The 253,950-nt window shown below is 42.9% G+C and overlaps 8 protein-coding genes, 1 long non-coding RNA gene and 1 pseudogene across 15 annotated transcripts; 2 read left to right on the top strand and 8 right to left on the bottom strand.

The window, feature by feature from the left end:
• Positions 1–2,878: 2,878 nt before the first annotated feature.
• LOC135517934 (glutamine synthetase-like) lies at positions 2,879–24,632 on the bottom strand. Of its 2 annotated transcripts, none has more exons than XM_064942665.1 (7): positions 24,466–24,632; positions 18,316–18,499; positions 5,862–6,023; positions 5,542–5,688; positions 5,233–5,360; positions 4,927–5,126; positions 2,879–4,822 (listed from the first exon to the last, which is right to left on the bottom strand). In XM_064942665.1, exons 1-7 carry the CDS (start codon positions 24,475–24,477, stop codon positions 4,519–4,521), a joined length of 1,137 nt encoding a protein of 378 aa, XP_064798737.1. In that variant the 5' UTR covers positions 24,478–24,632; the 3' UTR covers positions 2,879–4,518. The 2 variants fall into 2 exon arrangements, with proteins under 2 accessions (XP_064798737.1, XP_064798738.1); XM_064942666.1 differs by lacking the exon at positions 24,466–24,632 and adding an exon at positions 23,318–23,401 and having other exon boundaries at positions 2,880–4,822.
• Positions 24,633–42,149: 17,517 nt separating this feature from the next.
• LOC135517933 (14 kDa phosphohistidine phosphatase-like) lies at positions 42,150–43,558 on the bottom strand. The gene is made up of 3 exons (XM_064942664.1): positions 43,241–43,558; positions 42,765–42,892; positions 42,150–42,548 (listed from the first exon to the last, which is right to left on the bottom strand). Exons 1-3 carry the CDS (start codon positions 43,404–43,406, stop codon positions 42,456–42,458), a joined length of 387 nt encoding a protein of 128 aa, XP_064798736.1. The 5' UTR covers positions 43,407–43,558; the 3' UTR covers positions 42,150–42,455.
• A 2-nt stretch (positions 43,559–43,560) lies between these two features.
• LOC135517932 (ectonucleoside triphosphate diphosphohydrolase 2-like) lies at positions 43,561–63,581 on the bottom strand. Its single transcript, XM_064942662.1, has 9 exons — positions 63,377–63,581; positions 57,692–57,809; positions 56,660–56,810; positions 51,217–51,376; positions 48,362–48,589; positions 47,696–47,968; positions 45,419–45,538; positions 45,128–45,262; positions 43,561–44,270 (listed from the first exon to the last, which is right to left on the bottom strand). Exons 1-9 carry the CDS (start codon positions 63,491–63,493, stop codon positions 44,055–44,057), a joined length of 1,518 nt encoding a protein of 505 aa, XP_064798734.1. The 5' UTR covers positions 63,494–63,581; the 3' UTR covers positions 43,561–44,054.
• An 11,651-nt stretch (positions 63,582–75,232) lies between these two features.
• On the bottom strand, positions 75,233–110,875 carry LOC135517930 (glutamate receptor ionotropic, NMDA 1-like). 6 transcript variants are annotated; one of them, XM_064942656.1, is made up of 22 exons: positions 110,178–110,875; positions 107,019–107,153; positions 106,524–106,700; positions 102,776–102,873; positions 102,352–102,473; positions 99,470–99,644; positions 99,103–99,247; positions 98,778–98,864; positions 97,188–97,326; positions 96,588–96,715; positions 95,786–95,950; positions 95,526–95,644; positions 95,020–95,132; positions 89,268–89,416; positions 88,845–89,002; positions 88,177–88,338; positions 87,798–87,907; positions 86,764–86,909; positions 86,405–86,461; positions 82,506–82,532; positions 81,556–81,669; positions 75,233–78,089 (listed from the first exon to the last, which is right to left on the bottom strand). In XM_064942656.1, exons 1-22 carry the CDS (start codon positions 110,424–110,426, stop codon positions 78,021–78,023), a joined length of 2,844 nt encoding a protein of 947 aa, XP_064798728.1. In that variant the 5' UTR covers positions 110,427–110,875; the 3' UTR covers positions 75,233–78,020. The 6 variants fall into 6 exon arrangements, with proteins under 6 accessions (XP_064798728.1, XP_064798730.1, XP_064798729.1 ...); XM_064942658.1 differs by lacking the exon at positions 81,556–81,669; XM_064942657.1 differs by lacking the exon at positions 86,405–86,461.
• Positions 110,876–117,402: 6,527 nt separating this feature from the next.
• Positions 117,403–132,575, bottom strand: LOC135518636 (cholesterol 7-desaturase nvd). Its single transcript, XM_064943788.1, has 7 exons — positions 132,088–132,575; positions 121,985–122,173; positions 121,560–121,738; positions 121,249–121,374; positions 120,867–120,986; positions 120,187–120,363; positions 117,403–119,808 (listed from the first exon to the last, which is right to left on the bottom strand). Exons 1-7 carry the CDS (start codon positions 132,515–132,517, stop codon positions 119,647–119,649), a joined length of 1,383 nt encoding a protein of 460 aa, XP_064799860.1. The 5' UTR covers positions 132,518–132,575; the 3' UTR covers positions 117,403–119,646.
• Positions 132,576–133,887: 1,312 nt separating this feature from the next.
• Positions 133,888–143,240, bottom strand: LOC135517929 (bile salt-activated lipase-like). Its single transcript, XM_064942655.1, has 11 exons — positions 141,823–143,240; positions 140,254–140,404; positions 139,959–140,078; positions 139,588–139,785; positions 139,167–139,297; positions 138,500–138,607; positions 138,290–138,404; positions 137,887–138,073; positions 137,423–137,623; positions 137,096–137,305; positions 133,888–134,231 (listed from the first exon to the last, which is right to left on the bottom strand). Exons 1-11 carry the CDS (start codon positions 141,982–141,984, stop codon positions 134,066–134,068), a joined length of 1,749 nt encoding a protein of 582 aa, XP_064798727.1. The 5' UTR covers positions 141,985–143,240; the 3' UTR covers positions 133,888–134,065.
• A 9,907-nt stretch (positions 143,241–153,147) lies between these two features.
• On the bottom strand, positions 153,148–162,574 carry LOC135517016 (general transcription factor 3C polypeptide 5-like; annotated as a pseudogene).
• Positions 162,575–170,796: 8,222 nt separating this feature from the next.
• On the bottom strand, positions 170,797–177,244 carry LOC135517928 (zinc finger protein Gfi-1b-like). Its single transcript, XM_064942654.1, has 7 exons — positions 176,977–177,244; positions 176,244–176,350; positions 175,448–175,639; positions 175,032–175,261; positions 174,641–174,778; positions 173,597–173,762; positions 170,797–171,621 (listed from the first exon to the last, which is right to left on the bottom strand). The coding sequence occupies exons 2-7, from the start codon at positions 176,341–176,343 to the stop codon at positions 171,443–171,445; spliced, it is 1,005 nt and encodes a 334-aa protein (XP_064798726.1). The 5' UTR covers positions 176,344–176,350; positions 176,977–177,244; the 3' UTR covers positions 170,797–171,442.
• A 7,375-nt stretch (positions 177,245–184,619) lies between these two features.
• LOC135518635 (uncharacterized) lies at positions 184,620–186,399 on the top strand. Its single transcript, XR_010452190.1, has 4 exons — positions 184,620–184,717; positions 184,822–184,937; positions 185,058–185,101; positions 186,327–186,399. It is a non-coding gene; the product is annotated as an uncharacterized LOC135518635 (long non-coding RNA).
• A 15,466-nt stretch (positions 186,400–201,865) lies between these two features.
• On the top strand, positions 201,866–249,128 carry LOC135517927 (hamartin-like). The gene is made up of 22 exons (XM_064942653.1): positions 201,866–202,308; positions 224,952–225,198; positions 225,356–225,459; positions 225,630–225,782; positions 225,969–226,113; positions 227,469–227,623; positions 227,774–227,847; positions 227,997–228,175; positions 228,483–228,601; positions 229,680–229,848; positions 230,856–230,968; positions 234,399–234,492; positions 234,643–234,750; positions 234,933–235,560; positions 236,214–236,257; positions 239,851–240,017; positions 240,365–240,547; positions 240,670–240,780; positions 240,983–241,105; positions 243,027–243,214; positions 243,436–243,609; positions 243,905–249,128. Exons 2-22 carry the CDS (start codon positions 225,090–225,092, stop codon positions 244,587–244,589), a joined length of 3,825 nt encoding a protein of 1,274 aa, XP_064798725.1. The 5' UTR covers positions 201,866–202,308; positions 224,952–225,089; the 3' UTR covers positions 244,590–249,128.
• Positions 249,129–253,950: the final 4,822 nt, after the last annotated feature.

Here is a 253,950-nt window from a genome sequence, read left to right as displayed (position 1 = left end):
GTAACACTGTATCTACAGTAGTAGCCAGTTTTAGCTAACAAACATTGGCCTTCTTCGCATTATTCTATATTGCTACAACTCTTTCTCAGACATCCAGTCATTGATTGAGTTGAGCTCCCAGACCACATCCACTCAGTAGTAGCCTAAGCCCTAAGGATACATCAAACACTGGATGGTGGGATACCCCTCTCTCCATCCATTCATCCATCCATCCCCACCCCCATATCACTAGAAACGAGACACAGCAGGGAAATCCCCATCTCCAGAATGTAGCTACATGCTGCTGACATCATCAGTTTGTCCTACTCAGCCCAGATTCAATTATGCTTCTGAACAGAGGAATGTGATGTTTATAGCTCGCAGCTCTTAGAGAAAATAGTAAAAGTGTCCTGGAGAGATTGAGCTCCCAAGCTGAAATGGGACTTGTACTTTGTTCCCAAATGAAGAGCTGGTTGTGCCATATTAATCTAAGGTACGTCATCTACCATTTACTGCTTTAATAGTGCATGTACTGTAATAGGTGATATATTAAAGTGCAAGTTGGTGAAACATACATTTATTGCATTCACACACACACATGCATGCACACGTTCATGCACACACACGAACAAGCGTGCTTGTGCGTGCATGTGTATGTGTAAAAGAGAGAGAGGCGATAGAGATAGAGCGAGAGAGAGAGAGACGATGACTGAGCTGTATCCCAGTCATTAATTGCAGAAAAAGCAGAGTACATCCCATGTAATGAGACATATGCTTCCACGACAACAGACAGACACGGTTGTTGCCAAGTTACTACCGGTATCCATGGAAATGGCTCTGGTCTTGTCTGAATAACTGTTCAATTTTGAAGCAGTGTGTTGTACTGTATACTGTTTATCCTCCAGGTTGCTGATTCAGACGCCTGTAGAAGTAAGTAGCTGAAATAATCCTCTTCTTTGACAGTCAATCCCCATCTATTACTCAATTTATGAGTAATCTACAAAATGTGTGCCATTTTCAACTACATAGGATAAATCAATCCATGTAAACGTGATGCCAGCAGCAGTCCATAGTCACATGATACGGCAACTGAAGGTGTACTGTAGATGGATTTACTTGTAACACCAGCATATAGAGGCATTCAGCTATCAGGACTTGAAATCAGTAGCCCACATCACATTACACTGAACGTCCTCATCCAGACACTTACTAGGTCCAAATCAGGTACACCCATTTATAATGTAACCACTGGTCCAAATGTTGGTAACACATTTGCTGAATGGGAGGAGGGCATCCAACACAACCAGGACGTTGTCAGGGAGACCCAAAGGAGAAGTGCAGCAATTAATCGGTATGTACACAGACAAAGGCTTAGCTACATGTAGACGTATTAAAACTTAAACACTGAAAAATGTTCTATTTGGATTGTGCCTAAATGTTCAACTAACTATCAACAAATTGCTTACCTACTATCCAGAACCCTAACCTTAAACCCAACCTCAGCTCTATACCTAAACGTAATCCCAGCATCTATAGCATATCAGCCATCACAACCTATCTGATGACCTGTTTGATTTCTGAGATCTGATTATTGACACCTGTTTAGAAGTATAGCAGTAGCTCACACAAGATTAATTAATCGCATTTGGCTTGATGCTGGCCTTAATTGTGCTATATAGTTTGGACCAGAAAAATCAAGCAAAGTGTTTTTATTGCTTACTAATATGGTTCACTACAGATCACGTCAATCAGAAATGTTGAGTGGACTACGGACAAGTGAAGGCAGTGATCCGGACGAAGCTGAATAATGAGGGCAGGGTGTAAAGATAAGATAATTACTTTATTATCCCCATGGGGTAATTTGGGTTGCGGCTCTGTGCATACATAACACATAATCGGAAATACCGTAGACAAAGGACATATACAGACAATAAATACAGGTAGAAAAAAATGTCATTCATGAGCGAACAATGGTTCATCTGTACACTATGTGTCACGTCCTGACCATAGAAAGTCTTTATTTTCTATGGTAGAGTAGGTCAGGGCGTGACTAGGGGTTTAGTCTAGTTTATATTTTCAATGTGGCGTTCTAGTTTGTTTTTTTCTATGTTGGTGTTTTGGTATGATTCCCAATTAGAGGCAGCTGGCTATTGTTGTCTCTAATTGGGGATCATACCTAAGTAGTATTGTTTCCACCTGTGTTATGGGATATTGTTTTGAGTTATTGCACGTAGCATCTCTGTAATCACGGTTCGTTGTTAGTTTATTGTTTATTTGTTTTTGTCTTTGCTAAGTTTCACTTTCTTCATTAAAATTATGTGGAACTCAATATACACTGCGCCTTGGTCCGATATTCATTCCAACGATCGTGACACTATGCACAACAGAACACTCTATCAACCCCAATGTTAGCTGTAGGTCTCCATCAACCACAATGTTAGCTGTATGTCTCTATCAACCACAATGTTAGCTGTAGGTCTCTATCAACCACAATGGTAGCTGTAGGTCTCTATCAACCCCAATGTTAGCTGTAGGTCTCTATCAACCACAATGTTAGCCGTAGGTCTCTATCAACCACAATGTTAGCTATAGGTCTCTATCAACCACAATGTTAGCCGTAGGTCTCTATCAACCACAATGTTAGCTATAGGTCTCTATCAACCACAATGTTAGCTGTAGGCCTCTATCAACCACAATGTTAGCTGTAGGTCTCTATCAACCACAATGAAAAGACAGGAAAGACAGGAACAACCGCTGGTGAGCTTGAACAAACAAGACAAACTGGCAACAGACAGAAAACACAGGTATAATACACAGGGGATAATGGGGAAGATGGGCGACACCTGGAGGGGGGTGGAGACAAGCACAAGGACAAGTGAAACAGATCAGGGTGTGACATAACTGTTTATTGCAGTTTCACTGCAATACTACAGCAATATAATAACTGCACTTTTTACTGCAGTAACAAAACTGCAGTAGAATGTTTTTCATAAAATATCAGTTTAATGGAAGTCAGTTTAGTTTTCGTTTTTTACATCATGGTCTCATAATAACGCAGTTTTTGTTTTTACATCATCGTCTCATAAGGCAGTTTCTTTATACATCCTGGTTTTATAATGACGCAGTTTTTCTTTTAACGTCATGGTCTGCATGATGACGGTTGTTAAATTGGTCCCAGATTCAGCTATGTTATTCAGCACAGACATAGTGTTTACACTAATATATAAATAGCAGGGTTAGCGTTATGTCTATGGTAAGGGTTGAAACAGGGTGTAGACATGAAGCTAGGGTTAGGTTGTGCCAGGGTGTGTGGACATGAAGCTAGGGTTAGGTTGTGCCAGGGTGTGTGGACATGAAGCTAGGGTTAGGTTGTGCCAGGGTGTGTGGACATGAAGCTAGGGTTAGGTTGTGCCAGGGTGTGTGGACATGAAGCTAGGGTTAGGTTGTGCCAGGGTGTGTGGACATGAAGCTAGGGTTAGGTTGTGCCAGGGTGTGTGGACATGAAGCTAGGGTTAGGTTGTGCCAGGGTGTGTGGACATGAAGCTAGGTTTAGGTTGTGCCAGGGTGTGTGGACATGAAGCTAGGGTTAGGTTGTGCCAGGGTGTGTGGACATGAAGCTAGGGTTAGGTTGTGCCAGGGTGTGTGGACATGAAGCTAGGGTTAGGTTGTGCCAGGGTGTGTGGACATGAAGCTAGGGTTAGGTTGTGCCAGGGTGTGAGCATGAAGCCACGGTTAAGGTTAGGATGCTAAGGTTGAGCCAGGGTGTCAACATAGGACAGAAGGAAAGTGTGGAGAGACATGGCAGATGACAGTGAGCAGGCCTCCTCTTGCTGAATTGTTGGTAATGAATTAGCTAACTTAATTCAATGCATTTACAGTCTTATTTGACTAGTTGTCATGTGTTGTCAATATATTCAAATAATTTACAGTCAAAGGTTAGCTCGTGGGAAATACTCATTTCATTGTCATTCATGTCCAGTATGAAGGGTCACAATTAAAACTTGCATCATGATTCCATCTAGTAGTGATTTTAAAGAACAGGTGGTTTGTATTCAATTCAGCTTCATTTTATTCAATCTCAACTTCAAACAATAACATTAAACAAACTGAATAATATGCCAATTGGAACAGCTGCAATTACCAAAGACTGAAAAATATAATTAACCTTCATAAACATTCAACCTGCATTCAAGTAATGAATCTTTAAAGCATCCAATGTGTAGTATTCAATATAAAGCAATGTGCCAAGTAAAGCCCACCCAGCCTAACAACGCTGGGGCAATTATGCTCCGCTCTATGGGACTCCTGATCACGGCCGGTTGTGATCCAGCCTGGGATCGAACCCGGATCTGTAGTGATGCCTCTAGCACTGTGATGCAGAGCCTTAGTCCGCTGCAACACCCAGGAGGCCCCCAACCAGTAGTCTTAAGAATATTTTTATTTGGTTACAATATAGTTCTATCGCACAATCATGGCAAATCTAAGGGACAGTTTCCACCAAACACAGGATTATATGTGTCTATGAGTCTGGTCACTCTCTCATGTACTCTCCTCTTCCATCCCGAGCAGGCAGGTTCTTGCGATGGCACCCGTCACGGCATACGGGTCACAGTTGGCGGAGGGCCGGCGGTCTTCAAAGTATCCCTTCCCCTCCTGAGCCACCTGGCGTGGGATCCGGATGCTGGCCCCGCGGTTGGCCACACCAAAACAGAAGTCATGGATGCTTGAGGTTTCATGTAAGCCTGTGAGGCGTCTGATGTTGTCCTGGCCTCCGTGAGGGTCGTACACAGATATGTGCTGGGAATGGCGCTTGCTCAGCTTCTCAATGGCCTGCTCAATATGTCTGTTAGAAGAGGGGACAGCTTAGGTGTTGGACTAAATTTTGTAGTTACACAGCCTCACAGAACCTTACTTACAGTGCAATAATGTTTTTGCAGTCATACTCACTGCAGCCCCCCTTCTTCCCTCATCTCCTTTGTGCTAACGTTGGTATGGCAGCCCGCCCCGTTCCAGTTCCCCTTCATTGGTTTGGGGTCCAGAGTGGCTACAACTCCAAAGTCCTCACACACACGGTGCAGCAGGAAACGTGCCATCCATAGGTGGTCTCCCATCTCTATCCCCTCACACAGACCCACCTGGAATTCAAACTGAGAGAGGGAGATAAAAGGAGAGTTAGGAAATATTATATAGCAATCTGTAGAACCTTCCTGAAAGACTTGTCATACAGCATTGTAGCAAAAGGTACATGTTTACCTGAGATGGCATGACCTCAGCATTGGTGCCACAGATTTTGACTCCAGAATAGAGACATGCCTTGTAGTGACACTCCATAATGTCCCTTCCATAGGCGTTGTCTGCACCAACCCCACAGTAGTATGGACCTGAGAGAGAGAAATAGAAAAAGAGTTAGATGAGATAAAAATCAAAGGCCTATTTGATAACATTAGGACTTATATAGTAGGACTTCTAGAAATATATTTCATATATATAGTGCTTTTCCAATTGCTTAAGGCCATTTACATTACGAAAGGACACATGGTAAAATATAGTAGGGTCAGTCACCTTGGGGTCCTGGGAATCCATTTTGGGGCCAGCCATAGGGGCGACCATCCATCCCCAGGAGAGTATACTCCTGCTCCATTCCAAACCAGGGGATGTAGTGCTTCACTTCCTCCATCACTTTCTTACAACCTGACCGCAGGTTACTCTCTGTACAGGAGGGAAAAGGTGTATATTGCAGGGTTCGTTTGACTGATAGGAATATGAGACAGTCAAAGCAGTCAATTAGATAGACAGCAGCTTCGATCATAGACCAAAACCAGTTGGTCTCCGTGTCTGTCAACTGAAGTAAGAAAAGTATCTCTTGCTATGTTTACAATTACCTGCAGGCAAGCGGTTGTACTTCAGGACCTCACACAAAACCAGTTTGTTGGATTCCAGTGTAAAAGGGTCCCTAAACATCGCCACTGGGATCAGGTACATGTCACTGTTGGATCCCTCGGCCTGGTAGGTGCTGGAGCCATCAAAGTTCCACTCTGGAATATCTGTCAATAGCAATACCAACATTAACATCATGGAATATAATGCAATGTCCTAGATATACAGTGCCTTGTAAAAGTATTCATCCCCCTTGGTGTTTTTCCTATTTTGTTGCATTACAACCTGTTATTTAAATAGATTTTTATTTGGATTTCATGTAGTGGACATCGTCCAAATTGGTGGAGTGAAATGAAAAAGAAAAATATTTTGAAAAACATTTTGGGGGGAGAAAAAAACAACGGAAAAGGGGTGGGTGCATATGTATTCACCCCCTTTGCTTTGAAGCCCCTAAATAAGATCTGGTGCAACCAATTACCTTCAGAAGTCACATAATTAGTTAAATAAAGTCCACCTGTGTGCAATCTAAGTGTCACATGATCTGTCACATGATCTCAGTATATATACACCTGTTCTGAAAGGCCCCAAAATCTGCAACACCACTAAGAAAGAGGCACCACCAATCAAACAGCATCATGAAGACCAAGGAGCTCTCCAAACAGGTCAGGGACAAAGTTGTGGAGAAGTACAGATCAGGGTTGGGTTATAAAAAAAATATCAGAAACTGAACATCCCACAGAGCATCATCCCACAGGAATGATGGATGGGGCTAAATATAGGGATTAAATCCATTATTAAAAAAATGGAAAAAACATGGCACCACAACAAACCTGCCAAAGGTGGGCCGCCCACCAAAACTTACAGACATGGCAAGGAGGGCATTAATCAGAGAAGCAACAAAGAGACCACAGATAACCCTGGAGGAGCTGCAAAGCTCCACAGCGGAGATTGGAGTATCTGTCCATAGGACCACTTTAAGCCGTACACTCCACAGAGCTGGGCTTTATGGAAAATTGTCCAGAAAAAAAGCCATTGCTAAAAGAAAAAAAAATAAGCAAACACGTTTGGTGTTCGCCAAAAGGCATGTGGGAGACTGGGCGGCAGGGTAGCCTAGTGGTTAGAGCATTGGACTAGTAACCAGAAGGTTGCAAGTTCAAACCCCTGAGCTGACAATTCTGTTGTTCTCCCCCTGAACAGGCAGTTAACCTACTGTTCCTAGGCCGTCATTGAAAATAAGAATTTGTTCTTAACTGATTTGCCCAGTTAAATAAAGGTAAAATATTTAAAAACATATGGAAGAAGGTACTCTGGTCAGATGAGACTAAAATTGAGCTTTTCGGACATCAAGGAAAATGCTGTCTGGTGAAAACCCAACACTTTTCATCACCTTGAACACCATTCCCACAGTGAAGCATGGTGGTGGCAGCATCATGCTGTGGGGATGTTTTTCATAGGCAGAGACTGGGAAATTGAAGGAATGATGGATGGGGCTAAATATAGGGAATTTTGCCTTGAAGAATGGGGAAAAGTCCCAGTGGCTAGATATGCCAAGCTTATAGAGACATACCCCAAGATACTTGCAACTGTAATTGCTGCAAAAGGTGGCTCTACAAAGTATTGACTTTTTGGGGTGGGGGGGGGGGGGTGAATAGTTATGCACACTCAAGTTCTGTTTTTTTGTCTTATTTCTTGCTTGTTTCACAAAAATTATTTTTTTGCATGTTCAAAGTGGTAGGCATGTTGTGTAAATCAAATGATTCAAACCCCCCAAACATCTATTTTAATTACAGGTTGTAAGGCAACAAAATAGGAAAAATGCCGATGGGGTGAATACTTTTGCATGCCACTGTACATATATGGTCACTGTGAGGACGACGTTGTCGATGTTTGTAAGAAGGAATCAGGAGGATAGAGTTATGGTCAGATTTGCCAAATGGAGGGCGATGGTGTGTTTCTGTGCACAGGTGACATGCTGGTAAAAATGGGGTAAGACGGATTTCAGTTTCCCTGCATTCAAAAGGCACATCTGAGCGATCTTTGTTGAAGGTGCATGGTAACAATTGAATAGCATTGAATAACAGAAACCCTCACTGCTCTTGCTAGTATCACTGTTCTTTATTAAGCTTTACTCATAGGCCTGAAGGCCCTCGTCAGAGCTTTTGTGAGTGTTCAGTGCATCGAATGTGTTACCAAATATAACAATGTGCATTTCAGAAATATTCTAATAAAGTATTGACATAAAACATATTAAACATGTCTGTAAAACCAAAATGAGGCCATCAACCTATCAAGTACCTATCAAGTAAACGTCTGAGTAGGCTGAAGTGGTTTTAACTACAAGGCATTAGTTCATGTTCACATTTATGACATAACATTCATGGAAATTTCATCATTAAGACATTTTGGGAATAATGTCTAGAGGGTGTATTGCTCAGAGTATTATTTCTATCCCCTCTGTCTGATATCTTGACTTTCTCTATACCATAAAATCTAAATGTAGAAATGTCATGTTTTTGGTTATTAAAATGTACTGCAACAGGATAATAATCCCTGTCGTTTCTCCTAATTTAATTTATGTTCACTAATTCTCTGTGAGAACGACAGGTTGATCCGATTTAACACAACCGACATGGGCATTTAATCATGTAGATAACATGGGTGGAGGAGCACGTAATAATGTCATTTATTTGGAACCGTTTTCCTGCATGTGGGTGGCAAAAATATTCACACGTCATCATATTGTTGCACTGTGCTGCCTCTGCATTTATAGCTACCATCCAGAAGAGGGCGTAAATGAGCCTGGCTCATTTTCTTTTGTGGCTGGCAGTTGGCATAGACCAATTTGTCACGTAAATGTCGACCTCTCCTAGATACAATAAGTGATGAGTTCTTAAATTCAGCTGACAAAACTGGGTCCGAGAATTAATCATGCCAGTGTTTCTTGACAGCGTCGCCCACTTTGCGGGAGCTCAAAGTATATGTGGTGGTGAACATTACTGAGTGTTCTTTAGCTCTGGAGCAATGGTCACCAACCATTTCTGAGTCAAGATCACTTTGAGTCAAAATGTATGCCAAGATCTACCGCGCTGATTTTTTTATTAACATGATTTTAAAAATGTAAGCCTATGCAACATTAACCAATTAAAAACAGTACTGTAGCAATGATGTTTGTGCAGTAAACTATAGGCCCAATACATTATCACGCATACTGGCTTTGCTTGAATTTACCTGCCAATGCATTGTTGCTCGGGACATTTGAGGTAGGCTATATGATTACACCGGTAATTGATCCATTGGTGTATTACTTGTGAGGCACAGCTGAGTGAGCATACACTTAAATAATTAGCTTTTTATTTTACTGGGCTGATGGTGTCTGCATCTGATCGTCAGTCTCAAATGCAGGCACTGATAAAAAAAAAGGGACACTCGAGTCTCACCGGATTATTTCTGCCTCGTGCAAAAATTCATGTTGTTACTCCTATGAACAGAGAAAGTAAAATATTCCTTGATATTAAAAAATACCCAAGCCGGTAATAATAACAACAACGCAAGCCTATAGATACATTTTCCTACTCATTCATTACTGCTGCACTGCTTGTTGTAGTGCTGAGGGTAAATAGAAATAACATGCATTATATGGTTTATAAAAGTGTTGAATACAAAGTGTTGATAGTGCTGAGTAAGAATTTAAACATTAACTCACTCAAAAACAGCAGCTCTTTGCTGTATTCGTTGACAGTATCCCTCTAGTCATTGTTTTAAACGTTTTGAAATCTCACAGTATACATCTTGCCGTATCTTTCTTTTATGCCTGCTACATTACTGCAGACTCGGTCATTTGAGTAATCTGACTGGCCAGCGGTGTGGTAGTGCATTTGATTTCCTCTCCAGGCCCACCGGAAGCAAGAGTTTGTACCTTCAGACACATGAAATGGCAACAGTTTGCCTACCCGGCGCGCAGGGCAGCTGAATTGGCTGCACCTACCCCCAACAGCCCGAGACCAATAAAAAAAAGGAACACAAGGCTTTATCGTTTTTTTTACAGACATTTTTGGCGATGGACTAGTTGTGAGCTAGAGCTGCCATCCCCTCGTGTGGGGAATGCTGGTGTGCAGACTCGACATCTAATGTGAGATCAATGCAGTCTTCTGTTAATCCCGTTATTGGTGAGATCTTGTTTGTAAAGTCTGTAGCTGCTGGCAATGTTTGCACTATTCCTGCGACCACTGGGCTGCTTGGATAATTGCCTTGTTGTGTTTTATGTAATTCAAGCTAAATGTACAGGCATGTATGGCACATATGCAGCAACGGTAGTCATATTCAGGCTGTGAGATAAGGTTGTTTAATGTGGCATGCTCCAGATTTGAGTTAATATTCCTTTGGAGCACCAGTGTGGGATCAGTTCTATAGAAACGTTAATTACTGAATTGAATCTTTTCTCTGTATTTTTCATAGTCTAAAACGATCAAAGCCCCCCCCCCCCCCAATCAAAGTTTATTTGTCACGTGCCCAAATACAACAGGTGTAGACTTTGCAGTGAAATGCTTATTTACAGGCTCTAACCAATAGTGCAAAAAAGGTATTAAGTGAACAATAGGTAAGTAAAGAAATAAAACAGTAAAAAGACAGGCTATAAAAAGTAGCTAGGCTCCATACAGACACCGGTTAGTCAGGCTGATTGGGGTAGTATGTACATGTAGGTATGGTAAATGTGAGTATGCATATATGATGAACAGAGAGTAGCAGTAGCGTAAAAGAGGGGTTGGTGGGTGGCTGGACACAATGCAGATAGCCCGGTTAGCCAATGTGCGGGAGCACTGGTTGGTCGGCCCAATTGAGGTAGTATGTACATGAATAATAATAATAATAATAATATAATAATATATCCCATTTAGCAGACGCTTTTGTCCAAAGCGACTTACAAGTCGGCTGGGGCCACTACTTTTACATATGGGTGGCCCCAGTATAGTTAAAGTGACTGCGTATATGATAAACAGAGAGTAGCAGCAGCAAAGATGAGTCTTTCATTAGTTCATTGAGTGCCTGTTCTTCTGTCCTAGTGAGGTTCTTCTGAATATGATTTGTTTTTCTCGTATATACGGATATGGCTTCTTGTTCGACTAACCTACAATAGGTATTAATCGAGGAGTTGTTAACCATAGGACATAATTTACCTTTGGGCTTAAAATGAGTAATGGTTCTTTGTTGTCAGTTTCTCTGCATTAAAATCACTGGCAGTGCTGCCACTGGATGTGCATTTCTAGTTTGCTTATGGCCCGATACAGCTTGTTGAGTGTGCTCTTAGTGCCAGCATTGGTTTGTAGTGGTTAATAGACAGCTATGAAAAATATAGATAAACTCTTGGTAAATAGTATTGTCTGCAGCTTATCATGAGGTATTCTGACTCAGGCAAGCAAAACCTCAAGACGTCTTTAACATTAGAGATTGCGCATTAGCTGTTGTTAACAAAGAGACACACAACCCCCCTTTATTAACCTTACCCGCAGCTGCCGTTCGGTCTTGACGATGCTTAGAAAAACCAGCTAGATGTATATTATCCAATTTCTTGTCAGCCATGATTTTGAGAAACATAGGATATTACAGTTCTTCAGGTCCCGTTGATAGACCAGACCACAGTGAAGCACAACACACTTGGTCCATCTCACAGAAATTTACATTGTGGCATGCGAAAGTATTCACCCCCTTGGCATTTTTCCTATTTTGTTGCCTTACAACCTGGAATTAAAATGGATTTTGGGGGGTTTGTTTCATTTGATTTACACAACATGCCTACCACTTTGAAGATGCAAAATATTTTTTATTGTGAAACAAGCAAGAAATAAGACAAAAAACTGAACTTGAGCATGCATAACTATTCACCCCCCCAAAGTCAATACTTTGTAGAGGCACCTTTTCAGCAATTATAGCTGCAAGCCTCTTGGGGTATGTCTCTATAAGCTTGGCACAACTAGCCACTGGGATTTTTGCCCATTCTTAAAGGCAAAATTGCTCCAGCTCCTTCAAGTTGGATGGGTTCCACTGGTGTCCAGCAATCTTTAAGTCATACCACAGATTCTCAATTGGATTGAGTTCTGGGTGTTGACTAGGCCATTCCAAGACATTTAAATGTTTCCCCTTAAACCACTCGAGTGTTACTTTAGCAGTATGCTTAGGGTAATTGTCCTGCTAGAAGGTGAACAGTCTCCCAGTCTCAAATCTCTGTAAGACTGAAACAGGTTTCCATCAAGAATTTCCCTGTATTTAGCGCCATCCATCATTCCTTCAATTCTGACCAGTTTCCCAGTCCCCGCTGATGAAAAATGTCACCACAGCATGATGTGGTCACCACCATGCTTCACTGTGGGGATTATGTTTTCGGGGTGATGAGAGATGTTGGTTTTTCTACAGACATAGTGTTTACCTTGATGGCCCGAAAAGCTAAATTTTAGTCTCATCTGACCAGAGTACCTGTTCGATATGTTTGGGGAGTCTCCCACATGCCTTTTGGAGAACACCAAACGTGTTTATTTTTTTCTTTAAGCAATGGCTTTTTTTCTGGCCACTCTTCTGTAAAGCCCAGCTTTGTGGAGTGTACGGCTTAAAGTGGTCCTATGGACAGATACTCCAATCTCCGCTGTGGAGCTTTGCAGCTCCTCCAGGGTTATCTTTGGTCTCTTTGTTGCTTCTCTGATTAATGCCCTCCTTGCCTGGTCCATGAGTTTTGGTGGGTGGCCCTCTAATTGCAGGTTTGTTGTGGTGCCAGGTTCTTTCCCTTTTTTAATAATGGATTTAATGGTGCTCCGTGGGATGTTCAAAGTTCAATATTTTTTCATAACTGTTAGTTGAGAATTATCTGTTAATTGAATGATTAGAATATTCCGCCCTGAAACATATAATTGTATGGAATTGATTAGAATGTATAAAATCATAATCAATGAATGTGTAGTTCTTGCCAGAATTAGGGTAAAACAATATGTCTTTATGGTATTTTAAACACAGACTGTCTGATTTTGGTGCCGACCTGACTAGAGGTTTGGGAGAGTACAGGGAGTACATCTCAAGGACAAGATCACTGATCTCTGTCGGCTGGGTAGAGAGACAGACAGTGTGTGCGTAGCAGGACATTGTGTGCGTCTGTTTGTGTGTGTGTGTGCGTCTTTGTGTGTATGTGTGCATGAGAAGTCAGTATAAAATGAATTGTTTTGTATTCTTGACTTTAGAATGTTCCCGTGAATAAACCTTTTTGACTATTTTAGCTGGGCCTCCGTCTGTTTCATTCGACCAGGATCTTACACATTCTGGTTTGCAGACTGAGAGTAATATAATTAAATTGGGTTATGTACCTGGAGAACATAATTCTCTTATCAATTGGTCCTTCGAGCCGGCTCTCAATACCTGCCTCTGTCGTCCCAAGGAACTGCTGAAAACCAAGCACGGGCGGATCCAGGATCCGTAAGACAAAGACCTGACCTCTGAATTGAGGGTTTATTTCAGGCCAGTGGTGAACTGGTACACGACAGAGTTGGTGACGAAATCCAACCTACATTGCTTTTCCCAGTCTTCAAGACAAGGTCAGTAATCTTTATTCACGAATTTGGGGGAATGATTTAAGATATCACCAAGCGTCACTTTTGTGTACGTCGATAGTTAACTAATTGTGCAGGTCCGCAATGACCTGAGGTACATGTGCACTACCATGAAATAAAACTAGCTTAATAGATTGGGTCACCTTTGTGAGGTTTGTTAAAGCCGGATTTGAATAGGCGTTGTGAGATAGGACGGGGATTTTGTACAAATAGGATAACTTAAATGGTTAATTAATGTAGTATTATCCATAGATCAAATTCAAAAGACATACCTAAATAAAGTCCTCATGAAAACTGGTTGATATACAGCGAGGATATTAACTGGGTTTTGTCTTTGTGAAATGGACGGTAATTCTATGCGAACAGGATAACCCAACCAATTAAAAAAACAATACTGAAATATATTCTAGAAATTGCAGGGAAGCCTAATATAGCGGAGTAAGATACGAGATATTAACTTTAAAAGTACTTCTCCACAACTTTGTCCCTGACCTGTTTGGAGAGCTCCTTGGTCTTCATGGTGCCGCTTGCTTGGTGGTGCCCCTTGCTTGGTGGTGTTGCAGACTCTGGGGCCTTTCAGAACAGGTGTATATATACTGATATCATGTGACAGAACATGTGACACTTATTTTGCACACAGGTGGACTTTATTTAACTAATTATGTGACTTCTGAAGGTAATTGGTTGCGCCAGATCTTATTTAGGGGCTTCATAGCAAAAGGGGTGAATACATATGCACGCACCACTTTTCCGTTTTCCTTTTTTTGTCATTTTTTGAAACAAGTTCTTTTTGTCATTTCACTTCACCAATTTGGACAATTTTCTGTATGTCAATTACATGAAATCTAAATCAAAATCAGTTTAAATAACAGGTTGTAATGCAACAAAATAGGAAAAACGCCAAGGGAGATTAATACTTTTGCAAGGCACCGTACATATCCCAACCAGAAGCCATCGATATCTGCACTGAGCTAAAGGCTAGAGCTGGACATTAATCTTGAAGCTTTGAGGCAAGCAACTCTGAACCATGCATGAGAGCACCAGCAGTTCCGGACGACTGTGTAATCTCACTCGCCGTAACTGATGTGAGTAATGCCCCAGTTTACATTGTGACGTATTTCGTTACGCCATAAGTCATCTTCACAGAGTCTTGTCCCACTACTGAATGGACAGTGTAGTGTTTGTATTGCAAGATGGAGAAGAACCTGCCTCGTCAGAGAACACATTTTTTTTCTGAGATTGCAAAATATGACCTTTTCATTCAAGACAGGATAAATATATTGTCTCAGGTGATAATAAAACATGTTTTGTTAAGCAACTTTTTCCTCAACTTGTTTCTCTAACTTTATAGCATGTCAAGCTAGCTTGCAGCTGAAAGCTATGCGAGGTTGAAGATACCATTGTAGTTAGCGACCTCTACCTAATAATTATCATAAAAAACAAATGTCATTACCATCACAATAAACTTAAACGGTAGGCAACATTCATATAATATAGTTGACTTAACAGACAGGAGGAATGGGTAATTGCTAACTATTCCATAAAGCTATCACTGAAAACCGAATATTTTCATCTACTTCTGTTTGGTAACTTCGTGTTCTTTGATGGACTCTGGCTGAACGGAAGATGACGCAAAGTTTGAAGACATTCAAAGTATGCAGCCTTCAACCACAAGGAGGGGAGTTGCTTTTTCACTCCATTGTGGTCGTCCCCATTGAAATGCATGATATCTGGCGCAACATGCTTATTTGTAATGTGAATGAGGTTTGAGATCTTTAAACAGGTTAACATTCACAAGGACGTGCCAGACGGATTACCAGGACGCATACTCAGCGCATGCGCTGACCAGCTGGCAAGTGTCTTCACTGACATTTTCAACCTCTCCCTGACCCAGTCTGCAACACCTAGATGTTTCAAGAAGACCACCATAGTCCCTATGGCCAAGAACTATGAGGTAACCTGTCTAAATGACTATTGCCCTGTATCACTCACATCTGTAGCCATGAAATGCTTTGAAAGGCTGGCCATGGCTCACATCAACAGCATCATCCCAGAAACTCTGGACCAACTCCAATTTGCATACCATCTCAACAGAGCCACGGATGCAGAAATCTCTATTGCACTCCACACTGCCCTCTCCCACCAGGACAAGAGGAACACCTATGTGAGAATGATGTTCAACGACTATAGCTCAGCGTTCAACACCATTGCGACCTCCAAGCTCATCACTAGACTCAGGACCCTGGGACTGTACACCTTCCTCTACAACTGGATTTTGGACTTCCTGATGGGCCACACCAAGTGGTGAGGGGCCACAACACAGGCACCACGCTGACACTCAACACAGGGGCCCCTCAGGGGTGCGTGCTTAGCCCCCTCCTGTACTCCCTGTTCCCCCATGACTGCCTGGCAGCGCATGACTACAACACCATCATTAAGTTTTCTGATGACACAACAGTGGTTGGCGTAATCACCAACGATGAGGAGACAGCCTATAGAGAGGAGGTCAGTGACCTGGCATTGTGGTGCCAGGACAACAACCTCTCCTTCAACGTGATGAAGACAAAGGAACTGATCGTGGACTACAAGCAACGAAGGGCCGAGTATGCCCCCATCCACATAGACAGGGCTGTAGTGGAGGGGGTCATGAGCTTCAAGTTGCTCGGTGTCCACATCACTAAGGAATTATGATTGTCTACACACACCAACACAGTTGTGAAGAACGCACAACAAAGCCTCTTCCCCCTCAAGATGCTGAAAAGATTTGGCATGGGCCCTCAGATACTCAAAAGGTTCTACAGCTGTATCATTGAGTGCAACTTGAATGGCTGCATCACCGCTTGGTATAGCAATTGCTTGGCATGCGACCTCAAGGTGCTACAGAGGGTAGTGTGTGTAAGGCCCAATACATCACAGGGGCCAAGCTCCCTGCCATCCAGGACCTATACTATATATACAAAAGTATGTGGACACGCCTTCAAATGAGTGGATTTGGCTATTTCAGCCACACCCTTTCCTGACAGGTGTATACAATTGAGCACACAGCCATGCAATCTACAAAGACAAACATTGGCAGTAGAATGGCCTTACTGAAGAGCTCATTGATTTTCAATGGTGTACCTTTATAGGATGCCACCTTTCCAGTCATATTGTGAAATTTCTGCCCTGCTAGAGTTTCCCGGTCAACTGTAAGTGCTCTTATTGTGAAGTGGAAACGTCTAGGAGCAACAACGGCTCAACCGTGGAGTGGTAGGTCACACAAACTCACAGAACGGGACCGCTGAGTGCTGAAGCACATAACACGTAAAAATTGCCTGTCCTCGTTTGCAACACTCACTACCGAGTTCCAAACTGCCTCTGGAAGCAACATCATCAGAAGAACTGTTCGTTGGGATCTTCATGAAATGGGTTTCCATGTCCGAGCAGCCACACAGAAGCCTAAGATCACCATGCGCAATTGGACTCTGGAGCAGTGGAAACCCATTCTCTGGAGTGATGAATCACGCTTCACCATCTGGCAGTCCAACGGACGAATCTGGGTTTGGCGGCTGCAGGAGAACGCTACCTGCCTGAATGCATTCTGCCAACTGTAAAGTTTGGTGGAGGACGAATAATGGTCTGGGGCTGTTTATCATGGTTCGGGCTAGTTCCAGTGAAGGGAAATCTTAACGCTACAGCATACAATGATATTCCAGATGATTTTGTGCTTCCAAATTTGTGGAAACATTTTGGGAAAGGTCATTTCCTGTTTCAGCATAACAATGCCCCCGTGCACAGAGGTCCATACAGAAATAGTTTGCTGAGATTGGTGTGGAAGAACTTGACTGGCCTGCACAGAGCCTTGACCCAAACACCTTTGGGGTGAATTGGAACGCCGACTAGGAGGTTGGCCTACTTGCCCAACATCAGGGCCTAACCTAACTAATGCTCTCATGGCTGAATGGAAGCAAGTCCCTGCATGTTCCAACATCTAGTGGAAAACCTTCCCAGAAGAGTGGAGACTGTTATAAAAGTAAAAGGGGAACCAACTCCATGTTAATGCCAATGATTTTGGAATGAGATGTGCCACGAGCAGGTGTCCATTTACTTTTGGCCATGTACTGTATATACCAGGCTGTTTCAGAGGAAGGCCTTAAAAATGGTCAATGGCTTCCCGGACTATCTGCATTAACGCTTTTTGCAATCTTTTGACTAGTCCCATACTGTACGCTGTTGCTACTGTTTATCTTCTATCCTGTTGCCTATTAACTTTATTCTTACCTATATATACATTGCCAGCAGCATACCACCCCACATCCCACTACTGGCATTCTTCTAAAGCTAAGCAGGGTTGGTCCCTGGATGGGAGTCCGGATGCTACTGGAAGTGGTGCTGGAGTGCCAGTAGGAGGCCCCCTTTCCTCTGGTCTAAAAAAATATCTAAAATCCCCAGGGCAGTGATTGGGGACATTGCCCTGTGTAGGGTGCTGTCTTTCAGATCGGATGTTAAACAGGTGTCCAGACTCTCTGTGGTCACTAAAGATCCCATGGCACTTATTGTAAGAGTAGGGGTGTTAAACCTGGTGTCCTGGCTAATTTCCAATCTGGCCTTCATACCATCACAGTCATCCAATCATCCCCAGCTTACAATTGGCTCATTCCTCCTCTCCCCTGTAACTATTCCCCAGGTTGTTGCTGTAAATGAGAATGTCTTCTCAGTCAATTTACCTGGTAAAATAAGGGATAAATGAATAAAAATATCTAACTCAATTACCTTGTACCCCTGCACATTGACTTGGTACTTACCCTATTTATATAGCCAAGTTATCTATACTCATTGTGTATTTATTCCTCTTGTTATTATTTTGACAAATACATTTGATTCAATGTGTTACCCTCTATTCCCTGTGGCTCTCTGTCCAGGGTACGAGTCTTGTTCCTCAGCCCCTCCCCGGAGCCATCGATCCAGATGTAGGTGACCTGACACAGGTCCCCCTGTGGAAGGGACATGTAGTGCTGATGGATGGCCTTGTTTAGACGAGAGCTGACTGACACAGATGCCATGGCTAAGTGTAGAGTCTGAGGGGGTCAAAAAAACAGAGAAACAGACACTCAGAACACATGCTGTATAGTGACACATAGTTCAACAGGTAATTCCTCCTAGTTTTTCATCAGCTGGTGTCATCAGGAAGTGTTGAACAAGATCATGATTTGTTTTGCTGTTCATGTACCATTCCATTCACTTGTCCTCATGAACACATTTCTATTTTACAAAATGTATTTTCATTCCAATCCGTTAGTTTGACAAATGCTTTGATCCACCCAATCAGTAGCAAAATCAAACAAGGAAAGCCTAAATGCAATCTGAAGTAATCTGAATGCCATGATGGATAGACATACCAGTACTGTACAAAAGGTAAAGGCATAAAACATTTAACTGTTTTATTAGAACAATAATGTTTTGTCAATGGGTCTTCATCAAAAGTCACTTTAACAAATCATTTGGGAGCACACAACCGTATTTGTGGGTTTATTTTTCTTGCATTGAACTACTTGCTCCACCTGACACCTGGTAAGTTTCACTGGATGTGCACACATTCAGACCTGGCCAGAAGATAGTTGTATTTTGTTTATTTGAAAATAGCAACTTTTTAAATGCTAGAGGTAGTCGAATATAGTTTATATAGAATTGAAACTAAAAGGCAACTATTTTATTTGATATTCAAATACAGGTCTCAGGAAAACAAATATTTTGAATACCTGTCAGAAAACTAAATAATATTTGAAGGTATGTGAATATATGCACATTATTTGAAAATAAACAAATATTTATTTGATGCCTGCCAACTATTTGATGAAGAACCAAAAACTACAACAGTTTGTTGAATTAGTCTAAATATACGATCAAAAGCACATGGTTTGGAGGACTCGTAGATATGACTCTTAATATAGCCTATAGCTGTCACGTGTGCTCCCTCTCCGGCCTCTAAGTCACCAGGCTGCTCGTTATGGCACACACCTGTCACCATCGTTACGCGCATCAGCGCATTATGACACTCTCCTGGACTCCATCGCCCCCTTGATTACCTGCCCTATATCAACTCAGCAAAAAAAGAAACATCCCTTTTTCAGGACTCTGTCTTTCAAATATAATCCGTAAAAATCCAATTAACTTCACAGATCTTCATTGTAAAGTGTTTAAACGCTGTTTCTCATGCTTGTTCAATGAACCATAAACAATTCATGAACATGCACCTGTGGAACTGTAGGTAATTAAGGTCAGAGTTATGAAAACTTAGAACACTAAAGAGGCCGTTTTACTGACTCTAAAAAACACCAAAAGAAAGATACCCAGGGTCCCTGCACATCTGCATAAATGTGCCTTAGGCATGCTGCAAGGAGGCATGAGGACTGCAGATGTGGTCAGGGCAATACATTGCAATGTCGGTACTGTGAGACACCTAAGACAGTGCTACAGGGAGACAGGACGGACAGCTGATTGTCCTCGCAGTGGCAGACCACGTGTAACAACACCTGCACAGGATCGGTACATCTGAACATCACACCTGCAGGACAGGTATAGAATGGCAATAACAACTGCCTGAGTTACTCAAGGAACACACAAAGCCTCCATCAGTGCTTAGACTGTCCACAATAGGCTGAGAGAGGCTGGACTGAGGGCTTGTAGGCCTGTTGTAAGGCAGGTCTTCACCAGACATCACCGGCAACAACGTCACCTATGACATGACCCTCCAGCATGACAATGCCACCAGCCATACTGCTCGTTCTGTGCGTAATTTCCTGCAAGACAGGAATGTCAGTGTTCTGCCATGGCCAGCGAAGAGCCCGGATCTCAATCCCATTGAGCACGTCTGGGACCTGTCAGATCGGAGGATGAGGGCTAGGCCCATTCCCCCCTTAAATGTCCAGGAACTTGCAGGTGCCTTGGTGGAAGTGTAGTGTAACGTCTTACAGCAAGAACTGGAAAATCTGGTGCAGTCCATGAGGCGGAGATGCACTGCAGTACTTAATGCAGCTGGTGGCCTCACCAGATACTGATTGTTACTTTTTGATTTTGACCCTCCCTTTGTTCAGTGATACATTATTCCATTTCTGTTAGTCACATGTCTGTGGAACTTGTTCAGTTTGTCTCAGTTGTTGAATCTTGTTATGTTCATACAAATATTTTACGAATGTTGAGTTTGCTGAAGAAAAAAAAACGCAGTTGACAATGAGAGGACGTTTCTTATTTGCTGAGTTTGTCACTCCCTTTGGTTCCTTCCCCAGACGTCATTGTTTCTGTTTCTTGTCTGTGCGTTGTTCGTGTTTCTTGTTTTGTATTGTTTTTATTTATTATTAAATGATTCACTCCCTGAACTTGCTACCCGACTCCCAACGCATACATTACAGAGTGATGCCTCACCAAAGGGAAGCTTCAGAGAGCGTTTTTTTGTTTTTGATTTGGAGGTGATGTCGGGTTCGGGTGTCAGAACCGGAGCTACCTGGGAAGTCTCAGCCGGTTTGTCGGATTCCCATGCCTCGGCGGGTTCGAGGGGTTCCCCTGCCTCTGCGGGATCGACAGGCTCCCATGCCTCAGCAGTGTGAACAGGTTCCCGTGCCTCGACGTAGGCAACCAGGGAGATCTCATCAGGCTCTCACACCTCAGCCGGTTCATCAGGTTTCTGCGCCTTAGCAGAGACGACTGGTCCGCACCTGATCCTTGGGATCGTCCTTGTTGTTGGTGTCCTGCGGCTGGAGGCGAACGCGCCGGGGAGGGGGTACTGTCACGTATGCTCTCCGGCCTCTAGGTCGCCATGCTCCCGCGCCTCAGCTGGATCGACAGGTGCCTGCGCCTTAGCAGAGGTGACCGGTCTGCTCCTGATCCATGGTCCTCATCTTGGTCCTCATCCTGCGGCTGGTGCCGCGCTTCTGGGAGGGGGTACTATCACGTGTGCTCCCTCTCCGGGCTCTAGGTCACCAGGCTGCTCGTTATAACACACCTGTTACCATCGTTACGTGCATCAGCGCATTATGACACTCACCTGGACTCCATCACCGCCTTAATTACCTGCCCTATATGTGCCACTCCCTTAGGTTCCTTCCCCAGGTGTCATTGTTTCTGTTTCTTGAACATCAAGTTCTTATGGAGTTATTACACAAGTGGAATAAGGAACAGTCACTATTCCTCTTGTGTACAGTAGTTAAACTCTCAGCTCATTCCTATGTATTTAAAATTACTAAAGTATTATGTGACATGCTACTACAATGTTGCTCCAAAAGTAGTTACAGTTTTATTACACAGGCACAAGAACAGTTTCATGTTAAGTGTTACTGAGAATGCTAACAGTAACAAAATATGGCTATTAAGTGTTGAAAGGAAATGTAATATCCCAAAATTTCCTTCAAGTTTTGCCACGGTAGGTGGAAAATCATGTTTCTATGCTGAGTAAACTATCCCGTTAAGATGGTATTGTGTGTTTGAAACAGATGGACAAAGTTTTTTATAAGCAACCGTTCTGCCTTATTGTTATTGGGCCATGTTGGTCATTTATGAACATTTGAACATCTTGGCCATGTTCTGTTATAATCTCCACCCGGCACAGCCAGAAGAGGACTGGCCACCCCACATAGCCTGGTTCCTCTCTAGGTTTCTTCCTAGGTTTTGGCCTTTCTAGGGAGTTTTTCCTAGCCACCGTGCTTCTATACCTGCATTGCTTGCTGTTTGGGGTTTTAGGCTGGGTTTCTCTACAGCACCCTGAGATATCAGCTGATGTACAAAGGGCTATATAAATACATTTGATTTGATTTGATAAGCATCCATCTTGCTGTTTGAAACAGATGGACAAAGTTTTTTATAAGCATCCATCTTGCGGTTTGCAATGTTTGTTTACTTCTACTTCACTACATTCATAAAGAAAATAATGTACATTTCACTCCATACATTTTCTCTGACACCTAAAATTATTTTTTGAAGGCTTAGCAGGACAGGAAAATGGTCCAATTGACACACTTATCAAGAGTAAATCCCTGGTCATCCCTACTGCCTCTGATCTGGCAGTCTCACTAAAAACAAATGCTTCATTCACCTAATTTCAGTTTGTGGCAAAACAAGCAGCCATTGTATATTGAATCATTGTACCATTTTAACCGCTGTGAAATATATTTTCAATAACCAAAAATATTGTACATTCAGCTGTTTGAAGCTGTACAAAACCGAAAGTAAAAGATGCAAAAACAAAACTCCAGAACTTGGGGATTGTGAAGAGACCTTTGCTGGCATGTCTTGTGGGGTAATGAATGGGTGTCCAAGCTGTGTGCTAGTAGTTTATGCAGACACCTCGGTGCATTAAGCATGTCTTACAAAAGCAAGTAATGATGAAGTCAATCTCTCCTCCACTTTGAGCCATGAGCGACTTACATGCATATCATTAATGTTAGCCAATTGTAATTTTCAGAGGTCCCTCTATGTGGCACCTGACCACACGACTCAACAGTAGTCCAGGTACGATGAAACTAGAGCCTGTAGGACCTGCCTTGTTGATAGTGTTGTTAAAAAGGCAGAACAGTGCTTTATTATGGACAGACTTCTCCCCATTTTAGCTACTGTTGTATCAACATGTTTTGACCATGACAGTTTACAATCCATGGTTACTCACAAGCAGTTTAGTCACCTCAACGTGCTCAATTTCAACATGATTTATTACAGGATTTAGTTGAGGTTTTAGGTTTAGTGAATGATTTGTCCCAAATACAATTGCTTTTAGTTTTTGAAATATTTAGGACTAATTTATTCCTTGCCATCCATTGTGAAACTAACTGCAGTATGTTGTAGGAGTTTCACTTTCTATGACATCATCTCTACTTCCAAAGTTATTATAGAGAAACATCTTTACTTACTGTTTTATGGGTGAAGTAAGGAGAATTGATTATACTGAGGCAGTGCTCTGGTCTCTCTTCCTCTCTTTTCCTCTCAGCCTTAGATCATCCAAGTCGACTGAGACAGTTAAACCGGTTTAGGGTTTTTCACAGGTTATGTAAATGAGCTTGTTGTGACGTAGTCTCATCACTGACATCTGACCTATCAATCAACCAGTTTACCTTCTTTGAAGCTCAGTGTCTTTCCTAGAAATAATTCCATGTTGTTAAACTTGTCTCTAAAAAGGTTTCTTTAATCTACATCAGGCTTTGACTAGTTTATTTAACCATGATTCAATTTTGTAAGCCTTGTATAATGTAAATATAGTGTCTTGTGATCAGTGGTGGAAAAAGTACTAAATTGTCATACTTGAGTAAAAGTAAAGATACCATAAAATGACTCTAGTGAAAGTCACTTTGTAAAATACTAGTTGAGTAAAAGTCTAAAAGTATTTGGTTTTAAATATACGTAAGTATCAAAAGTAAATGGAATTGCTAAAATGTACTTAAGTATCGAAAGTAAAAGTAAAAATATAAATAATTTAAAATGTCTTATATTAAGCAAAACAGCACAATTTTCTTGTTTTTTTTAAATTGACGGTTAGCCAGGGGCACACTCCAACACTCAGACATCATTTACAAACAAAGAATTTATGTTTAGTGAGTCATCCAGATCAGAGGCAGTAAGGATGAGCAGGGATGTTATCTTGATAAGTGTGTGAATTGGACAATTTTCCTGTCAAAATGTAACGAGTACTTTTGGGTGTCAGGGAAAATGTACGGAGTAAAAAGTACATTCTTTTCTTTAGGAATGTAGTGAAGTAAAAGTTGCCATCACAGCTTGTGATGTAAATATACTGTTCAGTGTCACAATATGTGCAAAAAAGGGCTTAAAACATGCATAAGCACTGACCCACTCAAATTCCACAATGTGTTTCTATGTGCAAACACTATCATACATTTCTTAAATTCAGTTTCAATTCTTGAGATTATACATTATTAATCACTAAATGAACATGAAAACCCCTTATAAAACATACAACCAGATTTAGACAAACATTGACATTGGACCAGTACAACTGAGGCAGCCAAAATCTTCCCTCCCACGAGAAATAAACATGAGCACCCACCTGTGCCATCATAGGAAGGCCATCTGCTGAGAGAGGACTATGGCTGTTTGTTGATCCAGACCTTGTATGCAGCTCAGTGCACAGGAGCACACAATTACACAACACGGGCCAGTAGGGAGAAGGTTGGCTCCTTGTTAAACGTACCTACTTTCCACTAGGCTGGCTTTTCTAATACGGACGCAGTTTTCTAATGACACTGACTACTGTTCTGACATTGGGGGTTGGCCAAAGGACAGAAGGGGTGGGTATTTCGGAGTCTGTTTCCATGCTGATGAGGCACAATGCCCAAAGCACATGTATGCTAACAGAGTCAACAACTACTGAAGGGAGAGATCAGGTGTCTCTTGTGTATAATCAGATAATATTCCAGGCATAATGAGATTGGGAGAGACACTATGTAAGCATAAACTGCAGGAATCATCTTTTGATAGGTAAGTATGAAGCCAATGAATTCAAACATCTTATTTTATAAGAAAAAGATGCCGAATAAATGCAATGTGTTTCACACAAAGGAATGCTGTTTTGCAAAGCCATTTCACTGATTCCGCCCCAGTCATTACCATGAGCCCACAAACCTGGTGTGGTTCATTGTGGTTGTTTTTTCAGTTATATTTGATTAAAGCCACACCCACAGTAGACACACATGGTGGTCTTTACTGTACATTAGTGTGAACATGGCCATGACAAACATTTCTTCATTTTCTCTGAGACATAGGAGATTGGTGGCACCTAATTGGGGAGAATCAGATCAAATCAAAGTTTATTTGTCACGTGCGCCGAATACAACCGGTGTCGGTAGACCTTAGAGTGAAATGCTTACTTACAGACTCTAACCAATGGTGCGGAAAAAAAGGTGTGTGTGTGTGTGTGTAGGTAAGTAAAGAAATAAAATAACAGTAAAAAGACATTTGAAAAAAGAGTAGCAAGGCTATATACAGACACCTGTTAGTCAGGCTTATTGAGGTAGTATGTACATGTAGGTATCGTTGAAGTGACTATGCATATATGATGAATAGAGAGTAGCAGAAGCGTAAAAAGAGGGGTTGGCGGGTGGTGGGACACAATGCAGGTAGCCCGGTTAGCCAATGTGCGGGAGCACTGGTTGGTCGGGCCATTTAGGGACTATGTACATGAATGTATCGTTAAAGTGTATGTATGCATATAAGATAAACAGAGAGTAGCAGCTGCGTAAAATAGAGGTTGGGGCGGGGCGGGGGGGGGGGGGGCACACAATGCAGATAGTCTGGGTAACCATTTGGTTACCTGTTCAGGAGTCTTATAACTTGGGGGTAAAAAAACTGGCTTGGGGGTAAAAACTGGCTCATGGTAATGACTGGAGTGGAGTAGGTGGAATGGTATCAAATACATTCCATTTGCTCTGTTCCGGCCATTATTATAGGCCGTTTTCCCCTCAGCTGCCACCTGTGCTCAGAGCAAAATAATGAAGTGTATAAACAAAAAGGACACTTAAAATTCCTGGATGCATCTGAAAGACTCTATAGCATTATTTTTGAGGTGTGGTCTGAAAAACAGATACTAAAGGGGAAAAACATCTGATTTGGAATACAAACACCAAATAACATGACCAAATATGACTAACAAAATCTAGATGAACAGATACATAAATACACAAACAGTGGAAAATAAAGTAATATTCAGCCTTTCCACACTTTCACAGACATTTCCTCATGTTGTACTGTTGTTGCAGCCTGGTCTCATTGACTAAACGTAACATAGTATATGTGACAAAATGGCGCCGACAGAGAGGGCTGCGTCGCTTCTTGTCCTTAGGAAACTTTGTAGTATTTTTATTTATTTATTTAATGTTTTTTTTCTTACATTGTTAGCCCAGAAAATCGTAAGTGTTATTACATACAGCCGGGAAGAACTATTAGATATCAGAGCGGCGTCAACTTACCAGCACTACGACCAGGAATACAACTTTCACAAGTGGATCCTTTGTCCGAACGACTGTACCCAGGACATTTGAGCTGATTCCAGAGGCTGACCCAAAACCACGCCGCTAGAGAAGAGGTAGACGGAGCGGTCTTCAGGTCAGACTTCGGAGGCGCTCACTGCACCCACAGCGTCAGAGTATATTAATCGCCAATGTCCAGTCTCTAGATAACAAGGTAGAAGAAATTAGGGCAAGGGTTGCTTTCCAGAGAGACATCAAGGATTGTAACATATGTTGGGGATGAATCAGAATTAGTTTGGTAACATTGATAAATAATATGTTTTATTTACATAATAATGCTTATGTGAGATATTTGTCATTAGGATGTTTTCTTTTGGATAATACTGTTGGCAGTTGCATTTTCCTCCCTCTCTTCTCCCAGGGCTTAGTCACTAGGGGCCCAGAGAGGGGAGAGGTCAGGCTTGTCTTCATATGTCAATACATCTGTTAAACCATGTGATGCTATGAAGAATATCAGAAGGGGAGGAGGACAGAATGGAGGCTTTGTCTTTCTTGTCTGTAACTATTGTATGTCCCCTCTGAGGTTGCCCTTATCTTGATTTAGTATATGACCTAAGAGGCTCACTGTCTTCTCTGATCTTGTCCAGGAGGGGGTGTATTTGAGATGGGAGTATCTAGAATTGACAATTGATATATGCCATTGGATGAGGTAATGGTTTGGTAATATTAAGTACCAAGAACGAGAAGTAGAACCTTGTCTAAGAGAGCAAACTGAACGATAATTTATAGCTAATGCTGTCTGGCTATGGGATACTCCTCTCAAGTAAAGTCTTCCTTTGTAATGTTCCTAAGATCTGTGTTTCATCATGTGAGTTGAGATGGGTGTGTCTTGGATATAAATTATACTAAGACCTGTTTTGTAAGCACTCTCAGAGAATTAATTTATAGACACTGAATTGATCTGAGAGTCAAACAGGGCTATGGTGAAGCTCATATAATTAAAAGATGGACTTCATAAAATAACTCTGACTTGTGTGTGGTTTGCTCTCCCAATGTTTAGTAATACAGGAAATTACCACAACACATACAATCCCAAACAAGCAAATTGTCAGTATAGAGACAAAGTGGAGTCGCAATTCAACGGCTCAGACACGAGACGTATGTGGCAGGGTCTACAGACAATCACGGACTACAAAAAGAAAACCAGCCATGTCACAGACACTGACGTGTTGCTTCCAGACAAATTAAACACCTTCTTAGCCCGCTTTGAGGATAATACAGTGCCACCAAGGACTGTGGGTTCTCCTTCTCCGTGGCCGACGTGAGTAAGACATTTAAACGTGTTAACCCTCTTAAGGCTGCCGGACCAGACGGCATCCCTAGCCGTGTTCTCAGAGCATGCGCATACCAGCTGGCTGGTTTGCTTACAAACATATTCAATCACTCCCTATCCCAGTCTGCAGTCCCCACATGCTTCAAGATGGTCACCATTGTTCCTGTACCCAAGAAGGCCGCCTCAATATGTCCACAGACGATGCCAGCGCCATAACACTGCACACTGCCCTATCCCATCTGGACAAGAAGAATACCTGCAGTATGTAAGAATGCTGTTCATTGACTATAGCTCAGCATTCAACACCATTGTACCCTCCAACCTCATCATTAAGCTAGAGGCCCTGGGTCTCAACCCCACCCTCTAAGACCAGGTTGCAGCCAGTCAGCCAGCCCAGCCCATCCAGTTCTCCACTGCTGTACTGACAGATCAAATCCCCATGGGCAATGTGCTATTCAATCACAGCAAAGAGATTCTTCAGCAGATCAAGCTTTTCAAACATGTCAAAGTTCCAAGTTCAAGAAGAGGTATTTTAGACTAACAATCCACTTAGGGGTTGGAGAATTGTCTGAAGTTCTGCTCAACAGATGCAGTCTTCAGCTTAGGCCTTTCTGTCAATCCGTCCACTCTTCCCAGCAGCCCTCCTCCAATCTCGTCCTCTCTGTTCTGTAAGGCTGGCTGCTGATCTGCCAGCTGCTAGGGCAAACTCGGTATCTGAAAGGTAGAGAGGAGGTATTAACATCTGAATGAATATATAATATTTGCCATGCTGTAATTTAATAACTGCATAATAGCCTGTAATGTTAAATAGTCGTTTTTCAAATACTAAATAGGTTAATTATATAGCTTTAGCCAACCATTGATTCATTTGGCCTAGGATAAAAACACCCACACTTTTGTTATTCATCCCATAATACGCGACACATAAGGGTTATCTTTTTCTCCATATTGGCATGGCTCGTTTGCGGGGCTTGGTGGCTTGACTCCGGTACTGCATCCAACCCAACAGTTTATGAGCTATCATTATACAGCAGGAAGATGAGTACACTGGGATCCATCAGAACAAACGGTAATGGGTTGCTGTGCAGTGGTGATGCCCAGGTTGACTAATAACCCGCAGTCCCCGTGGTTATATCCGCTGGGTGGATAGGTTTAGGGTCATTAAATATTGTGTTGCTGAAGGGCAGGTGGGTGGCGGACAGATTGAATAAAGATCAACAGTACCTTTAAAAATCCAGAAAGGTACAGTACCAGGCAAACATTTGGACACACCAACTCATTCAAGGGGTTTTCCTTATGTTTACTATTTTCTACATTCTAGAATAATAGTGAAGACATCCAAACTATGAAATAACACATAACACAATAATCATGTACTAACCAAAAGCGTTAAACAAATCAAAATAGATTTTAGATCTTAGATTCTTCAAAGTAGCCACCCTTTGCCTTGATGACATCTTTGCACACTCTTGGCATTCTCTCAACCAGCTTCACCTGGAATGCTTTTCTCTCAACCAGCTTCACCTGGAATACAGTTGAAGTCGAAAGTTTACATACACTTAGGTTGGAGTCATTAAAACTCGTTTTTCAACAACTACACACATTTATTGTTAACAAACTATAGTTTTGGCAAGTCGGTTAGGACATCTACTTTGTGCATGACACAAGTAATTTTTCCAACAATTGTTTACAGACAGATTATTTCACTTATAATTCACTGTATCACAATTCCAGTGGGTCAGAAGTTTACATACACTAATTTGACTGTGCCTTTAAACAGCTTGGGAAATTTAAAAAAATGTATGTCATGCTTTAGAAGCTTCTGATAGGCTAATTGACATCATTTGAGTCAATTGGAGGTGTACTTGTGGATGTATTTCAAGGCCTACCTTCAAACTCAGTGCCTCTTTGCTTGACATCAAGGGATAAATCAAAATAAATCAGCCAAGACCTCAGAATTGTTTTTGTAGACCTCCACAAGTCTGGTTCATCCTTGAGAGCAATTTCCAAATGCCTGAAGGTACAGCGTTCATCTGTGCAAACAATAGTACGCATGTATAAACACCATGGGACGACGCAGCCGTCCCACTGTTCGGGAAGGAGACGCGTTCTGTCTCCTAGAGATGAACGTACTTTGGTGCAAAAAAGTGCAAATCAATCACAGAACAACAGCAAAGGACCTTGTGAAGATGCTGGAGGAAACAGGTATAAAATTATCTATATCTACAGTAAAACGAGTCCTATATTGACATAACCTGAAAGGCCGCTCAGCAAGGAAGAAGCCACTGCTCCAAAATCGCCATTAAAAAGCCAGACTACGGTTTGCAACTGCACATGGGGACAAAGATCGTACTTTTTGGAGAAATGTCCTCTCGTCTGATGAAACAAAAATGAACTGTTTGGCCATAATGACCATTGTTATGTTTGGAGGAAAATGGGGAAGGCTTGCAAGCCGAAGAACACCATCCCAACCGTGAAGCATGGGGGTGGCAGCATCATGTTGTGGGGGTGCTTTGCTGCAGGAGGGACTGGTGCACTTCACGAAACAGATGGCATGATGAGGCAGGAAAAATGTGTGGATACATTGAAGCAACATCTCAAGACATCATTCAGGAATTTAAAGCTTGGTCGCAAATGGGACTTCCAAATGGACAATGACCCCAAGCATACTTCCAAAGTTGTGGCAAAATGGCTTAAGGACAACAAAGTAAAGGTATTGGAGTGGCCATCACAAAGCCCTGTCCTCAATCCAATAGAAAATTTGTGGGCAGAGCTGAAAAAGCATGTGCGAGCAAGGAGACCTATAAACCTGACTCAGTTACGAGGAATTGGCCAAAATTCACCCAACTTTTTGTGGGAAGCTTGTGGAAGGCTACCCAAAATGTTTGACCCAAGTTAAACAATTTAAAGGCAATGCTACCAAATACTAATTGAGTGTATGTAAACTTCTGACACACTGGGAATGTGATGAAAGAAATAAAAGCTGAAATAAATCATTCTCTCTACTATTATTCTGACATTTCACATTCTTAAAATAAAGTGATGATCCTAACATTTTACTAGGATTTGTGAAAAAGGAATTGTGAAAAACTGAGATTAAATGTATTTGGCTAAGGTGTATGTAAACCCCTGACTTCAACTGTGTATCCCACATATGCTGAGCACTTGTTGGCTGCTTTTACTTCACCCTGCGGTCCAAACCATCTCAATTGGGTTGAGGTCGGGTCATTGTGGAGGCCAGGCTATCTGATGCAGCACTCCATCACTCTCCTTCTTGGTAAATAGCCCTTACAAAGCCTGGAGGTGTGTTGAGTCATTGTTCTGTTGAAAAACAAATGATATTCCCACTAAGCACAAACTAGATGGGATGGCATATTGCTGCAGAATTCTGTGGTAGCCATGCTGGTTAAGTGTGCCCTCCTGCAGCCAGGGCAACAGAGTCTGCAGGTAGACCTGCAGCAGTATGGCAGCGTTGCTAAGGCGGCCAAGAGAACAGACGACCATATGTGGCTTTCATGTCTCGGGGGCATGCTGGCTTCAGTCGTGGGTTCCGCCCTATAATCTCCCGGTCTGGGAGGACCATGTCAGCTATCATAGTGTCCATGGTCGGGTACTCCCGGAGGCCGAGTGACTCTGCGCCCGCAACATAACTCCATGGTCCAGTCTCTGCTGGGTCGGAAGCGCCCCCTGGCAGAGACCCAGCTCTCCTGCAAGGCCTCACGGAACTCAGCAGAGATGGGGACAGATGGAGAGTCATCACTGTCCACCAGTTTGATTCCCAGTGCAGTGGCTACCCGAGTGAGTAGGCTCCTCATAGCCTCTCGAGCCGCTGGGGGCGATGAAGCCCCGCTGCCGGCTTCTGATGGCCTGTCAGCCTGGTAGCCCCGCTGACCGTGATGAACAGTGCCAGCATCATCCCCCAGGAACAGCCTATCACTGGTCAACAGGGAACAGCTGTCAGTGCCATCGAAGCTATCAACCTCCTAATGCAGGGCATGCACCCTGTTCAAGGTGGTCCCAGCGGTTTCGACTGCTGCCCCCGTCCAGGACTGGCAGCAGATGGGCTCTGCCTGTAGTGGCGCCAACCATGCTTCCTGGGAGGGGTATTGGGCCCAGTAGAGGGGCTAACAGCTCACTGGTGCACCACTCGTGAGGGAGGGAGCTCGTCCCCAGCCTAAGCCCAAGTCTGGCTGACACAATTGTGCATGGCCTCCAATCGCACCAGGTCCAGGCGTTCTGAGAACACCAGACAAAACAGGCTCAAACCCAGACAGTGCATTTACGAAGTATGCGGATCCCCAGGGGGGAAGCCACCATCACACAAAGGGAAGCCATTAGCTCAGCCAAGCAAACAAGGCCATGAAGCAAGGGTTCGACACCCTTGGAGAGCTTATGTCATGATCCGCTTGGAGGAATAGGAACCCGGGATACGGGATTGCTCGTCTCATGAAGTTAAGGTATTGGAAGAGGGCGGATGGCACGAGCCTGGAATGGAGGTTGTCCGAGCAGCGGGATCCAGGATCGGTGTAAGCGCGTGGAATATTCTGTTTATTTTCAAGAGCAATTAGTTTTTATGGAATTGCATCCGAGTTTCATTCGAGGCCAGCTCCCTCCTAATTTGCGCCTTACAACCACCCACCTATATGGATGTGTGCGCTGTCATTAGGTAGCCTAACTGCCCGTGCAATAGTCTGATCTAACTATAGACTATGGCTAGGCTACAGCCGAATTTATGCCACTACACCTATCAATACAGTGTGTAACCCAACCATTTTTGTAGGAGTTGGTAGTCTGATCAAAAACAGGATGTGTGATTGATGCCACCGAAGAGAAGAGGACAGGGGAGGATGTTGCCGTGGAGACGTGGGGTTGCTAGGGGCGATATCATCATTCCCTTGTTCATCTTTTTTCCCAAGTGAATTTCTCGTTTGACCAGGGCAACACCACCTGTACTCTTGACCAGGTAGCCAAGATAAATAACAGGATGCAATTTTCTTAAATGATGACATATTAAACTTATAATTAGCCTACAAATTGGTCTGCCAGTTTTATATGAATATGCACCATCGATGTCACTTGTCACAATGTGTCATAAGCAAATTAATTTATATTTATTGTAAAACTAAACTGAAGCAATGTGGTGCATGACATTTACTGTTTTAATGAATAATAGTCATCATCTCAAAACATACAATTTGGTACAATGTCAATAACATTTTGCTTGATAATACATGCTCTTCATTTTCCTCTTATAGTCATCTTCTATTTGCCCCAGAACATTTGTACTCTATTTGGAAGGCAATTTTAACAAGGCACCTATCACATTCTAATATAGGGCATGCAATCCCTCTCCGTCTTCCGTCTCTCTTGCTTGAAGTTTGACCAGCCGCACTCTATGACAAACAGCTATACAGCATGGCTCTCATATCAATAACCTATACATTTATTTCAGCACTGTAGCTAACCGATAGGATTCGACGTCAGACACGTTCTCCATTTCTTCTACACCCTAACTCTATTAGGATGATTACCACAACAGAGCAGTGTCTTGTCTCTGAAGACAGAAGGGGCAATTTCCTGCTTTGGCAGTTAGAAATGCATACAGTGAGCCATCTCACCTCTTGCTCCTTTGACCTCCAACTATCCGGACTGTCCACCTGGAGAAGTCCCAGACTTCAGGACTCAGTCAGTCGAATCTGCAGCTGCTCCATTGATTGCAATGGTACATGGATGAGTGTATGTGTGTGTGGGGTTTGTGAACGTGTTCAGTGGATGTTATAGACACTTCACTCACAGTTAGGAAGTCAATGCTATCCTGATATTGAGGTGTGTGTGTGTCAGGTGCAAGACAACACAAGCAGTTCTTCTGCTGTGTTATCGCCTAAATTTCACAAAGCCACAACTAGGCTGCAGACTCTCCCCTTCAACACCATCTCCTCCCTCACTAATTCGGTGGAGTCCTGCAGACACACAAAGGCAGATATTCATAGGTTATTCACAGAGCAGCATAGCTTAGAATAAATAAGTGAATAGAAGTTCATTAATTCAGAGTGTACTTACAGGGACGTAGTCTTCGTTAGTGAAAACCTACGCTATTGGTTGTACCGGGACTGGAAGCACGGTCGCTCTGCTGAAAATTGACAAAAGGAGAATGATAAGAAAACTACAAATATTAGAATCACCTTCCTGAACTGTCTCTTGAACTGTTCTTGAAAGCGATGAAAACCTCCCAGAAACAACCAAGAAATAGTGGAACCATAATACTCACTGTGAGGCGTAGGTCATATGTGTTGTTACCGAAACCTCGGTCCACAGCCCAGCCAGTCATTGCCTTTGTTTTGTCCTGGATGTGCAGGTAGTAGTACAGCAAGGCTCCCAGAGACGCCAGCAGCAGCACTACCATGATGATCGAAGCTGCAATATCCCTTGTGTTGTCTCACAGTACGGACATCTGCAGTCCTCATGTCTCCTTGCAGCATGCCTAAGGCACGTTAACGAAGATGAGCAGGGACCCGTGGCATCTTTCTTTTGGTGTTTTTCAGAGTCAGTAGAAAGGCCTCTTTGGTGTCCTAAGTTTTCATAACTGTGACATTAATTACCTACCGTCTGTAAGCTGTTAGTGTCTTAACGACCGTTCCACAGGTGCATGTTCATTAATTGTTTATGGTTCATTGAACAAGCATGGGAAACTGTGTTTAAACCCTTTACAATGAAGATCTGTGAAGTTATTTGGATTTTTACAAATTATATTTGAAAGACAGGGTCCTGAGAAAGGGATGTTTATTTTTTTGCTGAGTTTAGTAGACATATCTAGGAAAACCAATGTTCCAAAGGCTGGGCCTAACATAGTGTATAAGATGTCATACAATACGTTTTGTAGGGATTCCTATGTTGATGATGTCAAAACTATTTGCTGGTCTGTGGTGTGTACCAGTGTCAGGCCCTGGCCTTAGTTATCTTTGTTTTCTTTATTATTTTGGTTAGGCCAGGGTGTGACATGTGTGATTTATTGTGTTTTGTCTTGTCTAGGGGTTTATTAGATTAATGGGGTTGTGTTCAGTTTAGTTGTCGAGGTAAGTCTATGGTTGCCGAGAGTGGTTCTCAATCAGAGGCAGGTGTTTATCGTTGTCTCTGATTGGGAACCATATTTAGGCAGCCATATTCTTTGGGTATTTTGTGGGTGATTGTTTCCTGTGTCAGTGCCAGTCGGGACTGTTTCGGGTTTTCACGTTTCTTGTTTTGTAGTTGTGTTCATGTTGAGATTTTCTTATTAAAAGAACCATGGACACTTACCACGCCGCATATTGGTCCTCCGATCCTTCTCGCCTCTCCTCTTCAGATGAAGAGGAGGAAAACCTTGACAACCAGACGCTGCGCTTGACACATTTATGAAATTCCTGTTACTAGTAAGCATTCACCATTAACAAAATGACCGTAAAAACTGTTAAATCCCCGGAGATTGACGGGCAATTACATGGTGGAGATGGACGAGGCAAAAGAAATGGTAAATAAGTCTGGCTGCACAACCGAATGATAAACGTACTGCAAATTGAGAAATCATGTGACTAAATTGAATAAAAAGAAGAAATTCTACTATGAAACAAATATGAATTATATAAAGAATGATAGTTAAAAAGCTTTGGAGCACCATTTTGGGCAAAAAGGCAAACTCAGCTCCATTCATTGAATTAGATGGCTCATTCAATCACAAAACGGACTGATATTTGCAATAACTTTAAGGATTTTTTCATTGGCAAGATTAGCAAACATAGGCATGGCTTGACAGCAACAAACGCCGATACTACATATTCACGTATAACTGATCGGAAGGATAAACACTCCAAACAGCCTACCCGACCACTCAGATGTGTACGCATGGTCCTAAGGCAGACTGTTGCCTTGTTTTATATCACATTCCAATGATAAAACTGGGGGGGTGGACAAAAATGCAATTTCAGAAAGTGAAAAATATGACGTCATTGATTATAGAATGAATCTCCTCCTCTCGACCAAGACAAAGCAGGTTCAAAAGTGAATTCCAACTCACCAGGGCACACACATGACACACAATATAACTGGATTAACTCCTGAAGTTTCACCATAATTTATTACCACTTTAGCAGACAGTTCCAGATAGGGAAAACCTGGAGAGGCTCTCGCTGTCTTATTTGATTGCCACAGAGTTATAGTTGAGTCGGTTCAAATATAGGTTAATGATCCTTTTTGCTTACTTAAAACCCACAACCCATTCCTCCCCAACCGAGTTGGAATGGTGTTTATTATGTTTAATTACTCCTTGTTCATGCTACATAATCCCTTCCATATGAACTAACTTTATTAATCAGGTATAATAAAACAGGGTCGAGTTTAATTAGTTATACAGTGCCTTGCGAATGTATTCGGCCCCCTTGAACTTTGCGACCTTTTGCCACATTTCAGGCTTCAAACATAAACATATAAAACTGTATTTTTTTGTGAAGAATCAACAACAAGTGGGACACAATCATGAAGTGGAACGACATTTATTGGATATTTCAAACTTTTTTAACAAATCAAAAACTGAAAAATTGGGCATGCAAAACTATTCAGCCCCTTTACTTTCAGTGCAGCAAAAGTTCAGTGAGGATCTCTGAATGATCCAATGTTGACCTAAATGACTAATGATGATAAATACAATCCACCTGTGTGTAATCAAGTCTCCGTATAAATGCACCTGCACTGTGATAGTCTCAGAGGTCCGTTAAAAGCGCAGAGAGCATCATGAAAAACAAGGAACACACCAGGCAGGTCCGAGATACTGTTGTGAAGAAGTTTAATGCCGGATTTGGATACAAAAAGATTTCCCAAGCTTTAAACATCCCAAGGAGCACTGTGCAAGCGATAATATTGAAATGGAAGGAGTATCAGACCACTGCAAATCTACCAAGACCTGGCCATCCCTCTAAACTTTCAGCTCATACAAGGAGAAGACTGATCAGAGATGCAGCCAAGAGGCCCATGATCACTCTGGATGAACTGCAGAGATCTACAGCTGAGGTGGGAGACTCTGTCCATAGGACAACAATCAGTCGTATATTGCACAAATCTTGCCTTTATGGAAGAGTGGCAAGAAGAAAGCCATTTCTTAAAGATATCCATAAAAAGTGTTGTTTAAAGTTTGCCACAAGCCACCTGGGAGACACACCAAACATGTGGAAGAAGGTGCTCTGGTCAGATGAAACCAAAATTGAACTTTTTGGCAACAATGCAAAACGTTATGTTTGGCGTAAAAGCAACACAGCTCATCACCCTGAACACACCATACCCACTGTCGAACATGGTGGTGGCAGCATCATGGTTTGGGCCTGCTTTTCTTCAGCAGGGACAGGGAAGATGGTTAAAATTGATGGGAAGATGGATGGAGCCAAATACAGGACCATTTTGGAAGAAAACCTGATGGAGTCTGCAAAACACCTGAGACTGGGACGGAGATTTGTCTTCCAACAAGACAATGATCCAAAACATAAAGCAAAATCTACAATTGAATGGTTCAAAAGTAAACATATCCAGGTGTTAGAATGGCCAAGTCAAAGTCCAGACTTGAATCCAATCGAGAATCTGTGGAAAGAACTGAAAACTGCTGTTCACAAATGCTCTCCATCCAACCTCACTGAGCTCGAGCTGTTTTGCAAGGAGGAATGGGAAAGAAATTCAGTCTCTCGATGTGCAAAACTGATAGAGACATACCCCAAGCGACTTACAGCTGTAATTGCAGCAAAAGGTGGCGCTACAAAGTATTAACTTAAGGGGGCTGAATAATTTTGCACGCCCAATTTTTCAGTTTTTGATTTGTTAAAAAAGTTTGAAATATCCAATAAATGTTGTTCCACTTCATGATTGTGTCCCACTTGTTGTTGATTCTTCAAACAAATACAGTTTTATATCTTTATGTTTGAAGCCTGAAATGTGGCAAAAGGTCGCAAACTTCAAGGGGGCCGAATACTTTCGCAAGGCACTGTAGTTCTATTTAAATGTAGATATTGTTTAGTCATTATTCATAAAATTCCCATCAATAATATAATGTATAAATGTAAACCAAGGTAATTCTTTGTCATGCCCCATCTTAGGAGGATGAGAGTCTCAGCAGGATCAAGCAGGCAGGGAATTTTTGCAGGTACAACACTTTATTCCCCTCTCTGTGCAGGACTGGACAAGCCACATTCTATTTTAAGGGAGTCTGACAAACATCCAAAGTTGATTTTCAAACTGTATCAAGGGTTGATAGAGGCTTTTCCCAATGACACAAAACATGTAAAACAAAAAATGTGAGGAAGACCTTGTAGAAGCTATTGATAATGATGAATGGATACAGATATGTTTGAATGCCCAGTCATGTTCATATAATCTCAGACATACGGTGAATTCAGAAAGTATTCAGATCCCTTGACTTTTCCACATTTTGTTACATTACAGCCTTCTTCTAAAATGGATTAAACAAAATTTTTCCTCATCAATCTATAAACAATACCCAATAATAACAATTTATTAAAAATAAAAAACAAATGTACATAAGTATTCAGACCCTATGCTATGAGACTATAAATTGAGCTCAGGTGGATCCTGTTTCCATTGATCATACTTAAGATGTTTCTACAACTTGATTAGAGTCCACCTGTGGTAAATTCTATTGTTTGGACATGATTTGGGAAGGTACATACATATTGATATAAGATCCCACAGTAGACAGTGCATGTCAGAGCAAAAACCAAGCCATGAGGTTGAAGGAATTGCGCTGAGACAGGATTTCCTCAAGGAACAGATCTGGGGAAGGGTACCAAACAATTCCTGCAGCATTGAAGGTCCCCAAGAACACAGTGGCCTCCATCATTCTTAAATGGAAGAAGTTTGGAACCACCAAGACTTCCTAGAGCTGTCCGCCCGGCCAAACTGAGCAATCGGGGGAGAATGGCCTTGGTCAGGAGGTGACCAAGAGTCTATAGCCACGTCTCCACGGCAACCCTCAGCGCATTGGGAGTGGATCTGGAAAGAGGTGGGGATGCGACCTAGGAAGAGGTGGCCTCCAGCCACGCACGCTGATGCTCTCTGGATGCCAACACTACCACCTGTTGAGTGCCCTCCCTATGCACAGAGGCCTACAGTGGGGCAGGCTGCAGCCCTGTGAAGCCTAATGATAAATCTAACCTTTGTTATTTGGTTATCTAAAACGTTATATTGTACTGGGGGAGGGGCACAGTGTAGCACATTTGCTAACCCTTGACAGTAAAACTGCTGTTTGTACAAGGTAGTCGGACAAGGGCAGTAAGATCAGAAAACCAAGCATTTTTTATTGATTCAATGTACTGTATGATTTGATACCTGGGTCCCAGAGGACGTATTTGAGATGCATTCGGCAGGATGGAGAGGACTGTTTCATCATGGGAGACACCATTACAGCATTGCTGGGAGAGTCTGCCTTTACGTTAGTCACTACCATGAACCAACCTGACATGTTCCTAAGCATGAGCTTATCTAGTCAACATCGTAAATGTAAACGCCTGGAGTTTGCTAAACGGCATTGGTACTTGGATTGGACCCGGTGCTTTGGTCAGATGACATGAACATGGAGTTCTGATTGCCGCTTTGATAACTTATGACTGGCCAACAACAACAAGCTAAATGCGCCACTCTCATGAAAAGCAAGAGCACCAGCATAAATGATAAAAATGCCTCTCTCTCGCTCTACTGCGGCAGTTGTGTTTGTATCTGTACGGGTCCTTCTGGACAAGTCAGTTAAAATGACACATACCAGAGACCCGTGCAAATTATATCAGACCCATGAAATTATTTAGGGCGTTTTCACATATGAAATTCGATACCCTGGTTTAAGTTTCCTGTAGAGTTTGTGAGAATTCTACAGAATACATTTTGTTTTCACAAGATCTGAAAATAACATTTTCAGGGTGTGATTAGCAAGACGCACAGTCTACTTGATATTAGCAAGCTCGCTTGTTTACAACGGGCAAAAAAGTTCTACGTGACTCGGGCTGCCGCATCACAATACCTGGTACTCTGGTCTTGGACCCATTACCCACTCACGCAGGTCCAAGATTCGTTTCAGCCAGGGTCAATTTGCATTTCTCACATGCTTTATAGTGCGGATCAGGGTACCAAATGCTCCAGGATCCAGATCATAAGGGTATATGTGAAAACGCCCTTAGGATTTTGGATCCGGACCCACTCAGGTCCCGGATCAGGTCTCGGGTATTTGGGTACAGGTGGATCCCAGAAGACTTCTAGTGTCAATAATTTTAATGCCTATCTTTTTGAGAAAAAAATATAGGATTTTTAAACATTTATTTCTCTGAGCAATTGTATTAGTATAAAATTTAAGCATTTTCCTACTTTTTTTTAGCATACAATATACCTCAGTATTTTAATTATTTATTTTACACTGTCATTTTTGCTCATCTTTATGTGTATATTTTAGGTCCTTGATTGAGTGTAGACTTGCCATATTTTGTATATTTTTTTATATACACATACTAGAGGTTGACCGATTAATCATGGCCGATTTCAAGTTTTCATATCAATCAGTAATCAGCCTTTTGGACACCAATTACATTGCAATCCATGAAGAGACTGAGTGGCAGGCTGATCACCTGTTACGCGAGTGCAGCATCAAAAGGACACTGTGGCTGCAAGGAGCCAAGGTAAGTTACTAGCTAGCATTAAACTTATCTTGTAAAAAAATCAATCTTCACATAATCACTAGTTAACTACACATGGTTGATGATATTACTAGGTTAGCTAGCTTGTTCTGTGTTGTATATAATCAATGCGGTGCCTTTTAATTTATCATCGAATCACAGCCTACTTCAACTTGATTTAAGAAATGCGCATTCGTGAAAAAAGCAAAATCGTTGCAATAATGTACCTAACCATAGACATCAATGCCTTTCTTAAAATCAATACACAAGTATATGTTAGCAAGCAATATTAACTAGGAAAATTGTGTCACTTCTCTTGCGTTCAGTGCAAGCAGTCAGGGTATATGCAGTTTGGGCCGCCTGGCTCGTTGCGAACTGTTGAAAGGCCATTTATTCCTAACAAAGACCGTCATTAATTTGCCAGAATTTTACAAAATGATGGCATAACATTGAAGGTTGTGCAATGTAAACATATTTAGACAGGGTTGCCACCCGTTGGATAAAATACGGAATGGTTCCGTATTTCACTGAAAGAATAAATTTTGTTTTCGAAATGAGAGTTTACGGATTTTACCATATTAATGACTAAAGGCGCGTATTTCTGTGTGTTTATTATATTATAATTAAGTATATGATTTGATATTTGATAGAGCAGTCTGACTGAGCGGTGGTAGGCAGCAGCAAGTAAGCATTCATTCAAACAGCAGCTCTTCGCAATGCTGGGATGCACTGCGCTGTTTATGACTTCAAGCCTATCAACTCCTGAGATTAGGCTGGCAATACTAAAGTGCCTATAAGAACATCCAATAGTCAAAGTTATATGAAATACAAATGGTAGAGAGAGAAATAATCCTATATTTCCTATAATAACTACAACCTAAATCTTCTTAACTGGGAATATTGAAGAGTCATGTTAAAAGGAACCACCAGCTTTCATATGTTCTGAGCAAGGAACTTAAACGTTAGCTTTTTTACATGGAACATATTGCACTTTTACTTTCTTCTCCAACACTGTTTTTGCATTATTTAAACCGAATTGAACATGTTTCATTATTTATTATTTGAGACTAAATGGATTTTATGTGTTATATTAAAATTAAAATAAAAGTGTTCATTGTTCATTCATTATTGTCGTAATTATCATTCATTACAAATATATATATACACACAAATTGGCCGATTAATCAGCATTGGCCTTTTTTGGTCCTCCAATAAATCGGTATTGGCGTTAAAATCATAACGGTATTGGTGTTAAAATCATAACGGTATTGGTGTTAAAATCATAATTGGTCGACCTCTTATGTGGTAGTGTGACAACTCTTACATGCCTAACATTGTTTGGCACAGCTGCATGGTAGCTGTATGGCGACATCGGAGGTTAATGCATTTCAGATCACCTGACCTTATTTGATACCCACATTACCTACCTAGCGGTTGATCAGCAGTTTAAAGTTAACTGGCTGACAAAACAACATGAACTTTATATAGACAGACGCACAGTGCGATAAAGTAGACAAAAGTAATGATAGAGGAGTTTTTCTGTTCTGAAACCAGAAGAAATTATTTTGAAAGATGGAGTGCGTTACTTGCCCTGTGTTTTGAAATCGACATTGCTCAACATGATAATAGTTTTATGATTCCATGACCGGAGATGGAATTTCATACTTTATCCTTTTCAGGTACTGGTATTGGATGATGTAAATGTCCTTAGCTACATGACTTCATGTTAATAAAGCATACATTACCATTTATTAAATCAACGCAAGCATTTATTCATTTTATGTTTAAACATAAAACGACTTCTGTTAAGTAATGTGTTTTCCATCTATTGTTTCACTGAAACAAAATAGAAAATCAAGCACTGTTGTTCTGGCTATATTAGTCAGCAACTAGGTACTGTGTCAGTCTTAGTCCCAGTTTCAGCTTTGTACTGACAGGTTTGTCTTCAGATCTCACATAATGTGATGCCACTGAGGTTCTGCTGTGTACTATTGGCCCACACTTATTGACACAGAAAGGAGTTAGGCCTGAACCAAGACGGGTCCAGTGTAGGTCAATATCCCTCATCAGCCCAGGTGATCTCGTATTTCGGGTAGCGCACCTTCAGTTTCTCTGTGGAAACAGCGTGATTTGCTTTTCCGAAGCCCTGCAAAGAACAAGAAGGGAATTGAGATGATAACTTGGCTGCTAGTAAATAACAAAACTTAAGAGATGCAATATCAGTCTTACAATATTAGAAAATGTATCAAAACGTTGGTATATAATATGTGGATGAATTGTTATGGTCACAAATGTACTAGAAGACCCAATCAATGGGTGTACATGAGTTCCACTGAAATAACATTATTTTGCATTATCTTACCATAGAGTAGCCATAGACGTGGATCTTCTTTGACTGGCAGTCATGCTTAATCCTTCCTCCTCCAATACATTCACAATCTAGGTGCCCTCCTTTCTCAAGCTCCTCTGCTACCTTGTCATAGATATCAGCTGCAGTGACAAAAACACAAGATCGGTACTGTACTCAAAGTTTAAGAACAAGGCTCTTGAAAATACTCTCAAAATACAACATATTTCAAAAGCACTGTGACGTGCATAGAAAACTCGTCACATGGTGTAATTATTTTTGCTGTACAGTGGAGGCCAAACCAATACTGACCGACTGCTCTGGCATTTTTCAGTGACAAAGGCCCCACCTACTGGCTCGTAAGTATCAGTACAGTATGAGTAGCTACTAGGCTATATAGAATTGGACAGTAAACATGGACATGAATCATACAGCAGTTAGCTAGCTAGCCAACTCTGAAAGACAAAAACATGACAATATTGGACTCTTACCATGATATTCGGCCCAGGCATATCCACGTACAATATCTACGCTCGAGTCGTCGCCGTCTTCTTTACTGTGTACTCGAATGAGAACGTATTTGAACACACCAGTCGGGTCGATTTCTGCCTCTGGAATGTTCGCAATGAGAGCAGCAGCCTTCGTTTGAGTACACATTTTTGCACGAAAATACTTTCACGTAATGGAACGTAGAGTTCTATCTCGCACAGCTGATAATTCTTCAATTTGAAATAGTAGATAATTCTTTCTGCGATGATCAATGTGGACAGTTATGGTAAATGGTCTGTAACACACTTCCGGAAATAAAAAGGGGGATGGTATGATGGTACTTATAGTTTTAGTCAGTTGTAGTCAATATGACGTATGAAACACATGAATACTAACACATCTTCTGAAAAGGCCACTCCATGTACAAAACATAGTTGATTTTTTTGTTATCAGAATACAAAATACAGAATGAATATAAAGCACAAACAAATTATACTTAAATGTTGGGTAACATGTTGTGAGAGTGATGTTGAACATTAATTATAGCCTACAATGTATACTTGTACATAAAAATAACTGTTTGTTAAAGTATACATAAAAAAAGGATATATTAAATGTGTTGTTAGCCGGGGAGAACTCACTTGTTATATCTCAGTGTAAAGATGATCAACACTTTATACAACATATCTTCTTCATGATACAGTTATCTACGCACTCTTGGGTCCAGGATTTTACCACCAGCACCCTTACAAAGAGTTTGCCATCTTTCCTCCAAACAAAGTGAAAGCAGGTGTCAATGGAAGTCCCTTATGATGATTAGCTGACAGTGTCACTGCTTCCTTTCTTCTTCCTGCGGCAGGCTTGGAGGGAAACATACATCAGGGCGGTGGCGGGGAGAAGGACTAAGAGGAAGAGCAGGGCAGCCCAGGCTCCAGGTTTCAGGGCCTTCCTCAGGCCCACACTCTCCCCCGGCAGCAGACTGCTCAGACTGAGCATGTAGCCCAGGGCCCAGCCCACAGAGGCATCCCCTGCCTGGTGACACCACAAACACACATCTCAGTCAGCTTGGGTACACTCAGAGCATTCTGATACGCACCTGGTGCACTAGTTAAGGACATTCAGAGGTTAAAGCTTCAATGGAGAGGCTGCAGCCTCAAAAACGATGCAACATTGTGAGATTTCTGGGAACTCTTGAAAAACAGACCAAGTGGACCAGGTCGAGGGTCTGGTGTTTGAGAAGACAATGAGAGAAGTGAAAATGTCTTGACATTTTCTCAAAATCTAAAGGCACTACCTAGATTCAAGCCAATGTCTTTTTTTATTTGACCTTTTTTTAAACTAGGCAAGTCAGTTAAGAACAAATTCTTATTTACAGTGACAGCCTAGGAACAGTCGGTTAACTGCCTTCTTCCGGGGTAGAACGACAGATATTTACCTTGTCAGCTCAGGGATTCGATCTAGCAACCTTTCGGTTACTGTCCCAAAGCTCTAACAACAAGGCTACCTGCTGTCCCTAAGTGGCTACCTGCCGCCCCGTCTTAAGTGGTTGAATATTTTATTACTCCAACCTTGTGAAAGTGACAAACTGACACATTTTAATTTTTGTCAAAAACAACTTTATATTGAAGGAGTGCCTTTGATTTGACGGCCTGCACATGCGCAGTTTGGTGGGAGACAACCAGTAGACCTGTTCCTATGCATGAGCTTAGCTAGCTAACATCGCCTACAAGTGTGATCGGGCATTTCTATTGGAGAAGCAGTTTCTGCCTATCTTCATACGGTAATGTCTTTACTGATATGACATTGTGTAATGTAAAGGATTATGCTGATATCTGGAGTAAAAGAAGGAGATAGAGAAGAAAAAAAACATTCCCAACATGCAAGCTCACCTTTTTCTGGAAGGAAATGTGGGGAAATGAGATCTCATCAAAGCCATAGCCTCTCGTGAAGAGCACCTTGGTGAACACAGAGGCAGCACAGAAGTCTTGCAGACGAGGCTCCTGATCTGGGGCCAGCACCAACATCTGAAACAGGATATAAAAATGGGGATGACATAGACATGAAATACATGACACGCATACAAAACCATCATCCATTGAGACACACGCAAACAGAGACACTTTCTCTTACATGCATGGATGCTCACAGACAGATAGACAGACAGACAGAAGGCTGCTAACCTCATTGATGCTCATGTTACAGATAGAATGGGCTGCCTCTTCCAGTTGGGCAGGGGTGGTGACAGGGATTCCTGTAGTAGTCTGTAGGAACTGGTGAATGTAGAAGAAGGCAGAGAACGCCTGATGGACAAATGGACAGAGAGAGAGAGAAAAAAGGATGAGTTATGATTAGGGTCGGAGCTGGAGTTAGGATTATGGCTGGAGCTAGGGTTGAGGTTAAGGTTGGAGCTGGAGCTAGGGTTGGGGTTAAAGTTGGTGTTGGAGATAGGGTTGGGGTTAAGATTGGAGCTGGAGCTAGGGTTAAAGTTGGTGCTTGAGCTAGGGTTGGGGTTAAGGTTGGAGCTGGAGCTAGGGTTAGGGTTAAAGTTGGTGCTGGAGCTAGGGTTGGGGTTAAGGTTGGAGCTGGAGCTAGGGTTGGGTTTAAGATTGGAGCTGTAGATAGGGTTAAAGTTGGTTCTGGAGCTAGGGTTGGGGTTAAGGTTGGAGCTGGAGCTAGGGTTGGGGTTAAGGTTGGAGCTGGAGCTAGGGTTAGGGTTAAAGTTGGTGCTGGAGCTAGGGTTGGGGTTAAGGTTGGAGCTGGAGCTAGGGTTGGGGTTAAAGTTGGTGCTGGAGATAGGGTTGGGGTTAAGATTGGAGCTAGGGTTAGGGTTAAAGTTGGTGCTGGAGCTAGGGTTGGGGTTAAGGTTGGAGCTGGAGCTAGTGTTAGGGTTAAAGCTAGCGTTGGAGTTAAGGTTGGAGCTGGAGCTAGGGTTGGGGTTAAGGTTGGAGCTGGAGATAGGGTTGGGGTTAAGGTTGGAGCTGAAGATAGGGTGGGGTTAAGGTTGGAGCTGGAGCTAGGGTTGGGGTTAAGGTTGGAGCTGGAGATAGGGTTGGGGTTAAGGTTGGAGCTGGAGCTAGGGTTGGGTTTAAGATTGGAGCTGTAGATAGGGTTAAAGTTGGTTCTGGAGCTAGGGTTGGGGTTAAGGTTGGAGCTGGAGCTAGGGTTGGGGTTAAGGTTGGAGCTGGAGCTAGGGTTAGGGTTAAAGTTGGTGCTGGAGCTAGGGTTGGGGTTAAGGTTGGAGCTGGAGCTAGGGTTGGGGTTAAAGTTGGTGCTGGAGATAGGGTTGGGGTTAAGATTGGAGCTAGGGTTAGGGTTAAAGTTGGTGCTGGAGCTAGGGTTGGGGTTAAGGTTGGAGCTGGAGCTAGTGTTAGGGTTAAAGCTAGCGTTGGAGTTAAGGTTGGAGCTGGAGCTAGGGTTGGGGTTAAGGTTGGAGCTGGAGATAGGGTTGGGGTTAAGGTTGGAGCTGAAGATAGGGTGGGGTTAAGGTTGGAGCTGGAGCTAGGGTTGGGGTTAAGGTTGGAGCTGGAGATAGGGTTGGGGTTAAGGTTGGTGCTGGAGCTAGGTTTGGGGTTAAGGTTGGAGCTGGAGATAAGGTTGGGGTTAAGGTTGAAGCTGGAGATAGGGTTGGGGTTAAGGTTGGTGCTAGAGCTAGGTTTGGGGTTAAGGTTGGAGCTGGAGCTAGGGTTAAGGTTGGAGCTGGAGCTAGGGTTGGGGTTAAGGTTGGAGCTGGAGCTAGGGTTGGGGTTAAGGTTGGAGCTGGAGCTAGGGTTAAGGTTGGAGCTGGAGCTAGGGTTGGGGTTAAGGTTGGAGCTGGAGCTAGGGTTGGGGTTAAGGTTGGAGCTGGAGATAGGGTTGGGGTTAAGGTTGGTGCTAGAGCTAGATTTGGGGTTAAGGTTGGAGCTGGAGCTAGGGTTGGGGTTAAGTTTGGAGCTGGAGCTAGGGTTGGGGTTAAGGTTGGAGCTGGAGATAGGGTTGGGGTTAAGGTTGGTGCTGGAGCTAGGTTTGGGGTTAAGGTTGGAGCTGGAGCTAGGCTTAAGGTTGGAGCTGGAGCTAGGGTTGGGGTTAAGGTTGGAGCTGGAGCTAGGGTTGGGGTTAAGGTTGGAGCTGGAGATAGGGTTGGGGTTAAGGTTGGTGCTAGAGCTAGATTTGGGGTTAAGGTTGGAGCTGGAGCTAGGGTTAAGGTTGGAGCTGGAGCTAGGGTTGGGGTTAAGGTTGGAGCTGGAGATAGGGTTGGGTTAAGGTTGGAGCTTGAGCTAGGGTTGGGGCCGGAGCTAGTATTAGAGCTAGGGTTAGGTTTGTAGTTGAGGCTAGGATTAGGGTTAAACAGGAATGTGGGCATGAAGCTATGGTTGGGGTAAAGGTTAGGTTTGTGGTTGAAGGAAGGATTAAGGTTGAACCCAGATGTGGACATGAAGCTAGGGTTAGGGTTGATTTAACCACTGTAAACTGTCTCTCACCATGAAGCTGCCACTGACATTGGGCTGGAACACCTTATCAAATGAGCACTGGGAGAAGGGGCAGCTGTGGAAGGAAAATATCTCAGTAATGTTGCCCAGGCAGTGATCATAATCGCCAGTGCCTTTCACAGACAGGGCTGCCTGGGGATTGTAACTGTAGCTGGGTGTCTGGGCCACCGTGCAGGGAGAGTCAAACAATGTCCCCAGCTTCATGGTGACGATGTAGCCTGCAGGGAAGCACGGATGGGCCACTGTCCCTGTGTGACCCTGAGTCTGAGAGAGAGAGAGGGATTGAGTGAGTGTGAGAAATTGTTACAGTAACTTGACACATCAAGTAGAGAGAAAGCTACAGGCATGGAGTACTATGGTACTGAGTGCCAACATCTATTGTTGCAATTGTGCTGGGATGACTTTCAAATACACACAGTGAATTAAATATGTGGTAGAAAACAATTCTATAAAACCAGTCATGGGTGGGTGGGTTTCCAATGATTAATAACAATGTTTCTTTATTTCAATGGTCCTGGTTTACACTATGATAGTATCTTGTAACATGAACCAAGAGCATTTCCTGAAAATGTGACATGACTGGGAAAGACTTTGGGCCCTTGCTGTACTGTATAAGGTTGTTGTTATGTTGTTGTAGCCAAACAGAATGTTTCCTACCGTCACCAGGTGAGCCAGTAGGCGTTTGAGGACCTGGTCTCGTCCGTAGCACAGGAAGCTGTGTGTGTACAGGGAGTAGTCATGGCCATACAGACGTAGCTTCACCCTGTCACTCTCATCTTCCACCTCATCCTTGGTCACAAAGGTGATCTGGGTCGACGCCCCACCAAAGTCCAACGCCCCCACCGTCTGTCTGCCCGGGCTCAGCCAACGGCCCACAAAGCCATACTACAGTGGGCACACAGGGACAAACAAAGTAACAGGAGAGGTGTGTGGGTATTTTGTCTACACAGCAGATGCAGTCATCTATGTTTTTTTTTTTTACCTTTATTTAACCAGGTAGGCCAGTTGAGAACAAGTTCTCATTTGCAACTGCGACCTGGCCAAGATAAAGCATAGCAGTGTGAACAGATACAGTGCCTTCGGAAAGTATTCAGACACCTTGACTTTTTCCACATTTTGTTAGATTACAGCCTTATTATAAAATGTATTAAATAATCCCCCCCTCACCAATATACACACACTACCCCATAATGACAAAGCAAAAACTTAGAATATTTGCTAATTTATAAATAATTAAAAAAATAAAATATCACATTTACTGTACATAAGTATTCAGACTCTTTACTCAGTACTTTGTTGAAGCACCTTTGGCAGCGATTACAGCCTTGAGACTTCTTGGGTATGACACTACAAGCTTGGCACGCCTGTATTTGGGGAGTTTCTCCCATTGTTCTCTGTAGATCATCTCAAGCTCTGTCAGGTTGGCTGCACAGCTATTTTTAGGTCTCTCCAGAGATGTTAGATCTGGTTCAAGTACAGGCTCTGGCTGGGCCACTCAAGGACATTCAGAGACTTGTCCCGAAGCCACTCCTGTGTTGTCTTGGCTTCGTGCTTAGGGTATGTGGAAATATCAGAAATGTATCCTGTTGGAAGATTAACCTTCGCCCTAGTCAGAGGTCCTGAGCACTCTGGAGCAGGATTTCATCAAGGGTCTCTCTGTACTTTGCTCCGTTCATCTTTGCCTCGATCCTGACTAGTCTCTCAGTCCCTGCCGTTGAAAAACATCCCCACAGCATGATGCTGCCACCACCATGCTTCACCGTAGGGATGGTACCAGGTTTTCTCCAGACATGACGCTTGGCATTCAGGCCAAAGAGTTCGATCTTTGTTTCATCAGACCAGAGAATTTTGTTTCTCATTGTCTGAGAGTCTTTAGGTGCCTTTTGGCAAACTCCAAGTTGGCTGTCATATGCCTTTTACTGAGGAGTAGCTTCTGCCTGACCACACTTCCATAAACGCCTGACTAGTGGAGTGCTCTATTACGATTTCTTCAACAAATCTTTTCTTTATCTTAAACAAAATATATTAACATTTCTTTAACACTTTTTATGGTTACTACCTGATTTCATATATGTTATTTGATAGTTTTGATCTTCACTATTAGTCTACAATGTACAAAAAAAAAAAACTTGAATGTGTAGGTGTGCCCAATCTTTTGACTGGTACTGTACATTTTCAAAGAATGCCTACAAAAGCTTGGAATGAAACTAACACAGGATACTTACATTTTTAAGTGCTTATGGTTGCGTGCACAGAAATGAATAAGACAGGGATCGATTACAACCACCATAGATAGCAATGCTAATGCAGAATCTTTATATTCAAACAGCCATATACACTAGGGGTTCCCAAACTGTTTTGGCCTGCAACCTCATTTTAAACAAAAAAAATGTTTGACCCCTCCATGTAAAAAAAAGGGTGATGTAATCAACGGCCAATGTTTACTTTTTTAAATTGGGGCTATGACACTCTATTACAAATCAGTCTGACAGTACTTCAATATAAAGGAATTATCGTTAGAAGTGACTGAAATGCATCAGAAATGTATTTGGAAATTCAGAAGATCATTAGTCAATAATTTAATATTCTGTGTAGAAAAGAACATAGTCACGAATCAGGTTTCCATCCAACCTTTCTAAGCCAGTAAAGAACATGTTGGATAAAAAAATGTAATGACAGGCTTGATGGAGAAAAAACAATTTGTTGGTAAACTTTCTATATGTGGACAAAACAAAATATGCTAGACAAGGTGGGACTTTTTGTGTCGGTAAAATTAATTGTGCAAGAAATGTCGGTGGAAACTCTTTTATGGGCAAATATTGATGTAACAACCATCATATCGAAGTAAATTTGGAGTCAGTCGCTGACATGTTGCGACAACTCGTCAGGAAAGCATGCAGTTTACTAGCCTACAGATTAAATAAATTATGAACTTTACAGGGTGGTGAAAGTGCAAGGTGATGAGCTTGATGCTCCTTTCCAAACAATATTGAGGGTCTTATTCTGGTGACATGCTCATCAATGCTAGGCTGCCGTTATCACTACGTCATCACCCACAACCTTTTATAACCAACAAGTCAATTAAATGGAAAACATCTCTGGTGGGAAAATGCACATATTGTTTTCATGCAGATTTTTGAATATTCACATGAAAATCTGTCGCCAATTGGATGGAAACCTAGCTAATGATTGTTATTTTTCCCCCAGTCTATTTTAGTGCCTGGTCTTGTCCACTCAGTTCTAATGAGTCCTGCGTTGCTTGTGGGTATTCCTGAGATTTATCTTTCAGTGTAGGGGTGCAATTTATCTTGTTGCTTAAACCATTCAAAAGATACATATTTGTAGGAAGAAAACAGAAACCGCAGTTTATTACAACCGCATCTAGCGGCTACCAGAGGTTACTAATGTAACCCCGGTTATATGAACCGAGAGCAATGTTTATTTTTTTATTTAAGTGTTTATTGTGACCCCATTTTCTAATCAGGTGAAAGGTGAAAGCTGGGCCATGGTACCTTGATGAAGTTCTCCAAGAGATAGTTGACAGTGACCCAGCCGTATGCTCCCTCCACCTGGCCACTTAAGATGGCTGCCCCCTGGTAGTTAAATGGATAGGACTGGATTTTATGACCCACTTCCTGTAAAACCTGGGCTGACTGGACAGGGCTGGAGATACTGTTGACAAAGTGAAATGTACTACTTCAGATATTGTAGATTCAGGATCAACATGGGGAATGGAATGAAAAACAGCATGACAACAATACCCTATCTACCAGACAAATGCTACATTTCTCAAGCTTGTTGTGGACTTATTTCCTATTAGATATCTCAGAACCCACAACGACTCACATTTTACCCTGATAACACAAAGATGCAGAAATGCCCATATTTGCATGGGTTAGAAACTCTTAGTGCCATTTGTGTGTGTTTCTTTGACCTAAATTCTGTTAACATTGCATGTGTCTGAAACAGGTGTGAACAAGAGCATGAAACATGTCTATGTGTACGTCTGCATGGGTATGGGGGTCTTAGTATAACTTAGTGTGAACATGTGTCTTTAAAACAGACTGTAGGAATAAGACTGTGTGTCTGAAACAGGTATGATTATGTTTCTAGGAGCTTGGCAGCTTAAAGGTGGGGGCCTGTTTTTGCCAGTCCACCCTGGAGCGGGAAATCCTTACCAGTGGTGGAAAAAGTACTCAATTGTGATACACAAGTACAAGTGTAGATACCTTAATAGAAAGTTATTCAAGTAAAAGTTAGTAACCCAGTAAAATACTACTTGAATAAAAGTATTTGGTTCTAAATATACTTAAGTATCAAAAGTAAATGTAATTTCTAAAATATACATTAGTATCAAAGTATAAATCATTCCAAATTCCTTATATTAAGCAAAGCAGAAGGTATAAGGGCACAAGGCAAGACCCAAATGCAGACACAGGAGGCAGATGGTTGAGCTCCGATATTTATTATGACAAAAGGGGTAGGCAAAAGACAGGTCAGGTATAGGCAAGAGTTCATAAACCAGGTCAGAGTCCAAACGGTACAAGACGATAGGCAGGCTCGAGGTCAGGCAGGCAGGCTCTGAGTCAGGACAGGCAAGGGTCAAAACCGGGAGGGTGAGAAAATACTGGGAAAGCAGGAGCTGAGAAACAAAAACGCTGGTTGCCTTGACAAACAAGATGAACTGGCACAGAGAGACAGGAAACACAGGGATAATTACACCGGAGAAAATAAGTGTCACCTGGAGGGGGTGGAGACAAGCAAAACAGATCAGGTGGTGACAGTACCCCCACCCTCTAGGGGCGCCACCCGGTGTCCTACCTGGGCGCATACCTGGTTGACCGGGGTGTCGCCGATGGAAGTCGGCGATGAGGGCTGGATCCAGGATGTCTCTAGCGGGAACCCAGCACCTCTTCTCCGGGGCGCAACCTTCCCAGTCAACCAGGTACTGGAACCCCCCCCCCCCTCTCCAGTGGTCGAACACCCAGGAGGTGTTTTATCATGTATGCCGGATGGCCATCGATGACATGGGGAGGAGGGGTGGGCCTGGAGACAGAAGACAAAGGGCTGTGACACACGGGCTTAATCCTAGACACATGGAAAGTAGGGTGAATACGGAGGGTATGGGGTAACAAGAGATGTACAGTAGTGGAACTAAGGACTCTAGAGATGGGAAAAGGACCAATGAAATGGAGGGACAGTTTGCGGGACTCCACCTGAAGGGACAGGTCCTGTGTGGAAAGCCATAACCTCTGCACAATGCGGTAGCGGGAAGCTGGAGTCCGGCGATCTGCTTCTTGACGATACCTGGAGTTGGTCTTGAGAAGTGTTACCTGAGCTCTTCTCCAGGTACGTCGACAGCGGCGGACGAACATCTGGGTTGAGAGTACGCGGACCTCCTGCTCAGGGAAGAGTAGAGGATGATTCCCCTTTTGAGTGCTCCATGGGGTGAGTCCAGTGCCTGAACAGGGAACGGTGTACTCTACCCAGACACGTTACCGGCTCCAGGTAGTGAGGTTGGTTGAGACCAGGCATCATAGGGTGGTTTCCAGATCCTGGTTAGCTCGCTCCGACTGGCCATTGGATTGGGGATGGAATCCAGAGTATAGGCTGGTTGACGACCCAATAAGAGTGCAGAACGCCTTCCAGATCTGAAACGAGAACCCCGGTCAGAGACGATGTCCACCAGGAGTCCATGGATCCGGAAGACGTGGCTCACCATGAACTGGGCCGTCTGCTTGGCAGAGGGTAGTTTGGTGAGAGGGATGAAATGGGTGGCCTTGGAGAACCGATCCACTAGCGTCAGAATGATGGTGTTGCCATCAGACGGATGGAGCCCAGTGACAAAGTACAGAGATATGAGACCAGTGATGATGAGGAACCGGTAGTGGCTGTAGGAGGCCAGAAGGAGCTTGCCATGGGGTCTTGTTCTGAGCGGTGACGAAGGCAGAAACGTCGGGAACCATTGTGGGCCACCAGAAACATAGTCAGAGGAAGGCTAGGACTGAACCTGGATGACAGGTCAGCCTGGAGGAATGAGCCCATTCCAGGATCGGACTGAGTTTGGGACAAACAATCGGTCAGCAAGGTCCCCTTCAGGTTCAGGCTGGGAACGTTGTAACTTGCGAACCAGTGTTTCAATACCCCAACCCACTGAAGCTGGAAGGCATGGTTTTGGACCCTGCGTGGTAGGAAATGGTGAAGTTGAATATTGTAAATAACAAAGCCCACCACCTGCCTGGAGTTAAGGCACTTGGCTGTATGGAGATATTCCACATTTTTATGATCGGTCAAAACCAAAAATGGCTGTTCTGCTCCTTCCAGCCTGTTCCACCACACTTCCAGCGCCATCTTGACTGCCAGAAGTTCTCGGTTGCCTACGTCATAGTTCCTTTCTGCCAGATTGAGACGATTGGACAGGAAGGCACAGGGATGGAGGTTTTGGTCCTGGGCAGATCGCTGGGACAGGATGGCCCCCACTCCAACATCAGAAGCATCAACCTACCACAAATTGACGAGACTGGTCCGGATGGATGAGGATGGGTGCTGTGGTGAACTGATGCTTCAGGTCCACAATGGCTCTGTCAACAGCTGGAGACCATGTGAACGGTACTTTGGGAGAGGTGAGTGCAGAGAGGGAGGCCGTCAGAGTGCTGTAGCCCTGAATGAAATGGCGGTAGAAGTTAGCGAACCCTAGGAAACGTTGTAACTGCACCCTGGACGTAGGTTGAGGCCAATCTACCACTGCTTTCACCTCTTCAGGATCCATTTGGACAATTCCATCAGTGATGACATATCCTAGAAAGGAGATTGTAGAGCATTGGAACTCACACTTCTTGCCTTTCACAAACAACTGGTTCTCCAGGAGGCTCTGAAGGACTTGTCTGAAATGGAGAACGTGTTCTTGGGCAGACCGGAAAAAAAAACAGGATGTCGTCAAGGTAGACGAACACAACGATTTAGCATGTCCCGGAGCACATTGTTTACCAGGGATTGGAAGAGAGCGGGGGGCGTTGGTGAGTCCAGACGGCATGACATGGTACTCATAATGTCCGCTGGCTGTGTTAAATGCTGTTTTCCACTCATCTCCTTTGCATATTCGAACCAGGTGGTTGGCATTCCAAAGGTCCAGCTTGGGAAAAAAATTGTGGCCCCCTGGAGAGGTTCGAAAGCTGAGGAGAGATAGGGGCAACGAATCTTGATCGTTATATCATTAAGATGTCGTGTCAATGCACGGACACGGGGTATTGTCCTTCTCCATGAAGAAAAACCCTGCGCCGACAGGAGATGCAGACGGACAGATGCCTCCAGTAGCCAGAGATTCCTCAATGTACTCTTCCATGGCCTTGGTCTCTGGGCCGGATAGAGAATATAGCAAACCATGAGGTGGTGTGGTGCCGTGGAGAAGATCAATGGCACAATCATAAGGACGGTGCGGGGGAAGAGAAGTAGGCCGTGCCTTACTGAGTACATCCAGGAGGTCATGGTACTTAGTGGGAACGGCAGAGACATCTGAGGCTTTGCTTACGCCCTGTGGATGACGCCTCAGGGTACGGCTGTGCCATTTTAAAGCAGTGGGAATGACAAAACGGGCTCCAAAACACAGGATGGAGCTCATGGTCCAGTCAATAACAGGGTTGTGTTTTTGGAGCCACGAAAATCCCAGATCAGGAACATGGGGTGAATCGATGAGGTGGAACTGTATGGTCTCACTGTGGTTTCCTGAAACCCGTATCTGAACAGGCACTGTGCTATGTGTGACTCTTCCGATTGAGTGGCCGTCAAGTTCCCTTGCATCCATGGGGACAGAGCGGTTGAGTGGGAATACCTAATTCAGAAACCATGGTAGCATCCATAACTTTCATCAGCCCCAGAGTCAATGAGCACCTAGAGAGACTTAGACTGGTCTCCCCACAGCAGAATCACAAAAAAGGTGTACAGGTGATGTGAATTAGGGAACTCCCAGCCTGGTGAGCCAGAGTACTTGTACCCACTAAAGAAAATGGTTTCTTGACAGGGCAGGTGGCTATATAATGTCCCACACCTCCACAGTACAGACAGTTAGAACTCAGCCTACGTGAGCATTCCCCAACCGATAATCTAGCTCTTCCCAGTTGCATGGGCTCTGGAATATCCAACTCACCCATCGCCGATGATTCTTGTTGGGTGTTTTCGGCCATCCTCAGAAATACACACGTCTAGGATTTTTGGATTCCTTAGGGCGTGCACCAACATCAACAAATGAACGAGTGTTCCCGAGGCCTGACCACATCTCACACCGCCGTTCTCGTAGGAGTAAAAAGTATGGAGTAAAAAATGTATGGAGTAAAAAGTACATTATTTTCTTTAGGAACGTAGTGAAGTAAAAGTAAAAGTTGTCAAAAAAATTAATAGTAAAGTATAGACACCTGCAAAAAATATTTAAGTACTTTACACCACTGATCCTTACCCACTGATTATTTGCATACAAAGATACTCATACGCACACCCACCCACACACAGCCTGTCACACCCTGATCTATTTCACCTGTTCCTGCTATTGCCTCCACCCCCTCCAGGTGTCGCTTATTTTCCCCAGTGTATTTATCCCTGTGTTTCCTGTCTCTCTGTGCCAGTTCGTCTTGTATGTTTCCAAGTCAACCAGCAGTTTTCCCATTCTCCTGCTTTTTGCATTCTCCTTTTTCTAGTCCTCCAGGTTTTGACCCTTGCCTGTTTCTGGACTTTGTACTCGCCTGCCTGACCATTTTTCCTGCCTGTCACTTTGTACCTCCTGGACTCTGATCTTGTTTTGACCTTTTTACCTGTTCACGACCATTCTCTTGCCTACCCCTTTGGATTAATAAACATTGTAAGACTCCAACCATCTGCCTCCTGTGTCTGCATTTGGGTCTCGCCTGGTGCCTTGATACAGCCACATGCTTGTGCACTCACACACATTAACACACTATAACTCACTTGAGGAGCCTCATGCCAGCGGTGGCTCCAAGGTAGACAGGTGTGAGGTGGTGCCTGGCTCTGGGGATATCCTGCATGGCTTGGTCCAGGCAAACTTGGAGGCTTCTCCCTGCTGCTCCCTGCTGTCCCACATAGCTAGAGATTCCTCCACCTGCATGGCGGGAACATGATACATTACTGTATGTAATATAGTCCGGCCACACATTATCACAATTTTACTAATTCCATCCACTTATTTGGTTGTCTAGTCATCTGAGTTTATGGAAATAACTCCTCTCCCTAGACAGAGCTGTAGAAGTATATCTTTAACTATATTCCATTTAACATTGATCAAAACGACTAGTAATGTCTCCCCACGATGGTGGGGAGACATGCATGCACACATGCAGTAGCTACTGTACATAAAAAGAGAGCACTTGGAGATTGAGTCTTACTACCTGGAAAGTGTTGTTTACATGAACTTCAGGAAAGCTGGTGTATTTGCAAATACTTCACATGAATGAAAGCAGCCAACAACTGTGATCTATATGAACACGCAAGTCATGTATGCAGGACAGGACTTGAAAAGCACACAGCACACTGAGTCACTGCACAACTACTGACAAATCCACCGTTGCTAGGCATCCATGTTTTTCTGCTTCTTTATGTCTAGCCTTGTGTAACGAGTTACCCGACTGGCGACACAGCACACAAAGGGAACTGTTCTTTGCCAACTGGAGTGCCAAAAAACCTCCACACCATTTAACTAAAACAGTGTTTCTTTCCTATTCAGAGTACCCAACAAAAGTAGAATTGAGATTTTAGGGTGTAAGGCTTTGGGTAAGCACACTATTATACTATAATGTTGTATCTGCCTGCAATTTACATTAAAAAAAAATGTAAATCTGTACTTTCTGGTGATTACTTCAAATAATTGGTTACTAACAAATGGTAATATTGCTTGTTTTAATAAGTTTAAAGTAATTGATATGTAAACACTAGCTAAATAGCAGACAAACACCTGGAACAATCCTTCTATTGGGACACTCTTACCCTTTGGATGGCATTCACTGTGCTGAGTGACCACACCTGTGCCGTTCTGCTTGTCTGCTGGCCACTTGTAGATGTACATAGCTGTGTGGGAGGAACCTGCGTCCAAGACTATCCCATACTGCGGAGAGGGTTGGAGAGAACAGAGGAGAGGGAGGTTAAAGACAGAGGGGAAAAATATTGACAAAAATGGCTGATTCAGAATGATGTCAAAGGAAAGACAACCTAATTGGCTCTACTCTACTCCAAACAATAAAAGGCTACAAATGATCAGGTGTTTGAAATCCATCTACGCAAAGACATTTAATAGGGATAGAGGCATCTGGAAGACATTTAACTTGATTGACTATAAAACTCTTCTTTCAAATGGTGGCCTCTGTCTTTTATGACATGTGTATATATTTTGGCAGCAAGAATGTTGGTTGCATGTTTACTTCAAGATAAGATAGATGGAAAGTTGTGGAGCAAGTGAGAGAGGATGAGAACAATCCATGTTTGCAGATCATGAACTGTTTGTAGTGTGTAAACTCCAATCCTGATTGTCCTATGAATCATCAACTCTAAACATCCACTTTTGGACATAATTCAATTTGAATTGCTCTCTTTTTCTGACAAGGCTGTTGAAACTTGTTTAATTCGCTGACTGTGTTTGGCAAGTTATTGTTTCCTTTCTCATTTGAACATTTACACACAATTCACCATGTTTAGAGTTGACGATACATAGCACAATCAGGAGTGGAGCTTAGACACTCCAAACAGCTCCTTCATGATCTGCAAACATGGGTTGTTCTCAGACCAGACAAACATGGGTTGCTTTCAGACCAGAAGCCTCCTGTTTTTGTGACAGCGTGCACACACACACACACACACACACACACACAACCCATATGTCTAGAATAATTTAACTTAATCTACATTCTTTCCACTTCAATCGACCTTTCCCGTCTCTGTATGTTTTTCCTCATGCTAAATGTGTGTTTACATGGTAATATACAGTCATTACCATAATTATTGGCACCCTTGATAAAGCAGAATAAAAAATACTGTATAAAATAAAAAATACAAATGCTGAGCTACAGTGAGGTCCAAAAGTAGTGACAGATTTTGTTTTGGCTCTGTACTCCGGCACTTTAATGTGAGGGTATTTTCATCCATATCGGGTGAACGGTTTAGAAATCACAGCACTTGTTGTACATAGTCCCCCCATAGTCCCCCCAGTATTTGAACATATTCACTTATATGTGTATTAAAGTAGTCAAAACTTTAGTATTTGGTCCCATATTCCTAGCACCCAATGATTACATCAAGCTTGTGACTCCACAAACTTCTTGAATGATTTTGCAGTTTATTTTGGTTGTGTTTCAGATTATTTTGTACCAAATAGAAATGAATGATAAATAATGTAGTGCGTCATTTTAGAGTCACTTTTATTGTAAATAAGAATATAATATTTCTAAACACTATTTTTACAACATCCATCAAATGTAAATGCCTGGAGTTTGCTAAACGTCATTGACACTTGGATTAGAACTGTTGCTATGGTCAGATTACATGAAAATAGAGCTCTTTGGTAACACACACCAGTCGTAGGCTTTGCATCAAAAGAAAGATGCATATGCAGAAAAGAACCCCATACCTACTTTAAAATATGGTGGTGGATCTTCGATGTTATAGATAGGTTAGCTGACAACGTGATGTTGCGATTCTGGATGGCCAGATAGCTAGCAACAATGACAAGAAGATGTCGTGGGGAATCGTTGGTGGCTCGTTTCAGCTAATTTTATCTTGTTCTTGATACCATCTTTTGTTTTGAGGTGTTTTAACTGATGTCATGTCTATGCTAATATGGATCAAATTCCCTGCCTAGCTAACCAACAACTGTAACAATGTATTTGAGAGACAATGAGTGCTCATTGTGCAAATGTATTTATGTTTTCAATAAACATTGGAGACTAAATTTAGTTTACATGTTGTCAACAATGTAAGCCAACCTGGTCTGTTAGTTGCGCACGTGTCGGTTTTGTTGCTATGTGGCTATTCGGTTCTGTTAAGTGTCAGGAACTTTACCCAGTACCAGGACATTTTAGTCAAAAACCTGGTTGCTTTTGCCATGCGGCTGAAACTTGGCTGCAAATGGATCCCCAAGACAATAACCTCAAGCAGACATCAGCATCCCCAAAGAAATGGTTAATTGACCACAAAATTATTTAGTCAGCCACCAATTGTGCAAGTTCTCCTACTTAAAAAGATGAGAGAGGCCTGTAATTTTCATCATAGGTACACTTCAACTATGACAGACAAAATGAGAAAAAAAAAATCCAGAAAATCACATTGTAGGATTTTTAATGAATTTATTTGCAAATTATGGTGGAAAATAAGTATTTGGTCAATAACAAAAGTTTATCTCAATACTTTGTTATATACCCTTTGTTGGCAATGACAGAGGTCAAACATTTTCTGTAAGTCTTCACAAGTTAAGTCTTCACAAAGTATTGAGATAAACTTTTAACTGTTATCAAGAAATTGTTTGATATCGAGTTATAAACGACTGCATTGGACCTTTAAATGGTAATAAAATAAAATAAAATAAAAATAGCTTCATAGCAAAGAGCAATTTCTCAAGCAAGAATTTAGCTAGGGCTGTCTTGGAGTGGTATGAGTGGGAAGGGGAAAATAGAACATTTGCTATTTTGTCAGAGAAGTTTGGAACTCTTTTTTATTGGTCTTTTAACTAATTTACAGAAGTCACCATGGAATGGCCAAAACTCCATCCCACCAAAACAGGCTGAAATTTCAAGCAGTGTTTTCAAACAGCTCTTACACTAAATGTGCATTATCATAATATTCACAATTTCACAATATTATTCCAACCTCATAGTGTCGAAATATATAGAAAACACAGGAAATCCCAGTTTTGACTGCACTGGGCCTTTTGCTGTGTTCAAAACAACAGGGAACTCTGAAAAATTATGACAAAGTGATCTTCAGGTCAGAACTCTAGAAAGAGGCCAGTTTTTTTTCCTGAGTTCCCAGTTGTTTCGAAAGCACAGGAGTCTGAGATTTCCGAGCTCCCAGATGTTTTGAACGCTGAATTTAATACAGAATTCCAAGCACACCCAATCATTGGGTATGACTCTGCTGGGGATTGAATTCCCAACTTCCCAATATCAGGGTGGACACTCTAACCACAAGGCCACTGAGTTTGTCTACACAGCTGACATTAATAACTCAAATGCGGCGCCAATTTATCTGGCATTAAGTATAACTATCTGTATCTATTAAATGGCGAACCAGCTGATTGGCATGGCCTGTATGTTTCACCCGAGGAATACATCTTCCTGTTTTGACCTCCCAATAACCCCCGCAAAAACTCTTCTGCTGAAAACGAGCTCATCCACTGACATGATTGATGGGGCAGTGGGATGGAAACAGGATAAGACCTTCAAACCTTTTCTAAACAGACTGACGGTTAACAATTTCACCAGCTAACAGGGAGGTGTGGTTGACGGCTTTGGTATGGGAAAATAATAAGAGATAGGCGATAGGGGCTACACAAAGACGACCTGTAGTAATCTCCAGCTGTGATGATATAGGGGACTTCAGATTTGCTTATTCGGTACATGAAAACTTGAGTGAAAAAGTACATTTTGTGTGCACTACGACATCACGCACTGATTTTTATCTGCAACAAGTCAGTATGGTGGAAACACACCACTGGTGGGAAAATGTGCACATTTCCTTTATGCAGATTTTAGAATATTTGCATGAAAATCTTTCACCAATTTAATGGAAACCTAGCTAATGGGAGGTTAGGGGGAGAGTCTACCAAAAACAGAACAACATGGAAATGCTCCAAAGAGAAACATAATGGATATACACCACTGACAAAATATGCACTAGTAGTCATTCCCACGGTTCTAGGTTGTTAACGGACAGAACATCTGCAGGCCAGTCCTCCACAAAGAGCTGCTTTCCGTTCCCCCCCCTTTTTTTTGTTGAAACACAATGTATGGTATTCATACAACTTGAAGGGTATTAATAAGATTTATATGAAAATCAGTAGAGGTTTGATTCATATGCTTTACTTAACCAGACTGTCAGTAACACATGTAAGCAGTACTAGTTATCATCTTTTATGGTTCAAGCTGCATTAAACTACTCTTTTCCTTGAGATTTTTTTAATTCACCCAAACATACAGGGGGTTGAGCCATTTGCAATGTCTATTCAAGCGAATGGAGGCTTGACCCAGGCATGCATGAGGGTATGTGACATCACACCAGACCACGCCAGACTACACCACAACCAAGGGGGGAGTTCCAAGGACCCTGTCTGCAATGTAATACAGGTGTCAGGAGAAGCCCCACGCCAACAATGCCTCATGGACTTGATGCTCTCGAACACAGTCATTGTCAGCAGGTTGCTTTGGACACCACATTGTAGTGTCACATGTAGAACAATGAGCCAGACATTTTACAGGATGTACAAATGTAAAGTCTTCAGTTGGCATTTTCACTCACTACCAAATATGGTGATGAGAGGATGCCAAGTGGCCCGCAGTGGGAGAAGATGGATTTTGGCAGACATCCTGCTAATTTTCTCATGATGAAACATTTGATCTCCATACAGTTTTCTGTTTTCAAAACTAGACTTCAGCCGTTGCCAAAGTTTCCCAAAAATTGCGTTGTTTAGAAAGAGTGCAAGGGAAAAGTGAGTTCTAGCACAAGCGCACTTCACAGAGTAGGCATTCCCTAACGTAAATCTGCAAATAAATGCTCGAACACGCCAATAGGATCTCATTAGCTCGTGCTTGGTTCTGCCCAAATCCTTGCTTGTTCTGCCCACTATGATTAATTTGCTCCCATTGGAAACGACAGACTCTGGTCTATCTTGCATTAATTATACAAATAGTTTGTAGTGTCACTAAGTTGTCAGCAACTCACACCCATGTTGGAACAGTTCTCCGGGTGAATGGTGCTTTCAAGACAGCTGGGAACAAAAGAAAACGATGGCAAATTACGGCGTCAGTGGTCTTCAAGTCGGAAAGTTGGAGCTCTAGAAAGATACAGGAGTTTCCAATTTGGAATTCCGAGTTGGATGACCTTTCAAATGTATTTTTCCAAGTCGGAGCTCGTTTTTGTGGTTTTGAGATCCCAGTTGTCATGAATGCACTGAAAACAAAAGTCGGAGATTTCCGAGTTCCCAGTTATGAATGCGGCAGAAAATAAGGCTATATTGACAATGGGACAGACACATTCATGGCCAAATAGTTTTTTATTATTTTTCAGTGACTGTCCTCTCATAACTGGTGTATTATTTGTTAGGAGCTAAGAAAGGTTGGCCATCAACCTTATTCAAGTGTATGGAAAGAGCATTTTAAGCCTATGAACCTAAGATGGTACTGTAGGCTAACTGAATTGTTTCTTGTATTATTTTACGTATCAGGTGTATAGACTTACTCAAATGTTGACTGCTTGTCAACATAATTTTCTTATCAACAGTGTTATAGTAGATTTCTAAATTACCATGTGCCATAGACTATGCTATTTATATTATGAATGCGTAGCAGTGGCGCGCGAGGACCGGACACTGCACTTCACTCTCCATTGCAAGGTTGGAAATGTGTTCATCTTACATTTCACGACACCGCATAAAAGCTGTGAACACAGAAATAACCCAACGAATCTTACCATACATTCCGGAGGTTCGGCCAAGTCATCGGTGGGAATAGTTAGAAGCAAAATGGCTAGTATTCCAAACAGTACAAGCGCAACCGGGGCGAAAATATAACGGCGTTGATTGGCCATGTGTTGAAACTGTAGTTCTACTTGCAGATGGAATCTCCAATGCGATGCCTGGCTTGGCAGTGGAGGCAACGGAGAAGAGATAACAGCTTGAGTGAGGTAACTTCACAATGGGTTTGGCTTCATAAAATTCACATCATTGCTGCATCAATACATTAATTATATGTAGCCATATCATTTATAAATGTCTCAAGAGCTTAGTTCTGTCGTACCCCATCAGAACCCAAAATATAATCTTGTTTTACTCCAATGTCTGTTAACAAAGTAAATTACTGAACAACATTTTTAAGCCCACATTTTTTTCATAATTATTTTAAAAAAGATCTGTCAGAAGTATTTTGCTGATGGCGCACACTGACTGGGCCAGGTGAAGCGTAGCCTATCTACTGAATGCCTGACTGGATCAGGTAAAGCGTAGCCTATCTACTAAATGTCTGACTGGATCAGGTAAAGCGTAGCCTATCTACTGAATGCCTGACTGGATCAGGTAAAGCTAACCTATCTACTGAATGCCTGACTGGATCAGGTAAAGCGTAGCCTATCTACTGAATGCCTGACTGGATCAGGTAAAGCGTAGCCTATCTACTGAATGCCTGACTGGATCAGGTAAAGCGTAGCCTATCTACTGAATGCCTGACTGGATCAGGTAAAGCGTAGCCTATCTACTGAATGCCTGACTGGATCAGGTAAAGCGTAGCCTATCTACTGAATGCCTGACTGGATCAGGTAAAGGTTCTTTCCAAGGTGAATGGAGCAAAGAGATGCCTAGTCGGAATGTATTTATTTTATTTAACTAGGCAAGTTAGTTAAGAACAAATTCTTATTTAGAATGATGGCCTACCCCGGCCCAAACCCTAACCCGGACAATGCTGGGCGAATTGTGCGCTGCCTTAGACGCCCAAGGCTAGATACTCTAGTGTGTGCATTATCGTCAGTGGAGGAGGAGAGCGAGTGTAGAGTGAGAAACTCAGCGTTTGATTGGATTTTAGCTGCCGGTGATGGGCAGTAGGAATGTTTTTAAATTAATTTGATCAATCTATGTGATGAATAAATAAAACTAACATGTTTTGTTGTTTTTCTGTAATACTAGCCTGTTCTTGCCATATTATGGACTTGGTCTTTTACCAAGTAGGGCTATCTTCTGTATACCACCCCTACCTTGTCACAACACAACTGATTGGCTCAAAAGCATTAAGGAAAGAAATTCCACAAATTCATTTTTAACAAGACACACTTGTTAATTGAAATGCATTCCAAGTGACTACCTCATGAAGCTGGTTGAGAGAATGCCAAGATTTGATTTGTTTAACACTTTATTTTGGTTACTACATGATTCCATATGTGTTATTTCTTAGTTTGATGTCTTTACTATTATTCTACAATGTAGATAATAGTAAAAATGAAGAAAAACCCTGGAATGAGTAGGTGTGTCCAAGTCATTGTGACGTCTTTAAGTAACTATCAGATTTACATCAATTATGAACATCAATGATCAGCTGATATCCCACCCTCTTTTACCGATGTCAATCATGTCTTTAGGAAGCATTGTAGTTAGCTTGCTTACATTATGCTGAGTGTGTAGTTGCAGAAATGAATAGGCCTATGCTCAAGAATGTATTTTTTTTCACTACTTACAGAGTATCTTATGACTTTTGAGATATGAATTTTTAAAGTTGTTTCACCCTTTTTTCATTTCATTTCATTTTTTCATATTTGCATTTCAATGCTGTAAAAACATGACTTGCAGATTGTGCCCTTATTTGACTATACTAGCCTGTACAGAGCAACAACGCGAACATGAAACTATACCATCTATTTGGGTAAGGTCCCCATGGCGGATTGAGTTATTGTATATTATGGTTGACATTATAAACTAAGCCTACATGGCAACTTTATTCCACAACAAGTGCAATAATGACAATGTTTTCCTACTACACCGGCTCCGAAGCTCATCAGATGTGTCAGGGCTTACAAACTATTACGGACTACAAAGGGAAGCCCAACTGCGGGCTTCCCAGTTATACAAGCCCACCAGACGAGCTAAATTACTTCTGTGCGCGCTTAGAGGCAAGCAACATTGAAACATGCATGAGAGCACCAGCTGTTCCAGAAGACTGTGTGATCACGCTCGCCATAGCCGATGAGAGTAAGACCTTTAAACAGGTCAACATTCACAAGGCCGCAGGGCCAGACAGATTACCAGGACGTGTACTCCGAGCATGCGCTGACCAACTGCCAATTGTCTTCACTGACATTTTTAACCTCTCCCTGGCCGTGTCTGTAATACCTACATGTTTCAAGCAGATCTCCCTGTGCCCAAGAACACCAAGGTAACCTGCCTAAATGACTACCGACAAGTAGCACTCACGTTCTGTAGCCACGAAGTGCTATGAAAGGCTGGTCATGGCTCACATCAACACCTTGATCCCACAAACCCAAGACCCACTCCAATTTGCATACCGCCCCAAAAGATCCACAGATGAAGCAATCTCTATTGCACTCAACTCAGCCCTTTCCCACCTGGACAAAATGAACTGTTGTTCATTGACTACAGCTCAGTGTTAAACACCATAGTGCCCTCAAAGCTCATCACTAAGCTAAGGACCCTGGGGCTAAACACCTCCCTCTGCAACTAGATTCTGGACTTCCTGACGGGCCATCCCCCAGGTGGCAAGGGTAAGCAACAACACATCTGCCACACTGATCCTCAACATGGGGTCCCATCAGGGGTGCATGCTTTGTCCCCACCTGTACTCCCTGTTCACCCATGTGAACAGGGAGTACAGGTGACTGTGGCCAAGCACAACACCCACACAACAGTCGTAGGCCTGATCACCGACAACAATGAGACAGCTTATAGGTAGGAGGTCAAAGACCTGGCAGTGTGGTGCCAGGACAACAACCTTTCCCTCAGCATGATCAAGACAAAGGAGATGATTGTGGACTACAGAAAAAGGATGACAGAGCACGGCCCCATTCTCATCGACGGGGCTGTAGTGGAGCAATTTGAGAGTTTCAAGTTCCTTGGTGTCCACATCACCAACAAACTATCATGGTCCAAACACACCAAGACAGCCGTGAAGAGGGCACAACAATGCCTTTCCCCCCCAGGAGACTGAAAAGATTTGGCATGGGTCCTCATATCCTCAAAAAGTTCTACAGTTGCACCTTCGAGAGCATCCTGACTGTTTGCATTACCGCCTGGTATGGCAACTTCTCAGCCTCCAACCGCAAGGTGCTACAGAGGGTAGTGTGTACAGCCCAGTATATCTCTGGAGCGGCAGGGTAGCCTAGTGGTTAGAGTGTTGGACTAGTAACTTAATGGTTGCAAGTTCAAATCCCCCAGCTGACAAGGCACAGTTCTGTCGTTCTGCCCCATGAACAGGCAATTAACCCACTGTTCCTAGGCTGTCATTAAAAATAAGAATTGTTCTTAACTGACTTGTTTAGTTAAATAAAGGTTAAAAAATATATATATAAAAGCTGGTGGTTGTCACACCCTGATCTGTTTCACTTGTTATTGTCTCCACCCCCTCCAGGTGTCGCTTGTTTTCCCCAGTGTATTCATCCCTGTGTTTCCTGTCTCCCTGTGCCAGTTCGTCTTGTATGTCCAAGCCTACCAGCATTTTCTCCTTTTTCTAGTCTCCCGGTTTTGACCCTTGCCTGTTCTAGACTCTGTACCCGCCTGCCTGACCATTCTGCCTGCCCTGACCTCGAGCCTGCCTGCCACTCTGTACTTCCTGGACTCTGATCTGGTTATGACCTTTTGCCTGTCCACGACCATTCTCTTGCATATTCCCTTTGGATTTATTAAACATCTTAAACTCCAACCATCTGCCTCCTGTGTCTGCATTTGGGTCTCAACTAGTGTCATGATAGCGGTGTCAGAGGAAGGCCCTAAAAATTGTCAAAGACTCCAGCCACCTTAGTCATAGAATGTTGTGAAAATAAAAAAATGATTTGATTTGGCTGTGCAAGATGCATCTCTGACCTTTGTAATACATCAAGATGGTGGAGTAGTACAACATTGCACTAGTTGTCAGGCCCTGACCTTAGTTATCTTTGTTTTCTTTATTATTTGGTTAGGTCAGGGTGTGACAAGGGTTTGTGTTTGTGTAGTTTTTGTATTGTTCAGGGGGTTTTGTATGTTTATGGGGTTTTCTAGTCTAGGTGGTTCTCAATCAGAGGCAGCTGTTTATCGTTGTCTCTGATTGGTGACCATATTCCTTGGATAGTTTGTGGGTTGTTATTCTATGTTTAGTTGCCTGTTTGCACTAGTCATATAGCTTCCCGGTTCGTTTTGTTGTTTTGTATAGTTTTGTTCAGTGTTCGTTCTTTTCATTAAAATAGTGATGTACGTTTATCACACTGCGCCTTGGTCTCCTCATTACGACAAACGTGACAGAATCACCCACCAAAACAGGACCAAGCAGCGTGAAAAGGAGGAACAGCGCTTAATGGGGAAATGGACCTGGGAGGAGATATTAGATGGAGCAGGACCCTGGACACAGCCGGGGGAGTATCACCGTCCTAAGGAGGAGATAGAGGCAGCGAAAGCGGAACGGCGATACTACGAGGAAAAATACCGGAGAATATAGGAACTACGATATGAAGTACACGGCTAGCACGGAAGCCAGAGAGGCAGCCCCAATAAATGTTTTGGGGAGGGCACACGAGGAGACTGCATGAGTCAGGTAGGAGACCTGAGCCAACTCCTCGTGCATACCGTGGGGAGCGTGTTACTGGTCAGGCACTGTGTTATGTGGTGGAGCGCACGGTGTCTCCAGTTCCGTGTTATGTGGTGGAGCGCACGGTGTCTCCAGTTCCGGTGTACTCTATTGCAGCTCCTCGCATTGGCCGGGCTAGAATGGGCATCCAGCCAGGAAGGAGGGTGCCGGCTCAGCGTTCCTGTTCTCCAGTATACCTCCTTTGACCAGGATATCCTGTGCCGGCTTTGCGTACTGGGTCTCTGGTGAGTCTACACAGCCCAGTACGTCCTGTGCCAGGACAAAAAAAAAATCATAAAAAAATAAATATCCAGCCAGGACGGGTTGTGTCAGCTCTACACTCCAGACATCCAGTACGCCTCCACAGTCCAGTACGTCCTGTTCCTCCTCCCCGCACTTGCCCTGAGGTGTGTGTCACCAGCTCAGTACCACCAGTGCCGACACCACGCACCAGGCCTCCAGTGCACCTCCTGGGTCCAGTACGCCCTGTTCCTGCTCCTCGCACTCACCCTGAGGTGCATGTCCCCAGCCCGGTACCACCAGTGCCGGCACCACGCACCAGGCCTATAGTGCGCCTCAGCGGTCCAATACGCCCTGTTCCTGCTCCTCGCACTCGCCCTGAGGTGCGTGTCCCCAGCCTGATACCACCAGTGCCGTCACCACGCACCAGGCCTATAGTGCACCTCAGCAGTCCAGAGCGTCCGGCGACAGTACCCAGTCCAGAGCGTCCGGCGACAGTACCCAGTCCAGAGCATCCGGCGACAGTACCCAGTCCAGAGCTTCCGGTGACAGTACCCAGTCCAGAGCTTCCGGCGACAGTACCCAGTCCAGAGCTTCCGGCGACAGTACCCAGTCCAGAGCTTCCGGCGACAGTACCCAGTCCAGAGCATCCGGCGACAGTACCCAGTCCAGAGCATCCGGCGACAGTACCCAGTCCAGAGCATCCGGCGACAGTAGCCAGTCCAGAGCTTCCGGTGACAGTACCCAGTCCAGAGCATCCGGCGACAGTACCCAGTCCAGAGCTTCCGGCGGCAGTACCCAGTCCAGAGCTTCCGGTGACAGTTCACAGACCGGAACCTCCAACGACGGGCCACAGTCTGGAGCCTCCAGCGACGAGCCACAGTCTGGGGTCTTCAGCGACGGGCCACAGTCTGGGGTCTCCAGCGACGGGCCACAGTCTGGGGTCTCCAGCGACGGGCCACAGTCTGGGGTCTCCAGCGACGGGCCACATTCCGGAGCCTCCAGCGACGGGCCACAGTCTGGGGTCTCCAGCGACGGGCCACAGTCTGGGGTCTCCAGCGACGGGCCACAGTCTGGGGTCTTCAGCGACGGACCACAGTCTGGGGTCTCCAGCGACGGACCACAGTCTGGGGTCTCCAGCGACGGGCCACAGTCTGGGGTCTCCAGCGACGGGCCACAGTCTGGGGTCTCCAGCGACGGGCCACATTCCGGAGCCTCCAGCGACGGGCCACAGTCTGGGGTCTCCAGCGACGGGCCACAGTCTGGGGTCTTCAGCGACGGGCCACAGTCTGGGGTCTCCAGCGACGGGCCACAGTCTGGGGTCTCCAGCGACGGGCCACAGTCTGGGGTCTCCAGCGACGGTCCCCAGTCCGGGACCTCCAGCGACGGTCCCCAGTCCAGAACATCCGGCGATGATCCACGCAGCAAGGGTGTGAGTCAGGGTGTGACAAGGGTGGTTTGTGTAGTTTTTGTATTGTCTAGGTGTTTTTGTATGTTTATGGGGTGGCCTAGTCTAGGTGTTTTTATGTCTATGGTTGCCTAGATTTGTTCTCAATCAGAGGCAGCTGTTTATTGTTGTCTCTGATTGGGGACCATATTTAGGTAGTCATATTCCTTGGATAGTTTGTGGGTTGTTATTCTATGTTTAGTTGCCTGTTTGCACTAGTCATGTAGCTTCACGGTTCGTTTTATTGTTTTCTATAGTTTTGTTCAGTGTTCGTTCTTTTCATTAAAAGAGTTATGTACGCTTATCACTCTGCGCCTTGGTCTTCTCATTATGACAACCGTGACACCTGTGTTGGAAAAATTAGGGTTGGCATTATAAACTAAGCCTACATGGCAACTTTATTCCACAACAATTGCGGTAATGACCATGTTTTGATTTGCCCTCACCTTGTTGATGGACAATAAGACACCATACAAGACAGTATGATAGTCAAACAATCTTAATGACCTAAACAGGGATTGTCCTGTTTTGCCCATGATTTTAACACGATGTCATCTCTCATAATGTTCTTTACGAGCCGTCTGATGTGTTTACATCCCCTCCATCCCTTGGGCTCATGCCTCCATGGTAACATCAGTGATTAATCCCCTGAAGAATGGCACAAGTACCGGTACTTAACAAGTACTTTCTGCATCTACTCCATATCGCTGTCTACCTTTAATATAAGAAGTAGGCTAGTCTGTACAGGAATGGTACACAAGCCAGCGGGTGAATACCTTCAACATACAGTATTTTCCTTCAAGTGCGACTTCCCCTAAAAAGCAACATCTCATTTTGTAAATGGCCTATGTGGCATCAATATTAGTCAGAAAAATGTATTATAGTGTCAAAATTGACTACAAAGTGTAAATATGATAATTTTTGTCATCAAGTCAGTCTCATTAAAAATTGAGATTTGTGAGATAATAGGAAAAAATGGTATGTCACGCAGTGTAGGGTACCGTAACAGTTTTATGTGGGTTGGGTTTATTTTAATCCTGCCCACATGCATACAGCTGGCAGCACCCAAGGAATCATCAATTCAGAGTGCAGCTGCATGGACATGTCATGCCAAATGATGTCCCCCAGCCAAATGACCTGATCATAATGCCCAGGGTCAATTTGTCTAACTCTTCCCACCTGAGAACACACACGCACACAGATGCGCACATCAAACCTCACCCCAAAACCAAATCATGTTTGAATTCAGTCATGCTTTTCGGAGGCCGTCATTGTAAATAAGATTTTTTTCTTAACTGACTTGCCTTGTTAAATTAAGGTTAAATAAAAAAAATTCTTAACAGATTATTTAATGTCATGCTAAACACAACGGGCTGATCACGGAAGGGCAGTGTTGACCGTGACGGAGAAAGTTGAGTCCCTGGGGGCTTCGAATGTGGAGAATGAGGACGGGAGGTTGATAGGTGTCAAGAACAAAAATGGAAAACTGTAGTTCAGTAGCTCAGAAAACTTGAGGAAGAAAGTGGAAAAGTTGACGAAACAAAGGAAAACAATCCTGGGACAAGAGAGGAGAGAGAGGTACACAAATGGGAAATCATGCTACTGTAGTTCGGAAGGTGAAACTGACGAGGAAGATGGCGGCAGGGTCGAGGGAACAGGGAAAAACCCTGGGGAAGGAGAAGATGTTGGCTGTCAAGTAGAAAATGGAAAACCATACTTTCTTAGCTCAGAACGTGAAACTCATGAGAGTGACATGGAGTTTGAAGGAGTTGAAGAGATAGAGGATGATGTTTTAAAAAATTGAGGAGCAGATTCGAAGTTGCCATGTCTGAAGAGTGGTAAGATAGGAAAATATGATACAAATGGGAGAAAATGTATCTTTGCCTTTTGGCTGATCCATATGTGGTGTCAGGTTGGGTGGAGAAGAATTTGGGTCTGTTGAGTCGGTGTGTCACGTCTACTCCCTCTCCGGCGCTCGACGTCGCTGGTCTACTAACCACAGGTCCTTGCAATCCATCACTATGCACACCCAGCATCTACGTTACAAAATAGCGCCTCAATATTACAGAAGCAGCGTTGATCAAGGCTTCTCCCAGATGGTCAGCGAACAGGGAAACCTACTTCGCCCAACATCACAACCAGCTGGCTCAACTGGAAGAGGTCCTCAGCGTTCTGCAGCTTATCAACGTTACACAAGGGGCATCACCTCCCTCGGGCAGAGGATTATAAACCACCAGTCGACCTAGCGAGCCAATATCCCAGCTCATCCAGCAGTCTGTCCAGGTCAGCGAGGTCCATTTGTCCCTCCCGGACAAATACAAAGGGACTCCATAAAAATGCTGTGGCATCCTACTCCAGTGCTCCCTCATTTGCACTCATCAGATGGGAGCTAACACCACAGAGAGGTCCAAGGTTGCCACGGTTATATCCCTGCTGACTGGATGGGCGTTGTAGTGGGCTACGGCCGTCTGGGAGAGAGGAGGAGCTGCATTTGTATGAGGGGTTCATGGCTCTGTTCAGGGAGGTCTTCGCAGAAATTGAATGTAAATCACAGAAAATAGATGTTGTGGTGGCAGCTGCAGAGAAGTACTTGGGTGTATGAAAGTAAAGTAAAACATCTTACCTTACAAACTTCAGATTTCAGGTGATGAGGTTCACCTGCTAACAGGTGTGGATGGTGGAATCTGGTGGTATCACATGTATTTGCTCTAAAATTGTGCCATATGCCTAACTAGAAACACAATTCATGACCCGTCTCTTCTGGGGAAAAAAACAGGCACAAAACTTAAGCTACACCAATTTAGAAATATTCTACCTGAGCAGGCACGTCAGCATTCTTCTGTCCTAGGCCCCAACTCCGGCCACTGAAAATGAGTTTGCCTGATTTAGCTTGCCCACACTCCGTTTGGATTGGGTTCACACTAAATTAACAGAACATAACATACTGTATCATGTCTCTACGCTCATCCGATGTGCCAAGCAAACTAACCCAAGTGCACCCTTTGAGTGTCGGCCGAAAATATAGATTGCAAAGTGTGTAGTAGGCTACGCTGCATAAACAAAAGCATCTCTGATTGCATTTGGCAATAGGTACATTTTATTTTTAAGTGCATCTATACAAACAAGATAATTGAATTGAAAAACTTTTTATATCATCTTCGTAATTAAACTTCAAAATGTATACCGTGTTTGAGTGTGTGTTTGTGTGTGCGTGACATTGTATTGCACTTGTGGTACTAGAATGTCAATCTCCTCATCCTTATCAATAGCAAACCAAATTCTATATACATTGTACTCAAAGTATGCATTTCAGAAAAATAAACATAATCTGTATGGTCAATATCATTAAGCATTCAAGAACCAAAAAACAACACTGATAAAAACACTTAAGCAATGCATTGGCCAGAATGAGAAATTGACAAGAAGCAATTATTTAAATGATACAATTTCACATTCATAAACCAAATGCTGTTTTAGCTCTATATTTTTACAAGGCAAGTCAGTTAAGAACAAATTCTTATGTTCAATGACAGCCTAGGAACAGTGGGTTTGAACTTGCAACCTTGCAGTTACTAGTCCAATGCTCTATCCACTAGGCTACCCTGCCGCCCCATCAACAAATGTGTTAACTGTTCCTCCAGTGAAGTACTACAGTCTATGTGTTTCATCAAAAACTTTGTCACCAAATAAATTCATACAATTATTAATGACTTTTTGTATGCGACACTCCCCACTGGGCAAACCACATAATTTCAAAGTGAACATTTGGGTAATATTTGGTTGAGAGACACTGAAAAAGACATAAATGTGTTGAATTCCCAACGTGTTATTACGATGCTTTCAGCCATCTAAAAGCCCAACCAAATTCCAATGGAAAGACAATGTCAGATAATCTGTATTTATACAACAACATAATGTGTTATCACTGTGCTTCATGTAATAGCACAATAGAATGACCTGGATTGCAGTTGAGATGACATAAAAAATGGTGGAACTGATCAATGCTGTTTGAGATTCTGCACGTTATTAAAGCAATTGTGAAGCTCTCCACAGACCTGCAACCTTTGCATGCTATCATCTTGAACATGCCCACGTTCTATGATGACATAAGAAGACATTTATAGTACAGTAACCTCAAAATGTGGCCACTGGTGTGTTACTAATGTTAACATTGAATAAATAGTGTTATATTAGTTTGTAAGATAGCGTTAACTTTAGGCTATTTGCTGTATTGCTAAAGTGATATTGAATTTGGTCAACACAACCAAACCAAATATCAACATTTGAAAAATATGTATATTTTGTGCAAGTTGTCTGGCTTTAATTGCAGTTTGTCTCCATATAAAACAGAAATTGAATCTAAAGAACGGGACTAAATCAAATCAAACTTTATTTAAAGTTTGATTTGATTTAGTCTTATTCATTAACTTAGATTTTTGGTTGAGAAGGGGACACGAATCCAACAAAGCTTTTTTTATTTGTAGGCAAACTGGAATTCAAGCCAAACTATGTCAGTGGCACAGATGGAAATACCAAAGCAGAAGCTACATCTCCTTCAAATGTTGATATTTGGTTGTGTTGACAACTAAACATAATTCAATATCCAGTTTGTCTAGAGTTTTCCCTGTTAGTTAACACTATCAACGTTTCCCTTTACTGTGGCAATTGTGGTCGAATCAATGCAATATTAGTCACATTTAATGCAACATACCGAAACAAAACAAACTATGCAAGACTTAGCATGCAAAACGAACTATGCAAGAGTTTTTGTTGTAGGCAGACCTCATCGGAGTAGGATTCTATTGCACACGACTCAGCCCGTACACTACACAGATCCATGCGGCATAACCAATCAGAGCTGTAGTAGGCCTGTATACAAATAGACCATTGCCATATATGGATCTATGCCATTTACTTTGAACTGGACTGTGTTTACAGCATGAGTGGTCTTGAGTAGATGCACTTGTTTTGAGATCAAAGCGAGAGCTGCATGTAGCCACGTGTGCACATTTTGTTCATATCCTTTGGTAGTTAGTGAGTTATTAGCCCAGTTATAGATCATTTGTAGTCAGCAATAGGGGAGTGATTGCCTCCTGCAAGACCACAAAACATGCACATTCCTAGACATCTTTGAAAAGCGAGTCAGGTAAAGAGCTTTTTTTGTCTTAAAGGGGCAGTTTTGTATATTGAGACAGGCTTGAATAAGCTAAGTAGCCATTAAGCAGAAGGTAGCATAATTTGTCTGATTCTCTGTAATAACCGTATGAAAATAATAATAAATTTTCTTTTGTAAAGTGGTTTCTTACATAAAACAACACACACAAAAAAAATTGGTCACCTCCTTTTATGAAAGACAAGAGGATAAACAGGTTAATGTCAAGCCCTGCATGGAATGTAGGCCTACATTGAACACCAGACATTGGCTGCATGATAGAACAGCTATTTCCATGTTAAAATGTTATGGGATGCATTTTCTCCATTGTATTTCATGGTAGGCCTACATTATGATCAAATAGCCACAGTAGCCTACTTGGCCACTGTTAAAACTGTAACTTAAAGCAGTAAACGCACGCTGGAAGTTGCACAGAATTTTCACAACCTTCAAGCTTACGCTCAGTAATTTTTTGGGGGGGACATTACTTATATAACCTTAGGAATTACTTTGATAGCAACAGTGAATCTATTTATCTATTAAGAGATCTTCTCACATCATTCTCACGATAGCACATTGGTAGTAGTCAGTGGAAAATATCAAAGCTAAGCAGGGCTGGGCTTGGTTAAAACCCTGGACCAACGGGTAGCTGTGGATAGATCAACTCTCCAGTACCAGGTACAGCCCAGCCTGTTGTTTTTTTCTGACATGGATATAACATTGAAGATCGGATGTTGTTTCAAAGGTACAAATTCAACATATTTTATTCAAGGTTGACTATGTTGAAAATTGGTTACAATGATGACATAATTCTGTGGTTGAAATGTCACCCTCAAAACAACAGTTGATAACTTTTTCAAATCCAATGTATTTTCCACATCACAATACGTTGACAAATTAGTATGAAACAACGTTGATTTAACCATTTTGTGCTGTGGATCATACTATAACAATTAGACCATGATCTCTCTTGTGAGAGTTTTCTACTCTTATTCATATACATTTGTATGTACTTGCATACTGAATAGATAATTATATTTCAATTAGCCTTGTTGATGGAAACATCATGGGGAACATGGGGAAGCCCTCAGGTTAAAGTTCTGTGCATTGCCGTGCCAGAATGGTACTGTAGTCTTTGTTTCAACATGCCACACTTTGTCTTTGTTTCTCAACATCAGAGCCTGGGAAATGGCCCTTTTTGCATTTCACCAAGATAACTGTACCTAAGCTCACAGCACCAAGACTGGAAGTTAAGCTGAGTTATCAATTCACATGGGTTCCTTTCATGTAGAAGATCTCAAAGTGCAAATTGAAGATTGACGTGCACAGGGAGGAGGTTTTTCATGAAAGACCAAGTGCTGGTTGGGTGAAAAACCTGGCCCTTTGATGCAACCCCTTGACACTGGCGATGAGAAAGACTGAGGAAAGCGAGAGGGAGAGAGAGGGGGGGGGGGGGGGGGTCCAAACAAATGGTAGAAAACATTGACTTAGAGAATGTTTCTCTTCATCCTGGTCCTGGGGACCCAAAAGGATTCACATTTTTGTTTTTGCCCTAGGACTACACACATGATTCCTCCAATCAAAGGCTTATGATGAGTTGGTTATTTGAATCAGGTGTGTAGTGCTAGGGAAAAAGCACAAATGTGCACCCTTTTGAGAGTATTTCCTGTAGTTTTGATTAGATTTGTGACTAAAAATCCCTTTCAAATAAGAATAGAGCATTGCCACTTTCCCAATATCAAAGGTGTAAGGACCTCATTGGACCAAATACAGGTAAATGTGAACATTATGTTACAGGCAGAATGTTTTCAAGGGGCACCAAAGGATAATACTGGCTGGATATAATATATACAAGCATGCAGACAGTTTGGCAGACAGTTATAAAATGATTAAGGGGCAAAGAATACAATGTAAACAAAGTTCACCATTTTTGTATCTCAGAAAACTGTGAGTTATTAGAAAATGGTTTTAAGTGTGTTGTAAAGTGCCACGGAGTATTCCAACAAACAGTAGCAGCAATATTAATACCATGGACATTAGTTACATAAATATTCAGTTGCATCTATATATTTACAATACATGCATGCTTCCTTCTTTAGAATTGCTGCTTTAAAGGATTACATTGTCACAAAAGTTAATCTTTTCACTGTTAAAACATGTCCAATTTAACAAAGACATATCTAAAATGTTTAAACATGGAGTTAAAATAAGTATTTCTTAATAAAATGCTGTAGTTGTTATCCAGCAAAGTGTACCTATTATGCTGTTCACATTTTAGTAATTTAGCAGAGGCTCTTACCCAGAGCAACTGACAGGAGCAATTAGGCTTAAGTGCCTTGCTCAAGGACATTCGATGGATTTTTCACCTAGTCAGCATGAGGATTCAAACCAGCGACCTTTCGGTTACTGGCCTAACTAACCCTTAACAGTTAAACTACCTGCCAAATCCTGTTGTTAAATACTGTGAAATAATCATGTGTGTTATGGTCCCTCCTTGTAAGTTAAATGATATGTACAGAACTTAACTTGTTTGTATACTTAAGTAATCTAACTAAACAATATTTTTAAAACAGTAAAATGTATCATGTAGATATATTAAATAGTAGTAGTATCCAGCATCACTATGTCTGCAGTAAGTAAATTAGACAAAGATTGGACTGTTTTAAGCATAAATTGAGCATGAATAGAGAAAACAGATAAAAACACAGTATGTGTCAGTAAGCTCAGAACCCTAGAGCTGACTAATGCCAGACAGCTGTAACAGGTGCCACGATCAGAGAATATGATCAGGGGAGTCCTTTCTTAGGCGTAGGCTCCATTGCTCCACTGCAAAGCCAATGGGACTAAAAGCTTCATCAGCAGTGATGAATCCAACGATGCAGCGATCTGGGGGAAGGCTCTCTCCGTTCACCCACCCTCTCTCTTTCTCTCCGAGGAGAAAATCTCTCTCTCCTTCTGTCCCTCTCACACCACTGTGCTGACAGATGGGTCGGACAAGTTGAGCTGGCCCGTGATGTCGGTGGGTGGGTACTGCTGCAGAGATGGAGAGAACATGAGAAAAACAGAGCCATAGTCAGTCCCCTACAAAATCCCTAAACAAAACTGCTATAGAAAATAACACCTCTGCTCCATTTCAGTCAAGATAGTCAAAGCAGAGGTGTTTTATAACCCCCGAAAGGCAGTGTGGTTAGGAAAGGTGGAAACATTTTGGTTCCATTGTTGTGTCCTCAGATTAGTACAGTGCAGCCATGAGTCTACATGTGCTAGTTGCTTGCTCTGCCTGAGGAGGGTTATCATATGACTACAGTGGAGTGGAGGTAAGGCCCAGAGAAAAGAGCACATTTGAATCAGCCAAAGGTAATCTCAACCCTACATGACTGACTTGGTAATCATTTACCCCCTTGGATAAAATAAGACAGCTTGATTGACCCACAGTCATTTGCAAACAGACCGGGTTTTATTTTTAGCAGCTAAGCTGAGAGAAAAATATGAATTATGATTAAGCCCCAGTGTAATCTTGGCTGGTTCACATCGCTATCCAGTTGGACTCTTACTTCCAGTCCATATTTAACTGTACTCCTCCTGAGAAGCAGAGTGGTTGGTTTTAATGGGCATCTACAGTGCTGGGTAGCAACATACCCAGCTCCATGCAGGTGCTCAGTTACTATGGCAACTGTGACTTTGGGATTGTGTAACCTAATGTCATTGATTGTGTAATTCGTCATGAGCTTCATGGCAGGTAACATACTTGAAAATGGTAAGGATGGTTCCTTTAGCAATTGACAAAGTAGCAGTATCACTAACCACTGCAATTGCTGTGGATTGTTCCTTATCCATTGCAAATATGGCCATTAACTGATCTTGCAAAATATAGAGATAGTTTTCTGTGAAGTTTGTTGCCTTCCTAAAATCCCATACCATACCACTGTGCTGAATCATGCTCTCTACGAGACATGCTGTTTTCATCAACGTTGTTTCCAGCATGTCAAATCAAAATCCAACTTACTTTGCCATGGATTCTGATTTATAGTATAAAAGTTGGAGAAACCTAATTCACAACACTTTTTCAAACTGTGATAAGACAACATGTTAAACATGTTTTTGTACTTTAAGAGGTCTTCCTTTTCAGAACAGGGACACTTCAGTACAAGCCAATCATAATCCACCGTGTACCTCCATCCATCCTCACAAAAATCCCAAATGTAATTTCTGATGCCTGTCAATTTCGCAAATCAGCAAATTCAAACAATTATTTTAGGTGTTGGGGATTGTGTCTCTCGTTTGAATCTGTGTTGATGCTTTTCTTCAAGCATTCAAGCATATTGAGCTATATAAGTTGTTATGATGCAACTACCACGCTAAGTCAAGGGTCAACATCATCATAGGGTAATACAAATAAAAAATACTGATGATTTTTTACTAATAGTTAGCAAAGGACTTATCACTTAGATCTAAGAGTTGCATCATCACAAGACTTACAGGCCCCTGTTAAGATGTCCACATGTGGACCTACTTCGGGGGCCTGCTGTTAGTGGTATCTTTTAGAGCACCCCCTACTGGCCGAAGGTGGACCAGCAAAAGCGAGACACTTCAATACATCAATATTATGGCCACTACCACAATGACTTTTGAACTACTACAATTACTACTACTAAAATAATATATCTTACTGCTACTACTATTTCTACTGCAACTACTACTTCTACTACTACTACTACTACTACTACTACTACCGACAACAATAACATTAATTCACATGCTTGTAGAGGGAGGGAGAGAGGAGCAGTGTGGCATGTGGGTGAGGGACACTGACACTCAAAAGTCCATTAATAACCATTAATATAAAAGAAGAACACTTATATAAAATCAAAATAATAGTCAAAGACTGAGGATGGTACATCTTTGGTTATAATCTTATTATAACCTATGTGGTCTCTCTTTTTCACCATGGATGTGCGTAAGAGCATGTTAACTCCCAAACCACCATCCCAACCCTCCCACAAACAGCAACAATGGTCATTCCATCTTCTCCATTCCAATAGTTGAGACCAAGTCTATAGAAAAACTCCAAGAGAGAGTGAGTATTGATTTGGATCAAAGAAGTAACATCAATGTAAATGTCAGAGATACTAGATATAAGACCAAGGGGAAAAGAGAGAGAAATCATACAGAAACAGACCAAGAGAGACCTTTTCGACATGTTTGATTGGGCCAGTAAGTAGTCAAGGAAAAACAAAATGCTTTGATGTTTACTGTGAAACTCTAAGCTAAATCCGAATTGACCATAGCTGGTTAACCCAGATTTGGTCATCAGCCATCTATGTCTGGGTGAACAGCAGGACAGAGAATGTTGCAGGTCACTGGATTGTCAGGCCACTGTGGAGGAGCCTCCTCACCAGCAATGAGCAGGCCCTTCCAACTGGACTGTGGAGGAAATGAGAGAGCATCACACTCTTATTGTGCTGCAGCGAGGCCCCCATAGAAAGAGAGGTAGATAAAGCCTGAGTTTTTTTTACAGTGGGTCTAAGCTGCTTATACAATAAAAGCGTGAAGTTTCAAAGATTCTCAAGCCGAGAAAGGCGGCAAAGAGAGGAAGACACAATAGATCCACCTGCATTCACCACCTAGAAATAGACCCTAAAAAGCATGCAAAATGGACACCACAGGGACATTGAAATAAATAATTTTGTCAGACAATATGGTTACAAACATGACAAAGTAAACATGACAAATCAAAAGTAGACAGACTAGATCTAATAACATGACTCCACGAGGAAAACCCTGAAATAGATGGTCTGTTGGTAAAAATCGACATGTTAGTTTGTTTCCAGAACGTTTGACTGACTTTGGCAAATGGCAGGACGTTGGCGCATGCTTTGAAATCAAAACCAACAACGACTGAAACAAAACAAGAAGAAGTGCGGGATTTAAGTGTATAAAAAATGGATTGAACAGAAGGATCAGGCAATCAAAGGAACAAGAGACAAACACAATTACACACACACACACACACACTACAAAATCACCAAGAGACAAATTGGTCAAAACCACGTCCATATCATTGGCATGAAGGAAGAGCAGCCCAAACAAACAAGACAGACTGCTGCGTTGCCCCTCCTCCAGTACTACACCCACTAATCCCATGAAGCCAGCCCGGCCCTGCATTTGCTCTCCCCACAGCCAGCACACCAGCTCCAACCCCTGACCTGCTCTGCATCCTGCACTGCTACCTAGCATCCTGCATCCTGTCTGCCTACAGATGGCGTCTGGTTGGATGGCTGATCGATGGCAGACTGACAGACATGTGGCCATGGCTGCTGCTGAGCCATGTAGGATGGGTGAGAGGAATGGGGCTCTGGCAATTCAAAGATGGGAATGGTGATAGAAAAGACCTGAAAAAGAGGGAGAGATTGAGAGAGAAGAGGAGACAGAGGTAGAGAAAAAGAGAGAGAAGAGGGAAGAGTAAGGGAAGATGATGTTCCCTTCTTCATCTCCTTACCGTGTCTTTGGACGACCTACGTCTCTTGATGCTGGAGGCCAGGGAGGTACTGATGGACCTAAAAGAGGCTTTCTTTTTGGGGTCGGGGGGCTCTGCTCTACCACTTTTCCTATCCTAAAATAAATATATGTAGAACAGTTATTCATATTCTTGGGGTGGAGTGATACCTTGGTCTCAGTCTCACCCATCCACCCACTCACCCTCTCTCCACACCCTCCCTCCCCCTTCCCTTTCACTGTCTAAAGTGATATGAGGGTGAGTGTCCTGGCCCAAAGTAGTCTCTATTGGACATTGGAGGCAACAGGAGATTTGCTCCGCTTTCAAGGGTGGGACTGGGACTGTAGTCTGTCTAATCATGTAAGAATGCCTCTACACTGTCGGCTAAGCCATTAACACCACAGTGGGACTGGACACGATGGAACATCCTTAGCCAAGCACTGACACATCCAAATACCCCCATGTCTCTAGAAATGCATTGGAATGGTTTGAGGAGCATGTGTTGACGATACCTGTGCTATGCTGCTTTGACCATCCACTACATCCTACTCACACACTCACTCCAACTTGCACACACCCACACATCAAATAGTCACCTCCACCCCCTTCACCCAAGACACACACCCTTTCAAAGAGAAAATATACATTAGCCAGGTCTGAGGAACAACAAAATAGCCGGTATACCATGTCTATGATATGTCATAGTCAGCAGAATCAACTGTATTCATTGGATGTGCAAACCCCTGTCCAAGGTCTAGAAAAGCTTGTTATCCCCCCCCCCCCCACTTATTCCCAAACCCATTTTAACCATATCCTTACATGATATTCACACATCAGTTGTGTTACGTCCCTCCCTCATCCCATCAAAGTGCCCCACAGCTACTCTCAGTCCTCTATAGGTACATGGCAGAGAGAGTGTTTGTGTGCAAAAGCTCATATTAAGGTATTCTTACATCCTGAGTCTCTAGAGAGGAAGAGGGCTGCGTAGGGGGGAGAAAAGAAAAAATGAATAAACATCCGTCGTCTTGCTATTAGATCGTTATTACTTTAAGATCCATAAGCAAAGCCAAGGGAACCAAACGTGCAAGAAGAAAAGCTGTCAAAGGAAACAACCACATTGAAAGCCATGCAGTAAAAACAAAAGGTGCTCTACAAGGCAGGGGAGCCGCCAAAATGCATACCAACATAAGATAAACAACAGATAGGTAATATATCATTTAAGCCCCTTGAGTCATTATACCGGTGGTTGGGTATAATGGAAATTCCCCCCACACCCTAGGGAGTGAAAGAGTGGGGTAGTGGTTTATGGAATAGTATACTGTATGTACTATATACAGTACATTAGTAACTGGAGTTAGAGCGGGGATTGGGCCTGGAATGGAGAAGTATGAGACATTTTGGTGAGGTAGGTAGGTAGTATGTGAGGTTTTGGCCATGCCTTTGTGAGGTCTGGATGGGGATGGTTAGCTAGGTGAATGGGTAAGAGATGTAGAGAGTAGGATGCCTTAGTCATAGGGGTTAGGGAGGCCCTAGGCCTAGATGAATGGGTATGAGATGTAGAGTAAGGTGAATTAGTCGTAGGGTATGGGGAGGACCTTAGGGCAGGGCAGTGTGGATTTCAGCTGAGAGCATGCAGAAATGGGAGGATGGGAAGAGCTTGGCAGGGTTGGTAAGGGAAAGAGCTAGAAGAGGAGACAAATAACATAAAGCATGACATTCAACCCAGGCCAGCACTGGACCAACACAGAACATCCCCTGTCATCAGGTTACATGACTGGGCCTCTGTTTGAGCCATCCCCAGTCTCTTAATGCCACAGCATTAAGAGGTGCTGTTCTATTGGGTGGTGTGGAAGATTGATGGAGCTGACTGGCTGAGGAGTGATGGACAGGTCACCACTCCGCTCTGAGTGAGAAAAAAGTCAAATAAAATGTATTTCCTGTTGGAAGATGACATCTAGACGTTAGTCAATGGTCAAAGTCACCTCATGTTAAAACTCCATCAATGAGGTAATGATGAGGCATAGAGACATTTAGATATAAACAAGACACTGCTCATTGCCCAGGCAACTCAAAGGATTTAGTATTTTTAATTTTTTCTTCTTGTACTTTTCAGCGTAGACTATCCAGGTCTCACATGACATCAAGCGATACTGACCGCTGGTGAAGTGCTGCGTTTGCACAGTCCCGGTCATGCAAAGCATGCTGGTCCAACGGAGAAAGAGTCCCACTGGATGCATGTGCAGCGGCTGCCTGTCTCCAATAGGAAACAACAGCCACTGGAGTGCATTAGTTCTTGTTGACATTTCGTTGATCTCACTCCTAATATCTCCTCCACTTTTAGGCAGTGCACTTCTGAATAAGACCTGCTACAACAGAAAAAGCTAACGGCTACAGTAGATACTGCAGCTGCTTTTAAACTAGGGATGAGAACAGATTCAGTTTATGGTGTTTTATTCAGTAGATACAAGCAAACAAAGGTGGTGAGGGTTTGGGTGAATTCCAATTCAATTCAATCAATTCAGGAAGTGACTTGAAATTCCAAATGGAATTTAGCCCAACCAGGAATGGTTGGATAGTTGTTGGAGATGAGACTAAGGCGTAATCAATTCAGAGCAGAAACAGTGTGAAGGATATGACTCAAACAGGTTATTCAGAAGTGCACATACTCTGGAGGTACCGGTGTTTGGAAAGCGGGCATATACAAACACTTTGCATATGCACAGAAGAATAAAAACACACAAATATAAACATACAAACACACAAACCAACAAACACACAAGCAGTCAAAATGACACCTGGACACCTAGTTGGAGATACCTACAGAGAAAGGAAAGTACACATAAATTGTCACCCAACCCTGCTATTATGATAGTGTGTACTGAATAGTGTGAAATATGTCGTTGAAGCTCAGTAAGTCATCACATTGATGGCCTCCAGAGACATGAGGACAATATGAATAATGTTCATAACATACTGTATTAGCTTCAATGATTTGCTTGCCTCTACTACTCCAAGCATGACCTCACTACCACTACTCTAAGCATGACCTCACTACCACTACTCCAAGCATGACCTCACCTCTACTACTCTAAGCATGACCTCACTTCCACTACTCCAAGCATGACCTCACTACCACTACTCCAAGCATGACCTCACCTCTACTACTCCAAGCATGACCTCACTACCACTACTCCAAGCATGACCTCACCTCTACTACTCCAAGCATGACCTCACTTCTACTACTCCAAGCATGACCTCACTACCACTACTCCAAGCATGACCTCACCTCTACTACTCCAAGCATGACCTCCCTTCTACTACTCCAAGCATGACCTCATTTCCACTACTCCAAGCACGATCTCATTCTACTACTCCAAGCATGACCTCATTTGCACTACTCCAAGCATAAACCCCCATTTAAGGAATAAGAACAGAAATCTGTCATTTGTGAACCCCACATTAGCTCCAGGCCCTATTGAGAATGATTCTGTGTATGATTTACATGGATGGAGCCATCATTGTTCACTAGTGCAAAAATTATTCATAAACTGTGTCAATAAAACCTTGTCTAAAACACAGATGTTACGCAGACCAACAGTTTGTGTGTCCTTTTCCTTTCTCAGCGGGCGCCTGCATGCATTTGTCTGCTGTATGTGCCTATACATGTAGACAGACATGAAGACAACAGTTACATCCAGTAGTAAGGTAGATGACAGACAGTCTCGGAAGGACATTGATTTGCTGACACACACTGGAGACTGTGATCTTACCGTACCTTCTTCCAGCCCTGCTGTCAATACAACAGGTGTTCCACTGACCTTTTGTGAGTGCTTAACAAAGAGTCAGCATGGGGAGGCTGGCTGCCAGAGCCACATCACAGGCTCACAGTGTCCACTGCCGCCTCGTCTGCTCCCGTCAACCCCCTCCCCCGTACCCCCACGCCGAGCTCCTCCTGCTGCTGTAAAGCCAGCGCAGTGAGGGTGGGTCGGGGTGGGGTGGGGGTGGGGGGGGGGGTGCAGGATGATGCGAAGTAAGGGCGAAAGAGGAAGTTGGAAGGCCACCAACGCTTCACAGTGGAAGATATTGGAGTTAAGGGAAAATCATGTTCTTCAGCAAGGAGCCGGACTGAGGAGCGAGCGCATAACTCAACTGTAGCTGGAATGGTTTTGCCTGATTAACTTTAGACGGCCACTGTTTTGAAACGAGTTACTGACCCGCAGGCTTTTCCTGAGAGGACTCTCATGTTCTGTGTCCATAAACAGTGTAGGGGAGCGGGGATTCTGGGGGATGGAGTGATGTAAATACTGGAGAAGTATAAACATCAAGCGTAGAAGAGTCGGGGTCAGAAATGATAGTGTAACAGCACACTGTTACAGCTATCAAAAAGCATGAGATTTATGTGAGTATCTCATAGTTATGTGAGAATCTCTTTATTACCTTATTCCCCTGCATGTCCTCATCATCTGACCTTACAAAGCTTAAAAGTGTTATAGCAGCAGTGCATAAAGCCTCATTTATACCCTACACAGGCATGCAATGCAACAACGCAATTAGCTACGCAAAATGGCCGTTCTGCGGAGTTGCGTTGCTTTATACATTTTGGGCTGCACACTTTTCCATATTTTTGCAACGCAAGTACGCAGAAGGGCCATTTTGCGTAGCTAATTGCGTTCTTGCGTTGCATACGTGCTAAGGTAAGTGTAAGGCTTAACTGGCTCATGCCATGAACGTGGAATGCATATTTTTGTTTCAGATTTTCTTATGTTAAAGCTACTTTTGATTTTAGCTGAACTTTTATTCTAAAAGCGAAGGGTGACGTGGGGTGGAGATGGCTCTTGTCTATGTTACGTACTAACGATGGAGTCATCGATGCGCCCACAGCTTGGCTCCCAGAGGCCTCCTTACTGTCCTGCAGCACAGAGAGGAGACATGGGGACCGTTGGTCTGAGGGACTGGAAGACGGACCCACGGTGGCCCATGGTAATGCCTTAGGAACAGCTTCATCACTGAATGTGACACAGCAATCCATGAGTGACTATCACCAGTAGGCAACATGGTCAGACAGGATGCTAACAGTGACGGAAAAAAAGGATTGGTCGTACACCTGTATTGGAGGAACCTGCAGGAAGGGCTATGCTGGGCGTGTCTCAGCCCATCTCTGCCCTTCCCCCCCCGGGTGCCAGTGCTTACGGGGGGAAAGAGATGCCATACCTGCAGGTTCTTCCTCCAGACGTTGACGGCCGCAAAGGCCAGCTGCATCTGCTTCCTTCGGGCGTCTTTGTGTCGCTTGTAGGCGATCTCAATAAAGATGAGGAAGATCCCTGCTGCTATGCCTCCAGCCACCAGCATGAACACTCCTGTCAGACAGAGACAGACAGACACAGGGATGGGTGGTGAGTCGCCACTCTGACACTCAGCCGCAACCCACTGACCATGACTGTGTCTGTGTGAATCTAGTCTATTCGTCAGCGGGTGCCCGTCTTTTCCTCGACCTGCTTCCACTTCACGCTGTCCGCTGCAAACCTTGCAAGTTTATATTAGGATCACAGCTATAACAACAAAACTGAGTGTACAAAATATTAGGAACACCTTCCTAATATTTCGACTTGCACCCCCCCACAACTCTCTTGCCCTCGGAACAGCCTCAATTCGCCGGGACATTAACTCTACAAGGTGTCGAAAGCGTTCCACAGTGATGCTGGCCCATGTTGACTCCAATGCTTCCCACAGGTGTGTCAAGTTGGCTGGATATCCTTTGGGTGATGGACCATTCTTGATACACACGGGAAACTGTTGAGCATGAAAAACCCAGCAGAGTTGCAGTTCTTGACACAAACTGGTGTGCCTAGCACCTACTGTCATACCCTGTTCAAAGGCACTTAAATCTTTTGTCTTGCCAATTCACCCCCTGAATGGCACACATACACAATCCATGCCTCAATTGTCTCAATTGTCTTCATCTACACTGATTGAAGTGGATTTAACAAGTGACATAAATAAGTAATCATAGCATTTACCTGGATTCATCTGGTCAGTCTATGTCATGGAAAGAGCAGGTGTCCTTAATGTTTTGTACACTCAGTGTATACCAACAGTAAACCACAACAAACAACTTTAACACACTTCACGTAAAAAAAAAATACAGGAAAAAAAGGTATTGGACAAAAAAAGGCTACAGTACCTTACCACTGCAGTTTTTGTCCAATCACTTTTAGGTTTCTCAAAACCCAAAAGGGAAACCCTACCTGCCATGTTCTCAAAGGTGAGTGTGGCTGGGGCATTGCTCCGTGAGTCACACTCCTGGTATCTCACCCAGGTTTTATCTAGATCTTCCATGAATCCATTCTCATGGGAACTGCAGGGGTGGGGGGAGTGGGCAAAGAGGTAAGACAGTTAACAAAAAGCCAAGCCATACACTCCAGAAGAGAAATCCCAGAATGCTAGTAACACAGACGACACAAACACCAGACTGACTGATAGACTAACAGACAGACAAAGGGCAGGAATGGGGAGATACAGAGAGAGAAGAGAGCTGACACAGCGGTGTCGGATGGTTAAAAAAGGAAAATAAAAAGAGAAAAAAAAGAACAACATAAAAACAATGCTGCTTGGGCTGGGACAGACCTGAGAATGGCCAGGGACACATTCTGTTTCCAGGGGCTGTCCTTGCGCATGCCTATGCCAAAGCCCGAACGGAAAAACAGCTCTCCCGTGGTCACCAGGTCGCACTTCTGCGAGGCTTCAAACTCCAGCACCGCAGAGTCCCAGATGAAAGCATGCAGCTTGCTGTTGGGGGGAGGGAGGCAGGGGGGAGGAGGGGGTTACGGTGCAACAGTACAGTGATTGTCACAACACACATTTACGGCTCCCCTTTGGCCACACAAAACGTGTGAGTCAGCATTACCATCCATGTCTACCGCCGCTTGAAAAATGAAATCCAATGCCGGACGGACGACGGCGCGTCCCCCATTGGATTCCCCACCTCAAAGACGCTCGTCTTGGATAAAGCCTGAAAAAGGGTGCTCCTCAGCTCAACATTAGCTCAACTTTAGAACGCTATTGACACAGTGCATGCGGCCCTGCTCTGTGTCTGAGCCTGGTTCTGTCTTGGCTGGATGATGGGCCTGGACCAGAGGGAACGCTGCAGTAAGACCCTCTGTGTCTCGCTGATCCAGAGGTCCAGAACCCCCAGGTCTGACTGACTGGCCCTCTCTCTTTCTCTCTGACCTGACTGACTATCTGACCAGTTCCGGCCGACACGCCCAGGCCAGGCCGGCCCGGCCAGGACTCACTTGTCGCGCACGGCCTGGATAGCCTCAGCGGCACTCTCGTAGTTGTGCTTCTCCATGTGGCGGTACATGGTGCTAAGCTCCACCTGCCGCCGGAAGTAGATGTCCACAGAGCTCTGCTTCACAGTGGCGTAGATGAACTTGTCTGATGGGTTCCTCAGCTGTTGAAAGAAAGGGAGGGTTGGAAGGAACATTACATTCAACACTCACATACACTTTACCAATTCTGGAAGTCAGGAAAAATTCAACATTTGACACTGCACAACCACTTACTTTACAGTATTTTCACCCCCAATAACTTGCGCACCTCGCTAAACTTCCACACATTTTACAGTATGCTACCTAATATCCACAGGTTATGGAGGTAGAGATGTACTGAAAGAGTATCTATATGTATTTAAAGCAGGACTACTTCTTGATGCCCACCCTCGGGTCGTTGATGCCGGTGATGCGCTCCTCAGGCCGGTCCAGCACCAGGAAGGCAGCCAGGTTGGCAGTATACGATGCCACTATGATCATGGCAAAGCCGGCCCACACCATGCCCAAGATTCTCGCTGAGAAGCTGCGCGGCGCGCCTGGATAAGCAAAGCCCATAAAAAGTTAGAACACGTTCACTCTATGAGACAACATATTGAATGTACAGTACAGGTCAAAGGTTTGGACACACCTACTCATTCAAGGTTTTTTATTTTTTTATTACTATTTTCTACGCTGTAGAATAATAGTGAAGACATCAAAACTATGAAATAACACATACGGAACTATGTAGTAACCAAAAAAGTGTTAAACAATTCAAAATACAGTTTATATTTTTTAAATTTATTTTATTTAACCTTTATTTAACCAGGTAGGCCAGTTGAGAACAATATCTCATTTACAACTGTACACAGTGTGTGCAAATAAAGTAAGGAGGTAAGGCAATAAATAGGCCAATTGTGGTGAGGTAATTACAATTTAGGGATGAGGTAGGTAGTTGGTTGGATGGGATATTTACAGATGGGCTGTGTACAGCAGCAGCGATCAGTAAGCTACTCTGACAGCTGACGCTTAATGTTAGTGAAGGGGATATACAGTTGAAGTCAGAAGTTTACATACACCTTAGCCAAATACATTTAAACTCAGTTTTTCACAATTTCTGACATTTAATCATAGTACAAATTCCCTGTTTTAGGTCAGTTAGGATCACCACTTTCTCTTAAGAATGTGAAATGTCAAAATAATAGTAGAGAGCATGATTTATTTCAGCTTTTATTACTTTCATCACATTCCCTGTGGGTCAGAAGTTTATATACACTCAATTAGTATTTGGTAGCATTGCCTTTAAATTCTTTAACTTGGGTCAAATGTTTCGGGTAGCCTTCCACAAGCTTTCTATAATAAGTTGGGTGAATTTTGGCCCATTCCTCCTGACAGAGCTGGTGTAAGTGAGTCAGATTTGTAGGCCTCCATGCACGCACACGTGTTTTAAGTTCTGCTAACAAATTTTCTATAGGATTGAGGTAAGGGCTTTGTGATGGCCACTCCAATACCTTGACTTTGTTGTCCTTAACCTCTTGAAACTCTAGGGGCGCTATATCATTTTTGGATAAAAAGACGTGCCCGTTTTAAGCGCAATATTTTGTCACAAAAAGATGCTCGACTATGCATATACTTGATAGCTTTGGAAAGAAAACACTCTGAGATTTCCAGAACTGCAAAGATATTCTCTGTGCGTGCCCTAGAACGTGAGCTACAGGCAAAACCAAGATGAAACGGCATCCAGGAAATCAGCAGGATTTTTGAGGCTCCGTTTTCCATTGTCTCCTTATATGGCTGTGAATGCGAGATGAATGAGCCTGCCCTTTCTGTCGTTTCCCCAAGGTGTCTGCAGCATTGTGACGTATTTGTAGGCATATCATTGGAAGATTGACCATAAGAGACCACATTTACCAGGTGTCCGCCTGGTGTCCTGCGCCGAAATTGGTGTGCAAACCTCAGCTGCAAGTATTTTTCCATGGAATTTAGAGAAGAAAGCAGGCTTCCATGAACGATATATCAATGAAGAGATATGTGAAAAAACACCTTGAGGATTGATTCCAAACAACGTTTGCCATGTTTCGATCGATATTATGGAGTTAATTCGGAAAAAGTTTGACGTTGTTGGTGACTGAATTTTCGTTTCGGTAGCCAAATGTGATGTACAAAATGGAGCGATTTCTCCTACACAAAGATTCTTTCAAGAAAAACTGAACATTTGCTATGTAACTGAGAGTCTCCTCATGGAAAACATCCGAAGCTCTTCAAAGGTAAATTATTTTATTTATTTGGTTATCTGGTTTTTGTGAAAATGTTGCGTGCTAAATGCTACTCAAAATGCTAAGCTAGCTTAGCATACTCTTACACAAATTAGTGAATAGCTATGGTTCAAAAGCATATTTTGAAAATCTGAGATGACAGTGTTGTTAAGAAAAGGCTAAGCTTGAGAGCAGGCGCATTATTTTCATTTTATTTGCGATTTTCAGAAATCGTTAACGTTACATTATGCTAATGAGCTTGAGGCTATAACTGTATACAGGTTTTTTTCATAGCCAAACGTGAACAAAACGGAGCGATTTGTCCTACACAAATAATATTTTTTGAAAAACTGAACATTTGCTATCTAACTGAGTCTCCTCATTGAAAACATCTGAAGTTCTTCAAAGGTAAATGATTTTATTTGAATTATTTTCTTGTTTTTGTGAAAATGTTGCTGGCTGAATTCTAGGCTTATAGCTATGTTAGCAATCAATACTCTTACACAAATGCTTGTTTAGCTATGGTTGAAAAGCATATTTTGAAAATCTGAGATGACAGTGTTGTTAACAAAAGTCTAAGCTTGAGAGCAAATATATTTATTTCATTTCATTTGCGATTTTCATGAATAGTTAACGTTGCGTTATGCTAATGAGCTTGAGGCTATAAATAGAATCCCGGATCCGGGATTGCACGACGCAACAGGTTAAGCCATTTTGCCACAACTTTGGAAGTATGCTTGGGGTCATTGTCCATTTGGAAGACCTATTTGCGACCAAGATTTAACATCCTAACTGATGTCTTGAGATGTTGCTTCAATATATCCACATAATTTTCCTACCTAATGATATCATCTATTTTGTGAAATGCACCAGTCCCTCCTGCAGCAAAGCACCACCACAACATGATGCTGCCACCCCCGTGCTTCACGGTTGGTATGATGTTCTTCGGCTTGCAAGCCTCCCCCTTTTTCCTTCAAACATAACGATGGTCATTATAGCTAAACAGTTATTTTTCTTGTTTCATCAGACCAGACAACATTTCTCCAAAAAGTATGATATTTGTCCCCATGTGCAGTTGCAAACCGTAGTCTGGCTTTTTTATGGCGGTTTTGGAGCAGTGGCTTCTTCCTTGCTGAGCGGCCTTTCAGGGTATGTCGATATTGGACTCGTTTTACTGTTTATCTTTGTACCTGTTTTTCCCATAATCTTCATAAGGTCCTTTGCTGTTGTTCTGGGATTGATTTGCACTTCTCGCACCAAAGTACGTTCATCTCTAGGAGACAGACGTGTCTCCTTCCTGAGCGGTATGACGGCTGCGTGGTCCCATGGTGTTTATACTTTCGTACTATTGTTTGTACAGATGAACGTGGTACCTTCAGGCTTTTTGAAATTGCTCCCAAGGATAAAACAGACTCGTGGAGGTCTACAATTCTTTTTCTAAGGTCTTGGCTGATTTCTTTTGATTTTCCCATGATGTCAAGCAAAGAAGCACTGAGTTTGTAGGTAGGCCTTGAAATATATCCACAGGTACACCTCCAACTGACTCAAATGTTGTCAATCAGAAGTTTCTAAAGCTATGACATCATTTTCTGGAATTTCCCAAGCTGTTTAAAGGCACAGTCAACTTAGTGCATGGGAACTTCTAACCCACTGTGATTCTAACCCACTGTGATTGTGATACAGTGAATTAAGTGAAATAATCTGTCTGTAAACAATTGTTGGAAAAATGACTTGTGTCATGCACAAAGTAGATGTCCTACCCGACTTGCCAAAACTATAGTTTGTTGACAAGAAATTTGTGGAGTGGTTGAAAAACGAGTTTTAATGACTCCAACCTAAGTGTATGTAAACTTCTGACTTCAACTGTAAGTCTCCAACTTAAGTGATTTTGCAATTCATTCCAGTCATTGGCAGCAGAGAACTGGAAGGAAAGGCAGCCAAAAGAGGTGTTGGCGTCTGGGATGACCAGTGAAATATACCTGCTGGAGCGTGTGCTACGGATGGGTGTTGCTATGGTGACCAGTGAGCTGAGAAGGCGGAGCTATACCTAGCAAAGACTTATAGATGACCTGGAGCCAGTGGGATTGGCGACGAATATGTAGCGAGGACCAGCCAAAGAGAGCTAACAGGTCACATACAGGTTGCAGTGGTGGGTAATATATGGGGCTTTGGTGGCAAAACGGATGGCACTGTGATCGACTGCATCCAATTTGCTAAGTAGAGTGTTATTTTGAAATTTTGCAAGTGACATCGCAGAAATCAAGGATCAGTAGGATAGTAAGTTTTACGAGGGTAAGTTTGGCAGCATGAATGAAGGAGGCTTTGTTGTGAAATAGGAAGCCGATTCTAGATTTAACTTTGGATTGGAGATGCTTAATGTGGAAACTTCTAACCCACTGTGATTGTGATACAGTGAATTATAGCTTTGGTGTAAGCAGAGTTTACAGTCTAGCCAGACATCTAGGTATTTATAGTTGTCCACATATTCTAAGTCAGAACTGTCCAGAGTAGTGATGCTAGTCAGGCAGGCGGGTGCGGGCAGCGATCAGTTGAAGAGCATGCATTTCGTTTTACTAGCATTTAAGAACAGTTGGAGGCCACGGAAGAAGAAATGTATGGCGTTGAAGCTCTTTTGGAGGGTTGTTAACACAATGTCTAAAGAAGAGCCAGAATTATACAGAATGGTGTCGTCTGCGTAGAGGTTGATCAAAGAATCACCCGCAGCAAGAGCGACATCATTGGTATATACAGAGAAAAGAGTCGGCCTGAGAATTGAACCCTGTGGCACCCTCATAGAAACAACCAGAGGTCCGGACAACAGGACCTCTAATTGGACACACTAAACTCTGTCTAAGAACTAGTTAATGAACCAGGCGGGGTAGTCATTTGATAAACCAAGGCTGTTGAGTCCGCCGATAAGAATACAGTGATTGACAGAGTCGAAAGCCTTGGTCAGGTCGATGTAGACGGCTGCACAGTACAGACTTTTATCGATGGCAGTTATGATATCGTTTAAGACCTTGAGCGTGGCTGAGGTATACCTGTGACAAGCTCAGAAACCAGATTGCATAGCGGACCTGGCCTCCACAATCATTCAATCTCAACCCAACTGAGATGGTTTGGGATGAGTTGGACCGCAGAGTAAAGGAAAAGCAGCCAACAAGTGCTCAGCATATGTGGGAACTCCTTCAAGACTGTTGGAAAAGCATTCCAGGTGAAGCTGGTTGAGAGAATGCCAAGAGTGTGCAAAGCTGTCATCAAGCCAAAGGGTGGCTACTTTGAAGAATCTCAAATATAAAATGTATTTTGATTTGTTTAACACTTTTTTGGTTACTACATGATTCCATATGTGTTATTTCATAGCTTTGGTGTCTTCACTATTATTCTGCAAAGTAGTTAATAGTCTCTATAAAGAATAGGTAGATGTAGCCAAACTTTTGACTAGTACTGTATGGCGGAGCGTCTCTCAAATATTACATTATTTTTCGACGTGCAACACTAATATTTATACTGTTAATGCCCACTGGGCACAGACGTCAGTTCAACGTCTAGTTTTGATGTACATTTGGTTGAGTTGTCAACTAACGTAAATTCAATGTGCAATCAACAAAACATTTCACCATGTCATTGGATTTAGGTTAAAAGTTGGGTAACAAAAATATGAAATATCTTTATGTTAATGACTCTTTGCAAATCCAATTGAATTCCACATTGATTCAACGTCATCACATTGATTTTTGGGGTAGAAATGATGTGGGAACAACATTGACTCAACCAGTTTTTGCCCATTGTGTATCAGTATCACAAACTGATCTGTATAGTATTTGTAGAAATAGTACACTAAGGAGCTAGATAAGTAACTATTGTATGAGTAAATCTGGCCTTTACTGATAGTATTCTCCTACCTTCCCCAATACCGGAGTTAAGCAACACTCCCCAGGAGAACCACATGGCTGACGACAAGGTGAGGGCGTCTTCTTCTTCTTCTTCACTGTTTACTTTAAACCTCCCAAACGGGCTAGAGAGAGAGCAGGATATGAAGTGAGACATACACAAGCAGGCAGAGACGAAAACCCTGGCAACCCCAGACAAGGAGAGTCTGTGAGTGGCAAAGCAAGAGCAAGATAGAGCACAGAAAGAAAACAGAAAGAGAAGGCCAGATGAACAGAACAATGGAATGACTGGAGCCAGTCTTCACCTCTGTCCCCTCGACCCCAGTGAGAGAAGATCTGGAGAGGTCTGGAGCATAAGCAGAGGTAGAGTATGTCACACACACACAAACACAAATACACACAAATACACACACACACACACACACACACACACACACACACACACACACACACACACACACACACACACACACACACACACACACACACACACACACACACACAGGATCCCCTTGTACCTGAACCGGTCTAGTAGGTAAAGCATCACCGCCACCACATGCACCGAAAGACCCACCAGCAGCCACAGTGTGCTCTGAAACGGCTGCATGAACGAGTCCAGTGTACTGCGAGGGATTTCCTGTAACACACAGCACCGACAGTCACTAACCACTTGCAGTCTACTACCACCCCATCTGCAATGAGGACTATATCAGGTGTAGTCTGGATAAACTTTCAATTCACACTCTTCATACATTTTGGGGGGAATTTGGGAACATACCTTTTTAACGAGGATGGTTAGGCCTTGGTACTTAAAAGGTTTGGAGAATTCGATGTACTGGGCTCGTTCGTTGTTTATCGTCAGCGGGGCAACAATCATATCTGCCAGACCCCCCAGGAGCTCTCCCATCATGCCATTCCACTCTTTCTTGTTGCTGTTGTTCACCTGTGGTACGTGGGCGTAAAGGGTTAACAACTAACCCAACATGACAATGAAATTCAGAATGTAGTGTCCTTTATCAGAAACAGAAACAACAAATGAGCCCTCTCTTAAAACCCTTTGTGCTTTTAACCCAAATTAATATTAGCAGAAATGGTCTGAATGGTATTTTCTAGTTCAGAGACGTGGTAACTGAGCTTGGCTCTCCAGAGAAGCTCCATTCAGCTCATCTTGCTTGTTCGGTAGATCCTGACAGGTCAGCGTGGGTCTCACTCTCACCACCTACTTGTCCCTCTAACACGGAGCTAAAGTCCCCAATGTAGACAGACCCTAGGTTTCCATGGCTCTCTCGGACTGCTTTTAGTTAGTGATTTAGGAAAAGTTAGTGATTATGTCAAACAAAACCATTTTTGTGAGTTCAGTAACATACTATAAGATGATTCTGTGTCATTTTCTAAACGTTACAAATGCATGAACTTAATTCAAAAAGCACATCTCCGAGATAGGAGATATGATTTGCTTCATAACTTAACATAATAAAATCTAATATAAATGTATGTAAATAGACAATCGTTGGTCAATACATTTTGGGCCAGTGAGGTTTTCTATCTAGAGTGAACTCTGAGTATCTATAGGAACTGACCCGCTCCTGTGTTCCAAATTTCCCATCAGCCACCAGGTGCACCTCATAGGTAAAGTTCATGGTTCCGGCCAACTTGATAAGTAGATCGATACAGAATCCATAACAACATTGAGGTACAATTGGACGTCCTGTAACCAACCAGCAGAGGGTTGCAAGTTACAATCAATCTGGAGGAAATCCCTCTCTTTCTTTTTAAATATTTTTGAATAACACCAGACATGCCCAAACAGTACACACACACACACACTGTTCAACCAAAATCACACATACAATAATATAGCTTCACACATGTTCACTGCAAACAGACTTCACACACTAAACACAGGCTGGCACATGCCCACACTGTTTGCAAACATTAAGGCAAACATTCAAGCATATTCATGGTACATACTTACACCCGCGAGCGCGCGCGCGCACACACACACACACACATATATATATAAACACACACACCTATATGCCAACAATCACACAAAGGCACACTCAGCTACATGCATACATATATAGATACCTACTGTATATATATGTATGCATCTCCAGTTGATACTTAGCGGGCGTAGTAAAAGCACAGTGATATCTTAAACGTCCCTGCTGTGTTACCTGGGATGGTCTCATTTGGTCCAGTGCAGATCACCTTTTTAATATCTGCCACTCCATTTAAGGTTTTTTCCTCCTTGCAGGTTCCATCCTGCTCAGTGGGTTTCACATACACAAAGGGCTCCTGGTGTATGGTCACTATCTATAACAGACGGGAGAGAACGCTGTTTATCACACAGTGGGCTTTAGCTCACACTGACCCTGAGGGAGCTCTACATCACCAACCCTCTGGACAACAACCCCTCCTCAAGGAACACATAAAACACACACACACATACCCATGGTAGAAATGATGGCGAGAGAGAAAACGAGATAGAAGGATAGAGAAAGAATCCTGCGCAGACCCATTACATTGAAGATTCTGTAAGATATAAAGCGTTGCTTTACTTTATATATACGGTGCATTCGGAAAGTATTCAGACCCCTTGACTTTTTCCACATATTGTTACGTTACAGCCTTATTCTAAAATATATATATATATTTTTTAATCCTCATCAATCTACACACAATACCCTATAATGACAAAGCAAAAACAGGTTTTCAGGATTTTTTGCAAATGTATTAAAAACAAAAAACTGAAATAACTTATTTGCATAAGTATTCAGACCCTTTTTTTATGAGACTCAAAATTGAGCTCAGGTGAATCCTCTTCCCATTGATCATCCTTGAGATGTTTCTATAACTTGATTGCAGTCCATCTGGGGTAAATTCAATTGATTGGACATGATTTGGAAAGGCACACACCTGTCTATATAAGGTCCCACAGTTTACAGTGCATGTCTGAGCAACATACATGAGGTCGGAGGAATTGTCCGTAGAGCTCCGAGACAGGATTGCACAGATCTGGGGAAAGGTATGCCGCGTTGAAGATCCCCAAGAACACAGTGGCCTCCATCATTCTTAAATGGAAGAAGTTTGGAACCACCAAGACTCTTCCTAGAGCTGGCTGCCTGGCCAAACTGAGCAATCGGGGGAGAAGGGCGTTGGTCAGAGAGGTGACCAAGAACCCGATGGTCACTCTGACAGAGCTCAAGAGTTCCTCTGTGAAGATGGGAGAACCTTCCAGAAGGACAACCATCTCTGCAGAACTCCACCAATCAAGACCTCAGACTGGGGCAAAGGTTCACCTTCCAACAGGACAACAACTCTAAGCACACAGCCAAGACAACGCAGGAGTGACTTCGGGACAAGCCTCTGAATGTCCTTGAGTGGCCCAGCCAAAGCCCGGACTTGAACCTGATCTGGCATGGGAGAAATTCCCCAAATGCAGGTGTGACAAGCTTGTAGTGTCATACCCAAGAGGACTCAAAGCTGTAACCGCTGCCAAAGGTGCTTCAACAAAGTATTGAGTACAGGGTCTGAATACTTATGTAAATGTGATACTTTAGACATTTTCAAACATTTCTAAAAATCTGTTTTTGCCTTGTCATTTGTCATTGTGTATAGATTGATTAGGGGGGGGAAACAATTTAATAAATTTTTGAATAAGGCTGTAACGTAACAAAATGTGGAAAAGGTCAAGGGGTCTGAATAGTTTCTGAATGCAATGTATATAGTGAACATCATTGTTTGAGGAGGGTGAAATGCGGTACCTTTAGTCTTGTGGACATCTGAAAGCCCCGCGGTTTCTCTGTCTCTCCCCCCGGCCAGATGATCTTCCTCTGATTATTCATCACCACCTACAGGGTCATGACACCACGATTAGAGGAGTGTTGACATAATGTGTGGAGCTGATGAGGGCCAAACACAAGGGAGTCCAATACGAAAGAGTCAGCTGCTTTAGCTACAGCTTAGCATTTAGCTAATAAAACCACTGCTTTCTAATTACCATGCGTACTGCTTAATAGAGAGCTGTAATAGCAAAAGATAGGAAGATCACCGTAGAAATAGCGAGAATGACTTTTACAATAAAGTTACCTGTGTTCCATTGTAAATCCCGACTTGAATGAGTCGACTCTTCTGGTAGTTGAGAATGCTGTAGTGAGCATACTTCCTGTCGCCATCGTCATTGAACTCCACACGTCCAGTGAGGCCCTCTGGGTACTTTGATGACATCAGAACCCTGAGACAGAGAAATTAAAGTAAATGTGAGTGTGATAGTGTAGGGAAATAGACAGAGTGAGAAAGTGTGTGTGTGTGTGTGTGTGTGTGTGTGTGTGTGTGTGTGTGTGTGTGTGTGTGTTGTGTGTGTGTGTGTGTGTGTGTGTGTGTCTGTGTGTGTGTGTACGTGTGTGTACGTGTGTGTTTTCCTGAATTACAATATATCATGACTTTATAAATATACCTTTTGAAGAGGGGCCCGGTCTTCCAGATGTTGGTGTTTCCCACACAGCCTCTGGGCGGCTCCGTGATGTTCTCCTTCTCAAAGAGCTCCTGGATGGACTGAGCCACCACTGCCACTGCGTCGTTGATGTGGGCCGACTCGTTCTTGCCGTTGATGAGCTGGAGGCCGATGAGACCTGCTCACATCACGCCAACAGCAGCACAAAGCCAATCAGTGACCTGCTAGGCTACCAACCATCAGGATCCTTTTGCAATACACACAATAACAACTTATAGGAACCTCATGTTCAGCCATCCTGAGAAAAGGTCCAACAGCAAGTTTTGATCCAGCACCACGCTCTCTGTTGCTCTATTTGTAAAAGCAATTTTAATCATCCAGTACTGGAACAAACAAGCACTGGATGTCTTTGAACCATGACCTTCATCGTGATCAAAATAGATTTTTGCTGATTTTCTTTTTATTCCTTTCTGAGAAGAGGCAACATCATCAGAGAGGAATGGATTCATATTTTGAGGTTGTTAGTGAACTTTTCCCAGCATGAAAAAAAGAGTACCTTGAAGTTGGATCGATTCAATTCTATCACCCATTTTATAGGGGTTAGGTTGGAAAATACCACAAGCAGAAAGCTATAGTGTATGTGTGGGACCAAACAAACTTACATCAACTATATTAGAGAATTGATATACAAATCACATCAACAATCCAACTTCAGCTAAGTCTTTTCATTGCAATTGGTCCGGTAGTCTTACAGACTCTTGAAAGAAGCCACAGAGGTGAGTTTAAGACAGCAACAGGTGCTGAGACATGGACATGAATGACTAGGGTTGCAATGGGGGGGGGTATATTGGTATATTGGTATATTACTAGTTCACCAGAAAACTACCAGAATTGCAGTATCTTTCAAGGATTTTATGTAATCTATCAGAAGACATCTAGTGGCCCTTTTGGGCACTTCCGATTACCACAATCGTCTGTAACTATCTCTGGCTCTCTCTCTCTGGCCTTATCACATGTAAAATACACTATATGACCAAAAGTCTATGGATTTCTGCTCGTCAAACATTTAATTCCAAAATCATGGGCATTAATATGGAGCTGGTCCCCCCCTTTGCTACTATAACAGCATCCACTCTTATTGGGTTGCTTTCCACTAGATGTTGTAACATTGCTGCGGGGACTTGCTTCCATTCAGCCACAAGAGCATTAGTGAGGTCGGGCACTGATGTTGGGCGATAAGGCCTTGCTCGCAGTCGGCGTTCCAATTCATCCCAATGGTGTTCGATGGGGTTGAGGTCAGGGCTCTGTGCAGACCAGTCAAGTTCTTTCACACCGAGCTTGACAAACCATTTCTGTATGGACTTCGCTTTGTGCACAGGGGAATTGTCATGCTGAAACAGGAAAGGGCCTTCCTCAAACCATTATTCCTCCTCCACCAAACATTACAGTTAGCACTCTGCATTGGGGCAAGTAGCATTCTCCTGGCATTTGCCACAACCAGATTCGTCCATCGAACTGCCAGATGGTGAAGCATGATTCATCACTCCAGAGAATGCATTTCTACTGCTCCAGAGTCCAATGGCAGCGAGCTTTACATCCCTCCAGCTGGCACTTGGCATTGTGCATGGTGATCTTAGGCCTGTGTGTGGCATCTCGGCCATGGAAACCAATTTTTTGAAGCTCCCAACGAACAGGTCTTGTGCTGACATTGCTCCCAGATGCAGTTTGGAACTCGGTAGTGAGTGTTGCAGCCGAGGAAAAATTATGTTTATGCGCTACTTGCTTCAGGACTCGGTGGTCCAGTTCTGTGAGCTTGTGTGGCTTAACATTTCGAGGTTGAGCCATTGTTGTTCCTAGACATTTCCACTTCACATTAACAAAGTTTACAGTTGTTGGAAAGGTGGCATCCTATGATGAAGCTCTTCTTTAATTAAGGCCATTCTACTGCCAATGTTTCTCTATGGAGATTGCATGGGATGTGTGCTCGATTTTATACACCTGTCAGCAACAGGTGTGGCTGAAATAAACAAATCCACTCATTTGAAGGCGTAACCACATACTTTGTATATATACTGTTTCTGAAATAATTAAAATAGATGATTTTAAAATAAAAAATAGAATGACAAAGCTGTAAAGCATCTTAAATATAAACTATCAACTTAGTGAATACAATTGGTGTATAATATGAAGGTTTCAGCATGAAATATTCTTTATACACTTATTTTACTTTGTCAATATGTATATTTATTGTCAAGGTTTTGCGTCAAACTGGTGGCAGTCAATAGTTGGAAGAGTTGCACGGTAATTAATGCCATTGTTGATTAGATGCTTTTTTCGTTATTAAGTATATTTTCTCTTGAACCATATGGTCTATCTACTAGAATGTAATGGAGAAATTACCAAAGTTACGATAGATTGCCATAGATTTTCTGTTAATTACAAAAATTACTGAAGATTCCTGTAACTTTGGTAAATTACAGGTAGCTTTGCAACCCTAGACATTACTGGCGAATCTGCAGAGGTCTGAGCATTGTCTTACGTCAGATAGCGCTACTTACCGTCTCTGCACCGGTTGACGAGCGATATGTAGGAGTGACACCACCTAACGTAAGACAATGGGGGTAGGGGGTGTTGGAGTGCCTGGGGTTGACGCTTACGTTTGTGACCACAAAGTGACATATTACGTGAGACTTGTGCAGACTCCGGGACATAAGCAAGACCATTGTAGCTAACACTCAACAAATGATCACACATGATACATTGTTCGTAAACAATGAATCCTTCATCTATGGTTGTCTCCCTAATCATAGAGGTTAAATAAAGGTGACTCCAGAAGAAATCCAGTGTTATGAAGTGTTTTCCAGTTAGCAGCGTACGGTACGTACCATCTGGTGCCTCACTCAGGGCTTTACCCGACATCTCCCGCTCTCCCACCAGCCACACGTAACCCGAGCCCGTCATGTTGAGGAAACGGGCAGCCTTGTAAACTGCAGCAGCGTCCTCTTCACTGAAAACAGAGATGTTAAGTGACACAGGCGTGGTTACTTATCTTTCATCTAAACGCAAATCATTGCAGTAAATCACTACTGTGTGATATCATGCCAGCATTTAGCAGTAAAAGTATGTAAAAAAAGTGTCAAATATAAGTCACTGTAAATCCAGTTGTGTTCTAATTAGGAGCCGGGAAAATGACTTATGATCATTTTAGGTTAAGGATTGTGATCAGAATGAACTAGATTCAGTAGTAGAGGCAGGTCAGCTATGATGGGAGGGGACTGATGAGACAAATGGGAAGTGCTGTAGTCTCACCTGGCGGAGAGGATGATGACACGGGCCTCCAGCTCTTTGGCCTCCAGAAGCAGAGCAGTTAAGTTAGTCTCCTGGCTGAACTGGAGGACTTTCTCTGCCTGTGATCGGGGCACAAAATAAGTCAAGCCAGCTACTTACCCCCACCTCAGAAACCACGCTGTCTCTTTACCTGTTGTGTTAGGTTTTGTTGATTTTTGTTGAAAAAGAGAGAGAGGAAAAAAGGAAAGCGATCCATGGAAATCGGCTCAACTAAAAAAAAGCTTTGAGGGGAAAAAACGTTTGCATTTTTCGCATGCAAACTGAGGGTTATCAAGGCTCCAAAGAAGGACGTGCATGTTAGATAGGGGGGAGAAGAAGGTCAATGCAACCAGTAACTAAAAACAGGTGAAGGGGAGTGAGGGGAACCTTTCCCCCAACCAAAAACTGTTGAAAACTAGAGGTGCTACAAAACAGGAGGGAGTAGTAATCTGGGAAAGTGTTTTGTCCCACACTACCGGATCTCCACAAAGGAATAAACTTGCAATCTTTTTTGTTTTGTTTAGAACATGCATTCCTTTAGTTGAAGGAAAAAAAGTAATATGGTAGAAGCGGAGCGCTGTTCATTTGTTTATTTTTTTACGGAAAATTATAGTCTTTCCATAACAAAACCATTCTTCTGTGAAATCATAGGAATAATGTCTCAAAGTAAAAAGAAACACGTGCTTCCAAGATAGGGGCATTTCTGGGTCGGCTGGTGACTGCTTGGGCTGGTTTCTAGTTGCTACGTTTGAAAAGTTGGTGGGCGGCGTGCATTGACCATGCAAATATACCTTAGGTCCTCGCTTGTTGTCATAGGACAGTTGGTCGAGGTTTTCATAGTTCCTTTTTTTATTCTGATGAGTAATGTGCACAGAGAAAATATGCAGACACAGAAGAATATTATAAACAGTTGAAAATGGATCGCAGTAAAGCATTCCAACAAATCTCCAACTTTTCTGCTTCAAATTGGGATCCCTTGGGGCTTGCAAAAAACATCAATGACAGCCACTGACCACTAGCAATCCTATTTACTGCTATGTCATATGCCCTTATTCACCACCTTTCAAATACAAGCCAAGACCCTTAAACCATCGTCCAGCATTGGTCCAGAAACAGTCATACTCTCTGTACAACAATTAGATTGAGAGGTCTATGTTCCAGATCAAAGCAATCCCAACACGTAAAAAGTCTGATTCTGCAAACTAATGCCCCTAAGGTTCTCTCCATTTTGAATTGCACTCTGCTCCTGTATATTGTGAAAAGAGTCGCAAGGCAGTCTCTTTGCCTTAGGGAGCCATTTCGCAGTGAAACATAGCATCTTCTGCTTGATAGACCTGCCTACCCTGATGCCTGAACTCTCAGCTCAGACCGTTGGGAGGCTACGTGGCTACGCTCTGGGTCTACGTCCTCCGCTACCCAAATGCTACAGTGACTCTGACACATTGGTTCATTATACTGCCTGACAAGCAAATCTGAAGTAAATCCCGTTTCCTCCATTGTATTCACACTTCTTTGAAAGGAATAAAGAACAGTTTTGCCTCAAATGTAATCTGAGGTTGTTGTGGTCAGCGCTGCTCTGTAAAACACGGCTCCCCTTTCCAAATGTTGCATGATAATGTATTGTGTCATGGTCAGTGCACACTCATGAATCATGACATTGCAAAACAAGCATTAATCAAACTGGGACTACGGTCCTTAGAATATAAATCAACTCATCTTGTAGGTAGCCTAGCAGTTAAGAGTGTTGGGCCAGTAACCAAAAGGTTGCTGGTTTGAAGAGTCTCTCTACCAGCTGTGCTAGAGAACCCCATCAAATTATCCCTGTGGCTTGTCACAGCAGCACATAAACCTGCAAAGACCTTTTTTTTTACTTTTTATTTTTCCCTCCTTTTACTAGGCAAGTCAGTTAAGAACAAATTCTTATTTTCAATGACGGCCTAGGAACAGTGGGTTAACTGCCTGTTCAGGGGCAGAACGACAGATTTGTACCTTGTCAGCTCGGGGATTTGAACTTGCAATCTTCCAGTTATTAGTCCAACGCTCTAACCACTAGGCTACCCTGCGCCCCAACCTACAGTGTGAATAGTCTGCACGATACAGAACATAAAATGTGAATAACTGGAATATTTCTCATTAAGGAGGAAATGACACATCTCCCTAAATGTGACAAACATTCTGCCAACCTGGCTAGCTGAGTCATTTCTTACAACCACTGATAAAATCACAGTCCAAGCTTTTAACTGTAGGAACACAGATACTGCCTTACATCGTCATATCGTAGTATCTACCATATCAAGGTTTCTGTGACATTGATAGATTGCTTCAATCTGGGTAACTGTAAATCTATCCAATCTCTGTTTATGGCAGTATATAAGAGAGAGAGATAGTCTAGGGCGGACAAGATGGATTCCAGGAAGGAAGGAACAAGGAGCTATCAGTTAACCAACTATTCTTTCATCTACAGTAATGTAGGTCTTTACCATAGACAATACCAATCCACAGGTAAAGTCATACATACGATTCAATTAAGTCATAATCCTTAATAACAAGACGATTTATCGGCATAAACTATACTTAGTGACTCCTAATCAATCTTGATCATGTGTGAGTAACTGATTAACCACAACGTGTTTAAAATGTCCCATCTCCCTTTGGTGTGGATTATCATGAGCATGTGTCAAATGAACCATTTCATCAGCCTCTGATTAAATTACTCTTCAAATCAGGACTCATTTCACTCCGTCACACAATTACAGGAAGGAGTCCCTGAAGAGAACACGCATTAATTACAAAAAGCCTTAACTACATCTTGAGGTGAAACATACTGAATATATGTTCAACAATGTGTTAATTGTTCCTTCTCTTTTCCTTTAGGGAACATGATCGCCGGTCTGTTTTAGGCTTTAGGTGGATCAGCACATTTATTAATGAGCTTGCTACATTCCAAGTAACACAGCCTCAGAGCCAGAGGTGACTATGGGCTAAAATTATGCTCATGGTTACAACATTTATATGTGTCATTTCACTTACATGGTCTCACAGTCCATTATCTGACAAGGACAAGGTCCTTGCCGGCAGGCAAAACTAATGGATGCTGGTTTGAATCCCTGAGCCGACTAGGTGAAAAATATGTTGATGTGCCCTTGAGCAGTTAACCCGAGGTGCTCCTGTACGTTGCTCCTGTACGTTGCTCCTGTATGTTGCTCCTGTACATTGCTCCTGTAAGTGCCTGCTAAAGGATGTACATGTAGTAGAACTAAAGATATGTCTTCCAGACAGTGTCTCAGGACAATCTGATATACTGCATGTCAACCATCCAACACTTTACAAGCCTCCAAGTGAGCATAACCCTGGGTAGATTATCTCCTTTCCTGGATCTCTGGACCATCATTATGTTTGAGAGTCATTGATGTTTTGCACCGCCCCAGGTGAAAGTGTGCTATTTGGCTCCCGTTGTGGATTGGCACAGGAGAATTTGACTATGGTGAAAAGCAACATGAGATGAGTAAAAGATGTACTCAGATCAGACCACATTAGACGCTGTAGATGTCTCTAGCATTTTGATGTTAGCCAATGTTTACACAATGGTCAGTGAGAAATGTGTTCACACAAAATAAAGGAAAACAGTTAGTACATAGAAGGCCTTTGAGAGTTAAACAAAGACTACACACACACACACACACACACACAGTCACACGCACTAGGGGTCCTGCGAGCCCGAGCATCTCACCTTTGTTTCCCTCTCCTCCAGTAGGGTCTCCAGTCTCTTCTGCGCGGCCCGCCCCTCGTGGTCATCGCTGACAATCAGGATGATGTGGTTCCATCGAAACTCTCGCATCATGTCGAACCACACGTGAGCCTGGTGGGAGTACGGGGGGACAGTCCGCAGAAAGGACAAGTGGATACTCTGAGGAGAAAGAAAATTCAGAAGAATGAGTGAGAGGAAGTTACTTGCTAGTCATCCACGGTTTTGGTGACATTTCTAGCATATTCATAAGGCCTTACATTAGCTATTTTGGCAGCTAGCCAAGTAGTGGAGTAGAATTGGTCTCTCTTATCGGTTTCCATTCCTAGGGACCTCTCCATCATTTCCTCCTCTCTCTCTCTCTTCTCGCTCTCTCTCTTTCTCTGTCTATCCCATCTTTCTTCTTCCCCTCTCTATCTCTTACTCTCTCTCTTCTCACTCCCTACCTCCCTCCCTCTCTCTCTCTTTTTAATTTCTCACCTTGTCGGAGTAGATGGACATGCGCGTGGTGAGGCCCACCACAGGGATGCGGTAGAAGCCTGCGGTGTATGACACAGGCGTGGGGGTGAGGTGGTCATTGGACTGGGGAGGATGACTCACCAGGATGGCATACACCTGCAGACACAAGTATGGGAATGAAAGATAACCACACTTCCTGTACAGAGAGTTGAAAGGATTAAAAAAAGTGTATGGAATATTGATTCATCACTGCGACATGGAAATGTCATATCAGCTTTCTCCTCTTAAACCATCCTCATTTAGCAATATGACTGCTCAGTAGATAGATATTTATTTGGCTCAAAGCTGAATGGCACTCTACAAACAGCTTTTTACTGTGCAACTGTATATCAATTCTTAGATGAATAGGATTCTTGAAAATGGAACATTGATCCAACTGAGGCAGAAAAAAACCATGCAGGCATGTTGGTTTAGTGCGTGCAGCCCGTATGGTTGGGCCTCAAATGAGGTCTTCCATCCAGAGAGGGCTTCCAGGCATCTACCATCTGTCATAGACCCTCTCATTGAGTCACTCACATGGTTAGATCTCCATCTATGCAGTTACCAGACACTGTTTCCTGCATTTGACATGTAGAATACTGACACGTTTCTCATCCCTGCAGCCCTCTGTGATGATGAATGGAACTCAGATGTCGTGGAACGAAGGGAGATATGTTTGTAACGTAACCATTTCTGTCAATTACAATCATTACAATGAAGAGGACCAGGGACAACGTCTGCGTGTGTGTGTGTGTCTGTTTGCGTGTGTGTGTTTGCGTGTGTGTGTCTGTGTGTGTTTGCGTGTGCGTCTGTGTGTGAAAGAGTGTGTGAGAATTTGAAAGAGAGATGGGGGAGACGGTGTTCCACACCTCAGCTCTCTTCACTACATGATATTGCTGCTTTCCAAAGCAACGTAACGCTTAATGTGAATGGACCAGGATTTTAGTATTGTTTCAGTGTTGGAACAACTCTCAAAGGGATAACATCACAATACATAATTTATGAATGTTGTTTTCATTGTTAGGATTCAATTGCAAACGTTGTATTCTCATGTCCTGAGCAATAACTATAATGACCTAAAGAAGAATCGCACTTCAGGTGAAAAAGCTAGTTATTCTTTCCAGTCTAGAGGCAAAAACAATTGCATACCATACACTCATGTGTCTAACCAATACAACATCATTCTGCATTAATTATTGCTCTAGCAATGAACATGAACCAAACAGTTAAAATTATCAATTTCAAATGACCAAATCATAATTTGACATAATACAAACTAAACGCCCTTCTCCCCTAATAAGGTTGGTGGCATAACGTCAGACCAGCCAGACATGCACCACAACTGCTACCCCCCAAATGCTTTGATGCAGTGGGCCGTTACGCATGCGGCAATGCCAGCGGTGAAAATAAAAACAGTAAAAAAAATGTCATTGTTAAAGGGATACTTGCAAGATTCTGGCATTTAATCTCGTTGTCAGATGAACTCGTGGATACATTTAAAAGAAAAAATCGCTGTATTTTAACAAACCAATGCTAACACATTGAGCTAACGCTAGTTAGCATTGGCTCGTGAAAGTACTGCTAATTTCCTTCATACTGCACACAGAGAAATAAAACTGGTATCCCACGAGTCCATCTGACTCGGGGTAAATTGAACAAGGGCCGAAATGCCAGAACCTCGCGGTATACCTGATGAGTCACTGATTTCACTCTTGGTTAGTTAGTTCATTTCAATGGATTTGCAGCTGTGCACACTGAAGTGGAGTTGGCCTCTCATCCCCCACAAATCTGTGTTTTTGGCCCTTAGCTTTTTAGCTAAAAGCTAAATAGATTTTCCATTTCTAACTGCTATCATAAAATAAGAACTTTTGGATGTGATTTAGGCCTGGATTCAATCACATCAAGCCTTAATTGGCAATAGCAGACACCCCCATAGCTGTCAAAATGGTGAGCAGCTGCTCTTGCAATCATTGTCGTGAGGCCACACCCACCCCACTCATGTTGGAAGTTCAGAATGAGAAAGTGTAGGCAATATAGAAATAATTACGCTCAAATTTAAAAATAATTAAACTAAATTAGGAGAATTTATATCATCCTAATCAGTGTAATCCAGTGTTCGAACATGTAAACAAGACTGCATGGGATTTCTGTTAATGCGACTCCCTGCAGCCAATGGCAATGTCTGCTTTAGATGTAATGCCAGGAGCTGCTTGTGGATTTGACAATGCAGTTCCACCTCTTCACACCGCCAAAACAACTGCTATGCGGATGTCCTAAAAGCGTATCTGATTGAATAGGTTATATTAACCCTTGAATACATAGCTTTGTCTGACTAATAAAATACAGATATGGGGATAGAGATTTGGCCACGTCCAACAGACCATTTTCAGGCCATTTACTTTTCATGTTAGGCCACAAGTTCAGGTTTGGTAGTTACTCATTAAATAGTCTACTGTTTATGTAACAACGTCATATGCATATCTGACATATAATTTCATTTCAGCTTCCATTTTCTTTGAGAAGCTCGATGGTAATACCAGAGGTGACGGATCTCTGAAAAGGACGCAGTTTCATAGTATTGTTATCATAGCCTAAAGGGCTAGGCTCTAAGAGATATTGTGAGAGCAACGACATTGCTGTATTGATTATTAAAATTGTGTAACAAATTACACGTTTCGTTTAGGAAAATATATAAAATGCAGTCAGCTCAATCTGCTTGAAATATACAATAGAAGCAGGTGGCACTGGCACAGTGTTTCACAGGCAGGCATTGAGGTTATAATCTAGACAGATGGCATTGTCTGTTTATTGCAAATGAAGTGGTCACTGATCACAATATATCGACCTCATCTGCCCTATTATTCACGTCAGCCAGTTCACTTGAAACAGACACAGGATGATGCTGCATCACACTAAATAGGACGATTAATTTCCCTCCCAATAGTGTGCATAGGCCTCATACTAATTTGCACAGCTTAAATATGGTAGGCTTCATAATCATTTTAGCCTTATAAATGGTTCTGATTGATTTGATGGACATTTTGCATAGAATAGATGGCTAAATGACTCATCTAATGAGGCAATTAATCATGTAACACCCATGCAGGGACATGCAGGGACAACGGATTCCTTCTGAGATACCTGGTTAGAGATGAGGTCCTCGCAGACGGAGAGAGCCATCTGGATAGCGTTGGGTTTGTGCGTTACGGAGATGGCGGTCAACTTGAATTTATCTCTCCCGTAGATCTGATTCGCCTGGGTCACCGCATCCTTAAAGACTTGCTCGTACCTCTTCTGACTCAGGACTGCTCCGATGTTCACTATCTTCGGTTCACAGCCGCCCCGCGCACAGGAGCACGAGAGGAACACCGCCAGCAAAAACAGACGCATCGTGTGAACGATCAAACCACACAGAGGACCCCGGTTGCGTCTCTCCCTCGTGTTGGCGGGTCGGTTTGCCCGGCTTCTGGACTGCACGGTTCACCCGGTTAAAAAGACTAGAACCACCGTCCCCCTAGACAGTGTGGAAAATCTGGACAGCTGATTTATGGGAAATGCGGAGGAATGTTCATGGTCAGGACCTCAACCGCTGTTGGATTGTCTTCGTAATTGTCAGCAGCCTTTCTTCAAACATTTTGATTTTCTTTGTCAATTTCCACCATTTTCTTTTTTTCCAATGTCGATAGAAACGAGTCAGAGCATATTTTGCGGTGTATGCGTTTTCCTTTATGCGCTGTGCATCGCTCTCCCGGTCCTCCGTGGGCTCTGTGCGGGGCTTTGCTGTGAAATGATTATCAGACTGATGCGACGCTTGGGGCTGCGGCTGTCCTTGGTGCTGACAGCTGTGCCCGCGCAGTGGTGCGCGCTTCCGCCGTCTACCTTTTGATTTTGCGTTGACATTATGCTGCTAAAATGAAAAGTAAATAAAACAAATGAAGCTAAACACAGAACATAAATGTATCTTGTTTTCAACATCTCATCAATGATGTTATTCATTATAGGACACGCATCTTAGAATTTGATTAGGGGATCAATGACAATCAAGAAAACATTTGTGTGTCAGAACAAAAATAATTGAGGTGTCAATGAAAATTGACACCTCAATAATCCAGTGAACCAGATGATTCCAATGTGTGATTTTTTTTTCTCCAACCGCATTGCTCCAGCGCACCGAGTAGATGGACCCGAGCCTGCATGCTCATTGCGCTGAAATGGGTCGCCGGTCTCAGTTGAACTGGCTCGCACTGTAAATCAACATAATTCCACATACCCAGGTGGACCAGGACCACCCATTTTAGGTTACACCTCCCCCTTTACATCCAAACATCCAATCAATTATGTAACCATGTTATCCATATTTCAACCTCGCAAATCTTGCAAACCTCCAACGCTCCAACATAACCACAGTACTTTTATGACGCTTGTCTACTGCAAGTCCCTGACATGGGGATATATAGAGATAAAAATGCCTGAATAATTTATTGAGTTGTATCTAAAATTAGTGTCGAATAAACTATTTTATCTTGACTAATTCCAAAAGTGTGACATGAATGTGTCGTTTTATCTAATTTGTATTGACAGATGTCTATACTTGCTAGATGTTTTGTCGAGTCGGGTAATGTCATTTGAAATGTCTGAATGGAGAGAGGGAACCAAGTGTCCAAGTAACCATGTGAGGCACAAGAATATCCGTCTTGCTAAGCAAATTTTCAACCATCCTGGTAACCTAGGAAACAAGCCTCTCTCTCTCCACAGTGTTACATTTCAGAAAATTTATATTACCTAACACATTTACTGAACATAAAAGACCTTATGGTCAAGCATAGTAGCCTAGCCTAGGTTCATTTAGACAAAATGCCATTGCAATTGGAATGTAGGCCTGCCAATAGCCTATCATATTTCTGCCCACATTAAACCCCACATGTTTCCCAGACAAATCTTATAACATTTTTGACATGCGTTTTTCTGGATTTTTGTTGTTGTTATTCTGTCTCTCACTGTTCAAATAAACCTACCATTAAAATTATAGACTGATCATTTCTTTGTCAGTGGGAAAACGTACAAAATCAGCAGGGGATCAAATACTTTTTTCCCTCACTGCATAAGGTCAACTAGGGTTGTAAAAGAGATGGGCTGTTTATAAACCAGATGATTAGTGGTTAAATCTAATCTGTTTTATCTCCTTTAATCAATAGTCAATGAATTTTTCATTTAGCAGGAAATAATCTGTGAGCCCTGTTGTGTGTTTAGCAAATGTAAATGTCATGTGCACATATATTTTCAAATGAAAGAGAAATTTTGGAAATGAGGTCACAATTGATCAAACTGTCTACTGAATTTTAAATTACGAACGCAGAGATGGCCCTCTATGAGAGGCACACAAATAGGCTAGAGATGATATACAGTGCCTTCGGAAAGTATTCAAATTCCTTGACTTTTTCCACATTGTGTTAGGTCACAGCCTTATTCTATTAAATTGTTTTATCCCTCATCAATCTACATACAATACCCCATAATGACAAAGCAAAAACATTTTTTTTAGACATTTCTGCTCATTTATATATATATAAAAAACGTAAATATCACTAACATAAGTATTCAGACTCTTTACTCAGTACTTTGTTGAAGCACTTTTGGCAGCAATTACTGCCTCGAGTCTTCTTGGGTATGATGCTACAAGCATGACACATCTGTATTTGGGGAGTTTCTCTCATTCTTCTCTGCAGATCCTCTCAAGCTCTGTCAGGATGGATGGAGAGCTTTGCTGCACAGGATAATATTTGCCCCAGTCTGAGGTCCTGAGGGCTAGGGAGCAGATTTTCATCAAAGATCTCTCTATACCTTGCTCAGTTCATCTTTCCCTCGATCCTGACTAGTCTCCCGGTAACTGTCGCTGAAAGAAATTCCCACAGCATGGTGCTGCCACCACCATGCTTCATCATAGGGATGGTGCTAGGTTTCCTCCAGACATGACGCTTGGCATTCAGGCCAAAGAGTTCAATCTTGGTTTCATCAGACCAGAGAATCTTGTTTCTCATTGTCTGAGAGTCTTTAGGTGCCTTTTGGCAAACTCCAAGCGGGTTGTCATGTGCCTTTTACTGAGGAGTAGCTTCCATCTGGCCACTCTACCATAAATGCCTGATTGGTGGAGTGCTGCAGAGATGGTTGTCCTTCTAGAAGGTTCTCCCATCTCCACAGAGGAACCCTGGAGCTCTGTCAGAGTGACCATCGGGTTCTTGGTCACCTCCCTGATCAAGGTCCATCTCCCCTGATTACTCAGTTTGGCTGGGTGGAAGAGTATTGGTGATTCCAAACTTCTTCCATTTCAGAATGATGGCGGCCACTGTGTTCTTGGGGACCTTCAATGCTGCAGAAATGTTTTGGTACCCTTCCCCAGATCTGTGCCTCAAAGAAATCCTGTTTCGGAGCTCTACGGACAATTCCTTCGACCTCGTGTCTTTGTTTTTGCTCTGACATGCACTATCAACTGTGTGACCTTATATAGACAGGTGTGTGCCTTTCCAGATCATGTCCAATCAATTGACTTTACCACAGGTGGACTCCAATCAAGTTGAAGAAACATCTCAAGGATGATCAACGGAAACAGGTTTCACCTGAGCTCAACTTCGAGTCTCATAGCAAAGCGTCTGAATAACTATGTAAATAAGGTATTTTTTAAAACTATTTTCACTTTGCCGTTATGGGGTATTTTGTGTAGATTCATGAGGAACATTTTTCATTTAATACATTTTAGAATAAGGATGTAAAGTAACAAAATGTGGAAAAAGTCAGTGGGTCTGAATACTTTCCGAATGCACTGTATCATAATTAGGCATAGTAAACACATTGCCCTTTTATGAAGTGTGTGGTTTCCTCAGGAATGGAAACACAACTATTAGTACATATGGTTCTTCGTCTGTAGGATTAATTTATTCAATAGATTTCTTAAGTATGAAATTGTATTCAGATCAATGACAACATCTTAAAGGGGGAGGGACATTACCCCTGCCTCAGGCTTCTCGATTGGTTTAAATAACTATTTACTGTATACGTCATATAAAGTAACCTTTCATAACACGGGTGTCAAGAATAGAACAATTTAACAGCAGGACTGGTTTCAGATAGCTCAGAGCCATATAGATATACAGTATGACTATCCATGGCTGTGGCTCTGGGATAGCTGTTAGACTGTGGCGCTGTGGGTGTGTGTTAAACGCTGCCTAATGAGAGCCACTCAGAGTGAAGGCCAACAGCAACAAGGACTCTTGTTTGCTGGATTCCTGTAGTAGCCCTTAGTGTCCTCCCTCCCTCCCTCCCTCCCTCCCTCCCTCCCTCCCTCCCTCCCTCCCTCCCTCCCTCCCTCCCTCCCTCCCTCCCACCCACCTTCCCACCACTCACACATCAATACAGCAGGGCCAGCCTGCAATGCAGCCGTTATATAATGATGTGCACTGGCGGAGAACAGACGTATACAAGCAAACAGACTCAAGAGTCTCATTCCACTCCAATGAGACACACACACACTCTCTAGAGTTCTCACATGCACACACACGATCATCCACCCACACGGAGACAAGTACATACATACACTTACCACCTACACAGTGGAAGGACTCTTTTTCTCACACACACACACACACACACGCACGCACGCACGCACGCACGCACGCACGCACGCACGCACGCACGCACACACACACACACACACACACACACACACACACACACACACACACACACACACACACACACACACACACACACACACACACACACACACACACACACACACACACACACGTCCCTCCTACACACTAACACTTACACAGGCAGCAATCTATTTGTATGCCAGCCATAACCTTTAGTTACATGTTGCAATGTGAATCAGTAGTGGCAGAACACAGGTACTCCTTTCAGGTGGGGAACCAATAATGAACAGTACACCTTTAAAATAACATTCTGAAAAGTATTGCACCAGCGTCCCTTTGCATTGCTAAGTTAATCTACATGAGAGTGTGTTCATCAAGTTCTGTGACCGTTTAGCCACATTAGTTGATTGAGAGGTGGGAGTAAAGCATTCTTCTGCTGTCAATATGTTAGCATAAATAAGAGTACTATAATTCATAGAGGCGGGTTGCCTAAGCGTGCCTTCTGAAGATGCATGTCTGATGTGTTTCCTGCATAAATTACTGATGAGCAGTTCTCCCTTTTTTTCTGTGGCCCTGTCCCAGCGGCAGTATTCCTGTTCTGTTCGTCAGAAAACATTAATTTAGTAGATGTATATGTAACAGTATAACTTTAGACTGTCCCCACGCCCATACCCGGGTGCGAACCAGAGACCCTCTGCACACATCAAAAACAGTCACCCTCGAAGCATCGTTACCCATCGCTCCACAAAAGCCACGGCCCTTGCAGAGCAAGGGGAACTACTACTTCAAGGTCTCAGAGCAAGTGACGTCACCGATTGAAACGCTATTTAGCGCGCACCACCGCTAACTAAACTAGCCGTTTCACATCCGTTACATATACTTTAATGGAAAAGAGGTGGCTTACTTACTGATTGTTTGATTCGGAGTTGAACTAAACAAATAAATAATTCAAAAGGTGACATGTAGTGTAATTGACGCAATTTAAATGTCAGAACAATCAAGCATCTAAAACCGGGATTTCTTACCAACTCAGTCTTATTGAAAACATCCAGGTACATATCATGAAAATACAACAAGCTGGACTACAGTGGCTAGGAATAAACAGGAGGAACACACAGTAGAAGATATCCAAACTGCTAAAGTAGGACAGAGGGAAAACAGAAGGCACAGACACTGCAAGAGAGGCACTGAAATAGTTTAGGCTATTTTTAAGCCACTCTGACCTTGTTCATCCTTAGATGGATGCAGTTTCACCATGTTTCCAAGAAGTGTGTTCCACTGTTCATTTGTATCCTTTATGTAAAATCACTCAATCCCAGTCTAATATTATGCCAAGGTCCATGGAGGATTCCTCCTTTATTGAGAAATTTAAGAGAAACACATGGTTCATTGATGATTGTAAAACTAAAGGCCCATTGGTAAAACAGACAACACTGTTATAAATAATGAAATACAATGGATGTTAGAGGAGATTCATGTGTATAGATTAACCAACTATCTACTTCACTAGAGTGAATAACAACACTAGCACAATAACAGGAAGGAAGACAACCAGCAGACAGCTCATCTCCATCAGGAAGAGAAGCACCAGGAATATCAGGTAGCAGCATCGACAGTGTTGTTGCATCTGCCTCATCATCTGCATCAGACGAGGAGGGTACAGGCAGCATCCACACAGCAATATTGACTCCATGCGAGTCTGCAGCCTCTGTTCCATGGCGAAGCAGAGTCGTGGGGCTGGAATGGTCTCAGGCAGATTGTCTGTGATGATGAGTCCACTTTCAGAGCTACTGACCTGGTGGTACATCATATCCTCCTGCATCCTCTGGATCTCCCAGTGACGGAGAGGAGTTTTCTGTCGACATAAGGGGCACTGCACCCGGCTAGGATCTGCTGCACGCTTAAGGATGGTGGCCAGACAGCAATGGCACAATGTGTGGTCACAGTTCAACAATGCCATCCGATGGTCTCCCTGAGAGTCGTACAGTTCACTGCAGATGGGGCACTCATTGTCCCCTAGGTTGTCGCTATTTCTTGGACTCCCGACACTTGTCCCTTTGCTTTGAGGCTGCTCTGTGTTGTCAAAATGGAGCTCTTGTTGAACAGATGTATATTGGTCAGCCCCATCCGCTGGCCCTGTTTGGGTGACTGGTCTGCGAATTTGCTCGACCTCACCCAGGACATGCTGTTGTAGAAGCAGGGGCTTTTTCACTGAGCCATCCTCTCCCTGGTCCCTCTCCTTCTCTACCTCCTTGGTTTCCTCAACCATACTTAACACTGCAGGACACCTTGCTCCAACAACAGAACAAATCATTTCCTCATGTGTCACGTCGTTCCCTGCTTGCCCCGTTTCAAGGTCACCCGCTATTCCATCCATATTTTGTTAGATAAAACTAAACAGTATTCTGTGTCAAGTTTCAGATTAGGCTGAGCAGAATTCCAGTGGCATGTACAACCCAGATCTCTTAGCTAAGAAAGTTCAGTCACAACACTCTACCTGGACAAAGCTTGACCTAATGTGAAAGTAGGCAGTAGTGTTGACGTAATGCTAGCCTCTCTGTCAGCGAAACCAACCTCGATAAGCACTTTCACAGTGATAAGCCCAAGTTTCCAGAAGTGCTAGTGGCCAAGCAGTACACTGAGCATTCCACTCAGTTCAACACATATTGCTTTAGAAGAGTTTGTCTACAACTGCAATAATGCAAGAGCAAACACAATAGATTTGAATATGTTTATTCTGCTGATTTACATAAATGCTGCATTTCTAGACAATGCATTTACAAAAAAATAATCTTTCAAATCTGCTGTGTCATATGAAGAAAGGTGGGTTAAACACGTATTATTGTGCTATTCTACCTTTGCTAATCATTTTTCTAAACCAACGTCCCCACTTTGGGGTAACTGTGACTATTGGCCATAAAGGGCCAACTGGGATCAGTTAGAACAGTCACACTAATCCTGACCCCTGACCCAGAACATCAACACAGTCACAAAGCACATTCAGCGCTACCAGTACACTCATTTGCAGGTCATTATGCTCACACTTCCATCAGCGCAGACAGACATGTACAGTATTTGGTACAACCTAATGGCATCATTGTTGTCACAGAGTGCAGACAGAATCTAGCTCTTAGGAGCAATCTCAGAGTACAGCCAGCAACACAGCATCATATAATGCAAGTACGTACCAATGGTCTGTATAGACCTGCACAGTCACAAAGCACTAATATGGTAATAATGTCCTGTATCATTAGCACAGTAACACCCTGTTAACACTCTCACAGCTTTTCTCATTAGGGAGAATGTTTTAAGTCTGGCGCGAAGCAACTCAATCAAACAATATTGCCACATGATATTTGCTACATTTGAGTACATATATAGTGCACACCTGCGGTATGAAGCCATGAAACTCCTTGGACAACCCCGCCTTTCCTCATCACAAATGGGACTCACGGCTATGTAATAGAGAAAGAACAAGCTACAAACAACAACACTGAGTTTCTTATAGGACATCTCTGCTAAATGCTTTGTCAAAATGGCTTTGTCAATAAGCGATCCACATGTAAATATATTCTGCATACTGTCTTGAGTAATGACCTTTGACTATAATTGTTATCCTCATGTCTACACAGTGTGCGGTAGTACTTCATTTTACTGTTTCCACCTGGTTTAGATACTTTCTAATACTTATTTCAAACGATTCAAATTCAACATATTGGTAACTACCTGGTACCAACATTCCAGTACTGTCATCATATACTGCACTGGTGCATAGTACAAAGGAACTGCATAATCTATTCAGGGGTAACGTGAGGGAACCACTATCAGTTGGCAGGGTCAATCAGCAACTGAGCTTTAAGATATTCTCCAGGGGACACAAAAACTCCTGAAAGGGCCTGAAGCTGGGGCTGGGTGCCAGCTTTCATTAAACATTAATGCTTTAAGCACTCATTTTGGAACACAGTGATGTCCTCACAAGTCATGATTGCCCGATTTGGAGTCTCCTTGAGAACTTAGGCTGAAAAGAAATGACATGTTTTAAGTTATAGCAAGTTATGTTTTTTTACACTGACCTATTTTGTATGGTAGTCACAGGTCTATAATGCCAGGAGGTACAGAGATCAAACTGAAGCCTGCTGGAATCATATAACAATGTACAGACAGCACACCGGTTTCCAATACATTCCTGTTTATTCACACAGTATAGACTCTCACTATCAGCTACAATAAAGGCTCGGCAATTCTGGTAAATCTATTCATATTGGTTGGTTCTGGTGTTTCTTCACAGGAATATGGGCTGAATCCTGTACGATTGAGATGTGGATAAGCTGGATTGAAGACGCCAGGAGCGTCAGAATAAATCAAAAGAAAGATGAGTGAAAAGGGAGCAATCCTCAGGTCCCATCAATCCTATAGGATCCCAGAGTAGCTATAGCTAGGCACTTAAACGAGGCCAGAGCGAATCTCACCAAGTTCTCACAGGAGAGTGTTCATTTCGTACACTGAACTGGCCAAAGATAGTCTGGTCTCTTTTTACACCTGTACAACTCTGATGGGAGATGTGAGGGCATTCAGTTGCTTTGTTTGAAATATAACAAGGGGAGAAGATGAATCCTCCCACCGGCATTTTGTCTTGCTACGGAAGTCCAATTAAGTGAAAATGTGGAGCACGACTTCGGGGCTTTGGTAGAATAAGAGTCCCTTTGGGCGCTTGGTTGATGCTCAGTTATCAAAACAATAACAAATGCTGCTTTTACTACAGCTGGTTTGCATCACAAGACCCCACAATTCATTAACCATGAAAGAGCTGACTGGCTGCTACAAAAGACTAACAATTTTCTGGTGTTAAATTCCAAGGGTGTCCTCTTCTCTTTTATATTTGAATACCTTTTGGACATTGAAGGTGTTTTTGGACCAGTACCTCGTTTGGCTTTCCTGTGCTTCTTTCAGTGTGTGAGAGGTCAGAAGTCCAGCGTGTTGTGCTGGTAGCGCAGCCGAGGGCTGTTATCACTGTAAAACTGACTGAACCACCGCCTGTGTTTCTGGATGGCAGAGTCCTCCTTCACCAGCAGGGGCTTAGAGATGTACTTCTTATTGTTCCAGATCATCACGTCCCGCTCAAACTGGGACATAAACCAGTCAGAACAACAAGGGGTTAGTTATATCAAAACCTGAAATAAGTGGTGATCAATCTGACAAGAATGTTCACATAAAAAGCAAAAAACTGCCAACGAGTGACTTTTTATAAGTCAAATTTCAAAGTCTACCATGTATTCTACCATACTGTATATTCACCAGGTTATGATGCATTTAATATTATTAAGGATACTAATAATCTGTATGAATTGACATGCATGATATTCATGGTTTTGGAATATGATGTACCACATTGAGAACAGTTCGATCATTGGCTGTACAGTACAGTTCCTGTGTGTTACAACGTGTGTACGAGAGTCTGAGGGTAGGAGTAAGCTGGGCAACATGGTGGGGATACATGGTACCTGGATGCACTCTGCCCTCAGGATGAACTTGGGCACCAGTGGGGGGATGTTGCTCTGGTAGAAGATGGTGTGGGACACACACTGCAATAGAGGCTCCACGGGCGTCACACAGTGCATGATCACACCCCGACCCAGGAAACTGTGGTCGAACAGCAGGAACACCACCCCTGGACCAACCTGGAACACACATACATATATTACTGACACATACACATCATGTCCATGTACTAAACATAGAGTAGACACAATTCTGGACAGAGCTAAATGGACCATCCATAAAAAACGTAGTTGATTTATGGTGCTGGACACATCAGACTGAAACACTGTTATTGATACAATACTAAGGTGAATGTTAATTGCAGCCAGAGGTCTTGTTCAACGTCACCATAGTGACTGAGGCAGCTCGTTTGGATGCAGCCATGTATACACAAATCCAAAAGCACAGTGAAGCGAAAACAAGAGGTGACAAAGCTGTCTGAATGGTAAGCTTATTCCTTTGAGACGGTGATATATATCTCAGCTGACGGAGAGGCTAAAACCAAGAGCAGTCTTGGCACTGGGTGGTCTTGGCTGACACACTTGTTGACAATGATGACTTCAGCTGTGTTTTATGACTGAATTCAGCACCTCAGGGTCACAATTTTCTAAACACTATCTAGTCTGTCTGTGATTATCTGTACCTGTCGAGCCACTACATCCATGTCCAGCAGAGGCCAGTGGCGACCAAACACAGTCAGGGCATGTTTCACCAGCATCTGGGAGCAGTGCTTAGTGGGCTCAGACTCAGCTTCCCATTGCACCTGGAAATATATATATATATATACATATACATATTAATACACACACACACACACACACACACACACACACACACACACACACACACACACACACACACACACACACACACACACACACACACACACACACACACACACACACACACGCACCCACGCACGCACCCACGCACGCACGCACACACACAATCAAGTATTTGTAGTTCTAAAAGTATATATAAGTAGGGCCCAGAGTGGTAAGGTCACATGGTCAGGAAGTCCTTACCTTCCAGTCGTGCCTCACAAACTCCCAGGTCTTGCTGTTGGTGTAGCGCAAGTCAACCCCGCTCACAATGCCTGGTGTGTGCAAGTGGGCCAGGTGGGCAATATCTGCTGCATTCTCAGGGATCTCCTACAGGTGGCAGTCACAGAGAGGAAAAGGCACAGTAGACTTTCTCTTTATAAGACAAAGTCTTCAGGATTTACTAAAGAACACATTGACCTAAAGTTATCATATGGTAAATAAAAAATATACAAGTATAAAATGAAGACTTTTTCTTATCACACACACACATACATCTACAACAGACAACAGACCTCTATGTGTGCGTTGATGAAGTGCTCAGTGCGGCCCCGGTAGACCCATTCCCCTCGTGTGATCTCCCCCTGTTCTGGTACTGTCCAGCCAGGTTCCTCTCCGTCACAGTGGAACCACACCAGAACCTGACCATTGGTCTCCATACTGCGCCAGCAGCGTACCTTAGCAAACTCTGGCACTAACGATCCACAGGGGGAAAATAAACAAATTCATTGTATTGCGCAAAATGACAAATCAATCTGTTTTTAAAATGTAAGACATTACACTGTTTACAATCTCGGCACCCAGAATCAAATCAGCTACTAATGTTTAGGCTGTCACGATAGATTGCAGTTGACAGAAGTAAAAACCCCACATTATTTTAGCTGGATACATTATAAACATGGTTAAATTACATTACATTGAGTTGGTCTTGGCTTCTCACCTTTCTCTGCATAGGGGATCCTCACACACTTTCCGTCTTCCCCCCGGAACTGCCAGCCGTGGAACGGGCACTCTATGCTCTGCCCCACCACACGCCCCCCCACTGCCAGGTTGGCCCCCAGGTGTGGACAGTAGGCATCCACCACATAGGCTTTGCCCTCTGTGCCCCGGAACACTGCCACCTGCTCACCTGGGAGGAAAACAGATTTGGGAAAGGAGGTCAAAAGTAAGCTGTGAGGAGCTGGGTCTTAAAATTAGATGACTACTATAATAAAATACTTGAAATATCCACTTAAAGCCAATTAAGACACATAAATGTGAAGACACCTAATTTATTGAATGAGCATTTTACTTCTTTGAAGGACAACTAAAAAAATCTCTGAAAAGGCTGCATTTCTCTTTAAATTCACTGGGTGTCTGTTAGATGAATTTAGTAACTATGTGTTCATTAACCAATTCAATTAAAACACTGTCAGTTTCTAAGAATTTGTAAGGTTCTTATTAGCATAAAATGGACAGAGACCAGCCACCAAATTAGTCAATAGCGTTTATTCTCGAGAGCTCTGCCCATCATTTCATGTACATTGGTTTATATACCTCTCATTTCGTCATAAATGTCCCTCCTCCTCTCAGACAATGACAAAGCTGCTTTTCAATTCCATTCCAAAACATACATATTGTTTAACATATGCTACACAATCTACTGCAAGCCCAACGGTTTCTCCCCTCCCTGGTTGGGGACCAGACATCTTTCCTGTTGTTTGTTTCACTGTGGTCTCAAGTTGTTTGATAATACTTCCTCTATGTGCAAGCATTCTTTATCAAACAGGATAGAATTCTGTTCGTTATAATTCTACTTTAAATGTATACATCATTTAGTCATTATTCATAAAAATCCCATAAGTGTCCCTAGTAAAAAATGTATTCAGGACAACAACAACCGTATCCATAGGGTTAACCCACCTGGCTTGGCCTGAACTCTTCTGTAACCAACCTGTACCTCCTGGCAAGCACTAAAACTATTCTAGGATATTAAATAAATAGCTACCTAAATAAATATAAACAATTGTAAACATCTGCGTTTGGTACACTTTCTTTCAATTGTAAACCATGTTGAAGGCCCTATTTCATTTCCTGGAAAGAGCTTGGTCTGAGTTGGCAAGCTTAACAGTACAGTAAATGAAAAGAATGGACTGGGTGTGAGACAATGCCATTTATGTCATATTCTCACAATCATATTCTCAACAAAGTCTGTGTTAAATGCTCATCTGAGGTATGACCCCTGTCTCCTAAACTGTGTCACTGCATCAGAGAAGGGCGGGTGTGTTGTATGTGCGACCTACAGTATATATAGTTAAGTTGGACAGGACCGATCAGGAAGCTACAGGCACGTATACCACAAGCACGTACACCACACTAAGCCACGGCCCACTGCATAGTGAGCCGTCAGATTGAGACAGTGTGGGATTGGATACGGGGCCAGAGGCCAAGCAGCAAACTAGCTGGCTTAGCTCCTGACTGTGACCCCACGGAGCTAAGATTACCTTCAGATTAAAGCCGCCCAACTGTCACTAAGGATAGGATTCAGCGGCCCTGGCAACGCTAGGCAATGAGTAGGTCCTCCCGGTTAAACCCTCGGAAACCGGGATAACGCCCTGCCGCCCAAATGACAGCAGATAGGTAGAGCAGGCCGTGACTGCAACCACACTGTCTGCAGGCCGGGACAGAATTAGAGAGTGTGCAAATGTTGACTGAGATATACTGAGAAGAGTGTCCTAGTCTGACTGTGTACTGCATAAAATGGTGAAACTGACTGGACTGACAGATTTCAGGAACAGGTGTCTATTTACCACAACAACAAAAATAAATGAACAGACCGGAACTGACAAATGTTGATTTGGGTCAGCAGAATCTGGGACAGGCTCTTACTGGTGGCTGGAAAACTGGCACAGAGAAAGGGGGAGAGAAAAAGAGAGGAGGATCTCGATAAATCCATGTGGGGAAGTAGAGAAACTAGAGAGGCTCCAAAAGAGAAGATAGCATCAATCCAATAGGCCTTATGTGTTTGACTAATGATATGCTTACTGAGTCGAGTAAAGGCCATGTTTCACTTAAAAAACAACAACAACAATAATGAGTAGTGTATGAATCTGATGTGTCACTTATTTTTTTTTCCATCCAACATTGTAAATTGGAGATATAATCGATTTTATAAACTGGGTGGGTCGAGCCCTGAATGCTGATTGGCTGACAGCCGTGGTATATAAGACAGTATACCACAGGTATGACAAAATATTTATTTTTTACTGCTCTAATTACATTGGTAACCAGTTTATAATAGCAATAAGGAACCTTGGGGGTTTGTGGTATATGGCCAATAGGGCTGTATCCAGGCACTCTGCATTGTGTCGTGAGTAAGAACAGCCCTTAGCTGTGGTATATAGGCCATATACCACACCCCTTGTACCTTATTGCTTAAATATACTTCTGGGCTGCACACACACCATGACAATATGAAATAGAATGTTGTCCAGGCTTGACGTAGATTCAGGTGAATAGTTTTGGAACATTGAGCCATTGACTGCCTGGCTGCACCAGAAGGCAGTGTGTGAGTGATTTATTTTTGACCGGGCTACAGCCACAGAGTTTATTTGATATTGTTTTGAACCTAGTAGGAAACCTATAGACGGGAGTAGGCAAGAAGGAGTAGGCCGAGATTGGCTAAAGTAATGTCCAGTTGGTCAGAAAAGTATTTTAAATTACTGACTGAGTGTCTTTGATAACTGCAACATGTAAAGTGTTGGTCCCATGTTTCATGAGCTGAAATAAAACATCCCAGAAATGTTCCATACACAGAAAAACAGTATTTGTCTCAAATTCAAATCAAATCAAATTGTATTAGTCACATGTGCCGTATACAACACGTGTACAAATTTGTTTACATCCCTGTTAGTGAGCATTTCTCATTTGCCAAGATAATCCCTCCACCTGAGAGGTGTGGCATATCAAGAAGCTGATTAAACATCATGATCATTACACAGCTGCATCTTGTGCTGGGGACAGTAAAAGGCCAGTTTTGTCACACAACACAATGCCATAGATGTCTCAAGTTTTTATAGAGCTTGCTATTGGCATGCTGACTGCAGGAATGTTTACCAAAGCTGTTGCCAGAGAATTTAATGTGGAATAAGCCGCCTCCAACATCGTTTTGGAGAATTTGGCAGTATGTCCAACCCGCCTTACAACCGCAGACCACGTGAATGGCGTTGTGTGAGCAAGTGGTTTTCTGATGTCAATGTTGTGAACAGAGTGCCCCATGGTGGGTGTGGGGTTATGGTATAGGCAGGCATCTGCTATGGAAAACAAACACAATTGCATTTCATCAATGGCAATTCGAATGCACAGAAATACCATGATGAGATCCTGAGGCCCATTGTGAGGCCCATTTTTTTTAAAGGTATCTGACAGATGTGTATCTATATTCCCAGTCATGTGAAATCCATAGATTAGGACCTAATGCATTTATTTCAATTGACTGTTGCGTTTATATTTTTGTTCTGCAGTCAGCAACAGGATATAAGATAAACAGTCAGCAACAGGATATAAGATAAACAGAGTAGCAGCAGCTTGTATGTGAGTGGGTGTGCGTAGAGTCACTGTAAACCATCATTATCTAGCTACAGTAGCTAGATATGTCAGATGTAAAGTAAGCAGAATTGTGGCATGTCAGAAACAACGCATGTTGGCTAGCTAGTTAGCGAGATAATGCTTATAGATTAACACGGAGGTGAAGTCTACTTTCTGAATTAAGCAATAGAGTCGTTACTTCTAGAATTAATAGTGTTGTCATTTAGCTAGCTAGGCTAATCACCCTATTTGAAGCCGTTTGGCTGCAACATTTGCCCGGACTCAACAATCATAGGCTGCATCTGTCTATGATTGCAGCTAACTGCAGTCAAATAAGGAGCATCTTGTCGTTGATGTCACGATGGAGTAAGTCGAGGTAGCGTGAAATGATACGTGGTGCCGTAATATAAATAATATCTTAGCTATAAATTCACACGGATGCCATGTCATTTGTCGTAACCGTTATCACAAAATGGCATGCATATTTTTTGGGGAAGTGTGATACAGACATGGCAGCACTGTAACGTTACCCTGAATCACCAGGTGTCACCTAGTCATCAGCAGTTGTCAAGTTTCTCCTCCATCAGTCCAATATCTATTTTCCCTAACATTCCCATGTGCATACTCGTCATGGTTTGTGACCATAGAAATTGTAATGCTTTTAGGGACTGATTCCGATTTAGGAATTTGCGCCTTTCCGACGCACTTTTCAGTATCCGGTATTCAGATTGACTTTATTCAGTAGCGTTATGCGCTCTACAGGTGTGGCAACCCTGCGCGCTCTGAATAAGCTTCATTCAACCGCTGAAATCCCATTCACTTGCTGGCCAACATATTTTCTAGTGGAATTTTCATTCAAAAAGGTTCAATACATTTATCTTAAGACATCCCTTTAAAACGGGGTACCTTTTTAGTTAGAATTTTGTCGACCGACTTGAGAGACCATATATATGTAACAGTATAGCTTCCGTCGCCTCGCCTCGAACCAGCCACCCTCGAAGCATCGTTACCCATCGCTCCACAAAAGCCGCGGCCCTTGCAGAGCAAGGGGAACAACTACTTCAAGGTCTCAGAGCGAGTGACGTCACCGATTGAAACGCTATTAGCGCGCACCCCGCTAACTAACTAGCCATTTCACATCGGTTACATATGCATATTCGTCCGTTTCAGTTGGTAGTTTTAAAATACTCTGATCTTGGAGATTATTTAGGTTTAGGAAAGTATTTACAGTATAACTCATTAACTGGTTTGGAGAGCCTTTACGTATGAAAGAACGAAAATGGTGGATTGCTTCATTCTGACAATTGCCACATTCAGTTCTTAGACCCAGGTTAATGTTGGAAGATTAGTGTACATAAAATTATAACAGGGAGAATAGTGTACAATAGTAGGCTATACCCTCGCCTACTGACTGCACTAACTAACGATTTAATTAGCTTACTTGCATCCTTTTTTTTTACATGATCAACTTTTACTAATGATCCTCAGCAATAACCACATGGCCACGACTGTGTTTACAGAAGAAGTAAATGAAGATTAACACAACAATCAAATTAAATTGAATGCTAATGTAGACTATTGTAACGTTCGTCCTCTTCTTCTGACGAGGAGTAAGATATATCGGACCAATGGTGGTAAGTGTCCATATTGATAATGTATTATCACGAGAACACTAAACAAAATAACAAAGGAGAATGAACGGAACGAAACAGTCCTGTCTGGTGTAGACACAAAACAGAAAACAATCACCCACAACTCAAGGTTGAAAAACAGGCTACCAAAGTATGGTTCTCAATCAGGGACAACGATTGACAGCTGCCTCTGATTAAGAACCATACCAGGCCAAAAACAGAAATACCAAATCATAGAAAAACTAACATAGACAAACCACCCAACTCACGCCCTGACCATACTAAAACAAAGACATAACAAAATAACTAAGGTCAGAACGTGACAGCTATACCAACTGAAGGGAACTAACAGTAAATTGGCAGTTGAATATGTGTGGTTATTAAGCCAACTGACAGTCGATACAGATAGTGGCTAATATTTAACATGATAGAAAATAGGAGACCAAAAAAGTCCTGGTAGCCTATAATCATGACATTTGAGAGTGCCCAGTCCTACAAGTTAAAATGCACAACAATTTCAATTCTGTATAATGGCACAGCATTTCATAAACTCTACTAAAAGTTGTTATGTTGATATGCTTCAGTTTGCTGCCATACGATTGGTTACACATGTCTCCAGTGATTATAAGGTCAAATAGATCTAAAACAAGTGTCACATAAAATGTACAATTATTTTATCCAAACAGATTACTCATTTACCTCGCTCTTATCAATAGCTCTTAACAATTTGTAAATCACAGTGCATGGAGAATGGTGTTATTTCTATCAGATGCGTTTTACAGTTGGAACCAGTAGTTTTGCTAGACCTTATTCATGGTTTCCTCATGCGTAAAAGTGGTGAAATTATTAGGGAATTAAGTCAAGGTCAGAATACGGCATATCTGCAGACACACCTCCGCCACACCTTCATTTATAAACAAATAGCAGGCAAACAGCTATTCTTATGCTTAAATTCAAGGTCAGAATACCATAGAGAGAAGAGTGGATAAAAAGGAAATTGCATTCCATTTACGTGCGCTTAACTCGGGTCAGAATCAGGCCCTTACAGCATATTCCTCCAGTTACTCTCATGAGACTTAACTCGGGTCAGAATCAGGCCCTTACAGCATATTCCTCCAGTTACTCTCATGAGACTTAACTCGGGTCAGAATCAGGCCCTTACAGCATATTCCTCCAGTTACTCTCATGAGACTTAACTCGGGTCAGAATCAGGCCCTTACAGCATATTCCTCCAGTTACTCTCATGAGACTTAACTCGGGTCAGAATCAGGCCCTTACAGCATATTCCTCCAGTTACTCTCATGAGACTTAACTCGGGTCAGAATCAGGCCCTTACAGCATATTCCTCCAGTTACTCTCATGAGACTTAACTCGGGTCAGAATCAGGCCCTTACAGCATATTCCTCCAGTTACTCTCATGAGACTTAACTCGGGTCGGAATCAGGCCCTTACAGCATATTCCTCCAGTTACTCTCATGAGACTTAACTCGGGTCGGAATCAGGCCCTTACAGCATATTCCTCCAGTTACTCTCATGAGACTTAACTCGGGTAAGAATCAGGCCCTTACAGCATATTCCTCCAGTTACTCTCATGAGACTTAACTCGGGTCAGAATCTGGCCCTTACAGCATATTCCTCCAGTTACTCTCATGAGACTTAACTCGGGTCAGAATCTGGCCCTTACAGCATATTCCTCCAGTTACTCTCATGAGACTTAACTCGGGTCAGAATCAGGCCCTTACAGCATATTCCTCCAGTTACTCTCATGAGACTTAACTCGGGTCAGAATCAGGCCCTTACAGCATATTCCTCCAGTTACTCTCATGAGACTGTGTTTGGGGGGGGATGTAGAATAACGTGCCTGGGGAGAATTGGAGAATAATTAATTCCATAACAGGGGGAGATTGATCAACTCTTGCTGACAGATAATTAAAGATAAATCATTCCAAAATCAGCCATTTTTCCCAGTATGGCAGTAAACACTGTCAAAAGGGAATTTGGAGAGATGGAAGAATCTCCAATGTAAAAAAATAAATAAAATTAAAAAAATAATATTTGGATGGTCAAAACTTCAACAGTACTGGTCTCACATTAATCTTAATTTATTGTCCGTACTGTACATGTGAATGAATACAAATAGCACTGAAGTGGAGGGCCAAGAGTTTAATTTGAGGTTTGACACAACAAGACTTTTCCAACTCTTGTGTCTGCAGAAAGAAAACATTGCAGGATAACAAAAACATTTGATTTAGCGAATCAGTGGGTCTCACCCAAGAACTTGTTTTTATTGGACAGGTTGTGTGACTTTAATTCATGTCACCCACTCGACGAGCATTCTTAAATAGCCTAATCTCGGGCCTTGAATAGCAGTAGTCAGCCTCACAATGCATTGGTGTGTGAAGAGCATTAGTTTTGGAGGTCGGGGCAGCTAAGGTGTGTTGTCAGGCCTGACACACAGCAGAGGCTTGTGCAACAAAACCAACACTTGGGCCTTCTGCTTGATTTATTGAAAATGGTTGCATCACCCTTGTAGTAAGCACAGACCTCAGAGACACACAGCAGTTTCAGATGAAATAATGGAGTAACTAAAATAAATATTAGTGGCCATGGCATCCACCTCCAGGATGCTGAAGCAAACACACATTGATGGTGATCAGGTCCCAGTAAACAATAAGGAGGTTGTCTTTTCAGATTAAATGTTTCCTAGCAGCCAAGTCTTCAACTGTTCAATGGCCCTTGGTTAAAGGAAGGCAGGCAGGCAACACAAAACCAAAATGGTCCTTCCAACAATATAGGGTTTCTTCTGGCAAATTGGCTTGGCTACGTCTAACTGCACATGAAGAACAATGAACAGGTGAGGCATTGCATTGACAAGGCAAAGACAATGACCATTGAAATGTCAACAGTGAGCGCATATCAAACAATCTTCAATGATATGTATCTATGTTGGATTGTTGAGACCTGCCTTGGCAGGTTCTAAAGATGTCACATATTCAAAGTTGAAACCAATTCAAGATGATGGCAGAGAAATGGCAGACAAAATGGGCAGAGTGCAGTCAGCTAAAAGATGTTGTGTAATTATTTTAATAATTATTCAGTAGAACCTAATTCTTGAGTAATGATTAGAAATCCAATCACAATAGGCGTTGAACCCTGTTTGTCCAAATATGTCCAAAAATTTCTGCATTAATGTACCTACTTCTGTGACTAATTAGAGAGTATAATCTATTATATAATTGTCTGGAGACACCGATGACACATTAATTTCTCTCATATCACACAGGGTTACAAATGTGCTGACTGGATCATGCAATACAGATGTCACCGGAGTCAGAATAATACATGGAATTCCTTTCAGAAGTTATTTTAGTCCTTCGGGCCTAGATATTATTTGCCTAAGAGACTATTCTTTACAGCTTTGTCTGTGTAAAGGACAGTGAATCTCAATGCATAACTGTGTTTGGTCAAACAGGCACCTAATTACTGTTACAATGCTATTCATTATATTTTCTTTGGCTAAAATAGGTTACTGATTAGATCCCATGATAGAGCTATGAGTAGCAGGCAGCCAGAGAAAGAGGGCATCCCAAAGAAGAAAAAGAATATGAGGAAGAGAATGTCAATGGTGTATCATTATAGTGTTCTCTACATGGTAATAGATGATCAGTATAATGTCTTCCTCATGGGGATTAGTATTTTTTGTACAGTTTTGTGACTGCATCTTTTCTGAGGACATGCAAATATGTTCAGTAGGCTACATACAAAACCACATGTACTGATTAGTGCATGTCAAATGTGACTGATTTCATATACAAATTCATCTTCAGTGTTCCACACATTCACCAGCTGACTTTTTGGTGGCAGGCACTCAGCACGAGGCAACAAACTATGCATACTTGAGAGTACAAAAAAGTCCATAGTTTGTGTGGATCTTGGAACCCCAGGTTGTCCATGCTAAAGAGGGTGCTTCTATTGTTTCCCTATTCCAACCACCATCACTCAGTGAGTGGATATAGAGCTGAGACAAGGAAATGTACTGTAATACAAAATCAGGTGTTCAGTCAATAGAACTGAACTGCATGTGTTATTACACCTAAGGAAATGAGCCAAAGCTGAACTTTAGAGAATACGACCAAATGTAGTCCCTTTCTTATACACAGTAGAATTTCCATAATTTCAAATAGGCCTAATGGAAATACTTTAATTGAAAGAATGACTTTTAAACATCATCTGACTTACCTGATCATAACTAGGCACCTATACTGTTTATGTTGTAATATGAGACTTTGTATACAAATGGTGTAAGCTTAAATCATGCTTCAAAAGTTGCCTAATCATGTTGGTAGGACACTATTTGGTAGGCCTATGCACATCGTGGTGTATCTTTTTGATGTGACAATGTTCACACAGGAAATGTGAGTCAGAGGAGTATTGGATTGTTAATTGCAGGTAGGCTACATATTTTTTATTTAACATCAACTGAATAGGATGTTTTTTTTCTTCCATGAGTGGATATACATTACACAGCGAGAAAAAGTGAGAGAGAAGGGAGACCTAAACAAGGACAGGTGCATTGTCAACATCTCCACCTGGATTCGTTATTGGACTGTCCTGCCTGACGTGACAAGCACATGTATTACAATCTGGAGTGAGACAGGCTATTGTTATCCTATGATGCATAGCCTTTAATTCAACTGTGAGGTGCACTACTGAGACACTGTGTGTTGCAAAAAAAAAACATGTAGATATGCACAAATTATTTGCTGATCTCAGAGACGGACATATTGTCGTCTAATCGAATGTGTTGTTGGTTTGTCTGTATTGTAGTGGGTGGCGCTGTAAATACCTAAAACAGTGACGTTCTTGACATCCCCTCGCTCCAGCATGTGAGAATCCAATACTCGATACCAGCCGTTGGGATAAACGGGTGGCAGTTCGCCAGTTTTCCGTCTCCGACGCACTTCGTTTGCCGCTTGAGCGCGGGAGCGACCGTCTTCGGCAATGTATCCAACCTCGTCGGGAGTTCTGAGCAGTTCCAGGGGGGCAAACAGTAGTCTATATAGCCAGCCCATAGCAAGAAGGGAAACCCCGGCGAAGATGCAAGCCACGGCCCGGGCTGGGGCACCTACCAGTCCCGCTTTCCTCCACAGCTCCGGGTATCCACCTCCTAAAATTGAGTCCAACGGGTCTCGCACGTGCACGATGAGACCTGCTACCACGCTTATCCCTATAACTGCCATCATCTTGCCGAGTAGAGACATGCTTTGACCCTCCATCCTCTCGTGTTATTTAGCCTATAAGGAGATCTCCAGACAGAGCACACGGGTGTTTGTCCCTGGCTGCCACCCTCTGGCGGTCTGTCACAGCCGCGTCACCATGAAAACCTCTCCTCCGGTTCCGGCCACTGCAGCGCTGTCGCACTGGTTCCTGTGCCAGATCGGCAGTGTGGCTTCACAAAAAGACTGATTTAATAGTTTGTCGTACTGTAGTCTTGTCCGGCGTGGCATAAATGTTCTATAGGCTATTGTCGTGAGGCAGAGCGCCTTGGAAAAGAGATGTGACACTTGGGTAATAAGCCACGCCTCCGACAGATGAGAAGTCAAGCTTGGGATAAGAGTTACACAATAGTCTTTATACCCAGGCATAAGCCAATGGAACATTTTGTAGAATTGCAGAAAATATGCTTTAAACCTGCAACACTATCTAAGCCCCATGACAAATTGTGTAGAATTGCAAGAAATTAAAGCTGCAATATGTAACTTTTTGGGCAACCAACCAAATTTACAAAATATGAGTTACAGATCTGTCATTGTAATTGAAAGTCTATTATTAATTGGATTATTAAAAATATATTTCATGGTACAAGGATTCTCTATACTATACTGGCTTATTTTGTCACACTTTTTAGCATCTAGGAAATAAAGCAATTTCTGCATAGTGTACCTTTAAAACTTAAACTTTTCTCCCTGCTGTCATAAGGAGGTCACTAAAATGTTGTGCAACAAGGTGGTGGGGCCCCCAACCAAAGCTTGCTTAGGGCTCCCAAAAGGTTAGCGCCAGCTATGTTTACACCACTGCTACATGCCTTAATCTTCCCTTTCTAGTCATACCCACCAGCAAATATTACATGTACAGGTATTGTTGGGTGTTCATCACTGACAAAGAATTACTCTAAACTGTGACATGTGGGTGGTTGTGTGATTTGATGTTGTTGATTTTATATGGCAGTTGGCAACCACCTTTAAGGTGCATTACCTCCACCAACTGGACTGGAGTGTGGACCTTGTTCATCTTTCAATCACCCACATGGGTATATGCTGTCATCAAGGCAAAGAGTGGATACTTACCTTTTTGGCTACTACATTATTTCATATGTGTTATTTCATAGTTTCAATGTCTTCACCATTACTCTACAATCTAGAAAATAGTAAAAATAAAGAAAAACCCTGAAATGAGTAGGTGTGTCCAAACTTTTGACTGGTACTGTATGTGTAAGTACTGCAACTAATCAGAGAAAAACAACTCCACTGTAAACTCTGATGCAATTTGGGTGAATAGGTATAACCCAACATGCTACTATTTTGATAAATACAAACAAAAACACATTTCACTGGTGACTGAACAGTATTAAAAACAGATAACAGGGTAGACTTCTTAATTGCATTAATTTACTTATGAAGAAAACATGGTTACAATCAGAAATCCATCTGGTGGTACTAGTAGCCTTGCATTTATTTGTGACATAACAAGACCAATCTGTACAGCTGTGAATGTAGCATGATGTCAATTATGCATCAGGGAGCCTGTGCTCAGTGAGAACTACCTCAGATAGAGGGAAGGGTGTTAGACCACCAGTTCACAAAGCGCACCCTCATCTTCTCATGGACGGAGTTCCTGTTCATTTTGGCGTTGATCTCCAGGTACTTTTGCCCAGAGGTGGTGTATGCAGGCCAGGTCACAGGCACATTGGACTCCCCCTTGTTGGGGTCTCTGTGGTGGGAAAGGGGTTGAGGATGGTAAAACATAATGGTGAGAACATTCGATTTATCATCGTTTTCTGTGAGGATAATATCATTTTAGAATTTGAAATGGTATTTTCTTTTAAATAGCCACACACACACTCAAAAGTTTGGACACACCTACTCATTCAAGAGAATAATAGTGAAGACATCAAAACTATGAAATAACACATATGGAGTCATGCAGTAAACTAAAAAGAGTTAAACAAATTTGATATTCCTCAAAAGAAAATCAAGTGCTATGATGAAACTTGCTCTCACGAGGACCGCTACAGGAAAGGAAGACCCAGAGTTACCTCTGCTGCAGAGGATACATTCAATAGAGTTACCAGCCTCAGAAATTGCAGCCCAAATAAATGCTTCAGAGTAACAGACACACCTCAACATCAACTGTTCAGAGGAGACAGCGTGAATATGGCCTTAACGGTCAAATTGCTGCAAAGAAACCACTACTAAAGAACACCAATAATAAGAAGAAACTTGCCTGGGACAAGAAACATGACCAATGGACATTAGACCGGTCAAAATCTGTGATTTGGTCTGATCAGTCCAAATTTGAGAGTTTTGGTTCCAACCGCTGTGTGTTTGTGAGACGCAGAGTAGGTGAACAGATGATCTCTGCATGTGTGGTTCCCACCGTGAAGCATGGAGGAGGAGGTGTGACGTGTGGGGGTGCTTTGCTGGTGACACTGTCAGTGATTTATTTAGAATTCAAGGCACACTTAACCAGCATGGCTACCACAGCATTCTGCAGCGATCCCATCCCATCTGGTTTGCACTTATCGGCACTATCATGTGTAAGGGCTATTTGACCAAGGATAGGGATGGAGTGCTGCATCAGATGACCTGGCCTCCACCATCACCCAACCTCAACCCAACTGAGATTATTTGGGATGAGTTGGACCGCAGAGTAAAGGAAAAGCAGCCAACAAGTGCTCAGCATATGTGGGAACTCCTTCAAGACTGTTGGAAAAGCATTCCAGGTGAAGCTGGTTGAGAGAATACCAAAAGTGTGCAAAGCTGTCATCAAGGCAAAGGATGCTACTTTGAAGAATCTAAAATCTATGTTTATTTGTTTAACACTTTTTTGGTTACTACATGATTCCATATGTGTTAATACATACTTTTGATGTCCTCACTATTATTCTACAATGTATATGAGTAGGTGTGCCCACAGGTTGGCTGATACTGTATGTATATATATTCACTGCTCAAAAAAATAAAGGGAACACTAAAATAACACATCCTAGATCTGAATGAATGAAATATTCTTATTAAATACTTTTTTCTTTACATAGTTGAATGTGCTGACAACAAAATCACACACAAATTATCAATGGAAATCAAATTTATCAACCCATGGAGGTCTGGATTTGGAGTCATTCTCAAAATTAAAGTGGAAAACCACACTACAGGCTGATCCAACTTTGATGTAATGTCCTTAAAACAAGTCAAAATGAGGCTCAGTAGTGTGTGTGGCCTCCACGTGCCTGTATGACCTCTCTACAACGCCTGGGCATGCTCCTGATGAGGTGGCGGATGGTCTCCTGAGGGATCTCCTCCCAGACCTGGACTAAAGCATCCGCCAACTCCTGGACAGTCTGTGGTGCAACGTGGCGTTGGTGGATGGAGCGAGACATGATGTCCCAGATGTGCTCTATTGGATTCAGGTCTGGGGAACGGGCGGCCAGTCCATAGCATCAATGCCTTCCTCTTGCAGGAACTGCTGACACACTCCAGCCACATGAGGTCTAGCATTGTCTTGCATTAGGAGGAACCCAGGGCACCAGCATATGGTCTCACAAGGGGTCTGAGGATCTCACCTCGGTACCTAATGGCAGTCAGACTACCTCTGGCGAGCACATGGAGGGCTGTGCGGCCCCCCAAAGAACTGCCACCCCACACCATGACTGACCCACCACCAAACCGGTCATGCTGGAGTATGTTGCAGGCAGCAGAACGTTCTCCACGGCGTCTCCAGACTCTGTCACGTCTGTCACATGTGCTCAGTGTGAACCTGCTTTCATCTGTGAAGAGCACAGGGCGCCAGTGGCGAATTTGCCAATCTTGGTGTTCTCTGGCAAACGCCAAACGTCCTGCACGGTGTTGGGCTGTAAGCACAACCCCCACCTGTGGACGTCAGGCCCTCATACCACCCTCATGGAGTCTGTTTCTGACCGTTTGAGCAGACACATGCACATTTGTGGCCTGCTGGAGGTCATTTTGCAGGGCTCTGGCAGTGCTCCTCCTGCTCCTCCTTGCACAAAGGCAGAGGTAGCAGTCCTGCTGCTGGGTTGTTGCCCTCCTACGGCCTCCTCCACATCTCCTGATGTACTGGCCTGTCTCCTGGTAGCGCCTCCATGCTCTGGACACTACGCTGACAGACATAGCAAACCTTCTTGCCACAGCTCGCATTGATGTGTCATCCTGGATGAGCTGCACTACCTGAACCACTTGTGTGGCTTGTAGACTCCGTCTCATGCTACCACTAGAGTGAATGCACCGTCAGCATTCAAAAGTGACCAAAACATCAGCCAGGAAGCATAGGAACTGAGAAGTGGTCTGTGGTCACCACCTGCAGAACCACTCCTTTAATGGGGGTGTCTTGCTAATTGCCTATAATTTCCACCTGTTGTCTATTCCATTTGCACAACAGCATGTGACATTTATTGTCAATCAGTGTTGCTTCCTAAGTGGACAGTTTGATTTCACAGAAGTGTGATTGACTTGGAGTTACATTGTGTTGTTTAAGTGTTCCCTTTATTTTTTGAGCAGTGTATATATCCCCCACAGGGTGTGATTACTGTATATGATTGCTCTGCAGCTCTTTCTTACCCGGTCCTGGCGAAGTTGGTCCAGTAGGCAATAAAGTATTTGGAGACATTGCGGTACTTGGGCCAGTATGCCAGGGGCGTGGAGAAGGGCTTGCCGAACACAAACTGCAGGTCCTCAGCGTGATCAGCCTCCATCCAGCTGGGGAAAGGTAGAACTATCCCGGACATGCGGCTGGGCTCTGAGAACAGGTAGGAGTAGGTGCGTGCAGATCTGGGATAGGGCATGGAGAGGGGGAATGATTAGATATCCAATATGTGACGCTGGGATAGGAAGTAGCACATACTGGGGGAGAAGGGCTGTGCTAGAGTAACAAGGAGGTAGACTCACTGGGCATTGGAGGCGTGCAGATAGAGAGCAGCTTGGGTAGGAACCAGGAAGACGTAGTCAGTCTCGATCATAACAACAGTCTTCTTGATGGTCTCCTGACTGGGCTTATCGCCCCAGTCTGCCGTGTACTCTGCGAAAGCGCTATTGATAGAGGCCTCTCCCTTCTTAGTCAAAGAACCCAGGAGCAGTTTCACATCTGACCTTCAGTGAGGAAGCGAGAGATTAGTCTCAAGAGATCTAACAACCCCTTCTTAAGCCAACTGTGTTAGGTACCTGCCCAAACTGATAACCCTACTCTTTTTAATACATGTTTTATTCTACTCCTACTTGTTAGTTAGACTTGGTTGCTTCTATAAAATGCTTTGTGGGTACATCTGCTGTCCCATTTAAGCTACACAATGCACATGGCCAACACTGAACAGACTACCCTCCTCCCAGGTAACCAATTTCCCAAAGTCACTCACAGAGGGAGGTTAGCGAGTGGCTTGTTGACGGCGGGTAAATCTAATCCAGTGAATAGGTGGGCATCCATGCTGTTGACCCCTGCAAGGTAGTCAATGTCAGCAGCGTTGTGGAACAGTTTCCCTGGGTGATCAGGCAGGAAGTCCCCATCGATCACTGGGGAGAGGGCCAGGTTGCTCACTATGGGCGCTAGAGGAGGCAGGCAGAGAAAGACATAACTTTTAACGCTATGGGTAGGACATGGCCATCACCAAATTCCTGTGTAAAAATGGTGGGCTGAGGAGATATGTGAGTGTCAGGCTAATGCTCATCTATACAAACATCAATGCATGCAAACCACAACCTCCTTAGCATCTTTCTCAAAGTGTGCCACAGCCCCTTATTTTAACCTCAGTGAATACTCACTGGAGGGAGAACCAGCCAGGGACAGGGTACCAGCAAGGGTGAGCTCCTTAGCGTCAATGAGCTTCAGGCAGGCCATCATCTGATCATCAATGGGGCAGCCCACCTTCCCAGCAACCTAAAGAGAGAGGAGGATGAGACCACCCTCTAACAACCAACATGCATCTCTGTCAGTTTCATATCCCCCACCCAATGTTACTGAAGTACACATACCATCTCTGCAAAGGCACGAGGGTTGTTGTTGATGGCCCAGGGGCAGAGAGCAACGCCACTCTGGGAGATGGCCCTGCGGATCAGCCCTTTGTTATGGGGAGAAAGTGTCTGTGTGGTGTAAAGTACATTCAAACTCAAATTAGTACATTGCATTTTTGTATTTGCTAATCTGTTAATACTGTGGACGGCGGACCCATGCCGAAAGCCATATCCTTACCTACAGTATCTTTACTTACAATCATTATATGCTTACATATACTGTATCTAACAATTTAAAAAGGCTCAACTTAAAATGGTCTAAAGTACAAGTGTTTTCTATCACCCTGTTTATTAGATCACAGAGGTCTCAGGAACTCGGCTGACCATCACTGTACAGGACATCATGGTTCAGAATAAGGTATCAGAAGTCTCCCGGTTCTCATTGTTAAACGTGTCAAATGTAATAAGCTAATGTCATAGACACGAGTTACCAGAAACTACACACTGTGACAGTAAACTTATGTTTTATGACAGGAAGACACTGAATAATAATGATATTATAATGAAGAGTATATAACATTGAGACTGAAGAAACATCCTTGTACTGGCCTTTTCTGTACTTCGACATGACTACCTTTGCCCTGAAAGCTCTGTATTAAAACTGTTAGTTCTCTTTTTAGTCCCACACCTGGAAGCTGACGCTAGCAGCGCCGGCAGACTCTCCAAAGACGGTGATGTTGTTGGGGTCTCCTCCGAAGGCACGGATGTTCCTATTCACCCAGGCAATGGCAGCATGCTGGTCCCACAAACCATAGTTACCTGACATGGAAGACCGCTCTGTGAGCCAGCAGCAGTACTCTCCCTACTAACATACTGTACATCTGGCTCTCACAGAATGGCAAAAGTTTCTGACAGCCAGTTGATGATTAAAGGTTAGATGAACACCGTATTCTTAATCAGTATTATCATATAGTGGACTCAGTCACCTGAGAATCACTACATGAAGAAAAGGTCAATGTCATACATCAGCTGATGCGGCACAGATCATACCAAAGCCACCCACCCACCACCCACCTAGCCAGCCAGGCAAAGCCTTAGTTGATACCTACCAGGTCCGCTGGCATCTCCAGAGCTGAGGAAGCCCAGGGTGCCCACACGGTAACCCAGAGTCACCACAATGACTTTGCCCCTGTTTGCAATCTCCTCCCCGTCGTACAGATAGTTATCTAAGAAGTTAGCGCCCATAGAGCCTCCAACCAGGTAACCACCTCCAAAGATCCAAACCATTACTGGCAGCCCAGTGGAAACTAGGAAGGGAGGAGATACATTTCAATACATTTGTAGAATTACACCATAGTTATATTATTATTAGTATTATTAAACATCAGCAGACCATACTGTATCATGTATTGATATGTGGATAAAGACATCCTACTCTTGTGACAGGTACAGGTGAAAGACACAGGTGCATGTTACATACCACTGAGGCCCTGAGGGACCCAGATGTTCAGGAAAAGGCAGTCCTCTTGGCCACGGGTGTCAGACTGGAGCAAGTTCAGCTGCATGCACCTCGGCTTGAACTCTGTAGCCTTAAGAACACCTGGAAGGAGACACAAGGAGAATCAGTCAGTCAACTGAGATGAGTGTTAGGAAGGCTAAGGTCTGATATGGTCCTATACGGCTGTCCAATATTTATTTTACAATCTGCTTCTGTATTAATAAATTGTTTTCCTTGCCTTATGGATGGACACCAGAAGCATTATGTTTTTACCCACCATCCCATCCAGGGTGACGCTTGGGCTTCTCAAAAACGCCGGGCTTGTCAGCGTAGGGGATTCCTTTGAAGACATCCATGGTGCGGAGGAGTCCATCAGAATTGACTTTTTTCCCTTGCACCATGCCTCCCTCAGTGTACACCACTCCAAGCTACACATGCACACCCAAAAGGGCAGATGCATACATTACTGAATGAGTAATGAGTTGGCAAGTGTGAAACTGTTTTTATTATGCACAAATGTATTCAGTGTTGTTGTTTTATGCATGTAGTGGTGTCATTGTTTTGAGTTTTTTTTATTAGTGAACTGTTGCAAAAAAGGTGTTCAGCTGTTGAATTCACATTGCTTATCAACCTGTTGATGATAAAGATGTCAAAAACCTGCAGTGCGAGTAAAAATACAGGTGAAGTTCTTAACCCTTTGTGTTTCACTATTGGTTACTTTATCGGTATAAACAATTTCATATTTAGCCTATTTTAGTTGTGAAACTACAGTGATCTACAAAAGTATTGGGAAATGTACACATTTTTTGATATTATTTGAAATAATGCCCATGAGGTTAAAGTGCAGACTATCTTTAATAGCAGCTTTAATTTGAGTGTTTTAGGGGACCAAAGGTATTACGACAAATTCACTTATTTGTGTATTAAAGTATTGGAAAGTATTTGGTCCCATAATCAAAGCACACAATGACTAAATCAAGCTTGTGACTCTACAAATTTGTGGGATGCATTAGCTGTTTGTTTTGGTTGTGTTTCAGATTATTTTGTGACCCATAGAAAGGAATGGTTAATAATGTATTGTCATTTGAGTCACTTTTATTGTAAAATAAGAAGAGATACACCGCTCTGCTAACCTCCCCTGTTATTGTAAAATGAGAGGTTAGCATGTCTTGGGGGTATGGCATGTGAGTCTAACTTTCTCACTCATTATTTACGACTCATTCAGGATGATCTGTAATCATGGTAGCATCCATATCAATGTAGAAGTTTTTACAAACATATTCTATTCTTATTTTCGATAAAAGTTACAAAAAAATGACAGTACATTATTTACCATAAAATAATCTGAAACACAATCAAAACAGCAAATGCATCCAACAAATTCATAGTCACAAGCTAGATGTAGTCATTGCATCCTATGAATATGGGACCAAATAATGAACTTTTTATTACCTGAACACACAAATGAAGTTGTCCCAATACCTCTGGTCCCCTAAAATGGGGGGGCTGTAATTTCTGAACGGTTCACCCGATATGGATGAAAATACCCACAAATTAAAGCTGACAGACTGCACTTTAACCTAATAGTCATTGTAGCACTTCCAGAGTGCTGGAGTACAGAACAAAACAAAACATTTGTGACTGTTCCAAAACTTAAAACTCACTGTATATTTCTACTGTATCATTATTACCTCTACAAGGGGATCAAAACCAGATAGTTCTAAAAAAAAAACATTCTATCTACATTAAAACACCTACATTATTAACAAATATATTTGGAATTGGGTTTCAGAAAAGTATTCTTAAAAAATATTTAATTACACCAAATAAATTAGAATGGACTTACAGTGGCGGCCGAGGCGGACCCCAGGAACAGGGCAGAGGCAACCAAAACACCCAGTGTCTTCATCATGCTGATCCAGAGACACCTGTCAGCACACCTTTTATACAGGAGACCCCTCCCATTTGTTCCAGCCAGGGTTTCACAATGTCCATAACCCTGAGTCATAGTGACAGCCACGTATCTTCCCCTCTACCCAGACAGATGGTAACAGAAAAATAAAGTTGGGAGGGACGTTGTCATAGTAGCTCTGGTACAGTAGATTAAATGTTTATTTTTCAACTCATTCAAGATGACCATGTATACTAGTGTCTATAACCCTGAAATTCAAATCTGAACATCAAAGCCAGTTCCACTGCTTTAAATCCAATCTTCCCCTCTGCAATTATCAGGTCGTAAAGAAAACCAGCAGGCTCTGGACCTCGTAGGGTAAGATTTGAATACCCCTGATATATATATATATATATATATATATATATATAGATAGATAGTTGAAGTCAGAGGTTTACATACACTTAGGTTGAAGTCATTAAAACAAGTTTTTCAACCACTCAACAAATTTATTGTTAACAAACTATACAGTGGGGCAAAAATGTATTTAGTCAGCCACCAACTGTGCAAGTTCTCCCACTTAAAAAGATGATAGAGGCCTGTAATTTTCACCATAGGTACACTTCCACTATGACAGGCAAAATAATTTAAAAAATCCAGAAAATCACATTGTAGGATTTTTAATGAATTCATTTGCAAATTATGGTGGAAAATAAGTATTTGGTCACCTACAAACAAGCAAGATTTCTGGCTCTCACAGACCTGTAACTTCTTCTTTAAGAGGCTCCTCTGTCCTCCACTCGTTACCTGTATTAATGGCACCTGTTTGAACTTGTTATCAGTATAAAATACACCTGTCCACAACCTCAAACAGTCACACTCCAAAATGTACTATGCCCAAAACCAAAGAGCTGTCAAAGGACACCAGAAACAAAATTGTAGACCTGCACCAGGCCGGGAAGACTGAATCTGTAATAGGTAAGCAGCGTGGTTTGAAGAAATCAACTGTGGGAGCAATTATTAGGAAATGGAAGACATACAAGAACACTGATAATCTCCCTCGATCTGGGGCTCCACGCCAGATCTCACCTTGTGGGGTCAAAATGATCACAAGAACGGTGAGCAAAAATCCCAGAACCACACGAGGGGACCAAGTGAATGACCTGCAGAGAGCTGGGACCAAAGTAACAAAACCTACCATCAGTAACACGCTACGCCGCCAGGGACTTAAATCCTGCAGTGCCAGACGTGTCCCCCTGCTTAAGCCAGTACATGTCCAGGCCTGCCTGAAGTTTGCTAGAGAGCATTTGCATGATCCAGAAGAGGATTGGGAGAATGTCATATGGTCAGATCAAACCAAAATATAACTTTTTGGTAAAAACTCAACTCGTCGTGTTTGGAGGACAAAGAATGCTGAGTTGCATCCAAAGAACACCATACCTACTATGAAGCATGGGGGTGGAAACATCATGCTTTGGGGCTATTTTTCTGCAAAGGGACCAGGACGACTGATCCGTGTAAAGGAAAGAATGAATGGGGCCATGTATCGTGAGATTTTGAGTGAAAACCTCCTTCCATCAGCAAGGGCATTGAAGATGAAACGTGGCTGGGTCTTACAGCATGACAATGATCTAGACAGACAGACAGACAGACAGACAGACAGACAGACAGACAGACATATAAACTAAAGCAAAAAAGAAACGTCCCTTTCTCAAGACCCTGTCTTTCAAAGATAATTTGTAAAAATCCAAATAACTTTAGATCTTCATTGTAAAGTGTTTTAACACTGTTTCCCATGCTTGTTCAATGAACCATAAACAATGCATGAATATGCACCCGTGGAACGGTCGTTAAGACACTAAGGTCTCAGTTATGAAAACTTAGGACACTAGAAGCCTTTCTACGGACTCTGAAAAACACCAAAAGAAAGATACCCAGGGTCCCTGCTCATCTGCATGAATGTGCCTTAGGCATGCTACAAGGAGGCATGAGTACTGCAGATGTGGTCAGGGCAATAAATTGCAATGTCCGTACAGGCAGGTCCTCACCGGCAACAACGTCGCCTATGGGCACAAACCCACCGTCGCTGGACCAGACAGGACTGGCAAAAAGTGCTCTTCACTGACGAGTCAGGGTTTTGTCTCACCAGGGGTGATGGTCGGATTCGCGTTTATCGTCGAAGGAATGAGCATTACACCAAGGCCTGTACTCTGGAGCGGGATCCATTTGGAGGTGGAGGGTTCGTCATGGTCTGGGGCGGTGTGTCACAGCATCATCGGACTGAGCTTGTTGTCATTGCAGGCAATATCAACGCTGTGCGTTACAGAGAAGACATCCTCCTCCCTCATGTGGTACCCTTCCTGCAGGCTCATTCTGACATGACCCTCCAGCATGACAATGCCACCAGCCATACTGCTCGTTCTGTGTGTGATTTCCTGCAAGACAGGAATGTCAGTGTTCTGCCATGGCCAGCGGAAAGCCCGGATCTCAATCCCATTGAGCACGTCTGGGACCTGTTGGATCGGAGGGTGAGGGCAAGGGCCATTCCCCCCAGAAATGTCCAGGAACTTGCAGGTGCCTTGGTGGAAGAGTGGGGTAACATCTCACAGCAAGAACTGGCAAATCTGATGCAGTCCACGAGGAGATGCACTGCCGTACTTAATGCAGCTGGTTGCCACACCAGATACTGATTGTTACCTTTTGATTTTGACCCCCCCTTTATTCAGGGACACATTATTCCATTTCTGTTAGTCACATGTCTGTGGAACTTGTTCAGTTTATGTCTCAGTTGTTAAATCTTATGTTCATACAAATATTTATACATGTTAAATTTGCTGAAAATAGTTCATGTAATGGTTTTAAAATCATCATCATATATCTGGCAACACAGTTCTGAAAGACGTGCATCTTTGTAGTGACTTTGTGTGTTGATACACCACCCAAAGCCTAATTAACAGCTTCACCATGCGCAGAGGGATATTCAGTGTCAGTTTTTGTTTTTACCAATCAGTGCCATTCTTTGTGAGGCATTGGAAAACTTCCCTGGCCTTTGTGGTTGAATCTCTGTTTGAAATTCCCTACACGACTGAGGAACCGTACAGATAATTGTATGTGTGGGGTACAGAGATGAGGTAGTCATTCATAAAAATCATGTTAACCCCTATTATTGCACACACTGTGAGTCCATGCAACTTATTATGTGATTTGTTAAGCAAATGTTTACTCCTGAACTTATTTAGGCTTGCCATAAATTGGGTTGAATACTTGACACAAGACATTTCAACTTTTCATTTTTTATTAATTTGTCTAAAAACAAAATTCCAATTTGACATTATGGTGTATTAGGTGTCGATTAATGATAAAATCTCAACGTAATAACTTTTATATTCAGGCTGTCAGAAAACAAAAATGTGGGTGGGAATACTTTTTGAAGGCAATATATGTGACCTTGAGCATGGACTGAAATATCCATGGTGACTGAGTTAGATAAGATTTTTGGAGCTGTGTTTCGTGTAGCTTTTCCATTGGTTATGGTTATGTGCACAGCCAGATAAGCTACCCAACTGATAGTTTATTGAGAACTGATGCACTTCTCCTCAATTGATCTTTCCATTGTGGACAATAAAGGGAAAGATCACTGCTCAACGTAAAAGGTAAAACTTCCCAATTTTTCAACTTCATATTCATCTCCAGCACCACCCCAACATCATGTGAAAACAGACCATTTCTATGGTAAAACAAATAAGTGTTTCCAATGACAACCAATTAGTAGGCAATGCCTACTCACAATTGGTCAAAAATCACATGATGCACACCGCTGATGTCATTGGAAACACAGTTGAAGTCAGAGGTTTACATACACCTTAGCCAAATACATTTAAACTCAGTTTTTCAAATCCCTGTCTTAGGTCAGTTAGGAATTGTTTTACTGTGGATATAGATACTTTTGTGCCTGTTTCCTCTAGCATCTTCACAAGGTCCTTTGCTGTTGTTCTGGGATTGATTTGCACTTTTCGCACCGAAGTACGTTCATCTCTAGGAGACAGAACGCGTGTCCTTCCTGAGCGGTATGGTGGCTGCGTGGTCCCATGGTGTTAATACTTGCGTATTATTGTTTGTACAGATGAACGTGGTACCTGCAGGCATTTGGAAATTGCTCCCAAGGATAAACCAGACTTGTGGAGGTCTACAAAAAAAATTCTGAGGTCTTGGCTGATTTCTTTTGATTTTCCCATGATGAGTTTGAAGGTAGGCCTGAAATACATACACAGGTACAACTCCAATTGACTCAAATTATGTCAATTAACCTATCAGAAGCTTCTAAAGCCATGACATCATTATCTGGAATTTTAAAGGCACAGTCAACTTAGTGTATGTAAACTTCTGACCCACTGGAATTATGATACAGTGAATTATAAGTGAAATAATCTGTAAACAATTGTTGGAAAAATTATGATAACTCTATAGGCTTTGGAAAATTGGTTGTATAATTTGAACTTTGGTTAATACGATATATATGTGCAGACGCATTACTGGAGAGTTAGGTAGAAGCCGCTGTGTTCCATTATGCACTCCTGTTTACACGTAAATGAAGTTGTATTTATCATGCATGAGGGTTTAAGTTAACCCCCGATGCCTCCACCACATTGTGCTCTAATACCCAACTGTTGAACTTTTGGGGACAGTTTTTACAGCGGACCAGCACCCATTTTCTACCCTTTTCTCTCTTTTGATCTAGAATCACCTCCATGTGAAATACTTTGTCTTTACCCAACTGTACCTTTTGTAATTCCTTCTCATAAAAAGATCCCTCTATAAGCTCCCCGTCACAATCTTTTAACTTGTAGACAGGGGGTATGTGCGGTAGACATTCGGTAATTGTGAAAACCTCATCGCAGTAACCTTGCTCATATTTTTTTGCTGAAAACACCCCTCAACTTGGATATACGTACCAAGTCACCCACCAAGTCCCCCACTACTTTTTCTTATGGCAAAGAGGGAACAAACCATACAGATTTTTAAAGACTTGAAAATAGTTTTCAGAAGAGACCTTGGAGGGCTTCATCCGTATACTCTTATGGTAGCTGCTGTTGTACCCCTTTACTAAATCTTGGAACTGTATCGATATATCTATGCGTGTTGTGAGCTGTAAAATATTGCCACATCCGCTCCTTCAGAGTTGTTAAAGTGTTCAACTGAAGCTTTCCAATCCGGGCCTGTAGCAAAATGTACTATATTGTGCTTCCTCATGAGTTTCTGAAAAGTATTATTTAAAAAAAGTATTTTCCGCCATCAGTCTTGCACTTTCTTGGGGACTCCTCCTTCCTTCAAGATAGAGTCAAAGGCACGGGTCACCTGCCCCGCTCTTATTTTTTAAGACCCTTACAAATACTATTTTAGAGAAAATATCTATAACCGTTAGCATGTAGCGATATCCATCATATTTATCTGCAAGGGCCTGCATGTCACATAGATCCGCCCGAAATTGGGACAAGGGATGAGTAGGAAAAAACTCTATTTCTTGGAAATTGTTTATGTAGAGTATAAGCATCCTGCTCTTGCTCACTCATTCACTTGAGCAGCGCTTAACTGGCTACCTGTTTCTTCGGCTATAGCTCTCTGTAAACGCTCCTTACCCCCATAAGACCCAGGGTTAGAGGGGGTATAATAAATGGTTTTCAACATCTGCTCCACCATCCTTCTTGCCTCTCTGAGGTACGATAACGTTAATGAGCCACTTTCAAATAACAACATTTAATTTTAATTTCAAATTTTTATTTTTGCAAACATCAAGTATTCCGTATACAGACAATTTAGGATTCGTTGCAGGATACTTGTCCCCATTTTCTCAACTATCCAAGCATGCAACACCTTGTATATTTGGTTTAGATTTACAGGCTTGTGTCGCTGAATTTTTAAAACACACATCCGCTATATAAGTATATAAACAACTAATATGATACAAGTTACAATTAAACGGTGTTTCAAACAAATAAAGTAAAATCTTAGACAAAGTTGTTTCTAGTTCTTCAGAATCATCCACAAGACGGGATACCAGTTGTGTCCATTGTAGACTCTCACACATGATTCGCTCCATTTTTAGCACATGCTCTACATTAGCCCAGGTATTGTGTGTTGTGTAGAACAATACATTGTTCACTTTATTTTCAATAATTTGATGCATAACATTTGTAAGTTCTCTCAAAAGAAAAAAAAAAGTATTTATTCTCTCTAACATCGTATGCATATAGTTACCCATTGCTTTACATCTAAATAACAAATATGTATTGTCACTCGGTCTCTTGGGGTTTATTGAGCCAGAGAGTCATCACATCAGCCACCACAGCTTCCCTGTATTTGTTGTCGTCCACCAGGGTGTGTCGGATTTTTTGGAGTATAAACCTGCAGGACCACAGTCTTTCCACCAGCTCCTCAAAATGGTTGAAGAAGTAGTATCTTGGGGGCACGTATAGGGACGGATGACGGTGCTGGCTGGGGTGATTGATCTCACAACCAATGCATTTTTCTCTTATATACTCTCCAATCACCACGTCTAAAAGTGTGGCTACAGAGGCCTTGATGGTGTCCACAAAAATAGTACTGACCATCCCATCAAACACATCCTCAGGCTGTGTACATGTAGGAGGTGTCGGGTGTCTTGCCTGGGGGGAGTAGAATGTTGGGCTGCGAGGCAGAGTGTCCTTAGGGTCTGGCCCACATGACGCATCAGAGTCCTGGTATGTTGTATGAATATCCATGATATATGCTGAAATGAAGAACCGAAGGCTTTATGGGCCTCCTTTTATTGTTGAACCAGTCCTTTGTGTATCAGGGCGTGGTTAATGCAGCCGCATACTTAGTTTTCTTCGGGGGCTGACCCTTCTGAGGATGTACCTTCTTGGGGTTCCTTTGAATCATAATCCTCAGGATTCGTATACATTATGCACTTCCTTAGCTGAACAATGCTCTGCCGCTGTTGGCTCTGTACAAAAAGAGCGTCCAACAACTAACGTTTTCAATTCCATTAGATCCCAACTTTTAAAAAGAATAAGCATGCGCAACCTAAAATTCCCAGTCAGGCCACCATCACGAATATTTTGGTTACGGGTTTCCTCGTTGCTGATATAGAACTCCACGCATCCACATGGAAGTCCATTCTTTCTTTGTATTTTCACCCTGTGAAATACTCTTCCTGAGGAGTCAGGGGTACCTTCCCAACGGGTCTCAGGTAGTATAACTTTTTATAACTTTTCATTACATTTCGTTATAGTACAACGGTTTGATCTGTCTAATCTTAGCAATTTCTTCTTAGCCAGCTACATAGCCGTCTTTGTATCAACGACAATTGCATAATTATCGTATTTCGTCGTCCTAACGTATCTGCCCAGCAGCTAGCTAAGCAGCTAAGCAGCTAGCTAACATCCACTGTCCACTAGCACTGTAGAAACTATTACACTCAACTGAACGACTCGATTAGCGTAGTGTCAGCTAGCTACATAGTTGTCTTCGTATCCAAGATAATTGTGCAGTTTAGAGTGTGTAGACTTAGAGTGATTATCTTAATTTACCGAGGTTAGCTAGCCAGCTATTTGTCGTCCTTAACGTAGGAAATGCTGCTAGCTAGCTAGCCAACAGCTAGCCAACCTCTACCGAATTGAACTCCAACTACCCGGTCAACATTCCGCGTCGTTCCACAGGTAGTATCACATTTTCATTTCACTTCATTACAGTACAACGGTTTGATTTGTTTGATCGTAGCTAGCCAGCTACATAGCCGTCTTTGTTTCTAAGACAATTGTGTAGTCTAGAGCGATTTTCTAGGTTAGCTGGCCAGCTATTGTCGTTCTTCTAACGTAGCTAGCCAGCTAGCCCCCGAATAGCAGCACTGTTGTAACTATTACAGTACAACGGTTTGTTTTGTTTGATCGTAGCTAGCTAGCTACATAGCCGTCTTTGTATCTAAGACAATTGTGTAGCCTAGAGCGATTTTCTAGGTTAGCCAGCCAGCTATTGTCGTTCTTTTAAGTAACGGAACGCATTCAACCTTGCTAGCTAGCCAGCTAGCCCCCGAATAGCAGCACTGTAGAAACTATTACACTCGACGGAACGACTTGATTAGTGTAGTGTCAACATCGCAGCCACTACCAGCTAGCCTACTCCAGCAGTACTGTTTCATTTCAATCATTTTAGTCAATAAGATTCTTGCTACGTAAGCTTAACTTTCTGAACATTCGAGACGTGTAGTCCACTTGTCATTCCAATCTCCTTTGCATTAGCGTAGCCTCTTCTGTACCCTGTTAACTATGTGTCTATCTATCCCTGTTCTCTCCTCTCTGCACAGACCATACAAACGCTCCACACCGCGTGGCCGCGGCCACCCTAATCTGGTGGTCCCAGCGCGCACGACCCACGTGGAGTTCCTGGTCTCCGGTAGCCTCTGGAACTCCCGATCTGCGGCCAACAAGGCAGAGTTCATCTCAGCCTATGCCTCCCTCCAGTCCCTCGACTTCCTGGCACTGACGGAAACATGGATCACCACAGATAACACTGCTACTCCTACTGCTCTCTCTTCGTCCGCCCACGTGTTCTCGCACACCCCGAGAGCTTCTGGTCAGCGGGGTGGTGGCACCGGGATCCTCATCTCTCCCAAGTGGTCATTCTCTCTCTCCCCTTACCCATCTATCTATCGCCTCCTTTGAATTCCATGCTGTCACAGTTACCAGCCCTTTCAAGCTTAACATTCTTATCATTTATCGCCCTCCAGGTTCCCTCGGAGAGTTCATCAATGAGCTTGATGCCTTGATAAGCTCCTTTCCTGAGGACGGCTCACCTCTCACAGTCCTGGGCGACTTTAACCTCCCCACATCTACCTTTGACTCATTCCTCTCTGCCTCCTTCTTTCCACTCCTCTCCTCTTTTGACCTCACCCTCTCACCTTCCCCCTACTCACAAGGCAGGCAATACGCTCGACCTCATCTTTACTAGATGCTGTTCTTCCACTAACCTCACTGCAACTCCCCTCCAAGTCTCCGACCACTACCTTGTATCCTTTTCCCTCTCGCTCTCATCCAACACTTCCCACACTGCCCCTACTCGGATGGTATCGCGCCGTCCCAACCTTCGCTCTCTCTCCCCCGCTACTCTTTCCTCTTCCATCCTTTCATCTCTTCCCTCTGCTCATACCTTCTCCAACCTTTCTCCTGACTCTGCCTCCTCAACCCTCCTCTCTTCCCTTTCTGCATCCTTTGACTCTCTATGTCCCCTATCCTCCAGGCCGGCTCGGTCCTCCCCTCCCGCTCCGTGGCTCGATGACTCATTGCGAGCTCACAGAACAGAGCTCCGGGCAGCCGAGCGGAAATGGAGGAAAACTCGCCTCCCTGCGGACCTGGCATCCTTTCACTCCCTCCTCTCTACATTTTCCTCCTCTGTCTCTGCTGCTAAAGCCACTTTCTATCACTCTAAATTCCAAGCATCTGCCTCTAACCCTAGGAAGCTCTTTGCCACCTTCTCCTCCCTTCTGAATCCTCCTCCCCTCCCCCCTCCTCCTCCCTCTCTGCAGATGACTTCGTCAACCATTTTGAAAAGAAGGTCGACGACATCCGATCCTCGTTTGCTAAGTCAAACGACACCGCTGGTTCTGCTCACACTGCCCTACCCTGTGCTCTGACCTCTTTCTCCCTCTCTCTCCAGATGAAACCTCGCTTCTTGTGACGGCCGGCCGCCCAACAACCTGCCCGCTCGATCCTATCCCCTCCTCTCTCCTCCAGACCATTTCCGGGACCTTCTCCCTTACCTCACCTCGCTCATCAACTCATCCCTGACCGCTGGCTACGTCCCTTCCGTCTTCAAGAGAGCGAGAGTTGCACCCCTTCTGAAGAAACCTACACTCGATCCCTCCGATGTCAACAACTACAGACCAGTATCCCTTCTTTCTTTTCTCTCCAAAACTCTTGAACGTGCCGTCCTTGGCCAGCTCTCCCTCTATCTCTCTCAGAATGACCTTCTTGATCCAAATCAGTCAGGTTTCAAGACTAGTCATTCAACTGAGACTGCTCTTCTCTGCATCACGGAGGCGCTCCGCACTGCTAAAGCTAACTCTCTCTCCTCTGCTCTCATCCTTCTAGACCTATCGGCTGCCTTCGATACTGTGAACCATCAGATCCTCCTCTCCACCCTCTCCGAGTTGGGCATCTCCGGCGCGGCCCACGCTTGGATTGCGTCCTACCTGACAGGTCGCTCCTACCAGGTGGCGTGGCGAGAATCTGTCTCCTCGCCACGCGCTCTCACCACTGGTGTCCCCCAGGGCTCTGTTCTAGGCCCTCTCCTATTCTCGCTATACACCAAGTCACTTGGCTCTGTCATAACCTCACATGGTCTCTCCTATCATTGCTATGCAGACGACACACAATTAATCTTCTCCTTTCCCCCTTCTTATGACCAGGTGGCGAATCGCATCTCTGCATGTCTGGCAGACGTATCAGTGTGGATGACGGATCACCACCTCAAGCTGAACCTCGGCAAGACGGAGCTGCTCTTCCTCCCGGGGAAGGACTGCCCGTTCCATGACCTCGCCATCACGGTTGACAACTCCATTGTGTCCTCCTCCCAGAGCGCTAAGAACCTTGGCGTGATCCTGGACAACACCCTGTCGTTCTCAACCAACATCATGGCGGTGGCCCGTTCCTGTAGGTTCATGCTCTACAACATCCGCAGAGTACGACCCTGCCTCACACAGGAAGCGGCGCAGGTCCTAATCCAGGCACTTGTCATCTCCCGTCTGGATTACTGCAACTCGCTGTTGGCTGGGCTCCCTGCCTGTGCCATTAAACCCCTACAACTCATCCAGAACGCCGCAGCCCGTCTGGTGTTCAACCTTCCCAAGTTCTCTCACGTCACCCCGCTCCTCCGCTCTCTCCACTGGCTTCCAGTTGAAGCTCGCATCCGCTACAAGACCATGGTGCTTGCCTACGGAGCTGTGAGGGGAACGGCACCGCAGTACCTCCAGGCTCTGATCAGGCCCTACACCCAAGCAAGGGCACTGCGTTCATCCACCTCTGGCCTGCTCGCCTCCCTACCATTGAGGAAGTACAGTTCCCGCTCAGCCCAGTCAAAACTGTTCGCTGCTCTGGCCCCCCAATGGTGGAACAAACTCCCTCACGACGCCAGGACAGCGGAGTCAATCACCACCTTCCGGAGACACCTGAAACCCCACCTCTTCAAGGAATACCTAGGATAGGATAAGTAATCCTTCTCACCCCCCCCCTTAATGACTTAGATGCACTATTGTAAAGTGGCTGTTCCACTGGATGTCAGAAGGTGAATTCACCAATTTGTAAGTCGCTCTGGATAAGAGCGTCTGCTAAATGACTTAAATGTATGTAAATGTCTCGTAGCCCGTGAACACGCTATACCCTTTTGTGATAACTCTCCCCCCCCAGTTCAACCAGGTCCCTACACATCAATCATCATGACAACTTCAAAGGAATAGATGCAATACAGATATAAAATAACACACCCTCTAACACATGACAACAGGAACAGGATGTACTTATATGGCCATAACCACGTGACACCTTCCCGCAAAGATGTCCTGGCCGGATGCCCATATTTGGGCATGTACGCGTCATCCGGACATAGGGTCATCAATCAGACGTTTGACGCGCACCATCTACTTTATTCTCTCTACTTGTGATTCTAGTTGCACCAATCAAAGTAGTGGAGCATGGTTAAAACCATTCATCTTGTGGTGATGGGGTTCCAAAATGCAATCATATCACATGCAATTTTACCAAGTATACAGTACCTTCAGAAAGTATTCACACCCCTTGCTTTTTTCCACATTTTGTTGTGTTACAAAGTGGGATAAAAATGGATTTGTCACTATTTAATGTCAAGGTGGAAGAGAAATTCTCACATTTGTAAAAAAAATGCATGAAAAATAAAAACACTGATGTATCTTGATTACATAAGTATTCAACCCACTGAGTCAATACATGTTAGAATCACCTCTCACAGCAATCACATCTGTGAGTCTTTCTGGGTAAGTCTCTGAGAGCTTTGCACATCTGGATTGTACAATATTTGCACATTATTATTATTTTTTAATTGAGCCAAGCTCTGTCAAGTTGGTTGTTGATCATTGCAAGACAGCCATTTTTAAGTCTTGCCATAGATTTTACATTTACATTTACATTTAAGTCATTTAGCAGACGCTCTTATCCAGAGCGACTTACAAATTGGTGAATTCACCTTCTGACATCCAGTGGAACATTTTCAAGACGATTTAAGTCAACTGTAACTAGGCCACTCAGGAACAGTCAATGTCGTATTGGTAAGCAACTCCAGTGTATATTTGTCCTTATTATTGTTCTTTTGAAAGGTGAATTTGTCACTTTGTATTGAGGACCTGAAGTTTGTTTCTTTGTCACATTTTTTTGCAGTTTTACTTTAGTCCCTTATTGAAAACAGGATGCACATTTTGGAATATTTTTTATTCTGTTTAGGTGTCCTTTTTTCACTCTGTCAATTAGGTTAGTATTTCGGAGTAACTACAATGTTGTTAATCCATCCAGTTCTCTCCCATCACAGCCTTTAAACTCTGTAACTGCTTTAAAGTCACCACTGGCCTCATGGTGAAATCCCTGAGCAGTTTCCTTTCTCTCCGGCAACTGAGTTAGGAAGGACGCCTGTATCTTTGTAGTAACTGGGTGTATTCATACACCATCCAAAGAGTAATGAATAACTTGCTCAAAGGGATATTCAATGTCTGCTTTAAAAAAAGACTTGAATCAACTGAGGGACCTTACAGATGATTGTATGTGTGGGGTACAGAGATGAGGTAGTCATTCAAAAATGTTAAGCACTATTAAGCCACACAGAGTGAGTCCATGCAACTTATGTGAGACTTGTTAAGCACATTTTTACTCCTGAACTTATTTAGGCTTGCCATAACAAAGGGGTTGTATACTTATTGACTCAAGACATTTTAGCTTTCCATTTGCAAATTCATTTCACTTTGACATTATGGGGTAGGGCTGTGGTGGTCACAAAATTGTCAGCTGGTGATTGTCAAGCAAATAACTGTTGGTCTCAAGGTAATTGACCGTTAATTAACAAAAAACACATTTAGCATCTCTTGGCTTCCTACAAGCCACTGATTGCAGACCTTTGGAAGATCTACATTTTAAAAAAGTCTAATAAATCAATGTAATATAGCCTACATCTTCACAATAAATCCATTATTTATTTTAGACAGATCTAAAGAAGCATGATATGAAGAAAATGTAGTCTATTTCAGAAGAAAATAATAGCATACTCGAAGTCACCCTTATGTTAGTCCTTATGTTAAGCTATGCCAAAAGGCGGTGGGCTACATTAGTTCATTTAGCAGACAAGATTATCTTATTCCGAGGCATTACTTTATAGTATGAAGAATATAATTGAACAACAATATCAATATTTTGTCCAATCAATGAGGGAGAGCCCACATGCGGCTATTCTGTGTTGAGTGGTTAACAAAGAAATAGGTACTCGTATATGCTTAATTTAGAGTTATTGATATAACTTTAGTTCTTCAAACGTTGGGCTGTATGTTTTGATTTTTAATACATTGTAAAGCTGCATGATGAGACTAATGATGATTTGAAAAGAAAGTCACTTGAAAAGGCACAAGCTCTGCTTTGTTTTTGCACAGACTGTATACATTCCAATAGTCTCTCATTCACAATGTGACAAGCACTTGATAATGCCTCAAATTTCACGGCAGCATTTATGGCTTTTGCGGCCTGGAGTGCTGCGTATTTAAGCAATGGCTGAAGCAACAGATCAGAATGTTTAGCTTAAAATGTTCATAAACTATTAGGCTATTTCTTCACATTATAAGCGCAGCAATGTGCACATGGCAGTAGGCTATAAGCGCGAATATTCCATTCGCGGGAAAACACCCTTATCAAAGGGACTGCAAATGCGATTTTGCTTTTATTATAAAAAGGTGCATTTTTATGGTGATAATTATCTTACCCAAAATTGAAAGTCACACGCTGCTTATGTATGGCAATTAGGCTCTAAACCTTTGTAAAGCTGATTAATGTGCTTACATTTTAAGAAGTTATTTGGCCACTAGTTGTGATACAAACCTTATCAAAACATATAGGCCTATGGGCTAGGCTACATGAGGAGTGTGACTCTGATTCGAAAAAGTCGCAAAAAAACCCCCCCGCAGTTTCTTATGCTGGGCATCATTCACAAGTGATAGGCTAATATTGTCTCCCATCAGAATATCTTGAATAAATCACGTCTTTACATATACTAAATAATATATGTGTGTAACGTGTTTTGATTTAGAATGGTATCATTCACCAGTCTCGAAACCGGGGCAGCGGAAAAACAATGTGCTTAATATTAGGAAAGTTGAAAAAATATATATAAAATTAATTTATTAATTAATTTATATATATGACCTGTTTATATACATTTGCATTGATGTCTGAGTGATTAGATTTGTATTGATTTCTGAGTGATTAGAGGGACAATAGAGTGCAGAGTACCAGGCAGTTAGCAAGTTTGTTAGGCTACTAATGACCATCAGCAGCAGCAGAGCTTGGAGAAGACTAATTACCGTGACTAAACGGTCATGTGGAATTTGACTGCTTACATGACTCGTGACCGTCAGTGTGGCGGTAATACTGTCAACGCAACAGCACTAATTGTGTGTAAGGCCAGTGACAAACAATCTACATTTCATCAATTCGAAATTCAGGCTGTAACACACAACAAAATGTGGAAAAAGTCAAGGGGTATGAATACTTTCTGAAGGCACTGTATATTTTTAATACAGATTAATGCAAAAATAAGTGACATTTGACAATTTATCATATTTTGCTGGTAAAAAAGTGGAGGTTCAAAAACATTGCAGACCCGATTTATATTGCCTGAGTAGAGGACGAACTGTGCAGGTGTTTCTGATTAATAAACAATGACATTCTGGTGGGTGGTAATATTAAAATAAAACCAGCCCTGAAAAGAAACGTAGGGAGAAAACTATTAGCACCTCATAGCATAGGGAAAACGCACAGCACTGGCAATGAATATATCAGAAGTTAACACTTCAACACCAGATACAGGGCATTTGGAAAGTTTTCCGACCCCTTTACTTTTTCCACATTTTGTTACAGTACAGCCTTGCTCTAAAATTGATTAAATAAAAATAAAATCCTCAATCTACACACAATACCCCATAATGACAAAGCGAAAACAGGTTGTTAGTAACAGTTTTATCCCAGTCTATGAAATTCTCTTGCACTTCAACCCACACTCAAAAACACCTGTTTTAAATAACTATTCCCCATGGACTGGTTTCTGACCAACTCCCTGGTTTGATTCCAGGCCAGGTTGGCCATAGGAGTGCTACGTCGGTGTTACAGAGAGAGGTCTTACCTGGACTCTTGGCGCGGATGACCTGTTTGATCATGGAGGACATGATATCCCGGAGGTCATCAGAGGTGTGGGACAGACACCAGCCGTCCCTCTCGTCACACTCCTCCTCCTGGCCATCGTTCCTAAAAACCATGTTTCTTATGCTGAGCCAGGAGCAAGGAGCCAGAAGCATTAAACAAACAGACAACAGAATGCAGAGATCTTTTCCACTTCTACTCTATGGGCAATTCCAAACAAGAAAGGCCCAAAGATATTTCTGATGTTTTGGATCTTTCCATAGAAAGGTTATTTGGGGTGGGGATGTTAGGCATATCTTTGAAGTCTGTATCCACAATGATTATTGAGAAATAATTGACCAAAGTTGGGAAATGCATGACATTTTGGCCTTACCCACGAACAAAAATATAAACGCAACATGTAAAGTGTTGGTCACATGTTCATGAGCTGAAATAAAAGATCCCAGAAATGTTCCATACCCACAAAAAGCTTATTTCTCTCAAATTGTGGCCAATAATGTGTTTACATCCCTGTTAGTGAGTATTTCTCATTTGCCAAGATAATCCATCCAGCTGAGAGGTGTGACATACAAGAAGCTGATTAAACAGCCGGATCATTACACAGGTGCACCTTGTGCCGGGGACAATAAAAGGCCACTAAAATGCGCAGTTGTCACAACACAATGCCTCAAGTTTGAGGGAGCTTACAATTTTCACGCTGACTGCAGGAATGTCCACCAGAGCTGTTGCCAGAGAATTGTATTTTCAGAATTTGGCAGTATGTCCAACCGGCCTCAACCGCAGACCACGTGTAACAATGATGCCAGCCCAGGTTTCTTCAGCTGCGGAATCGTCTGAGACCAGCTACCCGGACAGCTGATGAAACTGAGGAGTATTTCTGTCTGTAATAAAGCCCTTATGTGGGGAAAAACACATTCTGAGTGGCTGGGCCTATGCTTTCCCAGGCCCATTCATGGCTGTACCTCTGCCCAGTCATGTGAAATCCATAGATTAGAGCCTATTGAATTTATTTAAATTGACTGATATCCTTATATGAACTGTACCTCAGTAAAACCATTTAAATTGTTGCATGTTGCATTTATATATTTGTTCACTAGACATAGACATTATTGGTGTCATTTGAAACATTTTCTTAACATCAAAAATATTAAGGTGTCTTAAGATGAATGCACTAACTGTAAGTCACTCTGGATAAGAGCTGCTAAATTACTAAAATGTAAATAAATATCTTTGGCCAATCTCTTATGGAATCGCCCTTATTCCATGTTGGATCCTACCTCTGCATGTCCAAATCACAGAGCTGATAGAACATCTGCCTGTGTGGGGGGGGGGGGGGGGCAGGGTCCCATCTCGAAATATGTACGACGACTCCTGGACAAACAGGAGACAGGGTAGACGGCAGTTAGCATGTGAGGTTTTATTACTGTGTCATTATTCTTAGAAGTACAGTGTAACATGTAGAGCGTGTGAGTAAGTTGTGGGGAAGTCTTTGGTCCAATATCTTGAGCTGGTACCTGGTTATATTAGCGTTATGTCCCCCGGAAGGGCCCTCGGGTGGCTAAATCTGTAACATTAGGAGCCTGGGGAACTGTACAACAAAGAGGGACATTAGCGAGGAAATCATCACTAAGACACACACAGTCTCACACACACACACTTGCTTTGTTGAGTGTGATTGGCAGGGTATAGTTGAATGTGCTCCTCTTGGCCTTCACTGGCATGTCATTTATAGTATATCCTAAAGACAGTCACAGGGGGGAAACAGACAGGGTCTCATAAAACAAAGCATGAGAACTGTATTAACAAAGACTGTGGGATTAAATTGAGTCCCTTACGATTAGTTTGAACCAAACCTCCACCCTGCCCCCACTCCTCACCGTGCTTGGTACTGCAGCGGATCCTGAAGTCCAGCACCTGGTGTTTCTTGGCCTCTATTGTCTTGCGAGGATTGTAGCCAAACCTCACCCAGAGTCTCCTCCAGGGGCCTGTCACCTTAGGGGAAACACACATGTCAGGTTTGGATGGAATATGAGTTTATTATGAGGAATTTGCTTTAATTTCATATCCTATTGACTAAATAAGTCACTTTTTGTTTCTCTTCACTTTCTCCTTCTCCCCGTCAACCACTTCACAAGAGTTTCAATTTAAGTGAATTCTGGAATTGAACAGGACATGGCATGTAAATTGAGAGATGTCGGGGACCCCCTTTTTGTTTTGGCCAAAATTTCTGCCGGCACCGCCCGAATCTCATGACACAACCTGAAGTCAAAATCAGTAGGTTTCAATTTTAACATCAACAAATAACCTTCAATTCATTCAAATGTAATTTCTTTAATCAAAAGTGAGAGAAGTAATAAATACATTTACTCAAATTGTCTTTTTCAAATGATCTAAAAAAAAGTTTGTATAGTCCCATACTCTTAATTATTATCCAACTTGTTGTTTACATGGTGACACCATTGCAATTCCCAATACCCCGACTTTGAATACCACTGGTGGTGGTACATCTCCTCACCATGTAGTAGGCCACGATAGGGAGCAGCAGCTTCAGTTTATCAGGGTGGATGTCCAGGTTGGCCTTGACCGAGTTCCGGGACCAGATGGGCCGGCTCTCAAACATCTACACACAGTGTGGCTTGGGAAAAGATAACGCAGAGGGGGCATCAAAGCAATGTACGCAACATTATTAAATAACACTTTATATGTGTACATTTTCCGTGGGCATATACTGTAGGAACATCATCTGTATATAGAGATGTAAAGAGTATAGGCTAAATCATAGAGATAAAATACAAACTAGCCTATGGGCTCAAGTAAAGGCTTCGGTCTTGAAATAGCATTAGGAGAAAAAAGAAAGGCTCAAACTGAAAACAAAGTTATGTTCCTTTGCATCTGTGATTAACGCATCAGTGTTAAACCTTTTAAGGATCGTACCCTTTTTGTCAATTTTCGACCTAAAATGACATACACAAATCTAACTGCCTGTAGCTCAGGACCTGAAGCAAGGATATGCATTTATTGATACCATTTGAAAGGAAACACTTTGAAGTTTGTGGAAATGTGAACTTAATGTAGGAGAATATGACACATTAGATCTGGTAAAAGAAAATACAAACAACAAAATATGTGTATTCTATTTTTTGGGGGTTTGTTCCATTATCTTTGAAATGCAAGAGAAAGGCCATACTTTCAGATTGGAATTTATGTGTAATTTAGATTTTGGCCACCAGATAGTAGCAGTGTGTGTGAAAAGTGTCAGACTGATCCAGGGAAGAATTATATTACTGCACAATATTTTGTATCAAGTCTGCCAGGAGTTTGCCCAAATGTGCCGAATTGGTCAATTGATACATTTCGAAGTACATAACTATAGAGAACATACAGAAATGCTATGATAATTATTTTTTTTAAAGTAGGTTTACACACTCCCAGGAATGTCACACATGATCGATCATTAGCTTATACACTAACTGTCATACATCTAGATGGCCGGGAGGGGTGGGTATGGAGCCATAGACAGCAGAGGAGTCAAACTGTAGAGCCCAGTTCCTACATTTGAACATAAAAATTTACTTGATCAAACAAACCTACACTAAAATTAATCTCTGGGACCCTCAGGATGACAATTCAGAGCAAGATTACTGAATGTAAGTACATTATTTACCTTCAGAGGTGAATGTATGCAGACTTCACATCGGCTTGTAAAAAAAAGTAACATCCTCAGAAGCCCAATGCAAAGTATATTGACCTTATTAATTTGTTCCTTTGCCTTTATGTTACTGGGGTGAACACACACCCTCTTCCAGTTGAACTTGGCAGCCTCCAGGGGCTCCGTGGGGACATTCTTTTCGTCAAAGTTGAAGAAGATGGCGTTGTGAGGCCGACGGGCTTGACTCAAACCAATCAGATTATTCCTGGATACTGTCGGGGGACAATAGCCTTCTCTGCACGGGAGACAAGTTCACAATGATTTAGATCAAATTCATCAATACAGACAGATATTTGCATGGCACCCCTACGGGTTGACCAATGGCCATATCTATGAGCACCAGCATCTTTATAACAGGCTTCCTGTCTTGTTCCTGTTGTTGAACACGTCGTTGTATAACATTATTGGGGGGGAATTCTAATGCATTATTGCTGACACACTACACAACATGTTGATGTCCTTTGGCATATTTGTTTCTGAGCTTAACACACTATCTGTGATGAGGGTGAAACTGTGTGTAGTGTTGCTCACACGCCTGCCCCAGTGCCCCTGCTTACTTGTGTTGGATTTCAGGTTGGTAACTGTAGTCCACAGCACTGTCCAGGCGAGAGAAGATGGGTGGGGGAATGAAGAGGGGCACAGGCTGCTCAAAGAAGTCATTATTCTCTGGTTTACGCAAGAGTATCTTATTGTAGAGGGATGTATGGGAGCCGTCCTTTGCTGAATGCACTGGAAGTCAGCCATCCCTGCAACAATAAACAATGTACAACATACATCATCAAATACACAATGAAGAGTTATAACAGCACAGATCAAAGTAGAGAGGCATTGGAAAGGAATCATACAGTGATATAATGGTGTCAAGTGTTTGTGTTTAGGAAGTTGAACCTTGGAATTTGTATGTTGTCCCAATGACATCCAGTATGCCCATGTTGATTGGAGATTCCTTGGGGTTGCCTTTGAGCAAAATCATTTTCACGTGCAGCAGCAGGTTGGTGGATTGGAAACGATTTCCAAAGACAGGTTGGCAGAACCGGTCCTTGGAACGAAAGCGAAAGCGCAGCTCCAACCGCCTGCTGGGGTCAGCATAGGTCTGTAGAGAAACATTTCATTTTTAGTTCATCATAGTCAGCAGAACAATACAAATGGTGGTGTTGAGAATGGGAACAACAACATATAATGTGAGCAGGTTTGCATGTGAATTATAACATAGCCAATCAGGACTAACTAGCTATACAGCCATTAACATTGCAAGTTGAGTAACAGCTATCAAGTGATTGACTAGTCGCGCATGCGTTGATTGACGTGTGTAGGTTGCTCACCTTGGACACCCCTTGTATACCCCCAATAGTTTCCAACATATTGTCCACATTGGAGATAATCCCTGGATATTCCACACAAAAGAGTCTATTGTCCTCTGATAAGGAAAGAGTCGCCGAGCTCCCAGGCACCCCACCCACAGTGGTAAGCTTCATCGGTTGCGCTGCCGCGTGACGGTTATCGCTTTCATTGTAAAATTCAAATCGTCCAGCTCCGATGCTGCCATCTCACCTTTGGAGAAATAAGTTTCACCTTTTGAGCTGAGTATGTTATTTGAATGCCCTCATGCTGGCTAATTAGCAACACAATTCACAGATAGAATTGTGGTTTTCTGTTTTGTATACAATTCAAACATTTCTACCAATTAACTCCTACGGGTGGAAACAATTGGACGTGTTTAAAGTTCCAACCAAATATTGAGAATTGTTGGACAATTGGAGCTGTAGGCCTATCAGTATGTTTGATGTCAGACCATAGTTTATTTTGTTAAAATACAACCCCAGGGGTAATCGAAAAATTGTGTTAAATTTCGTGCTAGAACTCAACTCAACCTCTTCCTCGACTAGACCTAAAGTGTGTAAAGCAATTTTAAGCCAAAAGGGGCCAGTAGAGAGCCAGACTAGCTACACGGATAAACCACATTGAACAATGAGCCCGATATGTAACCGGATATATAAATGTTAAGCATACGGTTGGCGTTTCCACTCACTGTCAAATATGGTGACGAGAGGAAGTCCAGTTGCCGGGAGTGGGAATAGATGAACCATATGGATTTTTGCCGACATTCTGCTAATTCTCTAATCTGTGAAACATTTTATCTCCGTAGACTTTTTTTGTTACCAAAACTAGAATCATTTAAAAAAGAGTGCACTGCGTTTGGTAGACTTTACACTTTGCCATTCAATTTTTTTTGTGCATGGTTTAGAGTGCAAGGGTAAATTAAATTATTGCACATAAATTATGTATTACAATTCATACACTATCATACAAATTACAATTTGTAACATCATACAAAGTGGATGAAGGACTAATACATACCATACAAAATGTAATGTCTCTGATTTACGTACAGACTAATACGAAATGCTCTGAGACCACGTTGTCTGTGACATCCAAGGTTCCAAAATGGTATAGTCCTCAGATTTCCCTTTTGATTTATTAGTTTAAAAAAACAGACTAGGTGAGTATTGGTGAAGTGGTGCCTGAAGAAGTGGGTATACTATAATTTTGTCCAAAATTTCCCAATCAACCTGCCCGGTGAAGGAAAGGCACCCTGTTTGAAAGATTTTGTGAGAAACATTGACATACACTCTGGATTACCTAAAATTTTAAATCCAATAAGTGGTCTTTCACAGTCAAGCCAATCCAAGCTGTACTGTACAAGTAGGCTAACAGCAGGCCTACTATTGAAACAGATGAATGAGGCTGTCAACAGAGTCAGAAAATCACAGGTTTCAGATTTGTTTTCAAAATTTTCAGGTTTTTGCTCTCAAAGTCACACTTTTTTTTATATAAAACAACCAAATTGGATGTTCTAAGTCCATAACAATGCTTAAAACGCATTACGAGCTCTGTGAAAAATCTAAGAAATTTAGATTTTTAAATGCCGTTCAAATCAAAATGTATTTGTTGCATGCTTTGTAAACAACATGTGTAGACTAACAGTGAAATGCTTACTTACGGGCCCTTCCCAAAAATACAGAGAGAGAAAAAATGTATGTATAATAGAAAAGTAATAACACCAGGAATAAATGCACAATGAGTAACGATAACTTCGCTGTATACACAGGGTACCAGTACCGAGTCGATGTGCAGGGGTACGAGGTAATTGCGGTAGATATGTACATATAGTCGGGATAAAGTGACTAGGCAACAGGGTAGATAATAAACAGTAACAGCAGCATACAGTGCCTACAGTGACTGTTTCAAAATGTTGTTACTTTACAGCCTGAATCTAAAATGGATTAAATGTAATGTTTTTCCTCATCAATCTACACACAATACCCCATAATGACAAAGCGAAAACAGATATTAGAATATTTCCCAAATTTATTAAAAAATAAAAAACAGAAATACCTTATTAACATAAGTATTCAGACCCTTTGATATGAGACTCGAAATTGAGCTCTTGTTTCCATTGATCATCCTTGAGATGTTTCTATAACTTGATTGGAGTCCACCTGTGGTAAATTCAATTGATTGGACATGATTTGGAAAGGCACACACCTGTCTATATAAGGTCCCACAGTTGACAGTGCATGTCAGAGCATAAACTAAGCCATAAGGTCGAAGAAATTGTCCGTAGAGCTAAGACACAGGATTGTGTCAAGGCACAGATCTGGGGAAGGGTACCAAAACATTTCTGCGGCATTGAAGGTCCCCAAGAACACAGTGGCCTCCATTCTTAAATGGAAGAAGTTTGGAACCACCAATACTCTTCCTAGAGCTGGCTGCATGCCCAAACTTAGCAATCGGGGGAGAAGGGCCTTGATCAGAGAGGTGACCAAGAATCCAATGGTCACTCTGACAGAGCTCCAGAGTTCCTCTGTGGAGATGGGAGAACCTTCTAGAAGGACAACCATCTCTGCAGCACTCCACCAATCAGGCCTTTATGGTAGAGTGGCCAGACGGAAGCCACTCCTCAGTAAAAGTAACATGACAGCCCGCTTGGAGTTTGCCAAAAGGCACCTAATGGACTCTCAGACCATGAGAAACAAGATTCTCTGGTCTGATGAAACCAAGATTGAACTCTTTGGCCTGAATGCCAAGCATCATGTCTGGAGAAACTGGCACCATCCCTACTGTAAATCATGGTGGTGGTTGCATCATGCTGTGGGCATGCTTTTCAGTGGCAGGGACTTGGAGACTAGTCGGGATCGAGGGAAAGATGAACTGAGCAAAGTACAGAGAGATCCTTGCTGAAAACCTGCTCCAGGCTGCTCAGGACTTCAGACTGGGGCGAAGGTTCACCTTCCAACAGGACAACAACCCTAAGCACACAGCCAAGACAATGCAGGAGTGGCTTCGGGACAAGTTGGAATGTCCTTCAGTGGCCCAGCCTGAGCTCGGACTTATACCCGATCTAACATCTCTGGAGAGACCTGAAAATAGCTGTGCAGCAAAGCTCTCCATCCATCCTGACAGAGCTTGAGAGGATCTGCAGAGAAGAATGGGAGAAACTCCAAATATAGGTGTGCCAAGCTTGTAGCGTTATACCCAAGAAGACTCAATGCTGTAATCGCTACCAAAGCTTTAACCTTTATTTATCTAGGCAAGCCAGTTAAGAACAAATTCTTATTTTACAATGACGGCCTACCCCAGCCAAACCCTCCCCTAGCCCGGACGACGCTGGGCCAATTGTGCTTTGGCCTATGGGATTGAGCAAATGTGATATTTCAGTTTATTTTTTAATACATTTGATACAAAAAAAATCCCAAACTATTTATGCTTTGTCATTATATGGTATTGTGTGTAGATTGATGAAGGGAAAAAAACAATTGAATACATTTTAGAATAAATCCTTAACATAACAAAATGTGGAAAAAGTCAAGGGGTCTGACTACTTTCCGAATGCACTGTATAGTGTACATAGCTGGGCCAGAAAGTTTACAAATAGGCCGATAATTATTTAGGTCACAAGGGTCACCACCTTTGTGGAGTGGATACCTTCCAAACGTTGGGGATAGTACCTGATATAATCATCAGGTTAAAATATGGGTTACAGATTCAGCAATCGGGGGCAGAGAGCTGCAGCAAAAATGGATCAAGCATATCAGCCACAGTGTATTATTCTACATTTATTTTACACCAATCTTAATTAAGGCTTCTAGCACATCAGAGATAGTGAATTGAGAGAAATGAAAATAAAGTTTCACTAGAAGTTGATGGGTTAACCGTTGAGTCCGCTAGAGGCTGGCAGAGGGAAGAGCTGTCGATTGACTGACCAGGGTCAACTACACCACCGTTTCTCTCAAATAAAAAGACTGCAGAGATAAAATTATTATTAAAAGTGTCACTTATCCCATTCTTCTCAATTGTGATGCCAGAGTCAGACAGGACTTGCTTAGGCAGGGAAGAAGCAGAATTTAGTGATAGACATTTCTATTTACTTTTTAAATTCCCACTTCTGTGCCTTTAGGGCATTATATAAGCTAATATGGTGTGACTCAAGATAAACAGTATATGTTTTCCATCGGCTTCTTGTTTTTTTGTAGCCTTGATGATGACTGGTGTCCCTCGGATAGGCAGTCTTTTGTTTTGACCTCCTGTTTCAGTTGAACCACTTTATATTCATTCCAACTCAGTCAAAGTGTATGTTACAAATAACTACTTTTCCCACCATCCCTGAAATGGAGAGGATATTGGTGTGACAGCTGTTTGAATAAGAATCCTAGTGCCATGCTTTTCTAAAGGCGAGTCAGATAAGACATTTGTTTCCTGCGTCGGGCCATATTATGAAGTTCTGTGCTTTGTGGGAGATGATGAGGCAGCGGAATAGGGTATGCTGGGAGTGACAATCTGTCGTGTGGTGTGGTGGAGCTGGGGTGTCACACACATTGGGATCTAGAAACTCTCTGTCTCTGGGTGCGTGCTGCCGAGCCCTGTGTCTCACAGATTATGCCGGTGTTGGGTGCTATCTCTGTCAAGGGACTGTTCGCTCCTCCCTGTCTTGCCGCTGGCGTGTTCCGACTGTTACAGTGTGGGGCAGCCATGATAAGACTATCACACACCCACCACGCCCGGCTTGCCCTTCAATGCCTGCTGCATGGCCCCAGATTTCACCCTCTCTCTTTCCACCTCTTTCTCGCTCTCTTTTTAATTTTCACTCTCTTTCTTGTTGATCCGGCTCAGTCATTCTCCCTCCCTTCATCTTTTCTCCCTTCTCTCTCTCCCTCTCTCCTTGTCTCTCTTTCAATGCATCATGTACAGTCAGAAACCCATGTCTTGCAGCTGATTGTGTGGCGGTTGGAGAGACAAAGCCATATTTGGATGACAAAGTGCCTACGTGCTGTGGCTATGATGGCTGCTGTCACTATTTTCATTCTGATCCACCACACTCTTCCCCCTGCTAACTGTCAATCAACTGGTATCACCACCCTGTCACTCTTATACATGATCAGAGACCTACTTCCTGTGTCCAGGCAAAATTAAGAAAGCTGCTGACAGCTGTCAGTTTCACTTCTCCTTTAGTTCACTGGTCTAATAGCATTGAGATTCAAGGCAAAACATGTAAGGGCCAAACTAAAGGAAGATATGAATGTAATATTAGTAGACAACATCCAGCTTCAAGCCTCGTCAATGTTTTTCCACTTCAGCCTTCCCAGCTGGATCTTGGAGAAGAGCATGGCTTTACCTCCAATTGGATGCTTTACACAAACAAATAATCCACTCCCTGGATTTAAATACTGATTGTCCTTTATCTTGTCTTCTTCGGTAATCTGTGTGTGTTAGGCTCGGCCTGGTCACACCACTCCCTCTCTATGTCTCAAGCTCTATTTCCTACCATCCAGCTCCTGCCTCTGATGACGTAAACATGGATGAAAGGCACTTTCCTTTAGCTGATTGAGAGTGGGGAAGTTCTTATTGTTTGAGACGTAACTTTAAAAAAAAAATGATGGCGTCAATTCATACTTTCTATGGGCTTGTTTATGTCAAGCATTGCTAACTGTATATGATATTAAGATATGGCTGCACATGGATGTAATGGCTTCCATTGATTGAGACCTAGTAAATACTCAGTGTCTGCTAACTTAAGTGTCCTCAGTGAAATAGACCAGCCCATGGGAGACATCCGCTCTTCAGTATGTCTCCCCTAACATTTAGCCTCAGGTTGAAACACACTTTACCAGAGCACAGACCAGGGATATTTTGCATACTCATTTGCAAGTCAAATTCAACTCTGTGCCCCATCTTCTGGCCTCTCTATCTACTTGTGTGTGCGTGCGTGTGTGTGTGCGTGTGTGTGCGTGTGTGTGTGAGCTTGAGTTTGGTGTGGTTAGGTTTGAGACTGTGTGCAGATGATTGCTTTCCTGCATTACATGTTCATGGCTGGGTAGAACAGATTTAGAGGTTTTTTTTCTTTATTTCTGTTAATGTGTTTAGTCGGTTTCTGTTATCTGATACCTCCATAAGCTCGCTGGCAAGGCAGCAGACATGGGCCTTTAGACTAAATAGTGCTGCACGATTGCTTTGTTGATTTCACCTTTTGTTTCATTATCTGATAGTTTTAACATACATTTTACTTTTTATTAGCCTTTTTTTATTTCCTGTGGATGCATCAAGTTCAAATGAGGGATAAAATCATTTGTCTTGATTTAGTTTAAGATTTTTGTTGAGCTGGAAGTGTTTAAACATTTTCAGATTTTAGCTTAACTTTGAGTGGACAGTTTAACATTGAAGTTCAAGAGAAACTTATAGTTTAGTACTTTGCAGGATTAGGATACCACGGTGCCTTAGGGCACAGGAGATGCAAATAAAGAGGGGGAGGCAACAGACAGAGAGAGAGAGAATCCCAGTTGAAGGTACCTGAGAAAGAAAAGGAGATAATAGAACCATCAAATACTGAATATATATATATAATTACTATTGAGAAGTTACTATATTGTGTTGTTTTAAAACCCTGCATTTTGTTGTACTGAATGATAAAAAGCACACATTCACACGCCTGTTTGTGAATGTTAAAAAGGGAAGTGCATCTCAGGTGCGTGTGTGGACCTAGTCCCCAAATATCCCCCTTTTTTATCCCCAGGCTACAGTCTGGGTCACGCCCCTCCTCTGCAGGACACATGTCCTGTTTGTTTAGGCCCGCCTATCCTGCTCCTATCTCTGCCATTGGCTACCTGTGGAGGATTTTGATTTGCTCTGTATCCTCACACCAGGATGCAGCCCTAACTGTTCCTCCTGAGCACAACGGACCCCGTTGCCTAGGTAATATAAATACTAATTTGCATGGCACCACAGATTTGTTTACCAACTGTACCAGACAGTGGACAGGCTGCCTGTTTCATTCCGCACCAAGACACTGATTTCTGTGACAACTCATCAACATAAACTCCTACTGCTGTTGTGACCATGTCCATGTGTATGTGTGTTGTATTTCTTACCTTCAGTAAGTATTCTTCATCACCTGAAATATCTTTCTTGGTAATTCTTCTGTGTATGGTTGTGTGGTTGTTAAACTCAGGTTTAAATTTGTTTTTGAGGCATAGCGACCCGAAAACTCTTATAATGGGATAGAGCATACAGTGGGACTTGAATACATATTAGTAATACTTGGCCAGCTACTTCTATAGTATAAGACATATTTAACTAAGCAATGATCTGATTTGCCTGTAACAGCTTAAATGGCCTAACTGGATCTGGTGTTTGAGGAAGGTGGTGTCCTCATGAGAAGTGCAATGTGTTTGTCAAAGCAAACCCGTCAGAATGGATGGGTGTGGTACGGTATGGGTAGAGGGTGTTTGAGTACTCTATCCTCTGTCTGTTGTTATACAGTATATCCCAAATCACAACACGGAGGGAATACACTTCTTCGCACTTGAAGACCAACCGTGTGACTGACTAGAGATTAAAATGAATGTGCAGACCTTTGCTTATGGGTGTGAAGGACATGCATCATACATGAGGAAGGCCTACACAGTTTGCACATTAGTGACTGAGATTTTGGAAGAATTTGGGGGGTTGATCAATAATGAGGAAAAACAAATTAATTTCCTCCCTCTCCTCTCTTTAGTGAGCATGGTGGCATGCATGGGAAGTCCATTACTTTGGCTATGTGACATTTGAGAACCTGGTGGACTTGAGATTTGCATGTTGTTCCAGGTATAGATTTGAATGAAGCCTTACTCTATCTCTCACTGGTCATACTAGAGATTTCTGCCCCAGGCAACATGAGCTCAGCCTTGCAAAGGACTGCTACAGAGCCAGTTGGAAGACTGTCTACATGCAACCTGCCCTATGGCAAAACGGTTACACATAAAGACTAGGTTTACAGATGTAGGATCTTAATTTGATCCAGTTTGCTATACAGCAGGAAACTAATTCTGCAGCAACAGGAAATGTGAATGAATCTGTCTATTATAATAAATGGCAATTTTTTTGTAGAGGCTGATGATACATTTTTCATTAGGGCAAATCAACTCTGACACTTATAAGTGGAAATTACAAACTTTAGAATCTTTTTTAAACCCTGAATACACTACAGGTTATAATTTCTTGCTATGCAGGGAAATTCTCAGCAACAAAAGAGTGATCAAATTAAGATCCTACATCTGTACCATGAGCCATCTCATCTTACTAAGTTAACACAATGCGTGTGTTTTACCGTTTGCCAGTTTTTTCCCTTCTTCAGAATGTTTGTCTATTTGTCACATGAGATTGAATGTATGATTGTTAACTCACGCTCCGCCCATATTTTTCTTTTCTCCACAGCTCACAATGATGACAAGGTTTATAATAACATCTCACAGTTTATTTGGAGAGCATTTGTTCATTCATACATACCATTGCTTCATTTTATTTGACATAAGATTAATATATAAATATGAATGGCACACATACTGTTTGTGAACATATAATGCTTTTTCTTAAATACATTCTGCAACAAAATCATGAGACCTATCTCTCTTCACAATTGACTTCAAAGGCCTCTGTGATAAGTCTACAACCTCATAATGCACCCAAAGGATGCATATCAGTTGAATTCCATTTTATTCCAAAGGACTGTTTCTCTAGTCTGGCTGACACCAGCTTTCAAAGTCCTTTTCCTCGTTGTGTAGTCACATGGGTCGTGTCAGTCAGGCTACTGTTTCTCCTTAAGTGATAGCAAATACTTAAGTACCTTCATAATTTGCGTTGTCTTATTTCTACTGGTTAGCTGCCAGCTCTGATTTACTTAAAAATGCATTTTCACAAGAAGGATAATATTCAATACTATACAATTCTTGTGTCCGTAGGGGCCATTTTTGTGTCATGATGCCCACCACGAAAAGACATCAAGTTTGGTCTTTCTTTTTCTTTCTTTGCTATATTGCTATGCTAAGGGCATGAGGCACGTTTTCCTCCTCCTCTTCTCCACCCATTGTTTTCAACCGCTTCACTTCAGGCCATGTTGGCTCTCATGGTGTCTGCGGAGGTCCACCTTGCGTTGGAAGCCCTTGGCACAGATCTCACAGCCGAAGGGCTTGAAGCCTGTGTGTTTACGACTGTGTGTGATGAGGTTAGAGCTCTGGCTGAACGCCTTGCCACACACCTGGCATTTGTGGGGCTTCTCACCTAAATAGGCACATACAAAAACATGTTTAAACTGTGGCATCAAATCAATCATAATCAAATATCACAGTTTAATTTTGTATTGATGCCCCTACATGTGAGCGATATTTTGCATTCCCCATCTAGTATTAAAACAGATAACATGTAACGCATGAGGTACAGTATATAAACTCAGCAAAAAAATGTCCCTTTTTTAGGACCCTTTCAAAGATCATTTGTAAAAATCCAAATAACTTCACAGATCTTCATTGTAAAGGGTTTAAACACTGTTTCCCATGTTTGTTCAATGAACCATAAACAATTAATGAATATGCACCTGTGGAACAGTCGTTAATACACTAACAGCCTACAGACGGTATGCAGTTACGGTCACAGTTATGAAAACTTAGGACACTAAAAGAGGCCTTTCTACTGACTCTGAAAAACACAAAAAGAAAGATGCCCAGGGTTCCTGCTCATCTGCGTGAACGTGCCTCAGGCATGCTGCAAGGAGCCATGAGGACTGCAGATGTGGCCAGGGCAATAAATTGTAATGTCCGTACTGTGAGACGCATACGACAGCGCTACAGGGAGACAGGACGGACAGCTGATTGTCCTCGCAGTGGCAGCAGGCCACGTGTAACAACACATGCACGGGATCGGTACATCCGAACATCACACCTGTGGGACAGGTACAGGATGGCAACAACAACTGCCCGAGTTACACCAGGAACGCAAATCCCTCCATCAGTCCTCAATAGGCTGAGAGAGGCTGGACTGAGGGCTCGTAGGCCTGTTGTAAGGCAGGTCCTCACCGGACATCACCGGCAACAACGTCGCCTATGGGCACAAACCTACTGTTGCTGGACCAGACAGGACTGGCAAAAAGTGCTCTTCAATGACGAGTCAGGGTTTTGTCTCACCAGGGGTGATGGTCGGATTCACATTTATCGTCGAAGGAATGAGCGTTACACCGATGCCTGTACTCTGAAGCGGGATCGATTTGGAGGTGGAGGGTCCGTCATGGTCTGGGGCGGTATGTCACAGCATCATCGGACGGAGCTTGTTGTCATTGCAGGCAATCTCAACACTGTGCGTTACAGGGAAGACATCCTCTTCCCTCATGTGTTACCCTTCTTGCAGGCTCATCTTGACATGACCCTCCAGCATGACAATACCACCAGCCATACTGCTCGTTCTGTGTGTGATTTCTTGCAAGACAGGAATGTTAGTGTTCTGCCATGGCAAGCAAAGAGCCTGGATCTGAATCCCAATACGCACGTCTGGGACCTGTTGGATCAGATGGTGAGGGCTAGGGCCATTCCCCCCAGAAATGTCCGGGAACTTGCAGGTGCCTTGGTGGAAGAGTGGGTAAGGAGGAGGAATTGCACTGCAGTACTTAATGCAGCTGTTGGCCACACCAGATACTGACTGTTACTTTTGATTTTGACCCCCCCCCCCCCCCCCTTTGTTCAGGGACACATTATTCCATTTCTGTTAGTCACGTCAGTGGAACTTGTTCAGTTTATGTCTCAGTTGTTGAATCTTGTTATGTTCATACAAATATTTACACATGTTAAGTTTGCTGAAAACAAACGCAGTTGACAGTGAGAGGACGTTTCTTTTTTTGCTGAGTGTTTGTGCTGTAGAGCTGAAGTCAGTATCAATGACTGGGAGGAAAGAATCGTGCCATTGTTCAGATTTGTCGAACATTCATTTGAGACATATTCTGCCTGCACAGAGTTCCTTTCACAGAGGCCTCGGCAAAGTAGGATAACCAGATATGCAAATCAGATGGACATTTGTTTAAGTTTCTTTTTTTGATTTATCAGTAGTTATTACTCTTGGAAACAATTCATGTTACAGCACCTAGAAAGCAGAGAACTATAGACTGAGCCTATTGCTAAAGTTGTCTTTTAGTTTTCTGAGAAATTACAATACACTCATAAGTAATTGGATCCCTAACTTTGGTGCTATGTGGATGCTCTTCTCTCCTCACCTGTGTGGATGTAGGTGTGTTTCTTCATGTCTGACTTCTGGTGGAATCTCTTTCCACAGTACTGACAGGGGTAGGGCCTGGTGTCTGAGTGGATGAGTAGATGGGTGGAGAGGGTGGAGGAGCGCTTGAATGTCTTTCCACACATCTTGCATTCAAAACTTCTTTCCTTTGTTTAAAGAAACAGGTACAGATGTAGGATCTTAATTTGAGCCAGTTTGTTACAGCAGGAAAATAATCCTGTAGCAATAGGAAATTAGAATTATGTGGATCATTTTTAATGGATATTTGTTGTAGGGGTTGATACATTTTCATTATTGCAAATCAAGTCTGACATTTTTAAGTGGAAATTACAGACTTTAGATACCTTCTTTTTTTAACCCATTTTCCTCCCCAATTTCATGATATCTAATTGGCAGTTAGTCTTGTCCCATCGCTGCAACTCCCATACGGACTCGGGAGAGGCGAAGGTCGAGAGCCATGCGTGCTTCAGAACATGACCCTGCCAAGCCGCACTGCTTGCTTAACCCGGAACCCAGTGGCACCAGTGTGTAGCAGGAAACACCGTACAATGGGTGACCATGTTAGCGCTAATGCGCCCAGGCCCGCCACAGGAGTCGCTAGAGCGCGATTGGACAAGGACATCCCAGCCGGCCAAACCCTCCCCTAACCCAGAAGACGCTGAGCCAGTTGTGCGCCGCCTAATATGTCTCCCGGTCGTGGCCCGCTGCAACACAGCCTGCTGCAATACAGCCTTGGATCGAACCTGGGTCTGTAATGACGCCTCAAGCCTTAGACTGCTGCGCCACTCGGGAGGCTAGATGCCTTTTTAAACCTTGAATACACTACAAGTTTGCATTTCCTGCTGTGCGATAAGAGTGATTTTTATCATCACATTTCAAATATTATAATTCTCATGAAAGTACCTTGGGCTACTTTTCCATGGAAGTGCACAAAGAACTTAGGCAATTTGGGCACTGTGCCAGATTCCACATATGTTTGTCCGTCTTGTTTCCTTAACCATCTCCAACAGTGCATTGTGGGTACCTGTGAGTGGACGTTCATGTGTTGCTCCAGACTGACGCCATGGCCAAAGGTTTTCCTGCAGATGTTGCAGCCAAATGGTCTGGTCCCGCTGTGGGAGCGTCTGACATGAACCTCGAGACCATGAGGGGTTGAGAACACCTGCCGTGGCAGAGGAGGACAGGGGAGTTATCAACCTGCTAGTCACAATGTTGATGTCAATTTAAAGACTGGTGAATTTAAAAGACTACATGTGATGTTTTGAATGGGGATATGTGACCACATGCACAACTTTCCCTCTGGTGGCTTTGTGAAATCTCTGTATGCTGTGTGTTGTGGCAGTTTAATTTTGTATAGGCCCACATCGGTCTCACAGCGTAAAGAGAAAGCTGTGACTCCACTCCTGCATACGTACCTTGTCACAGGTGATGCAGTGATAAGTGTCAGAGGTGAGGGAGTAGTGTGTGCTGCAGTCTAGAGGTTGCTGTGGCTCAGGGCTGTGGCTGACTTGAGCCCCGTACAAGCTGCTGGCGTGCTGCAGGAGGTAGGGGGGGGAGCCCATCTGACGGAGGTCATAGGGCGCAGGTAAAGAGTCCCAGGCATAGGAGGGTTTGTAGAAGGGAGGGAACTCTGCCATGTGAGCCTCTGAGGTTAAACGGAGTAAGATGATTGAGTCAATGAACACTTCCTCTGAAAAACCTTCTAAATCATATGTTGTCCCATTTAGGACCAATATGGTTCTACTCTTTTCTATTCTATTCCCAATTTTTTTGGGGGGGGACATCATGTCATCCCTTCACAACATCCCAGCCCAGTTGGAGGGTCTCCCACCTGATAAGTAGTATGGTCGTGGAGCAGGGGCAACCGGCTGTCCTGTTGGCTTAAGGTAAGAGGGGACTGGGCGTTCAGGTTCCTGCTCATGTTTGACATAAGAATTGGGGTCTGGTTCAGGAAGGGAGGGCTGACCCACTGACTGAGGCCTGACTGGAGACTCTGGACTCTGTGGTTCTGAAGAGATCACACCTGTCAAGTCACAATTGCAAATAGGATTAATTGAGTGTCAACATAAAGTCCAAATATTTTTTCTGTAAATAAGTACATAAATGTACAGTGTAGATTGAAGGCTTAGAATCCTTCAGAATAATGTCTCTCTTGTATATCCGTGAAACCTGCCCTAACCACTTAATTTCAATAACTCCACGAATGCACTGACAAATCCAAGCATCAATAACAGTCCAAGCGTATTGCTTTTGAGATAATTTTTCTAGTCCACTAGGTTTTGCATCTGTCCTCAAATGTAATGAATTTTCTATGATGTTTAACGTAACATTATAAAAGTCCCACTGTATGCTGCAACGCATCATTATGGATTCACTTTTCTCTAGTCAAATATGTATACATTATTATTTATTTTTAGCAATAGCTTTCATTTAATCAGATAATTTAAAAAATACTAGTCTATGATGGTCAGGGAAGTGAAAACATAACCAGGAAATCTAAACATGGCATTGTTACTGTGTCAATTGATTAATTATAAACTACAAATAACTGGCAAATCATTATACACGTTTCGTTATACAATTGTGAAAGTCTTGATGTGTCGCCATGATAATCTTGACATTCTTACTTGTAAATTCAGGTTCCCTCGGTTCGACTTCGTCTTCATGAGAGCGGTGCACATTGTAAGATGCGCACCTCTTGTTTTTCACCAAAAAGGATCGTGGCATGACAACGCTGTTGAAAAAAAATATTATGATAAATGCTTATAGACAACTTAAAATGTTTTAGGCTAGGCCTAACATTTTATAATATACAGTTTATTAGTCTGTGAACTTTCACGATTTTTAATTTGGCGGGTATAACATATTTGATGGAGCGTTTCTGAGCGAGGGAAACAAAAATGTAATTACCATTACATAATTCATAGACACATTGTGTCATATTTGTTAATTCAGTTAAGGTAGGTTGTTTAACTGTATGTTAACACATGTTTTAAATGTAAATATTTGAAACATAAAATAGCCAAATACTTTCACACTTGTCCAGTCATTAATTTCCATAATATGCTGTGAAGTCCAATGATCTATCAGTAGGTCTTTTTCAGTTTTCGTTTTAACTATGTATGTATCTTGAAATATAATGCTGTAAAATACAGAACTTAAAAAAGTTTCGTTCCAAAAGCATATGATAGGCTAATTACGTTTAAAGCATCACCGACTTGGATAAGCTATTTGTAAAATGCATTAATTCCATTATAGCCTACATGAATCCATTTTCATTCTTCGAATTATCAATATTTCTAATAATAGTCTATAGGGAATATTCGTTATAATATTATGCACCTGCTATAGCCTACTTACCGTTTGTTTATAAGAAGTAGGGAGGATAGTGCTCTTATTAAATAGGCTAGGTTAATTATTTCCCCAGTCTTAAAACACCATCCAATCTGTCGAAGAATAAATATTTCCTAAAATCCTTTCGCAAAAGTCCGAATCCAAACCACTGTAAGACATCACACTTGCTGCTCTCTTCCTTTTGCTCCCCTCCCTGATTTTCAATCAGATAATGTTGTGCAGGAATCTGACTGTGGTTTCAACCAATGAGAGAGCCAACTCGCAGGTGGAAATTTGCGTAGAAAAACATTGGCCCTGGACACAGTCCCTCGAACTGTTAAAAACGATTTCAAGTTTCAAACAGTTCACAAATAAATTGAAATAATGTTAGAACATCATGTCTTCTTCATGATTGTATTTTGTTTGGCCACATATAGGGCTAATGGTTTTCAAATTGGAATGAAAAAATGTAATTTGACCAAATAGTGACAGAATATTTTACAAACTTTAACATGGATTAGAGAAACAAAAATAAACAAAATCCAAATGTTTCACTCCTTAGCCTACAACTTGCAATATTTGATTTACAGGATTTACAGTAGTAATTTCATTCTCACTGTTGTGTAAATGAAATTGCCAATACATCTTGGGTGGCTAAGATTTAAATAAGCAAAACTGGGCCCCAGCGCCTCCATAGATACACACACCAAACCAGTCTCCTGCGATTATTAATGTTTACACAGTCTTGTTTGCACTGTACTGTATTTTGTGTATAGCTGTTCATCAGTTAGCCTACCGACATAGATTTGTTTCTATCCAAACTCTGTCATAACTTTTGTCAGTTGGTCTACTCTATCCAAACTGTCATAAAGAAGGCTATTTCTCTTGAGGGCAGGGATACTCTTAACGAAAATACTATTTTGAAAAATATATATAATACAATGAAGTATAGATATAGAAATATATATAGTGTTACAATAACAGTATGTATAAAGCAATTAACGTCACTTTTGTAAGCTACACTAATTATATCTTGCCAAGACAATATTTAATTTTCAGTGCATGAACTCACGATGTCATGAAGTGCAGAGGCATACTTGCGACATCATGTGGCTGTTTTACGTCAATATATTATTCTCATACGCGCGTCTCGACTACTGTAGAGCAGAGGGGTATTCAACCTGGGGCCTGCGGAGATACTGCAAGGGGTCCCCTTAAATATTAATATTTTTTAAATATATTGTTTAAAAGTAGAAAATATATTTAATGTTTTTCTGAATATCACTAGCAACAACAGAATAAACACATTTTGAATTAGATACATGCTGTATAACATGAGAATATCTTCTCTCTAATGATGTCAGCTTTATTTCTCAACTCCTAATATTGAGCAAATTAAACTCATTGCAGCCAATTACACTCATTGGAGTATCTGCTTTCTTAACTTGGACATATTTTTGCCAACACATGGCTAACCTTTGCTTAAAAGCTGCTATTAGCGAAAATATGTTTGGAGTTACCTTTCTAGCTGATAGGATATGTTAGAGTTTATACTTCCTATTCCAATTATGTTGGGAGCAGGGGCGTAGCGTGAAATTCATTGGTGGGTGGGCCTGCAGATATGTGGGTGCCCCCCCTTTGCCGTGGGGCAAAGTGACAAATGTACAGTTGTATAGCTCATCTCATGCTATTTGTTACAGGGAACGCAACACCCTGCTACAACTCAACTCCCCATGGAGCGAAAGAGGTATGGGATTGTAGGTGCGAGTAAGGATGACAAAAGGCAGAGGATTTACTGTTTATTCCTTCACACGGTAAATTTGGGGAAAAGGGGCTGGACGGAACCAAAGCAAAAAAAGTAAATGTCAAAGCCCCCTCTCCTACCTTACCTGCCTACCCACTACTTACCTAACCTTTAGCACCACTTGGTGCGCTAATAAAAATACAGGGGGTAGTCCGCCCAGGTCTTACCTAGTGTGCATAAACAGACTCAATACTACAGGTTATGTATGCCCGCAGGCTTCTAGACTAAGCACTCCCTAGGTGCCTTGCCCTTCCCCCCCCCTTGGGAACAAATGAAACGGTATAATACAAACAATGTCAATAATCCCCCACAAAATGCATCCTATTGACACACAGGACATACTAATCAGCTCTATCTCAGCAACAACCAACATAGAGAGGGGATTTGGTATGTCCTATCTGAGAAACACCCACCACATGATATAACCCCCCAGCTCTACCTGCTCTCTCCTAACAAAGGAACACTGGCTTTTCTAGCTTCTGAAGGAGTCTGGAATTACACAGTGTATACTTTGACGAGAGGGCGGGGTCAGCTCCAATTAGCAATGGGGCCGACCAATCAGCTGCTTGGGGGAATTTCAGGAAGCCATCCTGAAACACACACATACAAACAAAACCACAACACAGAAACTGGGAACGTAACACGCCCACCACAAAACATGCAAACATACAGTTTGCAATAACAAAACCTAACACATCCCCAGTTACTAAACCTGTGATAGAGCGTCGGCAACCACATTCGCTGAGCCCTTAACTTTATCTGTACATTGTATCCTTGTACAATCAGAGCCCACCGCATAAGGCGGCGGTTCTGATTGTGCATTTGCTTCAAAAACACCAAAGGATTATGGTCTATGAGGACCAGTATAGGCAAAGCACTGGAGCCCACATATACGTCAAAGAACTGTAAGGCTAGCAATAAAGCCAGCGTCTCTTGTTCAGTGGTGGAGTACCTTGACTCACGAGTTGAACTTACAGGAGAAGAAACTGACGGGCCGATCCACTCCCTCTTCATCTTCCTGCAAAAGATCCGCACACACCCCCACTACACTAGCGTCTACCTCCAATTTAAAAGGTTTGTCAAAGTTGGGGGCGGCAAGCACTGCGGCACTACAAAGTAGCGCTTTCGTGGACTCAAAAGCACAGTTACAGTCCTGGGAACACTTAAATTTATTTTACTAGGCAAGTCAGTTAAGGACAAATTCTTATTTTCAATGACGGCCTAGGAACAGTGGGTTAACTGCCTGGTCAGGGGCAGAACGACAGATCTGTACCTCGTCAGCTCGGGATTCGAACTTGGGTAACTAGTCCAACGCTCTAACCACTAGGCTACCCTGCCGCCCCTGGTACCAAGCAGAGACGTAAGGGGAACTACTACCGTCAAGAAGTTCTTACCGAATGTACGATAGTACCCTACCGTTCCCAGGAATCGGTGCAAAAGGAATCTGTGCAACTGGCGGCGAGTCGTGGGAGCTGGAAAAGCAACAATTGCTTCCATTTGCCAGTTACTGGGTGCACTTGACCTCGTCCCACTTGTTTCCCTAAGTAAGTCACTGTCGCCTTCCCAAACTCACACTTGGCCACACTTTTCAAAGTGGCGAGATGATCAGACCAAGTAGACGAATGAATTATCACATCGTCAAGGTAAGCAGTACAATTTGGCACATTCAAGAACACAATGTTAACTCTGCGCTGAAAAGTAGCAGGTGCATTACACATTCCAAAGGGCATCAGTGTATTGTAAGAAGTTATCAGGCGTAACGAAAGCCGAGATGTCAAGCTCGAGAGGTCAGACACCTGCCAATAACCTTTTAGCAAATCTAACTTACTAACGTAAGCAGCAGAGTCAATTCTATCAGTGCAGTCATCTAAGCGAGGTAGAGGAAAAGAATCAGACTTTGTAACTGCATTTACACGACGATAGTCCGTACATAAGCGGGACGTACCGTCTGGCTTAGGAACGAGAATACACGGGGAACTCCAGGAGCTGTTACTGGGTTTTGCCATGTAATTCTATAATAAATAAGCTACCTCACTTTTCATTACCTCCCTTTTCTTAGTGTTAACCCGCTACGGATGCTGGCGTATAGGAGCAGCGTTCCCCACATCCACGTCATGTTCCAAGATGGCCTTGCGACTTGGAACGTCCTGAAACACATTGAACTATTTATCAATAGGATAAGATCATTAGTTTGATCGTTATCCAAATGATCCATTTGAGAGGTTAAATTTTTCAGCATCTCCGAATTACATAAGCGTTCACACTGCTGTAACGTATTGCGTAACTCCAACCTGTCCTACTTATCATCCTCCTCGGTCCCATCCAGGCTTCAGCACCACCGCAGCCACACTGGAGATGGCGGGCTGGGCCAGTTTACCTGAGCAGCTGTCTGGAGTATCACGAACATATGCTTTCAGCATGTTAAAATGACACACACGGAAAGAACGCCTATGATCAGGGGTCTTTATCACATAATTGGTGTCACCGAGTTTCTTTTCCACAAGATACGGCCCAGAAGAACGTGCCGACAGAGATGAGCCAGGGATTGGCAGCAAAACTAAAACTTGATCCCCTGGTGCAAAAGAACAGCCAAAAGCCTTTTTGTCATAATGCAACTTCATACGTTTTTGAGACGAGGAGAGACACTTTTGGGCTAACTCACATGCGGCGTGCAGTCTCTCCCGCATCTTACTGACATAATCCAACACATTTATAGGGGCGCTACTGGGTGTAGGAGATAGGAAATGCTCTTTCAAAACTTTTAGTGGATCCCGTGGGTTGTGTCAGAAGGTCAGCACGGCTGAATCCCAAGGACTCTTGTATAGTTTCCCTGATAGCAAATAGGAAAAAAAAAGTACAACAGAACTGATATTGCAGGCGAAATCCTGAGAAAAAAATCCAATCAGGAAGTGACTCTTATTTTGAAACCCCTGTCTATTTCCGGTGGATTCCTAGGCATAATGCATCAAACTAACGGAGGTATTTGGATATAAAAAATATTTATCGCTGCTTTATCCGGGGTTACAGCACCCTGGCCTCCCTGTCCGCACTCACCTCGAAAACACCTAGTGTGTTTTAGTACACCACTGCTCCTATCCTGGTTCATCCTGTGTTTTACTTGCTATATTGTATTTACTTCGCCAGCATGGCCTTTTTTTTGCCCTTACCCCCTTATCTCACCTCACTTGCTCTCATTGTATATAGACTTATTTTTCTACTGTATTATTGACTGTATGTTTGTTTTACTCCATGTGTAACTCTGTGTTGTTGTATGTTTTTGAACTGCTTTGCTTTATCTTGGCCAGGTCGCAATTGTAAATGAGAACTTGTTCTCAGCTTGCCTACCTGGTTAAATAAAGGTTAAATAAAAAAATCCTGACCCTTCCCATCAGTTTCTGGTGGAGGCCGATGCTTTGGATGTCGGAGTTGGGGCTGTTCTGTCCCAACGTTCTGCCCAGGAATGGAGGGACTGGCTAGGAGGGGCGGAACATCCGTTCATTGTGTGGACCAATCACGAAAACCTGGAGTATCTCCGCTCCACCAAGCGCCTCAACTCCAGGCAAGCGAGATGGGCCCTGCTGTTTACCCAGTTAAACTTTTCCGTCTCCTTCCAACCGGGGTCTTGCTGCTATAACCCCACGGTTACCACCCCGGAGCCTGAGACCATCCTTCCCACCTCGTGCCTGGCGACAGCACTCAGCTGGGGTATAGGGAAACGTGTCCAGGAGGCACAGCAGTCCCAGCCAAACCCTGGGGGGTCCGAGATAACCAGATATTTGTACCTGACACTGTCGGCACCGCGGTCCTGGAGTGGCCATTCCTCCCTGGTCCCATATATCCCTGGATTTCGTCATGGGTCTCCCCCGTTTAAGGGTAACACTGACATCCTGACTGTGGTCGATTGGTTTTCCAAAGCCGCCCACTTCATTCCTCTCACCAAACTACCCTCGGCCAAGGAGATGGCCCAGCTCATGGTGCAGCAGGTCCTCCGGATCCACAGACTCCCGGCGGACATGGTCTCCGACTGGGGTCCACAGTTCTCATCCCAGTTCTGGAAGGCGTGCTGCACGCTCATTGGGTCATTGGCTAGCCTGTGCTCCAGATTCCACCTCCAGGCCAACGGCCAGTCAGAGAAAGCCATCCAGGACTTAGAGACGACTCTTCGCTGCCTAGTCTCCGCCAACCCTACCACCTGGAGTCATTAACTGGTATGGGTTGAGTACGCTTGAAACACCCTTCCTTGCTCTGCTACGGGTCTCTCGCCCTCCGAGTGTTCCTTAGGATTTCAGCCTCCGCTCTTCCCCGAACAAGAGGAGCAGGTCAGCAATCCCTCTACCCAGATGTTCATCCCCGCTGTTGTCGTAAGTGGAAGAGATCCCGTTCTGTTGAAGACCACTTCCAGGTATTGATGACAAGCGGTTCACCACCAGACCCCTGAGCCACACTATCGGCTCGGGCAGAGGGTACGGCTCTCCACCTGGGACCTGCCCCTCCAGGTGGAGTCCCGGAAATGTTCCCCCCATTTCATAGGCCTATTCCCCATCTCTGGACTTATTAGACCCACTGCTGTTCGTCTTTTGTTACCCCGTACCCTCCGTATTCATCCTACTTTCTATGGGTCTAGGATTAAGCTTGTGTCTCACAGCCCTTTGTCTTCTGATTCCAGGCCCACCCCTCCTCCATGTGTCATCGATGGCCATCCGGCATACACGGTGAGATGCCTCCTGAGTGTTCGACCATGGGGCAGGGCTTTCCAGTTGGCTGTCGAAACGTTGGTATTAAATTTTTGCATCTGAGCTCCGAGAGTGTGCGGCTCTTTTATTTTCAAGTTTCTACTCCGCTAGCCAGCACCTCGTCTTAATAGGTGTGCGTTTCTTTTTCTTCTAGAGCAGGGCTTTCCAGTTTCCTGGTTGACTGGGAGGGTTATGGCCCGGAAGAGAGGTGCTGGGTCCCCGCTAGAGACATCCTGGACCCAGCCCTCATCACCGAATTCCACCGCCAGCACCCTAGTCAACCAGGTATGCGCCCAGGTAGAACGTCAGGCGTACCTGGGGGTGGGGGGGGAGGGTGGTAATTTCACACCCTGATCTGTTTCAGCTGTCTTTGATTGTCTCCACCCCGCTCCAAGTGATGCCCATCTTCCACATTATCCCCTATGTATTTATGCCTGTGCTCTCTGTTTGTTGCCAGTTCATCTTGTTTGTCAAGTCAACCAGCGTTTTTTGTGTCTCAGCTCCTGCTTTTCCCAGTCTTTCTTTTTCTCGACCTTCTGGTTTTGACCCTTGCCTGTCCTGACTCTGAGCCTGAATGCCTGACAACTCTGCCTGCCCCTGAACATGAGCCTGCCTGCCGACCTATACCTATGCCCCACCTCTGGATTATTAACCTGTGCCTACCCTGAACCTGAGCCTGCCTGCGCTCCAGTACCGTTGCCCCATATCTGGTTTACTCACCCCTGTCTGCCTTGATCTTATTGCCTGCTCCTGTTGGATTATTAAACCATTGTTAATTCGACATTGTCTGCATCTGGGTCTTACCTTCATACCTGATAGATTTGTGTGTATTGTTGTGAATTGTTAGATACTACTGCACTGTTGGAGCTAGGAACACAAGCATTTCGCTACACCTGCAATAATATCTGTTAAATATGTGTATGTGACCAATAACATTTTATTTGGATTTAATATAGATGTTACCATTTTAGTAATCAACTTTGCTAGCTAGTAAAAGTAACTTTTTGTTTTGTCTTTCTGATGGGTGGACCGGAAAGCCAGTGACAGCACTTGAGTCTCCAGCTGCCATTTTCCGGTGGTTAAGAGAAATGGCCTTGTACTTACCAGAAACAGTACAGTAGCTCATCCACCATGGCAGAAGAGGAAGATCCAGAACGTTGATTGGGAAACAAGAACAAACAATGAGGCATGAGGATTGGGTGTTGAGGGACCACTTGTCACATTGTCCAAGGTGGGTTTGTGTTATGATAAACAATGCATTTTCTGTGCAGGTAAAGATGTAGATATGGCATTGAAAAAGACCCATCACTGACAAAATGTCTCTTTGCTTTCAAGTCCAACAGGAGTGCATCCCTCAGGCTATCCGGTGCATGAACATCCTTTGCCAGTGGGATCCGAGGGTGATCGTCCAGTTGTGGAGAGTACAGCACATCGAGCCTGGGGATGGACAGGTCAATAACTCATCAAATATGATACAATATTGTGTAAAACATTGAATTTGTAGATGCATCGAAATTTTGACTTTTTGTCTGATGTTTATTCATTGTTCACTTGTTTTTCAACAATGTCAGGTACATGCAGGGATGACTGGGGCCTTCAGCAAGTAAGACACGGGGTAAGAAATGATTTGTGACTCGTTTCAGGAAGCTAGACTTATATCACACGTCACCACTTTACAGGAGGCATTTTAACGTAAACATTTATTTTGTGTCAACATGCAGGTTTTTTTTGGCAGGAATGCCTTCTGGAACATGTGAGCTTTCATGTGCCTTAATAACAAACGTGTATGCCATCTGTAAATATGAATACAATTGTTAAATTATGAGCCTAGTTAGTTTAGCCACGGAAAAAGACAGGAATCTTCCCGCTAGCCATGATTGGCATGTCACACGCTTCTGTCTATAATAAGCTGCTCAGCATGTGTAGGTAATCCTTTCTAACGCAGATTTTTTTAAAAGATAGATCACCACTTTCTTGAGGATGGAGTTTTGAAATCAGTGGAATGCCCGGTGGAAGCAGAGTATGATAGCTAAGGAGATAGAGAAAATTCAGGCGTTTGATTGCAAATGCGGAAGTAGTCAAAAAGAGAACACAAAGGGTGTTGTATAAAACACCTGTCTCCGGACACCATCTTCAAACTAAGGGCAACCATGGCATCCGTGATAGAGGGGGAGAAGCGTTCATTCATGTACAGTTACTTGCGAAAATATTCACCCCCCCTTGGCATTTTTCCTATTTTGTTGCCTTACAACCTGGAATTAAAATGGATTTTTGGGGGGTTTGTATCGTTTGATTTACACAACATGCCAACCACTTTGAAGATGCAAAATATTTTTATTGTGAAACATACAAAAAGTAAGACAAAAAAATGGTAAGATTCCTTGCACCGTAGGGACACTTTACCTTCACTGCTGTGGTGCTGCTCCGGTGAGGCACCCAGGATCCCAGACCCTATGACCCAAAGCCCTGACTCCTGCACATACTTCCCTGTAGCCATTTTGAATACCTTGATGCCCTCCTCTTCGTTATCTGTGCCCCACTTTACAGACAACACCCCATCCAACGGCTGTGAACTGAGGAGCCTTTTAAGCAGTGAACGAGTAGCGCGCTTGCCCCTAACCACTCCTCCATAATTGGTGCCGTCAAACTCCCTCTCCTCATGGTGTGCCAGTTGGGTTTGGTATGCTGTCCAACTTTTGCCTACCCTATAGCCTCCTGCTGCTCCACTGACAGTGCCATGCCAGCCAGGATGCCTGTATGCCCCAGGTGCCCTTATTTTTTTTTAACAATGTCCAATACCCTCCCTGTCATCCCTGTCTGCATCGGTTGTTCTGGCTCAGGTTCAAGGAGACCTACCATTCCACTGAACCTGCCACAGAGAAGGTGCTTTAGCCACTGAAGATCCTCCTCTGTTGGCTCTCAGGACAGAGGGTTGAAGTCTTCGGCTGGGTACAGGTCCTCCACTGACTGCACCTGGTTGGGCACGGCTGGCTTCCTCCACTCACATTCCACAACCGTATGGACGAAATTGTGAACTGCCAAAATAGTCTGCATGGCTACACTTATGAGCTCCACGGAGGCATTTCCATGTGGTATAGAGAATCCCCTGGTTACCTAAAGAGACCTGCCAAGAGGAAGGATGTTAAGTGACAAATCTTTCAATTCATGACTTTGAACACCTTGAAATGCATTTGTTGAAAGAAATGTGCTATATTGATGACTGACATTACTGCTATCGAGGACATGTGTAGTTTTTCAATAAACTTAATTGACAACTTGGGATTTTATCACTTGACATATCAATCATATAGTGGGAAGGATCCTATAAATCAAAGCTGTGTGAATGGATTTACCAGTCCAAATAAATAAATACTGTGCTTTTGAAGATTTCTCTCTGGTCATGAAACTACAATACAGACTAGATGTCTAAACAAAGTAAATTCTGAATGTCATCAAATTTTTAGATTCATTCTCATCAATGACAACATTCTAGAACTGTTATCACTCAAGTCTGGTATCCGGGGTAATCTGGTTATTGATTATATAATTGATCTCTTGTAGAATGTTGACAGCTGTATAGAACGCTTTGTATTGCTAAGATGCTCAAACTTAACTTAATAGCTACACTCACCAACACAGAATAAATGTTATCCCTCACGATGGCCCTGATCAAACTGGTAAGTTGCCACTATACTATAGATGTACTTATCCAGAATCCAAGACTTATAGTGGTCTTCTCCCCTTTTAAAGCTCTTATGCTCATCCTTAAAAAAAATTCCGTAAGGTCTGAAATAGACACCAAAGTCGACATACTTTACAAACAGTTACCTAGGCTAAGTAATCCCAAATTATTTTTTGATCTGCTGCTCTGCTAACTAGCTAGCTATAGTGTAGTTAGTGACTATCTAAGACAGAGAAAGGAGATGGAAGATGTTCAACACTTTATTCACTTCATTTCAATGCAGCACATGGATTCATTATGTAGCTGACAGTGCTGGCTAGAGATGACACGCAGGAGCATCCTGCAGAAATGTGTGGTCTTGCAGAGGTCTTCTCTGATGCTAATTAGCATTTAACATTTTTTTTGGTGTAAATTGGGGCTAATATATAAATAAAACTCACCTTGTCTGAGAGAGAATAACACGGTTATCATGACATCACACCAAGGTAAACCTACACCAAACACATACTTAATTTGAAGTGTCGTAAAATTCACTATGTGAAAAATGAATGGTGGAAATATGATTGGAACCATTTCCGTGTTTGACTGCTAGGTTTTATGGGTATTATGACATGTCCACTGTGGAGCTCTTAGAGCTGTTCTGATCTCTGAACCTCTTCTAAACAGATTTAGTGTCACCAGTGAATTGCGCGATGATGATGTGATATGCTTATTTATATACACTCAAATTTAGGCAAATTGTAAATTATTTTATTCAAACCTTTTAGTTTTGGTTTGGGTAGCAACACGCATCACATGGAAGCGCATGCCTCTCAGGCAGTAGTTTGGTTAGACCCGATTCAGTGATTAAGATTCCACATAACTATGATTGCATTTAGATCTCATGATATACAGTGGGGCAAAAAAGTGTTTAGCCAGCCACAAATTGTGCAAGTTCTCCCACTTCTCCCATTTTCATCATAGGTACACTTCAACTATGACAGACAAAATGAGAAAAAAAATCCAGAAAATCACATTGTAGGATTTTTAATGAATTTATTTGCAAATTATGGTGGAAAATATGTATTTGGTCACCTACAAACAAGCAAGATTTCTGGTTCTCACAGACCTGTAACTTCTTTAAGAGACTCCTCTGTCCTCCACTCGTTGCCTGTATTAATGGCACCTGTTTGAACTTGTTATCAGTATAAAAGGACCTGTCCACAACCTCAAACAGTCACACTCCAAACTCCACTATGGCCTAGACCAAAGAGCTGTCAAAGAACACCAGAAACGATATTGTAGACCTGCACCAGGCTGGGAAGACTGAATCGGCAATAGGTAATATGAGGTGATGGCAGCAGATAAATGGCACAACAATGGGCCTTGGGATCTTCTCAGGTTATCTCTGTGCATTCAAATTGCCATAGAAAGAGATGTAATTGGGTTTTCTAGCTTATTCCTGCTCATACCATAACCCAAATGGCAGCATGGGGCACTCTGTTCACAACATTGACATCAGCAAACCATTCGCCTACACGATGCCATACACTTGGTCTGCGGTTGTGAGGCCGGTTGGAAGTACTGCTAAATTCACTGAAACGGCGTAGCTTATAGTAGAGAAATGAACATTCACTTATCTGGCAACAGCTCTGGTGGACCTTCCAAATCAAATCAAATCAAATTTTATTTGTCACATACACATGGTTAGCAGATGTTAATGCGAGTGTAGCGAAATGCTTGTGCTTCTAGTTCCGACAATGCAGTAATAACCAACAAGTAATCTAACTAACAATTCCTAATCTACTGTCTTATACACAGTGTAAGGGGATAAAGAATATGTACATAAGGATATATGAATGAGTGATGGTACAGAGCAGCATAGGCAAGATACAGTAGATGGTATCGAGTACAGTATATACATGTGAGATGAGTATGTAAACAAAGTGGCATAGTTAAAGTGGCTAGTGATACATGTATTACATAGGGATGCAGTCGATGATATAGAGTACAGTATATAGGTATGCATATGAGATGAATAATGTAGGGTAAGTAACATTATATAAGGTAGCATTGTTTAAAGTGGCTAGTGATATATTTACAACATTTCCCATCAATTCCCATTATTAAAGTGGCTGGAGTTGAGTCAGTGTCAGTGTGTAGGCAGCAGCCACTCAATGTTAGTGGTGGCTGTTTAACAGTCTGATGGCCTTGAGATAGAAGCTGTTTTTCAGTCTCTCGGTCCCAGCTTTGATGCACCTGTACTGACCTCGCCTTCTGGATGATAGCGGGGTGAACAGGCAGTGGCTCGGGTGGTAGATGTCCTTGATGATCTTTAAGGCCTTCCTGTAACATCGGGTGGTGTAGGTGTCCTGGAGGGCAGGTAGTTTGCCCCCGATGATGCGTTGTGCAGACCTCACTACCCTCTGGAGAGCCTTACGGTTGAGGGCGGAGCAGTTGCCGTACCAGGCGGTGATACAGCCCGCCAGGATGCTCTCGATTGTGCCTCTGTAGAAGTTTGTGAGTGCTTTTGGTGACAAGCCAAATTTCTTCAGCCTCCTCTTCATGATGCTGTCTGTGTGAGTGGACCAATTCAGTTTGTCTGTGATGTGTATGCCGAGGAACTTAAAACTTGCTACTCTCTCCACTACTGTTCCATCGATGTGGATAGGGGGGGGTGTTCCCTCTGCTGTTTCCTGAAGTCCACAATCATCTCCTTAGTTTTGTTGACGTTGAGTGTGAGGTTATTTTCCTGACACCACACTCCGAGGGCCCTCACCTCCTCCCTGTAGGCCGTCTCGTCGTTGTTGGTAATCAAGCCTACCACTGTTGTGTCGTCCGCAAACTTGATGATTGAGTTGGAGGCGTGCGTGGCCACGCAGTCGTGGGTGAACAGGGAGTACAGGAGAGGGCTCAGAACGCACCCTTGTGGGGCCCCAGTGTTGAGGATCAGCGGGGAGGAGATGTTGTTACCTACCCTCACCACCTGGGGGCGGCCCGTCAGGAAGTCCAGTACCCAGTTGCACAGGGCGGGGTCGAGACTTGGAGGGTACTATGGTGTTGAATGCCGAGCTGTAGTCGATGAACAGCATTCTCACATAGGTATTCCTCTTGTCCAGATGGGTTAGGGCAGTGTGCAGTGTGGTTGAGATTGCATCGTCTGTGGACCTATTTGAGCGGTAAGCAAATTGGAGTGGGTCTAGGGAGTCAGGTAGGGTGGCGGTGATATGGTCCTTGACTAGTCTCTCAAAGCACTTCATGATGACGGAAGTGAGTGCTACGGGGCGGTAGTCGTTTAGCTCAGTTACCTTAGCTTTCTTGGGAACAGGAACGATGGTGGCCCTCTTGAAGCATGTGGGAACAGCAGACTGGGATAGGGATTGATTGAATATGTCCGTAAACACACCAGCCAGCTGGTCTGCGCATGCTCTGAGGGCGCGGCTGGGGATGCCGTCTGGGCCTGCAGCCTTGCGAGGGTTAACACGTTTAAATGTTTTACTCACCTCGGCTGCAGTGAAGGAGAGACCGCATTTTTCCGTTGCAGGCAGTGTCAGTGGCACTGTATTGTCCTCAAAGCGGGCAAAAAGTTATTTAGTCTGCCTGGGAGCAAGACATCCTGGTCCGTGACTGGGCTGGATTTCTTCCTGTAGTCCGTGATTGACTGTAGACCCTGCCACATGCCTCTTGTGTCTGAGCCGTTGAATTGGGATTCTACTTTGTCTCTGTACTGACGCTTAGCTTGTTTGATAGCCTTACGGAGGGAATAGCTGCATTGTTTGTATTCAGTCATGTTACCAGACACCTTGCCCTGATTGAAAGCAGTGGTTCGCGCTTTCAGTTTCACACGAATGCTGCCATCAATCCAAGGTTTCTGGTTAGGGAATGTTTTAATCGTTGCTATGGGAACGGCATCTTCAACGCACGTTCTAATGAACTCGCACACCGAATCAGCGTATTCGTCAATGTTGTTATTTGACGCAATACGAAACATGTCCCAGTCCACGTGATGGAAGCAGTCTTGGAGTGTTGTAAGTCGCTCTGGATAAGAGCGTCTGCCAAATGACTTAAATGTAATGTAAATGAGTTTGGAGTCAGCTTGGTCGGACCAGCGTTGGACAGACCTCAGCGTGGGAGCTTCTTTTTTTAGCTTTTGTCTGTAGGCAGGTATCAGCAAAATGGAGTTGTGGTCAGCTTTTTCGAAAGGGGGGCGGGGCAGGGCCTTATATGCGTCGCGGAAGTTAGAGTAACAGTGATCCAAGGTTTTTCCGCCCCTGGTTGCGCAATCGATATGCTGATAAAATTTAGGGAGTCTTGTTTTCAGATTAGCCTTGTTAAAATCCCCAACAACGATGAATGCAGCCTCCGGATAAATGGTTTCCAGTTTGCAAAGAGTTAAATAAAGTTTGTTCAGAGCCATCGATGTGTCTGCTTGGGGGGGATATATACGGCTGTGATTATAATCGAAGAGAATTCTCTTGGTAGGTAATGCGGTCTACATTTGATTGTGAGGAATTCTAAATCAGGTGAACAGAAGGATTTGAGTTCCTGTATGTTTCTTTCATCGCACCATGCCTCGTTAGCCATAAGGCATACACCCCCACCCCTCTTCTTACCAGAAAGGTGTTTGTTTCTGTCGGCGCGATGCGTGGAGAAACCCGTTGGCTGCACCGCATCGGATAGCGTCTCTCCAGTGAGCCATGTTTCCGTGAAGCACAGAACGTTAGTCTCTGATGTCCCTCTGGAATGCTACCTTTGCTCGGATTTCATCAACCTTGTTGTCAAGAGACTGGACATTGGCAAGAAGAATGCTAGGAAGTGGGGCACGATGTGCCCGTCTCCGTAGTCTGACCAGAAGACCGCTACGTTTCCCTCTTTTTCGGAGTCGTTTTTTGGGGTCGCTGCATGCGATCCATTCCGTTGTCCTGTTTGTAAGGCAGAACACAGGATCCGCGTCGCGAAAAACATATTCTTGGTCGTACTGATGGTGAGTTGACGCTGATCTTATATACAGTAGTTCTTCTCGGCTGTATGTAATGAAACCTAAGATGACCTGAGGTACTAATGTAAGAAATAACACGTAAAAAAACTGCAGTCTACATGCCAATTGCACACTCCGTCAAAACTTGAGACATCTGGGGCATTGTGTTGTGTGACAAAAACGGAACATTTTATAGTAGCCTTTTATTGTCCCCAGCACAAGGTGCATGTGTGTAATGATGATGCTGTTTAATCAGCTCCTTGATATACCACACCTGTCAGGTGGATGGATTATCTTGGCAAATGATAAATGCTCACGAACAGGTAAACAAATTTGTAAACAAGTACAAGTAAACAAATTTGTACACAACATTTTGAAGAAATAAGCTTTTTGTGCATATGGAACATTTTATTTATTTAAGCTCATGAAACACTTTGCATGTTGTGTTTATATTTTTGTTCAGTGTAAATAGAACAGTAAACAACTGTTTTTGTGTCATACCCAAGGTATATTGTCTGACACACCACTGCTTTCAGCCAATCAGCATCCAGGACCCAAACTACATGGTTTATAATCGCATTTATCCCAGGTTGGAGACTCAATTAAAGAACAGTTTCAAATATGTAGTCAGAAAATTGATTAATAGTAGTTGTTCTCTATGATTTAATAGAGAACAACTACTAAGTTATCTATGTTATGGACTATAACTATTTTTACTGTACCATTTAGAAAGTAAGTACTGACAGCTACTGACAGCTACCTTTTGGACTGCTTGTGTGAACTGTTAACACACCAACCACCTATCATCATTACCTATACTGTGAATCATTACCTGACTCCTGACTCCTGATCAATGGCCTCAATGTTCTGAGTATCCTACTGGAAGGAAGAATGTTTCTGGGTCCTTGACAGTTCTTTGTTTTATGTTCACAATGCTGGTGTGGCAGGATTATTATTTGTATTGTTAAATTAATACAAATTTAAAAAAATGTTTGGACGGACTGATGAACCTTAATTAATGATACGTTGACATCCTTCTGCCACACACAAACTCAAGTACATTCCTTGGTCATTACACTGCAGGACAACTTGCATCTCATGATAGGGCTCTGAATGGTGGTTTAGCTTACCTGGTACACAGATATTTGCAGTTTTGTAATAGAAAAATATTTTAAAATCATTTTACACTGAGGTACTTATGTCACCCATATTTGGCAATGTTTTTATCATTGGGATAAGTCTTGCAATACTTGTCATAAGTTTACTAATACTTACTTTCTTGTGTTATATAAACTCTTTAGAAAACAAACTTCTCCTCAGGGAAAACAAAGTTCAGCTCATCTCATCTTTTCATGAACAGTGCCTTCGGAAAGTATTCAGACCCTTTGACTTTTTCCACATTTTGTTACATTACAGCCTATTTCTAAAATGGGTTAAATAAAATCCTCAACAATCTACACACAATAGCCCCTAATGACAACGCAAAAACAGATTTTTAGAACATTTTAATACTGGTCTGAATACTTATGTAAATGTGATATTTCAGTTTTTTTATTTTTCTAAATTAGCAACAATTTCTAAAAAAATAAATAAAATAAAAAACTGTTTTTGATTTGTCATTATGGGGTATTGTGTGTAGATTGATGGTGGTTGTCAGTTCTTCTGGTGAAGGTATAGAATAGCAAGGATTTAATATCTGATTTATCTCAATAATCACTACATGAAATTACGTGTTAAGAACAAGCTTCAATAAGACCGTATAATATTTGAAACTGTCTTTGAATTGAGTCTTGAGTCTTTGAACTGAATTATCGATTGAGTTTGCTGAGTACATATTTGTAACGGCACTTTAATTTAGCATTTACACTGAACAAAAATATAAACGCAACCTGTAAAGTGTTGGTCCCGTGTTTCATGAGCTTCAATGAGTCGGACGGGAGGGATATAATACAAACTCCCGACCAGGCCCAGACCCCCGTTAGGCGACGAGCTGAAATAAAAAATCCCCAAATGTTCTATAGACACAGAAAGCTTATTTCTCCCAAATGTTGTGCACAAATTTGTTTACATCCCTATTAGGGATATTTGTCCTTTGACAAGATAATCCATCCACTTTTTATAGGTGTAGCATATCAAGTAGCTGATTAAACAGCATGGGCTCCCGAGTTGTGCAGGGGTCTAAGGCACTGTATCTCAGTGCTAGAGGTGTTACTATTGACACCCTGGTTTGAATCCAGGCTGTATCCCAACCGGCCGTGATTGGGAGTCCTATAGGTCGGTGCACAATTGGGTTTGGTCGGGGTAGGCCATCATTGTAAATAAGAATGAGTTCTTAACTGAATAAATAAATAATAATATTACACAGGTGTGCCTTGTACTGGGGACTATAAAATGTCACTTTAAAATATGTAATTTTGTCACACAAAACAATACCACAGATGTCGAAAAATGCTTCTGGTCCATAACATAGAGAGTAGAGTAGTTGTTCTACATGAATCCATTGAGTTTGCTGTCAAAGTATTAGAAAGGGCACTTTAATTGCGTCTCCAATATAGGATAAATGCCATTATCGCATATGCAGTGTAAATAGGTTTGGAGGGGTGCATTTCCAAAATGTTAAAGTAAAAATGCTTCTAGTGCATAACATAGATAGTGAAGTACTTGGAACCCTGACTTGGTCACCGGACCTGCAGTTTTGACCCTCTCTCTCGCTCTCTTTCTCTCACTCTGTTTTTCAGCTGTCTCAGCTTCTGAATGCTCGGCTATGAAAAGCCAACTTACATTTGCACCCCCTTTAACCACTGTGATTCTTATTTGACTCTGCAGGTCATCTATGAATATTTGATCATCTTGAAGAACGATCTGGCCTTAATGACCATGTACTCTTATAATTTCCTCCTGGCACAGTCAGAAGAGGACTGGCCACCACTCAGAGCCTGGTTCCTCTCTAGGTTTCTTCTTAGGTTCCTTATTTTCTAGGGAGTTTTTGCTAGCCACTGTGCTTCTACATCTGCATTGCTTGCTCTTTGGAGTTTTAGGCTGGGTATGTTTATAAGCACTTAGTGAAAACTGCTGATGTACAAAGGGCTTTATAAAATAAATGTGATTAATTGAGTAGTTGCTGACTAAGTATTTGAAAATGTCCTTTAATTAAGTCTCCAATATGAGATATATCACATAGGTAGTAATGGAGTTGTGTATGTGTATTTTCAAAATAGTACATATTTGAAAAAGTATGCTAAATGTTCATAGAGTTTTCAATATGTGATACATACGAGATGAAACTAACCCAGTAATTACTTATATTAGTAATATATTTGAATATTGAACTCTTCAATTAAAATCATAACCATTCAAATAGTATACAGTATCATATTTGACAATAGTTTATAATCACTATAACAATCTAATCATGGCTTTATTAATCAGAATATGATTTGTATCAGATCTGTGCCTTTATAAAGTGCTTAGATATTTATTTGTTGCTAGACTGTTTTTCTGACCTATTTCATGATTTCCAAATGCAGTCATAGTTATGTGCAATCTCAATCACTAAATAGGGACTATCCGAACTACCTCCTGGGAGGCATGTGCTTCCTACCGTTTGGGAAGCATGCAGACCCGGCGTCAGAACGATTCAGTTGGATGGGCCTTTGATTTCCATAGGCGGGCTCATTTTTCCACGCGACCTCCTATGTGTGCACGTGTTTTTGAAATGGGTATAATAGTACTGTCACGCCCTGACCGTAGTTATCTCTGTTTTCGTTATTATTTTGGTTAGGTCAGGGTGTGACGAGGGTGGGTATGCTTGTTTTGTATGTCTAGGGTGGCCTGAATTGGTTCCCAATCAGAGGCAGCTGTTTATCGTTGTCTCTGATTGGGGATCCTATTTAGGTTGCCATTTTTCCTTTTGGTTTTATGGGTTCTTGTCTATGTGTAGTTGCCTGTCAGCACTCGTTTAGATAGTGTCACGGGTCGTTTGGTTTTGTTTGTCCTGTGTTCATTCGTTAAATAAATACAATGTACACTTACCACGCTGCGCCCTGGTCTCCTCCATACAATGACCGTGACAAGTACAAGACAATAGGCAGCTCATGAGTTTCAAGTTTGGGGATTTGATTTATCCTACCATTTCTACCATGCATGCCAGGTATGATTATTTTTGTGGACCAGTTTCATTTCAATAATGGGGCCTAACATTTTTGTTTCTCAAAATCATTGTCACGTGGTTAATCTTACAGATCTGAAGTAAAAATGCCACTATGTGAGAGCACTAGACCCTGCCATATGGATGCATTAATCCTCTGTGATCCATTGGCAGCTAAAGAAATGAGAGCATAGAACTCAGAGAGCCTATAGGCCAATGCAGCAGTAGGCTCGTAACTTCCATCAACTAACAAAATACATAGGTCTAAAGCTGACAAATAAAAACAGTAGAAAATATCCTGATGAAAGAACCAGAATTTTCAATCACAGGCATCTCTCTTCTCCGCCTCCCTTTCTATCTGTCTTGACTTGAGCTATTGCTAGTGAAGTTCAACATTGCATCAAATCATCACAGGGTCCAGCCAGAAGCTGTTGCTAATGAACTTGCAACATTGTATCAACTAGCCTATTCCGGGCTCTCAAAGTTTCCTGCACCAGTGAGCACAGGACAGAAAGCTATTTTTGTTTCCAATGAGTGGTGAATGTGGTGAGTTAAGACTATCAGAAATGAAACATTACCAAATGGGCATCTTCTGTCATATACATTCTGGAGAGAGATGCACCATATCTTTGCCCCCCCACACACACCTTCTTCTTGATGCAACATTTTAAATTATACTTAAGCCACATGATCTTCAAATATTTGATGTATTTCACTGACAGACGCAACTCAATACTACCCAATTTGCAGGCGACCTGCTTAAGTCTGCATATTAGTCCTATAAAAATGCATTGAGCTTATACTGGACAGATTTTAGCGAGAGCCTCTTTGTCTCTTCCTCTCTGCTGAAACTATATCACCGGAGAAAGCATCCCAGCGACCGAAACAGCGCCCCTCTATATGTAGCCCATGTATCTGATGCTGTCTGGTCAGAAATGGTATGACATGCCATGCTATTTTGGTCCAGACTATCAGATACAAGGTCTACACGTACTGAGACAGAGGGGCACTGTTTCGCTTGTTCGGATGATTGAACTGAGATTGTCTTTCTGTCTGCGCACGTCTCGGTCAAATAAATTATCAACATTTTATTTGGATGGGCAAGGAGGTACGGTAGGGCGGGCCAGGCACCCTAAAGCCCGCTCTTAACTCCGACACTGGAGGCATGTGCATCCAGGGATGATGCATGATACTACCAAACTGAAACCAAAAGAGTTTGAATTAAGTCAATACAATTTGCCTCACTTTTTGAATGAAGTTACTGAGTATAAACTTCACATCATCATCCCACAATTCACTGCTGTCAATTATAAATGACTCCTGTCAAGCTTATTCCCCGTGATACCATAATGTGCAGTGCATGCGCACACTAATTCTACAATGCGGATGGCTTGATCGATCATTTTCGTTTGTAGGATTGGTTGACCGCTATTGAGTGTGATAAAAAAAGATATTTGCTTGCAAACATTTGAGTCTGCTTTATTGCTCTGTGTATAGACTATTGAATTGGTTACAGAGCAGTAGGCCTATAAAGTGAACTCATAGGTTTACGAGGCTTGATGACTAGTAGCCTACAATTCTGAGTTAGTTGCGGGATGGTTTGACTGACACAATGTCTGAAGGATGTTAGAAGGAAGGATTGTGAGATTAGACCTTCATCAAGAGATATAGGCCCAGCCTACATGATGTCTTATGTGCCTTTTATTTCTATTGCCATGTTCAGTTAGGACATGTCCTGAGAGCACCAATTATCCTGGGTGGTTGATTGTAAAGGTGACCAAGTCCCAAGGGGAAGTGTACGCTATCACAGTATATTACTGCTTAATGCATGGTTCTACTTAATTGAAGCATAGGGTAATTGTGGATGTGTAACCTTATATTTTAACATTAAGATTCCATGCTTAAACCAGAATTATTGATTGGTTAATAATGGTATGGTCCTATTGATTGAGTGTTCCAGCTATGCTATTAACCCCAGGTCATACCCTTTCTGATGAGACAGGGGTGACGTTGCCACACTCAGGGTATGTTTCAGGCATGATTGACGCCTGTTTGATTTATTGACTGGTGAACTTGTTTTTTAGTTTATCCTGAGTGTACTTTCATAGTCCTGTTTGTTATTTTTGTTTTAAGTGTGTAGTTTGTCGCCTTTAATTCTTCACTAATAAAAGCCTTCACATTGGGCATTTCACTGGATCCATCCATTTGTATGACTCCACTGAAGCCTCCACCACCTAGAGGGCCTCTGTCACAGAGTCAATGTTTTTATTGACAATATCTTGATCATCTCGGGATATTTTCTGGTCCCAGAAGAGGGCAGTGCAAGCATATTGAATGGTTTGATTTGGTTTATCAAGGGGCATTTTGGGGCAGTAGCGCCTTATGTGCAAGCCAATAATGTACTATTGGGTTTTGGTATCTTCTGTATTATTTTAAGCTTGTTTTTAAATATACAATATTAACATTATGCTGCCATTGTTTGTTCACTAATACATGTAGCCCTTGCCTACTGTGCACTTTTCAAGACAACATTTAGTTAATCAAATGTAATGTCCATAGAAAGCTACTAATAGGCTAGAAAGAAGGGAGGCATGGTTTTATAGGGAGGCAACATCTGATGGAACAGTTCAACAATGCCTCCCATAAAACCATGTCTCCCCTCCAGCAAAACCTGGGATCTCCTACATTGGATTTACGTTCGCAAATCTGTATCTAAACTAATAGCTGTGGTCAAGGAAATCATATTGATAACTTATTTACCACTCAAAGCAGTTTAAGAGATGATTGGTTTGTATAATGTAATAACACCATCAGCTAACATTTAGAAAATATTTCTGTGTTGCACATTTCAATTTGTGAGCACAAGAATCGGCTATGATTCATTGATTGGATATGTTTTAAAAAGAAAGTTTGTCCTGCCTACTATTATGATTATGGTCTTTCCGGCATCCTTGGGATGGCACCATGTGGCGTTCAATCAGTTATCAAGTCTGGAATTTCCGAGTTTCGACAAGCTCGTGAACCCGGCATTACTGAGGGGATTCTTTTAATCTCGCCCGGGAGTGTTTTGCAACCGGTGAACGTCGATTGTATTTATTTTGAAACCGGGCTGCCTCCCGGGCGTGAACCAGGTGCCCCGTTCAAATCCCATGGTGAAATTGACTCAAACAAAAGTGGCGGAGTTAAGAACCTGGAGCAGCCTAATTAGTATGATTCTGTGTTTTCACACGCATGTGATTGTTTTTTTATAAAAACGCGTTATCTGCCTTCCTAACGAAAATTAAGTTAAATTCAAAGATGTATTTTATGGAAAAGACATGTTTCAGGACGATGCGGCATGCTGCCTTTTTTGACGGAGATATGCAGTTTAGGCTACTGATAGATTTGAGATCGGTGCTCTTCCTTCACCGCTTTGCCTGTACACTTCACGGGCCATTGAACGGGGCCACGAAGGATTGGGTTTTGATGTTGTATATGGAATAATGGGGACATATTGTATAAAAATACTTCTTCGTTTTTAAAATATTGGTTCCGAAATAATATCCTATTGGTGAGCCAACTTGTAAATGCAGAGGGTATTTTACTTCATTATAAGGCATTCTTATCACTTTACAAGATCATTGCAACACCTAAAGATTTTGCAATTGTTTTAGATACCATTCCCTCAGGTGCAACCCTGTTGACTCATCAGTAGGAAAAATGGGTTTTTCTTTCAGTCCATTCAACAACAATAGAGCTATACGAGCCTTGTTTCAACAGGGTGTTGCATCTATCTATACCATATGATACGCCTTATTGGAATGGTTTTATTGATAATATATGTTGGGAAAAGGTGCGGATGTTGCCACACACATACCTACTTTTTTAAACAACTGAAGGAGGTTTCCTTTAAAATTATTCATAAATATTATCCTGCCAACCACTGAAAACGCATATATTGAAATTGTACCTTTTGTAATGACCACACAGAAACAGTTGCATCTTTTTTATCATTGTATTAATGTAAGGAATATGTGGCATGACATCAGTAGATTTATAATTTAATACATTTATGAAGATTTTACACTATTATGGAGAGATGTACTGATTGGTTCAACTTATTTCTATCATAAGTCGGCGGCAGAGTGGTTAGAGCGTTAGACTCGTAAGCGGAAGGTTGCAAGTTCACACCCCCGAGCTGACAAGCTATAAATATGTCGTTCTGCTCCTGAACAGGCAGTTAACCAACTGTTCCTAGGCCGTCATTGAAACTAAGAATTTGTACATAACTGACTTGCCTAGTTAAATAAAATGGTAAAATAAGTAGTAAAGAATCTTATGTAATTCATTTCATTATTCTTTTGGCCAAATTTCATATTTACTTATGTACATTTAGAAACAAAACACCACATTTTGTTATCTTGCAAAAATAAATTGAACTATATTTTAAGACAATTAAATACTCTGCCAACAAAAATCTGTTAGAATTATAAATGTGTGTATGTCCCGTATTGGGATATTGTACCCCCTAGCAGATGTCCTTTGCATATTCTTTATACATACGTGTGTTCCCCATGTACTTTTTGTATTGATTTGTTGTTAATAAAAAAATAAAAGGATTGGGAACTATTTGAAAATGGGAAGATTTTTAAATGACACTGTTTTAGCATAATCGAATCCGGCCATTGTTAGAAAGTTGCCATTATATTCAGCGCATGCGCTCACTACCTGACTCATACCCGTCACGCGAAAACCGCAGTACAGATAAATTCATCCCTCCACCTATGAGAAAAACAATGCCAAGTTTCTCGTGGATTGAGGACATGAGTGCGGTGCACTGAAATATGATTGAAGCAGAATGGAAGTATTTAAATGAGCCTAGCTGTAGCATTATTTAGGTAAATAGACTAGTCAGTGTCAGATTTGAATGGCTCGCTAATAAGGGATTACTTTGCGTGCGAGTCAGCGGAGGTTGATTAAAGAGGGATGGGCTGTGATGTGTTCAAGATGGCGGCGCCCTGTGGAGTGTAGAGACTCTAACAGGTAAACAGGTCCATTTTATTGATATATAGAAATATATACTGGTGAATTTCAAACGGGGGAAGAATCGTTCGTGTAAGATGTGTGCATTATTAGGAATTTCTGATGCTCTTTCATGACTGTCAAATATCTTTTTTCTCTAGGTAGTTTTCGGTAATGACTTGTTTTTCTGAATGACAGCTACCATTAGCTATATGACGTATTATATTTCTACAGACACTGACAATAATGGTTTGAGTCATCGCTACTTTCATGAACATGCATATGTTGAAATCGTTTTCAGTTTACCAATAATAATTCCTGTAAAACAATCGGCTAAAACAGCAAAAACCCTGGCCATTGTTCCCCTGAGTTGTTTACGACAGTCACTGGTCATTCCAGATAGCTGGCGACATAGCCAGCTAGCTAGCATTTGACTGTCATAGTGAGCTTCGTTACAGTGAATGATGTTTGTTACTAACCATTTTGTATTCAGCTGCAACTTCTTGAAATGTTGCAGCTGCTTTCTGCGTCACCTCCTGAGCAAATATTGAGGCGTAACGCAGCTACATCTCACGTCAAGCTAGCTAGCTAACCCATTCATAGACGCTAGCTAACTACCTTCAGCGCCCATTGAAGATAACTTCTCCGGCCAGAAGATACTTTAAGAGCCCGATGTTCGTTCTGAACGTCAAAACGCATTGAATTGGTACAGTTTTGGAAACATAAGGAACCTATTTTTCATCATCAGCTATACCTTTTTATCTCGTAACTGTGCTAATTGGCTATCTGCGTCTTCGAACACCTGTGTGTTAACGAGGACGGATGCCGACTTGTCCCTGACAAATACTGTGTTAAAACGGTGTACGGCACGGCACAGTGGTTTGCTGAGGGGAGGATTGCTCATTTTAGAGGCTGGAATGGAATTGTATCGACCAAATGGAAACCATGTTAATGTATTGGATACCGTTCCATTATTCCGGCCATTACTATGAGCCCGTATTCCCCAATTAAGGTGTCGCCAACCTTGGCTGTACAGTAAGTGTATATTTTGTATTTGTGAAATTATTTTTATGTGATATGGAAGTAGAGTGCTTTGTTTTTAGGACAGTACCGCAATTGACAGTCGATTCACGTTTAGATGGTGTATTAGCCTGTTTTGGCTGTCAGCCAATTCACCTCCAAACAGAACATGTAAGGTCCTTGGACTATAAAGAGTAATGTTAGGCTCCTTTAGTCCATTATTAGGCTAAAGCTACTGCAATCTTAATTTTACTAAGCATCTTCTGTTGTTACCATACCAAAATTTTGACTTCGATACCAGGTTTAGCACAAGGATACTTGATACCACAGAAAAAAAGAAGGCATATTAGCCGAAGTCCACAATATTAGTTCAATATCATTACATTCTAAAAAAAATTGTCAACATTTCAGAGGCATGTATGCGTTAATGAATCAATTCAACAACCAATTTGACTTTAGTAAAAACAATCTAACTACAGAACACCCAATGGTAATTTATTTGAATGGTAAATCTTTCAAGTAGTGTGTGCATGTATTGAGTTATTCAGCTTGTTTTGGCTTATTTCATGGGGCTACAGATGACAATATGTTTCCCTTCCTTTTGGGTCTTTTATTGTACTGATCAACAACCTTTGCTTAGATTTATATAAAAGTGTATGCTGTCTCTTTAACCAGTAATGACGTCATTCACGAGGTAAGAGGGGGTGGCCCATCTGAGACCTATTCTCTTTTCTCTCACACACACACACACACACACACACACACACACACACACACACAGTCTTGTACAACTAAACTTGTGGGGACACACTTCCGTCTCATTTAAAATCCTATTTTCCCTAACCATAAACCTAAGCCGTACTCTTACTCTAGCGCCTAACCCTAATTCTAACCTTAACCCTTTAGAAATAGCATTTGACCTTGTGGGGACAAACAAAATGTCCCCAGTTGATACAATTTTAGTTTGTTTACTTTTCTTGTTAGGACTTCTGGTCCCCACAAGAATAGTTAAACACATCCACACACGCAGCAATCATATTGCATACTCTTCTCGCCTCCTTAAAACCCACTGGAGGAGGTCAGAGGAGAGGGACCTCTGACTTTCTCAAACAATGGGTTTTGAGGAGGGGAGAGGAGTTGAATGCAATTGAGATTCTCTGTCAGTTCACTGAGACAATAGATCATCTTTGGAAGAGACGTGAGTGAGCAACTGCAAATTAATATGGTTTTGGTGGCATTTTGCGTTATGGTATCACAAAGTACTAGGATAGTGAATAGATTTTTTTTTTTTTAGCTTCAGCTGTGAGCTAGCAAGGAACGTTACCAGTAGCTTCCAGCTTTGTAGCCTGGATTCTTGCATTGTAAAGTGACATTCTAGTACCAAACAGTTTTTTTTTTATGTTCTAGTATTGAAAAAGTACCGAAATGTCAACATACTGTGCAATACTAACTACAGTAGATGACCATACTATAGCTAATTAATTCATTGCATTCAACTGTAAATAAAAAGGCTTAGCTAGCTACCATAACATAATCATTTTATTTTATTTGTGTATTTGGGATTGACAGTGCCTTCAGAAAGTATTCATAACCCTTGACTTATTCCACATTTTGTTGTTTCAACCTCAATTTCAAAATGGATAAATACATTTTTTTTCACCCATCTACTCACAAAATACCCTATAATGAAAAAATAAACATTTTTATAGAAATTCTAGTGAATTTATTGAAAGATCTAATTTACATAAGTATTAACACCACTGAGTCAATACTTTGTAGAAGCACCTTTGGTGCCTGGATTGTGCAATATTTTCCCATTATTCTTGATAAAATTCTTCTAACTCTGTCAAATCGATAGTTGATCATTGCTAGACAGCCATTTTCAGGTCTTGCCATAGATTTAAGTAGATTTAAGTCAAAACTGTAACTCGACCACTCAGGAACATTCACTGCCTTTTTGGTAAGCGACTCCGGTGTAGATTTGACCTTGTTTTAAGTTATTGTTCTGCTGTAAGGGGAATTCATCTCTCAGTGTCTGGTGCAAAGCAGGCTGAACCATTGTTTTTGCTTGTGCTTAGCACCATTACGTGTCCATTTTTTTTTTATCCTGTAAAACTCCTCTGTCCTTAATGATTACAAGCATACCCATAACATGATGCAGCCACTGCTGTGCTTGAAAATATGGAGTGGTACTGTAATGTGTGTCATTGGATTTGCCCCAAACATAATACTTTGTATTCAGGACAAAAAGGTAATTGCTTTGCCAATTTTTTTTTTTTTTTACAGTATTTATTTAGTGCCTTGTTGCAAACAGGATGCATGTTTTGGAATAATTTTATTCTACGTAGTCTTTCTTTTCACTCTGTCAATTAGGTTAGTATTGTGGAGTAACTACAATGTTGATTCATCCTCAGTTTTCTCCAATCAAATTTGTTATTTGTCACATGCGCCAAATACAATGCCAGCTGATGAACAGTGACTCACAGTGCTGGATTTTATTTGTTTATTTTTCTACCATTTGTTTATCAGTTGACATCACTGACATCACTATACTCATGCCTTATGCCACCACAGCCAACCTTTGACACAGACACACACCGTCTCACGACGGTCTAAACCCAGCTCACGTTCCCTATTAGTAGGTGAACCATCCAACGCTTGGTGAATTCTGCTTCACAATGATAGGAAGAGCCGACATCGAAGGATCAAAAACAGACCTTACAGTGAAATGCTTACAAGCCCTTAACCAACAACACTTTTTTTTTGTAAAAATGCATTAAGTTCAAAAAATAACAGTAGCAAAAAATTGAAGAGCAGCAGTAAATAACAATAGCGAGGCTATATACCAGGGGTACCGGTACAGTGTCAATGTGCGGGGGCACTGGTTAGTCGAGGGGGGATGAGGCAATGCAAATAGTCTGGGTAGCCATTTGATTAGATGTTCAAGAGTCTTATGGCTTGGGGTTAGAAGCTGTCTAGAAGCCTCTTGGACCTAGACTTGGTGCTCCGGTACCGTTTGCCATGCGATAGACGGAGAGAACAGTCTATGACTAGGGTGTCTGGAGTCTCAGACAATTTTTAGGGCCTTCCTCTGAAACTGCCTGGTTTTGAGGTGCTATATGGCAGGAAGCGTGGCCCCAGTGATGTACAGGGCCGTATGCACTATCCCCTGTAGTGCATTGCGGTCGGAGGCGAGCAGTTGCCATACCAGGCAGTGATGCAACCAGTTGCTCTTGATGGTGCAACTGTAGAACCTTTTGAGGTTCTGAGGACACATGCCAAATCTTTTCAGTCTCCTGAGGGGGAATATGTTTTGTTGTGCCATCTTCACGACTGTCTTGGTGTGCTTGGACCATGTTAGTTTGTTGGTGATGTGGGCACCAAGGAACTTTAAGCTCTCAACCTGCTCCTCTATAGCCCTGTTGATGAGAATGGGGGTGTGCTAGGACCTCCTTTTACTGTAGTCCACAATAATCTCCTTTGTCTTGATCACGTTGATGGTGGGGTTGTTGTCCTGGCGCCACACAGCCAAGTCTCTGACCTCATCCCTTTCGGCTGTCTCGTCGGTGATCAGGGTTGTCATCTGCAAATTTAATGATGGTGTTGGAGTCGTGCTGACCATTCAGTCATGAGTGAACAGGGAGTACAGGAGGGGATTGATCACGCACCCCTGCGGGGCCCCCGTTTGAGGATCAGTGTGGCGCATGAGTTACTATCACAGCCATTATTAAACTAACTTTTTTAAAGTCACCATTGGCGTCATTGAGAAATCCTTGCTGTTTTCTTCCTCTCTAGCAACTGAGTTATGAAGGACGCCTGTATCGTTGTAGTGACTAAGTGTATTTATACACCATCCAAAGTGTAATTGGGGATATACCTGAAAGGGATATTCAATCTGTTTTTATTTTACCCTTCTTCCGATAGGTGCCCTTCGTTGCGAGGCATTAGAAAACCTCCCTGGTCTTTGTGGTTGAATCTGTTTGAAATTCACTGCCTGACCTGAGGGACCTTTACAATTATATGTATGTGTGGGGTACAGAGATGATTTTTTAACGACTACCTCATGTTAAACACTTGCACCGAGTGAGCTCATGCAACTTGTGACATTTTTACTCCTGAACTTATATAGGCTTGCCATAACATAGAAGTTGAATACTTATTGACTCAAGACATTTCAGCTTTTTTAAATTTTTATTAAAAAACATTATTCCACTTTGACATGATGGGCTATGCAGTGTAGGCCAGTGACAACACAACTCAGTTTAAACTATTTTAAATTCAGTCTTTAACAATAAAATGTGGAAAAAGCCAATTGGGTGTAAATAATTTCGTAAAGCACTGCAGCTAGCTACTCTGAAATAAGTTGATACAAATTGTAGTAGGCTAGATAGGGTTTCCCTTTGCGCAAGTAGTCTATTGCACTAATTAGCCTAGCTAAGTCATCCTCCCTCCCTTACAACCAGGTCCATTGTCTCAGATTGTGGAGAGCACCACTAGGAAATGACAGAATTATTATAAAATTCTAGTCCAGTTGAGTCCATAGAACTTACCTAAAGGCTGCTTCAAATGAATTGAGCTAACTATAATGCTTCAGTGATGCCTCTTGCCTAAGGCACTGCATCTCGGTGCAAGAGACATCACTACAGTCCCTGATGTGAATCCAGGCTGTATCACATCCGGCCGTGATTGGGAGACCCATAGGGCGGCACTCAATTGGCCCAGCATTGTTCGGGTTTGGCCAGGGTAGGCCGTGATTGTAATAAAAATTAGTCCTTAACTGATTTGCCTAGTTAAATAAAAATTATAATACATTTTGTTTCTGGTTATTTATGAGAGTGAGGGAGGGGCTTAAACTGTAGGAAGCATGAGTTTTTACCCCACCAATTTAACGACAGTGTGGTCAGATACTTAGTAACTTAGTTATCACAATCTGGTAGTACAAACATAAGTGTGTTTTTGAGATATTACATATTTATGAATGTATTTACGGATATCATCTAAACGACCTACAATGCACTATTTGTCAACACCATATGGAGGATCTTCTCTACTCAAAAAGCTGGGATCTTTTAATGTTGACTACTATACTGACTGTTTTTACAAATCTTTTGGATATAGTATTTAATTTTTTTGTATTGTTTGTTGGTTTGGCAATTCCACTGTCAGCCAGGAAAATATGCGAAGAAGGATTCACCACAGCACACAAGGTACTTGGAGTCAAATATACATGCTTGGAGGAGATTTAATGTTGTAGTTTTGAGTCTTGCCCTCAAGACTAAAAAAAAATATAAAACCTAAGCCACACCCTGTACAGTGGTTTGTCCTTTTAAAAGTGGCAGTGTACTGTGGAACAGCGTGCATGGTGCCGCAGAATTCTATGGCACATTATTTAAGTGCCAACCACTGGTACCATTAATGCTAATTTGACCACCAGAGGCCTTTTTTTGAGAAGCATTTGATAGCCTTCAATAGTGGCTGTACAAGAGAATTTAACCTTTTTTTTGTAAGAACATAGTATATGGAACTGATTTTAAGAAATTTTGCTTAATATTATGGTGTTCTATTCGAAGAAAAAAACTCTGGGTTTCCGTTAGGATGGAATGGAAAATATGGTGCTGTTCAACAAGTTGGTCGGGAGTAGGCTACGGTACTGGGCTATTTAGCTAAAGAATCCCCATGTCGTGCCGGCTCATGGGTCTCCCGGTAGCGGCCGGCACAGGTATCTGTAGCAACGCATTTTGCACTGCAATGCGGTGACTTAGACAGCTGCGACACTGGGGAGGCCCCATCCACAAAGTACCAAATACAGAGAGGTGTTGGTAAAGGTATATTGTCCTGCTAATGGGCCATAATGGGCTAGTGTAATAGTGTACATGGTGTCCAGGTCAGGATAACCAAAACATTTATTTATTAAATATTATCAGAAAGATTGTTGGTACTTATTTATTTTTGATCCAAAGCTATGAATGAGTCACTCAGCTTGATGTAATTTCCGGCTATATGACTGTGCCATCAACTTGATAATATATAATGATATTTTGGAGGTTAATTTGTTTTGTTTTTTTAAATGAAAGTGAGTGGTTGTAATTTGAATGAAGGTCTAAATAATATATTTCTGTTTTTAGAGGGAGAAATGCTGGGCCAATTGTGCGCCGCCCTATGGGACTCCCAATCATGATCGACTTTGATACGTAATACTTTTTGTTGTATTATTTGTTTAGGCTTTTCTGGTGGATTAAACTGAAATTGCAACAAATCATGGCCGGTTGTGATACAGCCAACCTAAAAAATTACATTTGACAATATAATTCTCCCCCTACCCTCCTCCTAGGCAAGTTTATTGTCCAGCTACCTGCTAATAGCCATAATGGCGCTGTACAACGTGACTGTGTTTTGAAATAGTATTTTTCAGTAAGCAACTATTTGTTTACCTTCAATAGACAACTTTGTTCCAATATTTCTGTAATTCAGTGATATTTATTCCCATAGTAATTCGTTATGGATCCGTAACTAAATAAACATTGGCATTTTGAAAGTGTTTTTTTATCAGTATTTTGTTAAAACCTCTCTGGGATATGTGGGGCGCTAGCGTCCCACCTGGCCAAAAGCCAGTGAAAATGCAGAGCGCCAAATTCAAATAAATTACTATAAAATCAAACTTTCTTGAAATCACACATGCAAGATACCAAATTAAAGCTACACTTGTTGTGAATCCAGCCAACATGTCAGATTGCAAATAGGCTTTTCGGCGAAAGGAAAAGATGCTATTATCTGAGGATAACACCATAGTAAACAAAGAAGAATATTTAAACTCTGCAGGCGCGACACAACGCAGAAATAAAAATATAATTCATGCCTTACCTTTGACGAGCTTCTTTTGTTGGCACTCCAATATGTCCCATAAACATCACAAATGGTCATTTTTGTTTGATTAATTCCGTCAATATATCCAAAATGTCCATTTATTTGGCGCGTTTGATCCAGAAACACAGTTTCCAACTTGCGCAACGTGACTACAATGTTCTGGATGGCCGTACTTCATTACACAAAGGAAAAACCTCAACCAATTTCTAAAGACAGACATCCAGTGGAAGCGGTAGGAACTGCAAGAAGATCCCTTAGAAATCTGGATTCCCAATGAAAACCCGTTTGAAAAGTGACGGGTATCTGTAGCAATGGTTTGTCCTCGGGGTTTCGCCTGCTAAATAAGTTCTGTTATTCTCAGACATGATTCAAACAGTTATAGAAACTAAAGTGTTTTCTATCCAAATCTACTTATAATATGCACATCTACTCTTCTGGGGATGAGTAGCAGGCAGTTTAATTTGGGCATGCTTTTCACCCAAAATTCCGAATGCTGCCCCCTACCCTAGAGAAGTTAACAAAAGCATGAAGATGCTATTATTAGTTACATTGTTTAAGTTTGAACGTGCAGACTGGCACTAAGAGCGGGAACATTTCCCTCGTCAGCGCCATTTATCAGTGCAATGCCCCTTAAAGTGTTGCCAGTGTGGCGGGGTGGGGGTCGACCCCCTCCCTCCTCCCTTCCCCACGGGCAAGGTCTGTCTTCTGTGCGCTGCTCATTGGCACATCCCATGTCCCCTGTCCTCATGCCTTGAACCTTGCTCGATTTCAGTGGATACAGCTGGAGAACTGCAAGGCGATCCTGCTGTGCGCCGCTCAGGAGCCATGACCAATAAACAGTTGAAGTCAGAAGTTTACATACACCTTAGCCAAGTACATTCCTGACATTTAATCCTAGTAAAAATTCCCTGTTTTAGGTCAGTTACGATCACCACTTATTTTAAGAATGTGAAATGTCAGAATAATAAGTGATTTATTTCAGCTTTTATTTTTTTCAACATATTCCCAGCATTGACTTTAAATTGTTTAACTTGGGTTAAAAGTTTTGGGTAGCCTTCCACAAGCTTCCCACAATAAGTTGGGTGAATGTTGGCCCATTCCTCGTGACAGAGCTGTTGTAACTGAGTCAGGTTTGTATGCTTCCTTGCTCGCAAACGGTTTTTCAGTTCTGCCAACACATTTTCTATGGGCTTGAGGTCAGGGCTTTGTGATGGCCGCTCCAATAGCTTGACTTTTGTTGTCCTTAAGCCATTTTGCCACAACTTAGGAAGTACGCTTGGGGTCATTGTCCATTTGGAAGACCCATTTGCGACCAAGCTTTAACTTCCTGACTGATGTCTTGATGTTGCTTCAATGTATCCACCTAATTTACCTTTCTCATGTTGCGATCTATTTTGTGAAGTGCACCAGTCCCTTCTGCAGCAAAGCACCCCCACAACATGATGCTGCCACCCCCATGCTTCACGGTTGGGATGGTGTTCTTCGGCTTGCATGCCTCACCTTTTTTCCTCCAAGCATAACGATGGTCATTATGGCCAAACAGTTCTATTTTTGTTTCATCAGACCAGAGGACATTTCTCCAAAAAGTACAGTGTTATGGTGGTTTTGGAGCAGTTGCTTCTTCCTTGCTGAGAGACATAACCTGGAAGGCCAATCGGACTTGTTTTACTGTGGATATAGATACTTTTGCACCTGTTTCCTCCAGCATCTTCACAAGGTCCTTTGCTGCTGTTATGGGATTGATTTGCACTTTTTGCAGTTTGGTGTGAAACAACAGCAAAGAACCGCTTAGAACGCACCCTTGTAGGGACCCAGTGTTGAGGATAAGCGGGGTGGAGATATTTCCTACCTTTAGGACACAGTTACACAGGGCAGGGTCGAGACCCAGGGTCTCAAGCTTAATGATGCGTTTGGAGGATACTATGGTGTTAAATGCTGAGCTGTAGTCAATTAACTGCATTCTTACATGGGTATTCCTCTTGTCCAGATGGGATAAGGCAGTGTGATGGCAATTGTGTCGTCTGTGGACATATTGTAGTGGGTCTAGGGTATCAGATAGGGTGGAGGTGATATGATCTTTGACTAGTCTCTCAAAGCACTTCATGATGACAGAAGTGAGTGCTACGGGATGATAGTAATTTAGTTCAGTTACCTTAGCTTTCTTGGACAGGAAGCATGTTGGCACAGCAGATAGGGATTGATTGAATATGTCTGTAAACACACCAGCCAGCTGGTCTGCGCATGCTCTGGTGACGTGGCTCGGGATGCCGCCTGAGCCAGCAGCCTTGCGAGTGTTTTACTCACGTTGGCCACGGAGGAGAGCCCACAGGCTTTGGTAGTGACTGTGTCAGTGGTACTGTATTGTCCTCAAAGCGAGCAAAGAATTTGTTTAATTTGTCTGGGAGCAAGGTGTCGATGTCCGACGGGGCTGGTTTTCTTTTTGTAATGTGATTGACTGTAGACCCTGCCACATACGTCTCGTGTTTGAGCTGCTGAATTGTGACTACTTTGTTACACTGCTTGTTTGATTGCCTTACGGAGGGAATATCTACACTGTTTGTATTCGGTCAAGTTTCCAGTCGCCTTGCCATGATTAAAAGCGGTGGTTCGCGTTTTGCGTGAATTCTGCCATCAATCTACGGTTTCTGGTTAGGGCAGGTTTTAATAGTCACAGTTGGTACAACACCGATGCACTTGCTAATAAACCTCCTTACCGAGTCAGCGTATACGTCAATGTTATTGTCTGAGGCTACCCGGAACATATCCCAGTCCACGTGATCGAAGCAATCTTGAAGCGTGGAATCCGATTGGTCAGACCAGCGTTGGATAGACCTGAGCACGGGTGTTTCCTGTTTTAGTTTCTGTCTATAGGCTGGTAGCTACAAAATGTAGTTATGGTCAGATTTGCCGAAGGGAGGCCTTTGTGTGCATCGCGGAAGTTCGAGTAGCAATGGTCCACAATTCTTCCAGCTCATGTCACGCATTTGATATGCTGATAGAATTTAGGAAGCCTTGTTCTCAGATTAGCTTTATTAAAATCCCCAGCTACAATAAATGCAGCCTCGGGATATATGGTTTCCAGTTTACATAGAGTCCAGTGAAGTTCTTTCAGGGCCGTCAAGGTGTCTGTTTGGGGGGGGGGGGGGGTGGATATACATGGCTGTGATGAATCGGAGAGAATTCTCTTGGTAGATAATGTGGTCAGCATTTGATTGTAAGGAATTCTAGGTCAGGTGAACAAAAGGACTTGAGTTCCTGTATGTTCTGATTACACCATGAGTCGTTAATCACAAGGCATTCAACCCCGCCCTTCCTTTTACCAGATGTTTTTTTCTGTTGGCACAATGCATGAAGAAACCGGGTGGCTGTACTGACTCTGACAACAGATCCCTAGTGAGCCATGTTTCTGTGAAACAGAGAATGTTACAATCTCTCTCTCTCTGGAAGGCAACTTGTGCCCTAATTTCGTCCACCTTGTTGTCTAGAGATTGGACATTGGCGAGTAATAAGTTCGGAAACGGTGGATGGTGTGCTCACCTAAGTCTGACCAGTAGGCCGCTCCGTCTGCCTCTCCTGCGGCGACCACGCTGTTTTGGGTCGGCCTCTGGGATAAGATCCCATGTCCAGGGTAGAGGTCCAAACAAAGGATCTGCTTCGGGGAAAGTCGTATTCCTGGTCGTAATGTTGGTAAAATTATGTCGCTTTTATATCCAATGGTTCTTCCCGGCTGTATGTAATAGCACTTGAGATTTTCTGGGCTAATAATGTAAGAAATAATACATAAGAAACGATGCATTCATCTGTTTTTTTTTAAGGACCTGAAGCGAGGTGACAATCTCTGTCGCCGCCATCACATTTTTTTATGTAGCTATTTTGTATTGTCAATTATTTATTTGATTACTCTATTTAAATGGCAATTTAAATGTGTACATGATACTGCAACATTTCCCCACGGTGACAGTGAAATACTTCAGAGTTCAGATGCTAGCTCGGTAGCTAGCTCAAGCTGGCAAATGTTAGCCACTAGCCATGCTAGCATTTCAGACCAAGTGTTTGTGGTGAGTTACAATCCACCAATCACGAGGAAGCGCGTTCAGGTCCAGCCGAACGTTGGACAAAAAGTTATTACAGGTCGTAGAAACTTGTTAAGTATAGAATCAATCTTTAGGATGTTTATATCATAAATCTTCAATAATGTTCCAACTGGAGAATTCCATTGTCTGTAGAAAAGCAATGGAACGAGAGCTAACTCTCTCAAAATCAAATAAAATTTTATTTGTCACATACACATGGTTAGCAGATGTTAATGCGAGTGTAGCGAAATGCTTGTGCTTCTAGTTCCGACAATGCCGTAATAACCAACAAGTAATCTAACTAACAATTCCAAAACTACTGTCTTATACACACACAAGTGTAGGGGGATAAAGAATATGTACATAAGGATATATGAATGAGTGATGGTACAGAGCGGCATTGGCAAGATACAGTAGATGGTATCGAGTACAGTATATACATATGAGTATGTAAACAAAGTAGCATAGTTAAAGTGGCTAGTGATGCATATATTACATAAAGATGCAGTAGATTATAGAGTACAGTATATACGTATACATATGAGATGAATAATGTAGGGTATGTAAACATTATATTAGGTAGCATTGTTTAAAGTGGCTAATGATTATATTTTACATTTCCCATCAATTCCCATTATTAAAGTGGCTGGAGTTGAGCCAGTGTGTTGGCAGCAGCCACTCAATGTTAGTGGTGGCTGTTTAACCTCACTACCCTCTGGAGAGCCTTACGGTTGAGGGCGGAGCAGTTGCCGTACCAGGCGGTGATACAGCCTGCTAGGATGCTCTCGATTGTGCATCTGTAGAAGTTTGTGAGTGCTTTTGGTGACAAGCCGAATTTCTTCAGCCTCCTGAGGTTGAAGAGGCGCTGCTGCGCCTTCTTCACGATGCTGTCTGTGTGGGTGGACCAATTCAGTTTGTCTGTGATGTGTATGCCGAGGAACTTAAAACTTACTACCCTCTCCGCTACTGTTCCATCAATGTGGATAGGGGGGTGTTCCCTCTGCTGTTTCCTGAAGTCCACAATCATCTCCTTAGTTTTGTTGACGTTGAGTGTGGTTATTTTCCTGACACCACACTCCGAGGGCCCTCACCACCTCCCTGTAGGCCGTCTCGTCGTTGTTGGTGTCTCGTGACCACACCTCACGAGCCTGTGGCTCTCTGCCAGACACCTGGCGCATTCCCCCCTCATTCGCCCCCACTTCATAGTAGGAGCCTGAAACAAAGTTCTAAAGACTGTTGACATCTAGTGGAAGCCGTAGGAAGTGCAATATGACCCCATTTACACTGTATATTGGAATGGCAAAGAGTTGAGAAACTACAAACCTCAGATTTCCCACTTCCTGGTTGGATTTTTCCCAGGTTTTACCTGCCATATGAGTTCTGTTATACTCAGACATCATTCAAACAGTTTTAGAAATTTCAGTGTTTTCTATCCAATACTGCTAATAATATGCATTTATTCGCATCTGGGACAGAGTAGCAGGTAGTTTACTCTGGGCAACTTATTCATCCAAGCTACTCAATACTGTCCCCCTGTCACCAATAAGTTAAACATTTTGCCATGGGATAGGCCCCAGCCATTAATCTGTAAGTCTCTGTTCTCTCTTTGCTTTTAATCTGCGGTTATGTTTTTGTTGTGTTCTAGCTGGTCTCCTGTAGTTGGGCTCTAGATTGCTGACCATAACTGTGGTGGTTGGCTAGGCTAAGATGCTTGCATATAGATAACTCTTTGATAACTGGTATGGAGTTATGCATTTCCAAAACATTGGTTTACTTTAATGTTGCTGTAAGCTAGGGGTTGATAGCGACTGTCTGACTCATGCACTGCTAACATATCGTTAGTTGGCTTGCAACTTTGCAAGTTGTAACAATAAATTAATAATTGAATTTATTGAAACCAGTAGTCATGAGTGAAGTTACATATTTGAAGTTATTTCTATTGGAGTTTATATTATAGGGAATAAGCTTCTGACATTTTCCGACATGACTTTGGCGTTGAGGTCAGTTTTATGTAGTAACTTGAAAAATGGAGAACTTGAAAAATCCATATGTTACATGTGGTTGTTTGTGCTATCTACCCTTTAACAGCTTGTACACAGCCAAATGTAATTTCCGGTGTTTATATGGAAGTTCATGGGGCTGCAAAAAGGCTCTTCCTGAGTGTCCCGGAGCCACTGCTGCTACTTGAGGTCACTGAGGGTTGTTCAGGGCCACTGATTGTGGCCCTGGTCCTGCAAGACGTTAAACATTGAAAACACTCAAATTTAATTCAACACACCCAGCCTAACACTAAGACTATGTGGGAAACGAGGCGGTCTTCTGGTCAGACTACGGAGACGGGCACATCGTGCCCCACTTCCTAGCATTCTTCTTGCCAATGTCCAGTCTCTTGACAACAAGGTTGATGAAATCCGAGCAAGGGTAGCATTCCAGAGGGACATCAGAGACTGTAACGTTTTGTGCTTCACGGAAACATGGCTCACTGGAGAGACGCTATCCGAAGCGGTGCAGCCAACGGGTTTCTCCACGCATCGCGCCGACAGAAACAAACACCTTTCTGGTAAGAAGAGGGGTGGGGGTGTATGCCTTATGGCTAACGAGGCATGGTGCGATGAAAGAATCATACAGGAACTCAAATCCTTCTGTTCACCTGATTTAGAATTCCTCACAAACAAATGTAGACCGCATTATCTACCAAGAGAATTCTCTTCGATTATAATCACAGCCGTATATATCCCCCACCAAGCAGACACATCGATGGCTCTGAACGAACTTTATTTAACTCTTTGCAAACTGGAAACCATTTATCCGGAGGCTGCATTCATTGTTGCTGGGGATTTTAACAAGGCTAATCTGAAAACAAGACTCCCTAAATTTTATCAGCATATCGATTGCGCAACCAGGGGCGGAAAAACCTTGGATCACTGTTACTCTAACTTCCGCGACGCATATAAGGCCCTGCCCCGCCCTCCTTTCGGAACAGCTGACCACGACTCCATTTTGCTGATACCTGCCTACAGACGACAACTAAAAAAAGAAGCTCCCACGCTGAGGTCTGTCCAACGCTGGTCCGACCAAGCTGACTCCACACTCCAAGACTGCTTCCATCACGTGGACTGGGACGTGTTTCGTATTGCGTCAGATAACAACATTGACGAATACGCTGATTCGGTGTGCGAGTTCATTAGAACGTGCGTTGATGTCGTTCCCATAGCAACGATTAAAACATTCCCTAACCAGAAACCGTGGATTGATGGCAGCATTTGCGTGAAACTGAAAGCGCGAACCAATGCTTTCAATCAGGGCAAGGTGTCTGGTAACATGACTGAATACAAACAGTGCAGCTATTCCCTCCGTAAGGCTATCAAACAAGCTAAGCGTCAGTACAGAGACAAAGTAGAATCTCAATTCAACGGCTCAGACACGAGGCATGTGGCAGGGTCTACAGTCAATCACGGACTACAGGAAGAAATCCAGCCCAGTCACGGACCAGGATGTCTTGCTCCCAGGCAGACTAAATAACTTTTTTGCCCGCTTTGAGGACAATACAGTGCCACTGACACGGCATGCAACGGAAACATGCGGTCTCTCCTTCACTGCAGCCGAGGTGAGTAAAACATTTAAACGTGTTAACCCTCACAAGGTTGCAGGCCCAGACGGCATCCCCAGCCGCGCCCTCAGAGCATGCGCAAACCAGCTGGCTGGTGTGTTTACGGACATATTCAATCAATCCCTATACCAGTCTGCTGTTCCCACATGCTTCAAGAGGGCCACCATTGTTCCTGTTCCCAAGAAAGCTAAGGTAACTGAGCTAAATGACTACCGCCCCGCAGCACTCACTTCCGTCATCATGAAGTGCTTTTGAGAGACTAGTCAAGGACCATATCACCTCCACCCTACCTGACACCCTAGACCCACTCCAATTTGCTTACCGCCCAAATAGGTGCACAGACGATGCAATCTCAGCCACACTGCACACTGCCCTAACCCATCTGGACAAGAGGAATACCTATGTGAGAATGCTGTTCATCGACTACAGCTCGGCATTCAACACCATAGTACCCTCCAAGCTCGTCATCAAGCTCGAGACCCTGGGTCTCGACCCCACCCTGTGCAACTGGGTACTGGACTTCCTGACGGGCCGCCCCCAGGTGGTGAGGGTAGGTAACAACATCTCCTCCCCGCTGATCCTCAACACTGGGGCCCCACTAGGGTGCGTTCTGAGCCCTCTCCTGTACTCTCTGTTCACCCACGACTGCGTGGCCACGCACGCCTCCAACTCAATCATCAAGTTTGCGGACGACACAACAGTGGTAGGCTTGATTACCAACAACGACGAGACGGCCTACAGGGAGGAGGTGAGGGCCCTCGGAGTGTGGTGTCAGGAAAATAACCTCACACTCAACGTCAACAAAACTAAGGAGATGATTGTGGACTTCAGGAAACAGCAGAGGGAACACCCCCCTATCCACATCGATGGAACAGTAGTGGAGAGAGTAGCAAGTTTTAAGTTCCTCGGCATACACATCACAGACAAACTGAATTGGTCCACCCACACAGACAGCATCGTGAAGAAGGCGCAGCAGCGCCTCTTCAACCTCAGGAGTCTGAAGAAATTCTGCTTGTCACCAAAAGCACTCACAAACTTCTACAATCGAGAGCATCCTGGCGGGCTGTATCACCGCTTGGTACGGCAACTGCTCCGCCCTCAACCGTAAGGCTCTCCAGAGGGTAGTGAGGTCTGCACAACGCATCACCGGGGGCAAACTTCCTGCCCTCCAGGACACCTACACCACCCGACGTTACAGGAAGGCCATAAAGGTCATCAAGGACATCAACCACCCGAGCCACTGCCTGTTCACCCCGCTATCATCCAGAAGGCGAGGTCAGTACAGGTGCATCAATGCTGGGACCGAGAGACTGAAAAACAGCTTCTATCTCAAGGCCATCAGACTGTTAAACAGCCACCACTAACATTGAGTGGCTGCTGCTAACACACTGACACTGACTCAACTCCAGCCACCATAATAATGGGAATTGATGGGAAATGATGTAAATATATCACTAGCCACTTTAAACAATGCTACCTTATATAATGTTACTTACCCTACATTATTCATCTCATATGCATACGTATACATTTACATTACATTTAAGTCATTTAGCAGACGCTCTTATCCAGAGCGACTTACAAATTGGTGAATTCACCTTCTGACATCCAGTGGAACAGCCACTTTACAATAGTGCATCTAAATCATTAAGGGGGGGTGGTGAGAAGGATTACTTATCCTATCCTAGGTATTCCTTGAAGAGGTGGGGTTTCAGGTGTCTCCGGAAGGTGGTGATTGACTCCGCTGTCCTGGCGTCGTGAGGGAGTTTGTTCCACCATTGGGGGGCCAGAGCAGCGAACAGTTTTGACTGGGCTGAGCGGGAACTGTACTTCCTCAATGGTAGGGAGGCGAGCAGGCCAGAGGTGGATGAACGCAGTGCCCTTGCTTGGGTGTAGGGCCTGATCAGAGCCTGGAGGTACTGCGGTGCCGTTCCCCTCACAGCTCCGTAGGCAAGCACCATGGTCTTGTAGCGGATGCGAGCTTCAACTGGAAGCCAGTGGAGAGAGCGGAGGAGCGGGGTGACGTGAGAGAACTTGGGAAGGTTGAACACCAGATGGGCTGCGGCGTTCTGGATGAGTTGTAGGGGTTTAATGGCACAGGCAGGGAGCCCAGCCAACAGCGAGTTGCAGTAATCCAGACGGGAGATGACAAGTGCCTGGATTAGGACCTGCGCCGCTTCCTGTGTGAGGCAGGGTCGTACTCTGCGGATGTTGTAGAGCATGAACCTACAGGAACGGGCCACCGCCATGATGTTGGTTGAGAACGACAGGGTGTTGTCCAGGATCACGCCAAGGTTCTTAGCGCTCTGGGAGGAGGACACAATGGAGTTGTCAACCGTGATGGCGAGATCATGGAACGGGCAGTCCTTCCCCGGGAGGAAGAGCAGCTCCGTCTTGCCGAGGTTCAGCTTGAGGTGGTGATCCGTCATCCACACTGATATGTCTGCCAGACATGCAGAGATGCGATTCGCCACCTGGTCATCAGAAGGGGGAAAGGAGAAGATTAATTGTGTGTCGTCTGCATAGCAATGATAGGAGAGACCATGTGAGGTTATGACAGAGCCAAGTGACTTGGTGTATAGCGAGAATAGGAGAGGGCCTAGAACAGAGCCCTGGGGGACACCAGTGGTGAGAGCGCGTGGCGAGGAGACAGATTCTCGCCACGCCACCTGGTAGGAGCGACCTGTCAGGTAGGACGCAATCCAAGCGTGGGCCGCGCCGGAGATGCCCAACTCGGAGAGGGTGGAGAGGAGGATCTGATGGTTCACAGTATCGAAGGCAGCCGATAGGTCTAGAAGGATGAGAGCAGAGGAGAGAGAGTTAGCTTTAGCAGTGCGGAGCGCCTCCGTGATACAGAGAAGAGCAGTCTCAGTTGAATGACTAGTCTTGAAACCTGACTGATTTGGATCAAGAAGGTCATTCTGAGAGAGATAGCGGGAGAGCTGGCCAAGGACGGCACGTTCAAGAGTTTTGGAGAGAAAAGAAAGAAGGGATACTGGTCTGTAGTTGTTGACATCGGAGGGATCGAGTGTAGGTTTTTTCAGAAGGGGTGCAACTCTCGCTCTCTTGAAGACGGAAGGGACGTAGCCAGCGGTCAGGGATGAGTTGATGAGCGAGGTGAGGTAAGGGAGAAGGTCTCCGGAAATGGTCAGGAGAAGGAGGGGGATAGGGTCAAGCGGGCAGGTTGTTGGGCGGCCGGCCGTCACAAGAAGCGAGATTTCATCTGGAGAGAGAGGGGAGAAAGAGGTCAGAGCACAGGGTAGGGCAGTGTGAGCAGAACCAGCGGTGTCGTTTGACTTAGCAAACGAGGATCGGATGTCGTCGACCTTCTTTTCAAAATGGTTGACGAAGTCATCTGCAGAGAGGGAGGAGGGGGAGGAGGATTCAGGAGGGAGGAGAAGGTGGCAAAGAGCTTCCTAGGGTTAGAGGCAGATGCTTGGAATTTAGAGTGGTAGAAAGTGGCTTTAGCAGCAGAGACAGAGGAGGAAAATGTAGAGAGGAGGGAGTGAAAGGATGCCAGGTCCGCAGGGAGGCGAGTTTTCCTCCATTTCCGCTCGGCTGCCCGGAGCTCTGTTCTGTGAGCTCGCAATGAGTCATCGAGCCACGGAGCGGGAGGGGAGGACCGAGCCGGCCTGGAGGATAGGGGACATAGAGAGTCAAAGGATGCAGAAAGGGAAGAGAGGAGGGTTGAGGAGGCAGAATCAGGAGAAAGGTTGGAGAAGGTATGAGCAGAGGGAAGAGATGATAGGATGGAAGAGGAGAGAGTAGCGGGGGAGAGAGAGCGAAGGTTGGGACGGCGCGATACCATCCGAGTAGGGGCAGTGTGGGAAGTGTTGGATGAGAGCGAGAGGGAAAAGGATACAAGGTAGTGGTCGGAGGGGAGTTGCAATGAGGTTAGTGGAAGAACAGCATCTAGTAAAGATGAGGTCGAGCGTATTGCCTGCCTTGTGAGTAGGGGGAAGGTGAGAGGGTGAGGTCAAAGAGGAGAGGAGTGGAAAGAAGGAGGCAGAGAGGAATGAGTCAAAGGTAGACGTGGGGAGGTTAAAGTCGCCCAGGACTGTGAGAGGTGAGCCGTCCTCAGGAAAGGAGCTTATCAAGGCATCAAGCTCATTGATGAACTCTCCGAGGGAACCTGGAGGGCGATAAATGATAAGGATGTTAAGCTTGAAAGGGCTGGTAACTGTGACAGCATGGAATTCAAAGGAGGCGATAGATAGATGGGTAAGGGGGAGAGAGAGAATGACCACTTGGGAGAGATGAGGATCCCGGTGCCACCACCCCGCTGACCAGAAGCTCTCGGGGTGTGCGAGAACACGTGGGCGGACGAAGAGAGAGCAGTAGGAGTAGCAGTGTTATCTGTGGTGATCCATGTTTCCGTCAGTGCCAGGAAGTCGAGGGACTGGAGGGAGGCATAGGCTGAGATGAACTCTGCCTTGTTGGCCGCAGATCGGAAGTTCCAGAGGCTACCGGAGACCAGGAACTCCACGTGGGTCGTGCGCGCTGGGACCACCAGATTAGGGTGGCCGCGGCCACGCGGTGTGGAGCGTTTGTATGGTCTGTGCAGAGAGGAGAGAACAGGGATAGATAGACACATAGTTGACAGGGTACAGAAGAGGCTACGCTAATGCAAAGGAGATTGGAATGACAAGTGGACTACACGTCTCGAATGTTCAGAAAGTTAAGCTTTCTGTACTCTATATCATCGACTGCATCCTTATGTAACACATGTATCACTAGCCACTTTAACTATGCCAATTTGTTTACATACTCATCTCATATGTATATACAGTAGATGGTATCGAGTACAGTATCTTGCCTATGCTGCTCTGTACCATCACTCATTCATATATCCTTATGTACATATTCTTTATCCCCTTACACGGTGTATAAGACAGTAGTTTAGGAATTGTTAGTTAGATTACTTGTTGGTTATTACTGCATTGTCGGAACTAGAAGCACAAGCATTTCGCTACACTCGCATTAACATCTGCTAACCATGTGTATGTGACAAATAAATTTGATTTGAGACTAAGGAGGGAATTGACCCCTTGGAGACTAGTGGGGGAGTGCCTCAGAACAGTAATGTCTAACAGTTGTGGCTGCCTGTCAACCTTCTCAGCAGGTGCAAACACTGACTCACAGTAAATAATCAAACAGCAGAGTAGCCTAGTTACAGGGTGGAGGTAAGACATAGGCTTAATGTAATAATGTCACTGTAGTGGGAATACGAGTTAATAATAATGCTTGCCGTTTTGTCCAAAATATTGAGACCCGGGGTGTGGCCCGATTTTGAGAATGAAGCTTCAATGAACGTAGTATGCACTACTGATTTTTAGGTTCTTTCTGCTCTGGTTGGTTGTATTGTGGCTTGCCTTCATTAGACTGTGTAGGCTAGATGTTGAGGGTAGAGCGGTGTTAAGACCTCCCCTGGGGATAATGACCTGTCTATTATGATTATTTATGGCCTCTTTTCCTTTGAAAGGTTGAGTCACTGGGAGGAGAAGTTCTGTGAAAACACTCACAGAATATTATGGCAAACCGTTGTGGTAGATGGTGGGTGCAGATATCATAGAGATTATTAATATTATGTTTTTGTCTGTTCCAGTGGGCCAAATGTGGTCAGAGCAAATTTCTTCGAATTTGTCACTGCTTTAGAACTAGTGTGGTAGATTTCACATGGCGTTATCAAGTAGTAGTTTCCTTATTTATACCCTTTGCACATACTAACTGCATTGTAACAAGCCTAATAATACCAATATGTATGTAGTTAGTCTAAAGGCCATTTAGAACATTGCTCATGTCCTATGTTTTGTCAGTACACTATGACTTTTTAGATTAGGCTATGTGAGGGTCATAATCATGTGGTATTGGGCTGCAATTGATGCTTTTCTATAATGTTTTATCTAATAGCCTACATACACTACATGGCTAAGAGAACGGGACGCTGAAGCGCGTATCGATGTAAATCTTCAGTCCTCTGTTGCAACACATACTAATGAGTTCCATACTGCCTCTGGAAGCAACGTCGGCACAAGGACTGTTCGTTGGATGCTACATGAAATGGGTTTCCATGGCTGAGCAGCCGCACACAAACTTAAGATCTCCATGTGCAATGCCAAGTGTCGGCTGGAGTGGTGTAAAGCTCGCCGCTATTGGAAATGCATACTCTGGAGTGATGAATCACACTTCACCAACTGGCAGTCCAACAGACAAATCTGGGTTTGGTGGATGCCAGGAGAACGCTACCTGCCAGAATTCATAGTGCCAATTAAAGTTTGGTGGAGGTGGGATAATGGTCTGGGGCTGTTTTTCATAGTACGGTCTAGGCCCCTTAGTTCCAGTGAAGGTACTAGAGGTTGACCGTTTCTGATTTTTCAACACCGATACCGATTATTAGAGATTTAAATAAAAATGATTTGTAATACTGACAATTACAACAATACTAAGTTAAAATAAATGTAATACATCAAGAAAATCAATTTAGCCTCAAATAAATAATGAAACATGTTTGGTTTAAATAATGCAAAAACAAAGTGTTGGAGAAGAAAGTAAAAGTGCAATATGTGCCATGTAAGAAAGCTAACGTTTCAGTTCCTTGCTCAGAACATGAGAACATATGAAAGCTGGTGGTTCCTTTTAACATGAGTCTTCAATATTCCCAGGTAAGAAGTTTTAGGTTGTAGTTATTATAGGACTATTTCCCTCTATACCATTTGAATTTCATTAACTTTTGACTATTGGATGTTCTTATAGGCACTTCAGTATTGCCAGTGTAACAGTATAGCTTCCATCCCTATTCTCGCTCCTACCTGGGCTCGAACCAGGAACACATTGACAACAGCCACTCTCGAAGCAGCGTTACCCATGCAGAGCAAGGGAAACAACCACTCCAAGGCTCAGAGCGAGTGACGTTTGAAATGCTATTAGCGCGTGCTAACTAGCTAGCAATTTCACTTCAGTGACACCTGCCACATCTCGGGAGTTGATAGGCTTGAAGTCATAAACAGCGCAATGCTTGACGAACAACGAAGAGCTGATGGTAAAACGCAAAGAAAGTGCTGTTTGAATGAATGTTTATGCGCCTGCATCTGCCTACCACCACTCAGTCAGATGCTTGTATGCTCAGTCAGATTATATACAACACAGGACACGCTAGATATCTAGTAATATCAACCATGTGTAGTTAACTTGTGATTATGATTAATTGATTTTATAAGAAGTTTAATGCTAGCTAGCAACTTACCTTGGCTTACTGCAATCGCGTAATAGGCAGTCTCCTTGTGGAGTGCAATGAGCGAGGCAGATCGTTATAGCGTTGGACTGGTTAACTGTAAGGTTGCAAGATTGGATCCCCCGAGCTGACAAGGCGAAAATCTGTCGTTCTGCCTCTAAACGAGACAGTTAACCCACCGTTCCTAGGCCATCATTGACTTGCCTAGTTAAATAAAGATTAAATAAAGTGTAAAAATATATCATTTTTAAATCGGTGCCCTAAAATAATGATTTCTGATAGGTATGAAAACTGGAAATCGGCCCTAAATAATCGGCCATTTCGATTAATCGGTCGACCTCTGGAAGGGACATCTTAACGCTACAGCATACAATGACGTGCTAAATTCTGTGCTTCCAACTTTGTGGCAACAGTTTGGGGAAGGCCCTTTCCTCTTTCAGCATGACGATGCCCCTGTGCACAAAGCGAGGTCCATACAGAAATGGTTTGTCGATCGGTGTGAAAGAACTTGACTTGCCTGCACAGAGCCTTGACCTTAACCCCATCAAACACCTTTGGGATGAGTTGGAATGTCGACTACGAGCCAGGCCTAATCGCTCAACATCAGTGCCGATCTTGCTAATGTGCTTGTGGCTGAATAGAAGCAAGTCCCCGCAGCAATGTTCCAACATCTAGTGGAAAGCCTTCCCAGAAGAGTGAAGGCTGTTTTAGCAGCAAAGGGGGGGACCAACTCCATAGTAATGCCCATGATTTTGGAATGAGATGTTCGATTAGCAGCTGTCCACATACACAACATGACCAAAAGTATCACTGAAGTTCTCTGACTTGTGCTGAGTCAGGTTGGACCCTTTACTGTCCTGTTGCTTGCCCTGTCCTGTAGTGGTGCCTGGAGACTGTATTGGCCGGAGGCCCAGGGAGCCCTCCAGGCAGGACGCTGTGAGAGAGACTACTGGGACACCCCCTGCCCTCCAGGCCTTGACGGAGACTGTCTGCCACCACCTCACCCTCCGCTGTCAACATGGCCAGAGAGCAGCCCAACATTGGGGACCTCCTCCCTCTCCTGGAGTCCTCTGATATACGCCAACTGGAGGAGATCAAAGGCCTTATCAATGAGCACCTCAGCACTGGTGAGAACTCTGCTTTTAATATGGTGTTTTTGGACTTGAACAGTCATCCTTTTATCCTGTACTCTGTAATAGAGGGCTATGGCAAATGCTATTTTGCAGCCATATTGTGGGCCTTAATGTGGATGTTGGAACTATGTTCATTCTCCTCTCTGTGCAGAGCGAGGGTCAATGCTGCTGAATGGACTGGTGGACTACTTCTTGGAGACTAACTCGGCCCAGGCCATGCATATCCTCTCGTCAGTCAGAGAGCCACATGATAAGGTGAGACCTGCCTTACACCCCTATCCCCTTAATGTACTCCCATTTTCCATCTGTTGTTAATAAATAACTTTAACTCTCCATAATTGATCAAAACAAATCATAAAACATTAAGTAACAATGAATAGAATGAGTCTTAAAGCCCAATGCTGTTTCTAATTTGCCCGCCACAGCACCTGCTGGACAAGATGAACGAGTGTATGACCAAACAGGCCTGCCGGCTGCCCACCCTCACTCTGCTTGGCCACGTAGTCCGCAAGCAGCCGTCCTGGATCCATAAGATCGCCCGCTACCCGCTGCTGCTCTCGCTGCTCAAATGCCTCAAGGTATAAAAATAAATAAAAAATACTGAGTGTTTTAATGTAGGTAGGAGGGAAAGATAGCCACAGAGGTCTCTTTTAATAGATGTTTTTTGTTCTAGGAATACAAAGAAGCACAGTTGTATTATATCAAGTGTCTTGGACCTCTTTAATTTGTATCATGTTAAATGTTTCTCTTTCCTTGGTGTCCAGACGGATTCAGACGTTGTGGTCCTCATAACTGGAGTCCTGGTGTTGATCACTCTGCTACCCATGATCCCCCAGGCTGGCAAACAACACCTGTATGAGTTCTTTGACATCTTTGGACGCCTGGCTTCCTGGAACCTGAAGAACCCAGGTAATCAAAAAAAGACTGAGGAGCTGTTTTATGAAGTCTTAGCCAGGGGCTGTACTAAGCTACATACCAAGGATAATTTTGCTATTTGATTTTAAAGTTATTTGATAAATAGTTTTTGACCTTACTGGACCATACAAACTCATTGAATAACAGATTCACTCTATGGAACAACAGATAGTTCTAAAGATCTAAAGGAAGTTTGTTCTGAAGTGTCTATCCTATATCTGAGTGATATAAGACAGATCGGGGAACATTTTTTTGTATTTAACCCCTTATATTTTTCTCTAAACGGTCACCATATATACTGTACTTCCATAAATGTTTTCAACTGGTTCTGGGGGACCTTTAGACATGTCATATTTTTATAAAGGGGTCATAATAGTTTGTAGGTCAAACTGTTCGGAGGCTACTGACGATTTTGTGAGGACTGATTTTCGGGATGTCTCAGAGCGGTGTATGTCAGACCATCTCTGACACCTTTCACCGCAGATGCAGAAATGTTACATTGACAGATGTAGTGGTTTGAGACTCCTCCAATGCCAAAAAAACAACACCTCTAGCTTAAAGCGGCGGATGTTTGTATTATGTGAATTAATTCTCCCACTATGAGAATATTGGAAATGGTAGTGTTAGGGTTTCATTCCTCATGTCCTTCCTTGTCAATCATTGGTGAAATTAGCATTATGACATTATCTTTAATTAAATCGTTCAAAACCTTTAATGCAATTGCAGACAGAAGTTGACAAACAGAAACATAGCACAAATGTTGCAGAGTAAGTTCTGCATCCAACAAAAGGTCTCCAGTGGTTTTATTAAACCCTGAGTCACACCCTGGTGATGTCACTGCCTATATCATCATCCTCTTCTCCTGGGACCAAAACATGCCTAGAAAGCTGTATAAACAGGGCCTTCACTGTTAGCTAAACACTTAGCAGTAAATGTCCCCTCTCCCCCCAAAGTTGATTTATTGTGTAATGTTTACCTAGTCTTATCTCCTTCACTCCCCTGCAGAGTTCTGTCTAAGGGCCTCTTTATAATGAGGCAGAAAAAGAGAGAGAACTAAAATACAAATGTAGAACAATACTAAACTTCTACAATGAATATATCTATTGTTAATCAGTAGTCTAAAACCCTATAAATGTAAGGAGGGAGGGGTCTTTTAACCCCTCCCCTTCTATTAATAAAACATAAGCATAATACATTTTTTTTCTAATACTTCAAACATTTTGGTACAACCCATTTCATGACCCTGAACCTGACAAGAGCCAGGTGTGGTTTTGGATGGACTGTTTTTGTTCACGTTGCTGACCCTGACCTGACATCATGTTCTCTCCTGTTCTTCTTGCCTACACCAGGCCACGTCTCCGAGGTATACCTCATCCACCTGCACGCCAGCGTCTACTCGCTCTTCCACCGCCTCTACGGCATGTACCCCTGCAACTTTGTGTCCTACCTGCGCTCCCACTACAGCATGAAGGAGAACATGGACACCTTTGAGGAAGTGGTGAAGGTTACAGATCACAGCTGTTTCAATTGATCATTCTTCAATTTATTATGTTGATTTGTCTTCAGGAAGAGATTCTACCCATAGAAATATAATACGAATGTGTATCTAAATGGTTCTGTAATTATTTTTTGTTCTTTCCCATTTTCTTTGCAGCCAATGCTGGAACACGTCCGTATACACCCGGAACTAGTGACTGGAACTAAGGACCATGAGCTTGATCCCACCAGGTTAGTCAATCACAGCTCTCAATCTTCACTCTTGTTTATATACCATTTTTTTTGTCAACCAAATCAAGAGATTATCTGCTGTATGAACAAATGAGAAATTATTATTACATTGTTTTCTCAATTGGATTGACGGTTCTGTCCCTCTGCAGATGGAAGAGATTTGAGATCCATGACATCGTCATTGAATGTGCCAAAGTGTCTCTGGATCCCAAGGAAGCGTCGTGTGAGGAGGGCTATGCGACCATGCCCGAGAACCTCTACCCCCAGATGCAGCTTTGTCCACAAGACTCAGCCTCTAGCCCCTACACAGACTTCCACAGCAGCTTCGGTGAGATCACCCACCCCCCCCCACCTCTCACCTCCCTTTGGTGGATAGGAATGACATACATTTGTTTGGTGTTCTCACTGAGTATTGTTCATGTTCATAATTTGTTTCAATTTTTTTTCACTTAGTCGTGTGAATCCTAACTATCAGTCATCTGAAAAAATGTGTTTCTAGCGTTGTTTGGCTGCTAGACGGCTTCGTTGCTTTGTAATGAGAAGATTATGATCTTGTTGATAAGTGGAAAATATATCTCCATTCATTCAACACATCAATGTAAGAGTGAGTCAGACTGTTCCTCTTCTCCCCACAGGAAGCTCCTCTTTGACCCCCTTCTCTACCCCACGCCAGCCCCAACCACCACCCCTGTCCCTGCCCCCTCTGTCAGGGACTCAGTCCTCCTATCGCAGCCCCCAGACCTCCAGACGTCAGGTAACACACACACACAGCATTTCTGTTGCACATATTTTCACGGCACTGACCCATAGCAAATGTGTCCAGATTAGTTCCTAGATAGAAAGTGTTTGTTGGAGGGCAGTGTCAACCGGAGTGAGCAGTCGCTGATTGCTGCTTCTTCTCTATGCATTCCTTGTTGTTTTGCAGAGGGTGTTAACACTTGATATATTGGCTGTGTCAGATGTTCTTAGTCAATCGCTTGTCCCTGAACCCACTGGCCTCCCGCTCTCCCCTCCGAGCCTATGAATCGCCCCCTTGTTTTTTGGAGAGGGAGTGCTTTAGCAAGGAGAGCTGAGGGAGGAGAGGCTTTGAGTCATCAGAGTGGGCAAGACTGGCGGGCGGTGGTGTCAGGCCTTAGAAAACAGAAAACATGCCCTTACGCCCCCGTCCTGCCATCCCAATATGGTCTGTCACATGGGCTGGTTGCCCTGGCGACGCTGTCTGTCCCTCTCTATTTGTGTGCGGCCCACGCAGGGGGTCCTGGTGTTGTTCAGCACTCTGAGTCTGTCTGTCTGGCTGAGGATTTGTCTGTAGAAACCTGAAATCCTGTAAAAAATAATGTAGCCTAATTTCCAATTACAATTAATAGCAGACCACATCATCAACAATTTGTGGAATTAATTCTTAAAGCCCTGTGCAGTCAAAAACATGATTTTCTTGCGTTTTTATGAGGTTGGAATAATACTGTAAAATAAAATTTTGATAATGCCATTTTAGTGTAAGAACTGTTTGAAAAGACCACCTGAAATGTCAGCCTGTTTTGGTGGGATGGAGTTTTGGCCTGCCTGGTGGCATCACCAAATTAGTTAAACAGACCAATAGAAAGAGTAGTTCGTTTTCAGTTTTTACTCAGACCACTTTGACAGTCCAAGTAATTTTTTTGCATGAGAAAATGCTCTTTGCTAAGAAGCTTTTGGGACTGTTATTTTTTACAATTTTAATTGAAAGCAATCCCAGTAAGGTGCTTAATTGTTACCCAGACATAATTTGATATTGGGATAAAAATGGCTGCATTGGAACTTTAACTGGTAACATTGTGAATGTCTTCCTTCAGAACTCTAGCTGTGAACTCAACTCTACCTGTGGGGGAAAAGAACTGTGGAGCCCCTCCTCCCAGTGTGGAATGGCCACACCCCCTTCCTCCAGGGGCATGTCACCTAACCCAGAGCTCTCCCATAGTGCCTCTTACCTCTCAGGCCACCGCGTCCACAGCACATCAGGTGAAAAGGGATAATTAATCTATACAACATACTGAACAAAAATATAAATGCAACATGCAATAATTTCAACTATTTTAGAGTTACAGTTCATATAAGGAAATCAGTCAATTGAAATAAATTCATTAGGCTTTAATCTAATGGGTTTTTGACTGGGCAAGGGCACAGCCGTGGGTGGGCTTGGGAGGAAATAGACCCAGCCAATTAAAAATGAGTTTTTCCCCACAAAAGGGTGTTATTACAGACAGAAATACTCAGTTTCATCTGCTGTCCGAGTGACTGGTCTGACGATCCCACAGGTGAAGAAGCCGGTTGTGGAGGTCCTGAGCTGGCGTGGTTACATGTGGTCTGCGGTTGTGGGGCTTGTCTTGTTTTTGTTCAGTATAGATTCCATAAACAGTATTGACTTTTATGATAAAACCAACATGCTTTAGAAACCTTTAAAATATGTTGAGCACTATTTGTCTTCAACATCATTTTTAAACAGAACTTTTTGCACTCCTTACATGGCTTCATGTGTTTCTCCACCATAGAAATAGAATGGTGTCGGAAAGCCATTGTCTTTACACTATACCACTCAGAGGGGGTTATGTGGTGTAGAAGTGTGTCCCCCAAACTACGTCCAGATGTGGCTTGGGGAAGTCAGATCTTTACACTGTAAAAATATGGCGGTGTTTAACTGTGGGTTCTGTGTCATCTTTTTTTAAACAAATTGGTCTTTTGACAAATCAGATCAGCTCTTTTGCCAATAATTGGGCATAAGTCAGAATTGGACTGCCTGTGTATATGTAGCATATGTGTCATGAAACCGGTTTCAAACCGGTGTAGTGTAAAAAGGCCTATTACAATATCTTGTGTTTTTAATATGGATTTGATTAACAATATTTATTCATATAACGATCATGCTTTAGAAACTGATCCCTACATGTATTGGTGAGGTTTTGCCATGCGATTAATCCTACATGACATTTCCATTGGTATTTGTTCCTAATTGCTGTTTTCTGTAAGCAGGAGGAAAGGAACACCTGCCTCAAGTACTCCTGCCACCACCTCCCCGCCCCCCACCCTCTCTGATGAGTTCCCCACCATCCCCCTGACATCCAACACCGCTAGTCCACCACGGAAGGTAGAGTATGACATCCATGCCCACGATGAGAATTATTGGCCTTTGCTTCCGGCGCCGACAGAGATGGCTGCCTCGCTTCGCGTTCCTAGGAAACTATGCAGTTTTGTTTTTTTATGTGTTATTTCTTACATTAGTTGTCCCAGGTCATCTTAGGTTTCATTACATACAGTCGAGAAGAACTACTGAATATAAGAGCAGCGTCAACTCACCATCAGTACGACCAAGAATATGACTTTCGAAAAGCGGATCCTGTGTTCTGCCTGTCACCCAGGATAACGGAATGGATCCCAGCCGGTGACCCCAAAAAACGACTTCGTAAAAGAGGGAAAAGAAGCGGTCTTCTGGTCAGACTCCGGAGACGGGCACATCGTGCACCACTCCCTAGTATACTTCTTGCCAATGTCCAGTCTCTTGACAACAAGGTTGATGAAATCCGAGCAAGGGTAGCATTCCAGAGGGACATCAGAGACTGTAACGTTCTTTGCTTCACGGAAACATGGCTCACTGGAGAGACGATATCGGAGTCGGTGCAGCCAGCTGGTTTCTCCACGCATCGCGCCGACAGAAACAAACATCTTTCTGGTAAGGAGAGGGGCGGGGGCGTATGCTTTATGGTTAACGAGACGTGGTGTGGTCACAACAACATACAGGAACTCAAGTCCTTCTGTTCACCTGATTTTAGAATTCCTCACAATCAAACGTTGACCACATTATCTACCAAGGGAATTCTCTTCGATTATAATCACAGACGTATATATTCCCCCCCAAGCAGACACATCGATGTCTCTGAACGAACTTTATTTAACTCTTTGCAAACTGGAATCCATACATCCTGAGGCTGCATTCATTGTAGCTGGGGATTTTAACAAGGCTAATCAGAAAACAAGACTCCCTAAATTGTATCAGCATATCGATTGCGCAACCAGGGCTGGCAAAACCTTGGATCATTGCTATTCTAACTTCCGCGACGCATATAAGGCCCTACCCCGCCCTCCTTTCGGAAAAGCTGACCACGACTCCATTTTGTTGATCCCTGCCTACAGACAGAAACTAAAACAAGAAGCTCCCACGCTGAGGTCTGTCCAACGCTGGTCCGACCAATCTGATTCCACACTCCAGGACTGCATCATCACGTGGACTGGGATATGTTCTGTATTGCGTCAGACAACAATATTGACGAATACGCTGATTCGGGGTGTGAGTTCATTAGAACGTGCGTTGAAGATGTCATTCCCATAGCCACGATTAAAACATTCCCAAACCAGAAACCATGGATTGATGGCAGCATTCGCGTGAAACTGAAAGCGCGAACCACTGCTTTTAATCAGGGCAAGGTGACCGGAAACATGACCGAATACAAACAGTATAGCTATTCCCTCCGCAAGGCAATCAAACAAGCTAAGCGTCAGTATAGAGACAAAGTATAATCTCAATTCAACGGCTGACACGAGGTATGTGGCAGGGTCTACAGTCAATCACGGATTACAAAAAGAAAACCAGCCCCGTCACGGACCAGGATATCTTGCTCCCAGGCAGACTAAATAACTTTTTTGCCCGCTTTGAGGACAATACAGTGCCACTGACACGGCCTGCAACCAAAACATGCAACCTCTCCTTCACTGCAGCCGAGGTGAGGAAAACATTTAAACATGTAACCCTCGCAAGGCTGCAGGCCCAGACGGCATCCCCAGCCGCGCCCTCAGAGCATGTGCCCTCAGAGCACGGACATATTCAATCAATCCCTATCCCAGTCTGCTGTTCCCACATGCTTCAAGAGGGCCACCATTGTTCCTGTTCCCAAGAAAGCTAAGGTAACTGAGCTAAACGACTACCGCCCTGTAGCACTTACTTCCATCATCATGAAGTGCTTTGAGAGACTAGTCAAGGACCATATCACCTCCACCCTACCTGACACCCTAGACCCACTCCAATTTGCTTACCGCCCAAATAGGTCCACAGATGATGCAATCTCAGCCACACTGCACACTGCCCTAACCCATCTGGACAAGAGGAATACCTATGTGAGAATGCTGTTCATCGACTACAGCTCGGCATTTAACACCATAGTACCCTCCAAGCTCGTCATCAAGCTCGAGACCCTGGGTCTCGACCCCACCCTGTGCAACTGGGTACTGGACTTCCTGACGGGCCGCCCCCAAGAGGTGAGGGTAGGCAACATCTCCACCCCGCTGATCCTCAACACTGGGGCCCCACAAGGGTGCGTTCTGAGCCCTCTCCTGTACTCCCTGTTCACCCACGACTGCATGGACACGCACACCAACTCAATCATCAAGTTTGGGGACGACACAACAGTGGTAGGCTTGATTACCAACAACGACGAGACGGCCCACAGGGAGGAGGTGAGGGCCCTGTGAGTGTGGTGTCAGGAAAATAACCTCACACTCAACGTCAACAAAACTAAGGAGATGGTTGTGGACTTCAGGAAACAGCAGAGGGAACACCCCCCTATCCACATCGATGGAACAGTAGTGGAGAGGGTAGTAAGTTTTAAGTTCCTCGGCATACACATCACAGACAAACTGAATTGGTCCACCCACACAGGCCGCATCGTGAAGAAGGCGCAGCAGCGCCTCTTCAACCTCAGGAGGCTGAAGAAATTCTGCTTGTCACCAAAAGCACTCGCAAACTTCTACAGATGCACAATCGAGAGCATCCTGGCAGGCTGTATCACCGCCTGGTACGGCAACTGCTCCGCCCACAACCGTAAGGCTCTCCAGAGGGTAGTGAGGTCTGGGGGCAAACTACCTGCCCTCCATGACACCTACACCACCTGATGTTACAGGAAGGCCATAAAGATCATCAAGGACAACAACTACCCGAGCCACTGCCTGTTCACCCCGCTATCATCCAGAAGGCGAGGTCAGTACAGGTGCATCAAAGCTGGGACCGAGAGACTGAAAAACAGCTTCTATCTCAAGGCCATCAGACTGTTAAACAGCCACCACTAATATTGAGTGGCTGCTGCCAACACACTGGCTCAACTCCAGCCACTTTAATAATGGGAATTGATGGGAAATTATGTAAAATATATCACTAGCCACTTTAAACAATGCTACCTAATATAATGTTTACATACCCTACATTATTCATCTCATATGTATACGTATATACTGTACTCTATCATCTACTGCATCTTGCCTATGCCGCTCTGTATCATCACTCATTCATATATCTTTATGTACATATTCTTTATCCCCCTACACTTGTGTGTGTATAAGACAGTAGTTTTGGAATTGTTAGTTAGATTACTTGTTGGTTGTTACTGCATTGTCGGAACTAGAAGCACAAGCATTTCGCTACTCTTGCATTAACATCTGCTAACCATGTGTATGTGACAAATCAAATTTGATTTAGAAGAGAACTTGGTTAAATAAAGGTTTAATACAAATTACAAACTGTTCACTTTCAGCATGGCTGCCCTGTAGAAGCATCCAAACCGAGCCTGGTGAGGCAAGAACCAATCCGAGATCCTGAGAAAGGTGGAGAGGTCATCAACAACAGAGGTCAGTCATCATCAAAAATGTGGAGTTGGATATTACATTTGTATGCTTTTTATCAAGTCGTTGGTTCTTAACCTTTGTCGGTCCATGTTCTCTGGTGGAAGATTGTTTTATGTAAAACTGTATGTTTATTGGCTGTCTTCTGTTTACTAGATGCAAGTGGTGGTGGGACCATTTCCATGACGCTGACAGAACTTTCAGTCTTTATGCAGGAGCAGGAGCTGGAGCTTCAGCTGAGGACCGAGAAGGAGAGGGAAGAGGGTGAGTTCACTGTCTGAGAATAGGAGTGTGCTGGTCTAAATGAGACTGACATAAAATGTAAGTTGAATGAGAGGGAACCATATACATTTCATAGCAATAGTCTTAATGCACCAATGACTCAAAAGCCTGTTTCACCTCAAGCGTCCTTATGTCCCCTGTTTTACCTCTCCAAAACACACCAGCTGCCATCATAGAGGAGCTCCTGGAGATCACGGAGGACAAGCGAGACTTTGCTGCCGTGAGGGGCTTTGACACCCCTTTCTACCGCACCACTGAGACCCTGACAGGTACCCAGGAGAAAGCCCTGCCCAACCACCCACTGGGTGGCCTCATGCTGCCCCGGGACCCCCACCATGCGGTGTCCACCCCAGACAAGGCACTGGAGAATGCCCAGGGCGCTAATGGTGGTGGGGACAATAGTAGGGGCTCGGCCCTAGAGCAGTCCTGGTCTTTCCAACCCATGTGTCCCTTCAGCCCCATCGAACACCCACTCCACCGGAGCCCCTCTGCCCCGGAGTACGAGATGGCCAAGTTCGGTGGCCTGTTCTCCCCCAGCCCCTCCATCAAGAACCACTCCCTGCCCTATGAGGCCCTGTTTGATCTGGCTCTGCCCCGGGCCGCATCCCTCTTCGTGGGGAGGAGGACATCAGAGGCCCTGGGCAGGGCTGCTCTCGAGAGGCTATGCCAGCGGCAGGAAGGGTTGGAGGACAGGGAGGAGGAGGGTCAGGGGAGGGTGTCTGCTTCCCCCCTGGAGGTGCTGGATCGTCTCGTTCAGCAGGGAAGCGACGCCCACGACAAGGTGCTCAACAGGTGAGGGGTCCAGCTTTTAGTATCTGTGTGAGATCACAACTGTCTGACCAACTTTATGCTTATCAGTCTCCATCAAAACCATCTGAATATGGGTCGTCTTAGTACCTCGTCCAAGAACATGGCAGTAAGTGTTGAAGGCAAAGGAAAGCCAGAGTATGTGATGTGAGCTCACTGTGTAGAACTGGGCTGGGTCCTTTCCACTCCATTGCCCTGGCCCACGTGTAAAACTCAGTTGAACAACTACAGGCACTGTCTGAACCCCAACCCCCCCCCCCCCCACACACACACACACACGCACTGTCCTCGCTCCTAAGCCAATAATACAACAACAGAAGGGACCAGTGTCAGCAGAGTTGGAGCTCTGCACAGAACAATCTGGCTCTGCTCATTTCATCCCCCGCCGCCCCCACCTCTTTAGTATCTTCCCCAAAGCTCAATTGCAGGCCATACCCTGCTTGAGGGATATAATTGACTGGGACAGAGGTCCCGTACACAGAAAGGTGTGTCTCCAAGCCCAGATGGGTCCAGAAGACTGGGATCAATCATAAAGATTTTTCTATGGGGGTGTTTGAGTCTGATATACTGTCCCAATGCTGACTCTGTTGAACTGACCCAGTTTTTTAAATAGTCATGACTCTCCCTCTCTCTTACAGATTACCTTTGCCAAGCAAGTCAGCTGACTGGACGCATTTTGGAGGTAAACAACCACCACCAGAGTACAGCAGCAGCACTGTACTTTCAGCTAGTGCAACAGTGGAACACTGATAAAACTTTCAGGACATTTAGGCCTCATGATGTGTTTACATTATAGTCATTGTAGGGTAGTTTTCCTACATCAGGCATAAACTGAAGCTATTTGACAGTGTTCTCCCACTCATAAGTGCTTTTGGAGGTAGAATTAGCAATGCACCGATATGACATTGTCGGTCGATACTGATATAATATTTTCCTAACCAAAAAAAACGATACCGATATTTTACATTTTAGCAGCATTTTAAGCATTCTAGTACAGTTAAATAGTTAACACACACATGGACGCAGCGGTCTAAGGCACAGCATCTCAGTGTAAGAGGTGTCACTACAGTCCCTGGTTCGAATCCAGGCTGTATCACATCGGGCCGTGATTGGGAGTCCCATAGGGTGGTGCACAATTGGCCCAGCGTCGTCCGGGCTAGGCCGTCATTGTAAATAAAAATGTATTCTTAACTGACTTGCCTAGTTAAATTAAAGGTTACACACCACACTGACCAAAAAGTTATTTTGTTGGCATTTATGTATTACCAGGAAAACATAATCAAAACCTTTTTCTTTCACTTACTTGCTGTGCTGTTTCGTTGTTAAGTCGTTTCATTCTCAACCAGGATTTCTCTTACTATGGAACGCCGTTTGGGTCTTGAGTGTCAATAACACTATTTGACGTGTCAAATAAGCTTGTTGACCAATCAGGACCTGAATATGACTGCACGTCACATAATTTAACTCGTTCATTAATTTGATGTAGTTGTTACACATTGATTACACTATCAGTCGTATGTCACAACGATTCATCGATACGTATGCTGTGATGCTGGTAAAGTTGTCTCGCGAACCTCCAGTGCTGGTCATTAAAAAAAAAAGAAAGCTAGCTAGCTCATGGGTGCAAACAATGTTCTTCCCCCAAAACATGGCAAAAAGACATCTTTCAGTAGCTATAGTTAGCTCGCTAACTATATAGCTCGGTGTCATCTAAAATAAACCCTAATTTATAAGACAGTTCTTATTTGATTAATGGTGGGCGAACTCATCTATGTGACGCTAGCCACAATAGTGGACTTTGCAGTTAGCCTTAAATAAGTGTGACAGTGATGCAAATTTATACAAATAGTAGAATTATGATATAATTAAATAGATAATGCTAAACGAGGTTGGAATGTTATATAAAATCAACAAAAGACAATAATTTGTTCATTTGACATCTGAAATCATACTTAAGTATGCCCCCAATGCAATTCTATTTTTACTCTGCAGCCTTACCTATGGATTGTGGATCAATAACAGTGGGTATCAGTCTACTCAATGACACCCAGAGAACATTAGCGTTGTAGGTCTTATTGCGTGACTCTGAAACAATTGTGAATTGAGCCACATATATTGTCAACCAATGTGTGCTGAACACTAACTCTGAGGAGGACATTGGGAAAAAATATCTTGGGTGTTGAGTAGACTGATACCCCATTTGATCCCAATCCTTAGGTAAAGCTGTACAGTGCAATATGAATGTCACTACACACAATAGGCTGACTGGAGACGTGATTTCACAGTCACAGTCCCGCGATAAGACCTACAACGCAAATTTTTTACATTTTTCACAGTTGTGTTCTGTGGGTGTCACCGAGTAGACTTATACCCATTTCATTGCTACACATTCCAATCTTGTTTAACATTATCTAGTCTAAATATGGCATGTTTCCACCAATTGTAACCTTCTGCAGCACTTTCAAAGAGGTACTTTTATTTTTAAGGCAAACCCCAAATTCCACTTGTGCCTAATCCATATTGTGGCTAGCTGCACAACACAACTTGTTCCGGTCAAGCCTCACTAGCCAGATGAAGCTAGCTGGCTGCTTATAACGTTAGCTTTGGGAAGCGGGGTTAAGTAGCTGGCTAGCTATTTTCATGAACTGAAGTTCAATTTCAATAGGCAAACAGCAAGTGACAAACTAGCTAACACTTACTCACAAGGATTCCTAAATCGTTGCTAATAATCAAAATGACTGCAGTTTCTACTGGGCATTGTTTTCAGGCAGGCTGTATTGGTGCTAGCTAGGTACCAAGCTAAAGATAGCTACCCCAGAAGTTGTGGTCAAACAAATAATGCTTTATTACCAACACTGTATTGCAAACACAATACAGTGTTTGACCGGTGTTGCAGACTTTTTGTACAGCTTTGACAGTGCTACTTATAGTAGTGGTGGCGCCTGGCTTGCACGTGCAAATTCAGCCTACACAGCATTCTATGCTAAAACTGTAATTTGACATGTCAAATTAAAAGCTTATTTAATGCCTCAAATGGTGTTATTTGACCAAACATTTTTTGATACGCAAAGACCCAAATGGCGTTCCATAGTGTGTATGTCGTGAAGCTAATAGCAGTGACGCTGTTACTGTATAACTCCAATAGGGCAACGTGTACTGGTGCCCAACCAGTCGGCGAAAGCCAACATCACCCACGACAGAGAACGGTTGATTGTCAAGGGCCACGTATTCCTTTATCTTGGCTTTAATGGATTTTGCCTTTTGAGTTGTCTGAATGAAATGTTCTTACTCTTTCAAATGACTGCTCAACTTGTTGACTGCTCAATCCACACAGCAGACATTGTGGGCTAGGTTAGGAATGCTGTGTTGCACATGTAGCTTTGACATCGGCTTTGCACATCGGTGTTTAACTAGACATCGGGCCGATACCAATGTTGGCATTTTTAGCTAATATCGTCTGATTCCGATATATCATGTATTCCTAGGTAGAATAGTATTAAAACGGTACAGAGGCAGTTGAGAGAATCCTAGCTGCTATGTGACGTCTTCCCTGGATGGGAACAAAAGTCTCTGTCTTAACCATCTCCAGCTGCTGATCACTGTATAACAGCCTTGTGTATGGGCCAAACCTCCCTCTCTGCCTGCCAAGTTAGAGCATTGGAATTGAATAAGTTTATATAAGTCATGTATTTTTGATTGTGTGTGTGAAACCAACTCCACAAAGAGCTTGTGGTTAACTTATGTAAGTTCCCTCATGACTCTGAAAGGCCTTTGTGTAAAGTTCTCCGATTTTATCTGCCGGTTTTATTTTCTATACACCTACTCAGTTCCCTTTCTTCTGTGTTAGTGTGACTACATACAGTGAACTAGTCATACCACTTTCATACATAACTAAAGGATTATGAATATTCAATGTTCAAGATATTACTTTATGTAGGTGTTATGTACTGTGTATGTGGGCCTGATGAAATTAGAGCTAATGAACCATTAGAAACAAAGCTATATCTACGTATTGAACACTACTATTGTTTGAGCCCAGAATAGCATTAGGAGAGGATCAGAAATACAATCAATCCATCATCAAACTTCACATCTACCCAGTGAAAAAACCCACAACTTGTACAATGTGGAGTTAACAGTTAACTCCCGCAAACAATGTGCTCAAAGTTCCTTGTTGACATTGCATGAGAATAACCAAATTAATTCAGTATTATCATTTTATGACTGTCATCATTTTCCTGGTTGTTAATCTGCTTTGTGCCTGCGCCCCCCCAGGCTCGGCTCCGCTGGACGAGCTGCACACGTTGCGTAGCCAGCTGCTCCTGCTGCACGGCCAGCTGCTGTACGAACGCTACAAGCGAGAGCAGCACGCCGTCCGCAACCGACGCCTACTGCGACGCGTCATCAACGCCACCGCACTGGAGGAACAGAACAACGCCATGGTAATAAATGCACCAGAGCCTCCCCTCCTGGATTTGTCCTGTAGCTTCTCAGAACTAGTGTGAATTGGTTGGGAGGTAGTGGTGTTGGAATCGTGGCTTTCTAAGACGGTTATCTTCGAAAGTATCACAAAGTAGATATTTTGATAAGTATCACAAAACAGGAGCCTGCTCTTGATCCATTTCACTCACCGACTTTGTTGCTTGTAGTTGCTCAGTAGAGTAGGTTTTCCTCTGCATATGGTGAAAAAAAGTTTCCCAAATGAACTGTTTTATTAAATCCTATGCCGTTGTAGATTTCGTCAAACGGTGAGCGGTCTGTCATCCTCTCTCACTGTATCTGCCTGCAGAAGGACCAGTTGAACCTCCAGAGTGTGGACATCGTGTCTCTGAAGGAGAGTCTGCAGGTGGAGCAGCAGCGCTGCAGACAGCTGTGGGACGACCGAGAGACCGTGGTCACCAGACTACACAGCCAGGTCCGCCAGCTACAACAGGGCCGGGACGACTACTACACCAAGAACCAGGAACTACAGGTAGACGCATGACTACATTTACACAAATGCATGCACGCACGTGCGCACACACAAACGCATAGAATAATGTATATCAAATCTTCCATACACTATATTGTACCCTCTCTGATGATCCTTTCCAGAGTCAGTTGAATGAGTATCAGAAGAAGATGAATGAGCTGGAGGCAGATCTGCAGAGGTCCAACAATAAGGTGTGTCACACGGGGCATCTTCTCAACCAGATGACTACCAAGGTGAGGCACCTCAACTAGTTCTACTTGCTCTGCTGCTGTAAAATCAATCAACATGGATAAACTGCTTTCCACTTGTAGTAAATCAGATGCTGTACGTGCAAAGATAAAAGGACTAAGAACATAGTGTATCCATAAATAAACCAAACCGAGGGCTTTGTGGGGTTTGTCTCCATTCTGATTGGTTGTCCCATGTGTCCTACAGCTGAGCACCAGTGAGCGCACCCAGCAGCAGATGAGCTTCCTGAACAAGCAGCTGCTGCTCCTGGGGGAGGCCCACAAGCTGGCTGAACAGCGGCAGCAGCACACAGGCTCAGACAATGCCATGGTAAGGGACCAAGGGCCACTGAGAACATATAGGAGGAACTTAGGGTGAAAAGGGTGAAAAGAGGAACAGAATCAGTACTATATATATTTTCCACCTTTCATTTTTCCGTTGGATTTTTGATAACCGTGTAAATCTCTTTAAGACAAGATTATATATATAAATATTATATATATATATTACATTTATTATATATATGTATATTTATATTATATTATAATATATATATATTATATTTATATTTATTATATATTTATTTTATTTATATTTATTATATATTTCTTATATATTTCTTATATATTTATTATATATATATATTTATTATATATATATATTTATATATATATATTATATTTATATTTATATATATATATTTATATTTATTATATATATTTATTATATATTTATTATATATTTATTATATATTTATTATATATTTATATTTATTAAATATTTATATTTATTAAATATTTATATTTATTAAATATTTATATTTATTATATATATATTTATTAAATATATATATATATATATTATATATAATATATAGTACATGTGCAGCTCGTCCAATATATATATATATTTATTATGTATAATATATAGTACATGTGCAGCTCGTCCAGCGGAGCCGAGCCTGGGGGGGCGCAGGCACAAAGCAGATTAACAACCAGGAAAATGATGACAGTCATAAAATGATAATACTGAATTAATTTGGTTATTATATATATATGGCTGGGTTTAAAAATGCTCATTAGTATCAAAGTAGACGACATGCAAGACTACAAATCCCTACAAGCTCCTGCATTTCAACTTTAGCTGACACCTTTGCTAAACAGGTATTGTGTAATTTTAAAACCTACCCAAGACAGTTCACAGAATTGTACAGTTTATAGAACAACTTTTACCAATTTTTTCAGAGACTGAAAAAGAGCTTCTATCTCAAGGCCATCAGACTGTTAAACAGCCACCACTAACATTGAGTGGCTGCTGCCTTACACACTGACACTGACTCAACCCCAGCCACTTTAATAATGGGAATTGATGGGAAATGATGTAAATATATCACTAGCCACTTTAAACAATGCTACCTTATATAATGTTACTTACCCTACATTATTCATCTCATATGCATACGTATATACTGTACTCTATCATCGACTGCATCCTTATGTAATGCATGTATCACTAGCCACTTTAACTATGCCACTTTGTTTACATACTCATCTCACATGTATATACTGTACTCGATACCATCTACTGTATCTTGCCTATGCTGCTCTGTACCATCACTCATTCATATATCCTTATGTACATATTCTTTATCCCCTTACACGGTGTATAAGACAGTAGATTAGGAATTGTTAGTTAGATTACCTGTTGGTTATTACTGCATTGTCGGAACTAGAAGCACAAGCATTTCGCTACACTCGCATTAACATCTGCTAACCATGTGTATGTGACAAATAAAATTTGATTTGATTTTATTAATTACTACATTTAGTTAGTTAACACAGAGATTCTTACCTTTGCCTCGATTTGACAGTTTCATCCAGACATGGCATTTGTAGTTCTGTATGATGGACACATTAGCAGCTAATTGGCATTAAAACATTTTTTTTTTTGGGGGGGGGGTGTAAACGCAGGAAAATATATAGACATAAGTCACCATGTCGGAGAGAGATTTACACGGTTATCAAAACGCCACGCCAGGGTAAGCCTACACGAAACACTTATTTTAAGTGTTTATAAAATCCGCTGCGGAAAAATGAATGGTGGGCAATTGGAACTATTTCCCTGTTTGACCGCTAGGTTTTATGGGTACTATGACTCTATGCATACCAGATGATACCTCTCATGGAGGCCCCTGGCCAAACCCTGGCCAGACTAGTTTAGCAGTTCCAACACCCTCTCTTTCTCACTGTAGGAGGCCCAGATGGTGCAGGTGTCCTGGGGGAAGGAGGTGGAGAGGCTGAGGCAGAGCCTGCTGCAGCAGGGCCAGAAGCTGGAGGCAGCGCAGCAGAGGGTGGGTGAGCTGGAGACACAGCTCACCAAGAAGGAACACCTCATCGTGGAGCAGAAGAAGTTTCTGGAGGACGTCAAGGGCCGGGCCAAGTATGAGAATTCCGGGTTTAGAGGTGGAAAAAGGCCTCTAGACTTTAGAAGCTCCTTTAGAATGGGGATTTAGGTTCATTGTGTTGTTTTAAGGTGTCGACCTTTGGATCAACGCAGTTGGTTTGTGGGTTTTTATGCACAACTGTGTGTTTGCACAGCAGCTAGCTCTGTTTTTGTCTCTTAAGTGTGTAATATGATCATGTCCATCTGTCTCTGTGCAGGGGCGAGCTGCAGGTGTCAGACAGCAGGTACCAGGCCCAGAGGAGAGTGACCCAGCTCCTGCAGACGGAGCTGCTGCAGCTCTACAGTAGACTGGAAATGGAGGGTCATGCCACCCTGACCACACCCTCCGCAGGGGGCAGCACTACTGATCCTGGCCCTCCTATAGACTCTAGGTGAGATGGCAGGCAAACTGTTGACGTTTATGGAATGCACATGCAGAATGGTGTATGTGCCATTAGAAGCTAAATGTATATTTAAGCAATAAGGCCCAAGGAGGTGTGGTATGTGGCCAATATACCACGACTAAGGGCTGTAGTGCCTTATTGCTATTATAAACTGGTTACCAATGTAATTAGAGCAATATAAGTTTCTGATATGCCACCAGTATTCAGTGCTTGAACCACCCAGTTTATAATTGAAAGTAATCCCCTTCCATGTTTTCCTCCCTTGTCTCCATGGTAATGGCAGTATCATGGAGCCAGATGGACCCGTCACATCAGGAACCAATGAGTGGTCAGATAACGGCAGACCACCTCAGTCCCCACGACGCAACGGCAGCACTTTATCTCCAGGGCAACCTATGGCGAACAACCCCCCTAAGAAGCCCCCTGTCAACTCGGTCAACGGCACCCAGGAAGTCCCCAAGCCTCTCCTTGTGGAGCCTTCCTGTACCCATACCCCCCTGGCCCCCCCACTGCCCCCCGACGCCACCCCCCTCACTGTTGGCTCCTACCCCAGCGCCAAGAGCTTCCTGGGCATGCGGGCGCGAGAGCTGTTCCGGAACAAGAGCGAGAGCCAGTGTGACGAGGAGCCGCCACCCCCCCGCCTGGCTGGCCTTTCACAGGGCCTGAAGACTGAGCTGTGTGTGGAGCCCTCATTTCCCCCACTGGGGAATTCTCTGACGTGTCCTGTCTCTAACCCTGTCCTTAACCTTACCTTTTCCCCTGCCCTTGCATCTATACTGGGTGCCCCTCTCACTGTGCCTGTGAAGGAGCACCTGCCTGAAACCAAGCAGAGAGCTACCAAGCAGGAGAGTACCAGACGGAAGATGGGAGGAGCAAGGGGAGGGGGAGTGGTGGCGGCCAGTTCAGCGCGACCCAGACAGCAACTAAGGATCATGGACTACAACGAAACGCATCACAAGCACAGTTAAAATACAAGAACTGAGAGAGGATGGAGAGTAGAACGAGTGGTTGGCCGGAGCAAGAGCTCCTAACAGTAAGAGGTTTGAAATGAAGCTCTTTTTTTAAATTCAGTGTTATTTATCCCATTCCCTCAAGTGGACAACAGGATTTGAACCAATGATTTGATTTACTCCCTTATCAAATGTAAAGATGGGAAGGAAGGTTTAAATAAGGACGTAATGTTACAATATACCAGCAGAGACCACTATCTTTATCGGCTTAGATTTCACTACTACATTTGGGAGTTTTTCAAACTATTTCATGTAGAGACAGCGTATTTCCAAATCCGTTACTTGACGTTATAAAAAACCACATCAAAACAAATTAGTCTTGTAGGGTGTGTCAGAAAGGATGTTTCTGAAAGCCCGGTTTTGGTTAACTAATGTCCCTCTTGAGCACCTGTACTAATGTTGTGTGAGGAGGGGGGTGGGGTGATCCTCAAGGCTTGGAGAGTAGATGTACCAAGCATGGGATTGTTGTCTGTAATTCCAACTCCTCTGCTGTTCTTGGGGAGGAATCAGGGATTTTGACTGTTGCTACAGTATAGTTTATATACAATGCAAGAGGATTGCTTTTCCATACTAATTTCATTAGGCCTGCATTCCTGACAGAAATGTCCTTTATGTGGGTTGTTCCACCAATTCGGTGTAACCATGCCAAAGACTTTGGATTTCACCTCATTTTAACATTATGGCATAAAGAGCACATGTTAAATTAAAGAGATAAAATAATTACTATAGTAAGTGCCAAATAAAGTAAAAGGGTTGACTATCATCTTAAATCAGCCATAAATCCCCTTGTGACAGGAGGAATGGACGCTTGTTGTGTGCAACAGAGTAGTAATTGAATAAAAGCTTCACATTTGTACTTTTTGTTAAAACATTTCTAGCCTGTCTATCTAAGGGTGACAGGGTTGATGTGTTATGCTTGACCCACTCAATTTTCCACCACGAAAAAAACTGAAAATGACAGAAAAGAGTAGAACCAATTCAACTGCTTTTACACTGTATTGACTTAAATGTTCAATGTTTCTATTGAAAAAAAAAAAAGTTTCATATTAAAACGAGAGTTCAGTTTACATAACAAGGTTGACCTTAAAATGCGGGACAGACGTAAATTAATCACCAATCACATTAAATACGCTGCTCAAAAAATTAAAGGGAACACTAAAATAACACATCCTAGATCTGAATGAATGAAATATTCTTATTAAATACTTTTTTCTTTACATAGTTGAATGTGCTGACAACAATCACACAAATTATCAATGGAAATCAAATTTGTCAACCCATGGAGGTCTGGATTTGGAGTCGCACTCAAAATTAAAGTGGAAAACCACACTACAGGCTGATCCAACTTTGATGTAATGTCCTTAAAACAAGTCAAAATGAGGCTCAGTAGTGTGTGTGTGTGTGTGTGTGTGACCTCCACGTGCCTGTATGTCCTCCCTACAACGCCTGGGCATGCTCCTGATGAGGTGGCGGATGGTCTCCTGAGATCTCCTCCCAGACCTGGACTAAAGCATCCGCCAACCCCTGGACAGTCTGTGGTGTTGGTGGATGGAGCGAGACATGATGTCCCAGATGTGCTCAATTGGATTCAGGTCTGGGGAACGGGCGGGCCAGTCCATAGCATCAATGCCTTCCTCTTGCAGGAACTGCTGACACACTCAGCCATATGAGGTCTAGCATTGTCTTGCATTAGGAGGAACCCAAGGCCAACCACACCAGCATATGGTCTCACAAGGGGTCTGAGGATCTCATCGCGGTACCTAATGGCAGTCAGGCTACCTCTGGCGAGCACATGGAGGGCTGTGCGGCCCCCCCAAAGAAATGCCACCCCACACCATGACTGACCCACCGCCAAACCTGTCATGCTGGAGGATGTTGTAGGCAGCAGAAGGTTCACCACGGTGTCTCCAGACTGTCACGTCTGTCACGTGCTCAGTGTGAACCTGCTTTCATCTGTGAAGAGCACAGGGCGCCAGTGGCGAATTTGCCAATCTTGGTGTTCTCTGGCAAATGAAAAACGTCCTGCACGTTGTTGGGCTGTAAGCACAACCCCCACCTGTGGATGTCGGGCCCTCATACCACCCTCATGGAGTCTGTTTCTGACCGTTTGAGCAGACACATGCACATTTGGCCTGCTGGAGGTCATTTTGCAGGGCTCTGGCAGTGCTCCTCCTTGCACAAAGGCTGAGGTAGCGGTCCTGCTGCTGGGTGGTTGAAGTCTTCCTACGGCCTTCTCCACGTTTCCTGATGTATTGGCCTGTCTCCTGGTAGCGCCTCCATGCTCTGGACACTATGCTGACAGACACAGCAAACCTTCTTGCCACAGCTCGCATTGATGTGCCATCCTGGATGAGCTGCACTACCTGAACCACTTGTGTGGGTTGTAGACTCCGTCTCATGCTACCACTAGAGTGAAAGCCCCGCCAGCATTCAAAAGTGACCAAAACATCAGCCAGGAAGCATAGGAACTGAGAAGTGGTCTGTGGTCACCACCTGCAGAACCACTCCTTTATTGGGGGTGTCTTGCTAATTGCCTATAATTTCCATCTGTTGTCTATTCCAGCATGTGAAATTTATTGTCAATCAGTGTTGCTTCCTAAGTGGACAGTTTGATTTCACAGAAGTGTGATTGACTTGGAGTTGCATTGTGTTGTTTAAGTGTTCCCTTTATTTTTTTGAGCAGTGTAAATAATGATCTTCAGAAATGACTTTGTCAAAGCAACAAAATAACTAGGGCTTTACAATGATGGTGAATATTTGGAGAAATGTTGGTATTTAGTGGATTAAAATCTTCCTAGAAGTCACAAGGTGCACGGAGGGACATGTCAAAATGCTGAAATCTTTATTCATATAAAAAATGGGATATATTGAATTCTCCATTTGGTCTATAATAAAGGGCACTTCATTTAATATAACAGGCGTTTGAAATTCAATATCGGTGCAAAAGAATGTCTACTTAAAATATCAAAGGGCACCCTTTGCCAAACAACCCATGTGTTGAAGACAGATTTTGTTTGTGCCGAGTTTGTATGTATGCAAGTGTATGCTGTTTTAAGTCCAGTTGCAATAAGAAAAATGTGCAACATTTAGAAACGCTTTTTTATAAGTAGTTTTTTTTTAAACATTTTATTATTTCATGATCACTCCCATCCCCAAGTTGTCCTAGCCTTGCAAGGGGAAGCAACCTGTAAGGAGAAGGATTTTGGGGATATATTCCATTTACATTCCTGTTAGTGTTGATGAACATTACTGAAACTTTCAAACATTTATTATCAAACTGGAATATTGATATTACAACAGCATTTTGTTAACAGAGTTCAAAAATACCTGCAAGGTTCTGCAACTTATGTTGCTCACGATATCCACATCTTGAATTTAGGTCACACTCATGCTATGTTCGTTTCAGCAAATTATTTGCGAAACATCTCACTGTATAAAGCAGTGTATTCTGTTCAAGTTCACTTACAGAAAGACACTTTGAACGTGCCAAATATTTTAATCAGATACTAAATACAACCATTTCAGAATGACACGTTCACCTCAAGTGTTTCTATTCTAGTTGATACATTATGTATCTGGGCAGGGATGGGTAGGTTCCTTTCTAAATGTAAGCCACTACACTACTCGTCAAATGTAATCAGTAATGTAATTTTTGGATAACCCGAACTCCGTAATCTGATTACTTTCCCCATAAGAGGCATAAGAAGAATACAAAAAGGATCCATTGAACGGATTTGTGTCATAGTGGTCTCTGACTTGTGGTCAGATTTGCTCCAGAGGAACAAACTTTAAATTGCGGCTTTTTTCAATGCTGAATTGAATGTCGTTGAGAAACAGATGTTAATGTTTTACACAACATCCTTTTTAAGGTAATCCACAAAGTAATCAAGTTTTTTTTTAAGTATCTGTAATTTGACTACGACATTTTTGCCGGTAATGTAACTGATTATAGTTCATTTTAAAAAGTCACTCCCCAACCCTTTGTCTCGGTATCCCTCGAATGCTGCATAAAAGGTTTACATGTGTCATCTGTTTTCTGAAAACAGAACAAAAACAGAAGTCTCTGCCAATTAATTCTTATTGGTCCTACTGACCTTTGGCAGTAAGATTTGCCTCTATTATAATATATTATTTTCTTCAGTAAAAAGTGGAAGAATTTTACTTTGATGTGGACATTGAAAGTTGGGTCCTTCCATGTGTTGAAATGGTCATAAATCCTGTTGTCCACTGAACTTCAGCTGTCATTCCCTCTGCCTTGCTATCTAAAGCATGTTCAACAATCCACTTTAATGCTAACAGTACAGTATAGTAGTAGGAACTACAACAAACCAATATGGATGGTACAATCAAGCGTGAACTGAATGGAAAGCTTGAGTTGGGACTCCTTTTGGAGTTGAAGATTTTGAAAAAAGGCAAAAAACAAAGTTATTTAAAGCAGTTGCTTGTGTTTTAACTGTGAATAATAAAATAAAATCATCTTCAATGTTTTGCACTACAGATCCTCTTAATGTTTTTCTTTTTCATTAAATGTTCTATAATCATAAAACTAACGGACAGATTGCAATTTACTGGGGGGAGGGTAGTTTTATTTCTTTTTTCTCCCCCTTGTTTACATTCGCTCTTTTGCAGGGTTTACCATATTTCTCCCAGCCACATTTTTGAATCTGTTTACATGCGCCTCCCCTATATCAAGGTGTTTCGGTACTTCCCTTATGCACTATGCTTTACCATGTGCTAACTTTTTTTTACTACAGTAAAGGTCAATATAGTCTAGTAGTCCATCCTGCCCTCTTTACACCATTCATAGTGGCAATTGTGGTTGGTGGATTGTTTGTCCATATCTGCAATAGGCTGCCTAGCAGTCATACTACACAACATTCAAAACTGCATAATTTTTTAAATATAATCAACAAGAACAAATAGGAATAACTGATAGGCAGCGGAGAGGCCAGGTGCACCATTGTGCACAGCTCAAAAATCTAGACGAGCCTCCAATACCACAATGCAATGAAGAATTGCATTATTGCTTTCTAGTGAGTACAACATTCGATCCCACTCTAGGCTCCAGTGAAAATGTCATTTGAATAACGGCGCAAAGGCCCTGTGATTTGAATATTTCATTCAATTTGGAACAGTCGTTGGTCTACTCACAACATTTTTATAAGGACTAGAAAGGCACAGTAGCAGGCCAGTGACTATTTTTACTTCTGATACCGAATGTTCTGTCTTGCAGATCATTCTCCCAAGTCGTCCAAAAATAATGTGGCCACATATGCTCCCGGCAGGCCCAGTTATTCAGGAAAGCTTAACACCTGCTCTGCCTCCTCTCCAATCAAAGCGGCTATTCGTAACGCTTCATTATAGCCGACATATTTAACTTTTTTTTTTTTCACTAATGTATTCCCTTTTTTTATATGTGGCAAAAACTCAACCAGTCACAATGTTTGAATCTGATAAATCTACTTCAAGTCTCCTGTAGCCATGAACCTGTTCATCCAAAATGTAATTCCGGCGTCCTCAAAATGGCTTGACATTAACCAGGTTTCAATCAAACCTTTATGTAACCTACATGTCTGATAAATGTCACATCTTGGGAAAGCATGCAGTTTATTAGGCTACAGATGAAATAAGTTGTGAACGTCACAGGGTGGCGAAAGTGCACAGTGATACTGTTGATTCTCCTTTCAATAAATATCAAGGGTCTTATTCTGGTGACATGATGATCAAGGCTTGGCTGCCAATTGACATACTCTCGCACTTTTGTCTAATTTTGTAAATAATTGAATGTAGTAGGCTATACATGTACTGCAGTGCATTCGGAAAGTATTCAGACCCTTTGACTTTATAGCATACGTTACATACTTATTCTAAAATGTATTAAATATTATTTCTCAATCTACACACACTACCCCATAATGACAAAGCAAAAAAGTTGTAGACATTTTGTCAAATGTATAATATTCAGACCCTTTACTCAGTGCTTTGTTGAAGCACCTTTTGGCAGCAATTACAGCCTCAAGTCTTGGGGATAACGCTACAAGCTTGGCACACCTGTATTTGGGGAGTTTCTCCCATTCTCCTCAGATACTCTTAAGCTCTGTAAGGTTGGATGGGGAGCGTCGCTGCACAGCTATTTTCAGGTCTCTCCAGAGATGTTCGATCGGATTCAAATCCGGGCTCTGGCTGGGCCGTTTCAAGGACATTCAAAGACTTGTCCCGAAGCCACTCCTGCATTGTCTTGGTTATGTGTTTAGGGTCTTTGTCCTGTTGGAAGGTGAACCTTCACCCCAGTGTGAGGTCCTGAGCGCTCTGGAGCAGGGTTTCATCAAGAATATCTCCTGTACTCCGTCCATCTCTGCCTCAATCCTGACTAGTCTCCCAGTCCCTGCTGCTGAAAAAACATCCCCACAGCATGATGCTGCCACCACCATGCTTCACCATAGGGATGGTGCCAGATTTCCTCCAGACGTCAGGCCAAAGAGTTCGATCTTTATTTCATCAGACCAGAGAATCTTGTTTCTCATGGTCTGAGAGTCTTTAGGTGCCTTTTGGCAAACTCCAAGTGGGCTGTTATGTGCCTTTTACTGAGGAGTGGCTAACGTCTGGCCACTACCATAAAGGCCTGATTGATGGAGTGCTGCAGAGATGGTTGTCCATCTTGAAAGTTCTCCCATCTCCACAGAGGAACTCTAAAGCTCTTTCAGAGTGACCAGAGTCACCTCCCTGACCAAGGCCCCTCTCCCCTGACTGCTCTGTTTGGGCTGGCGGCCAGCTCTAGGAAGAGCCTTGGTGGTTCCACACTTCTTCCATTTTAAGAATGATATAGGCCACTGTGTTCTTGGGGACCTTCAATGCTGCAGACATTTTTGGTACCCTTCCCCAGATCTGTGCCTTGACACAATCTTATCTCGGACCTCTACGGCTATTTTCTTGGCTTGATTTTTGCTCTGCCATGCACTGTCAACTGTGGGACCTTTATATAGATGTATGTGTGCCTTTTTTAAATCATGTCCAATAAACTGAATTTACCACAAGTTTTAGAAGCATCTCACCTGTATTTGCTTTGTCATTATGAGGTATGGCGTGTTTGCTAAGGATGATTAAAAAAACGTATCATTTTAGAATAAAGCTGTAATGTAATAAAGTGGAGAAAGTCAAGGGGTCTGAATACTTTCTGAAGGCACTATCTTTAAAAAAATATTTATCATACAGTGGATAGCTAAGCCTATAGGCCTATGCATGTAATGCCCTGATACATTTTAGAGCTCAAATCTCTGACAGCTGAACCGGACAACTACTGCTTTAGGAACGTAGCCTAAAAAACATATAAAAAAATGTCTGGTCAATTTTAAATCTTCCCAGACATGTTGTCCTGCACTAAATGTTCCTCAATGAACCCCTGAAATGTGTATATTGTTTTAATGCAGATTTTAGAATATTTGCATTAAAATATTTTGCTCTTTGGTTGGAAACCTATTGACACCCTAAAGATGCTGGCAAGTGTGCTAGTCCAGTGTCACCTTGATTATGCCTGCACATCATTGTTCACCAGCAGCCCCAAACATCTAAAGAATAAGCTACAGACTAGGGTTGAATATTTTCCTGGTATTTTACAAATGTTCCATCCCGAGAATAATCACTTTTCTCCCAGGTATCCCGGTATTTCCTACCCGACCAACAAACCTACTTTTGTGTTTGCCTTCAGTAACCATCTGTTTTATGGAACTTTACCAAACATAACATATCATACTACATGGAGTGTCTCGGATTTACGAAATGAGACCAGGTTGGGCTACTACACATTATTCATGACAGAAAAACATAATAGCCCATAGATTTAGCTCTGATAAAAAGGTGAATGCCAGATGGAGACGTGTGAATTAGATGCATTCAGTCCTGGAAATGGAAATACTTTTGTATATTTACTGTATGTGGACACCCCTTCAAATTAACGGATTTGGAAATTTCAGCCACACCCATTGCTGACGGGTGTATAGAATCGAGCACACCGCCATGCAATCTCCATAGACAAACATTGGCAGTAGAATTGCCTTACTGAAGAGTAGAGTGACTTTCGATGTGGCACCGTAATAGAATGCCACCTTTCCAACAAGCTAGTAAGTCACATTTCTGCCCTGCAAGAGCTGCCCCCAGTCAACTGTATGTTCTGTTATTGCCAAGTGGAAACATCTAGGAGCAACAACGGCTCAGCTGCAAAGTGGTAGGCCACATAAGCTCACAGAACGGGACCACCGAGTGCTGATGCACATAAAAATTGTCTGTCCTTGGTTGCAAGACTCACTACCTAGTTCCCAATGTCAGCACAAGAACTGTTCATCGGGAGCTTCATGAAATGTGTTTCCATGGCCGAGTAGCCGCACACAAGCCTAAGATCTCCATGCACAATGCGAAGCGTCAGCTGGAGTTGTGTAAAGCTTGCCACCATTGGACTCTGGAGCAGTGGAAATGCATTTTCTGGAGTGATAAATCACACTTCACCATCTGGCAGTCCGATGGACGAATCTGGGTTGGCAGATGCCAGGAGAATGCCTGCCCAGATGCATGGTGCCAACTGTAAATTTTGCTGGAGGAGGAATAATGGTCTGGGGCTGTTTTTCATGGTTTGGGCTAGGCCCCTTAGTTCCAGTGAAGGGAAATCTTAACACTACAGCATACAATGACATTCTAGACTATTCTGTGCTTCCAACTTTGTTGCAACAGTTTGGGGACGGCCCTTTCCTGTTTCAGCATGACAATGCACAAAGTGAGGTCCATACAGAAATGTTTTTTTTTAGATCGGTGTGGAAGAACGTGACTGACTGGCCTGCACAGAGCCCTGACCTCAACCTCATTGAACGTCTTTGGGATGAATTGGAACGCCGACATTGAGCCGGACCTAGTCGTCCAACATCAGTGGCCGACCTCACTAATGCTCTTGTGGCTAAATGGAAGCAAGTCCCCACAGCAATGTTCCAACATCTAATGGAAAGCCTGCTCAGAAAATTTGAGGATGTTATAGCAGTAAAAGGGGGACCAAAACCATATTAATAACCATGATTTTGGAATGAGATGTTTGACCAGCGAGTGTCCACATACTTTTGGTCATGTAGCCTCCGACTTTATTGTGCAATCCTAGTTATTTCTGTATGTATTTATTTTTACTGACAAATACAATTAATAATTCCAGACTTTGCAGAGGCATTTTGATGAATGGAAAGAGACATCTGTTACCAAACGTCAAAAGTTCAATGACATCCCGAGATTTCAAGCCAAGCATTCAATACTGAGTTAGCCTACAAGGTAGGGAGGGATGTGTTTT

The sequence above is a fragment of the Oncorhynchus masou genome, chromosome 28 (assembly GCF_036934945.1).
Source record: "Oncorhynchus masou masou isolate Uvic2021 chromosome 28, UVic_Omas_1.1, whole genome shotgun sequence".
Classification (NCBI taxonomy): Eukaryota; Metazoa; Chordata; class Actinopteri; order Salmoniformes; family Salmonidae; genus Oncorhynchus; species Oncorhynchus masou.
Note: the sequence above shows the minus strand (reverse complement) of the source record. Positions and strands in the feature narration are given on the sequence as shown.

What these genes read in the sequence shown, in the direction of transcription:
- LOC135517929 (XM_064942655.1), bottom strand. Translation starts at nt 141,984, where the DNA reads ATGACTCAGGGTTATGGACATTGTGAAACCCTGGCTGGAACAAATGGG. An exon ending in GCGTCACCCTGGATGGGATG is followed by an intron (nt 140,079 to 140,253) that starts GTGGGTAAAAAC and finishes GTCTCCTTCCAG; the next exon opens with GTGTTCTTAAGGCTACAGAG. An exon ending in CCTGGCTGGTTCTCCCTCCA is followed by an intron (nt 138,074 to 138,289) that starts GTGAGTATTCAC and finishes TGCCTCCTCTAG; the next exon opens with CGCCCATAGTGAGCAACCTG.
- LOC135517933 (XM_064942664.1), bottom strand. Translation starts at nt 43,406, where the DNA reads ATGTGTACTCAAACGAAGGCTGCTGCTCTCATTGCGAACATTCCAGAG. An exon ending in TGCCTGGGCCGAATATCATG is followed by an intron (nt 42,893 to 43,240) that starts GTAAGAGTCCAA and finishes TTGTCACTGCAG; the next exon opens with CTGATATCTATGACAAGGTA. An exon ending in ACGTCTATGGCTACTCTATG is followed by an intron (nt 42,549 to 42,764) that starts GTAAGATAATGC and finishes TGTTCTTTGCAG; the next exon opens with GGCTTCGGAAAAGCAAATCA.
- LOC135517934 (XM_064942665.1), bottom strand. An exon ending in TGGATTCCCAGGACCCCAAG is followed by an intron (nt 5,361 to 5,541) that starts GTGACTGACCCT and finishes TCTCTCTCTCAG; the next exon opens with GTCCATACTACTGTGGGGTT. An exon ending in AGGGAAGAAGGGGGGCTGCA is followed by an intron (nt 4,823 to 4,926) that starts GTGAGTATGACT and finishes CTCTTCTAACAG; the next exon opens with ACATATTGAGCAGGCCATTG.
- LOC135518636 (XM_064943788.1), bottom strand. Translation starts at nt 132,517, where the DNA reads ATGGAGGGTCAAAGCATGTCTCTACTCGGCAAGATGATGGCAGTTATA. An exon ending in TCATCAACGCACACATAGAG is followed by an intron (nt 121,375 to 121,559) that starts GTCTGTTGTCTG and finishes TGCCACCTGTAG; the next exon opens with GAGATCCCTGAGAATGCAGC. An exon ending in TGAGGGCAGAGTGCATCCAG is followed by an intron (nt 119,809 to 120,186) that starts GTACCATGTATC and finishes TTTATGTCCCAG; the next exon opens with TTTGAGCGGGACGTGATGAT.
- LOC135517930 (XM_064942656.1), bottom strand. Translation starts at nt 110,426, where the DNA reads ATGCGTCTGTTTTTGCTGGCGGTGTTCCTCTCGTGCTCCTGTGCGCGG. An exon ending in TGGAGGAGAGGGAAACAAAG is followed by an intron (nt 102,874 to 106,523) that starts GTGAGATGCTCG and finishes CCCCGATCACAG; the next exon opens with GCAGAGAAAGTCCTCCAGTT. An exon ending in TACCTACTAGACCGGTTCAG is followed by an intron (nt 95,133 to 95,525) that starts GTACAAGGGGAT and finishes CTCTCTCTCTAG; the next exon opens with CCCGTTTGGGAGGTTTAAAG.
- LOC135517927 (XM_064942653.1), top strand. Translation starts at nt 225,090, where the DNA reads ATGGCCAGAGAGCAGCCCAACATTGGGGACCTCCTCCCTCTCCTGGAG. An exon ending in TGACTGGACGCATTTTGGAG is followed by an intron (nt 236,258 to 239,850) that starts GTAAACAACCAC and finishes GCGCCCCCCCAG; the next exon opens with GCTCGGCTCCGCTGGACGAG. An exon ending in GGCCCTCCTATAGACTCTAG is followed by an intron (nt 243,610 to 243,904) that starts GTGAGATGGCAG and finishes TGGTAATGGCAG; the next exon opens with TATCATGGAGCCAGATGGAC.
- LOC135517928 (XM_064942654.1), bottom strand. Translation starts at nt 176,343, where the DNA reads ATGCCACGATCCTTTTTGGTGAAAAACAAGAGGTGCGCATCTTACAAT. An exon ending in GAGGGAACCTGAATTTACAA is followed by an intron (nt 175,640 to 176,243) that starts GTAAGAATGTCA and finishes GTGACTTGACAG; the next exon opens with GTGTGATCTCTTCAGAACCA. An exon ending in ACACACCTACATCCACACAG is followed by an intron (nt 171,622 to 173,596) that starts GTGAGGAGAGAA and finishes GTGCCTATTTAG; the next exon opens with GTGAGAAGCCCCACAAATGC.
- LOC135517932 (XM_064942662.1), bottom strand. Translation starts at nt 63,493, where the DNA reads ATGGCCAATCAACGCCGTTATATTTTCGCCCCGGTTGCGCTTGTACTG. An exon ending in ATGTCAGTGGCAGCTTCATG is followed by an intron (nt 45,539 to 47,695) that starts GTGAGAGACAGT and finishes TTTGTCCATCAG; the next exon opens with GCGTTCTCTGCCTTCTTCTA. An exon ending in ACATTTCCTTCCAGAAAAAG is followed by an intron (nt 44,271 to 45,127) that starts GTGAGCTTGCAT and finishes TGGTGTCACCAG; the next exon opens with GCAGGGGATGCCTCTGTGGG.